Source organism: Anolis sagrei, chromosome 4 (assembly GCF_037176765.1).
Source record: "Anolis sagrei isolate rAnoSag1 chromosome 4, rAnoSag1.mat, whole genome shotgun sequence".
NCBI lineage: Eukaryota > Metazoa > Chordata > Lepidosauria > Squamata > Dactyloidae > Anolis > Anolis sagrei.
The window spans coordinates 60,718,459-61,006,816 of NC_090024.1; the positions used below are offsets into that span (position 1 = coordinate 60,718,459).

The window sequence follows — 288,358 nt, forward strand, 5'->3', positions numbered from 1 at the left end:
CAAACACCTGGAAGACTGCAGGTAGGATTGAGGCACTTCTCCTCCCAAGTATTTTGGATAAGGCAAGCCTGGGCAAACTTGGGCCCTCCCCCTAGGTGTTTTGGACTCCAACTCCCACCATTCCTAACAGCCTCAGGCCTCTTCCTTTTCCCCCTCAGCCGCTTAAGCGGCTGAGGGGGAAAAGGAAGAGGCCTGAGGCTGTTAGGAATGGTGGGAGTTGGAGTCCAAAACATCTGGAGGAAGGCCCAAGTTTGTCTAGGCCTGGGATAAGGGATATGACACCAGACACAGCCATGTTGGGAAGCGCTTGGTTTCCATGTTTTCTTCATATATTCTGTGAAAATAGCAAGAAGACAGCATGACAAATCCGGCACCTTTTGGCCCACGTACTTGCTTTGGGAGGAGCCGCCGCTCCGCCTGCCTCACCCTCGCCTCTCTTCGGAGGCCGGCCCGCCCTCGCGCCGGCCTCACCCGCCGCGCTCGCGCACGCCAAAGAGGGGCGGGGCCTCCCGACGAGCGGCGCGCGCGGCAGCCTCGTCCCTCTCTCGCCTCGCTGGGCCCCACCCTACGGAGCATGCGCCGTGGGCCTCCTGTCTCCTTTCGTCTGTTTGAACAGGAAGGCGGACATATTTGTGGTGACTCTCTTTCCCACCCCTCCTTGGAGAGGAGCGAGCCGCAGCAGCACCTCCTCAGGCAACAACGGTGGCTGCCTCAGGCCTTTCTTCTTCGCTTCGGAAGGAAGAGGCGAACCCTTCACGTCGGGAAGCGGATCTTGGGTTGAAGCCGCGCCACCATTTTTTTTCTCCTCCTCCTTCTTCTTTCCCTCAGACTTTTGTGGAAGGCCGGCGAAGTGTGGAGAGAGACAGGAAGGGAGAGAGAGAGAGAGAAGCGCTGCAGGCTGTGACTCGGACTGAGGGGGAAGGGGCCTCCCTCTCCTTCGCAGGCTTCCTGTTTTCATGGTAGGCCGCTTCCCCGCCTCTTTCCCCCTTCGCCTTTCCTCCCCTTGTTTCAAAGCGGCGGCGACTGGGTAGCTGGCCCCGAGGCGGGGCGGCGGAAGGAGGCGGCTTGGCTACGCTGGCTGACCGGGGAAATGCGGGCGCAGAGGCCCCGGGCCCCAGGCGGGAGACGAGAGGAGGGCGGCAGGGCATAACGACGACGACGCCGCCGCCCCTGAGACCCGTGTGGACTACTGGGAAGAGTCCCGCTTTTGGACTCTTTCGCGCGAGGATGTGTGGCGGGGAGAGGATGCGGGACAGCCCCAGCCCATCCCCGGCCTTTTTCTGAGGGAGCGGGCCTTCCGTTTTCGCTGTTCTGTGGATTAAGGCGGCCACCAGGACCACCACCACCTCTCCAGGCACCATGTCGGCAGGAGAGAGCTTTGAGTCCCGGTTTGAAAAAATCGGCATGATGATCAAGGACCCCAAATCGGAAGTGAACTCGGACTGCTTATTGGTAAGTCTGGGAGGGCAGTATTTATTTATTTAGGACTTTTATATCCTGTCCTTTCTCAACCTCCGCAGAGAGACTCAGGACTGCTAACAAAGTGGCACCCCATGGCGCCCACATCAAAACATAAATATATAATTAACACTAATGTAATAACAACAATATAAACAGGACGCCTCCTGTGAAAAAAAAGCCTCTTGACCAGGCATGGGCCAACTTGGGCCCTCCAGGTGTTTGGGACTTCCACTCCCACCATCCCTAACAGCCTCAGGCCCCTTCCTTTTCCTCCTCAGCCGTTTAAAGTGGTTGAGGGGGAAAAAGGAAAGGGCCTGAGGCTGTTAGGAATGGTAGGAAGTTTATTATTATTTATTTAGGACTTTTATATCTCGTCCTTTCTCAACCTCCGCAGAGCGACTCAGGACGGCTAACACCGATTTAAATCATTATCCAAGGGCAGTTGAAGTCCCAAACACCTGGAGGGCCCAAGTTGGCCTAGTCTGTCCTTGACGTTTGCCTCCTTCATCCAGGGCGACGTGTGTGATGCATTTCTCCAAGGGGCTGTTGCCCAGCTTTTACTTTGTCTTGTGTTACCCAGTGGTTCTCAACCTGGGGTCCCCAGATGTTTTTGGCCTTCAACTCCCAGAAATCCTAACAGCTGGTAAACTGGCTGGGATTTCTGGGAGTTGTAGGCCAAAAACATCTGGGGACTCCAGGTTGAGAACCACTGTGTTACACATTTGCGCTGACCATTTGATTCAGTTTCGAACCGAAAGTGGTTTCTCTGTGCAGATGGTTACAAAGGAAATCCTGCAACCAGTTTGAGGACCGGAGGGTGATGACACAGACCACAGAGCAGTGATGCACATTAAGGACTTTCTTTCATGTGCTTTTGTCAGAGTTTCCTGTTAGGTCGCCAGTGTTTGAAATTACCATCAATTTACACCAGTGGTTCTCAGCCTTTTTTTTTTTTTTAACCAGGGACCACTTTGACTTGGGACAACTTTCCGACATTAGTACCAAAAGGGTCAACTTTAGATTCGGTTTAGTTATTGGGGTTCTGATTTAGAAAATTGCATTGGATAGATAGACCACATCAGCTCTAGTTTCTGATACAGAGCATATGCAATCCAGTAGTTGCCATCTGCTCACCCACAGAAAATCATATTTAATAAGCCTTGGCACTATAAGAGGGTTTCGTGAGACCATTCACTCTTGTTGCAATGATGTAGTAACAGTGAGGCTGTGGACTATATTTTAATTCTTGTGGACTGCTGGTGGGCCATGTACCACAGGTTGAAAACCACTGATTTACACTGGCGTTTTATACAGTTTGAAGCTATGGTAGTTTCAAACTGTATAAAATGCCAGTGTAAATGGTTGGGGCCTGCTCCTTGCTTTCATTATTTGATGGGTTGTAGCAGCTTTCAGTGGTATTTCATGTTAATACGCTGGGACAGTAACCCAGAAAATCCTGATGGATGAACTAAAAGGCGGGGGGGGGGGGGGGTGGGGGGATTGTGAAAATTCTGAAAAATGTGAGTAACTCACCACTTTATGTATTGTGTACAGGTAGTTAAGCTGACCCTACAGGGTTTGAAAAATAAAGCAAAACCCCACTCCTTATCTCTTGTGATTAAGCAAATCAAAACATCATGGGAAACTGGCAGGAATGCTGGCACTAGAATTGTAGACACAATTGAATCCATCAGTTTTAAGTTACTGATGTTTTAGACTGCAGGCTTATCCATATTATTTGAGAATAAATTCCACTGAACTCAGTGGGATTTATTGTTAAGTAGTGGTATATATGATTGAGCAGCATTTGAAAGTTCAGATTCTGTATTTAAGTAGATTAAACAAATGAATGCCTTCAGTTGCACTGTTTCTTACCAAAAAAAAACTTTTTCTAAAGATAGTTACTTCTAAAGTATTCCAACAAAAACCGTCTTATGTCCACACTACCTAAAAACGTGATTTTAGTTATATGCTAAATATATGCTTCTTTAAGTAACCTTGTTATGAGTTCCTTAGTGGCATAATCTTAAAGGACATGTCAAAATAACTTCACAGTGCTTCATTTAAGCATCACAGTATTGCCAATAGTAGGTCAGAATTTATTAGTGCACCATAGTTGCCTTATGTAGGTGAGTTCCTTAGAAGTCATTGGTAGGAGATTATTTAGCTGTTTGAAGAGCACTAAAGGGATTAAAGCATTTGACTGATTTGGGCTCTAAGTAAAGATAGAATTCTACTGATGAATCTTCTTGAATGAAGTGTTTGCAGCTCATCATTCTAAAGCTAAGCAGGGTTAGTTTATCTTAAATGTGAAACATCAGAAGTTGTTGGAATTCCCTGAATGTTGTTCTTGTCAGTCCTTAAACCATTGCTGATCTATGACAACTCTAATGACTTCATGTCCTATCCACTTTAAATCCATTTGCTGCCTCTTGCAGAATTCTGGAGTTTGTAGTTTAGTGAGGACCAGGACCTCTTTGGCCGAGCAGTTTAAAAGCCCTTCCCTACACTACACGCCCCAGAATTCTGTAAGAGGCAGCAACTGGATTTAAAGTGGATAGATGCTGTAGTGTGATGAAGTAGTAAGGCAAAGCTATCCCAGGGTTTTCTTGGCAAACTTTGTTCAGAACAGGTTGAAACTGTGTGACTTGCCCAAAGCTACTCAGTGGGTTTCATAGCTGAGTAGTGATTCAGAACTCCTGGAGTTGTAGTCTAATGCTCAAGCCACTACACCAAATGGAGCAGAAACAGATATTCGTACATTAATCTAATACTGAAATACAGCAGCCCCCAAGTTACAAATGAGATAGGTTCTGTAGGTTCATAAGTTGAATTTGTTTGTAAGTTGGAACAGGCACATTTTTAAGTGTAACTCCATCCAAAACTATATATGTTTTAAGCTTTGACTAGCTTAGGGGAGGGTTGACACCTCTGTGGTGTTTATTTTGCTGTCTGTGCCCCTGTTCAGAAGAGTTCACATCATTTTCTTTTCCCATGAGAACTGGGTTTTGAAAATTTTGGTTTGTTGTGGAAATAAGGACTGGTGATAAAGCTTCAGTTGAGACACCTTTTCACCATGGTAACTCTTTCAGGAATGAATTTCCCTTCCTAGGGGCAGATTTCTCTCACTTCCTGTTGTTTCACCCCTATTCTTAACTATGAGTCATTTGTAATTTGGATGTTTGTAACTCATTGACTGCCTGTGAATTACCTAAAAATCAAGTAACCTTGTACATAGTGAATGTACATACGTGCAGGCATAAGAGATTTTCTGTGATGCGGAATTAAACTGATCTACTTTCTAATTTGTCTCTTATTGACATGACCCTTCTGATCTATGGCAGCTGCACCATATGTCACTTAGCTGTATTATCATGAGCTGAACTTAATAGAACCAAAGGCAATGGGTGCTGAACGTTGGCTAGGCCTTAAGTACTTGATCATAACGTCAACCTTTCAAATTAGGCTGTGTAAATAAGAACTTAGATAATGGTCATTCTTGTTTTATTCCCATAATAAAACAAGTCACAGCTGCAGAATATGACAGTGTGGTAATCTTGAGGAAGTTATTGCAAGGCATACTGGAAGAAGATAGAATAGGAAGTTTCAAAATATTTATGTATAATAAAATCAAGCTAAAGGCTATACTGTAAATGCAGATTCTGGGGCGAACTTGACTTTACCTTCATTTTGTAGCTAGATTATAAAAACAACAGTGACTGTAGATTTACTTGTATTAGTTGGTGATGTGTGATCCATAATATTTGAAAATGTTAGTGTAAAGTGGCAGAAGCAAGGCTGATGTTTTAATTCCTCCTCTCCCCTTATAAAGACTCTAGTTGGTCCTTAAAAAATAATATTAAATGCACAGCTTTTCTTACTGTAAATGAATGGCACATGGATGTGGGGTTTGTTACCTAATACTAACTATTGCATTCCCGTTGTCTGGTAAATTTCAAAGTAACTGCACAGCTGAAGGGTGTCGGTATAAAAGTCCTATCTGACTTCAGATAACTTTATTTTACACAAACAGAGCAGAGCTTTATATATTCTCATAATGCATAGTTGGGCTGCCCATGTGGCAAGATGGAGCAATTTGAAACATGTACTGCACATATCTAGCAAAATTATTGCTCATGTTATTATGATCCACCCAGAGTGAATGTTTTATATGTTAGACTGAAGCTATTGGTAGCAGCATTTAATTATTATGCATGGTTGTGGATTGACTTTAAGGGAAAGCATTTTCAGCATTAACCACATATTGTCAATACTATTTTAGCAATACGTTTATACCAAGTATTTTTCCATGATGAGCATTGTAAAAATCATAGTCAATATAAGTGTATTATGGGCTACACAAGCAGAGCTTTAGGATTTTTAATACAATTTTTATGGGCGCCCTCAGTGGCCTGATGAGGCCCAGGGACTTTTAGTGGAACATGTTTTATTTATTAAATTTGTTGTCTATGGTTTATGTAATTGTGATCTGTTTATCAGTTTTGTCTTGCTTTTGTGTCATGTAATTTCTGTCGTTTTAATTATTGTTTGCTTCTCTGAGTCCCACCCATGGGAGAAAAGCAGGACAGACATTTATTTATTTATTTACTATATTTCTATCCTGTTCTCTCTCACCCCGAAGGAGATTCAGGGTGGCTTGCAGTTTGGCAATATTCAATGCTACATACAAAGTTCTTTATAGGGTTTCAGGCAAGGTTCTCTCTACCATATCTGGAGTTACTTGTGAAACTTTAGCACAGTAGTTCTCAACCTGTGGGTCCCTAGGTGTTTTGGCCTTGAACTCCCAGAAACCCCAGCCAGTTTTTCAGCTTTTAGGATTTCTGGGAGTTAAAGGCCAAAACATCTGGGGACCCACAGTTTGAGAACCACTTCTTTAGCATATGAAGTAGCACTGAACTACAGCTGTAAATGAATGAATGAATGATTCATTGTTCTTCTCTGTACTTCCTGATGTCTTTCTACCTTGGTTTCTTTGCTGCTTTCCCCCCTCATGATTCCCTTTGACATTTGCCTTATTAGAACAAAATAAACAGTGTGCAAATTTATGAAGTATTTTGTAAAATGTATTAATCTAAAATATTTGTCTGTCATGTAGTCATGCATTGAAAATAATTTGTCCAAGAGAGTTCTTAAATGCTTGTTTTCTCTGCATTATAATTTGTAAAGAAACCACAGTCTGAGAGTACAGTGGTACTGAGTCTCCCTTTGAACAAATTCTTGAACTGAACCCACCGAGATAGTGACCACATCTAATACTGGAATTAAGCCCTTTGTAGTAATACATAATTACATTTATCCTTTGACATCAGATATTTGTTCTCTGACATGCTGCACATTACTGCTTCTTTTGCATCTTTGCTGTACAGTCAAGTATATACAGAACAAATGCATGCTGAGTTTTTGTTAATGTGTGTATGCCTGTACTGAAGGGTGGTGCATATATTGTACAATGGCTTAGGGTTTACCTTCTTCTTGGTCCTTGAATGACTGGTTCCTAGTTTGATAATAAGTGCCTTTTAGGTGAAGATGACCACAAAGTTATTTGCGGGTACTACATTATTGTTGTCTTGCAGTTTTGCGAATTTCACAATCTTTAGTGCTTTATTGGGGATGGTAGGACTTCTTGCTTAAGAATTTATTTATTTATTTACTGTATATATATACCGTACCGCCTTTCTCACCCTTGGGGGGGGGGGGATTCAAGGCTGTTTACAACATACTAATGGCAAAAATTCAATGCCAATATACACAAAGAAATAATCAATTACTACATATAATTATGAACTTAAAATCAATTAAAACCATTAAACTTACGACATATATAAAATTTAAACATTCAGACAAGCTAGTTTAAACAATAAAGTATCATCATCCAGAAATCGTATACCATAGCCATTCCAAATTGTCATTGCACTTGTTCCTTAATTAAGCAGTAAGTAAGCACTTCTTAAGTGGTGGATCTGAAGGCTGGTTCTCTTTTGGAGAATTTACCCTCCTTTCTTTCTGAGTTCAGCATGACTATGTCATGCAGAGAGCATTTGAGATCAAAGTCTGCTGTATAAGAGCCATCAGTTGGATTGAGGAAGATTTAGATAGGGAGGGGGAGTTCTCCCCATGTTTTGACTTCTGGGGACAGACAGAGTTAGGGCTTAAGGCTGGACTAGGATTTCTCGTGGGATCTCTTAGCACAGTGATGATTCCTAAATTTTCAGTTGTTTCCTTTGGAGGAGGAGGATGACAATGATAAGCGGAGAAAGAACAAGAAGAGCTACTAAAGAATGGAAAAGCCTCATTCTACCTATGGCATTTGTGATCTCTGGACTGCTAGGGCTTGGCATAGATTAACAAAGATTGTCAAGGAACCTTAACAATTTATGCTGAGCTGAGAACTTGTTGGAGGCCACATTTGAGAGTGGCTTGTCCACAGGTTGCTGCAATGGTGGACAGGTCTATAATATTTGGTGCCAGGAGAAATAACTATCATTTAATTTTTATAAGAAATAAATGAAATATTAAAAATACATAAGTATAAAAAGGCACATTTAAAATTACCATTAAAATAGAAATAAAACATAAATTTTAGTTGCATACAGAACTTACATTCATATTTTCAAGCTTTTAAAGCAGTGGTTCTCAACCTGTGGGTCCCTATGTGTTTTGGCCTTCAACTCCCAGCAATCCTAACAGCTAGTAAACTGGCTGGAATGTCTGGAAGTTGTAGGCCAAAACAGCTGGGGACCCACAGGTAGAAAACCACTGTTCTAAAAGGTCATTCACATTTTTAGCAAATGGTTTAATGTTTAAAGGCGGGGGGGGGGGGCACTTGCCTTTGGGCAAGCTTACATTCTGGCCAGTCCACCAGGCTGAGACATTTACTTTAACCTGATGGTAGCCTGGTTTATTGCTGATTAATTATGGACTCTGCTAGAAATCCTTGGGTCTAGAGACCTTTGTGGAAAAGGTATCTGAGTATGTTTTGTATGTTGCATGCATGAGCATTCTTTTGCTCAGGCCAAGAGATATGTATCTTTCAAAAGTAACAAAATTTAGAAAAATCTGGAGACGCATAGTGAATGTCCAGCTCATCATCAGTAGTCAATACATGCAATTTATACAAAAGCCAGACACAGCTCTATTGTTCGTTTGTCTCAAAAGCTTGTAAGAGACCTTGCCTCTATATTACTTGCCACTGATGTAGCCCCTCTAAGTGAGACTAGCAGCCAGAATTTGCTAGGTATAATCCTTATTTATTTATTTAGAACTTTTATATCCCATTCTTCTCTATCTCCAGGGAGGGACTCAGAATGACTTCTCTACCTCAGAACATTCTTCTCTACCTCTGTGGAGGGACTCCGAATCCTTTGTCTCATTGCCATCCCTGCTTTTCTGTTTTCATCTTTTATGTTTTATATACTGTAACCCTGTGGCCAGGGAACTGTTAAATTAACAATTTGTAAGCCGCTATCTTTTTTTGGCTGAAAAATGTGGTATAAATGCTCTAAATAGCAAATACATAAATAATAATTTTATGTTATCATTTTAAGAATCGGACAGATGTTACCAGAAATACTGATAACACTGAAAATATTGAAAATCCATTTCAATAGTTATACACTTCTTTGCAGTGGATAAGGATGGTGACACAGTTCAGCAAACCAATAAAGACCATTATCAGACTCCACTATGCCTAAGAAAACCTCTTTTCAAAACCATATAAAGACTCCAAGAATTAATCTGCATCTAGTGTAAGCCGCTGTGTCAGGAGGAAGGGCAACTTTTTGTCCTTGTGATAGATCACATTGGACAAAAATTGCCAGTGGCTGAAAGACACTCCTATTTTTAAAGAAGCTTCCATTAGTCATTGCCTCAATATTATGTCATACAATTTCATAGTATCTGAGGGTCTTTTTATGAATCCCTGAAAAATCAAGAGATTGGTGGGCCATGCCGGATTTTAAATTCATTTATATGTTATTCAGACAGAAAGTAAAATAAAGTTGGAAACACTGAAATTAACTGCAGATGTCTTCCATCAAGGAGTCTTCTTGGCTTTAATTGGCTTAATGGAAGCTTATTTACATACTGTATCACCACTTGGGATATCCACAGGTTATTACTTTGTTTATCCTTCAGGGCTGTACAATATCTGTCCTTTGGCATGTCATCAGCTCACAGCATATTTACAGAATCTCTGATAGTTATGTTTTTTGTCTGAGGCTGTTGGGATACACCTGTGCCCTTACCTGGATATACTTCTTAGGTGGTATGCAGGGTGGGGTAGACATTTATATAGCTATCGCAATTTCTTTGTGTGATATAACAGCTTCATCACAGACAAGTGACAAATGCTCCTTGTGCAGAACTTTTGTCAACATTAACAAGAACAGATTTTTTCTCTCTCCAAGGAATATAATCACATGTACCTTCTTCTTTCTCCTCTTTGGAAGAAAAAGACATCATTTATGTACCTAACCCAGTTCTTGGGTTCAGTTATCTTTGTCATCAGCTTGCTGTAATGGACAAGGTTTCACTTGGTTATTTCCAGTGAATGCTGCTATCGTGTTAAATTGTGATCATTTGCAAGTTGGAGTTTAACTTACAGGTTTCAGTCCCAGTCTTAAAGCCCTGTGGCCAACTTTCCATGGGGGTCTCCCTCTGAAAACAGCATGACGTTCCAGTCGCCTCTGATACCAGGCTGTTTGAATGAGGATACAACTGCTGTGGGCCCACTGATCAAATGAAGATATTGCAAGGGCCTATAGTCTAGTCAGTTGATTTGTATTTGATTCAGGACAGCCCTTCTGACAGCAATATCACATTGAAAATCGGTTTGACCAGTGTGATGTTAATGTTAGAACTTAAGAAATAAAAACAAGAGGAATTTATTGATCTGGAAGTATAGAGGTTAAATAAAATGCGCATAAACTCTGCAAGGATCAGTGATGGAAGCCAAGCTGGTGGGCTGCACTGTGGCTGGGTTGAGGGGTAATTGTACTGTGGGTGGTGGGATGTCTATGTATGTGTATGTGCATATGCTTATAATGTATATTATATTTTTAAAATAAAAATATTTAAATCAAAAAATTAAAAAGTAAAACAAATGTTAGTGAGCTCTTCTATCAGATACCACTGTCCTCTGATGGATGGAGGCTAACGCACCATCCTTCATCTTTGAGACTTAGATGCAGAGTTTGTATCTTGCAGCTCTCCATCAAGTCAAACAAAAGTGAGGGACCATGCTGGCTGCCCAGTTTGTCATTTCTGTGACCCAGAAATTCCTCAGACTCTACTACTTAATTGTTAAGCAGAAATCCTGAATAGACTGTAGATAATGGGTCTCCTTTATGCTTCTCTGTATTTTTCTCCTTAGAAGGCTGTTGTGGGAACTGCTGTGCTTGATGGTTGAGATAATTGCAATTATTCCATATTGGTCCTGGAAGCCATTGTTCTTGGTTTTCCAAGACCTCAGTACATTTTTTCTATGAAAGCTCCTAGTCTGTCTGCATCTGCTGATCCTGGAGCTGTCTGAACCTGAAGTGCCTCTGCCTCTAAACCTGGGGATTCAGTGGTAGCAGTTGTTAATTGTTGTCAGAAAGCATGTGACACCATCCTAGCCTTAAGATGGGTACCTTTTTATTAAATTTATCAAGTGATCTGATTTGACCTATCAGGTGTGGTTCAGAGAAATAGGCTCAGTCCACTCTACCTTTCTTCTATAGGATCACATAGGATCAATTTTCAAGTGTAATGTGTGCTCTTCAAAATTGTTGAGATTGTATGTTGTCTTCAGGTTTACAATGGTAAGAACTGTCTTTACATAAAAGATTGTAGAATCCCTGTTGTATCAAATTCATATAACTGGTAGACCTCTCTCTTCTTTCATGCTATAAAGGACATCAGTGCTTAAATCTATACCGGGTGTCATCAAACTTTATAAACGGAGGGCTAGGTCACAGTCCCTCAGACTGTTAGAAGGCCAGATTATAATTTGAAAAAAAGCATGAAGGAATTCCTACACACATTGCACATATCATATTTGTAGTGCAAAAACATTTTAAAACAATGCAATAATTAAAATGAAGAAAATTTTTAACAAATATAAGCTTATTAGTATTTCAATGGGAAGTGTGGACCTGCTTTTGGCTGATGGGATAAGATTGTTGTTGTGTGCTTTCAAGATGTTTCAGACTTAGGTTGACGCTGAGTGAGGGCCGGGTAAATGACCTTGGAGGGCTGTATCTGGCCCATGGGCCGTAGTTTGAGGACCCCGTCTTATACATCATAACTTTACCACCTTCTTTGCCTTTTTTGATCTGGTGAGAAGACAGATGTTGGGAGAGCACCAACGGGGACACTTACACCTTCAAGTGTTATATAAATGCTAGGTGGGAATTTTGCAACTCACCAGACAATGTTAGGCCACGAGCCTCACCAGATTTAGCCGGCATATTCAGTAGTAAGGAATAATGGGAACTGTAGTCAGGCAAATCTATATATACATTCCACAATCTGATGCTTTCCTAATGTGTTGGAAAACTTGATACAGCACACATTAGTTTCTGCTATCCTGGCCAGTTAATATTACTATATAATATGAGAAGCTCCCAGGGATCATGTTGTCTGAAGTTGGCAAGTGGACTTTTGTTTGGAAAAGGCCAATCTATAGAATTAGATATTGTATAGAGGGATAACCTTAATTTGTTAGAACAAAATGCCACTGCTACGTTTTAAGAGAGTTGAAAACAGTTTGAGTCTATGATTGTAGATTTGTATATGCCCAGTCATCCCATTATTGTCTCATTGTGTTGCTATTTTTAAATATTTAATCTTTTTCAGAGTAGTACTTACTGTTTCTAAGTCCATATGCACTAACAAGAGTTTCCTGTTGTTTTCTATAATACTGATTTTTAATTTCCGATAGTTTCCATTTTCCTAACTGCCAAAAACCAATGTATGTTTGATATTTAAGACTGAAGGAACTTGCTAGTCAATGAATCTCTCTAAATTAGCCTGTCGTTCTGATGAGCATGATAAGTGGCCATCAGACTTTCTTCGAAGAGTTAGGTAAGGGTCATCCATGTAATTTATCCACGTTCTAAAGATGGGACGAAGACTGGGTAGTGCTTGGTTTCTGCTCGGTGAGGAGTCTGAAAAGTCAAGCTGCTCCCCCCGCCCTCGCCTTTCTTACTCTGCAGCAAGAAAAGTGGGTGGAGGAATGTTGGATAGTGATGATTGTAGGCACGTGAATCTTTAGCACAACACAGTACTCTGTAGACATGAATGAGTACACTAGCAAATGTGTTATGCCATTGAACATTTTCATGTACTTCACAAGTGCCATGCTTCTTGCATTTCATAGTTTTTCATTTAGAATATGAATGTAGTCCTAAAAGTGCTGGACTACATCCAATGTTATGCAAGCAAATATATACCTGTGAGGTTGGATTTTCCCACTGCTGCTTTCCCTACAGGTTTCTGTGTTCTTGAAATCTTTTGGAGAGACCTGTTTGAAAATACATAGAAATCATTTATTAGATACATGTGCAAAAGTAATGATGATTTTAAACCGCTAAAGAACTGTGTGTAATTGATAAAATTAGAATAATGAAAAGCAAAAGAACTAAGGGAGGTGTATTTATATAAAATTATGTGTATGATGGAGGTGGTAGAGTATAGAGCTGGAAATAGTTAATGCAACAATGCAATTGTTTTGTCTTTTTATTATAAAATTCAGGAGAAATACAAAAAATCCTTGTAACTTTTCTGAGCATATTTTAAGGTATGTGGAGAGTCTGCAGGATAGGAAAGGGAATCTCTTCCATTAGCTTCAGAACTGAAGAAGCTTAGGCCCTCAAAATGTTTTGACTTTACCCTCCAAAATCATAATCAACACATTATGCATTACTCATACAAAATTCTTTGACCTGAGCTGTGCTTTCAGCTTGAAAATACTTAGCATTTCATCATTCTCCAAATCTAAGCTTGCTGATGTATTGTTCCAAACTGTCTCACATTTAACAGGCATATCCTCAGACGAATGTGCATAGGATTTCAGTAAATTTTATCTCCAGAAAGAATCTTAAAATCTATGATAGACATCACATTATTTTACTACAGTGTGATAAAAACATTTGAGATCAAATGGGTAAAAGTGTGTGCTCTAGAAACTTACAGTACTTTTGGAGCTTTTGTGGTGTAGGGTAAGATGACTTTGTGGGGAGAGCATCCACTTGAACAGCATTCCTTTTTAGAAGTAATATGGCAGGAGTTCATAGCCTATAACCACATGTGGTTCCTGCACTCTTCTTATATGACTTTAAAGCTGGAGGGATTATGATTTTTCCTGATTGGATGTCATGTTCTGTGGACGGAAAGCACTGGTAAATGGGAGATCTCCCCCCCCCCCACCCTTACCTGACCATTGAATGAGCTCTGCACACTAAGGGATGTGTACTCATATATGATCTGTGACACTTTCCTTCTTAGCTGATCCCTTGGGGCCAAAAACGTTATGCATTTTATGCTACACAGTAGAAATTGTTGTTTCGGTTAAGGTATCATATGAACATAGAGTATTCTGAGCAAAATTGAACAAACCATAATTTGTCTTGTTCTTTTCAATTCATCGTAATTTGTTTGGTTCGAAAATACATTCTATATACTGACTGGTTTAAATGTTTTAATGTGGTTTACATCATCTGGTGAAGTTGCAACTCAAACTGTTTGTCTGTAAATCAGCTTCAGGTTTTTCTCAGGAAAAAAAATCATAGGGTATATAAACTGGAAGATAATTTTACACTGTTAAACTAATTATATAATTAAGATATATGATCAGGATTCTGTTAAATGTCATCAGATTGTAAGGCTCCACTGATATGAATACTTGGGAGTATTATGTGGTGGGGCAGAGTTTACCTGAGTATCAGCTAAAAAGATGGTATCGTTTATACCACCCGGCAACAAAGGTACAAAGGTAGTATACACAAATTTAGAGAAAATACAACTATTGGTATAATAATTGCTAGTTGTGTTGATATAACGTCCTAAGAGGACTCTAGATTGTGTTTTTCAGAGATAAAAGTAAAATTCAAACCCTTAGGACTGGACTAGAATGCTTGGCACATCCTCTGTTTATAACATTCTTGATACTAATGCAATAATAAAGAAACCTAAGCTGATGAAAAAACAGAGGTAGAAACATTTACTTGAAGCATTTTAACCTGCCTTTTGGTGGAAAGAGCTCTCAGGGTGACTTATGTAAAATAAGTGCAGATAATGATAAGCAGTTCCTGTGTTTGTTGTATGTCCTGAAAGGCATAACACAAACAAAGAGAAAGGGAATGAGAAGGAGGAAAGAGATGAAATCATTTTTTGAAATTTAAAAGTTGCTATTGCTATAACCAGCTTGGATGATAGCAGTTCACAAAAGACAGAATAAGCATGGCAAGCCTTTGAGCTGATGGAAACTAACAGTATTGATCTCTCCTGCAGTGAACACATAATAGAATTTGATAGTCATGCTCCTCCTCTGTGCCATGATGAGAGCTGAGCCCAGTTCAGTTAGTGAGATGAGTTTGTAAATCCATGCTAGGACTGGTGGTGCAGAAGGAGAGGGGTGACTGAGACTCTGTTTTGTCAATTGAATTGTTTCAAATGTGTTTTGAATAGTTGGAAAAACAAGATACTGTTTGTTTGGTCGCAAGAACATGAAATGGCAACCATACAGTTCTGATGTGTTGTTAATGTAACCTCATCTTTTTTTATCAATGAGATGAAATGACTTCCAGTAGGTAGAAAACTGAAGAAGCAGAGAGCAGCATGCTTTGGTACCTCAAAGCTCACTGCACTGAGCTGTGCTTAGAGTTTGACTAGTATTATTTGAGCACAGTAAAGCAAGTAAAGCAGTAAAGTTTAATGCATGTAGAAAGGAAGAAGATGTTTTCATAGCTGGTCTCCCTCCAGCCCCTTTCACCTCATTGTTTCCAGGCAGCCCTTTAAATCTGATTTCTTATTTAAAATCACTCTTTTTAGGAGCAAGTTTTACCTAATACCTTATTCTGAATCTTCATGTTTTCTCTGTAATGCAAATTGTAATGCTTGAGTTCCAGGTGGTCAGCACAGAAATGGGATCACTCATAGTCTAGACTGGAGATTCTTCAGCATTAAAGGACTTGTCAAATAAAATAATTAGTTTTTAAAAATTATTCACATCTAAGCATGTTGTGAATCACTACGCTCCACAAGTAGAGAACATCAGGAATATATGTGGAGAGAGGCTAGAGTATGTAGAAATTTAGATTAATAATGTTCAAAGGAGGATAGCCATTATGACCTACGGATAGATCTTAATTTTGTCGGCATGCATCTGTGTCTCTATACAAAAATAGTCACAGATGTTAAAAGGGTCAGATTGGAGTAGGGAAAGTAGGTCCTACAATTATGATTGATTACCTTTCTGAGAACTCACTTATGCCATGAAGTAGAAGAGCCCTTAACAATGCCATCTAATGCATATGTATTTAGAAGAAAATATCATTGCCTTCAGTGAAACTAATAAATGACGTTTAGGAATGCAACTTCCATTATGAAGAGAGAAATCATTGTATCAGGACTCATGTCATGAGGCACTGTTGCCTTGTCACCAGTTACCCATACATTATGGGAGAGAGAGAGATAAATAAAATACAACCCGGCGTTTCACTACTGATGCTCAAGTACTCAAGTGTGATTTTCCTGCTTCTTGGCAAGGGGTTGGACTGCCCATGAGGTCTCTTCCAACTCTATGATTCTTTGATTATAATAATCATAAAACTTTATTTATATACCGCCCTATCTCTCCTAGGGGACTCAGAGCGGTTTCCACATATGCAGAATAATACAAAAACATACACTATAAAACAAAAACATAGGCATAAACTGTTAACACAACATATACATTATGATTCTACTCCAAATCTCACAATAACTGAACTATTATATAGAATTCTGGGATTTAAGGCTAGAGACAATACGTAGAAAGCTACTCCATCTAGACTGAAAGTTTTGCCATGTTGTGACATGAGCAGAAATTTTCAACAGCTTATCGCCCCATTCTTCCAATTCCAGAGACTCTTTCCTAAAAGAATCCTTGACATTCATATAGAACAGTGGATCTCAACTTGTGGATCCCCAGGTGTTTTGGCCTATGACTCCCAGAAATCCCAGCCAGTGGTTGAGAATAGAATATGTTTCTGTATGTCAAATCCAGCAGACAAATGGGGAAGGATATTGCTTTCATGTTCTGCTGACACCTTTCTCGAATGCTTTTGACTGACCCGTAGTAGAAACAAAATACTGAATTAGATGAATTTTGGTCTACTCCAGCTTTTGCTTGTATTCTTACCAAATTCCCATTCATGCTGAAATACCTGGCTTCTTCCAGTAAGTGAGTTGTATGTTTACATAATTTAGTCATGTCTTGATTTAATGAAGAAAGCATCTGGGACAAAGGACGTTAAAATTTCTTTTGAAACCAATTTTTCACAAACTGATAAATGGACACTTGAATTGTGGGCATATCCAGATATGGTCAATGCATGTAATATATCTTTCCTGTTTTACCTCTAGTACATATAATAACTGGTGGTGAGAGCAGGATAAACAATATAACACATTGCTGTACCAGAAGTCCTAGAAAGAAAGGTTGAAAAGTTGTGTTGTTATTGCTTGTTAACTATGGATATCTCTGCTCTTAAAAACCATCTTTTCTTGTGTCTCCCAAGAAAACCTACTGCTAACCAGAAACTTTTATCAGCTGGAAAATGGAATAGGAAAAATATTTTAGTTTGTTACTTTTCCTTTAAAAGTTAACAAAAGTAAACAAAGTAGGAATAGAACATATCAATATGTTTTCTGAGTTTCTTGGACAACTGAACATCCAAAAAGCAAGCAAAATAAATTTGTTTTAAAATTGTTTAGGTTACTATAGAAACATTCCTGTCTTAGTCCTGAATTTTGTTTGAAAATAAGTATTTATATAGTACTGTTCTGTGGTTGAACTCTCATTGATAGCTAAATTTGACATAACTGAAATTCCTTTTGTGATTTTCCCCCTTTTGTTCAACTATATTTAGTAGCACTGCTTTTCATTCTGTTGTCTTTTCAAATCTGTCATATAGATATGCAGTAGTGTTTCCTGGCTGCCAGTAATAACATTGGATGGAAATGTGTGCATAGTTACATCTTTTATTTGACGAAATACATTTAACAAATGTAAGTTAAGAGATGTGTCAGTTGTAAATGTAAAAATAATGTAATTGGGTATAACTAAGTAAATATATCACTTTATATCAGGGGTCCCCAAATTATGGCCCGCAGGCCACTTCCGGCCCGCCAAGGGCCCTTATCCAACCCGCGGAGGAGGAGCGCCCCCCCCCCCCCACAGTGCCCCTCTTGTGGCTGGCTCACGCTATCCGTCAGGCCCTATGGGCAGAATGAGCCAGCCAAGGACAGCTGCTCCGCGCGGCCTACTCGTGCGTAAAGCACCTCGCGAGGTGCTTTACTCACAAGTAGGCCGCACAGGGGTGCTCCTCCCTTGGCAGGCTCACGCTATCCGTCAGGCCCGATGGGCAGTGTGAGCCAGCCAAGGGTAGCTGCTCCGCGTGGCCTACTTGCGCGTAAAGCACCTCGCGAGGTGCTTTACTCGCAAGTAGGCCGCGCGGGGCTGCTCCTCCCTTGGCAGGCTCACGCTACCCATCGGGCCGATGGGCAGCGTGAGCCAGCCAAGGGAGGCTGCCCCAGTGCTCCATGCAGTCATGCCGGCCACATGACCTTGGTGGTGTCTACGGACAACACCGGCTCTTCGACTTAGAAATGCAGATGAGCACCACACCCCAGAGTCAGACACAACTGGACTTTATATCACAGGAAAATTGTGGAAGATCCAGAGTGGGAGAAAGAACTCTTGTCTGTTGGAGGTAGGTATGAATGTTTCAATTGGCCACCTTGATTGCCATTTCATAGCCTGACAGTTTTTAGGGAGAATCCTTTGTTGAGAGGCGATTAGCTGGCCCTGATTGTTTCTTGTCTGGAGTTCCCCTGTGTTTGAGTGTTATTCTTTATTTACAGTTACAATTTTAGAGTTTTTTAAATACTCGTAGCCAGATTTTGTTTAGACTAGAAATAGGAAGATTTCCCATTCTCTGCTCCTGGAATTACTGCCTAAAGAGGGCTAGAAAGAACCCCCTCTAAGGGCCCCTCCACACAGCAAAATAAGATATGTGCAATGTGCATAGGAATTTTTTTATTGATTTTTTTTATTTTAAAGAGTTATGTGATAAATCTACAAATTAGAAAATCAACATGTTTGTCCTTTAACGGACACATATACACAATTAGAATTGCTATTAACCTGTGCAGTTGGGAACACCATCACTATATATAACAACAACAACAACTTTATTTGTAACCCGCCCTATCTCCTTGAGGGGATATGTACATTAGTTGAATTCATACATTGCAAGAAGTTAGGATTTTCTTGAATTCTGGTTTATTAAGAATGAGCTTGGAGCCCCCGGTGGCGCAGTGGGTTAAAGCACTGAGCTGCTGAGTTTGTTGATCGAAAGGTCACAGGTTCAATTCCGGGGAGCGGCGTGAGCTTCCGCTGTCAGTCCTAGCTTCTGCCAACCTAGCAGTTCGAAAACATGCAAATGTGAGTAGATCAATAGGTACCGCTCCGGCGGGAAGGTAACAGCCAACCTCATGCCGGCCACATGACCTTGGAGGTGTCTACGGACAATGCTGGCTCTTCGGCTTAGAAATGGAGATGAGCACCACACCCCAGAGTCAGACATGACTGGACTTAATGTCAGGGGACTACCTTTACCTTTACCCTTAAGAATGAGCTTGTGTACATAGCCTGTTTACATCCAGATTGCCCTTACAGGATCACTAAGATTGCTGTTTAACATGTTTTTCAAATTTGAGTTTGTCTTAATTTCTTCTACAACAGTGGTTCTCAACCTGGGGTCCCCAGATGTTTTTGGCCTAGAACTCCCAGAAATCTCAACCAGTTTACTGCCAGGATTTCTGGGAGTTGAAGGCCAAAAACATCTGGGGACCCCAGGTTGAGAACCACTGTTCTACAAGCCTGGACATAATGTGTCAGAACCTTGGAGAACTGAATATGGTGGTAAGCCTTGCCCCTTAGTGCACACATGGTTCTTTTTGTTTCCTTTAGTTTCTTTTTATCATTAGCTGAAACGGTTGCTTCTTCTGTTGCTGTCTGGTTAGGAATCTGTGATGTGTTTCAGCATTAAGTGATTTTCTTGTATCATTATTTTGCTTTTCCTCCCCCTCCTCTTTGTCTGTTGCCTTTTGAGATGGGTTGGTTTGGGATGAGAAGAGGTTATTCTTACTTTTTGAGAAAGTATATGATAGTGACACTTGTAACAGCCCACCTCCTATAGACAATGAAATACACAGCAAACCAGCCTCAGTTTCAAGCACAGCTTGAACCCACTTCCAACATTCAGTTCTGTAGGTGACTAACAGAGGAGCATGTGAGACAAGCCTCTGTAGATCTTGTGGTTTGGGGCTGCACTTATTATAGAGATCTCAGATCTAACAAGAACCTAGAACGATTGCAGGAAGTCTTCGTGTGAGATTTCATGTGAACTTTTCTAGCAATTGAAACAGACAGAAGTAACGTATGAATGAACAAATTTGTTGCATGTATTCGCTTGCAATTCATTCAGAAGTGGGAATTTTGATAAACTAATATGTGTCCAGATGCTCACTGCCAGACATGCTTCGCATCTATATCAGTGGTTCTCAGCCTTTTAAATGTTGCAACCCCTTAATCCAGTTCCTCATGTTGTGGTGGCCCCCAATCATAAAATTACTTTTGTTGCTGCTTCATAACTGTAATTTTGCTACTGTTATGAATCGTAATGTAAATATCTGATATGCAGGATGTATTTTCATTGTTATAAATTGAACATAATTAAAGCATAGTGATTAATCGCAAAAACAATATGTTTGGGGGAGTATGGACAACGGATAATGGGATTTGCAGTACCTTCAACCATTGAGTTCTGACTTCCACCAACCACTGAGACCCCCATGAATGACAGACCTGGACCAAATTTGGCATATAAAACCTCAATGACCAACAGAAAATATTGGAAGGGTTTGGGAAGAATTCACAGTAATAGGTTTCTAGAGTTGCAAGAGACCTCAAAGGACCATCCAGTTCAACCTCCTTCTGCCAATAGGGAAAAGCGCTATCAAAACACTGCTGACAGATGGCCATTCAGACAATCCTTAATAATAATAATAATAATAATAATAATAATAATAATAATAATAAAACCCTAAGGTTGCATGAGACCCAACGTGGCCAACTGTGAATATAGGTGAGGTTTGGGCGTGATTGACCTTTGCACATGGGAGTTGTTCACCCGCATCCAAAGAGAACTGAGCCCAGCTGATGAGGGAAAGAGCAGATGCCAGGCAAGAGGCCACCATTGGAGGTTTGGGGGGGGGGTCACTCGCTGACACAACACTGGGCCCAGCAGGGCTGGAGACATAAAGGCCCACATCCCCTCCTGCCAGGCAAAAGATAGGCTGCTCGCCAGGCCTTCTCTTCCCTTTCCTAGGTGCTGGCTAGAAGAGGGCCTTGCAGCCCTTGGCCTTGCTGGGCCCAGTGCGAGGTGGGTGGGAGGTGCTTTTCGAGATGGGCCTCACGCCCCCAACACCGGCCTCTTCTTTTTTTCTGCTGTGTCCACAGGGCACCTTCCCACCTGTTTGGTGAATGGGCGTGCAGATGGGGAGGGTCGCGTGAAAGGGACCACCTGCCAAACAGGCGGGGAGGCACCCTGCGATTGTGGCAGAAAAAAGAAGTAGCCAGTGCTGGGCAAAAGAAGCCCACCTTGAAAAGTACCTCCCGCCTGCACTGGGCCCAGCAAGGCCGGGGGCTGCAAGGCTCCCTTCCAGCCAGCACCCAGGCCTGGATGGAGCAGTCACCTTCCATCCTCACCAGGGGGAAAAAAAGAGAAGGTTTCCCTTCTTGGTGGGGCTGACAAAGGGACCCAACGAGGTGGGGGAGGGGTCCATCCCAACTCCACCCAGTCTTTGTGATGCACTCACCGCATGAGGGACAGCAGGCACCCCCTGAGTACTCATCCGCACTCAGGGGCCCCTGGGCTGAGGGAGGGTATGAGGCCAGAAGGCCCACCTTCCCTCAAAGCCCTACAGACTACTGACATCCTTCTCCTTCAGGCGCAGGTGCTGGCTCCTCTCCTTTTCTCTCGTTCTATCCCTTTCTTTTCTTTTTCTTTCTCTCTTCTTCTCCTCTTTCTCTCTTTCTCCCTCTTTTTCTCTCCTTTTTATATCCCTTTCTTTTCTTTTTTCCCCTTCTTTCTCTTCATTTTTATCTTTTCATTCAGAAGAGGGGAGAAAGGGTGAGAAAGAAAAAGAGAGGGGAAAAGGAATGGGAGGCTCTTTCTGCCAAACACATACATGTGCCTCTGGCTCCAAGCACCTCTCCGTGACTCCTCGCCACCAGAGAAAGAGGAGGAGGAGAAGAAGCCCAACCTGGAGGTGGAAAGATGGGGAAAGATGTGAAGCAGCATGGGTGTTGGCTAACTATTTGGCTGCCAAAAATTGTCCAGCCGCCATTCTGGGGAGCCAAAGGAGGCAGGGCTGGACGAGGCAGTGCCGCGACCCCTCTGAAATTGCCAATTGACCCCTCTTGAGGTCGCGACACTCAGGTTGAGAACTGCTGATCTATATTGTGATGTTTGCTACCACAGCAAATCAGGCCTGGTGATAATATTAACATTTTCTTGTTCATTAAAATTGCACTGTTTTATGAATGTTGACTTTCTTTCAGGTAACCAAAGGTTACCTGTAATCTTAGGGAACAGTGTAATTTAGGCTCTTCTGAGGATCATAGGAGAGACAGATCTTGCCCACATGGCATATCCTGCTTAAGAGAAAGTGCAACCGGTGTGTGTGTGTGTGGGGGGGGGGGGGGGCGGCGTGGAGAGAAATTTTAAAAATATTCCTTCAAGGCATAAAAGATTGCTCAGGTGGATTACTGGAGAGATGGCAAGACAGTTTGAGTTACTGCATTTGTGTCTGGGGAATAGGATAAAATGTCTTAGGGCCCTTCCACACAGCCATTTAACCCAGAATATCAAGGCAAAAAAAAAAATCCCACAATATCTGCTTTGAACTGGGTTATCTGAGTCCACACTGCCATATATTCCAATTCAATGCAGATAATGTGAGATTTTATTCAGTTGTGTGGAAGGGGCCTTAAATTCTGATACAGCTGGTTTTAAACCATCTGTATCAGAATTTGAGCCTCTGTTTCTCTCCTCTCTGACACTTATTTTTTATCACACAGTGACTAAAATCTGATGAAAGAAGCCAAGAAAAAAAAATAATTTGTTAGGCAAGTGTGCATAACAGCAAAAACTGAACTGATATTTTAAACTCTGTGCCTATTTGATCTTTAAGTTTGAAGCAAAATAAAATATTATCCTTTATTTCTAACTTGATTCTAGAACTAACAGAAGTATTAGGAATAAAATAATAGTGTCTGAGTTATCATTTTATAAATCTGATGTGCTCTGTGCCCAAAAAAGGTCAGACTTTTTTGTTCGGGTTCCAGCAAGTCTTCCAAGTACATGAATGTAATTTCTTGTTTTCACATGATAGCAGCTCCATCTAACTTGGCATTAAAAGGAGGTAAAAAGAATGAAGCTCTTGATTTTTAACAACCTAATCATAAATTGCTCTATGTACAAAAAGCTACCACTTTTGCACAATGCAGCCACATATGATGTTATCCCAACTGATCCACAAGCTTGCCGACAATACTGTGATATAGTACTATGTTTCAAAGTATTGTTGGCTCGACTGAGCCACTGACTGAGAATAAGACAATTCTCTTTGAATAATGTATTGAGAATAAAATGACTGAGGCTGGTGCCCCCTTTTAGCACCTAGCATCCCCTTCCCTGTTTGGAGTTTTGATTTGAAATAGGTTTCTTAAACGTAGATAATAATAAAAAGCCAAAAATATTAAATTTTGTGGTGTCTTGTCATGATATTCCAATGAATAATGGCTGCCACAGTGAGTCATTTTTCAAGAAGTTTCTGAATGGTTATTTTGTTCTGTATGATTTCTGAACTATCTTTTGACTGATGAAGAAGCCAGTGGAGATTTGAAATGTTGCATGATGTGCTTTGTGCATTTTGGATAGCCAATAAATACTCCTTTCTAGATTTTGTTTTTGTTTTGTTTTGTTTTTTGCTGTCTGACAAACACCCTTACTCCCGAATATATTGCCCAGATCATTTTAAATTAAATTAATTACAAAACAATCTCAAAACCTCTAAGTGAAACAGATATTACTCCTTCGTATTTACATCTGTCATTTGTGCATAATTGAAATTATTTTTGCATTACACATAAAATTGGATTGTAAATTGCCCAAACTATAGCCACCAATGATGTTTTATTCAGGAGAAATCGGAACTTACATAAACTTACTCTTAGATAAGTGATGAAAATATTTCACCTACACTTTACGAAGAAATTGACTTTTCATAAGAGCATCATTAGTTTAATTTTAAGAGATTATACTATCAATGCCAGGCATACAACATGGTTAGTACCACTGAGGTTAATGGTACTTATTTGCAAATAAATGAATACAGTATTATGTTGTAGATGTTTATATTCAGTTATATTCCAATTTCATACCAAGTTAGCTTACTTTTAATCATTTTTATAGAAGAGAGCAGTCTCATTTCATTGCAACGGTTTTTACAGTTGCTTAATGACTGTTCAATTCTACTACAATGTTATTTAATATGAGGCATAGTAGAAACATGCAGATTTTTATTCTTGTGATTACTAAGAAAATCTATTCAAATTGTATTTACCATTTTTAGACTTAAGGTGTTGTGTTCATTGATTCAGAGACGTTAATTAATTGTATTTTTCGCAATAATGCCATCTTATTTATTTATTTATTTATGCCCCACCTTTCTCCCTGTGGGGACTCAAGGCAACTAACAACCACACACTTTGGTCCCCATTTAAAATAGAGTGAATACAAAAAAGCCCCCAATTAAATAGTACTGTGTAAGTTACGTTAAAATACATTTAAAATATAATAAATGCAATTAAAATGCATTTTAAAACATGGAATCCCCGCATCACCATTCTACAGTTGCACTTTGATCACAATTCTTTAATCATATAGTAGCATACTCCAATGATGGATTTACATTAATTACAGTAATTAAAATTACACAGTAACATAGAATCATAGAGTTGGAAGAGACCACCAGTGCCATCCAACCTCCAGCTGTGCAGGAACATACAATCAAAGCACTGCTGACAGAAAGCGAACAGGAATTATGCGTGTGCCATGTTGTACAGTGATAAAAGTATTAGGCATGGACTCAGAAATTATGCCTAATATTGCAGTAATATAGATGGATTGTAGACGCTTGGGTTGTTTTTGTTTGTTTCTTGCTTTAGAATGGTTGCCACCGGACACTAGAAGGCAAGATTCTGTTATGCCTGTATTTTTCTTTTTGCAATAATGTTGTTAGTTTGTGACAGTGCGTATCTTTAGGCTAGTACTGTATAAGAAAAGTCACATGAATCACATTATTGCTTGTTAGGAATGTTAAGAGTAGAATCAAATTGTACTGATAAGGTGAATGGTGTATGGCTTATTTTGAACATGGTTGATTATTTATATATTTGTCTATTATATTTATATGCCACTTTTCTCCCAGTGTGGGGACCCAAGGTGGCTCACAAACTATATAACAAAATTAGCTAAAACTTAGTAATAAAATTAAAATGCAATTAGAATATTACCATTTTTAAATTAACATAAAACCATTTAAAAACATTCATAAATATACAAAATCAAACAAAAGTTTAAACTTAAGGAGTTGCTTATAAGTAATATATTTGACCTTTTTTTTCTAAAACGTCTTAACTGCTTTTGTTTTACAGGATGGATTAGATGCCCTGGTGTATGATTTGGATTTTCCTGCTTTAAGGAAAAATAAAAACATAGACACATTTTTAAACAAATGTAAGTGTGTGCTTATATATACATAATATGCTTGCCATTGGGCTTCTGATATGATTTTGTGCAATATGCTACTTCCTTTCCATTTAAAATGTGTGTTTTTCATACTGTATTGATGCATATGGGAATTTTAATAATTTTGTGTGTGGCAATTTGGTATTGGAAGCCATTTATATCTGAAGTAAACCGAGAACTTTCACTGTTACTGCCTTTCTGCCTCATCTAAATCATAGAGTTGTGAGGGGCAGTTAAGTTTGTTGCCCTTAGCTTCCTGGAAGTGCATGCAATGCACATGATTAAAAGAAGCATCTCAATCTATACTGTGCTTACATCTCTGAGACTTTACCATATGGTTTATTGCTCCCTCTTTGGATCTTATTCCTCCAAAGAGCGTATGGTCCTAAAGAGGGCTGGGGACTGCAGTGAAAACAGGGTTAAATTCATTTCCTGCACCATGTCAGTGGGATAAAGAGCTCTCAGATTGTTCACAAATCTGATGGAGAAGTGACCAGAAGTGACTTCCACTTTTATTTACGTCCCCACCCCCATCTCCAAATGAAGGAGGTAAGATAGGTGTTGGACAATCCTGAGAACTGGATATCTGTAAAGCTCTGGTTGGTTTTCTTTTTGTCACTAAGTTACATTTGCTTAGACAACTTAAACTCTCTTGCTTGATCCTTGCTAAATTTCTGGATATCATGCAGCGTCAACTGTCTCCATGTGAAATTACACCAAAGATTTGCAGAAACTGGTTACAGTTGGGAGCCTTGTTTCTGTATTTTTCTCCTAATTAACCTATTTGTTCACATTTTGAGAATGGAAATGTTATTCTCTGAGCTATTCATTAAAGGAAAGGCTATTTAAGTAGTTGCATTCTGCAACCAGAGAAATGAAATGTTAAGCTTTTTTTGTATAATCTCATGCCAGCGTTGACCCATGTAGATTAAAATAGCATGTTACCAAATTTGGAGTTGGAAGTATCTGACAGACGAGAATTTAAATTATTGTGGTTTATTGGCTGATAGTTAGTTTTATTTTTAAAATGCAGGCCTTTTTGCTTATATTTTCATGGTAAGAGGTTTTTGAAAATATGTAAAAGAGCAAAAAGACTACATTACTGGAATCTTACTTTATGTAATTTTAACCCTAAGTATACTGTGGTTGCTTAGGTTTGTCACTAGTTTTTTTGTACAGTGATGTATCAAGGTGGATTGTGATGAGTGGAAATTGTTCTGATGACTCATTTCAAATATTTAAGTATCAATTAAACAAAAATTAAACTTCATTCCTGATTTGTTCCTGCAGTGAAAATCTTGTATTGTGTGTTTGACATTTATATGTTGCTATGGAAATGAAAGTAACCATTCAGAGATTTACGGGAGAAGTTTGCAACTCAGGAAAAGATTTGGGAAGAAAGCAGTTGCATTTAAAAAGTTTGTGTACTTAATAAGCAACAGATGTTGCTAGAAATTATTAACAAATGAAACATAAATAAAATAAAGTGTTTATTCAGTATTTTTATTACATGTTTTATTCTAAAAGATACATATGCTTCTATTATGCCTTGTGTTATAGGGTTTTTTTTTCTTTTCCCCCCTCAAAGATAAAGACACAATAAACAAAATAAGAGATCTCCGTATGAAAGCTGAAGATTATGAAGTGGTGAAAGTGATTGGAAGAGGTGCATTTGGGGAAGTTCAATTGGTAAGGTGCTATTTTGTATATGGCTAAGACAATTGCTAAAACTTGGATTCTTAAAATGGAAGTTGTTATAATGAAAAAGGAGCATACCTATATGTATCAGGCCTTGTGATGATTTTCCCCACTTCCTTGTCCCTCATCCCCATAGCAGCACCTCAAATTACTTTCTAGAGTGTTTAAGGGACTGTATTGTGTGAGGTAGGTGTTAGCATAGTGGGCCTGAGGGATCATTGGAAATTGTGTGGAAGAGAACACTTATTAGCTGTCATAGGAAGGATTGCTGGAAGTCCACTTCCACTAACTGTTTTCTGTCTGAGACTCACAAGCCTTCTATTCAGGTCCATTGCTTGCTGCTTGGCACTAAACAAGTTTATAACCTGTACCTAGATTGGTTGAACCTATAAGTCTTATTGATACTGTTTTTTTTCACTCTGCATTTTGTTTTTTAAGGTAAGGCATAAGTCATCTCGAAAGGTCTATGCCATGAAACTCCTGAGCAAGTTTGAGATGATAAAAAGATCAGATTCTGCATTCTTCTGGGAAGAAAGAGACATCATGGCATTTGCAAATAGCCCTTGGGTAGTTCAGGTATAACAACTAATTTATTTGTATTTTCAGTAAAGAAGTTAGTGAAAATTGTACTTACCATATATATTTGTGTAAGTTGACCTCATATTTAAGTCAAAGGCAGGTTTGGGGGCAAGATTATGGATTTTGATAAGACCTGTGGATAAGTTGCGGGGAAAATATGAATGTTACCCCTGGCCACCAGTGACATTTTCCTGTCTTGGTATTCGAAAAGGCCAGATGTGGTGCCACAGTGCTTCTTTTAGGTTCTCCTGGGGTAGACTAAATTCTTGTCTTTTGCTACTGTACTCAGAGTATGGGATGATTCCTTTTTTGATAAGAGTTAAGGTACAGTACTCACATTGATCTGTGGGTAAGTTGACAGGGTTTTTGTGTTGATTTTTGACTAAAATTTCTAGAATTATACATACGTATAATTATACAATAACCATATATTATCAGGTAGTTTTGCTTAGTAAAGAGTATAGCAAATTTATTAACAAAACCTACGTTAATTTATATGTTTGATCCATGTTCAAGCATGTCTGAGTTCTTTGTCCCACCCTGGTCATTCCACAGATATATAAACCCTTTTTCCTAGTTCCAACAGACCTCACTACCTCTGAGGATGCTTGCCATAGATGCAGGCGAAACGTCAGGAGAGAATGCCTCTAGAACATGGCCATATAGCCCGAAAAACCTACATCCTATGTCTGTATTTGCTTGCATAAGTTAGTGCTAAAGAATGTGAAGACTACTAAAAATGAAAAGGTCCATTAGTTTAGTAAATGCCAGTACTTTTGGGCAACTAACCTTTTTAATTCAAGTACAGTCAAAAGAATCAGAAGCCTCATTAAGTGCTGATTATTGTACTGGTGGTTTTCATAATTGGAGAGTATTTTTTTCCTGAAGGCAAGAATAGTCTAAATATTGTATACAAATGTTAGCCATTATTTTATTTCTGATATGTGCAACTACAGATGCAACATTACTGAGTGAGTAGCCTGCTTGAAGTGACTGAATTGCAGCCTGTTGTGCTGAGATACACTTGAGGTTTCTTCCATGACAGTTTTTTTACACTCAACTGCTTTTAAATAAGGAAATCTCTAATTAATCACAGTGTCATGTTTTGTCCCATCTGAAGAGCTTTAGACAAAAGTCAGAATCTTTAACTCACTCCAGACTGTGGTTTAAGAACATAGCTTGTTCTGAGGGTGGTAATAGCAGCTTCCTAGTTTGGGTTATGACCAAGAGAGTTTCATATACTCATAGTTTATTACCAAGGGAGCCATATATATATTGGCTGATGGCAAGAAGTTTCCTGCTGGCCTGAGTAGAATAGATGATTCACTTTGCTTTTTTTGAGTTGAAATCAGTATGGCATTGAAATCAATGTGTTTGTGCCATATTTGCAGATCTTGCAACCCATTATTTCTTTTCAGATAAATATACTTTATAAAATAAATAATAAACATCTGTGTTGATGTGTTTTTTAAAAAATGAAGTCAGTGCTTAAGAAAGTCCAATAATTTTATTAAGGTTTAAATATTAATAATTAGTCATCTTAATTGAATAAATGATACCATACGTTTATTTTAAAAAGCAATAATATAAAGAATGAAGTTTTCAGTGATATTAGACTGTTTCCTGTTGCAGTTATTTTATGCATTCCAAGACGATCGTTATCTTTACATGGTGATGGAATACATGCCTGGTGGGGATCTTGTGAATTTAATGAGCAATTATGATGTTCCTGAGAAATGGGCAAGATTCTATACTGCAGAGGTTGTTCTTGCATTAGATGCCATTCATTCCATGGGCTTTATTCACAGGTATTTTTTAATTCTTCTTATTAAATAAAGATCTAATCATTTTCTGCTAGTTATTCTCAAACTGCTTAATATTTCTGTCTGAAGGGAAAGAAAATATGGGATGAAAAGCTATCCTTATATTCTCAAACAAACTTTAGGGAAGAATTAGTTATAAGACAAACTTTTTACAAAGTAACTAGAAGAGAACTTTATCATTTGCATTTGAAAACTGGGAAAATAAACAGTACGTTTTCTGAAATTGCAAGTATAACTGTAACTAACATGCCATGATTCCCAACTTATTATTTTTTTAAATACAAATTACTAAGCTCTCCTATAGGGAAGCTCTGTTCTATTTTTTATAAGTTAAGGAAATGATTGTTTAAGTAGTTTATACATCATCACATACTACTTTGGATTTTTAGCAGCATGTGCAGAAAGAAGGAAGAAAACCTTTCTGTTTTTCACCCGCCTTCAGTCCCACTACAGTTCTTTTAAAATGTTTTATAATGTTAAAATGTGATTCTCCAGAACAACATGGAATAAAGTGCAGAGTTTCTGTCAAATTGAGGGGGATCCTCTTTGTAATCAGCAACACTATTCTACATTATACCATACTGCTGAAGTGAGCCCTCAGAAGGGGCTTTATAGGGTTGTGGAGGGAGATAAGAAAGCCAATTTGAGTGAGCTTTTCATGGTCCTTAAAGTTTTAAACAGTTTCAACTGAGCTCAGACTTTTAAAAAATCATTGGCTGACCAAGCTTGATGCAAGCCTGTGTTGTGATGAATCATGCAGATTACTGCTTCACCATGTATTTGTGGGCATCAATAACATTGGAACCGAATTTCCGACACGAGGGCACAATGAATCGAACCTCTCTGTCTTTTTAGCCTAGAGAAAAAAACCCACTATTATGTTTTAAAGTGGATAATATTTGTGTTATATGTGAAGGCATTAGCTTGTTTAAAATTGTTTTTTAGAACCTATAAAACACATTTTGTGTAGTGTTTCGTAAGGAAACACTTTACAGTTGTAGAACTATATTCAAAGCAGGTTGTAAGCTCCTGTTTGAAAAGCAGCCCCTAGCAGCTTTTTACAAAGTCAGTGTGTCATCTTTATTAGTAGATAATGCATTGCTACTGAACCAGAGAGAGCAGTGACAAATAGGAAAAATATGTACTTTGTATGTGCTTTAGCTCAGTGTTAAAAAGATAAAGAGATAGCTCCTTACCTTAGAAAGGTCTAATGCTGATAGAAATGTTCAGCAGATGATGAGCTAGCTTTGTGAGTTCATGTTTCTTCTTCAAAGCCTTTGTTCTATAATACATTCCTGCGCCTCCTTTCCATTAATTTTGTGCAGTTCATTTATATATACAGTTAAGTGCTATTTGTGCTGCCAGTTAATGACTGAAAACATCAGGTCATAAATTATTGTGAAAAACCTCTGTCTGAGAACCTGGAAAAATGAAGGTGAGTTATAGATGAGGCAGATTCTCTGAGCTGATGTAAAGTTTGTATGCTTAAATCACAGTTGAAGAGTTGACTTCAGTTAAGGGGAAACAATATGAGTACAGAAGTGGTTCAGACATTCAGTATCAGTTTAATAATTTGTTGTTTATTAGCTTTACATATATAAACTTATAATGGCTAGCATTGCTATCTTGTAAATAAAACTGTTGTTTTTTCAGAGATGTAAAGCCTGATAATATGCTGCTAGATAAATCTGGCCATTTAAAGCTAGCAGATTTTGGTACCTGTATGAAGATGAATAAGGTTGGTATGCTTTTAAAAAAATCAGAATTATCTTTGTGTTGATAATGCCTTTATAAATGCCAGTATTTAATTTATTAGACGTTTATTAGACGTTTAATAGACATTGGCACATACTTTGAAGCCAGATTTATGAATATGTTTCAAAATGCTTTTCATAATACTAGGAGTGTCACACGGAGTATATATTTCAATAACATCTCTCTCTTTATAGGAAGGTATGGTACGATGTGATACAGCTGTTGGAACACCTGACTATATATCTCCAGAAGTATTAAAATCTCAAGGTGGTGATGGTTACTATGGACGAGAATGTGACTGGTGGTCAGTTGGTGTCTTTTTGTATGAAATGCTTGTGGGTGAGCATCAGAATAATCACAGTTCTGCACATGGCATTACTACATTTCCATTTGATTAAAAACATTGCTTTATTCATGTAAAGGATTGTGTATTGCTGTATGGAAGGTGTTGGATTTGGGGTTTACAACAGCAAACATTCTTCAAGATGCCTGAGAGACAATTCTTGGCCAGAGGGAGAATGATAGTTGTGCCTCTCTTAAAAATGATTTTGTAACCATCAGCCTGTCTCTAATTTGCTATTCTTTAGTAAAGTACCTGAGTAACTAATTGCAGTTCAACTTCACATTTTCATGGATAATACTAAAATGTGAAACCTCTCTCATCTGATTTCAAGCTGAATTTTGGATTTTGTTGGAGCTTTATTAGCTTTTTTATTCACAGTCCTAGGAGATTTTGGAGATTCTGCAACATTTTGACTTCCTAACCAGAGTTATTTAACATCTTCAGTATCACCTGGTGGTGGTGTACAGAGATTTTAATTTAATTTCAACAATATGCAGACTATGTCTATGAGTTTTTCACCCTTATCTTCCAGTGTCAAAACAAAACTGCTTCTGGCCAGTAATAAATCTGAACAGGGTTTGAGATTACTGTATGTGATCGGTGGAAATGAAATATGAAGGACAAGGTCTTGTAGTTCAGGAGTTCTCCTGGATCCTGCTTTGCTCCAGAAGGCCCAGATTATGGCTGTGATTTGGCATGCCTTTGCTCAACTTCAGCTTGTGTACTAGCCAAGCAAATTACTGATCATGAAGTAGTCACACCTAAAATGGATTATTGATGCTGTACATGAATGTGCTCTTGAATGGTGCTTAGAAATTCTAACTAGTGCAGGATTATATCTTGGGTCTTGATTTCAGTGCTTTGCAATTGGTGCTTTGGAAATGTGTTTTTAAGGCTTTAAATAGTTTTTATGCCCTTTTTGTGCTGCTGCTTTAATTATTGTGTTTATTTTTGTTGGGTTGAGTCCAGATTTTTCTTCCACCAGCAGAAGCGTCACCTGCATTTTCTCTCAGGGGGTACTTTTCCAGTAGCAGAAGAGGAAGTGACTGTTGAGAAGTTGCCTATGTTGCTCCAGGGTGCTTGGGAGCTTTCTAGGATATAGTGGGAGGTGGTACTGAAGGGGAAGTGAGAATTCTCACTTTTTTCAGCAAGTGGGATCCCACATTTTGTAGACAGTAGGAGTCTTCCAGTTTGCTAATGGGAAAGTTTTTAAACAAATGTTTGTGCTTAAGACTTTTTATGTTTGTTTAACTTGAGATCCAAAGTTATCTTCTTCAGATGCTCAAGTTTATTCCAATTCATATCTTTTAACTGCTGTATACAGCAGAATGCATGCTACTTCAATAATATGTGATGGAAAGTTGGAAGCCCGTGGATAGTTAACTGAAAGTGAGCGTGTTACTATAGGGTATTTTTAAGGATGCATAGGTTTGGTTCTATATTTAAAATGGTTGTTTAAATTACTTAATTTATTCTTTTTTACCAATTTGTGAGAGATTTTACTTTTGTCTGGATGATTGTTTAATATTTCAAATGGACTCAAACCCAATTGTTCTATAACTAGAGTAGACCTACTGAATCAATGGAACACATTTTACTGCTGACTTAAGGCAGTTCCCATTAATTCATCAGGCCTACTCTAGTTGGGACCCACTATTGGATTTACTGTAGGTGATATTTTTAAAATATTTTTACAGAACACAGCAAAATGTAAGTAAACAAGAAAGAAAAGAGTTTTCTGATCCAAACTTATCTCTTCACCCATTACAAAAACTGCGACCCATACCCACCCCACTTATATTCTGTTTGATACTAAGAGAAGGCGAGATGATGTCAATAGGTTTTTGAAGATTAATTGATTTTAATTGTACTTAAAATTCAAAATAGAAATGTAAGGAAAGTGTTTTCTTGTTTAAGTTACAATCTGTAGAAATTAACAATGAACTTAATATAAGAATGTAAGGTTTGAAAGGAATAATTAAATGCCAAAAGCATATGCTGTTTTACTGATAAATGGGAATTTATTAAGGTGAGGGTATATGTAATTATTTATTTGTGTGTGTGGAGGTAGAGGGAAGATTTAGCCCAAATTTTAAGAAATAAAATTACCAGTATAAAAACTAAAATTAATAATAGAATGTAAACGTTGCCACTCTCATTTGTTTAGTTGTCTCCTCCACCCCTTGTGTCTTTTAGCGTATCATAATCTTGCCTTACTGTTTTGAATCACAACATTAAAAAAAAGTCTCTACATCTTTCCTGGCAGAAAAACATTAGATTTTTAGAATATCTATAATTAAAGGTTCCTTTCCAGTTTATGGTTTTGATATGCAAGTGATAGTAGAAGTATCCTGATCACTTGAATTTAGAGTAGGAAAAGTATCGTTCCTTATTTCCCTGGACTTTTTTTTACCCTTGGTTTTATACAAGGTTCTCTGTGAAATTCCTCCCAGGCATTTTATTAAATGGCTGTCTATCAGTGTTGTGACATTTCTTTCTATTTAAATTTTAGGCGATACCCCCTTTTATGCAGATTCATTGGTTGGAACATATAGTAAAATTATGAACCATAAAAATTCTCTAAGCTTCCCTGATGATAATGATATTTCTAAAGATGCAAAAAATCTTATTTGTGGATTCCTAACTGACAGGTAAAGTATTTTATTTTATTATTTTTTTGTTTAACTAAGGCCAGTGACTATATAATGGTAGCTGCTAGCTTTCATGTAAATAATACAGAGAATTTAAATTTGAATATATTTTGAGAATAAGACCCAGTATCTTGGATATCTAGTTTGAAGTTTGAATTAATATCCAGAATGGGTTCACTGTCCCCTTGATAAGGCAGCCACTACCCATCATAAGCATGTTAATTTATGTTTTGTTGATTTATACGATTGGAAATAGAAACATGGGGAAAATGGCTTTTCAAAGTAATTGAAAATGTTGATAGAATTGTAATATAGTATTCTGAACCTATTGAGTTCCCAATTGTAAAGCAAGATTTGATAATGGGATGCTGCTGTAGATTGACTTGGGAGAGGGAACTGCAAAAGCTTCAGCTTGCATTGTGAAAGCTACCTTTACATGTGGATCAATAAATAAAAAACGTTCAATCCCATCGAGGGGAATGCTGGAGATGCAAAAACCATAAAGGTACTTTCTTCCACACTTGGTGGACTTGTAGGCTGATGCAAACTTTTTGGGAAAAGATAATCAAGGAAACAAACAAAATAATTACCAAAAAGGTTAAGAAAACCCCAGAAATGTGCCTCTTAGGTTTATTCAGCGAAATAAAATCAGTAAAGTAGATATAGAAATTTGCCAAGACAGTTTTATAGCTGCAAGATTAATAATAGCAAAATCATGGAAGGGGAAAATGAGCTATTTATAAAGGACTGGAGAGGACAATTATTAGACTATATCCAAATGGCCAAGCTGTCCAATGGAATTAAAGGAGGGAATAATAAAGACTTTGTTAGAAAATGGAGGATTGCATTTGAATATCTAGGAAGAAAGACAAATGTAGACTTTAAAATAGCAGCAAGAGGTAGTTAATAATATAAAGATATGTGTAGATTTTAATGATATATTGGTTTCACATTGAGTGATGGGTGGTGGTTCATGGTTGGGGTGAGTGGTAGAACAGATGTATTTGTATTATGTGTATTTGATGTACAGAATGTAAAAGAAAATAAAGGAAATACATCAACCTTTACACAATAAAACTTTTAAAGACATTAAAAAAACAAAAGCCAGCAAGCTTTTCAAACTATTCACAAAATATCTTTTATTTTGTCTTCATAGCAGATTTAAGGGCAAATCTTCCCATTCTTTCTTGTCCTCGTACCTCTCTTCTCCATGTTTCCCTTTTCAGTGTCTCCCCAGCCCCATCCTTCTCCACACACCTCCCTTACAATTACCCAGATGATTGCAATCAAAGTCTCCTGAGCCTCTCAGAATCCTTGAAGGCTCACATATTCTTTCTTTGAAGAAAAGTTGAATGTTTTATTTTTCCTAAGGGTGGTGCTATCCTTAGTACTCATACTCTTAGATGCATACAATTTTTCAAATATTTTCTGGTTAGTTTGCATTATTCTCTTTCTGGTTTTTTTCTCTAATCCTGAATAGTCTTTCCATGCTTTAAAAAAGATAACTGGCTTGTTGTGGAGAATTTGGATTTTACAGTTTTGTTTCCCAAGTTCTCATATGTTTATCAAAAATAATTTATATTTACAGGGAAGTTAGATTAGGCCGAAATGGCGTGGAAGAAATCAAACGGCACCCATTTTTTAAAAATGACCAGTGGTCATGGGAAAATCTTAGAGACAGTAAGTATCTCTGTGTAGAGATAGCACTGTGTAACATTTCTGTATGTTACCTATGTATCTGAAGTGTTTGAAGCTTCTGTCAAATGTCTGTTCTGTATAATAAATCATTATCTTTGCAGTGAAAGACTATGAAAATAAAACAGTCCTGTGTAGCACAGAGAACACGATTGTAAAAACTTTTTTATTTATTCAGTATACGCAAGGGTAGTCCACTCCATAGGATACAGAACCCAATTCCCCTTCATGAACTCCCACAGAAAGCTAAATATCTCTGTTTTCTTCTGTGGTCTTAAAATCATGGCTGGAAGTAACCCCGTGAAGCTTTAAAAACAGCCCTGTGAGCCACACATTACACATCCCTATATTATATAGTTGACAGTTGTGGAAAGACCAAATCAGAGTACACTTGATCCTGATCCTGGAAGAGTTGCCGTGATTTCCTGTTTGCATCTGGGCCCAGCGCCAGGTGCTGTTTCAGCTTCTAAAGTTCTAGCAGCTTGGGGCTCAAATGCGTAAATTAGTATCTTACTAGCATGTCTCTGTCTTAACATGTTTAGGAGGAACTCAGTTCTGTTAGTCCTTTATATGATAATAAACTAGAATATATTCTTTTTGAGGAATATTCTAGAACATAGAAGTGGTGCTGGCACCAGCTTGATACTATTTACAAGTCAAAACCACTTTGATCAGCTTGACATTTTAATCTGTCAATTTTAAATTAGATGTTTTTATTGCACTTTTTGGTTTTTATTGTATTATATTATATTACTTGTTATTTTTGTTGTTGTTGTTGCTTTCTATACCATCCTGCGTATAGGATCTTTTGATGAGTGGGGGTTTAGGAATCTTTCAGGGCTTATAACTGCAAAAAGACTGATTATATACATTAGCATGAGGTTTTGTCAAACTGAGATCTCTTGAATGTCAAATCTGTACTTTTTGAAGTATAGTTTTCTCTGGTAACTGAAGAGTATCTGTACTACTGAATGTGGCAAATTTTAATATTTTGAATTTTAAACGTGTAGCAGTGGTGTTATCCAATACCTGTGCTGCCTAAAGAGCTTGAATATTACTGTATGTGATCTAATGTACAGATCTTAATAAACAGTTCAGCCATTTTTCTTTCTTTTATTGGTAGCTGTTGCACCTGTTGTGCCTGACTTAAGTAGTGATATTGATACTAGTAACTTTGATGATTTGGAAGAAGACAAAGGAGAAGAAGAAACATTTCCTATACCAAAAGCATTTGTTGGGAACCAATTACCATTTGTAGGATTTACTTACTACAGTAACCATCAGTAAGTATTACATATGTTCTGATAAAAAACACTGGTTTGTTTAAAAGAATGGAAAGGACAAACTGAATAAGACTTAAATAAAATTTCTCAAATGAAGCTGTTCTGCTTTCCGTTCAATATAATTTCAAGATACCATTTTCTATTTTCAGGCCGAAATTCAAAATATAATTTTAATTAGACCAGTTTTCATATATTATTTTGTATTATAGACACTCCTATTGGTTTTAAAAGGCCCAGGTCTCCTGTACTTTATTTCAGTATTATTTTTGTATTCAAATAATTTCTATAATGTAAGTAACTTTGAATTAGCATTTTCCTCTTGATATTCAATATACTAGAGATAGTGGAAAATATATAGAAAATATATAGAAAGAAGTTACTTTTAATTCATTAGAAGACTTGAGCTTTGGATTTTCCACCAAAAGAGAAAGGCAGGAAATATAAGAGAATCAAAATGAAGTATTTCTTTATATGGCATATAATTAACCTATAAATTGATTGTTTCAGGACATGATAATGACCACTACATCATCAATATCATTGTTGTCATTATATTTATTTATATCCCACTTTCCTCTGTTAAGCAAGACTCAAAATGGCTTATAACATTAAAAACAATACAATTTATAATTAAAAATCTCTAGCAATTAAACACCAAAATAGAATTAAACATAGAATTGTTGAAAACAAATAGTTAAAATCACATAAATCTATTCACAACTATTAAATTAAAATGCCTTCTGGTTCATTCTTAAAAACTGTCCTCTTTAAAAGCCTGTCTAAATAGTAAAGTTTGAGCCATCCAAAGTTTTAAAAAAGCAGACTTGAAAACTTCATGAAAACTTTGTTGAAATTGAGTTGGATGAACAACAATTAAGGAATGATTTTCAAATACTGTGCCACTGATTACTAATTGTTGGAAAGCAACAAGTGGGGTAGGATGTCCCATCACATGCATGCAGTGGGATTCACAGAAGCATCTGATTTTTGTGAGAAATAGAATCCTGGACTAGAATCCTGGTGTAGACCTATGTATACCTCTATTCATAACTAAGCTGTATGAGTTGAGCGAAAAGACTAACTCACAAGTAGTAGTGTTTCTGCCCCCACACTATATTAACTGCTTGGAAGGTGAACTGGTTGCGCAGGGAACAGGTGGAGGATGCTTAGACAGTCAACAAGGATTTAATAGCTGATAAAGGCTTCAACCCCTTCCTTCTCCCAGGTCTAATTGGCAAAGTCTTCGGAAGATAAACTCCTTGAGAGAGAGACTTTACATTACTTATCTTCTCTGATGTTCTTTCTCTTGTTGGTGTCTGTCTGTCTCTGGAGTGATTCTGATATTTGACTTGACTTTGCAATAACTCCAACTTGACTCCAACTCTGCAGTGACTGTCTGTGATGTGCTATTTTTTGGATCTTCCTAGCCCTCACTTTCCACTTCTAAAATGATTCTCCAAGGAACAAGAAGAGTTTTGCCAGAGTTTCCACCATTGGGTGGATTCTTAAAGGAGCAGGAAGATGGAAGCTTTAAAGGGAGAGAGGCTATCTGGACTAACCCCCCACAAAATTGTACATGAAATGCTAATCTCCTCTAACTAAAAAGGGCTTAAATAGGGGTAAACAGTGAGAGTCTTTATGGAGGCACAACAATTAGTGTATAGGATAATACCCTAGATGCAGTTCTGATACGTTTTGCTATGCTTTTTGTGTTGTAATGTTCTGCAATTCCTATAAAAGGGGAAAGTTCAGCTGGTGGGTCTCTTGCTACCTGTTACCCACACTTTTAAAAAGTGCTATAATCCTGCGTGTATGTTTGGCTTGATCGTCATGCAGAAAGCCCACCACTCCCAAATACTTCATTCTTCCACCAGAATTCCTGTTAAAAATATCACTGGCAGGGTAGTTAGGGTATATAGTTCTTCCACCCTTTGGCAAGGAAGGTAGTTATGTGAGCTTCAGGGGATCATAAGGCAAATGGACCTCTTGCCTACCTATATCAATTCAGCTACAAGTATGTCAAAAAGAAAATAGAAAATCTACAACATTTAATGAAAGCTGCTACTGCTTCTATATGCTAGCATGTTGGCTTTGATTTATGACAATCCAGTGGATGATTGTCTTCCTCAAGAACCTATTAAGAGCCCTGCTTACATCTTATATGCTCAAGGTTGCGCCTTCCTTTATTGAATTGGTCCACCTATGACACAATCTTCCTTAGTACTGCTGCCAAATTTCTCACGTTTATTGTTTTTTTTCCAAGGAGCCCTGCTTTTCAATGAATATGATAGCCTCAGTTTAGTCATTCTGTCTTCTAATGACTGGAAAAGTGGTTCTGATGATTAAAAATCAGATTTCATCAGCATTTGTTATGGATCAAAAACAGATTTATTAAAATTCTGCCTGCTTCTCAGTTTTGAAAAAAGCATGTATTACTAAAGCCCCATAAAAAAATAATATTAAAACACAAGCAGATTATAATAGTCACCTAAATAATTAAAAACACTAAAAAGCTAACCAGAGAAAAAATAAAACACACAGCGTCTTCCCAAAAGCCTGTTCCTCAGCAGTTTATCAGTTGCCCAAAAACTACTTTAATTATGTCTTTTGAGAAAGGTGAGATATAAATTCAGTAAATGACTGAATATAAAAAATAAATATATTCCTGAACTTTTAAAAAGTGTGTTTTAGTAGGGATTTGTGATTTGCCTAAATATATTACAACAAAGTAACATTTTTGACATAGCTCAAATTCATAAATTATATTTTTTGCATAGTTCTTTCTAGTACTGTTCATTCAACCTGCAAGTGTCCTGTATGTTACTTCTTACTTTGACAGCATAGCAAATAGTTCTTTTTTATATTTAAAAGAAATTATCATTGTTTTTCCAGGTATTTATCCAGCTGCACAGCAAATTCTAATGACAACAGAGCAAGCACTAATGTAGATAAAAGTTTGGTATGGCATTTAAACGCTTTTCTTCATAATCATTTTTTTCTTTCAAGCAAACATTTGTAAAATAGTTCAATTAAATTGTTAAATACTTTTGATGGATTTGCTTTTTAATGCTTAAGTTATTTCAAAATAGATTTAAATCAAAATATTCATATTCATATGACTTTGCAAAATATTGAAGGAAATGTGACATAAAAAGTATTAAAACTTGGCAAAGATTTTGGAGAAAAAAACATTTCTTTGCTACTAACTCATATATCATTGAAGCAGCATTTGTTTTGAAAGTCGACAACTGTGTCTTTAGCTTGTGGTATTGTTAATCAAAATATGTCTGTACTGATTTGTCAATCAACATTATAAAATTTGCTATCCTATTTTGTCATTTAAGATACTTCATAGAGGTAATAAATCAGTTGTATGTTTTGAATTATGCAACATATCATTTAATCAGTTCTTTTATATTTATAGCTGGAACCTTTGCAGAAAACTATCTATCAGCTTGAAGAACAGCTACATAATGAAATGCAACTGAAAGATGAAATGGAAGAAAAATTCAGGTAATTGATGTTTCCAAACTTCAGGCACATCAGTTGTATACATTTGATACTGGAGAACTGTTAATATGTGTGTATTGAGAGTATACCCAGATAATCTATGGTTGAATGGAGACTCAACAAATGGGTAAATCCAATTGATTAAATGGATTTACTAGATAATTTTCATAACAGGTTTTAGACAAAAGTAATATTCATTGGCCCTTTTCATATATCATAGTAAGCCAGGGTTTCTCTCTGGTGCACCCTGATTTGTTGTGCCAACATAAAAGAAGAGCAGCCGACAAAGCACAGACTACACAACTACACAATTATAGCAATGTTGATAGCCATTTTTGTCTTAGGATACTTCAAGGACCACATGTATGGTCAAAATGCTGAAAAATGTAAAAGAGCAACAACCTCAAAATCAAAATTGGGGATCAGAAGTCATTTTGAAACGCTTGCAATTGTTGTTGTTAAATAATGCAGATGGTCTTTGAAAAATGAATGTGAACTCCAAGAGTAGAAGTTTATTCTCTTTGTCCAGAAAAGGCGTGATCTTGGAGTCTTGAGGAATCATGTTATCAAAAACGATTTTTGAAATGATGTGCAGACCTGGGGACAGACAGCCAGGGGATAAAATTAATAAAAATTGCCATTCATGCATTTTCTAGTTTAAAACTCACTTTTTACAAGAGTCAGAATGTATGGTTGGTCTTTCAAGATTTGGTGAGGAAAATGTATAGTCATTAGTTTTTGGAATTTTACAGGGATATTTTGTGTATTTGGATCTAAGAACAGAAGTATGTGGGGTTGTGGCACCCTGTTTCTTCTTGATAATCTCTATATGACAGTGTAGAAGGGGCTTTGTGTCAATGTGTTCCTTCTCTAGACTCTTGGTTAGATTCATATGTGTATGAGTACCATAAAATAGATCAAATTTCTTAGTGGCGTCTTCAAATATCTTGCAAATTCTGGGTACTTTGATTATGTTTTGCTTGATATTATCAGGCTCTTTTCAAATATCAGAGTTGAGGAACAATGCTTAAATGTTCCTTGTTCTTAAAAATGCCTGCATATAACACATCTTGCAGATGAAAGAAGCTGAAGTTGACTCCTTCCTAACATGCTAGTTCTGTACATTGAGCATTTCATTTCAGTCTGCAATTTCAGTAGATACAGTCTCCCAACCACTGTGTTGTATGTATCTCTTTGATATATAGTTTGACTTTCAGTATAGTGAAATTCGGAGCAACACATTTTGTTTTGAGCTGAGAGAGAAGTGAATAGAATGTATAAAAGTATGCAAGCAGCTTCACAAAGAGCTAAGAAACGAGGTGCTTTTTAAAAATACCAGTTGTTATTGATGTTGTCTGCTTAACCTAATTTGTCTTACAGTTCTTATTCTGAGGATAAATAAAATGCATGTCATTGGACTTCCTAATTTTGCTCTGTGCTAGCATATGTAAATAAAGTTTTGCATGAGCTTGTTGTAATAGTTTTTTAGCAGCAACATATAGGGGAAAGGTTAGGTAGAGTAGCAGCATAGATTAAGAGTAGTTAGCTCTATGCTCATACTGCTCCAAGATTTTGGTCAATGGACTTGGATTATGTGTACATTACTGCAGTTTACCTTGAGTTAAATGAGACATTTTGGGAACAGAGTGCTCAGATGCTATGGTTCTTTGTTCTTGACCATGTACTTAGGCTTTTGCTGTAATGTTTGAGCACAGATGAAAAATGTTAAACCCAAACTGAAGCAAACAAAAAAACCATTAAAACATTATTTTATTTTTAGAACATCAAACATTAAACTAGACAAGATAATGAAGGAACTGGATGAAGAGGTAAGTGGGTTTGTTTTGGTCAGCATGAGCTGCCTTTCCTTTTTAATAATTACAGCAGTAATGTATTTGCAGGTACAGTATTTTTTACTGAACAGTGTAAGAGTGTTTGGAAAGTACAGGCAGTCCCCACGTTATTAACAATATAGTTCTGTAAGTTTGTTCTTAAGTTGAATTTGTATATAAGTCAGAACAGTTTTTAAAAAAAAGTATAACTAGCCTAAATAAATATTATTTTTAATATCATAGGGAAGGGTTAACAGCCCTGTGACTTTTATTTTACTGTCTGTACCCCTGTTCAGAAGATATCACCTCACTTTCTGTCCCTGTGATAATTGGATTTTGATAATTTTGCCTTGTCGTGGAAACAAGGATTGGTGATAAAGCTTCAGTGGAGATACCTTTTCTCCACGATAACTCTTTCAGGAGTGAATTTCTCTTCCTATGGGTAGATTTCTTTCCCTTCCTGTTGTCTTGCCCCCGTTCTTAACTGTGAATTATTTGTAAGTCAGATGTTTGTAACTTGAGGACTGCATGTATTCCTGTTTGCTGGTTTGTGGTTTGTATTGCAAAAGAGTTTAAAAAGTTGATATGCTCTATATAGCAGAAATGCATAAAACGCAGCCAGATAAATTGCCAATGTGAAATTACGGTGTAGCATTATGGAAATGAGCCTGGACTTAAACAGTCCACCTTCTGCTTTCCTCCAGTATCAGAAGACACATTGATTCCATGTTAAACATGCTGAAACAAGCCATGCTTTGAGGGTGGCTTGTTTGAAAGAAACTATAATAAACTTCATCTTGTGTTTGGTCACAAATTTGGTTAATTTGGTTAATTTAAAATGAAGACAGTGGAAATTTCCATTCATCTAATTAACAGGCTTGTCGTAATGAGACATTTTTTTCTGATGCGTCAATATAAGAGTTCTAAGTCTTTTCTTCAGAATGTAAGTAGTGGGGAAATTAGATTTTTGGAATACAGTACTTTTCTTTTAAACGCAAAAATCAATTTAAGTATTTGCCTTGAACCCATCTTTGTGATTTTCTATTTTGCTGCATACAGAAAAGTTATCACTAAAAAGTTGATTCCAAAAAACAATCTTTAATTATTATCACATAATATTGCTGATAATGCAACTCTGTTCCTAATTAAATAAAAATGATTGCTGAGGGTGAGCATGGAGGTTTCTCTGAAAGCTAATGGAATAGATTGAAATGTTAGTGCCATGTCTGATTAGAAGAAACAGCCAGTTTAGTGTAATAGTCTGTTGCTAAAGAAACAGTAAGAGGGATGCACTCTCGGTTTTAATAATGGTGTTATAAGGGACAGATTATTTTATTCGTTCTCCATCCTGCTTAATTGTCTATTTACCTCCCTGTGTCAGTCATAGTGACAGATACTTGGGTAACAGTTATATATAGCCTTTATGAAAGCAGTTCATGTGAGCTTGCTGCATTTTGCCCTTAAATAGCATTCTTTTACTGTTTTTAGTTCAAAGATTTAAAAAATCTGAATAAAATAAAAATAAGAGATTTACAGCTGTAAGTGATTAATACCTGTACATGTTTTTAAAATAATTTGACTTGGTAAAAATTAAAGGGCAGTTTACAACTTACAGGCCAACCAGAGAAAAAATTTGGAATTGACAGTTACACAGGTTGAAAAGGAAAATATGCTTCTCCAGCATCGAATCAGTGAATATCAACGAAAATGTGAACAAGAGAATGAAAAACGTCGGAATGTAGAAAATGAAGGTGAGCTTTATTTCTCTTTCATAGGTTACTTCTCGAATAGTATGAAAACCTTGAGGTATTTTCAGATTGTGATTTAAATACATTTGTGTTTATGTAGATTGCAATACAAGGATGTGTTTTTTTAGTTGTATAAGGATAATATAAAGATCTGTTCATGTGAGATGCATATTCATATCTGTTTTCCTTTTACCAAGTGTCAACATTAAAAGATCAGTTGGAGGACTTTAAAAAAATCAGCCAGCATTCACATATTACAAATGAAAAAATAACACAGCTTCAAAAGCAGGTAGGTAATTTTCTGTAGCTGGATTTGTTTTCCTCAAGTTTATTCCTTTGGCATGTATGAAACAGAACTGGGTGTGTTAATTGTATATTATCACCAGTTACCTTTTTTCTTCCTACTCCAGCTTGAAGAGGCCAATGATTTACTGCGGACAGAGTCGGATACTGCAGCAAGATTGAGAAAAAGTCATACAGAAATGAGCAAATCAGTAAGTCAGTTTGAATCCCTTAATAGGGACATGCAAGAGAGATGCAGAATTCTGGAGAGCTCAAAATTACAGTTGGAAAAGGATTTTTATCAACTGCAAGCAGCACTGGAAGTAGAACGAAGGGATAGGAACCATGGATCCGAAATTATTGGAGAGTTGCAAGGTAATCATTTCCTATCAATGTAATTCAGGGATAATTTTAACTTGGTGAAAGAAGCCAGCTTCCTCAGCCTGTCATATGTTATCTGATTTCTATTAGAACATTTGTGCATACACATTCTGAATTTGCAGCAGACTTTCAGTGCACACTGTTTCTTTTTTTGCTGCAGAATACTGTGGTATTCTTCACTAACTGCATTTTTCCTATAAAGAATCTTGGCATTTGCAGCATGCTGCACACCATGTCTTTCATACTTAAGGGCCAGGAAATAATGGCTAGAGCTCTTTCTAGAGCCAGATATTCATCATCATCATCATCATCATCATCATCTTTATTTATATCCTGCTTTTCTCCCCATGGAGACTCAAAGTGGCTAACAACTATCCACACTAAACAGTTTAAAAGGAGCAGTGCAAAAGTTAAAAACCAATTAAATAATAATTGTTTGGCAAAACAGAATTAAAATGCATCAAATACATTAAAATGGCCTTTAAAACTCATATCCCCCCCCCCAATCCCACACATCCTAATTCCTCTAATACAGAGATCTAGTATTAAAGGAATGAAAAAATAGAACATGATGTATCGACATGGTGTTTTTCAATGATGAATGATGACAACCACCTGAATAAAAAGAATTCATGATCCATTTTCTCTCTCACAATGGATATCATGATTCATGACTCATTCCCCACAAATCTACTATGTATTTTGGAGACAGAGAGACATGCTGGAATATGGAGATCTCATGTGCAGAAATTCAATTTAAATGGTATTTTCTCTTGAAAGTGAACTATAGTAGAGGAAATTCCAAGGAGTTAGCATGTTATTTCAAATGCAGAATAAATGTTTGGCAGCCTTAATTTTCTGGTTAAGTAGAGAAAAGTAAAAAAATTAATTCACTTTACCGATCCCAGACCTGAGATGGGGAAGAATAGAGGGCAGGATATGGGTAGGAGCAGTGAACTATTGGTTGAACTAGCCCCCTTCTTTGCTTGAAAGTTGAGGACACATGAAAACACTTAACACATCTTTGCCTTTTAAGGGAAAGTTTCATATTGAAATCTTGTCAAAAAGACAACAGATTGTGCCTTCAACTGGATTGGAAATTAGTAAAACAATGGGGAGGCTAAAAAAGTTTTATCCTTGCTTCAGGAAAGCTCAAATTTAAGTTTAGAATCCCTAAATAATTTAGTGTGCTAGTGTTCTACAGGATTAGTTTTCTGTATCCTATATGAAATGTTCATTCATTGGAAGCATCGCTCTGCTTTTTTGTATATAAAACAATTGTAATGCCATTAGAGAACATATTATGTAATTTGTCTACAGTACTGAAGAAAGGAACTCTTTTAGAAACAGATGGGAGATTTCTGCGTTGAAAGTGATGGGATATTTCTGCATTGGGTCTAGCTGTGTATAAGTGCTGCAAGCCAAAATCTCCTGAGCAGAAACAAAAAAGCAAAAATGCACATTCTCTGCTCACTGAAGAGTGGGAGAGGGATTAAATCCAGCTCTCCTAGTACCCAAATTGAACAATTGATAGCTTCACTTAGCTTTTAAAAGAGGTTTTGCTTGGAGAGCCCATTATGTCTGGATCACACAAAGAAAAAGTATAGCTACCACTCATTTGCACTTGCAGTTGTTTATCCAGCTAGGAATATATATGAACGCCTGTTTGTGTTCATATGTGCTTAATATGAATTCTAGAAATCTTTGTTGCTGGTTTTATTGTTGGTTTTGTGTGTAGGTATCATAGCAAATAAAATTATTTGATTTTTAATGTAGCTCGGATTACCTCATTGCAAGAAGAAATCAAAAGTATAAAGAACAATCTTGAAAGAGTAGAAGACGAAAGAAAACAGGCCCAGGACATGCTTAATCATTCTGAAAAGGTAATGTAGACAAAATGATGAAAAACAAGTTATTACATATGTAAAATGTAAATCATTGGTTCTTGCAGTAAAATGTTAAATATGGATATTTTTGTATATTTTTTTAAATCTGTACAAATCAGCCTTTCTTAGGTTATTTTATGAAATTATGTGTGTGTTCAAAATGTAAAATATTGTAAGCTAATAGTTTTTAATATATAAGTAAGGCTTTCTATTTCCCAAGTGCCTGAAAAACTAACCCCACTAAAAGTTTGCTGAATCAAAGAAAACCTGAGAGGCATGAACTTCAGAGTTTGAATAGAATATAAAATAAATTCTGCAATTCTAAAGTCTTTTCATTTCTAATTCATAGAATTAAGTTACCATTAATTTGTAGATACAACATGGTCAAACACAAAGATAACAGGAAAGTGGTTCAGGCAAAGCTGTGAAGAACTCTCAATTATTTATATATGGAAATAATAAATTCTCTGTTGCTAGAGAAGAAACCCTCCAGGGATAAATTTAGATTTCCTCCTGTTCAGGGTAGGCAAAGAAGCATGTGACATCTTTGTTGAAAATTTTGACTAGACCTCAACCTGCTCCCACAAGTTCTTTTTTCCTTTTACTATAGTCATATACCCTGAACTGCTTTCTCTCACTATCATAATTATTTCCTGTTTTTTCTCTCCCCCCCCCTTTCTCCAGTCTGCTTTTTTCTCTAGTCTGCTTTTTTCTCTTGAAAGACCAACAACAGCCTTCACTTTTCTCTTTCCCTCTTTCTTTAATGTTTATACCCGCTCCTCCTTGTTCTTCCTTTATGCCCTCCAGGGTGAAAGTCTCTGCCAAGATGCAGAGCAAAACAAAATAATATAAATCTTCCTCCGATTGAAGCCCTAACTCACCCAGGAAATATGTCCATGTTGTTAAGGAAGTGCACACATGCCACCCTCCACTCCCAGCCATAAACAGTTGTTCTTTTCACAATTCTTGCACAACACCTCCTCTGCTACCCTGGCTGTCTCTTGTTTTAGGACACTGCAGCAATTTCTTTGAACATAGTAACAGACATTATTCTCCTTGCAGCCATGGATCTAGATCCAGCTTGATTGATTTAGAAGGGAGATCTTGAGTGGCTATCTGGGAGAAGAAGAGGAAAGTTTGTAGGATCTGGATGGAGAGTAGGAAAAGCTGGCAGAATCAGTGTACTCATTTTCTTGTCCAGATGCTGACATCTTTTCTGGTTGCACATCTTTTCTCGTCATACCTAGTTAATCCATTGTTTTAGATAGCCTGCCAGGAAGGTGCAAATATGTTCCTGCTTCCTCACGTGGTGTCTGTTTTGTATTTCTCAGCATCACTTTGTAACAATCCTTTCCTTCTGCTCCCTTCTTTCCCCCATAAATGCTCCCCCCCCCCCACTACAATATGGAGACTCCATTTCAGTCATTGAGTTCCGGGGCAGTCCCTGAAATCTGAGATGGGAATGTTACTCAGCTCACTTCCTTCCATTATTAGGATTGAATCTCCACCTAGAGAGTCTTCAGATTTTTAACTAAGAGACTGAAGAGACAATCTACTCCTTAGGCACTCTTCCTCTTGTGAGCAGCAGCAGCAACAAAAAATACACAACTTAAGGGAAAGCATCCCTTTAAAAAAAATCCTCCCAAAGTTCTGCTTATGGAAATGTAATGCTCATTTTCCACCCACATGGCAATTGTCCTGTGTTGTTTACGCTGGTCAAGAGGTTAGGAAGGAAGGGGCTCCACCATTTAGCATTTTCCTTGAAGAGTTCTGGAAGAAGCATATCTTTTCCAGGTGCTTTCTTAGGTTTCAAGGATGCAATTAAAGACTTTACCTCTTTGCTAGAGACTGCTTCCCACTCAGATAAAGTAGAGACGTCATTGTCTTTTTCCAGCCCTGCCATTTCCAATGTGCTTGTCTTGGAACAAAGAAATGCTGGAGAAGTGCTTAATCCATGTAGATGCAGTGATTGAGGCTTCCAATGTATATTTTACTCCTTATGTTCCTCTGGTGACAAGCTCCCAAAATTTATCTTCCTTCTGTTCTGTGAGTGTCTGGGCCAGTTCCTGCCACTTGGATTTTGTGTATTTATCTTTCTTGTCTTTGAGGAGACTTTTATATTTGGTTACGTTTTACATATTTTTTCCAGACCGATTTTTATGGGATTCCCTTCTTTTATTTGCCATATATTTTTTGGATGTCCTGCATTCAGTTTCAAACCAGCTATACACTGTGGACTGAACATTTTTATATGTAGAAATTGTTACGCATGGTCTAAGCTTGTTTACAGTTTGATGATAAATATCTAGATGGTTTGCTGATTGCTGTTGCAAAGCTGTTGATGTATACTCATCTAAAAGTTGCAGTGTAATTTCTCTTTGATAGAACTACTTAGACCAATTGACCACTTCAACCTCCAGGTTCTGCTTATGACAGATAATAGGCTGGGAATCCTTCATCAAGACCTCTCGGTCCAAGGAATATAGTCACTGACAGAAGCAACTCTTAGTATAATTTGGCTGCAACTATATACACTTTGCCTTCATCTCCATCATTTCTCTACTAGAAAAATGGATCTGTGATCAGAAATTTTTGCCTGCTACATCTCTGCTTTGGCAGACTACAAATGGACATGTTTGTATGTCATGCCAACACTAAATCAAAGGATATCTTTTTACATTTTCATTAATAAAAGGCAGAGACTTGGGATATCCTATTAACTGCCTGAACTCTGGGACAGCACTACGCCTTTCCTCCATTCCTCTCATATGGAAGAATTCAGAGCTGAAAAGAGCAAGAATTTTATTGGTGGTACCACATTGGCTCTAGAAGGCAAAATATACTGACATTCTCTTTTTAGCCATGGAAAGAGCATGATTCCCCACATTGGTTCCCTCATACAGGCCCTATGCATCATCCAGACCTTGACTGATTGTTGTTGGAATCTGAGTGGAAAGTTTACTTTAAAATTTGAATCTATTCAAACCAGGAGTTTCTTCAGATAGGGTTGGATGTGAGATTTAAACCTAATACTCTCCTAGCCTCAAATGTACCACTTCCAAGAAAGTGTTTCCCTTCTTTACACCCTGGTGTCACACTGCTTCCCCAAACAGTAAACTGCTTGTTACAGGAATTCTGCACCAAGTGCTAAAAACCTTAAAATTTGAACTTTTTGAGCCTCTCCCGACTGAACCTAAAGACTCTACTTTGACTTTTATTACATCAACAAGTAGGGAGTTCTATCTGGTAATCGTTCCCTCTGCAAATTTGGCAGGGACTTGATTTCATTCTGGTTGAATCCAAATCCCTTTCTCAGAGATCTTGTTTATACCATTTCCCCCCCTCTCAGGATCCAAGATTTCCCTATATTTTTATAGTTGTTGCCCCTCCTTCAGTACTGCCAGTGCTTGAGAAAATACCACCCATGAATGACTTCTTTTCTGCTGACATAGAATGGTGTTTTGGGGGCTACCATAAACATTATTTTCCATGTAGGAGACATCCTTACCCAGTATTGTGTTGGCTCTCTTCTATTTTCACTTGGTTCTTTATTTCCCCCCTTCTTTCTGTGGTTGGCTTTGGAAAATGAACTTAGGAGAGGTGCTAGGGATATATGCCTAACATTTCAACAAGAAAGTCACATGATACCTTACCAGCCATGGATGTTTACTTCTCAACATCTATAATGGTCCTTCCCAGCAAATCCCAATGTGCTGTTATTAATATTTTGATATTTTATGTGTGATGGGTGTAATGGTTAATTGCTCTGGTGAATTGTATACTATGAATCAGATAATCAGTATATAATGACTTAGAGGGAAAACTAAGATCCATTGAGAAATGTCATGAAATCTGAACGTTTGTCAAAATCAGTATGTTATATTGTTTCTAATCCATTTTCAATTTATAAAATACTTTGCAGGAAAAGAATAATTTAGAAATAGATCTAAACTATAAACTTAAAATGTTACAACAGCGTTTGGAGCAAGAAATAAATGAGCATAACATAAATAAAGCCCGGCTGACTGACAAACATCAGTCAATAGAAGAGGCCAAGTCAGTTGCAATGTGTGGTAAGTTCTTATATAACTTTGAATACATAGGATTAATATAATGTGAGGTAAATGAGCAGTTAAAATGCTACTATATGTCAGTGTGGGGTAGATATAAATTAGACACACATTGAAATCTCCCTATTATATACAGTCACTGAAGCAAAACAGCCTGAGTTTGCTAGTTGCAACCTGATAGAGGGGCATAGGCAAGGTTTAGGTGTGTGATTGTAATGTCCCATCAAATATAATGCACTTCTTCATTTTGGCTAAGCAATTCGTGAATTACATTTGAGTAAATATGGTTATTTGCTGTTCTCATTTTCAGCATTTGGACTTCTCTTTGGCCTCTGTTTGACTACTAAGGGAATAGGATGGTGCAGTAAATGAGCCTAGAATTCCTCTTAGTTCCTAATCAAGTTCCAAGTGTCTATAAAGTATTCACTTGTCTTTAGAGTGAGTGTAGTCATTTTCCATAATTTGCATGAGAGACATCTGACTCCTCTGGGTGGTTAAGTCAGGGTAATTACTGTTTCCAACATAATGTAAGGTATCCAGCAACAGTTGCTTCTGGCTGTTACTTAGCCTCTTTTCACCTCTGATTTCTAATAGTTAGTATAATTAAAGTAGTGAAACTTTACATTTTGCCAACTTTAAATAGAATCTGATCCATTTTCTTCTATGGAGTAAAATTATTCCATTTTGGCATTTGTTATAAAGAATTTTAGATGGACTTGACAGGTGGATTAGGGATAATTAAAATTAACAGCTAAATCAGAATATACTAGGACAAGTATGGTTAATACTTGGCTGTTATCCAGCCTAAATTATCTGATTAAATACTCCTGGAATCTGCAATGTCCGTGTTCAGAAGAAGAACATTTGTTAAAAAATATGACTTTTTAACTAAGATGTGATATCTTGCATTTTCAGAAATTGAAAAAAAGGTGAAAGAAGAAAGAGCAGCAAGAGAAAAGGCAGAAAATCGAATAGTCCAGATTGAAAAGCAATGTTCCATGCTAGATTTTGACTTGAAACAGTCTCAGCAGAAACTGGAACACCTGAATGAGCAGAAAGAGAGGCTGGAAGATGAGGTAATAAAAAGTGTGTTTTAACTACCTTCTGTTCCACAATAAACATAATTTTTAAAATAATTTAAATTTAAATACATTAACAGATTACAGTATAAACAAAACACAAAACAATGAACATTTATAAACACATAACCCTACCATCAAGGCCTGAACAAGTATCATTTCCTTTGCCATTAATTTATGAGTCAACCAGTAAACAAATGTCATATCCAAAATTCCCAACCAACAAGGTTGAATTGTTTTCCCTTATCACTCTCTAAAATATATTTGATTAAATCCAACCAATATGAATCAAATTCTGATCTTTTAATTTCTCCCCTGAACACTTTCGTTTTCATTGATAGTTTATCATTAATGCAACATTGCATATCTCCCCATACCATGCTTCCAGCATGAGATTGGTTACTATCTTCCAATTCCTTGTAATTATAAGTCTCGCCTCTGTAAGTAAAATAATCACAAATTCTATTATTATTATTATTATTATTATTATTATTATTTCTAAGTTCAGCTTTGTGGCATCCATTAGTAATGCTAACCTAGCATTTGGGGCAATGTTTAATCCTATAATATTACCTATTTCCATAAATATATTGTTCCAAAAACTCTTCAGCATGGAGCATTCCCACCATAAATGAAAATTTGCCCCTTTATGCATGCCACATCTCCAGCAGAGATTACTTTGCTTCCTATCCATCTGGTGAACATAATTTTAAAGTATTTTACAAATAATTCTCTTTATATTCTTAGGAGGTAAAATCCTCTCATTGTGAGTGTCAGCTAGAAAGTCAAATAACATGATTTTAAAGTCATTGCCCCAAAAGAGTGTAGCAATCTGAAATGCATTTCTAATAAATGTAAATTGAATCTCATGTGCATTGCTTTTTGCTGTGAAAAGCATTATTCCATACTGTGTTTGCAATATTTGAAACCTGTAGTGTGAAAGTATCATCATAAAACATCTCAAAACTTTCTGCTACATTTGAGAGGAACAGAGAGAAATGTCAAGCTTCAGGGCAAGGAAAAATTACATTATGTCCCCTGTATCCTCAGGGGATACATTCCTTAACTTACCATGGAAAAAGGAATCAGTGGATAATAGTGAACTGTATTTAAATGAACAACTTCCGCAGGACGTTCCTATAGAATTGTCCTAGAAGATCTAAAAAATTCCTAGAATAGTATCCTGTAAAGAAATATGTTTGGTCCTTCAGGGTGACACTATGATAACTTTGGGCAGCAGCATACCATTGTATTGTTGGATGTGGAGGTCATACTATAGTTGCTTAGTAAGGAGATCTTGTATATGGCTGTTCATCCTATCCTACATGGAGATGTTGGCCAGAGCTAAATAAACCAGTAAACTGGTTATGAAGGCAATTTATACATGGGATTTCAATTAGATGCCCCTGATTCCTATGTTTGAAACTGCAGCGATTTTTCAGAAATAGTTTTTAATATAAAAAAGTTACAAATTTCTAAATCTTCAAACATCTGCTATAGTATTTTCCTGATTTCCCCCCATCATGTTATGTTTTAATAGATATTTTATGTATGCTAAATATTGCTATTTATTTAAACAGTTTTAAGCCCGTTTCTTTGCTAAATTATTTTATTGTGTCGTTAGGTTAAGAATCTGACACTTCAACTCGAACATGAAATAAATAAGAGAGTAATGACACAGAATGAACTGAAGATGCATGCTATTGAGGCTGATAGCTTAAAGGGATCAGAGAAGCAGCTTAAACAGGAGATCAACACAATGCTGGAAGCAAAGAGATTAGCAGAATTTGAGCTGGCTCAGTTGGCAAAGTGAGTACATTGAGCTTATCATTCTATGTTCTTCAAATATTTGTGAATGTTATTCTCTGTGAAAATAGGCATATATTTTTGTATAGGTTGTTGTTGTCAGCAACACTTGATATTGTACAGGTTGTAATTGTTATTATCACTATTGTTTGAATTCTTTCCCCCCTGCGTTCATGATTTGTAGCATTTGTAGCACAACATTTTTTATATTTTATATGTTCAAGATATTTAATGAATTTCCTCTCTTGTGCAGAGTTTTAATATCCAGTGACTTGATTATTGATAGCTTGTGGATATGTAATTATTTTGAGTTAATTATAGGTGAGGAGAAATTTAGCAAGCAGTACTTGGTAATCATGTTTTCAATAATATATTGAGTGCTGTTATCTGGGTGTTTTTTTCCAAAGGCAGTACAGAGGGAATGAAGGCCAGATGCGTGAACTACAAGATCAACTTGAAGCTGAACAGTATTTTTCTGTAAGCTTCCCCTTATATATTTCCTAAATTCTTTAAAATTAGTAATGCTACCATACAACTTTGATAGAAACTTATCTGCACTGGTTTTATTTTATTTTTTTCCATATTATATGTACACAGTATTTCTTTTTATATGCTTACATAATATAAACATAATACCTACACTTTCCAAGTCTACGTATCTCTTTATTATCTTCATATGATGCTTCAGTTGTGGGATTACTCTTGACTATTCAGCTGTACACCAGGTTAAGTTGTTTACCCCAGTTTTAACTGAATTTCCTACTAAAAGCATTTATTGACTCAAGAAGCCTGCACGGGGAGGAGGTGCCTGATCATGCTTATCTCAACTTCCCCAGGAAATTAATTCATGAGTTTTGTCTATCCAACACCTCTTTTTTTCCATAGAAAACCTACGTTTTTCTTTCTTTTACATAATGATATCTGATTACTGTGTCCCACACTGAGCTAACTTAAGGGGTTCCGTTCTGAGACCATGTTGATACCAAAATTCAAGACAGTGCTCGCATTGTTCTTTTGCTCAATCAGGGTACATTTTATATCACTCGGGTATGCACCTCAATAAAGGCAATGTAGAGGCTTAGGAATGTTCTCCCTAAAGAAATCAGACAGGCTCCCTCTCTAGCTACCTTTAATAAAAGAACTAAAAACCAAGACATGGAAGCAGGCTTTTGAAAATAGATGATTACTACTTAATATGATGCAGATCTTTTTAGCTCTGCCAAATACCTGTTGGTTTTAACAGGCTTTTCCTCCGGGTGCAATATGTTTTTAAACCCAGTACACATTTTTAAACTGTTTATTTATTGTGATACTGTTTTGTTAATTTAACCTGCTTATGTCCTGTCTTTTTGCTTTTGCTTATGTATGTGTTACGATTTAATTTTTTTGTAAGCCACTCCGAGTCCTTTTGGAGAGGGGCTGGGATATTAATAATAATAAAAATTATTCTTAATGTGAAGTAGTAGTTTGAACATTGGAGACTGATTCTGGATAACATATCCCACTGGGTGACCTTGGGCAAGTTATATTCTCTCAGACTAAGAGGAAAGCAAAGGCAAATCAATAAATTACCGTGATAGGTTTGCCTTGGAATAAAAAAAAAATTGAAATGACTTAAAGGTACATACGAGCAAGTAGTACTTCTCTGACCACAGATAGTCTTTGACCACAGATAGTCAACCCTCCTAGTCAGTCATCTAACTGGCCATGTCTTCCTAGATGGGTAGCATCGCTGAAAAGCAAACCCCAGCCTTTAGCTATATATGCTGTCCACCCCTTCCCCTCTCAGTTCCCTTCCTTCACTTTAGGCAAGTTGGATGTCCATGAAATAATGCGAGAACTCACTTTTGAACTCACTATTTTATAAACATAATTATTTTATTTGGCTTTTGCAGAGGTTTTATATGTGCATGTATGTGCTAGCTATATTTATATTGTTTTTATTGACATTTTGATTTAATTTTGAATGGAATGTACAGAATGAAGACTATATCATACCATTATTTTTGTTACATATGCACATATATATGTAGTAACATAGGGACTCAAAATTAGTAGATACATTCAAGTACATTTGTTTTCCTTTTATTTGCAAGACACTATACAAAACTCAAGTTAAAGAACTTAAAGAAGAAATTGATGAAAAGAATAAAGAAACCCAGAAGAAAATACAAGAATTACAAAATGAAAAGTAAGTCCGTTTGTGGTCATGGTCTCTAATATTGAGCCATTCTGGCTCCATTGATTTTAGTGAAAAAATACAGATTTTATTTCTTGGAAACAAATCTGAGTGATTAATTGAATTCAGGTCTGTTTTAGCACTCTAAACAGTGCTCCATATTGGAAAAAGGCATCTTTGTTTTGCAGGGAAACCCTTGCTGCACAGTTAGATCTGGCTGAAACAAAAGCTGAATCTGAGCAGTTGGCTCGAGCTCTCCTTGAAGAGCAGTATTTTGAACTCACTCAGGAGAGTAAGAAGGCAGCATCACGAAATAGACAAGAAATCGCTGATAAGGACAGTATTATCAGCCGGGTAAGTTATTTTGTGATAAAGGTTTTAAAAGTGGCTTCATTGTAAGGAAAGAGGTTTGTGGATTAATTTGATTTTATATTCACTGCTTTATAAAATTATGCTAGAGACATATGTTGTGCAGTGTGCACACTCATGAATCTCATGAATGCTTATTTCTGTGGAGGAGTGTTATGTATGCACACAAGCTATAAATTGGTTCTTTCAGTTAAATGATGCAAGATGCCGTTCATTTTAGGGGACTTATACACATGGGTCAGAATTCCCTCAACTTGGATATTATTGGATGAATATGGTGATGCTAAAACAAAAATACTTAGCCTAATTGAATGTTGCCTTCAGCATAGCTTCATGGTAACATGTGCTAGTCTTATCTTTAGATATATTACGGGATAATAAATGGCTATTAGCTGAATAGTTGCATTTGCCATTTTTGTACCCCAGTCCACTATCAGAGAAGATATATGTTTTACAAAAAGTAGCTCTAACAAATATAACCAGAAACATATTTTGTGTTTGACTTTATACTTCATGGTATGTGTGTCAAATACTTGTGCAGTGGATTGTTTGGAAGCTTCTAGATCTTTTATGCAAGTGTTTTAGCAGTAATCTGTCCTCTATTGGTACATTTGATCAGTGGGATTCCTGCTCAATTCCTTAGTTCTTTTTAGTTTGCCACAACAGCAGCATTGAATGAATTGTTAGTGCACCTATTTGGTCTTTCTTACATTTATAGTATGTATTTGGCTTCAGTTTCTCTTCGAGGTCACGCTGGATTGTACTTTGGTTTGGATTGTTTTGGTCTTCAATAAATACTATGTTTTTGCCTTGGTGGTTTTAGTTAGCTTTGTAGCTCAAAATAACTTCTTTAGCTTTATTTTAAAATGTGCATTGCATGAGGCCAAGATCCCTGGTTAGCTATGTTGCCTCAAAATAACTTCTTAAGCTTCATTTAAGAAGTGTACATCGTGTAAAGCCAAGGTGGTCATTTGCGCTTCTTGCTATGCCTTAAAAAGATCATAACATGAGTCCTGTTCTCATTGTCAGACATGCACCCTACAAATGTATCAGAATTGCCTTTCTAGAAGTTCTCCTATGGGAAAAAAGCTTTGAAAGCCTCCAACACAGGGCCAGACAATAGGCAGCTTCTGATGGAGTTACATCAAACCATTTCTTGGTTCCACTTCTGCCTTCCTTGGCAGCAATGGCCTCTGGTTGCTCGGTCCAGATGGTGATGAAGAGGTCTCTTCAAAAGGCTACAACATACTCTGAAAGGTTGAGGACACTACTAACATATCTTGCCAATGTGGAGGCTTTAGTGAAATCAAAGGACAAGGTGTCGCCCTCATTCCTGGAGATGATACTGATGCATCAGGTGGAGAAAATGTGTCATAAGAAAAAGAAGAGGGTATAGGATGCTGAGGTATCTTGGCCTCAGGTTAGCACTTCTCCACTCCAAAGCCCAGAATGGTTTTAGCAGCCTCTTCTAGTGCAGACAGTTTCAGTTTGGGTATTTTGGTACTAATCCATATTGAATACAGACTCATTTTTCTGCAACAAACCTCCTGCTTGTAACCAATGTAAGAAGATCTGGTTACATCGTTCTTCAGATGGTCATCTGTGAACTCACACTACACCTGCTCTTCCTTCCCTTTAGATTTCTTGCTCTCCCTAGCTTTTTGACTGTTTCTTCGGCATTTGGGGAGAACCGAGGGATTCAGTGGGAACTGCACTGCTCACATGTACTAGTGGAGGAGAGGCTTCCACCAGAATGTGCAGGCAAAAATAAGCTATTTCCGAGAGTTCACAGACCACTCAAAGAACTATGGTTCTAGTTAAGCAATCTGTCCTTTCTCAATTATATATGGAAGTTACTTCCTGATGTCAACAATTTTCTTGTCTCTCCTTCCCCCACCTTCCTCAGCTTGAAGAAACAAATAATACATTGACCAAAGATGTGGCATTTTTAACAAAAGAAAATTCAGAGCTCAATGAAAAAGTTAAGAAACTTGAAGAAGGTATGTCATGTTTCAACTCTTTAAAATCTTTCTTGTATTTCTAAGCATTTCATGTTATATTGTTTTCAGTGTACTTGTTTATACCGTTTGACACTGTGGAGCTTTTGATGAATTGCTTTGCTAGTTTGCTTTGCTTCATCAATGAAAAAAGAATGAAGCAAGCAGAACCACATTAGGAAGCTATCAGTTCAATTCTGTCTGTATCTGCTCAACAATAAGTCCCACTGTAGTGGAGACTTTTGGCATAGTAGAACATGACTAAAAGTTAGAAATTAATTAATTAACTTAGTTTTGAATTACATAGATTCATAATTCCGGCAATTAATTATATTTCAAACTTACCACTTTAGTTGACTTTGAATAAGTAAGCAAGTTTTTTTAAAGGCTGGTGAAACATTTCATATTTATTTCATTTAGAAGGTTGCAGTTGAAAATAATGTGAAATGCATTCTTTTCTCTGAGCTATGGTAGCAGCATAATTTGCAGTAGAACTACATATTACATTAATTGACCAAGGTTTCCTGGGGTATGATATTGCCTCCTAGACTCCCATAGTTGTCCATTACTCTGTTTCAGATCGGTAAAGAATTAGTGTACATTCACATATATAAATATAATTTTTGCCAGAAAATGACTAGAATTCTCCAGGGCATCTCTGTGGTCAGCTTCTGACTGACATTGACCATAAAATTGCTCTGGAGGATCCAGAGTTTCTGAGAAATGATATATCTATCAAATCTGCAAAAATTAAACCTCCAAATGACGTCCGACTGTGTTTTGAACAGAAGATTCTTCCCATAGTGGAATTGAAGGGAAATCATTTTCCCTCACTGTGTAGTCCCCAATGTCCTGAAACCTGCTCCAGAGGGCAGGTGAACCAAGACAAGATTTCAGAACTTCTGCAGAGGAGAAAGGATGAAAGTTTTGCTACAAGTGCTAGTACAACATTAGATTTAGCTGAAATTCTTTTCTACCTGTTATTTTCTATTTTAATCTCTAGTTAGGTTGATTGATCTTGTATTTAATGAGCCATTCTCATGGAAAGGTTAGATACAAACGTTTTGAAACCAGTAAGAAATACAGGTTTGTAAACTTATTTCAAATCTCCATTGCTGATCCTTATTGCAGATAAGAGTTTAAATTTAGACATCATGTCAAACCAAACTGGCACTTTAGTCCAAGTTTGATGTGATGTATGAATTGAACCATTGCTGTTATTTGCAAATACTAAGAGAATCAAAGATCTAGACTTCTAATTTATGATAGATTAAACCCACAATAGTGGAGTTTTGATGAATTAATGTATATTTGATTAAAGAAGGCAACCATTCATTGGGTGGTTTATTTTGTTTTCATAAATAGCTTTAAGACAAGGGGAGTGTGTCCCTGTTGGTTCTCCTTGATATCTCAATGGCTTTCAATACTGTTGACTATGTTATCCTTCTGGGTCATCTTGCTAGGATGGGACTGGGAGGCATTGTCTTACAGTGGCTCTGGTCCTTCTTGGAGAGCCATACCCTGAAGGTGGTGCTGGGGGACTCCCGTTTGAACTGCTGGCCATCAACCTGTGGGTTTCCTCAGGGTTCCATTTTGCCCCCGTGCTGTTTAACATATACATAAAAACCACTGGGAGAGGTCATCTGGAGTTTTGGAGTATGGTGCCACCTATATGTGGATGACACCTAACTCTACTATTCCTTTACACCTAATGCCAGGGAAGCTGTTCTGACTCTAAAACAGTGCCTGTCATCAGTAATAGACTGGATGAGGGCAAAAATTTGAAACTTAGTCCATACAAGACTGATGCACTCCTGGTCAGTCAGAAGGCAGACCAGGGAATAGAGATCCAGCCTGTGCTGGGTGGGGTTACATTCCCTGTGAAGACACAGGCCTGCAGTTTAGGGGTCCTCCTGGACTCAGCATTGAACTGGAGGCCCAGGTTTCAGCGGTGGCTGAGAGGGCCTTTGCACAATTAAAAATTGTGCATTATCTGTGCCCATTCCTTGAGAAGCCAGATCTGGTCACAGTTGTACATGCCTTAGTTACATCCCGTCTGGATTACCGCTCTACATGGGGCTGACTCCGAAGAGTGCTCAAATACTTCATCTGGTCCAAAGGGCTTAAGTCAGGTTGCTAACTGGTGCTGGCTACAGGGAGTGGACAACTCCCCAGTTGCAGCAGCTCTATTGACTGCCCTTTCCTGTTGTCCTTCTGGCAGCAGCCTAAAACCGTTTTATTCAGACAGGCTTTTAAAGACGAAGGTTTTAAAGATCAATTCAGGGGGTGCTGTGATTTTTAACTTTGAATATGTTTTAATGGGTTTAAACTGGGAATTTTAAAAATACTGTTTGTATTTAATCCTTTTAAAATGTTTGCTTATTTGTATATTTTAAATGGTATGATGATGCTTTTATGTTAAGCAGCATTGAGTCTTCTGTATAATAATATTTTTGTTGTTCAACAGATTATAAACTGAAGACAGAAGAAGAAATCAACATAATCAGAATGCAGTATGAAAAGAACCTGAATACTGAAAGAACCCTTAAAACACAGGTTTTTTATCTTTTCTTTCGATGCTGTGTTGAAGTTGTCTTACACCAGTCTTCTTTTGTTTTTAATTGTCATTATATTGTTGCTGTTGAAGCCCTATTTATTTAACCAATGCTGTTAAAGCAGAAGAAAAAGCCATCCCTGATGTAAAAGTACTGATATGCATTTCTTTCCTCATTGCTCTTTACCATAGTTCCATTAACTGCTTAATTTATTAATAATTATTTAATTGAATACATAGATGCATACATTTTGACCCAAAAATGGCAAAAGGCTTGTTTTTTTCTATTTTAGTTTTTATTCCTAATTCTTCTTTATTCTATTCTATTTTATTTTTATTGCTCCTCCCATTTTCCCCTTTCCCCCCAACCCCCACTATTCCCACCCATAGGGAAACCCCTTTTAGCCCTCTTTCCTTACTTATTTCCATTCCCTTCCCTTCCCCACCCCCTAATCCTCTACTCTTTCCCACTGAACTCCCAAACCTGAGATTTTCTTCCTTTTTTCTCCTTCTTTCCCCCTAAAAATTCAATAAAAACTATTTGTATGCTACTTTTTAAGAAACTGAAGATTCCTTTGAAGTTTAAAAATAATAATCATGGGATATCATTTAGAATAAAATAATACATAAAATATCAAACATAGGAATATTTGAAGTTTCAGTATGAATACTGATAATCAGAATATACAAGCAGTCCCCAAGTTACAAACATTAAACTTAAATACAACTCATAGTTAAGAATAGGGTGAGACAATGGGAAACGAGAGGAAATCTATCCCTAGGGAGGGAAATTCACTCCTGGAAGACATCATGGGGAAAAGGTGTCTCCAAATAATCTTTTTCACCATCCTTGTTTCCACGACAAGTCAAAATGTTCAAAATCGACTTGTCACAGAAACAGTAAGTGAGGTGAAATTTTCTGAATAGGGGCACAGACAGCAAAACAGGGGTGTTAATCCTTCGCTATGCTGTCTAAAACAAAAAAAGAGGTTGAAGTTATACTATAAAAAATTACCCGTTCTGACATATATAAAAAAATATTTTAAGAACAGATCTACTGAACCAATCTTTTTCGTAACCCATGGACCACCTGTAGCAGGCTCACTGTCTAATATGATTTTTGCATATTATCTGGAATCCTTTTTTTCTTACCTGAAATGACTGAGGTCCTGGGCTTCCAGCCATACTATAGAATCACTCTGGTGAACAAGCAATGCCCAAGGAAAAGTGTTGTTGCTAGGCCTCCAGCCTTATTCCAGCAAATGTTGGTCACTGAAGGTCTTCTAGTTGCTAGAGACAAGATTACTCTTGGTGTCGTCAGGTCCATCACCACCCCCCACCCCCCAAATAGCAAAATTATAGTATTCAAAACCCTTCATCTGTATATGAAACTATGTACAATGAGCTCACATAACAAGTGAGTCTTCTGTACTCCATTAGATTTTGAGTCCCTTTTTTATAAAGTTCAAAGAAGAATTTAGACAAAACTATTTGGATGGCTGTTTCATGGCAAGGTAAAACTAGAGTGTGTTTGGTGTAAAGGCCATGTAAAATAATACTTGCTTACATGGTTCAAGACAATTCATTAAGGTTAAAATGTCTTATCTCTGTAAAGTAGTGTTTCTTGGTGAGTTAAGTCCTGGTTATGTTGTGTAATTTTTTATTTTCCAAAGAATAATAACATGGTGCAAAATATTTAAAAAGGGAAATCTGTAAATAACCTCAAATTCAGTTATTATGTACTATTGTTCTAGTAGAACAAAAAGTGTGTATCCAATGCATTCTGCAAGATATTTCAGTAGTAAAGTATTTCCTATTTGTTACCTGAAATTATGAAAAATAGAACTCTTTCATGCACCATAGTTGTGTGAATAAGCTACCTAAAAATTCAAAATTGCTCATATTTGTTTACTGTTTCAATAGGCCGTCAACAAATTGGCTGAGATAATGAATCGGAAAGATTTTAAATTAGATAGAAAGAAAGTGAACATGCAAGACTTCAAGAAAAAGGAGAAGGAAAACCGAAAGTTACAGTTGGACCTTAACCAAGAGAAGGAGAAATTTAATCATGTAGTAATAAAATACCAGAAAGAGCTTAATGAAATGCAAGCGGTAAGAATGTGCTCATTTTGTTTCAGTTGTGTGATTCCCAACTAATACCTTTAGTTGTGATATTCTTAAAAGCTAACATATAATGGAGAATTAAAATGTTTTCAAGATCTGATTCTTCTGGCACTGTACACGATATGATTTAACTAAAAAGATGTGCAACAACACACTATGTAAACAAGTAATAGAACCATGCTGATGCACTCACCAGTCAGGCAGAGGTGATCAGATGCCTTGGTATTTTGAACTACATTCTTACAATACCTGTTAGCCATTCTGATTAGGCCTTACAGAATTCAAAACATCAAGATAGTATCAGTTTTCCTATTATTGTGCTAGGTAGAGTCATTTAGAAGGTCTGTGACGTGTGCTCAGGATGCCACTGGAATACAATTTATAACGTATTGATTTATTTCATGCAGTAAATAAAACTATGCATGTCACAAATACCAAGACCAGAATATGCATGGTTACATTCAAAACAATGGCAGTTAAAATTTCATTAGTATAGAGGATATATGCAATATAGTTCATTCACAGCTTTCCTAAAACACTAAAAGAGCTGCTGCACTGGTGCCCTTTCACAGTGTACTTGATGGTCTGTTTCCATTTTAAGGCTTGTTGTTGTTGTTGTTGTTATATTTATTTTGCGCCTCTCCCTGCAGCTTGAGGCAGGGCAAAGTATATTTAAAGCAGGAGATAAAACAAACACTATTAAAGTGCATATAACAAATATACCCAGGTAAAATACAGATTAAAAATTACCAACAAGATGCACGTTAAAATTCACAAGTTAAAATTGACTGGATAGATTGACTAGTTTAGCTGACAAATCTCTTCCAGAATACATCTCAGTGTTGTGGATTGCTCCTCTAGGCCTGTCAGAAAATGAAGAGTTGATACTTGCCGTGAAAGGTCATTGAACAAAGATATTGAGGAGGAATCCATCTCCACCTAGTTATGTCACTGAAATGCATACACAGTAATAGGCACATATTTCTTAATGGGTGAGACTTCAATGAAATCTGTTACCGTCCAAAAACTTTTTTTGAAGTGAATACAGCTGTTCAAGGCAAGGCTACATCAAGTGATACAGAAGGAGAATTTGAAGTCCCATGATTCCTGTCCCTAATTTGATGGCGTACAAGCTAACCCACGATGTAGTGGATTGTTACCCTGCAGTTTTGCAGAAATATCCTTTACATTGTGCACCAAAAGTTCATGAACTGTATTTTCTATTCAACGCAGCAACTTGCAGAAGAATCTACATATAGGAATGAACTTCAGATGCAGCTGGATAGTAAGGAGAGTGATATAGAGCAATTACGCAGTAAAATTTTGGATCTACAGCAAGGCATGGATTCTACCAGTGTTGCCAGCCTCCCAGCCGATGAAACTGATGGAAATGTTGTGGGTAAGAAGCTTACTGTCACTATATCTTAGTCTCAGGGCTTTGCTTTTATTTTCAGATACATTGATACTTGTAGAACAATATTTTTATGTCTTTCCTGATGGCTAGTGCAAGCAGGAGAATAATACCATTTAAGATTTTAACCCAAACACATTCTGGTTTTTTTCATAGTAGCTTCTACACTGAATTGTTGACTTTAAAGGAGCAGCTTTTAGTCCTATTTGCTTCTTCAGAAAGTCGTAGTAAAGAATCTTTGGTAAATAAAGGATGTATGAAAATCCCTGTCCCTCTTGGTTTTATCTATTTAGTTTTTATTCCATATGAAGGCACATAGCATATTTATTTAGCCAATACTTCATAGTGAAACAGTATCTTAAATGAAAGAATCTGACCATTTTGGAGTTAAGTGTAATGAAGTTTGATATTATAAGCATCCATTATTTTTATAAAGCATGTTAAGTAATTTCTGTCCTTCTAATGATTAGAGAGGATTGTTTTCATAAACTCCAAAATTGCCATTTGAAAACTGAATAAACTGCTTCTCTCTTATTCTTTATGTTTAGCTGATTCTTCTCGCATTCCTTATTTATTTCTCTTCTGTTCTTATCTTCTGTGAGTAATGGGACAAGTGGGTATTTTTCCTTGTTCTCCTGCTTCCTTCGTTTCTTGTGAATTGTGGCTTTCAGTTACTGTATATATATATATTGATGCAAAGTACTTCATCCGCCCCTCATCCAGTGCTTAATTAAATTTTGATTTATTTTGTAATTTAAAACCTTAGTAGTAGTACCTTTTATGTTGCAACACAGTTCTCAGACTAAAGTCTTGTCTGACTGTTTCAAAGCATATCTATTGAAACAGTATTAGATATTACCTGTACACAATTCTTTACTGTTCATCCTGCAGTGGTGGTTTTGACACAGTAAATGAATTTGTGACAAAGCATGAAAATGCTTCAGTCCTGTTTTTGTTTAGCTGTGCTTCTTATTCCTGCCTTCTTAGTGTTTTTTTGGCAATTACCAATGGCTTGCATGATGCTCTTTTCTGTATTTTTCCATGATTAAAATGTCGCCTAATATATACTCCTTTAAAAAAAAATAGAATCAAGAATGGAGGGCTGGCTTTCAATACCAAACAAAGGAAATATAAAGCGTCATGGGTGGAAGAAGCAGGTATTTGAGAATCCTATTTTCTTTTGATCAAACTGTATATTATAGTTTATATTTACAACAGAAGTGGAAAATATTTGGTATAGTGTGCAAAAATACATACTATATGTTGCCACTTATATTAAAAAAAATTTCCTGTGTTTTTTCCTACATATTAGTAACAAGAAATTCATTTTAATTGTGCTCAGACAAGAAATATGTAAATTCAAAGAATGTATGTAGTTTGCTAGATCTGAATGAAATATGTTCACAGCTATCAGTTTCTAATTTGGATATGTAATGGAGAGGAGTGAGAGGTGGCACCAAGTTTTGTACTTTCTCATAATGTTGAGCTGCACTTTGTTGTTCTGTCTCTGGATAATCTTTTTTGTGTCAAGAGCAATAGAAAATGAATATAATTGCCTTTTGTTGTGTGCAAATATGTGTGCTAATAGTTTTTTCTTTTCCCCTTTTTTTACAGTATGTTGTAGTAAGCAGCAGGAAGATCTTGTTCTATAATGACGAACAGGATAAAGAACAATCTAACCCGTCCATGGTATTAGATATAGAGTACGTTAATCTAATATTACCTTGAATAGCCAGTCAACAAGATAATTTTCTAATTCAAACAAATAAAATGAAATATTAACTGTAAATGATGGATTTGAAAATTGGGTCAAACTGTATTGAGATCTAGGATTATCTGAACTCTTTTAAATTTCCAGTTATCCAATTTAATATGGAAACAAGGACAGGAATTGTGTGTTGAGGCCTTGGCCTTTGTAAGCCGCATCGAGTCCTTCGGGAGATGCTAGCGGGGTACAAATAAAGTTTAATAATAATAATAATAATAAAAGGAAGCAGTAGGTTAGATCTAGATCAGCAATTCCATTAATACTTTTCCTCATGTCAGTCTTCATGCTTCAGTGGAGGGATATCCAGCCTTTCAGAGCAACTTTTCAGAAAGCACAATACCTATGAAAAGTCTCTTCGAGGACTTAAAGTAGCGTGGCGATGCAATATTATGTTCACCTGTGTTGCCATTTTTTCCTGCAACAAGTATGAAAAAGAGATGAGCATTCCAGACCAGTGGGTACACATCTGATACCCCCCGATTAAGGTGCATTTTTCTGATGTGTGTATGCAGAGGGGCATTTAAGAGTGTCTTTTGTTTGCAGTAGCAATCACCAAAGTAACATAGTGTGGCTGTGGCAGGTACAAGTCTCATAGGAGCCATTTTAGTAAATAACAGATAATTAAATGAAATAATAGGCAAATTAAGCAAGCACCATATTCTATTGGTTCTCTAACTGTGCTATTAAAATATTTAATATATAAAATATGTCTCATTTCAGCAAATTGTTTCATGTTAGACCTGTGACACAGGGAGATGTATATAGAGCTGAAACAGAAGAAATTCCTAAAATATTTCAGGTAACTGCTTTCATATATAGATTTTTTTAAAACCTACAACAATTTTTCATTATACTTGAAATAATAAAAAAAACCTTCTGAATACTTTTCAATTTTTCTCAGATTCTGTATGCCAATGAAGGTGAATGCAGAAAAGATTTGGAGGTAGAGCCCATACAGCCAGCAGAAAAGACAAACTTTCTGAACCATAAAGGTCATGAATTTATTCCAACATTATACCACTTTCCGGCCAACTGTGAGGCCTGTGCCAAGCCCCTCTGGCATGTCTTTAAGCCACCCCCTGCAGTGGAATGTCGGAGATGCCATGTTAAGTGCCATAAAGATCACTTGGACAAAAAAGAGGAATTAATTGCACCATGTAAAGGTAAAGTTGCATCATTTATTTGTTTTAATTACACTGCTCTCTCAATTTAAAAAGTCTCAATTCAGTAAACAATAACCATAGGAGTTTTAGCAAGATACGTAGTAATTTTCAATCTGCATAAATTCCTGTACAAGAAAAATTATTCTAAAGGGGGAAATTTGGTTTTAGAAAATGAGTTCATATCTTGTGGGCATCATTGTGAAAAATGCATACCCTTTTCTATTTCATGCAGATAAAATGGGTCTCTTGATGATGTTTCTATCCGTTAAAACTATTTACAATCATACGTATTTTTTAGTAAAAAGTAAATTTAAAAACTATTTTAAAATTCTGATAATTGGTTAATAAGAGGTACCCTTTTTAAAAAATTTTCGTGTCAGGAGCGATTTGAGAGACTGCAAGTTGCTTCTGGTGTGAGAGAATTGGTCATCTGCAAGGACATTGCTCAGGGGACGCCCAGATGTTTTACCATCCTTTAGGAGGCTTCTCTCATGTTCCTGCATGAGAAGTGGAGCTGACAAATGGGAGCTCACCCTGCTCCCAGAATTCGAGCCGCTGACCTTTCGGTCAGCAGTCCTGCCGGCTGAAGGGTTTAACCCATTGTGCCACCTGGGGCTCCCTTTAAATAAATGATTTTTTTTATTGTTAGCAATTAATATATTTTCCAGATATTTAGCTATCTAGAGTTAGGTATGAAATCAAAAATGTAACACTTAAGATAATACTTTGAAAAAAAATTGTGCTTATTTATTATTTTTTCATAATCCAATTCATAGCAATGTGGTTGTATAATGTATATTTCTGTCCGTCTTTCTTTCTTTTTGGTTTAATAGTGAGTTACGATGTAACTTCAGCAAGAGATATGTTGTTATTGGCAACCTGTCAAGAAGATCAAAAGAAATGGGTTACTCATTTAGTAAAGAAGATCCCTAAAACGCCACCATCGAGTTTTGTCCGTGCCTCACCCAGAACTCTTTCTACGAGGTCCTCAGCAAATCAGTCATTCAGAAAAGTTAAGAATGCTTCTGGAAAAGCTAGGTGAGACAAGACTGGAGTAGGTTTTTCATTAGGACATCTGTTTGTAAAATAATTGGCATGGTCAAATAGATGTTTTTAGCTTTATGGTTTTTAATGCATATGTTTATTTTATTGTATGTCTGTATATGCAGCATTGAATTGTTGCCTACTTGTAAGCCACTCTGAGCCCCCTTTGGGGTGAGAAGGGCAGGATATAAATACAGTAAATAAATAAATAATAAATAAATTACATTAGATAAACCCCACATAAAGTTATATGTTTAAATGTTGTTCCTAGTTAAGGAGTGCAGCTAATTATCCTTTAGCCCAGGAATGGTCAACTGATGGGATGTGACATGAGTGGGTTGGCACCAGTAAGACAATAAAGGAGTCATACATCCCATTGTCATTCCTTATCCCCCATCCATAGTAGAACTGGGAATGGGGGACAGACTTTCTCCAAAATAGCCAATAGCGCTTGCCAAAACCCTGAGACTACTGTTGACTGTTTTACTGAGCTTCCTGTTTTAGGTTAATGGAGCCCCTCCACACACACACACACACCAAAGCCAGCAAGTGACTGAACTCCCTGTCACTTTCTGCTTTGAAGAATAGCCTGAAAAAAAGTGAGAAGAAAAAAATTTCTTAAAATGTAAATAAAAAATTAATAAAAACACCTAGAACTAAAGGTGGTGGTGTTTGTTTTAGTAGCTTGGAGCATTTGAAACTTTCAGCACATGCAAAAATGTCCAGAGGAAGGCCATATTTTGTCTGTCCATGTTTTAGTTATATTTTAAATAGCAACAAGTATATTTTTTCAGTATATAATCTTAAAGCTAAGTATTTATGGTTATTTTCCTAATTGCAAATACTACTAATTTTTCAGTTACCAATATAACAAAACAGCAGTCACAATTTTAAAAAATAAGACTTTCTATCTTCATTCTGTCCCCCATCTTCCTTTCTCTGGATCACAATAACATGATACCCCTAAAGAAAGTAAGAAAATGAATTTTAGCCTTTTAGTATTCCTTCTAAGACAGAGAGCATTTATTTTTACTACAATTAGCTGGAGCTTTCCGTGTTTATGTTGAAATGTTATTTTTAGTAAAAAAAAAAAAGAAAAAAGAGAGAGAGAGATATGAGCTCAAAATATATTGGGCTAAATTCAGCTATTCATCTCAAGTAAATAGACCACTTGACAAGTCAATAGTTATTCAGGTAGCACTATTCAGTGAGTGTGGAAATTAACAGTTAAATTTAGCTTCAATGGTTTTAGTCTTTCCCTAAACGTTTATTGTCAAAGTATTTGTATCATCAGAGTTCTTATTTATCGCTGACATTATTAACACAGACAACACATAGCCAATCCAAGAATTTGATTTCTCATATAACCCTGTTCCTCTATTTTACTGAGCTCTTCCATATTTATGTATAATTTTTAATAAGATATTCTCATACTAAATCTGTATAACTATCATTGGTAAATTCCTTTGTGTAAAGCACAGTAATGCCATATATTATTTGCAACACAAAACCTTTCATTTAGAGAATGTATATAAAATGCTTTCAGATATTTAGGTAACCTCCATTCAAACATTTGTTTGTATATTTGGAAATTACACAAGATACTTCATCATTTACTAGCAGAAGAATTAACATTTTTCTGCAAAGAAAAGTTGTCCATCCTTTGTGGGTGATGGAATCACTGCGTACACTTCTGTCTAGGTCCTGATCTTGCCTGTTTTCTCCAGCTATTCTTTGCTGCTTGGTTGTACACAGTAGGTCCACTTGTCTCCTTCACCGCTTTTCTTCACGTCTGAGGAGATAATCAGGCCAGATGTGGATAACTGAGAGCATACAGTGAAGAGGAGGCAACAGTTGTGAAATTAGCAACCCCTTCAGCTAAATATCTCTTGTTACCACACATGTTTCTTCACTCACTGCTTCTGCTGGATCCCTCTGTTGTGGCTAAACGGCCTGTTGATTCCTCATCCTCTTTTTGTTTGTTTTGCTACAACATTCCTGTTGTGGCTGAGCAAAGAGGGCATGATTCTTTCAGTCTTTTTCAGCACACACTAAGCTCTAAGAGTTTGAGAGCTTCGTTCATGGCACGAGTGACTGGGAGGGAAGATGATGATGATGGCAGTAGTTGAGGTCGACTTTTGCCTTTCCGTGGAATGAATCCTAAGAGCCCCATGTTGAGCCCAAAATGTTTGCTCTTCACTTATCCATTGGTTATATCAAAATCCTTAATTTTGGCCCCAAAACCTGCTTTTCATTGATACATAAGGTCGACTGATTCACAAGTATATATGGTAACTATAAGCTTGGGATTTTGTTGGGAAATTGAAATGAGTATCATAGGAATATATTTAAACAACAATCGGTGACAAATACCTCCTTAAACTGGTGTCCTGTTTTTACTCCCGTTCTTCATTCTGTTGCATTAGTTTGTTCTATACATATGTGCCTTATGACGGCTACATTACATTTCTGAATTTTTTTCACTTTCTCTAGCTCAGTTGTGATATTAACACAGAGAAGACATGTTAATCATATTTCATTCTTATTCCTTATGATGATAGGTTCTTGTAAAATTTAAACCATTTTTAGGAGAAAGGATTATTTTTCACTGAGTTATAGTCCTCAGTTCTTACGCAGTTTTGTATACTTACAAATTTCTTCATTGTTCTTATATATAGTCCTGGACATTTTGCATTCTTCAGGAAAGCTACTTTTAGCTTTCTGTATTTTCTATATGGCAGTTTCAGGAAGCAATAAAATGCAGAGTTAGTAAAGAATCTACATTTAAGTTATAACAATATCCCACCCTGATACTTTATGAGATTAGTTCTTTGCTAGGTGGCTTGTATATCCCCATACCAAAAAAGGGAAATGCGAAAGACTGCTCAAACTTCCGTACAGTGGCCCTTATTTCTCATGCCAGTAAGGTAATGCTCAAGATCCTGCAATACATGGAGCGAGAGTTGCCAGATGTACAAGCTGGGTTTAGAAAAGGCAGAGGAACGAGAGACCAGATTGCCAATATCCACTGGATAATGGAGAAAGGCAGGGAGTTTCAGAAAAACATCTATTTCTGCTTCATTGACTATTCTAAAGCCTTTGACTGTGTGGATCATAATAAATTGTGGCAAGTTCTTGGTGGGATGGGCATCCCAAGCCACCTTGTCTCTCTCCTGAGGAATCTGTACAAGGACCAAGTAACAACAGTTAGAACTGACCACGGAACAACAGACTGGTTCAAGATTGGGAAAGGCGTACGGCAAGGCTGCATACTCTCACCCAACCTTTTTAACTTGTATGCAGAACACATCATGCGATGTGCGGGGCTTGATGAATGCAAGGCTGGGGTTAAGATTGCTGGAAGAAACATTAACAACCTCAGATATGTAGATGACACTACTCTGATGGCCGAAAGCAAGGAGGAGCTGAGGAGCCTTCTAATCAAGGTGAAAGAAGAAAGCACAAAAGCTGGGTTGCAGCTAAACATTAAAAAACCAAGATCATGGCAACAAGAATGATTGACAACTGGAAAATAGAGGGGAAAAATGTGGAGGCCGTGACAGACTTTGTATTTCTAGGTGTAAAGATGACTGCAGATGCAGACTGTGGCCAGGAAATCAGAAGACGCTTACTTCTTGGGAGGAGAGCAATTTCCAATCTCGATAAAATAGTAAAGAGTAGAGACATCACACTGGCAACGAAGATCCGCATAATCAAAGCCATGGTATTCCCTGTAGTAACCTACGGATGTGAGAGCTGGACCTTAGGGAAGGCCGAGTGAAGGAAGATCGATGCTTTTGAACTGTGGTGTTGGTGGAAAGTTCTGAGAGTGCCTTGGACTGCCAGAAGATCCAACCAGTCCATCCTCCAGGAAATAAAGCCCGACTGCTCATTGGAGGAAAGGATACTCGAGACAAAGCTGAAGTACTTTGGCCGAGTCGGAGACGAATGAACAACAACAACAACAGGTGGCTTGTTGGTTTAAAACCAAAGATGCTAGAGTGTTGCCTGAACATTTTGGCATTGTGTTTGCATTTTATATTGTGTGTTGGAGTGGTAAGCACCAGAAAGAAGGGACTCAGTCTACTCTACCTCATAGTAATTTGAATTTTGCAGATCTGAGGGCTATAGTCAGTTTACTAGTGTCAACCTTGATGGATCTCCCAAGAGCTCTCCTTTCTCAGTTGCCAGAATTTCACTTATTTGTCATCTTCTTCCAAGTCCACTGCACTATGTATTGAAGACTTAGGAAGTTATGCAATAGTCACTGTAATCTGTTTCTATGCCTCAAACGGAACAGAATAGAACAGATCAGAGAAGAAACTTATTTCCCCAGTCTGCAACTTAAATTATTTTATCCATGATCCACTATTACTTAATTCTCAGTATCTGACCCAACCTGTTAGGAAACCACATCTCTGGGGCCTGCTGGCTATGAGGAGACAGCTACATATTGCCTCCTCCTATGCAGGATGCAAATTGAGCATTTCACAGATGTGTGTGCCTGCATTTTGCAATTGCTTTTTACAAATTGTTTATCATAATTAAAAATCACTGTGGAACATTGTACTTACTGTTCTCTCACAGCTGTAAGGTGTTGCTTCATTTGGTAGCAACACTTGTGATAGGCTAACTTGTTTGTTTGTTATGAATTAAACTCACTGAAGAAAGTTATTAAAAAGAATCAGAAATATATTTTAAATTAACATTTTCTTATAATTTCTTTTTATAAAAGCAAAGCAATATCTGTCAATTATTGGTCAGTTTGTTTTTGAGCAACTTGAAACCTAAAACAAAACAAGAAATAAGCTAAATTTTGAAAAGATATATCTGAAGTGTTTGTAGTACATTAATATTCTTGAAACTGATTAAACCTTAGCGTAAATAAGTAAATATAAACAAATGCTACAACAACTGACTCAACATCTGTGTACAGTCTTAAAGGCGATTGTTACTATGGAACATCCCAAAAAAGTTTAATTGTTATTGCATTTTGATGTTTTCTAGTTTTACATTTATTGTGGTTTTATGAAGCATTAAGCTGCCTTCAACATTTGGAGAGCAGAGTAGAAATAAAATACATGAAATTTATAATTAATGTATAAGTCTTAGGTTGCATTACATTTTATGTCATTCTTTCTATTAACAGTCTTAATCTTAATTTCTCTTTGAATTTTTTTTTAGTGATGGCCATTAAAATATAATGTAAAACTTACATTGGATATTTTCTTTTTTGTCCATATGAAGTATAAAATATTTATGAATGGAAAGCAAAAGTCAACCTGTGTCCTTTTTCAAAAATGCAGGCATTTAGAGTATATAGATAGATATATACAACACATCTGTTGATGCAGATATAACATGAGCTGCATTTTTCTAAGAGCAGAAAGTGCTGCAATAATTCTAGTATTTAGAGCTGCCTTTAGTTCCTTTTAGGCTTTTCTTTCATTACAGAGCATTTAGTTAAAGTCTTGTATCAGAAAATCTTGTATCTTATGTCTATGACTCCTTTGGCTTAGGTCCAGGATCTTTTAACGTTATTTGTCTTGACATAGCTTGATTGAACATTCTTTAGGAGAGAAAAATAAGTTTGGGGGAGAAAATAAATTATCTTCTTGACAAAACAGCATATTTGTTTTTCTCTCTTTTGTGCTGACCATAAATTGAAACTTTGGGCTAGCATCTCTCTTATATTCAGCATTAGCAATCAGATCACTTCTCCTAGACCATCTTTTTTTCCATATGGAGTGTACAAACAGCACTCTTTATAATTAAATTGTCACGAAATTATAATTTCTAAATTTCAATAGGTCAAAGGAGTATGGATCTATGGGGGACATTACCCATTCAGAAAATTCAAGTTACTGGTGAGTAGTGTTTGCTTTTAAACCCTGGCACGTCTATTGTGTGACAGTAGTAAGAAAGCAGAATTGCTTTCTTCTGCTAAAGAGGAGTTCTTATAAAAACTAATACTATTTTCGAACTGGTTTTTTTTAGAGGTCTTCTCTTTTCTCTTTCTTTGGATCCTTGCAGATCAGCTGCTCAGAATCTTTGTTGACTTGTGTGTTCTTCTTCTTGAAACTGTTGGTAGGAGAACAGTATGCATATTTTCACAACAGTCTAAATTCTGCTGTGAAGAATATGTGATGGTGATGGAATCCATTCTTCCAACAAATACATCTCCCTAATCTGCTTTCTAACTCAGCTCTACTCTTGTGGTAAAGGTGTTTTTTATTATTCACATCACAATCTCATTGGAAAAGACCTATGGCAGTTTCTAGCCTAACATAATGACAATATTGTTCAAAACTTAGGTAAAATGAGATGTCTTGGACAAAAACGTAGATGGTTGTACATTAATTGTATTGTCTTATTTTCCAGAGAGAGAAATAAAGCAGCTCATTTATTTTTGTTTTGGTATTTCTGCATTTGTCTTGATTATTATCTTTCTTGAAGAAGGCTAGATTAAGCTCCATAGGGCTTCTAAGACTTCTTCCATCCAAGCATTATGCTTGCTTTTAAAATCGCTTCAATATTGCTACTGGGGATGGTCATTTTGACCTCTTATTAGCTGCACTGGCTACCAATCCATTTCTCAAGTCAATTTCTATATGAAGTCTTTATACTGTGTAGATTGGGATGATATAATCCAAATTGCTTCTTTCTGCTGTGCCCTATGGACTTATATATTTACTTCAGAGGCTTTACTTGTGAGCGGGATCTTTACTAGGTTGTGGCACAATATTTACAGAACAGTGGTGCTATAACAAAAGTGTACATGCTAGGATATTTTTGGACATTTGAGCATTAAATAATGAACTTTTAATTGATCCAGGCCTTTAAAATGTCTTTAATTTTTTTAATGAACAGATAACTTTATGTGCTCTGGTGTCCTGAATGGGAGGGTCTTATTCTGGATGGAGCTTTGCATTTTTGTCATCTTGAAACTAAATACGTTTGTATTGTTTAGTGACTTATCATATAAGTCAGGACATCCCCAATTCAAATCCCATTTTGATGTGATTTACTAGATGGCCTTAGGCAGTGTATCCATGTACCAAGTCTTCTTCGAATAATGCTTACAGGGTGGTTTAAATCATTCTAATCAATAATTTTTATTGACCGTGATGTACCTGTTCTCCAAAGGTACCCATCCCATGTTAGTATCTATATGTGCTAATTGTAGATCCACTGTGAAGCAAAATGTAAATAAACTCCACTTATGGAATCACTGTTCTTTAGGCAGCTGATCTGTGAACTATACTGAATAAAATTGCATATTGTCAGGGGGATGTTCTTCATTGTCTGACTCTTTTGTAGCTCTCTCAGTCTTCTCCAATTGAGTGGGAGCTGTAACGTTTTGGAAGAGGTTTCTGTAGCAAATATTGTCTAAATGTAAACAAGTTAACTGAAACTGCTGGCTGGTTGGGGACATAAACATACAAGTGGACCACACATTCGCTCAGGGTGTCAGCTGATGATCATATGGGATGTTGGAAGAGATACGAGTTTGCATGATTAAGAATACTTCTTTAGCATGCGTATGAAAGCCTAATACCTTTGGTTTTGTGACAGAGTAGCTCTATGCTTTTTATTTCTCTTTTCTGCAAGGCTTTGTCTTTTAGTACTGCAGGAGCCTGTGTCTTCTTCTATGTGTTATAAACTGTTGCTGGCATGCTCCTGGGAAGAAGACAAGATTAAACCACAAGAGAGTCAGCATTCATGCAAAGACCATTGGGAAGCTGATCTGTTGACTAATAATTTCCCAACATTGTTTGGATTAAGATGTAGTCAATTAAGTCTTGAAAAGCTATGAATGCTTGGTATTTGTGTGAAATTCAGTGCCAGCCATGATGTTTCACTATGTCAGACTGTTCTAGGAATAGCAGTAAATATTACTATGATAGTTGTAGATGTTTCAAAAAACAGTAGTAGGAAACTCAAAATTTAAACATGTTCTATAAGGAACAAATGGCTGCCACTCACAAAATGTATGGTTTTCTGTTAAATTTGCAGTGAAGACTTTCTTCTTCTTTAGACTCTATTTTCTTAATATCCAAAGCTTTCTGCCTCACAGTACCAAGGTCTCCTAGGTTTGTTCATAAAGTGCAAGAGCTTTGGCCTTATTTACTCCCTATTTACGATTTATTAATATACTAGCTTGGGGACCCGGCGCTGCCCGGGTTATTAGAGAAAGTGGGTAATGGTGGTTCTCTATGCCAAGTTTGGTTTTTCTTGGTCATTGGCTGATGGTTGCATTGTTTTCAGGAAGTGACTGAAGGTACTTGAAGTGCCATCATCCATGGTCCACCCTTCTCCAAACAGCAGCAGGATATAGAGTGTGTCATGGGGGATCTGTGTGCCAAGTTTGGTCTTTATCAGCCATTGGATGAGGGTGGTAGTGGTTTCAGTAAGTGAGGGAAGGTAATGCAAGTCCCATCATCCAAAGTCCATCCTCCTTCAAACTGCAGCAGGATGTAGAGTGGGCCATGGGGACTCTGTGTGCTAAGTTTGGTCTAGATTGGTGTATGGATGAGGGTTGCAGCAATCTTGGGAAGGAAGTGGAGGTACTTGAAGTCCCATCATCCACGGTCTGTCCTCCTCCAAACTGCACCAAGATGTAGAGTGGGTCATGGGGGCTCTGTGTGCTAAGTTTGGTCTTGATCAGTCATTGGAGTAGGGTCACAGTGGTTTCAGTAAGTGAGTAAACATACTGCAAGTCCCATAATCCATGGTCAACCCTCCTCCAAAACTGCAGCAGGATGTAGAGTGGGTCATGGGGGCTCTGTGTGCCAAGTTTGGTCTAGATTGGTCATTAATGAGGGTTGCAACAATCTTGGGAAAGGAGTGGAGGTACTTGAAGTCCCATCATCCATGGTCTGTCCTCCTAGAAAGTGCACCAGGATGTAGAGTGGGTCATGGAGACTCTGTGTGCCAAGTTTGCTCTTGATCAGTCATTGGCAAGGGTCTCGGTCCCAAGGAGTGAGTGCAGTGACTGCAAGTCCCATCATGCATTGACAAATTCTTCCAAACCGCACCAGGATGTAGAATGGGTCATGCAGGCTCTCTGTGTAAATTGTGGTCCTGACCCATCATTGTTGGCAGTTGTAATGGTTGTAGGAAGGGAGTGCAGGTATTGCAAGCCCCATCATCCATGGTGCATCCTCCTCCAAACTGCACCAGGATGTAGAGTGCATCATGGAGACTCAGTGTGCCAAGTTTGATCTTTATCGCTAATTGGATGAGGGTTGCAGTGCTCTCAAGGATTGAGCAAAGGTACTGCAAGTCCCATAATCCATGGTCCATCCCCAGCCAAACCACACCAGGACGTAAAGTGGGTCATGAGAGGTCTATGTGCCAAGTGTGGTCCTGATCAGTCATTGGATGAGGTTAACAGCGGTCTCAGAATGTGAGTGATGGTATTGCAAGTCCCATCATCCATGGTTCATCCTCCTCCAAACTGCAGTAAGATGTCGAGTGGGTCTTGTGTGCTCTGTTTGCAAAGTGTGGTCTGTATTGGTAATTTTCTGACAGAGCCCCTGGCCTTTCCTTTCCTCTCTTTCTCATCTCGGAATCTTGGAATTGAGGCTGGCCAATCAGAGACCATATGCAAATTTCCTTCTGTTATGTCCCTGTTACTGTCATGAACCCTTTTCTCCACCAGGGGCTCCGTTGAAGCAGGCCAATCAGGGATCATATGCAAATAGCACCACAGCAGCAGCCAGTCAGAATCTTGGAACTTTCAGGCTGGCCAATCAGAAAGCCGGCACATACACCGCCCTCCACAATTCCGATACAAACACTCTTCTTTATTATATACTAGCTTGGGGACCCGGCGCTGCCCGGGTTATTAGAGAAAGTGGGTAATGGTGGTTCTCTATGCCAAGTTTGGTTTTTCTTGGTCATTGGCTGATGGTTGCATTGTTTTCAGGAAGTGACTGAAGGTACTTGAAGTGCCATCATCCATGGTCCACCCTTCTCCAAACAGCAGCAGGATATAGAGTGTGTCATGGGGGATCTGTGTGCCAAGTTTGGTCTTTATCAGCCATTGGATGAGGGTGGTAGTGGTTTCAGTAAGTGAGGGAAGGTAATGCAAGTCCCATCATCCAAAGTCCATCCTCCTTCAAACTGCAGCAGGATGTAGAGTGGGCCATGGGGACTCTGTGTGCTAAGTTTGGTCTAGATTGGTGTATGGATGAGGGTTGCAGCAATCTTGGGAAGGAAGTGGAGGTACTTGAAGTCCCATCATCCACGGTCTGTCCTCCTCCAAACTGCACCAAGATGTAGAGTGGGTCATGGGGGCTCTGTGTGCTAAGTTTGGTCTTGATCAGTCATTGGAGTAGGGTCACAGTGGTTTCAGTAAGTGAGTAAACATACTGCAAGTCCCATAATCCATGGTCAACCCTCCTCCAAAACTGCAGCAGGATGTAGAGTGGGTCATGGGGGCTCTGTGTGCCAAGTTTGGTCTAGATTGGTCATTAATGAGGGTTGCAACAATCTTGGGAAAGGAGTGGAGGTACTTGAAGTCCCATCATCCATGGTCTGTCCTCCTAGAAAGTGCACCAGGATGTAGAGTGGGTCATGGAGACTCTGTGTGCCAAGTTTGCTCTTGATCAGTCATTGGCGAGGGTCTCGGTCCCAAGGAGTGAGTGCAGTGACTGCAAGTCCCATCATGCATTAACAAATTCTTCCAAACCGCACCAGGATGTAGAATGGGTCATGCAGGCTCTCTGTGTAAATTGTGGTCCTGACCCATCATTGTTGGCAGTTGTAATGGTCGTAGGAAGGGAGTGCAGGTATTGCAAGCCCCATCATCCATGGTGCATCCTCCTCCAAACTGCACCAGGATGTAGAGTGCATCATGGAGACTCAGTGTGCCAAGTTTGATCTTTATCGCTAATTGGATGAGGGTTGCAGTGCTCTCAAGGATTGAGCAAAGGTACTGCAAGTCCCATAATCCATGGTCCATCCCCAGCCAAACCACACCAGGACGTAAAGTGGGTCATGAGAGGTCTATGTGCCAAGTGTGGTCCTGATCAGTCATTGGATGAGGTTAACAGCGGTCTCAGAATGTGAGTGATGGTATTGCAAGTCCCATCATCCATGGTTCATCCTCCTCCAAACTGCAGTAAGATGTCGAGTGGGTCTTGTGTGCTCTGTTTGCAAAGTGTGGTCTGTATTGGTAATTTTCTGACAGAGCCCCTGGCCTTTCCTTTCCTCTCTTTCTCATCTCGGAATCTTGGAATTGAGGCTGGCCAATCAGAGACCATATGCAAATTTCCTTCTGTTATGTCCCTGTTACTGTCATGAACCCTTTTCTCCACCAGGGGCTCCGTTGAAGCAGGCCAATCAGGGATCATATGCAAATAGCACCACAGCAGCAGCCAGTCAGAATCTTGGAACTTTCAGGCTGGCCAATCAGAAAGCCGGCACATACACCGCCCTCCACAATTCCGATACAAACACTCTTCTTTATTATATACTAGCTTGGGGACCCGGCGCTGCCCGGGTTATTAGAGAAAGTGGGTAATGGTGGTTCTCTATGCCAAGTTTGGTCTTTATTGGTCATTGGATGATGGTTGCATTGTTTTCAGGAAGTGAGTGAAGGTACTTGAAGTGCCATCATCCATGGTCCACCCTTCTCCAAACAGCAGCAGGATATAGAGTGGGTCATGGGGGCTCTGTGTGCCAAGTTTGGTCTTTATCAGCCATTGGATGAGGGTGGTAGTGGTTTCAGTAAGTGAGTGAAGGTAATGCAAGTCCCATCATCCAAAGTCCATCCTCCTTCAAACTGAGCAGGATGTAGAGTGGGTCATGGGGGCTCTGTGTGCTAAGTTTGGTCTAGATTGGTCTATGGATGAGGGTTGCAGCAATCTTGGGAAGGAAGTAGAGGTACTTGAAGTCCCATCATCCATGGTCTGTCCTCCTCCAAACTGCACCAAGATGTAGAGTGGGTCATGGAGACTCTGTGTGCCAAGTTTGGTCTTGATCAGTGATTGGTGAGGGTCTCAGTGGTCCAAGGAAGTGAGTGCAGTGACTGCAAGTCCCATCATGCATTGACAAATTATTCCAAACCGCACCAGGATGTAGAATGGGTCATGCAGGCTCTCTGTGTAAATTGTGGTCCTGACCCATCATTGTTGGCAGTTGTAATGGTCGTAGGAAGGGAGTGCAGGTATTGCAAGCCCCATCGTCCATGGTGCATCCTCCTCCAAACTGCACCAGGATGTAGAGTGTGTCATGGAGACTCAGTGTGCCAAGTTTGGTCTTTATCGCTAATTGGATGAGGGTTGCAGTGGTCTCAAGAATTGAGCAAAGGTACTGCAAGTCCCATAATCCATGGTCCATCCCCAGCCAAACCACACCAGGACGTAAAGTGGGTCATGAGAGGTCTATGTGCCAAGTTTGGTCCTGATCAGTCATTGGATGAGGTTAACAGCGGTCTCAGAATGTGAGTGATGGTACTGCAAGTCCCATCATCCATGGTTCATCCTCCTCCAAACTGCAGTAGGGTGTCGAGTGGGTCTTGTGTGCTCTGTTTGCAAAGTGTGGTCTGTATTGGTAATTTTCTGACAGAGCCCCTGGCCTTTCCTTTCCTCTCTTTGTCATCTCGGAATCTTGGAATTGAGGCTGGCCAATCAGAGACCATATGCAAATTTCCTTCTGTCATGTCCCTGTTTCTGTCATGAACCCTTTTCTCCACCAGGGGCTCCGTTGAAGCAGGCCAATCAGGGATCATATGCAAATAGCACCACAGCAGCAGCCAGTCAGAATCTTGGAACTTTCAGGCTGGCCAATCAGAAAGCCGGCACATACACCGCCACACATCCGCCGCATACAAGTTTTGACTTTTATTATATACTAGCTTGGGGACCCAGCGCTGCCCGGGTTATTAGAGAAAGTGGGTAATGGCAATTCTGTATGCCAAGTTTGGTCTTTATTGGTCATTGGATGATGATTGCATTGTTTTCAGGAAGTGAATGAAGGTACTTGAAGTCCCATCATCCATGGTCCACCCTCCTCCAAACAGCAGCAGGATATAGAGTGGGTCATGGGGGCTCTGTGTGCCAACTTTGGTCTTTATCAGTCATTGGGTGAGGGTGGCAGTGGTTTCAGTAAGTGAGGGAAGGTACTGCAAGTCCCATCATCCAAAGTCCATCCTCCTTCAAACTGCAGCAGGATGCAGAGTGGGTCATGGGGGCTCTGTGTGCTAAGTTTGGTCTTTATTGGTCATTGGATTAGGGTCGCAGTGGTTTCAGTAAGTGAGTAAAGGTACTGCAAGTCCTATCATCCATGGTCAACCCTCCTCCAAACAGTATCAGGATGTAGAGTGGGTCATGGGGGCTCTGTGTGCCAAGTGTGGTCTGTAATGGTAATGTTCTGACTCAGCCCCTGGCCTTTCCTTTCCTCTCTTTGTCATCTCGGAATCTTGGAATTGATGCTGGCCTATCAGAGACCATATGCAAATTTCCTTCTCATGTCCCCGTTTCTTCCATGAACTCTTTTCACCACCAGGGGCTCCTATTGAAGCTGGCCAATCAGAGACCATATGCAAATAGCACCACTGCGGCAGCCAATCCGAATGTTGGAACTTTCAGGCTGGCCAATCAAAACGCTGGCACATACTCCTCCCATCGCACCGCCACACTTTTGTCCGCCACATACAAGTTTTGACTTTTATTATATACATAGATATAGATAAGATATAGATGGTTACAACCAGAAATACTAAACCAGTAATTCACAATTAGGCTAGATAACAATATACAAAGCTTTCTGCCTCACAGTACCAAGGTCTCCTAGGTTTGTTCATAAAGTGCAAGAGCTTTGGCCTTGCTTACTCCCTATTTACGATTTATTAATATAAGGTTACAACCAGCAATACTAACCCAGTAATTCACAATTAGGCTAGATAACAATGACAGTTAATTCACAAACTATTTACTTTAGGTAATGCCTGTGCCAGTTACAGTATGAGTTGCATTATTTATGCCTCTGTGCTAAAATATATACTTAGCATTTGCAGGATTCTGTATTAGATAAATATGTGTGTGTTATACAATGTTGTTGTTGTTCATTCGTTCAGTTGTCTCCAACTCTTCGTGACCTCATGGACCAGCCCACGCCAGAGCTCCCTGTGTTATAAAGTAGCTTTAAAATGAAATGGATGCCACATATATATTTGTAAGAGTTTGCTCCATTATGACAAACTACTAGTAGGGTGTGGTGGGAGATGATTCAGATCATGGAGCTCTGGCTGCTCTGAGCTCCAGGAATTAAAAGGAAGCACCTTTCATTTGAAAGAGTTGCCTCACTTCTCTTCACCTATCCGACAAACCTGAGGCCATGGTTTGAATTGCCATGGTGCAAATTGCTTTTCAGCTTTCCCATATATCCAAAATCTTTAGTATGGCAAGACATTAATATTTATCCCGAATATTTAACATTTCATAATTCTCAATAATCTCTGTCGTTTGTTCTGACTATATCGGTCTGCTATTGTTATATAGTCAGAGCAAATGGTAAAGCAAATGTTGGTATTGGAATAAAAAACAGTTCAATTTATGAAAGACTCCAGTTTAAAAAAAAAAACCCTAGATTTTCTGGGAAGTAAAGTTAGTAAACTCCTAAGATCTATGTAAGAATTGTGTACATTGGAATTTTACAAAGGTAGATACAGGAGTGTCCATGTGTTTTTGTTTGTTTGTTTTGTTTCTTATTTTACAGTACTATTAAAACACAACTTAATGTTAAAAGATGTTTTTTAATAAATGGAAAAGGATGGTGAATGGTGAATAGGATATGAACCAATATATTGTAACTGACTCTATAATTGTGGAATAATACAGTGCCTATGAAAAAATACAGTTTTCCTTTATGTTTCAAAAGGTTGCTTAGAAAAGCAGCTTAGGGAGTTTGAAATATAAATGTGCTTTTATTGAGGCAATTCTAATAGTATCTTTCCCTTTTTTTTCTTTCATTTTTTGCAGTTAACAACATGTGTAATGCTCCATGGGATCTGGCATGGTGCAATCTGAGAAAGCTGGGCTTTTTTCACCATGCCAAACAGTGCAGATTGGTTGTTCCTTCCAATGCGTCATTTACTGGCTTCAGGGCTGAGACTGCTATTACTCTCTCCTCCTTGCTTTGGCATAAAAAGCACGCTGAGGGTGTCTTATTGCGGGTTTGCCTTAAGAATAGATTAGATTAATTATTACTGTGTAATGCAAGTAAAAGCAAATAAAGCTTAGCTAGAAATAAGGTTAAAATTGCTGCCTTTTTTGGATTTCAGAAAAAAATAATAAAAATGCCTGTCAATCTTGATGGAATGCGGTGAACTTTTCTCCTATCAGTGAGAATAAGAGGACTATTTACCCTGTGGGAGGGGTATTTATTTTGGGATATGCACACAGACTTCAGTATAGAAAGAAGGTATCTCAAACTGAGAACTGAATTTCCTTTGAAGACTCAAAGCTGTGCTGATGAAAACAGCAACATTTGCTTGGAAAACAAAACCGTATATCATCACTTGAACTTCAGTACCTTTTCTGCATTGTTTTTAATGCTAATAATTGATTGCGAGTCAGCTCAAAGTGTTACATATTTTGCTTTACAAAATACTAATTCTGCATATTTGTAAAGGGGGGAGAAAATGAGTAATAATTACATGTAATCTATGCATTGTTGCCAAGCCATACAAAATTGTACTTCTAGAAAGCATTAGAACTAACAGTTAATGAGTTTGGAAGCATATTTTGGTACATAATTTTTCTATAATTTGTATAACATATTGCATTAACAGTTTGAAGTGCAGATTACAGCACACACAAACACACAAAATGTATGCACTGTTTGAAATGTAAATTATTGTTAGAACACTTTTGATGGATGTTGCCCATTTAGTGCCTTATTCTGAGAATTGTTTTACTGCCATGTCAATTGTGTAGAAGTCTCAACTATCTAGTATTGTGTGTTGGTGGTTTTATTGGATCAAAATATGGTAGATTCTAGTTCTGTTTTCCAGTGTACAATTTTGAATGAACCCACATGTTACCAAGAGATATTTTAATCAGTATATGAAAGGTAATAAAATCTTATACCATGAAAACAAATAAAACACCTACAAGAATTTAAAATTCCAGACAGTAAAGGAATTGAATAATTTGAATTCTTGCTTTGTAGCAATGATATTGTGGTATGAGCAGTATGGTTTATTTTATTTTTTAACCAAATACCTCTTCAATAATTTATAATGGCTTTGCAGTTATGTATTAAATATGAAGCACTGGAAAACTGATTCGTCCTCAAGGCGATTCAAACACGTTTCAAATAGTGTTGAAAGCCGCACTAATAGATATGTAATAAACATATCTTATATAATACAGTAATGATCCATGCTCATTTAATACAGAAAAAAATAATTTATGGAAGAGCTATTTTGAAAATGACTGTGGTATTTTTCTCCAGAATACACTTCCTAGGAAGTTTTGGAAATTATTATGCTTTACAAACAGATTAACTATCAGCATATTTAAATCTGATACAAACTTGATAATTTTTTAAAGTTACATTTTTATAATGTCATACTGCATTTAATACAGGGTAAAGTAGAAAAAAATCTCATAGGATTTTGAAGAATTTATTTTGACATATCAGGAGGTAAATTCCGTTGACTTAACACACAGTGATTTTTCATTAAAAATGATCAGGTACACAGCTCTTTAAAATAATATTTACATGTCTTTTTAATTTATAATTAAATCATGGTTAATAGTAAACATATGTCAAGCTTGTTCTGCATCATTCCAGACATGAGTGATACCGTTTGTTTATTATTCAAAACTAACATGGACTTTCGGTAAGATCGGATGGGCTGGCCGGAAAAGATTGACAGTGAAAAGTGAATGGGAAGGTTTAAGAGGAATTAGGTTGGAAAGAAAACCATGAAAAAGGCCAGAATTGTTCTGAAGTGACTTTAAAGGGTTTGAAGAAGGTTGTGAAGAAGGTTGTGGAAATGGTTTCTGATAGTAAGAAGCAAGGCTGTTGTAAGTATAGAGAGAAACATGGCAGAATAAGAAGGAAGTGTGAGGAAGGGAGGATATGACAGTTGAGGTGGTAGTCAAGATGTGAGATGAAAGCAGAGAGGTGAGGTATTTTAAGGAACTTAAATGGTTTCAGAGGATTGTAGTGGGCCAACAGTGGGAACTAAGGGAGGGATGTCGAGCTATAGTAAAGGGATGGAGGAATGATCTCAAAGGAAGTGAAGAGAAAAGGCCAGCAAGCTAATGATTAATAATGACTGTTTCCCCTGATTCAAAAGGTGCGATGTTTAACAATTTTGTCTTCTTGAATGGTTTATTGTGCACAGTTTCCATTCATACATCAAAATGTTTATTTATAAATGGGTATAAGCAGTACCCATAAATGTGCAATTTACAACCCTGTTGTCAGAGATTTATTTTTTTTCTTTTAAGGGGATGAGGGACACCTACGAAGATGAAAAAACGGATTCTAAACCACAAATCATTTAGCAATTTCATCTAATACATTCTGGAGAATTATGCCTAAGCCCTAAATTTAGAATCTCCAGTTGGTTTGGTCAGTGTGACAACATGTAAAAATCAATTTCCTGACTGGTTCTGGATTTTGGTGTCAGGCTTCTCCGTGCAATGTCAGTATGTTGGTATTTTAATTCTCCATTTTAAACTTCATATTGTTAACAAACTGGTCTGTATTTCCACTATTGTTCTCACTTCGTTGGTTTGTTCTCTGGTGTTCCTCAATCCGTATGTATATATCTACAACGTTACCAGTCCATTTCATGAATTATTTGGAGTAGCTGTTGCCTGTAAAACATTATGCTGCAATAAACCAATGAGTCTTTAAAGTGCCACAGAAGTCACCTTATTTGTGTTTAAAATGTCATGGCTACATTACTGAAGTGTGTCCTCAGTATCTGAACATCTAACGCATGTATTTTATAATATCTTTATAACATTGTATAGCAGAGTCTTGCTTATCCAACATAAATGGACCGGCAGAACGTTGGATAAGTGAAAATATTGGATAATAGGGAGGTATTAAGGAAAAACCTATTAAACTTAAAATTATGTTATGATTTTAAAAATCAAGTACCAAAAAATCATGTTTTACAACAAATAACAGAAAAAAACAGTTCAATACACAGTAATGTTATGTAGTATGAATTTAGCACCAAAATATCGCAATGTATTGAAACAGTTGTGGATCCAGGCAGGAGACAGACTGTATTGGATAATACATAACATTGGCTTAGCAAAGGTTGGACAAGCGAGACTCTACTGTACTTGGGGAAAGGATTTGCTAATAAATATTCCAATCAGTTGATGATGTTTTCAGCAGAGTGTATATTGCAGTGTAAGGGCTGCCTTAAGCCTCTGATTTCAGAGGAAAGAGAATTGACGTCAGAATTTCTTACCATTGGAAGAAGATTAGAAGGGGAATGAAAGAGTTATGTTCAAGAATACTGACTGAATGTTACTGTACATAACATTCATCCCAAAAGAATATTGCTAAGAACACGAAAATGTGTTTTTATCTCATCCTACACATTAACATATTCATATCTTTTTTCCCTTTGGTTCACAATAAGATACTAAATTGGGATGGGAGAAATGTTATGGTGAGAAATGTGTTCTAAGCACCTTAAAAACTATTTTTCCCCATTTTTTCAGTTTTCAGCTGACTGCTTCTACTTAAAATGTGCCAGCAAACACTGACCTGGCACTCCCATACTAAGATACTGGGCCAGATTCCTAATCTCCTACCTTCTGAAAAGTTAATGACTCTTGAGTCCAGAGGTTTATTGCTATGCTTTCTCATTCCCATTTGCATATTCATTAACAGCAATGCTGTATATAATACAGCTATAATAGACAAGTATTGCAGACAGAATGTTTATATCAGCCCAATGTACCTTTCTGTCAAAGTTTATATATTCTGTTTAAATCAACTCCTAGTTACTAGCCATATAATGCAGAAGTTTGATGGAAATATATCAGTCCATCCCCCCCCCCCCCAAATAGGGTTTTATATCTTGTATATATTGTATATCCAGGTCAGACTGGATATACAATCATACAAATCTGGACGATGCATATCAAACCATATTGTTATTTTGTAGGCCTCAACTCTCCCTGACCACACTTTTTCTGGTAAAATAAGCAAATCAAATGGAGTAGAAGTTTGCCTTGTTAGTTTGCTTACTATTAAAACACATGCACACAGATTTTCAAAGTCAGGTTTTACCTTTTTTCATTTGTTGGCTGTCTTAGCAGCCTTCGTACGGTCCCAATGGCAAAAAATTGACACTTTGGATTTATCAAAGTTGCACCCTGCAGATCATGAACCTTTTTCAAAATAGCTCTGGATATGACTACAGAATGGGGCCGTGTGGTGCATCCATTTAAGCATTAGACTATGGCTCAAATACCAGGAAGCCATGGGGGCCCACTGGGTGACCTTGGGCAAGTCACGCTCTCTCAGCCTCAGAGAAAGGCATGCCACCCTCTGAACAAATCTTTCCAACAAAATCCAAGGTAGGTTCACCTTAGGATAACCATTGTCGGAAACTCAGAAGAATGATAGTTCTGCTATGTCATCCTTGATGAATCTGCAAATCTGGCTCTTGAGTATTTTACAGTAATACAGCAGTGCTGTGTGCTGATAATAGACCACTTTTGGAAGATGTGATTAAAGTTGATGCCAAGAAGAAGAGCTAACAACCCTATCATTTCATCCATTGCTTTTGATCTCACTTGACAGGTTGGGCTGAGAAAAGGAATGTAACTCTGCTGTTATAGCTCACAGTTACACCTCTTGTACAATCAACCCTCTAGAATTGCAGTTTTGACTTTCACAGATTTGATTATTGATGTATTTGATTAACAATGTTCTCTTTAGGAGGCTACAGGCCCTCCAGTGTGAATCTGTAGTCAGCTTTCTCCCTGTTGGAGGGCCTAGAGATTTCTAGAGGGAACAACTCTAGGAATCCCTAGGTTCTCCAATGCAATTCTATGGTTGGCTTTGAACTGCAAGCCTCAGAAATTAGATTATATAACCTAAACCCCAGCAAATGTGGAGGGCAGACTCTACAGTGTAGTATTGTATTTAGTCAGGGGTAAACGGTTGTCCCCTGACATTAAGTCCAGTCGAGTCTGACTCTGTGGGGTGGTGTTCATCTGCATTTCTAAGCCAAAGAACCGGCGTTGTCCGTAGACACTGCCGGCATGACTGCACGGAGCGCCGTTACCTTCCCGCCACAGCAGTACCTATTGATCTACTCACATTTGCATGTTTTTGAACTGCTAGGTTGGCAGAAGCTGGAGCTGACAGCAGAAGCTCACACCGCTCCCTGGATTCGAACCTGCAACCTTTCGGTCAACAAGCTCAGCAGCTCAGCAGTTTAACCCACTGCGCCGCCAATTTAGGCCAGATGTTGGCCTAAATTACCGTTTCGAACTTCTTCCCAGGCCAATGAAAGCATGGGGGAAAAATCATACTCCATTGACTTTCATGTAAACCAGCTATATTTTTTACATGTTGAAAAACTGAAAACACATTTTGTACATAACCACCAAATTGCATCAAAAGGTCCTTGGTTTTGATGTGGATTTGTTTTCTCCCAACAACTAGGTACATTTGGCATATTTTTGTTAACTGAGTAAATTAGAAAGACATTTTAAAAATCATAACAAGAACCTATGGGCCCTTCCAGGGAGGCCCTATATCCCAGGATCTGATCCTAGGTTGAAATCCACAAGCATGTGGACAATTTCAACAGAAAGGAGGAGACCATGAAAATGAACAAACTCTGGCTACCAGTATTTAAAAAACTAAAATTACAACAGCACAACAACAGAGAGGAAACAAACAAGGACATTTATTTATTTATTTATTTATTTGACTTGTATACCTCTACTCCCAATTTGGCTCAGAGCGGTTTACAGCAGTAGATTAAAACAATACAATTAACTTTAAAATACAATAAAAACAAGAACAGACATAGTCCCAAGTTATTCATCCATCGAAAGCTTGTCAGAAGAGAGGTTTTACAGGCTTTCCGAAAAGAAAGTAGGTCTTGGATAGTTCGGTTTTCAACTGGGAAGGCATTCCATAAATAAGGGGCTACAATCAAGACTCTAATCACCTCTCAACAAAAGATTGCTCCAGGCACTGCCAGGCAATCAAATGCTAATCAAGGTGGTCAGTTGAAACATTCACACCTAGCTCCAGCAGACATGAGTTCTTTGTCCCACCCTGGTCATTCCACAGATATATAAACCTTTTTTCCTAGTTCCAACAGACCTCACTACCTCCGAGGATGCTTGCCATAGATGCAGGCGAAATATCAGGACAAAATGCCTCTAGAACATGGCCATATAGCCCGAAAAAACCTACAACAATCCAGTGATTCCGGCCATGAAAGCCTTCGACAATACACCCTGACAATACTTAACGATAGAGAATGGGGGACGCCTGGCTTGAGAGCAGTACGTGTGAAAAAGATCTTGGAGTCCTCATGGACAACAAGTTTAACATGAGCCAACAGTGTGATGTGGCGGCAAAAAAAGGCAACGGGATTTTGGCCTGCATCAATAGGAGCATAGTGTCTAGATCTAGGGAAGTAATGCTAACCCTCTATTCTGCTTTGGTTAGACCACACCTGGAATACTGTGTCCAATTCTGGGCGCCACAATTGAAGAGAGATATTGACAAGCTGGAATGTGTCCAGAGGAGGGCGACTAAAATGATCAAGGGTCTGGAGAACCAGACCTATGAGGAGCGGCTTAAGGAGCTGGGCATGTTTAGCCTGAAGAAGAGAAGGCTGAGAGGAGATATGATAAAAAAAGGTAAAGGTTGTCCCCTGACATTAAGTCTAGTCATGTCTGAATCTGGGGTGTGTGGTGCTCATCTCCATTTCTAAGCTGAAGAGCCAGCGTTGTTGTCCGTAGACACCTCCAAGGTCATGTGGCCAGCATGACTGCATGGAGCGCCGTTACCTTCCCGCCGGAGTGGTACCTATTGATCTACTCACATTTGCATGTTTTCGAACTGTTAGGTTGGCAGAAGCTAGGGCTGACAGCGGTAGCTCATGCCGCTCCCCGGAATCGAACCTGCGACCTTTCGATCAACAAGCTCAGCAGCTCAGTGCTTTAACCCACTGCGCCACCGGGGGCTCCCTGGAGATATGATAGCCATGTATAAATATGTGAGAGGAAGCCACAGGGAGGAGAGTTGTTGTTGTTCATTCGTTCAGTCGTCTCCGACTCTTCGTGACCTCATGGACCAGCCCATGCCAGAGCTCCCTGTCGGCCGTCACCACCCTCAGCTCCTTCAAGGTCAGTCCAGTCACTTCAAGGATGCCATCCATCCATCTTGCCCTTGATCGGCCCCTCTTCCTTTTACCTTCTACTTTCCCCAGCATAATTGTCTTCTCTAGGCTTTGCTGTCTCCTCATGATGTGGCCAAAGTACTTCAACTTTGTCTCTAGTATCCTTCCCTCCAATGAGCAGCCGGGCTTTATTTCCTGGAGGATGGACTGGTTGGATCTTCTCGCAGTCCAAGGCACTCTCAGAGCAAGCTTGTTTTCTGCTTCTTTGGAGACTAGGACGCGGAACAATGGCTTCAAATTACAAGAGAGGAGATTCCATCTGAACATGAGGAAGAACTTCCTGACTGTGAGAGCCCTTCAGCAGTGGAACTCTCTGCCCCAGAGTGTGGTGGAGGCTCCTTCTTTGGAAGCTTTTAAACAGAGGCTGGATGGCCATCTGTCAGGGGTGATTTGAATGCAATATTCCTGCTTCTTGGCAGAATGGGGTTGGACTGGATGGCCCATGAGGCCTCTTCCAACTCTTTGATTCTATGATTCTATTTCCCGCAAACTTCACTAGTGTTCACATTTGAGCATATGGAGTTCTCAGGGTGCACCTCCGCCCTGTGGCCACTTGGGGCAGCCGCGAGGAGGCGCCCGGGCCGTGCCTGCGCGCGCACCCGCCGTCCCCGCTTTGACGCGTCATCCTGAGGGGCCGGTTTGAATGAGACCCCGAGGAGCGAAGAAGGGAAGCGAAGCGAAGCGCCGCCTCAGGGCCTCCTCCTCCTCCGCTCTCCTCTCTCGCCCCTTCTTTCCTTCCTTCCTTCCCAGACGCCTCCCTCCGGCCCGCGCCATGCCGCTTTTCACAGGTAAGCCCTGCCGCCCGCTTTGGCTCCACGCTTTGGGGCCTAGTCCCGCTTCCGCCTTTCCCGAGGCCTGCGGCTTGGTTGGCGCTCCCTTCCGCCCTGAGCCCACGGCAGAAAGAAAGGGCTCCAGGGGAAGGCCTTGGGCGCCCTTCCTCTCTCTCTCTCTCTCTCTCTCTGTCTGTCTCAGGCCTTCTTCTGTTGGGCCGCGCCTGGGTTTTTGTCGAAAAGAAGCCGGACTTAGAGGCCTCGGCGCTGGAAAGTGCAGCACGTTGCCTGAATGGAGAAGGGCTGCCTTGGTGTGGCATCAGGGGGAAGGCTGGTTGATAACGAGGAGGCAGGGAATCTAGAAAAGGCAGGGGCCAACTTGGGCCCTCCAGGTGATTTGGACTTCGGCTCCCTCCATTCCTAACACCCTCAGGCCTGGAGGGCCCAAGTTGGCCCCTGCCTGCTTGCTTGGTCGAGTGAAACCCTATAGCTGAAATAGTTTTCCCCGCCTAATATTCCATCCAGAGGCGGCCCTAGGTAATTTTCAACAGTAAGCAAACAATATTTTGCCCCCCTCCCCCCAACCAATAATTGATATATATTTTCTGTTCATCATGGGAGTTCTGTGTGTCATATTTGATTCAATTCCATCATTGGTGGAGTTCAGAATGCTCTTTGATTTTAGGTGAACTATACATCCCAGTAACTACAACTTGCATATGTCAAGGTCTATTTTCCCCCAAGAGCACCTCAAGAGTGCCCCTGGGCAAAATCAACTATACTGCGAATGCTTACTTTGCGTAATGGATTGAGCTGCCCCTGATTCCATCCCCTCCCAAAAGGAAAATTTATTTATGTATTTCTAGTATTTCTACCTCATCCTTCTCAACCCCCGAAGGGGGACTCAGGACGGCTTACACTTGGCAACAATTTGATGTTGTTACATATAACAGTTACAATAAAACAACAATTGCTTATTTATTTACTTTATTTCTATACCGCTTTTCTCAGCCCTCAGGCGACTCAAAGCGGTGAACAACATCAGTACAAAATATCACAAAACAAGTATAGGGCAATTAAAAACAATTATCACATAAATCATTAACATCAGTGTAACAATCATTAGCACCTCAACAGTAAAATCAGAATCCAGTCTCGTCATCCATTATTCCATTAAAACAATAAATAGAGCATTAATTAAAAGCCATAAAAACAACAACAATATTTATTTTATTTATCATGTCATCAGAAACCAGACATCTGTATTACATTTTTAACAAAAACAAACAAACAAACAGACAAAATACAGAGTTTGCAAGCTTGGTAGTTGATTAAATGTCCTTTGACCAGTATCTGGCCACTTGGAGTGCCTCTGGTGGTGCCACAAAGAGGTCCTCCATTGTGCATGTGGCAGGGCTCAGGGTGCATTGCAGCAGGTGGTTTGTAGTTTGCTCTTCTCCACACTTGCATGTTGTGAATTCCACTTTCTAGCCCCCATTTCTTGAGGTTGGCTCTGCATCTCGTGGTACCAGAGTGCAGTCTGTTCAGCGCCATCCAAGTCTCCCAGTCTTCTGTGTGCCCAGGGGGGCATCAGCCATTGATTGAGGTTCTGGGTTTGAGCCTGCCACTTTTGGGCTCTCACTTGCTGGGCTGTTCCAGCAAATGTCTATGTAGATCTTAGAAAACTATTTCTTGATTTAAGAAATTACACTGTCTAGCCCAGGGGTCCACAAACTTTTTAAACAGAGGGCCAGGTCACAATCCGTCAAACTGTTGGAGGGCCAGAGTATAATTTGAAGAAAACATGGATGAATTCCTATGCACACTGCACATATCTTATTTGTAGTTCAAAAACACTTTAAAATAATACAATAATTAAAATGAAGAACCGTTTAAAGAAATATAAACTTATTAGTATTTCAATGAGAAGTGTGGGCCTGCTTTTGGCTGATGAGATAGGATTGTTGTTGTTGTTGTTGTTGTGTTCTTTCAGACTTAGGTTGACCCTGAGCAAGGGCCGGGTAAATGACCTTGGAGGGCTGTATCTGGCCCCCGGGCCTTAGTTTGAGGACCCCTGGTCTAGCCAGTATCGCACCACCTGACATCCGCCGGGAAGTAGCAGCCAATAGTGAAAGGACCAAGGTAGAGACATCTCCAGCCCATTCCTTGTTTGGGTATCAGTCAGCATGCCAACGACTTAAATCAAGAAATAATAATAATAAAGAAATAATAATAATAAACTTTATTTATACCCCGCCACCACCTCCCCGGTGGGGACTCGGAGCGGCTTACATGGGGCCAAGCCCGGACAACATATTAGAGCAATAAAATCAAAACATAAACAACAACAACATCAGAATACATTAATAATAATAAGAAAAAAAGTCATAAAATAACATTCTAATAAACACTATCACAATAACGATAACAGTGGGCGGGCTACATGTACAGGATAAAACAATTTTAAAAACTGTGATAAGATAAAATAGGAGCAAGACATTTAAGGGGAACTCATAAAACACACAGATTTATGAGGTTGAACTTCCCATTTGGGGGGCGCGAGCTCCAGTAGCAGAAAAATGTTGAGGGGTGCAAAATGCCATGGTGTGAGTCGCCCCTGGGCTGAGAACAGCGGTCTATAAGCACAGTAAATAAATAAATAAATGGTGTGCACCTACTCACCAAAGGAGCAGCGGAAGAGCCAGGTTTTAAGGTTCTTTTTAAATGTTTCTAGTAAAGGGGCTTTCCTGATCTCTCCAGGTAAAGAGCTCCAAAGTCGGGGAGCTGACAATAATGTCAGCTGTATCACCATTCCAGTCAAATCCACATTCAAAGAGCTATTGTGGCTGCTGTCCAAAAGCCTGGTCCCAGAACCACTATTTTAATTTCTTCCTAAAAGACAGGAGGGATGAGGCCAATCTTATCTCGCTGGGAAGCGAGTTCCACAGGCGGGGGGCCACAGCTGAGAAGGCCCTGCCTCTCCCCGCCAGATGCATTTGCGATGCTGGTGGGAGCAAAAGCAGGGCCTCCCTGGATGATCTTAAACTGCGAGGTGGGACATAGAGGGAGATGCTTTCGGACAAGTAAGCTCGGCCAGATCCATGTAGAGCTTTATAGATCAGGACCAGCACTTTGAATTGAGTTTGGAAGTGGACCGGCAGCCAGTGGAGCTTACACAGCAAGGGGGTGGTATGTTCCCTGTATGTCGCTCCAGTGAGTAATCTGGCTGCCGGCTGTTGGACTAGTTGGATTTTCCAAACAGTCTTCAAAGGCAGCCCTACGTAGAGTGCGTTGCAGAAATCTATTCGGGGTGTAACAAGAGCGTGGACCACTGTAGCCAGAATAAAGAGTGACAATTACACTATGCTTCACGATTTTTGTTCCTGGGTTATAAATGCCATTTTCTAATTGGTTCTATCATTAAAAACATGGGAAAATATATTTATTATTTATTTATTTACTGCATTTTTACCCCGTTCTATCTCAACCCCGGAGGGGATTCAGAGCAGCTTCCAAACTGGCAATATTCCATGCCGCATTAAGCATAACAAAACGTACAAATACAAAATACATTATGCATTAAAATCATTTTTTTAAAAATTATTTAAAAATTGCATATAAATACATTAAATAAGCTGTTTATTATTTATTTTGTGTTAAAAGCATCACATATGTATAAGTGTGAAACTGATAAAAATAGAAGGAGCACAAGTGGCTAAATAATTTTTGACCAAAACCAGGCAACAGCGATCACATTGTCTGTAGCTTTAAACCAGTGGTTCCCAACCCTTTTTTTGATCAGGGACCACGTGAACAGAGACTACTTTAACCAGGGACCACTCTCCAACATTAGTACCAAAAGCCACCCTGAGTCCCCCTCCCCTCCCGGGGGTTGAGAAGAGCGGAGTATATCTGAAATAATAATCATAATTACAAATCAGTTTTTGATTCAGAATCAACTTTAGATTCGGTTTGGGGTGTTGATTCAGAAAATTTTCATTGGATAGATCACATCAGCTCTAATTTCTGATACAGAACATAGGCCATGGTCAGTGACAGGGAAGAAGTGGCAGGTGGAGTGAAAGGAGCAGAAATAAAATAAAGATATAAAGAAAAAGGAAACTTGTAGATCAGATTTTCATTCTTGTGGCCCAGTGGTGGTTCACGGCCCACAGGTTAAGAACCACTGCTTTAAACAATCGTTCCTCTGTACATGAGGCAGGGCATTGTGGACAAGCATATAAATGAAGAGTTTGTTCTTCTCCACAGTCACACAAGGTGGAAGATTCTTTTAGGTAGTTCCATTTTGCCAGGTTGTCTTTTGATCTGCTCACTCTAATTCAGAGTCTGTTCAGGGACATTCAGGTTGCCCATTCTTGGTTTACCCCTGGAGACAGACCCTTTTGGGGGACCATCCAGTTGAAATTTCCTGGTTTAGCTGCCCAGAGGGATACTCTTGCTATACTGGGGGAACATTAAGAAGAGTTGTGGTTCTTATGAAGCTTTTCCTTGATTTGAGTCTACTGGGGAGGAGGCTGATAGCCATGCAGTGGGTAGCTTTCACAGTGTTCAAACTTCAATTTCTCTCACAGTTATCAGCAACTTCTCCTCACACATCAGGGGCGGCAACACCATCTAGTTTGTAGAGCAGTGGTTCTCAACCTGTGGGTCCCCAAGTGTTTTGGCCTACAACTCCCAGAAATCCCAGCCAGTTTACCAGCTGTTAGGATTTCTGGGAGTTGAAGGCCAAAACATCTGGGGACCCACAGGTTGAGAACCACTGCTGTAGAATCTATCAACAGGTGTAGGATGGAGACATCCTCTGATTATTATTCTGCATGCTTCCTTCAGTGTTCACCTGCTTTGCATGAACAGATTTATACCAAACAGGGCAGGCATACTCAGCAGTTGAGTAAGACAAGGCCAGGGCTGATGTTCTTCTCTGCTCCCCATGCGCTGCCAGTAAATTTCTGAAGAATGTTATTGCGTGCAGCTACTTTGTGCTTGGTGTTCATGCAGTGTTTCCTAAATGTTAGTGTTTGGGTTTCAAAGTCTAATAAGATGTTAAACATTGCACGTAGACCCAAAATCATAATGCAGAAGCCGTTCCAATTACATTACATTCCATTCACTTCATAGCTGCATGCTGGCCTGTAATTATTCTTCAAGTACTTCATTCCATAGCCAGGTTTTAACTTTCTTTCTAAAGGATGGAAGAGAGGGAGCCAATCTGATACCGCTAGGAAGCAAATTATTCAGCCGCGGGGCCACCACTGAGAAGGCCCTGTCCCTTGTCCCCACCATCCGTACCCGTGAAGGAGGTGGGACCGAGAGCAGGGCCTCCTTAGTGTCCAGGCTGGTTTATAGAAGGACAACTGTCAAAACTTTATTTTACCCGGACAGCACATTTTGTTATAGTTTTCCAATGAATATCTCATAGAATTGCAGTCAATTCAGCCTAGTTTGCAGCAGCCATAAAAACAAATGTTTCTGGAGTATAACAACTACTTTTAAATTTTATTTATTTATTTATTTATATCCTGTTTTATCTCCAAAGGGAGACTCAAAGCAGTTTGCAATCCAAAACATTACAACTTCAAATGTACAAATACACAATAATAAAACAGTATATCATTATATATTATGATATATTATCAGTAGTGTTATGCTTAATATATTAGTATTATATTACATTATTATTATATATTATTATATTGTGTTGTTATTCATATTGTATTACATTATAATATTATATGTATATATAACATATTGTATTATTAGCACAGCACTATATTAGTATTATACTAATACTATTTTCAAAGTAAGTACTGCACAATTAAACACGAGACATTTTCAAACCACGAACTGAATTTTTAAAAACGTTGTTACATAGTGTTATGCGATGAAATATAGTACTCTGTGGGACTCCGGTAACAGACAGGAACATACATGCTTGCAGGAGTAATAGAACATGGCACGTTAATATTTTATAAGCTTTTTCAATATGTTAGTTTTGAAGTTTAGTATGGGAAGCAAAGGTCTATTAGTATTATTATGTGTAGGTCAGTAGTTCTCAACCTGTGGGTCCCCAGATGTTTGGGCCTACAACTCCCAGAAACCCCAGCCAGTTTACCAGCTGTTAGCATTTCTGGGAGTTGAAAGCTAAAACATCTGGGGACCCACAAGTTGAGAACCACTGGTGTAGGTGAATGTCTTTATATGACATGAGCAAAGGATCTGCTGAAAGACTGCCTTGTCACAAAGGAGCAACATGCTGATGCACATTCTCAGATGCTTCTGCTTTCACAGGAGCAGCTAAACAAATTGAAGAAGTTTGCTCTACAGTTTATTTATCATACTTTGAGGATGAGCAGATGACTTTCTGTTGTCTGTTTTGCCCCAACAAAACCAGATAAGCCAAAAACAGATTCTAGATTCTTTCAGGTTCGTCAGAAGGAGACAAATCAAGGAAAATGAGCTGGCTGTTTCAAACTTACATGAAGAACTTACCACAGAATAAAGCCAAGTTTCTGGTAGATTTGTGATATTTTGTGTCATCTTAATGCAGCCACAGTAAAATGTGCAGGTATAATGCCATTGGTGTCTGCTGAGGTTTTATTTCAGAGGTCTATCAGTCAATAATAAAACCTTTTGGTGCTTCAGGTACCATTATACACAGTGGCATAGTAAAATGATGTCCCTTTTATAATATGACAAAATCAAAATTTGCTTTTTGGAATTTCTTTTCAGGGAGATGGATATTTTCAAGGAGCGGATTGTTGAATCTGTGTAGAATCTCTGGGTACAAAGAACCAACTGTCCTCCATTAGTGGATCTTAGCCACAACTTTGTTTTTTGTGCCTTTAAGCAAAAGTGAACAAGAAGTCTGATGACAAAACGTCTTGCCTAAAAACCCCAGGCATTGTTTGGAATACCTTTTCTTGACATAAATTTTAGATATGGAAGCTTGCTCACTTAAGAGTTCATTCTGAAATCTTAAAACCAAACCTTGTATAGCTGTGATTTATTTCAATAATTCTCTTCTTTTTTAATTTACAGTTAATGTAAAATGGGGCAAAGAGAAATTTGATGGAGTGGAGCTGAATACAGATGAGCCTCCAATGGTATTCAAAGCTCAGCTTTTTGCTTTGACTGGAGTTCAGCCTGACAGACAGAAAGTAATGGTGAAAGGTGGAACTGTAAAGGTAGAGTTTGGTAATAATCTTACCATATTTCACATGTAATACTTATTCTGTGTAACAGTGCAATTCTAAGCAACAGAAAGATTTTCAGCATAGGCTTGTATAGAAAATCTGACCTTAGGGGGGAAAAGACATGACAGAAAGCGGTGCTTCTGTTATGTAGTCCTCTTTTTTCACGGCTGTGGTCATCCACATTCCTGCTAATATTTTGCCTTAGATGTGCATCGTCTGCTAGTTTTGTGGCATCTTAATGTTATTCCAAAATAATATTTATTTTGTTTCATTCAATTAGGATGATGACTGGGGAAACATCAAAATTAAAAATGTAAGTATAGCTTAACAATTGTGTTAGATCATGCATTTAGTTTGAATCATTCTGCAAATAGAAAACAGTTAACATTCACAGGATAGTGCTTTCCAGCCTCTCTCTGCTTGTTGCAGGCTCCTGAAAATGTTCTTCAGGAGAAATTCTTGGGAATGGCATAGGACAGGGATGGGAGTGGTGTGGCCTTCCAGAGATTTGTGAACCGCTACATCCCGCTGCCCTTGGAAACATAGCCAGTTAGGCAAAACATTAGGAGTTGTAGTTCAACAACCTTTGGAGGGCTACACAATTTCTATTCTTGACCATGGCACACAGAACAGCAATTTAGAAATAGATATAAATTGTTAAAAAAATTCTTCTTCATGTTATGATATCATCTTATTTGTTGATATTATCTGTTTTTGCCTTGTAGACTTTTTGAAGAAGTAAGCATTAATGTATTGGTTGGATACCTGATGCAATTGCTGATGATGCTATTTTGTAACAATGACTTTGTTGATACTTTAGTTAAGAGAAACTTTTGGAAAGGAATTATTTTTCTCTTGTTAAGAGTATGATAAGTATTAATTTAAACACTAATTAAGAAGCTAAGTGTCATATGCTGGTAATGCTGGAACAGTTATTGAAATCCATTATATTCTTCACCAAACATTGTAAAACACAATTTGTTTTGTTTCAAACTTCTTGCTTCAATCAGATGGATTGATTCAATCAGGGCCATGCACCTGAGTTTGCAAGATTTGAGTAGAGATGTTGTGGCATGGTTATCGGAGGTCTGTCATTCAAAGCCAACCTGAAAGCAAACAACAGAGAGACTTTTTATGTTTTTGAACAGGGGATGACCTTATTAATGATGGGTTCTGCTGAAGCGCTTCCTGAAGAACCGGTAGCCAGGCCTGTTTTTGTTGAAGATATGACAGAAGAACAGTTGGCGTCAGCTGTAAGTCTGCTACTTCATAATTGACCCAAAGTCTGAACTAAAGCAAAAAACGTCTGTCATTGCACAGTCAGTGAAAAAAACAATATATTATGGACCCAGACACTTTCTCCCATTCTTCCTAGAGTTATTGCTGCTCTGAAAATCCTTAATAGATCTACTTCCTTAGCTGATTGTACATACGTGTATTCCCATTTTGACCCCTAAGCTTTATTTTACTCTAAACGTGAGGACCATTGAATGTTGGAGTTTCCATATTCGCTAACTTCACCTTGTTCAGAGTGCTTCAGTGAGATATCACTTAAGCCCTATAAAAGGGTTTCTGAAGGCTGTTTACCAAAATAACAGAACAACCCTCCCTTTTCTCAGTTAGAAAATTAAAGGTGTTTTGAAAGAAAAAAACAGCAGAGTTCAACCCTTAACATGCAACCTGCCTTCAGAAGACTATTGCTACTTGCATACAGATTCATAAAGAATTACTGAGCCATGACGTTGAGAATACATTCCTAGAAGTAGAATGTTTAAAATAAGAGATATCTCTGACATTTTACAAGCATTTATATATTTCTATGGCAGATGGAGTTACCATGTGGCTTAACAAATCTTGGGAATACTTGTTATATGAATGCTACAGTTCAGTGTATTCGCTCTGTACCAGAACTGAAAGAAGCCCTTAAGAGGTAGGTATTATAACTGTCAAAATATTGTTAATGTTTTTGTGTGTCTCAATTTTACTGTTCAAAATGGTTATGAAATTTGAAAGTGGCTTGCCACTGTTTTAGCCTGAAAATTGTATTAGTGGGAACTAAAACACCACATAAACTAAAATAATTGGTAGAATTTGAATAATTCAGATTTGGAATAAAATCTGCTCTTGCAGAAATAGACTTGACAACACTGTATGCAGTAATTATTATAAAACTGTTTGCACAATTTATTCCATAATCTTTTTAGTGTCTTGTTAGCTCTTAAAATTATTCTTAATGTTAATACATTTAAAAATACTTATGGCTGCCAATGGGATATGAATGTAACTGAACTACTAATACGGCATTTCTTTCATTGTAGGACACACTTTTTTCCTATATAAAATCTTTAAAAACGGGATACATCTTAGAACTGCAATTGTGTCTTGTGTTTTTTTGTTGTTGATGGTGGTACAGAAATTAAGGTGTATCTTACAATGAACGGGATCTTACAATTGAAGAAATACAGTACTTCAGTATTAAATAGTTGGTGCAAAATGAATTTGCCATGCCTTGAAAAGAGTGTGTTCATGCTTAATGTTACTTCTGTGTGTTCTTTACTGCCACTTTGCTCCTGATCTTTGTGAATTCATCAAGAAGCAGAATAGGCAAAGGTTAGTCTTTACAGATGTAGGAACCTAATGAATGACTTGTATGAATCGTTTATGTATAAGAGGGACTCTGTAATATTTGGAAGCTTTTCAGAGAGAATATTTAGCAGACAACCTTCTGTAGGTTTAGTTGTCCTTAAAATTCTCAGTTTAGATTCAAAGTGCTTTTCTGGTAATGGAGCTCACTTCTTGTACAAAGCAGTGTCCTGCAGTCTTGCATGCACCATTTCAGGGGGTCTACAGGCCCTTAGTTGTGACTTTTCACGAAGTACAACAGGATTCCCTGGAGGGAAGAAGGGGTGGGGATCCCTGCTGTATAAGTGGAACTTGGACCCATTTTTCTGACCTTTATTAGAATGTTCATTTTGAGTGTACTTTGAATATTTTAATGAGAAATGAGGAAGTTATGATAGGTCATGATTACTGTATTGTTTAGCGTACTTTGTGCCTGACAGTTAAAATTTTTAACTGTCATTCTACTTCCCCCCTATATATCTTTGCTCGAAGTGCATGGAAGCTCCAAAGTCACTTCAGCATTATTTTGTGCGTGTTGCTATGTTGCCTCTAAAGCTTAATATATTTAAACGTTTGTTTAGGTATGGTGGTGCCTTAAGAGCTTCAGGAGAAATGGCCTCTGCTCAGTATATTACTGCAGGTTTGTATTTGAGCAGCAGTCTGTGCACTGTTTTTTGTTGTGTTTTTTTTTTTTGTTACTGGGAAAAAAGTATTTAGAATTCTGTTCATGAAAAAGTAATATTTCTTCTGTTTAATATTTGTATTTCTATCTCTCTGCCACCATTTCAAATCTGCAGTGCAGTGGTTGCCAAATTGTGTTCTGCAGAATCATAGGCTTTCAAAAAGCATATAGGAGTTTGGCAAATATTCTTCAAAATCTTTTTTTTTAAATCTTTTTAAAACTTCATGCCAGAGTATAAAAATGTATGGGCATTCAGTGTATCTCTGCCTGAAAAAATAAATTTTAAATCTGTGCCACTGAATAACTTTTGGGAAGGATTGATAGGTGTATAGCTGTCAGTAGCTGGAAAGGCTATCCAAGCAGTGCTATGATTCATTTCTGCCTATCAGTGTGAATCAGGCTTTTTAGCTTAAGCCTACAACAAAAACAAATTTAGGGGTAAGGTAGATGCCACCCCAGATATATTGGAGACGATAACCTTTTAGAGAAGAGCCAAAAAAACTCTTTAGAGCAGAATCTCCTCTTGTAGTATACAACCAAATATAATTATCCTAGACAGTGGTTTCAGTTGTTAGACTAAATAACCAGCGATCTTGGATCTGTCAGTAAAACAGAGATTTGCCAGTGCATAAAAACAGCAGAGGTTTAGAAGTGTTTTTTTTATCAGTGGTCAAAAAAATATGCTCCCATAAATTAACTTGTTTCATATCATGCACTCAAGAGACAAAAATAAAGTAGACTTTGATGGAAATAACATATTTGGTTTACTCACAAGTTTCATGTGTTCAGCATACACGGGTACAAAAACTTATTGTTGTTGTTCATTCGTTCAGTCGTCTCCGACTCTTCGTGACCTCATGGACCAGCCTACGCCAGAGCTCCCTGTCGGCCGTCACCACCCCCAGCTCCCTCAAGGTCCGTCCAGTCACTTCAAGGATGCCATCCATCCATCTTGCCCTTGGTCGGCCCCTCTTCCTTTTGCCTTCCACTTTCCCCAGCATAATTGTCTTCTCTAGGCTTTCCTGTCTCCTCATGATGTGGCCAAAGTACTTCAACTTTGTCTCTAGTATCTTTCCCTCCAGTGAGAAGTCGGGCTTTATTTCCTGGAGGATGGACTGGTTGGATCTTCTCGCAGTCCAAGGCACTCTCAGCACTTTCCTCCAGCACCACAGCTCAAAAGCATCGATCTTCCTTCGCTCAGCCTTCCCTAAGGTCCAGCTCTCACATCCGTAGGTTACTACAGGGAATACCATGGCTTTGACTAGGCAGATCTTTGTTGCCAGTCTGATGTCTCTACTCTTCACTATTTTATCGAGACTGGACATTGCTCTCCTCCCAAGAAGTAAGCGTCTTCTGATTTCCTGGCTACAGTCTGCATCTGCAGTAATCTTTGCACCTAGAAATACAAAGTCTGTCACGGCCTCCACGGTTTCTCCCTCTGTTTTCCAGTTGTCAATCATTCTTGTTGCCATAATCTTGGTTTTTTTGACGTTTAGCTGCAACCCGGCTTTTGCGCTTTCTTCTTTCACCTTGATTAGAAGGCTCCTCAGCTCCTCCTCGCTTTCGGCCATCAGAGTGGTGTCATCTGCATAGTTCAGTTTAAATACCTTAGAGATGGTTCCTTGTGCCAGCCAGCCAGCCAGGACATCTCTCTTGTAACAAAACAGTTACCAACAGGTCACATAGTCAAAAGTAGAGAGAGAGAGCATGTGGTCTGTAGCCCCTTTCATAACTTCTCAGAAATCATAAAGTAAGCTGTATATTAGAACATACATACATAGGAAGCAGTAAGCAGCGAGATCATAGACAAACAGTTTGCTAAAAAAGGTTGTCATTTTCAACAATATATACATATTTAGCTGTCAGACATAGAGCCTAATTTCAAAACTGTTTAAAGTACAAAAATGAAAAAAATTAATCTATTACTAAGTGTGCTTCCAGTATTTTTCTGTACCAAAATAAATGTCTGTGGTTACATCCAATATGTTCTTGTACCAAAATATATATGTTTGTAATTATATTTTTTAAACTTCTTTATTTCTAAGTTACTCATTATACAAAACACTGAGGTAATAGGAGTAGATGAAAGGAGAACTTTGTGGGTTCACAGTGCTTAGTAAAAACTAGGGCTATAGTTAGGGTTTGGGGGAGGGGCTATTCTAAAGGGTTCCATGACTGAAAAAGTTTGAAAACCCCTGGCCTAGTGCCCTTTTGAATTCTACCTTGCTATACCTGTGGTCCTTTAAAAGAGAAGCTTTTCAAAGTTTGAGGTTACTCTGAACTGAACAGTGCACACTGGAATGTGGCAACTGCTTCTTTACTTAGTTTCTCCTTTTTTGTCCCCTTTTTAATGATTTCTACCACCTCATTTAAAAAAACAACAAAACGTAATAAAGCAGGAGATGCCTTGACCTGGGTATGCCTGCTGTTTCTGAATTATTCATTTAATGTTGATTATTTTTGTTCAAAATGGTCTGTTTCTCTGGATGACTTCCACATTTTTGTATTAAGTAAGCAAAAAAAAAAAAACAACAACTGTTGGGCAGCTTACATTCAACTATCAATCAGGGAAGTGTAAGTTCAAATCTGTGCCTCTCACAGGGAGTTTTGGGACATCGGTCTCTCCTGTGGGGAATCATATTTCCCATCTGTGGAAGGAGGGCTGGTAGGCAGCTTGTTCCCTTAATTGAAATGGAAGAAGAGCCATGGCAGGCAGAGCAGCTGTTTGCCTCCCCATCAGGTGGTTTGCTTAAAGAGCTGCTGGACTGGTAGTTGTGCAGGTATGGGCTTGCACATATTCATTTCATATACTTATGTGTACTTTCATATACTTTGTGACACAGTATTGCTGCATCTCAAAGAGAAGCATCAAAAACATGAACATGCAGCAAGCTTTTAATTATAGATACTCTCAAAGTTTTCTTCAGGGAGTTATGTAAATCTCAAAAGGGAAAACACATAAATACATAAAATCATATAAAGTCAGCATCTCATTTGTGCTTTGCCTATAACCTTTATATATTTATTTGGAATCAAACTTCAGAAATCTCTGAACTGGGAATGCAACCCAAAAAATCAGGCTAGCGGTGCCCACTGGCCACTATATCATCAATAACATTTATGACACATCACATAAATATTGAAAAATAGTACTTATTTTACTATATTGTGGTTTCAGGTGTTTAGATTCTGATTCATCATAAATCTTGCTTTTGAAGTCCAGGTATAATAAATAGCATGGCATGTGGTAAAGAGCATATGGTAAATTTAAAAGAATTCAATAACAGGTTATTTGTTGGGTTCTATAGTGTTGCCATATACTAGACTTAATTCCTGTTGTTGGTCTAATTGAATAATTGAATCAATAGTAACCTGATCAGTCAGCAGGTCTGCAAGTTCTATTGATTTGTTGAGTCTACTGCATCTGGAACCACAAAACGGTTTCAAGCCTATGCTTTTCCATGTAGTAGATTAGCCTTTTGCAGCTTGGACTCTACATTTTCTATGATGTATTCAGTCTTCTGCAGGTAGAAAGGTTGTGCAGATGATATAGAAATTGCCCTCAACTGAAAAGTACTACTATAGGATGTGAATAATGTTTTTAATGGAAATTGTTGCATTGATTATATTAGTACTTCATGGTGTGATTTTAACTGTATCCTGATAAATAAATAAAAGGTGTGATATTTAATGATTTTTTGAAAATATTTCTGTTTTGTTTTTAAGCTCTTAGAGATTTATTTGATTCTATGGATAAAACTTCCTCTAGTATCCCTCCCATCATTCTCCTCCAGTTTTTACATATGGCCTTTCCTCAGTTTGCGGAGAAAGGCGATCAAGGCCAGTATCTTCAACAGGTAAACAATTGTCTTCTTTCTATATTTCTTCCAAAGAAATGCATGTTTTGTTCAAGACCTTTAGGATCTGAGACAATGACTTCATACATACAGTTTGCTTGTGTGTTCTCAGAATTCGTAACTATATTGCGATGCTTTCTTAGTTGCTTCTGCTTGTGTTTGTTAAAGAAATGTATTAATTCTTCAGATTTAAAATGTCTGTACTTCTCTCAAGTGGATAGGATCCATTCATCATAGTTAGAGCAGGCTACTGAACTCACAGACACTCAGTGTTGTGACTACTTTAAATCCTTTTGATTTGAATATGACTATGTCTGGAGCCAACATAATGCTTGTATTTGCAGCTATCAGCTTTTGATCAATTTCTTATGATCTGTTTCTTTCTAAGATTGATGATTATGCTTTTAAATAGTATTTGTTCATTGATTAGCTGTTCTGTGTCTTCATTTTGATATTTAACATTATTTGATTAGTATAATTCTGTTATTATTTTATATTATGTTCCTATTGCTGTAATGTTTTGCTATATGTTGGGCATTGAATGTTTGTCTCTGCATGTGTAAACTGCCTTGAGTCCCCCTGGGGAGATAGGGCAGTCTAAAAATGAAGTTTATTATTTTATTATTCTTTCATAGGATGCCAATGAATGTTGGGTACAGATGATGCGAGTACTGCAGCAGAAGTTAGAAGGGATAGAAGGTGATACAGTTATGGAAGTAAGTTCCCTTCACCCTGGGTTTTGACTATATTCTTCTCACCCAGCTTTTAAAATTGCGGGCAGTCCCCAAGTTACAAACAGCCAACTTATAATTCATAATTATATGACTCATAATTAAGAACAGGGATGAGACAACAGGAAGTGAGAGAAATCTGCCCTTAGGAAGGGAAATTCACTCTTGGAAGAGTTATCATGTGGAAAGGGGGTCTCCAGTGAAGCTTTTTCACCAATCCTTGTTTCCACAACAAGCCAATTTTGTTAAAAATCCAATTATCACAGGGACAGAAGGTGGGGTGAACTCTTTTGAACAGGGGCGCAGACAGCAAAACAGACAACAGAGGTGTTAATCCACCTCTGTGCTATTCAAAGTGTGTGTGCACATGCGTGTGTGTGTGTGTGTGTGTGTATAGAGAGAGAGAGTGAGTTGGAGTTACACTTTAAAATGTACCTGTTTGACTTACATACACATTCAACTTATGAACAAATCTACAAAACCAATCTTGTTCATAACTTGGGGACTGCCTGTAAAAACAATTATTGTTAAAAAGAACAAGGAAGACTGTTTGCAGGATTTATGCCTTTAGCCAATAGTATTCCTAAAATCTTTGAGAAAAGCTTCACAAATGTGTATTTTATGTTATATGAGAAACTGATTTTATGGTGGTGGTGGAATTGTTACATGTTAGCACTAGATTGAAATATTGTGCAAGTTGCAACAAGAAGTAGCAATTTATGAGTACACCTTTATCAATATAGGCTCATTTAATGTAAAATGTCATCTTTTTGGAGTAAGCAAATTACCTTTAAGATATTTTGGATTACAATTTGTATCAGCCCATCAGTAGCCAGATAGATGTAGGCCAAAACATTTGGAAGGACTTCTAATCTCCTTGGTATGCCTATATAGCTCCCCATAAGGATAGATCACTTTCATGCACCTTTGGGGGATAGCTGAGGTTGAACATTAAGATCCTGCCTTCTATCAGGCTAAGCTTTCATTAACAAAATGCTATGTCCTTCTAGATGAGAAGGAATTAGCAAGATATATTGTGGCATACAAACATTCCATAGAAAAATTGTGTTCTTTGTTTTTACAGACTGACCCTGGAGCTTCAGGAGCAGCTGCTGCACCTCCTAAAAAGAAGAGCTTAATTGATCAGTTTTTCAGTATTGAATTTGAAACTACGTATCCTAAACTAATTCTGGGAAGACAAAAGAAAAGCGGGGAGGGGGTTGGTGGTAAAATTTTGCTTTCACAAGATGATATGCTCCCTACAATCATGTTTGTGATTATTGCTTGTGTAGTTTAGAAAGCAATGGCAATATATATACGTGATGAAATGAAAAATGTAAATTAAGAAAATTTCACAAAGTAGGAGTTACATGTGGACTTTTTTTTAAATGAGTGTAAACCTTTACTTTTATCTATGGAAGTTTAAACTGTAGCTTCAATGTGAAGGTAAAGGTAAAGGTTTCCTCTGACATTAAGTCTAGTCATGTCTGACTCTGTGCGGTGGTGCTCATCTCCATTTCTAAGCTGAAGAGCCAGCGTTGTCTGGTGACACCTCCATGGTCATGTGGCTGGCATGACTACATGGAGCGCCATGACCTTCCCGCTGCAGTGGTACCTGTTGATCTACTCAGATTTTCATGTTTTTGAACTGCTAGGTTGGCAGAAGCTGGGGCATTACATTAAATTTTAAATAAAGCTGTAATTTAGGCCCTCACAATTTCTGTCCTTAATATTATGTGAAGCATGAAATGTACAGAAGCAGAAGAGGAGGATGTCACAAAAGGAAGAGAGAATCAACTCCAACTTAGTTGCTTTATCAATCAAGAAGTTAAATATCTTTTCACGGGTCTTAAATTGGTGAGTGACTTGTAGTGTCTTCAGGAGAGCTTTCTATAGAAGAATATTTGTTTCAAAATAGGCCAAAAAGGAATGTGGGTGTTATTAGCTTTAAATACTGTAGAAACCAGATTCTTTGTGGACTGGGTTAGGCCATCAAATCCTCTGATTGGAGATATCAGGCTTTACCTTTTAGTAGCTAATTCCAGGAACTGCTGGAAGCACTATCAGATTTTTTTATACTCCCATCCTTTTTTCCACAGAGAGCAGAGGGTAAGGGAATAATACATGGAACTTGCAGGAGGGGCTTCTGGAAATATGATACGTGCCCCCAGATTGATGGGAGATACATTCTAAGTCCTCTTTCAATTGTGATAATAGCAAACCTTGTATTTTGACTATGCTTGGGCTGTAGGGATACCATAGAATAGCATTGCGGGATCTAGGACAGGCATGGGCAAACTTCAGCCATCCAGGTGTTTTGGACTTCCAAATCCCACAATTCCTAACAGCTGGTAGGCTATTAGGAATAGTAGTTGAAGTCCAAAACACTTGGATGGCCAAAATTTGCCCATGCCTGCCATTACACTCTCTTAACTCATCATGCAACTAACAGCAGGCTCTGCTGAAATTAATGATTTCTAGCAAAGGCCTTTCACAAAAGCGTGCTCAAGAATCTAGAAAATACTTAGAGAGAATTCCTAAATTCTGCAGCATAACTCTGGTCAATTTCCAGCACAAGTATATAATTGAATTGTGCTGGAAGGCCTAGAATATATATTTTTTCAACGTGTGTTGTGTACCGTAGATACACGAGTCTGTCCATTTAGCTTAAATAGTTGTTCTGTCACTTAATTTTCACCCCGAGGTGATAGCCTGATGTGAAAGTATAATATTATGTTTTTCTTTCAGCGCCTTCAAGAAGAAATCACCAAACTGTCTCCAAGTTTGCAAAGAAATGCGCTTTACATAAAATCTGTGAGTAGCCTTGGCTTTCTGTTGCATTGAGTGCCTTTTGGATGATAGAATGACAGAATGTAATTCTAAAGATTGGAATGCTGTGCTCATAATCATAACCAGATTCACAGTATTTTACAGAATAGCAATTCTGTATTTATGGTCAAGTTGGGGAATGGGGGAAGATACGTTGTTCTACATAAAAAGGGACAGGGTGGAAAGCTAAGTCTCTGAAAATGGCTTTGTTGCTTCCCCAGGGCCCTTGGAAAAGAGCTGTGGAACTACCCCATTCCTTTGTATAGGGGAAGTTGTTTGTTCGGTGTCATAGCTAGGCCTTTCAGACACTGTGCTAAATACCCTGGTTGACTAGAAACAAATGTTTGTGAATGATCTGTGCCCACTTATACATTATGTAGCGGTATATGCATCTGGAACAGAGGGAACTAAATAAGGGAACTGGTTGCAGCCTGTGTGTAAATCTTTATTTCTTTCCCTCCCTTTACATATAATGCAGTCACGGGAACTTGCTGTTGTTAACTAACTTGCTTCAAGTTTGCAACTGAAGGGACTGCTTTTCATGATTTGATTATTTGATCGATTGATTTCTTTTTTTCTAGTCCAAAATAAGTCGCCTGCCTGCTTACCTGACTATTCAAATGGTTCGTTTCTTTTACAAAGAGAAAGAATCTGTGAATGCCAAAGTTCTCAAGGTAACATATCTCAGGTCCTTTAGGTTTTGACATTTCATTGATCTGGTGCTTGGCCAATCCCAAAGTGTAAAATGTGTCATCAGTCTTCTATCTGCAATGAAAGTGTAAGGTGTATTATCACACACCAGGCATTTTACTAGAATGGGCGCAAGGTGTTTCTCCTAGCAAATGTCATTAAGTTTATAGGAGTTGATTTTATTTATTGAATGTATTTATTGAATTAATTCCCCACATTTCTCTGGGAATGAGATGAAAGGCCTACCTAGTCTTGCAGACTGTTCTGCAAGGGACTCTAGCTCAATATTATATTAATGCTGCTTAAAGCTAGGAGAGAAATGTGACAAAACATGCCCTAATATTTCAGTTTTCTCCTCAGGCCTTCACATTTTTAGGGTATTAGCTCTGTGGGAGAAAGTATGTTCATTTAGGCCTGGGAAAATTTAATTGTCCCAAAACTCTGGAAAGATACATTAATGACAATATCATATTATTTAGGTAAAGGTTTCCCCTTGACATTAAGTCTAGTTGTATTCAATTCTCAAGGGTGGTGCTCATCTCCATTTCTAAGCTGAAGAGCCGGCGTTGTCCGTAGATGCCTCCAAGGTCATGTGACCGACATGACTGCATGGAGCGCCATTATCTAGATCTATATTCTCACTTGGTATAAGGTGAGACTTTAGAAATATCCCATGTCTTTGTTTAAAAACCTTGTTTTAACATGTTACGTTAATTGCATTTAATGTAATAGTGGAAAATAGTGTCTCTGGTGGTTGGTTAGCTATATGTTCAATCTTTTTTTTTTTTCAATTGTCTTTAGGATGTTAAATTTCCTCTTATGTTGGATGTATATGAATTATGTACACCAGAACTCCAAGAGAGCATGGTTCCCTACCGATCCAAATTCAAGGACTTGGAAGACAAGAAAGTAAATCAACAGACAAAGAATGTAGGTGACCATATTAAATCTGACCAATTAGCACAGTAAACTTTAAAACCTTAAATTCTAGTCACTTTTGTGAAGGTGAATACTAATTGGTCAATTATTATCAGGCTCTAATGATCGTGTTGAACTTCTAACAGTAAAAAAAATTGTAGACTGATTTTGAGATGTAATTAGTTACTGTGGTATCGAGTAGATCCTTGCAGCCACACAAGTTTAATACGCATGCTGATTTTTTCTTAGTTTCACAGAAGATAAAAGCTAAGTTGAACTGAATGAAGAATTTTATTTGTCTGGAGCCGGCATGGGCAAACCTCAGCTCTCTGGGTGTTTTTGGATTTCAACTCCCACAATTCCTAACAACCTACCATCTGTTAGGACTTGCGAGAATTGAATTCTGAAAACACCTGGAGGTCCGAAGTTGGACCATGCCTGATCTAGCACAAAATGACTAGCACCATCATCTATTGTTGCTTCATCCTGCTTTTCCTTTTGAAATGTGAGGTTCTGACTTGGTACTGCTATTCAGAGCAGGGAAAAATTGAAAAAGGATCTCAAGATCATGGCTTTTGCATATGCCGAACCCTGGATCTGGAACATTATGATCTTGGTTGAACCTGCTTCTTAAATGGTATTCAGATGTCTTTCTGTTGTAATCTCAGACTTACAAACGTTGACATGGAATCTTCAGCTTTTTAAAAAAACATTGAAGTTCCAGTTCCTTGCGTAAAGTCCTTACAAAAAAACCCCTTGGTTTTTTCAAAAATAGTTTGCTTTTAAATGTAAATGACTACTTATTGGCAATTACACTTTTTGAACAGTTGTCAGGGTTATCTTGTGATAGTATTTTTTATATTGCCTTACTTTAACTCATTTAAACTAAAACCATCTTTTCATTTTTAAGTCTAGTAAAGGTGATGGTGCACAGAAAGAAGTCAAATATGAGGCATTTTCCTTTCCTGATGGTAAGTGAATGTTGAAAGAGGCATCGTCCCCAAATTTGAAACTGTCCTTTTAAAAAGCTACACCTTAGTTACCACAAGATAGTATTCACTAGTAAAAGAAATTGCAAACAGCCAGAACACTTTGTAATTCCTATTAATTTACCTGAATATAAGTAGGTATTTAGGAACACCAGGCCAGTTCTGTTTTTTAAGATGGATTTGGGGTATAGGGGAATTTTAACCTTGTGTCTCTATTAATCTATACAAATTGCCTGTATTTAGATGTTTTGTGTGCCCAGAAATAAGGAGCATGCTCATAATTACCTTCTCGGCCAGCCTTTAATGTGCTATTGTTCCATTTGCTATGTATATCCATACGTTTCATGAACACAGGCACACAGCTTAACATTGCAGTTCATTCCTCCCTTTTTGTATTGTCCTTTGTGGCCTCATAGACCTTAGATGTCTGCTTACCTGGAAATATATGTAAGAATTGGCCATATACCAGTGAAACCCTAACTCTCATCTGTTTGTTTAGAAATCAATTTTGTGTTTAAATTTTTAAAATTTCCCTAAAGCTCTAATTCTGGAGATATTTGGGCAGTAATTTTAAGGGTTATGAATAACTAAATACAAAGTGTGCTATTCTATGGATCCATTGTGATGTCTTCTCCCTTGCCTTTGCAGATATTGGCTCCAACAACTGTGGTTATTACGAACTACAGGCCGTGTTAACACATCAAGGAAGATCTAGTTCTTCTGGACACTATGTATCTTGGGTTAAAAGAAAAGAAGGTACCAAGGCAATGTTAACAAGATAGTAGCATACAACAGGATTATATTTTTAACAGATTTATTCTTTTAAAAATCTTTCTGACTCCAATATGGGTGGAGTGTCACCTGCTGAAGCCTGGTTTTCAACAGGTCCCACAGAGATTATCCCAAACATAGTGATTGTTACAGGCTTTTTCATTCTGTTTGGATAAAAATTGACTATAAACTAAAAACTAGCAAGGATGGTTTTGTCTAAACCACAAAACAGAGTTAATTCAACTACGTACAGAAATAGTTCAGAACAGATAAGACTATTTATGCCTGTATTTTCACTATATCCTGAAGTGGAAACCACAATTTAAGTGTGCCCATGAGTGTGTAAATTTCAGTGCGGGAGTACCGTATATACTCAAATATAAGCCGAGGCACCTAATTTTACCACAAAAAACTGGGATATCTTATTGACTCAAGTATAAGCCGAGGGTGAAAAATGCAGCCGCTACTGGTCAGTTTGACAGATGACCACCCAGTTTTCTGTCATTCCCTTCCCCCCTCGTGGAGCACGAGCTTTCCTCGGCGGCGGCAGAGGAGAAGGAAGCTGCTGCGGCAGGCTTTTCCGCAGGCCTGCTCTCCTTTTTCCTGGTCCCATGCGCGGCCGTGGTGGCGGTGGCGGGGACAGCGGCAGGAGGAAGCAGAAAAGCCACGCATGGGCGAGGGGAAGTGCTCACCGCTCCTCTACCTCTCTTGCGTGCACACACCTTCTTCCTTGTCCCATGCGCGGCCACGGTGGCGGGGGGCAGTGGCGGGAGGACGCAGGAAAGCCGCGTATGGGACGAGGGGGGGCGGGACAAGTGTGCGCCACTCCGTCTTGACGCGCACACACCTTCGGCGGCGGAGGCAGGGAAGACGCGCGAGGGAGGAAGGGAAAGGTGCGCCTTTACTGCCGCTGCTGAGGAAGACTCAGCGGCGGTAAAGGCGCGCACAGGGCAAGTGGGGAGAGAATGCTAATTTGATAAATGGGAAAACCTAGTTCTGTTGTGACCTTGACAGTGACAATTTTGTACTGTATTTTTTAATTCACAGACGAATGGATTAAATTTGATGATGACAAAGTCAGCACTGTTACACCAGAAGACATCTTGAGGCTATCTGGGGGTGGAGACTGGCATATAGCTTACGTCCTACTTTACGGGCCACGCAGAATTGAAGTAATGGAAGAGGAAGCTGAACAATAGACTCCGTTTCTATTTAGGTGTGAAATAAATTTCTTAACGCCAGAGCTTCACAGACGCTGGAAAATCGGTTCATGCAAACTGTCACTTGGAGCAACAAGGAAGCCAGACATGATTGAAAAACATCTGCACTAAAGCCACTATTACACTATGCAGCCACTCATTAGTGGTAGCAGGTTGATATATTTGAATTAATCTTAATTGTTGTGTTGCAAAAGTCCATTTTAAATGCCATCTAACCATTGGTAAAATAAGGTGAGATTCCTCTTAATATTGACCGCAAGACATTTATTACACACCTACTTGTGCATCATCATCTGTTGTTAACTCTTGCATGGTTTCTACCAGTTCAGTAGCTGTCCATTCTTTCTATTGTGTCTGATAGCTTTGTCAGAAAGATGAAAAATCGTTGCCTCAACATGTAACTCAGTGCTGCTGCCCCATAGTCTATGGAAAAATGGCTGCAATCACGTATTTTGTCCAGCCTGACGTGCCAACTCAGTCGGTTCTGTTGCTGGCATTTCATGACTTTAAATAAATGGTGATCGATGATGACCGTGCTTCTTACATAACCATGGTCCGCGTTTTATCTTTCCGCTGAAGACTATAGTTAGCTGTCTTTCTGTCCAAAGTACAGTAAGGTGTGTTACAGGACTATACATACCAAAACACTAGAACTATAAAAACATGCAAATATCGCTAATTGAGGGGGTGATTTTTTTCAGCAGCCTTAGAATACCAGTTTTCACTGGAATCCTCAAAATTATGGCAGCAAATGAAGCGACATCAATTCATTTCCATTTAAGCCAGAGGAGAATCAAGTATGGGGGGAACTGTGCTCTTGTATATCTGGAAGTCCATTAAATGAATTGAACATTTTAGTGGACCTCAGTAAGAGATGACTTATTAAAAGGAGCAGTCATTTTCTTATGCCAAATTCAGTGCATCTCTTTGTTCTTTTGATTGCATTGACTTACACAACAGCCTACTTAAAAGTCAATGCAATATGGTTTTATGCTGGAAGTTGGTAATTTTGAGGCCTTTTGTGGGTTGTACAGCCCATTAAGGAATGAGTGGCTATAAGCTCAGTGCTAATTTTGAAAAGTAGGTATTAAAGGTAAATTGTTGCTCTTGGTCACAAAATGCAAGTGTGAGGAGGGAGCAAGGGATTCAGCAACTGCTTTGAGGGCACACACTCCACTCTCCTGGTTTATAGAGTACTAGCTTGGGGATCCAGCAATGCCTAGGTTATTAAAAGAAGGCATTGTTTGTTTTGGGATGTTAGGTAATACCACTTAAGATTGGTCCAGATCCGATGTTGGCTGGGTTCAGTGCTCTCTGGATAAGGGCGAACTACAACCCCCAGATCCAAGGTCAATCAACCCCAAACTCTGCCACTATTCACAGTTGGCCATGTTAGTTCTGTGTGCCAAGTTTGGTCCAGGTCCGACATAGGCTAGCCTGGGTTCAGTGCTCTCTGGATGCAGGTGAACTACAACTTCCAAAATCAAGTTCAGTTTCCCCAAAATGCACCTAGTATGTTCTGTTGGTCATGGGGAGTCTGTGTGCCAAGTTTGTTCCAGGTCCGTCATTCGTGAGGATCACAGTGGTCTGAAGTTGTTGCTGAATCGGGTGAATGTACTGCAAATCCCATTACCTGTTATCCATCCTCTCCCAAACCGCACCAGGATGGAAAGTGGGTCATGGGGGAGTCTATGTGCCAAGTTTGTTCCAGGTCCATTGTTTGTGGGGGCTGCAGTGGCTTGTGGGAGTGGTCGCACCACCACATACATACATAGCCACATACGTAATAGAAATACTGACTTTTCTCTACAAACCTCTCTAGTATGTTCAGTTGCTGATCAATTCCTCTGTTTGCTCTGTGCTATAAAAAGGCATAGGAAAGGGTTAATGGAGCAGCAGTGGGTGGGGCCATGCAAATTTCACACCAGTGGAGAGAGTAAGAAACACTGGGATGTCTGTTTTGGAGGAAAAACAAACTAGGATGAAATGGTCCCAGAATGAAAGCCTTCACTTGGGTGGTGGGCAGTATGGTGTTTGTGGAGGACATTGGCAGGGCTCTTGGACATGTTCATGGCACTCACTGTAACCTGCAATGTCCATGGAGGGAGGCATTGAAGTGGGGAGATCAAAACCTGGCTAAATGGCACTACCTAGAAGAATCCTCCACCTTGTGTGACTGGAGCAGAACAAACAACTCTGCATCTGTATGCTTGTCCACAATGCCCTGCCTCATGCAGAGGAAGAACTGTTTAAAGCTACAGACAATGCGGTGGCTGTTGCCTGTTTTTGGTCTAAAATTATTTAGCCACTTGTGCTCTTTCTATATTTTTATCTATTTTATACTTATTTATGCAATACTTTTGACACAAAATAAATAAATTGGAGGGAAGGCCTTTGGTGTCTCCTGAGCAGTTGTGGAGGTGGGAGTTTGTAAGTGGACACTCCAGCCACATACACAAATACAGATTTTCACTATTATGTGAAAATAATAGTTCCACCATCAGTCCACCATCAGTCCGACATCAGTCCACCATCAGTCCGACACTTAGAAACTTCATGTCAACATTATAGGTGGAGAAGTCTGCCCAATTCCCAAGTTACCCTTTTCCAGGGAGCACTACCACTGAAACCTGTCAAGAAAAACCAGATACTTCATACACGATTGCATAGAGTCAGTTACAAAATTAGACTTTCCATTAAAAGAACGGTGTGCTTTACCGATGTGGTCACAACCTTGAATGAGAGTTGTTACATATCCAAGACAAGACAATCTGTTCTGTCCAAGAGAACTTGTCCTTTCAACAAGATTTCCAGAACGGGGCAGTGACAGCTAAGCTTTTAGGAGCCCATTTCTGCTCTGCACAGCCACAGACAGAACTATTCTTTGCTGCAACACCATTATAGTAGGAACCACTATTCTCAAATGACTAATATCACATTAGGCAAAAACAAACTGCACTCTCATTTTGGTTACTGTGCCAATGAACAACCAACAACAATGGCTGTATATGGAGAGTGAACAAAGTATTTCTTAGAATCAACCCTGAAGGTAAAACCAATGCTAAACTAATTCCAATGAATTGGATCCTTTAGGCACCAGTCACATTTTGATGAAGAATTCACAAAGAACAGACTTACAATGTGGCCGTTTTACAATACTGTTAAAGAGTGGTAAAAAAGATCAATGTATTTCAGACGCCTAGAATCGGAATTGGAAGAGACCTTGTGGGCCATCCAGTCCAACCCCCTACCAAGAAGCAGGAGAATCGCATTCAAAGCATCCCTGACAGATGGCCATCCAGCCTCTGTTTAAATGCCTCAGAAGAAGCATCTACCTGGCATGTATGGGTACATTACATGCACAAAAGAAATGCCCCTTCTGTTGCATTTGTGGTGGTGGTTACATTCCTTCACAAAAAAAGGAGAGCTGGCAGTAACTCCAAACAAATATTACAAAATGTTATGGGCCACTCCAGTCATTTGTTTTGAGAAAGAAGATTGAAATTATTTTGAAATACCAAATTGACAATCATAAACTATATAAGATTAAAAACAGGGATAAACAACTTTTCTCCACATTCTCTTTAAGGAAACATCTCATCTCAAAAGTATTATAACATCTAATCTGCTGTAAGGAACTCTCCCACACGTGAACAGCAGCATATGATTTATGATGCAGGGAGTCAAACAAAGTTTAGAAATTTAATCTGATTCGACTGAACAGTCCATTTTTTAATACAGAAGGTGATATACTTCCTTATACATTTTCGCAAATATGTACTTTGTGTTAGAGTCGACATCAAAAGCAGTGTACCTCTCACTCCCCTTAAATTAATTCTGAAAACAGCCTAAATAAAAAGGTCACAACTTGTCATAGTAGAATAACTCCTGCTGGGTCATGAATATTGGTCCTCTTCTGGGAACTTCCAAGAAAATGTTACTAAAAGATATAGTTTGTTTACCAAGTTCAACTGGCCTATGTTTGGCATTGTCACTTAGCAACAATAACCATCATTGTTCTATTTAAAAAAATAGCCCCAAATTATCCATTGTTTTCACTGTCATTCGTTAGGCTTTCAGCAAGTTCATTTAACCCAGCTTTGTTCACTGCATTAATCAGATTTTCCATAGTTGCATGGATTCCCTCTTGATCTTGCCAAGTAACAAGAAGCTGCTTAGCTCTCATCTTCACATCTTCACTATCTGATTCGATCTGCCTTATATCGGACTCTTTCATTTCCAAGTATGGAGCCAGAACTTTCCAGTATTCTCCAAGCTTATAAGCAAACAGCTCTATCTGTTCCCCTGTTACAAGTTTGTCCCGTTGAACATCCGGACCTAAAATTAGAACAAAAGGATAGTTAACAGCCTTTCGGAAATTAACAGCAATAAAATAGTTTCTGAAAACTGACAACACTTGGTTAGCATTTCCCAGATATCATTCAATAATCATCCTTGTAGATCGGAGGTGAGCTGTTCTTACAGTTCTCTGGTCTCTCAGGGCTCAAATTTTTGAACCCCATTTACACCACATCTGGAAGGAGCCCCCAGTGGCGCAATAGGTTAAACCCTTGTGCCGGCAGGAATGCTGACCGAGAGGTCAGTGGTTCAAATCCGGGGAGAGTGGGTTGAGCTCCCCCTGTCAGCTTCAGCCTCTCATGCAGGGACATGAGAGAAGCCTCCCACAGGATGGTAAAACATCAAGCATCAGGGCGTCCCCTGGGCAACGTCCCTGCAGACAGCCAATTCTCTCACACCAGAAGTGACTTGCAGTTTCTCAAGTCACTCCTGACACACACAAAACCACATCTGGAACCCCCCCCCCCCCCCGTCTCCTGACAGAGAGAAACCCTTTGTTTTAGGGATATTTTTGCAACAGATCATCTGTTTGTGAGTGTGTGGTCATTTTTCAGTGGTTTGTTTTTTGGGGTGGGGTGAAGGGGAAGGCTATTTCGGTCTAGGATAGCCTTTTCCCTCCCTTTGGAAACACTTGTTCCATTGGGTTGCTGTGAGTTTTACAGACCGTATGGCCATGTTCCAGAAGCATTCTCTCCTGACATTTCACTCACATCTAGTTCTGTTGGTAAACTAATGCAGTCTCAAGCTTCCAAAGCGCCCCCCCCCCCCCCCGCCCAATCTTGGGTGCTTGGGTTATATTTTAAATGCTAGCACTGTAATATGAAATCATATTTCCCATGACAAATATACTACAGAATTTATCAGTTTAATAATTTGAATATGTTGTTTGTCAGATATCATGTCACCAGCTCACTACCAGAACATAAAATATTAATACTGTGAGCAGGTGTTTTAAATAGCATTGTCTTTCTTAAATTCTACACACTGAGTCAATATAATCACAGAATAAACAATAGCTGTGGGTGGGTCGGGAGCCCATCACTACTTATGGCTTGAGCATTCACTTCCCTGCTCAAGACACCAACCACTCCTAAACATTATTTCAAATACAACATGTATGTTATGTTAATACCATTTTATTATTCCATTACAAACCACCTATAGATGGTGGATGAGACCACTGTATAGTCAGTCTTTTGTACCTACGGATTCTGCATTCATGATGTGAAAAATCTCTATCTCCAAAAACCAAACCTTGATTTTGCCATTTTACTATACTACTGTATATAACGGGCCTTAATCATCCATAGATTTAGATATCCATAGGAAAGGGGGTCCTACAATCAAACCCCAGCAGATAGGAATGACCCTACTCCCTAGCATTTTCATTAAAGTCTAGGTGTCACCTTCAGACATCCCAAAAGGAAAGAAAGCAAGTTAAGGTAAGAAATGAGTCAATTTCATGCTATTTATAACAACTGAACTGCTTCACAATAGTGAGCAAACATGTCAACAATAGATCACTCCATGTTCATGGATATGAAACCAGATAACACAAATGCTTTGAAAAATACTGTACGTTAATTTTCGCGAGCCAAGAATAATCCCTAACTGAGATGGAAGAAAACTCCATATTCTCAGACTTCTAACTTTCCCATGACATCAATTTATTCATCACAATATTTATTTTATATTAAGAACGATGAAGAAATGACACCAAAAGAGCCAAACTGTATAAGAGAGGCAGTGGGAAGCTCAATGTATTTGTATCACGAAACTACATTAAAAAACTCAAATTGATATTTTTTTAAAGGTAGCATTAAATTGCAGTAATGGAGTGAAGGTCTAAATTAGGTAGAAGATAAGTTGCATTAGTAGTAAAGAGGACAAATAGTGCCAAAACAGGAAAGTGTAAGTGAACAGAACTAGCACAAGCAGGATTGGATAGTGGGAACTGTAAAATAAGACTAACTTGTCATCAATGTTGTTTTGAAGATATATGAGAGGTGATAAGTGGAGGCATTTATGATAGAATAAAAATAAATAGCACTGCATGAAGTACACATGAGCTACAGCAAACTGAACATGAAGCATTCACAAGAGAAATGAGGTAGGACGGATCATGCAAATGATTTTAGCAACAGGAATAAGCAGGATGAGGATGGAAAGATCAAGATATGGTAAGATTACAGATACACAATCATTCACAAATCGAGTAGGAGATGGAATTGGGTGGGAAATGGTCTTGAGTTAAAATGCGTTAGAGAAAGCTGGACTAAAACACTCATATTGATATCTGAAGTCAGGAATATGTAGTTAATTTTAGCTGGTGTGTACAACTGCTAACAAAAACAAGGAGTTACAACAGAAGGAGCTACGACAGAAGCAGATAATGGCTAGAAAAGACATATTTTCAAGGTTTACGCATAGCAAGCATGGATCCAGTAATGGTAGATGAAATGCAATCAAGATGGCAGGATCTCTAATAAGCTTTAGCACAGTAGGATTATGAAATCTTTATTAAATATTTTCCAAGAAACAAACCATGTGTTTCTTCATTATGAATACATAACATGAGCAACCAGCTTGATGGGAAAAACGTCTGCTCACAAACTCCTTTTACAACATGTGCAAAGGAAACGGGGAGAAACCCAAGAATACAGTCTTACTTTCATTGTTTTCCTTTAACAAAGCATCATTATCTTCCTCATCTTCTTCGCCTGTTTTAATTTCTTCAGAAGGAGGCTATAATGAGAGAACTGAATATCACTGGATGATTTTGCTCAAAAGAGGGACTCTTGTGTGATGATTCCCCCGAAGCATATTAAGGTACAATAAAAAGTTTAGAAACGTATTTGGATTTTTAGAAAGATTATGTTTTGTTTTTAGTACAGAAACCTATCCAAAAATCAACACCAACAGCTACAGTTGTAACAAAAGACATTTTACAAACAATGGTTCATTGCATTTTTGAAACTCAGAAAACTGAAAATTTCTAAACAAAAAAATAAAACTGACCCAGAATTCACTCGAACTTCACTGTCAATATAATTCTCCTTTACCGGTGAATATCAAATGCCAAATGAACACCCAATGCAAAAGTATACCCTTCAAGACAGCTCACGAGAAAAATGCAAAAAGAAGACTTTCTTAATATGCTATAATTAGCTAGAAATTCAAAATGTCTGTTGCTTCTTTGCGGATATTTCCTTGCACAAATAATGCAAATGGCAAAAGTTTTTGTAGGTATGTTAGCATCACAGAATTGCAGGCACAGGGGTATCATGTTTTTTGAATTTTAATATCTTATGTGATATTTTATTTGTGTTTGTAATCTTATGCTGTTATAATTTTTATGTTTATGTATTTTATGTGCGGCACTTTGGAGTGCTTTTGTGAACTGCCCCAAGTCCCTTTGGGGAGATGGTGGCATGGTATAAATAAAGATTATTGTTGTTATTATTATTATGACTATTATCATCACTAGGACTTTTGAGCTCAAAGGCTTGCTGATGGAGTAAATACACTGTTAGGAATGCCTGACAGAAAACACCCATCCTCTGTTGAAAAAAAAAACTCCCAAAAAAGAGAGTCTACCACCTTCCAAAGTGCTCTGCTTTACTATTGAACATCTCATATCATCAAGAAATCATTGCTAATATGTAATCCCAATAACTTTGTGATCTGAATCCATTAGTTTGGATCTGCCTGGAGCAGCAGAAAATAAGTCTGGTCAATCTGTGATAGCCCTAAAGAAATTTGAAGACAGCTATCATATTGTGGCACCTCTCAGACTTCTTCCTCCCAGGTGAAACATATCCAGCGCCCTCAACCATTTTTCATATATTTGGTTTCTAGACCCTTTATCATCTTGTTCACCTTACTTTGGACATGTTCAAGTTTATCTTTCTTAATATGGTAATTTGAAATATTAGTACAAAGCAATCAAATGACACTTCCAATTGATCTGGATGCTATTGATCCCTTGATGAAACAGAAAAATCACAGGCAACCTCCCCACCATCACCATCATAAAACTTAGAGACATTAAGGACTAGTTTCCAAGCTTTACTTTGTCATTCTCTGAGTTGACATAATTAAGAGTGTGTTTTAAACAGAGAGAGAGAGAGAGAGAATGACATTCCTGAGGTTTGGGAAACAAATTATTTTGACAAAAGAAATTTAAAGAGGAAATTAAAGTTTTCCAAGTACTATTACTTACAGGTAGTTCTTTAGCTAATTTGATGACCATGTTTTCAAGATATTCTGGTAAACTTTTAAACTGCTGGTTGGTTGGCTGGAAGAAGTGAGGACTCCTGCGTGCCAAGAGCCTTAATGCTCTCCAACCATAGTTAGAATTATTCACGACTCTGCAATGATAAAGTAAAAGAGAGCCTGAAGACAAGACATCTATTTCCACAGCTGTGTCACATAAGGCAAACTATATGTTTGGAACAAACATACATAGTTTGGGGTAAAATGGAACAGACATAAGATGGATCAAAAAAAAGGATCCCCAGTACATACTTAAATTCTTTATCCACCATATTTTCAGGATCTGCCTGTTCAATAGCCTCTTCAAAGAACTCTTCCAGCGTAGGCATATATTCTCTAGAAAACAAAGGAAAGTTAAAAGTTTAACTATCCAAGATTCCTCAATGTTATTGGGAGTGCATACACATCTGAAACTTTGACAGTTCCATAGGTGCCACCTTAAAATGGTTGCCATGGCAAATACAACTGGACACAGGAGGGCAAGGAATGTCGTGGTTATGAAAAATAAATCCTGTGATGGAACGTCCCACCCCAAAATCAAAGAACACACAGTTGCCACAGATTCATGGTTAATAAATACTCCTATGACTCCAAAACAAGAATCCAAGGTATAGATCAGGCATGGGCAAACTTCGGCCCTCCAGGTGTTTTGGACTTTAACTCCCACAATTCCTAATAGTTGAACCTGGTATAGATCCTCCAACAGAGGAATAATTAGACTACTGGCACTGTTTAAGCCATGGTACAGAGTACCGACCACTTTGTAAAAATAAATATATAGTTAGTTCTCTGGTTCTACATCCATGGATTTAACGGCCCTTTGAAGGCAACCAAATAGTTGATGTGATCCTCCCAAAAAAGGGTCTGATATCCCTGTTCACAGCTATGCTCTTATACGCAGGACCGGCATGCCACAGAGCAGGTGAGGGAGATTTAATAATTTATTTAACATTGTACTTAATTCCAATATGGAGCCCCAAGTCATCTAAAAAACTGATTAAAATTATGTCTAGTATAAAAATAAAAAAAATGTAAGACAGTTTTAAAAGCAGTTAAAATTAAAAAATACCCCCGGTGGCACAATGGGTTAAACCCATGTGCCAGAAGGACTGATGACCGAAAGGTCGGCAATTTGAATCCAGGGAGCGGGGTGTGTTCCTGTCTGTCAGCTCTATCTTCTCATGCGGGGACATGAGATAAGCCTCCCACAGGATGGTAGAACATATGGGCGTCCCTGGGCAATGTAATTGCAGACAGCCAATTCTCTCACATCAGACGCGACTTGAAGTTTCTTAAGTTGCTCCTGACATGTGTTATTTAAAAGACAGTACAAATCCAAATTCAAGACAACCTTGATTTGAAAACTTCCTGCACCATACAGTTACCATTCAAAGGCCTGGGGGAACAGGGTGCATATCTGGCACAATATCAACAATCTAATTCACCATGATCTCACTCCTCACCCCCCGCTCTCTTGTTCTCATGCTCACCGGCTCTCAGATTTACAAGCTTCCATGTTATCTGGGCATAAATTCCAGAGCCGAGTCAATTCTTCACTGTAAAGAGAAATGCAAATCAGATTGTATGATCTGTACATTTTCTGATGTGTCATACATTTGAAATACAAGTTATTACACTAGCACCTAAGATTAATTAGCTCAATAACAAATACTGCTATGTTATGAGAAAGGGAGATTTCTTTCATTCCTGACACAAAACCTAACAAAACCGACAACTGCTATTCACAATTTATCCTATAATGGAACTGATTTTAACCTAAAGAAATAAAGCTTTCCATATAATACTGCTCTGGTGCTTCCTAAAAGAAAAGCTCCCTAACATGTGAAGGCCCCAAGATAAATACTAAAAAATATATACAAGAGATGCCTACAATGAAATAAAATATTCCTAAAGCAAAATCTTGACATTTAACCAGCACTCGTTCCACTATCACTGCTCATTCTGCACAGCAGCAAAAGTCATCTACAGAAAGGGACAGGCATGAAAAAAAAAGTTTGGCTTACTTCCCCATGAGAATTTTTTTGCTGGGTCCTTTTCCCAGGAAGTCTTCAGGAGCGGGTCTCTTTCGCACAAAAGGTCTGATTGCCTTAGATTCGCCTGGTCTACAAGGAGGAATGGCCCAAAGAAGAAATTAGTGAAGTTCTTTGCTGAATTCTGAAGGATGCAAATATCTTTCCTATCTTCAAGAGATAGAAACTGAAAAAATGCAGAATGGGGAACATAACTGATTCAGAGACAATATTCTTGGCCAGAAGCCCACAAAAGGCAGGGGGGGGGGGGGCTTGCACTGTACTCTGCCATTGGCTTGAGGGTAAGCCCCATAAATCACTGTTGTGATACCAGAGATGTGCAACTGCTAGAAAAACAGCTGTAATTTTTTTTTCTGATCGGACAAGCGCTCACATTTTCTATTTTTGTAGGAGGCAATACAGGGGCAATCTACTAGTATGAGGATTTAAGGTTTTATTTAACTGTTACACGTGTAGCATTTGGAAAGAACTTTGACCAATACACATAATCTGCTGCTGGTGAGTATACTGATTTAAGTCAAGATTATTTATTTATTTACCCTATTTATACCCTGCCTTTCTCTACCCTGATGGGGACTCAAGGCGGCTTACATATAGGAAATTACTCAATGCCTTAAAACACATACAATTCCAGTAACATTAAATTAAACCAATACATGTTAAACATTTAAAACGTTTTAAAACATTACATTCAATATAAAATCACACTTTTTTCAAAAAAAAATTACACTTGAATTATTTTTAAAATAATAATAATAGTAAAAGTAAAAGTAAAATAATAATAATAATAATAATAATAATAATAATAATTTGTATCCTGCTTTTTTCTCCAAAAAGGGACTCAAAGCAGCTCACAATAAAACAATACAATACAATTTGAAACCTAAAAATATGTAAACATTCATTTACCACCTATATACAACTACTTTGTTCAAATCTGAAGCACCTTTTCTAAAAGTAGCAAGAAGTGGGAATCTACATTTACAAAGATGAATTCCATATATCATAGCTCTAATTTGGTGCCAAAATGGATACAAAGACTTTAAAACAATATAACATAACACATTTATTGGACAAAGTGGATTTATGCAGATAGCATATGAATATGTGGACTGTGATGGAATATTCATCCAAACTCTAAAATTAAAATAACTTTTAGTTTGTTACCTTTCTTTCACAAAACTTGGACAGCCTTCATTTTTCCATGAATTCCAGTTTTCTTCTGTGTTTAATATGTGCTGTAAAGGCAAGTGGATAAAAATGTGTAAGCACACAATTGTTATCATTTGAAGCATTAGTACTGGGATGTTTTTAGAAAAAGAAAAATTACCCGATAACATCAAATAGTTAAAAGAAAGTAACAACAATCCCTGTTTCATTTGAGGGCAATATTTTTATATAAATAAACATTTTATATAAAATATTTTTTTAGAAATCCTTTTTTTAAAAATGTAGCCTCACATAAAGTAAATTACAATTATTCAACCTGGAGGTTACGACTGTATTGTAGCCAAGCTATCTCTTGCTGGATCAAAGAGGGGAAACGCTTCAAACTACAACCCTAATTCTTTCAGAGGAGTGAACCTGCTGAAAAACATGCTGATCAACTGGACAACTGTATAGAATTGATATCATCCAATAAACAAAATTTAATTCAGTTTAGTTTATGAAGACTCACCTCCACCATTTTTGCAAATCTCTCTCCATCTGGGGGGTTTTCTGAAAGAAGCTGTTTATTGTAAGAAGCACATGATTAACAACAGTGACCTTGACAGTCTGTTACCAACCAACTTTATTTTGGCTATAACCCTAACAGGGTAAATAATATAATACTTTCTGGGCTTTTAATTTTATCTGTTATTTCATTTACAGTATAGATTACAATAGCTTAATTTGACAATCCAACATAAAAACAACATTACACAGAACCATATAAGCAGACTATGGCAAAAACAAGTATCACAGACATTGCAGAGAGATATTTTGTAAATTGTGATGCATAAGCCCCATGGTGGCACAGCAGGTTAAACCGCTGAGCTGCTGAACTTGCTGACCGAAAGGTTGGTGGTTCATATCTGGGGAGCGGGGTGAGCTCCTACTGTTAGCCCCAGCTTCTGCCAACCTAGCAGTTCAAAAACATGCAAATCTGAGTAGATCAATAGGTACCACTTCTGCGGTAAGGTAACAGTGCTCCATGTAGTCATGCTGGCCACATGATCTTGGAGGTCTCTATGGACAATACTGGCTCTTCAGCTTAGAAATGGAAATGAGCACGACCCCCCAGAATCAGACACAACTAGACTTAATGAAAGGGGAAACCTTTACCTTTACCTAAATATATATACCGATTTGTAATGCACCACTGACCTGATAGACTAGTTTGGTAGTATCTTCAATCCAGAGTGATTGTTCATCAGTGAGAACGTAGTTTGAACTAAAACAAAGAAACAGACAGTTAAGAACTAGACAATGGAATTCACTGGTTTGAATCTAAAGCATTTTCCCATCAAGTTTAGGTAGTTTCCTAAATGAAGTTCTACTTAGAATACATCAGATACCAGACACTGGGAGAAAGTGGCTCCCATTAATTTTCTTATCTCCCTTGCAGTTGCCAGTTAACCCCTTCGCCCCACATTCTGGAGTTTTCAACAGCAAATTTTCAAATTGGAGGGGGGGGGGGGGGGAAGCTATTTTATTGCCCTTTATACAAGTGGAATTATTTCTCTCAATCAGAAATCTTCTACATAGGAGAAGCAGAATACAGTATTTTGGATTCAGCCCAACCTATTTAAGTACTTGAATGACACCTTTTAAATAGTTAGTGTGACTAACTATAACTATCTGGGAAAATAAGTGGAAGTACTAACCAACCCCAGTCAAGTGTTTTAAGCCCTTTCAGTTCAACTGGGAAAATTAGATAAATGCTTTTTAAAGGTTGGATATATGCACAAAAAGAAAGGATAAGCTAGAAAACACACATTTGGTGCCTCAAATGTTAGCCCTGTTTCTGGGTATATTTGACCCGATACTAAAAAATGGCACAATTTTCACCCTATTAGCTCTACTTTTTGAGATACTGAATACATGCCATCAGTTAATGGTTTTACAGAAAATATGCCATCTATCAGTTGCCATCTGCTTGCCCATAGAAAATCATGATAACCATATCTAAGAAACTAGAGCTGATGTGGTTTATCCAATGCAATTTTCTGAATCAGCGACCTAAAAACCAAGACACCAAGAAAAATATATATTTTTGCTTGGGCTGTGATAGCTTTCAAATCCAATGCAAACATGTGTTCAAAAACATCATGAGAAGAACATAAACAAATATTGGCAATATCTAAGATTTTACTAGAAAGAAGAAAGCACTGTATAATAAAAAAAAAACCCAGAAGTTCAATTTCTGCAATACATTTCCTTTGTTTTCATAAGATCATGTGGAGGCAGTTTTTAATACTGAATGCAAAGAGATACAGAACAAGAATATGGGTTGCAATGTGTCATATTTCAACTGTTTTAAATTAAAATAAACCACTTGTGAACAAGGTATAAGATTTTATTTAATGGCTAGTTCTTAGCTTACCTTTTAAATTTCACTTGTCCCTTAAGATACTGAAATAATATTAAATACTGCAATAGGATGTGGCGGCGGAAGTTGCTGTCGCTCAACTGTAAATCCATTAACTGTTGAAAAACCCAAACAACTCACATATAATGATTCCGGCCATGAAAGCCTTTGACAACACAACACGGCTCACATATAACGTTCTACAACTCAATTGTCTTTTATAGCACAGAAATGGAATAATGGAATAATTGCTGGACGACTGGAGGAGCAGTTCACAATATATGGTTTTATTCCTATACCATCAGCTCAAATGAGGAGTTTTTTCAAGTAGCTATACTGATAACCACTTTCCTTCAGTTTTATTATATAGCTGTGTTCAACCAAGTGGATACTTAGACAAGTTTGAAAGGTAGAAAAAGTGTGGGTTTTTTTTGTGGTGGTGACAGGGGGGGGGGCACTGTGGCTGTTGTTTTTTAACAGGGTGTCAAAATGAGAAGTTGGGCTTACCATGAATCATTACACTATGTAACAAGATTTTTGTTTCTGTGTTATAAACGTCATTTCCTAAGTAGTTCTATCATAAAACATGGAAAAAGTTTATTAAACTGCAAAACTTTTGTTTTTGCGGGACGTCCTGCAGGACATTTTGCTATAGTTTTTCAATGAATCTCTCACAGAGCCTCAACCAATTCAACATGGTTTGTGGTAGCCACAAACATGAAGTTTCTGGAGTATAACAACTACTTTCAAAGTAAGTACCACACAATTAAACACTTAATCTCATATCATATTTGGTCGTAAAGGCTCACATCTTGAAATTAACTGCTTTAAAAATATTAGCACCAAAGCCACTTTTGCACAATACCTTTTCACTTGTGAGGAATTTAGCAAAGTAAACATGTTCTCCTCCTGTTTTTAGTTCCTCTAATTTCTTTCTTGAAGCCTGAGTGTCATCTAATTTGTAGCTTTTAAAAACAGCCAACACCTCTTCAGAATACTTCAGAAAGTGAAAAAAAATAAAAATACAGAATTAAAGGAAAACCAAAGCCACAAAGATTATCTGCAATTGTATAAAATGCTGTCATATGCTACCACACTTTTTGGATTGCCCATTTTGCCTCTCATGTTACAGAGCTTAGATATGCAACACATACATGATGGCCATTAAAGAACATTATATATATATACAGCAGTAAATGCCACACTGTAAACAATGAAATATATACTTTTCAAGTCTATTTTGCAATGTACTGGGTGCTTTAGTAGCACTTGGCAAACCAAATTTAGAAATTTATTTCATTTTTAAAAATTATATGCCAATATAATTTCTCACACAATTAGAATAATTATACTAACATGTCAGTTATCATGGAAACTAGTATATGTGTGCTAGACCCTTGCCACTCCCCACTCATTATAAACAGGCTAGATGGGAACTAGGTGAATGGGTAATTGGGGCTGTCAGTATGCCCTTATGTAATGCATAACAGTTACCCAGTGACTAACATACAATTTTTCAATAAAGTGTGACAATTTCTCAGCTCCAGGGGCTATTGGATGAAATAGATAATCCAGAACCATTTCAATTTGGTTTTAGGCCTGGTTATGGGACACAGAGAGCAATGACAAATAAATATGCTAGAAAGTAGATGTGGCATATATGTCCCTAGTAGTTTCAACCATGGTGTCCTTTTGGGCTACTTCCTGGGATGGGGCCTGCAGTGGTCCTGCTCCTTCTCATAGTTTCAATCTTCTCCAACTCCCAGAAATCCCAGCCAGTTTACCAGCTGTTAGAACTTGTGAGAGCTGAAGTCCAAAACACCTGGAGACCCAAAGGTTGAGACCACTATCCCAGAGGAACAAGCCCAGAAGGTGGCGATGGAGTCCTGTTTGACTTCTTGGTTGCTGATCTGTGAAGTCCTTCTGATCTCTGCTTTGTGACCAGTGCAGTTGCATCCAATAACTAGTGATGTTGTCTGCAGGTTTGGGTTTTGATTCTGTCCCTATGTTGATAACACTAAACTCATATTTCTCACGAAGTTGTTTTAGTTATAAACCAGTGTTTGGAATTCTGAATTGTTTTGATGAGGAAAAACAAATGATAATAAATCAAAACATGACAGAGATGCTGTTGTTAAGTCCAAAGGGAAATCAGGGAAAAGGGATACAACAAGCATCGGATAGGGCTACTCTGGTCCTGAAGACTCAGGTTTGCAGTTTGGGTGTACTCTCAAACTTAGCATTCATGCCTAAGAACATATTGTTTTCAATGTGGCATTCTCTGCAGTTGCAGTTTTCCTACTTGGATATTTATTTTATGCCTTTTTATACCCCATTTCTAACCACTTTAAGCTGCATTATATATGAAAAATTCCCCACCTGCCACACAATTTCACCTTAATGTTATAGTTTACCCATAGTTTCAATCTTCTCCATATACCTGTTTGTATTTAGGTTTTGTTTTCAACAAGGTCTTTTATACATTATAAATTAAAGTGTATGAGGACTTCCATTTGTGTTATATACTTGCAAAAGAGCAGATCAAAAGTTTCATAAATACTTTTTTGTGGGCAATGCATCTCTTAGATATGGAAAGTTTAAGCAATAGAATACAATATTTCTTCAGAGATGGAAAAAAAAAACCTCCCATCAGAGTCATTACCTTAAGAAATGTTTTCCATGAAACTTTTTCATAACATTGCACAGGATTTCTAAAATAATCTTGAAGTGACCAGAACTTTCTGTACAGATTGTAATCTATCGGAATGGAACTGAAGAAAACAACAAAGACAACATTTCTGGCAGTTAATGGAGCCAAATTTGTTTTTCTTTCACTTATATTTATATCCGGTCTTTCTGTGCTAAATTCCCAGCCAAGATGAACAAAACTTCGAAATAAGGCAAGATTTGTCCAAGACTGCTGATGTCTTCTACAGCACACAGTGATTTTTCTGCTTCCAGTGTTAAAGTACTAACAGATACAACTTCAACAATTCAATAATAAATATCTTTCTTAAGTATCTACTCTTTAAAAAAAAATAGTATAGGTTGCTAAATAAAACCCTTTAAGCAGTTGTGAAATGGTTCAATTGAAAGGGTAACACCTCAGAAACATCATAAACATAATCAAGTGAAGTTTTGAGAGGGTTTGTACATCTGAAGGAATTAGAATTTATCTGTTGCAATGATGTATAGTTATTTACCTACTTTTCTCACTTAGCTCTTTAGACATAGAAATAAATCCCTTACGGTTTAGTCATATTTTCTGAAAGTCACAAAAATGTAGGAAGGACATCTGTGTAACGTTTACTATACTGTATATACTCATGTATAAACAAATTTCAGATATAGATTGAGGGCAGAGGTTACATTTTGATATGACCCATTTTGCAGAGATAGAAAAGCCCCAGGGCCATCTCAGGGCTAACTGCCCTTGGCTGCCAATGCCATTTTCCTGTCAGGTATTCAAAAAGGGACCAGAAGTGATGTTGTAATGAAAACAGTAAAATGTGAATGATTTTTTTATGTTCTCAGAAGAAACTAAGCTTTGACATTTTGGCACTCTATTCAGAGAAAGGGGTGGTTCCTATTTTAGTAAGAGTTAAGGTACGGTGGATCCAATTTTTTTTATTTATCAACCTTGTAACATTTCTAGATATACACATGAGTATGTATAATAAGTCAAAACTCGAGGTCATGCTGTTAACAAATTTATTTCAACAAAATTTCACGCACTAACTATATCACCAGCTATCAGATAGTGTATTTCCTTATTGTATAGGTGTTAAGGAAGAAAAGTATTTTATTGTGGTAAAATATTGATTAAAAACCAGCATTCTTTGAATCAATAACCACCTGATTATTTTGTACTTATTTCATTTTGTAAAAACCAAATGACTTTATATGTGTTATTGTGACAATTTTACGCTTATATTGTTTTGTTAATTTTATGTTTATCTTGTTTACTCTGTATGCATTGATGATGTTACTTGGAAACCGCTCTGAGCCCCCTCAGGGAGATGATGATGATGATGATGATGATTATTATTATTATTATTATTATTATAACTTTATTTGTACCCCGCTAGCATCTCCCGAAGGACTCAATGCGGCTTACATAGGCCAAGGTCTCAAAACATAATACAACAATACAATACCTAAAGCAAATTAAAAACAGTTAAGCAGAAGAAACAACAACAATAAACAATACATCGAGACACTATAAAACTGGGCCAGGTCAGAGTAATGGGTACAAGATTAAAAGTGCTGATGTGGCAGGAGATAGAGCGGTATATAAATAAAGTTTTGTTGTTGATTAACATACCTACTAGTAGGGGCTTCATCATCTCCCATTTCCCCTTCTTCTACTTCCATTCCTTCTTCTCTGTCCTCTACATGCTGCAGGAAAAGAGGGCAGTTAAGATTTCTTCCCCTCAGTTTCTCAATGTCACTCACTTTCTCTCTCCCCCACTGTGTGTGTGCGCGCGTGCACGCACACACACACACATTTATATTCCTAGAATGTATATCAACACTGAAGAAACAGTTGCATTATTATTATGTTTACTGTGAAATGCACATTATAGTTAACATCAAAATATTTCAAGCCACATGAATTATTTGCAGTTTGGAAAACAAACACCACTGAAATCAAATAGCCTTTTACTCTATAGATCAGCGTGATGTAGTGCTTTCAGCACTGAACAATTCTGGAGACCACATCTTGGCTATGGAAACCCACAGACCTTGGGCAAGTTATACTCTCAGCCTTAGAGAAAGGTAAAAACAAAGTTTTTTGGAGGCCCATTCCACACAACCAAATAAAATCCCAGATTATCTGATTTCAACTGGAATATATGGCAGTATGGATTCAGATAACCTAGTTCAAAGAGTACTGTGGAATTTTCTACTTTGATATTCTGGGTTATATGGCTGTTTGGAAGGGCCCTGAATAAATTTTGCCATGAAAACCCTGTTATACGTTAGTCTTAGGACTGCCGCAAGCTGGAAACATTTTAGAGGCACACAGCAAGTTAAGAATTCCTGCATTTCACTGAATCTAAAGCATCACTGAATGTTACCCCAACTCTCTTTTGTTAAAGCTTCATTTTAAAAAAAGAATTTCTTTAAATATTTTAAAGAATTTCCTCTGCATAATACCTTGTTTTTGTTTCAACCTGGAAGTCATTTTGTTGGCATGACTCTTTTTTCTAGCTCTATGGGCCGTTGGGGAGACAAGAGAAGTAGGAAGTAATGCTTAGTTCTGCTAGACCAGCAAACAGCTATCCAGTTGAGAACAAAATAATGGGGGTTGGAAGGTTGGGGCTGGGGCCCTTCCTCCTCTGTCAGAGGTAAGCCAATTAAAAAAAACCCCCAAAATCTGAGAGTCTAAAGTGCCATCAACTGTAAGATGCATCCTGTTTTTGAAGCTCTTAAAATTGGAAAAAGTGTTACTTAGAATCAGTGAAATACAGTATTATTAAAAAATGGTTACAAATCCTGTTGTTCATTTGTGGGGGGAGTACCCACTGATGGAATAATAATCTGCAGGAGAGAGGTGGAAGCAGCAATTTCTTCACCTTTCCCTTCTGTACTATATTCTGGTTTTGTCTATGCCTCTCAAAGAACATCACAAGGTGAACCTAAAGCAGCAGATATCCAATGCATTTATATCACTTTCTAAGATCTTCAACCAGCTTCCAACTGTTGTTAGAGCTGCTCCCCTAATGAAAAATTCAGGATTTTTTAAAAATATATTTCAACTCTTTCTGCAGAGTTACAGCTATACAACTTTCCCCACAGTATCATAGTGCCCACTGAATGTGTATATACATAACAGAGAATAAAAAGACAGAGATGTGGGACCAAGCCTTCGGGCAACAAGCACTGCAAGAAACTAACAGGATTATGTGCAATTGAAATTTGGAAAGGCCTTGGACTACAGTTTCTGGATTATGTGTTTTTAATGTTTATATGAATATGTTTCAATTCCATGTTTTAAATGTCTAAATGTTGTTTACGGTTTTTTTGTTTAATATGGTTTAATAATTTAATTTGTAGTTGTATGTTACTGTTGCTTTTATGCTAGGTTTTTTATGTTAGGCATTAAATTTTGCAATGAATATATTAGAAAATGTTTTGAGACCACCCCCCGGCCAGGATAAGAAAATGGCATATAAATGAAGTAAATAAATAAATAAAATACAACAATAACCTTCTGTCCAAGGGTGCTTTCTTGTTCAACAGTATTGAAAACAGTTATATTTTCCAGATTAAATTGGCTTTGCAAGTTCAGCCCTGTAGGAAAAGAAGACACACGTAAAACCGCTATATATCGACATGCACTACATATATTCTGAGATGACAACTGTTAACTGCATATGCCAATAATATGTAAAGCAATATTAGGATTGCTCTTGTTATTTAAATGTTCTGTTCCCCAAAACTAGGTCTAAAGGTGGCTTAAAAATAAAAACAAAGATGTTATAGTAGAAATGTACAGAATTTACATTAAAATGTAATAATAATAGTAGTAATAATAATAATAATGAAGAATTTATTGCCCGCCTCTCCCTGTGGCTCGAGGCGAGATACAAATAATAAAAACAAGAGGTAAAACACTATTAAAAGACATGCAAAAAGATACAAGTTAAAATACAAGTTAAAAGCAACTGAGTCCCCCCCCCACCCAGGGGTGAGAAAGAACCCATATAAATACTGTAAATAAATAAATAATAAAATGCAGATTAAAATTCACAACTTAAAATCAACCAGGTAGGCCTGCCATAAAAACAATTATGCTACTAAAAACAATGTAAAGCATACAATTAAAAGTAATGTGTAGTTTTAAAACAATACAATTAAAATCTGTAGAACACTCTATAAAAAGTTCTTCCTCTTAAAACATTTGGTCCTTAGAAGTCTGTCAGAATAAAAATGTTCTGCTTGCTGTCAAATGGCTATCAAGGACGGAGCTATTCTAGACACTCATATGAAAGGAGTTCAAGGATCTGGGAGCAACTACTAACTACACCCCAAAATACTTCCCTGGTCTTTCTCTGAGGCCAGGGAAGCCGATATACAGAGATAAGACTTGCCAGCTACCCAAGATCTAAGCTATACATGGATGTATACGTTATAACCAGCACTTTAAATTGTATTTCACCACATAATAGTCATACTTTTAGCCAGATTACGTGGTGACAACTATTACATGGTGAAATGTTTTTGCACTACAGGCTTCCCTCTGCTGTTAGTTGAGGGAAACCTCATAGCTGCAATGGGAGCCAGTACATGGACAGCTGAGTGCGACTATTATGCAAGAAATATCAGATTTACCAATTCTGGCACTCCAAAAATGAGGGCATGACTTATATGCAGTGGCAACTATTATGTGACGATATGATACTTAAAACCATTGTAAAATTAGAATACAATTGAATTGGCAATATATGCGACAAACTTCACTTCAGCCTTTCCTTTATATTGTTCATTACGCCTTGAAACAGGATTGAATCTCACCTGATTTTTCTGAAAGTGGGAATAATCTAGCTAGGAATAGTTGGATCCTTCCACAAAACACTGTATTTTGGGATTTAGATAACCTTCTTAAAAGATCTAAAACAGATATAAAAGAACACGTTTATTAACTGATGATTAATTTTTACATGCAGTAATTGCGATCATGGAAAAAATGATAAAATATATTCTGTAGTTCTATCAATCTATTTCTTCAAATCTTAATAGTTTCTTTTTTTTTCTTTCCAAAAACTCCCCCCACCCATGTGATTAGACCTGCAATGCTAAACTTACTTACTAGGAAATAGGAAAACTTTAAAAGACAAGGTACCATTCTATTTGTCATTCTATTGCGATGGGAACGGGGGTCTGTTTGATGAGAATAAATGTAACCTCAACATCAGAGTTGTCAAAAGGCAATTATTCAATTTCTCTTATAACAAATGCTGATATAAAAGGACACACAAAAATATCACGAAGAATCTCTAAGAAGTGAAGCATATTTTTCACTGGAGGCACAATCCTATCACACACCTCTAGAGACAGACACAACATTTATTTTTGTTCAAACTGACATGCTAATATCACAATAAGCATCACATAAATCACTGCTGTTTTATGCTGAATTGGAATATGGACTATGACAATTTAATTAAGTATAGTTTGAGATAAATCATTTTTTATAAAAGCAGTGTTAGCTGCAGAAAAAATATACTCACCATTGCACATTCTCAGCAAATAATTCTTTCCTGCTGAGTAAAATGTGTTCTGAAAAGAAAAACACCAATCAAGAGGGATAAATAAATTTTCTATAGTTACATTGTTGGTTTAATTGACACTAGAAATAAATTGACTTGAGCTTGTATTAATTTTGAAGCCCTAAATCCAACTGGTAATTCCAAATCTACAAGGCCTTCGACACTACAAGGCAGTCTTCAAAATGCAGGTAGTTTTATATTTTGACAGACAGTTAAAAGATTAAAATAATTTTTAAAATTGCACCCAGAAACAAGCACGCAATAATGAGTCATATGTTCTGATTCTTGAACTATGACTGAAAAAGAGACATGACTGTCATTTTTCTGGTCCAAGTGGAATTCCCAATCTGTTCCAGTCATGCTCACATAGACAGCATCACAATAGTCTACTTGGAATTAATTAAGAGATGAACAACTGATGTCAGAACTATTTTCTGCAAGAGATGCTACTGACAGCAAGACAATCATACTTTTCGAAAATTTTAGAGTAATGCAGCATTTCGAATATAGAATTATGTGCAATTTGACCTTGGAAAGGCCTTAGACCTTGAACTCTGGATGGTGTGTTTTTAACTTTGAAGGTATTGTAATCATGCCTAATATGTTATAATTTTAAACTATTTTAGGTGAATTTGTTGTTTTGAGGCACTGTGTATGAGCCATTGTAAGCTGCCTTGAGTCCCCCTGCTGGAATAGAGAAAGGCAGGGTATAAATATGGCAAATAAATAATAAATAAATACCTCAAGAAAAATACTGACTTTAAAATTTATATTCAAATAAGCTATTTTCCTGGTCCTTAAAACTGAGTGTGAGTGGCTGTTTCATTTTAAATAATGTTTTTCACTGTTTATTACAAAATATGTGGTTTCTTACTACTTCTCAGAAGATTAAAGAAACCATAATGTATATGTGCAAGCTAGTTATGTTTTGTTCGTTATTTTTAAAAACCTTTAGTATCTTTCATGGAGTTGTTTTGAAAACTATTGTTTGTATAGCTACCGAGAATTTTTAATGCCAGCTAGAAACACCGTAATGTTTTCATCTGACACCAGTGCCATACTGCTCTTCTTCCCTGAACACAGAAGGCAATGATTCTAAATATCAGATATAGTACTGAACATCATATGCAGATATAACTTCCCCACCCTCCTGACATCAAGGAAGGAATGCATCCATTCATTTCAAGGACAGAATACCAAAAACAGTTAGACTCATAGAATTATGGAGTTGTAAGACACCTCGAGGGTCATCCAGTCTAACCCCCTTCCAAGAAGCAGGAAAATCACATTCAAAGCACCCCTGACAGACGGCCATCCAGAGCAACCCAATTTTTATTATTTAAGTCACTCTGGAACAACAGACAAATAATGGTATTTCTTTAAAACATTATCCTTTCTGAAATAACTTGTACAACTAAAAGTGGAATCTTAAAATAATATCACTTACTGATTTCCATGTGGTTACATTTTTTTCCACGAAGGTGAAAATTTTGTCACATTGGTCCAAAGGAAGGCAATCCAGGACATCTCCAAGGAGTACAAAAGGAGTTGATGCTGTACATATACCTTCAAGGAACAGAATATTTTTGTAATTTACATTTTAGAAACAGACATTTTAGAAAAGACTTCTACTCTTATAGCATGAGCTACCTTTTTACTGTAATACTTACCCAATGACTCTACAGATTCTAAGGAGAGTCTTCTTCATTGGATGTACGTATATAAAGGGAATAAGCTAAATAGCATGGCCAAATCTACTGACCTTAAATAATAAATCTATTATTGTAGAGAAAAACGAGAAATCATCCACTGGCAACACAAAGAATAAGCATAACTCAATATACCTTTCCAAAATAATTACAATGTGTTTTGCCCAGCTTTATTCTGAGGCTGTCAAGTGGAACTGAGGAAAATAGGATATTTCAAAAGATTACTCACCTTCTGTGACCCCATTAATAACAAGGGAGATGATGGCCAAGACATTTTCACAGGGAGATTTATTTATCTATAGAAAAGTAATTGAAGGCTGTGTGTAAGTTGTATATAAATAAAATATTATTAAAATATATGACTTAATTTAACAACAGTTTGTGAAACATTGAAGTCATACTTATTTTAATGGATTAAATGTCTATACAGTGAGCTAACCAGATCAAAACACCTCACTTAACTAAATGGCAGCAACATGAATGTAGACACATTGAAATGTGCATGTTCATATTTCAGTAATTTAATAATAAGGAATATGATCATATGTGTTTTTTTTTCATATCTGTGTGAGGTCTGAGAACCAAACCCCTGCTAATATGGTGGGCCTACTGTGTTCACTAATGTGAAGTTACCCAATTCATTACATCAGTAACTCTCAAACAATCACAAACTACATTTATCTGGCACTCACCAATCCTAAGAGATGCTGGTTAACACAGAGTCTACTTCTACCACACTAATAAAGCTGTGGTGCCTTTTTTTTAAATAGAGACAACTTGCTTTAAAATGATTTGTGGTTTAACGAACTTAGTGACTTCCCTTAACAGTAATATTATTCCTGATGCATAATAAAGGATATTATTCACATTTTACTTACCATAAAATTCATAATTGCTGTATCCTTATTTAAATTAAGCCATTTAAATCAACAACAGAAAAATGTATAGATTTGTATAGATTTTATAGTAAGAACTCACAATTTCTTCTTCTACGGCAACTCTGAAAGCTTGATCCAAGGTAAACTTTTTTTCATTTTCACTACAAATAGACAAAATCATAAGACTGTTTTGTCAAAGATATCCACATTAATAAACTTTTGGAGTAATTATGCAATAAAAAGCAAACTGAAATGTGTTACCTTCCAGGTATCTGACTGAAAGCATTGAGTAAAGGTTTAATGTTTTTGCTCTTGAGAGCATCTTGTGTAGAGTTCTGAAAATATAAATGAATGAAAAAGAAACAGCTTTTTAGTTGTTGGCAGAGATATTATTTTTTTATTAGTATGTGCAAATTTTAAGAAATGTCTCCTAAAATATACACAAAATATTTACATGTCAACTTTCTTTTATGACAGAAGATGGAACAGATGTCACTCTCAGGCATACACATGATCCAGACCTGCTTTACTCTGGCACTGATGCACCAAGTGTCTTTGAGTAATGCCATGTGTCTGAAAGGCTTATACTCCTATATTCACTTAGCAATGCATCAAATTAAATTCAGTTTTCCTCCAAAATAATCTGTTTAAACATATGTTGTCTTGATAAATAAATAACACTCTCAAACAATGCACTGAAAATCTAGGCACTCTTTGGGCACGTTAAGGAAATCCTACATTAATGGATACATGACAATTCTACATAGCATAAAACAGTCTAAATGAGAAAGGAAGTTATATTGATTCAAGATGTTCCTGAACTGCATCTGCCACAATCCCTTCCTACTAGCTAGGACTACTGATAGTTACTTGGAGTTACAGCCAGTCTATGTTTAGAGGGCTGAAAAAGTCTTCTACCTAACTTAAGCCAAAATTAGTTGAACCAGATATACATTAGGCTTGTGCACATTAAGCTTGCTTAATTAAGCTCCCTGCTGTCCTTCCCTCGGCAGGCTAAAACCTTTCATTCAGGCAGCCTCTTAAAGATGGCTGTGTTTAAGATCAATTCAGGGTGTTGCTGTGGTTTTTAACTTTGTTTTAATGGTTTTTAATTGAGAATTTTTGAATACTGTTTATATTTATTCCTATGTATAAATATAACCTTTACCTTACTTCGATAAGTAAGGTAAAGGTTAAGGTTTACCCCGATATTAAGTCCAGTCGCATCCTACTCTGGGGCTTGGTGCTCATCTCCATTTCTAAGCTGAAGAGCTGGCATTGTACGAGACATCTCCAAGGTCATGTGACTGGCATGACTTCATGGAGCACCGTTACCTTTCCGCCGGAGCGGCACTTATTTATCTACTCACATTTGCATGTTTTCAAACTGCTAGGTTGGCAGAAGCTAAGGCTAACAGCAGGAGGTAATCCCGTTTCCCGGATTCGAACCGGCAACCTTTCGATAAGCAAATTCAGCAGCTCAGGGGTTTAAATCATTGAGCCACCGGAGACTCCTTAATGTCTGTATATTTTAAATGGTTATGCTAATACTTGTATGTTAAACTGCTTTGAGTCCCCTTCAGGGGAGATAAATCAGGGTATAAATAATAAATAAATAAATTCCCACTGGAATCAATAGGAGTAAATCTTTCCAAAGCACACTTTGGGGTTTGGCCCGATTTCTGTTACTTTGAAGACGAGGGTGGAAAAATTAGCCAGACAAGGCACATCTATATAAACAAAAATGTCATGTTCGTTTGTTGGATTAACAGAACTCAAAAACCAGTGGACCAATTGACACCAAATTTGGACAGCATACACCTAACAACCCAATGTATGTCCTTCACTCAAACATTTTTGGTTTTGTCATTTGGGAGTTGTAGTTGCTGGGATTTATAGTTCACCTACAATCAAAGAGCATTCTGGACTCCACCAATTATGGCATTGAATCAAACGTGGCATACAGGACTCCCATGACCAATAGAAAACACTAGAAGGGTTTGGTGGGCATTGACCTTGAGTTTGGGAGTTGTAGTTCACCTACATCCAGAGAGCACTGTGGACTCAAACAGTGATGGATCTGGACCAAACTTGGCACAAATATTCCATATGCCCAAATATTAACACAGATGGAGTTTGGGGAAAATAGACCTTGCCATTTGGGAGTTGTAGTTACTGGGATTTATAGTTCACCTACAATCAAAGACCGTTCTGAAACCCACCAACGGCATAATTGGGGCAAACTTCCCACACAGAACTCACATAACCAACAGAAAATACTCAAGGCCATCCAGTCCAACTCCCTTCACCAGGGCAAGAAAATGTAATCAAAGCCCTCCTGACAAAGAGCCATCCAGCCATAGATATATATATATAGATAGATAGATAGATAGATATGATTCACACACAGAGAGATAGAGTCTCATAGATTTGAAAGGGAACTCTAAAGAAGGGCAATTATATGTTGCATATTCCAGGGTAGGCAAACCAGACAATCTCTACATCAACACTGACAAAGAAACAACAAGAAATACTGTTTACCCACAAGCATAAAGAAATTACACAGATTAGAAACCATTACTTTATTTTCCAGATCACCAGACTGGGCCACAGCAACGCCTGGCAGGGGACAGCTAGTATATTATATATGAACACATCTAAAATACACACTATGAATGCTGCAGCCTAAATTAGGCCCCAAATCAAATCTGTAATAAAGCAATAATTAAACATTAAAAATAGCATACCATTGAGCAGGTATGGGCCAACTTGGGCCCTCCAGGTGTTTTGGACTTCAACTCCCAGCATACCTAACAGCCTCAGGCCCCTTCCTTTTCCCCCTCAGCCGCTTAAGCGGCTGAGGGGGAAAAGGAAAGGGCATGAGGCTGTTAGGAATGGTGAGAGTTGAAGTCCAAAACACCTGGAGGGCCCAAGTTGGCCCATGCCTGGCCTAGAGTAAGCTGGGCCTAACACAGCAAAGATTTGTTTGTGTGTGATGTTTGAAAGGCAGTGGACATATGGAACAAAACAAAAGAGGCACATATCCAAATCTAATAAGAGCCCAAGGGAGGAAAACAGACAAAGTTAAAACAGTATTTTCGAAAGGTTTGGTCTTCCAGAAGTTTTGGACTTCAACTCCCAGGATTCCCGACTCTGGGCCAAGCTAGCTGGGGCTTCTGGGAGTTGAAGTCCCAAAGAGAAGGCGTGGGAAAGGCTGGGAAGCAACGAAGGGAGGAATATAAACGGCTTCTGCCTTCCTCTCCGAAGTAACAACACCTCACAAGCCGCTCACCATGAAACGCAGCCGAGCCTCAGGCAAGCTGAAGAGCAGCGGCGGCGAGGGAGACATGGTTGCCGCTCCTGACAGAAACACGGCGAGGTCTGCTGACGTCATAACCCCGCGCCAACGCTCCGCCTCGTCCATGCCTGCATTGCTCACAAGAGAAGAAGGAAACAAGGGGGAGAGCGAGTTCGAAAGGGCGGGGCCTCTGTCTCAGCATGGGCGGGGCATAGAGAGGCGAAGTCACATGACTCTCTCTCCGCGCTTTCACTTCACCGTTTTGCCGCTAGGGGCAGTGTATTGCATTCTTGGATAACAATAGCCTGATCCTGTCTAAACCAACGTGAAGGAGAAAAAAGATAGGAAGGAAACATTTTGCAGCCTGTCCATTCTCATCAAAGTGTGCATCTACACTGCAGAATTAATGCACTTTTAACTGCTATGGCTCAGTGCTAAGGAATCCTGGAAGTTGTAGTTTTTCAAGTGAGGATTATATATCTGTGGAATGATGTCAGGATGGGAAAAAGAACTTTTCTCTGCTTCAGGCAAGTGTGAATTTCGCAAAAGATTAGCATTGAACGGCCTTGCAGTTTCAAAGCCTGGCTGCTTCCTGTCTGGGGGAATCCTTTGTTGGGAGGTATTTTGCTGACCCTGATAGATTCTTGTCTGGAATTCCTCTGTTTTTTTGAGTGTGGTTCTTTATTTACTGTCCTGATTTTGGAGTTTTGTTTAATACTGGTAGCCATATTTTGTTTATTTTCATGGTTTCCTCCTTTCTGTTGAAATTGCCCACATGCTTGTGGATTTCAGTGGCTTCTCTGTGTAGTCTGACATGACAGTTGTTGGAGTGGTCCAGCATTCCTGTGTTCTCAAATAAAATGCTGTGCCCAGGTTGGTTCATCAGGTGCTCTGCTATGGCAGACTTCTCTGCTTTATTTATTTATTTAGAGCTTTTATAACCCGGTCTTCTCGACCTCCGAAGAGGGACTCAGGCCGGCTAACAGCAGAAAATTCATACACACATAGAATAAACATAATAGCACCATAATACATTAATACAAAATACATTATAATACAGATCATACAATGGTTGAGTTAGTCTGCAGTGCCTTTCATGTTCCTTGATTCGTGTTTGGGTGCTGCATTTTTTGGTCCCTATGTAGACTTATCCACAGCTGCATGGTATATGGTAGACTCCTCTTGTCCTTTGGTAAATGTAGCATTTGTTGGATTTTCTTAGTGGGTCTGTAGATAGTTTGTAGGGTGTGTTACTTCATAGGCAGTGGTTTTTTGTTTTTGTTTTTTTTTTTTGTCGTGTCAGGAGTGACTCCTGGTGTGAGAGAATTGGCTGTCTGCAAGGACGTTGCCCAGAGGACGCCTGGATGATTTGATGTTTTTATCATCTTTATGGGAGGCTTCTCTCATGTCCCCGCATGAGGAGCTGGAGCTGATAGAGGGAGCTCATCCGCCTCTCCCCGGATTTGAATCTGCGACCTGTCGGTCTTCAGTCCTGCCGGCACAGGGGTTTAACCCACAGCGCCACCAGGGGCTCCTATAGGCAGTGGTGTATTTGATGTATTTGAACCACAGACTAGCTCCTTGTACCACTCAGATGGATATTTAATTTTAAAATATCTGGTTTAGTTTCTAGTGAACGGGAAAGTAAACAATTATTTTTAAAATTGTAAGTACTATACTGCTTAACACTTTGGAGCCTAGAAACTATAACTGTGATTAATTGTTTTTTTCAAAGTTATAGTCCAAGCTCAGGTTCATATGAGCCCTTAATAGTAAATATGGCAAAACACTGCTTCCTTACCTCATAACTGTGTGTGTGTGTATGTGTTTGTATACATGTGGAGATATATAACTCTCCTTCCAACTTTACCTTCCAAAATACTTTCTTATCTAGTAGGTAAATTGGCCTCTCCTTCTTACTGTCACAAACAAAAGCTGCATTGGATAGAAAACATTAGTGTTAAGAATAAATTCTACAGATTGTAACTAGAAGATAAGGAAGATACATTTTATTATTTTGATGAATTCCATGCTTGCCATCCTGGTTAGGAGATTCCAAGAGTTATATTTCCCTAAAGTAACTTTCCCAATATCAAGTCTCGGTACTGCTGGAAAATCAGACTACTGCAAAAACGGTTAGAAAAACACAAAGGTTAACCTTTTTGTCTCCATCCATCGAAGGATAGAATAGCTCCATTATTATAAAAGGATAAAATTCGTTAGTTGCTACAGACTGCAACTATAGCACAACTTGTATAATAATTCTTTAGCAAATGATTGTGTTTGATCCTCTCTTTTTTGCTTGTTCATTTATTTGGAATGACCAAATGTTCAATTTCACAATAAAGCAATGTTGAGTCTGCAGTGGTATGATTCTGATAGAGTGGATTGATGCATGTGCTTGCACAGCAGATTTTAAAAGAGGGAAATCAGGTAGGGAAAAGGGTTCACCTGAGTTCATTGATCATTTCAAGAAGAAAAAGAAACAATGAAGGTTTTTGGGTAAGAAGAGGACACAATTGCTAATATGAGCTGGGTTGGTCCATATGTTAGGGAAAACTACCCTAAAATAAGTAGTGGAGCATCCAAAAACAAACAGGATACAAAAGTTGAGCATCAGCTCACTAGCAAGCAGAGCGTGAAGTGTCGTGTGATGTGGTTGTAAAAAAATTAGAGCTTAGGAGGCAAACATGCAGAGTCCAATCTTTAAAAAAAATCACAAAAGTTTTATTTACAATAATAAATAACTAATTAGATTTCTTCATGGTAAAGAACTGGGTCTGAGCTATTTTAACACCCATCTCTTCTAAGGTTTCAAGAGAGGGAAAAACTCAGTCACTACATCTTTCTTGACACACAAGCAGAGAAAGATCTCAAAGCACACAGCACATACGGGACTTTCCACATATACTAGGTTTCTACTTCCATCCATTTGTTCTCTATTACTACTTTTTAAAGAAATATGCAAGTGATTGAATGAAATTGTAATCAAACAATACAATGTTTCCAGAGCTGTGGTGTTAAATAACGTATTTTTACTCATACACATGTTATTGTATTGTAACTTATTCTCAGCATGTTTTCCCGCCTGTAGCTCTTTATTTAGCTTTGGAGAGATTTTGATGTAGTAACTTAATAACATCTACATGATTTCCCTGCTATGCCTACAGGAAAAAAATGCCACAATGTTGTGAAGTTAAAGCATTGGTGTAGACAAGGTCTCAATTCCAATATAGTGCATAACTCTCAGAGAGAAGAAGTGGTATTTCTTTTCAAGGAGCTGCCATACCTAGTTGTCACCCTGATTGATTCTATACAAAACTCTGAATAGGAAATTGTTCTTTTACTAAAACCATTGCATAGCTCGATGTTTTCATTTCCTCAACTCTCTGGAGACTGGACTCCTCTCCTACCACAAGCTTTAAAACAATACATTTCTGTAAGGCTATTCTGCAGCCTTTCTTTAATAAATCACGTAGAGTACTTCTTGGTTGAAAACCAAATCAAATCAACCAACTACTCTTTATACCAGATTGCTTTTATGGTCTTTGGGGAAAGCTAAATGAAATGTTTCTTGTTTGTGTTGACATTGCTATCTTCAGTGACACATGAACAAATTGTAAAGGCCACTGTTTCATAACAGACCTCTTTTTACTTATAGTTCCCACTACTGTAAAAAAAAAAAAGAGTAGCAATGTTTTGGGTTCTTGTGGTTGAAGAAATCTATACACACAAAGGGGATGGGTATCTTTTTGCCTGGTTACAATTTGGTGCACTTTGGTGACTAAAGAGATATAACTATGGCTGAATTTACACATGGGCTATATTCCTAGCTTGAATGCAAAGTATCCTGCACCAGCTTGACTCCCCTTAGTGTCATATGCAACTGTTTTAATCCAAACTCAGTTGTAAAAAGCATTGACCCCCAAATACCAAAAGGGTGTTAATGAAAAGTTCAAAAGAGAGGCAGACAATAGCAGGATAGTACAGAGAAGCCGAATGTCCCATTTCAGGTCATAAGTCAAGTACCAGAGTTCAAAGTACAAGGTTGAAATTAGAATTTGTAAACTGAGGTTCAAGGATAAGTCCGGAGTTTAGGAATACAAGAAAGCAACACTCCATTGTCATAGCTTCTAGAACTGATGTTGCAGCCAGTAACAAGGTGCCACCTGTGAAGTCCTTAAATCCGAAGTTCTCGGAGGTTACCTGTTGCTGGCTCATTTCTCAACTAGTCTCCAAAACCTGTGCAGCTGAGGCCCTCTTTTTTCCAGGTCCATGAAAGCTGGAACAGTTCCTCTTCCTCAGCCTTCTCCAAGGAACGCCCTTGCACTTGTTCTGCAGGCAGTAACTCCTTCAATGGGTGTTGCTTGAAAGCTTGGTTGAGGAGTTGATGGGCATGGCTAGACTCAAGTTCAAGCACAGAGACTTCAACCAGCCTCTGCTCATCCATGCTTCCCAAACTGGCCATGACACCAGTTTTGCATTGGATCACATTCTTTCCTCAGTAGAAATCAATTTGGATCAAAAGAGGTGTTTCCTGTCTTTCCTGAATTCTTGTTGTATTGGATCACTGTTGATCTTTACCAGGGGTCCTCAAACTTTATTTAACCAAGGGCTGGTTCACTGTTCCTCGGGGGGGGGGGGGGGAGAGACTATAGTTTGAAAGAAAAAAAAACTGAACAAATTTCTATGCACAGTGCACATATTTTTAGTGCAAAAAACCCCCCAAACTAAAATGAAAGAACAATATAATTGTTCTGTCGCACGCTGGGCCTGTAACAGCTGTCTTTTCTATAGGACGTATACTTTAAGCCCAGCGGGAAGCCAGGGCGCCTCAAAGAGAGGTTCTCAGGGATTTTTCTGAAGTGACGGTCTTTAGAGTCTTTAATGATACAACAAAGTCTTTATTATGGAACAAACAACAAATCTTCAATGGTTCAAAAAATACTTCAAGGCTTTCTTAGTTTAGTCCTCAATGGACTGGTACCTGACTTTAATTAACTGTACTTTCTCTATGGGAAAAAAACTCTTTTTAACCTCTCCCAGGCTGATTACTATCTATGCCTCATCAGTGTGGGTCCTACTACCGATTCCAAACGCATCTGGGTATCGAGTAGACCTACTAGCCAAGGCTTGTAGATATTTCAGATGGAGTTCCGTGGATCTGTAATGCTGTCCTCCTTCAGAGAATTCTTTGAGAACTTCAGGGCTGTTTTCCCTCTGATTGCTGTGAAGCTGAGAGGCTGTGAGCTCTCAGCCAGAGCCTTGGGACATTTTCCTTGGAATTTCTGTTTCTGTTTCCCTGGATGTTCTGTAGAAAAGAAGCTTTTCTACGGGATGAGCTGGTCTACGTCCTATAGTTTAGCTTCCTTATGAGAGACTGTCCAAAAATGACTCCTTTCCCTCCCAGAGCCCTGAACAAGGGGCGGAACCAAAGCTTAATTATGATGGACAAGAGGCCTGCCCTATGACCCCAAACAGATAACAGAAAGAAAATAAAGTTAGAGCTCCTGGTACAGCCGTACCAGCACAATAATACTTAACCAAAGAACCGTCAGTTCTTGCAATGGCGCTTCTTGGATTTTGGCAGGTTTGGCTAGCTGTTCTTACCTCTTTGACAATTTATTCTGTTGTTTTAGGGTCTCTGTAGCAGCTGCTTGGATTTGCTTCTGGGTGCCCCCCCCCCCAAATTAAGCACTGCATGTTTTGCTGAGACAGTTCCATGGTTCACTGTTTGTTTGTTTTTAAATTACTGGAATTATATTGTTATACTTTCATTTCACTGGTGTACTGTAGCACAATAACCTAATTTTTAAGGGACAAAAAATATATAAAGATACCTTTTTGTTACAAAGTTTTTTAGAATGAGAAAGCCACTTGAGGTCAACAGAATCATTGAAACAGCAGAAAGGCTGCTGAAAACAAAGGACTTTATCACATTAGCCTGATGTGTAGTACCAATCATGTTGTTGAAGCAAATGGAATCATACCGGAATGGAAACAATCACTATCTCACTTATCTGCAAACTCTCCTATGTTCCTCCAGTTCTTACAATTTGAACTTTTCTCAGTGAACCTTTTTAGCACAAAAGTGTACAATTTTTAGCTACTCATTACAGAGTTGAATATCTTTCATTCACATACTACATTAATATTTCCTATTTTCCCCTCTGATTGTGGTCCTCCTGTATTCCTAATGTAGATCACATTACACAATTAGATTTAACATAATAATTGAGAAAAGACATTGCAAGAAAGTATATTTCTTGTCTCCTCAACCTGTGGATGGGACATATAGTGATGAACCAGAAAGTTTGTACATAGGGCAAAATGTACTTGGTCTTGAACTACTGATGTTTGTTTTCAGGTTCATCCAAAAATAATCCTTTCTTGTTATTACAGCTGTGCAGTGATGGAGGGAAACTGTGTATGCTTGTTTGTTTAAAGACAGAATGAAAGGATAGTAATAATATTTGTTCCTTTAGGGATGTAGCTACAAAGAGGAGAGCACAAAATGAGGTTCTTAACTCTCCCCCAAGTAAGAATTGTGCCTCCTTATCACCCAAATTTCATGTATTTTGGTAACTTAATATTTCAGTTGAACATTTAGAAATATCCTTTAGGCATCGAAAGAAAAGTTAGCAATGGAATGCAGGAGCATCAGATATAAAGTGTGAGCAATCTTCAATGTGTTGCTGTGAGTTTTCTGGGCTGTATGGCCATATTCCAGAAGCATTCTTTCCTGACGTTTTACCCACATCTATGGCAGGCATCCTCAGAGGTTGTGGATCTCACAACCGCTAGGGATGCCTGCCATATCTGTGGGCAAAACGTCAGGAGAGAATGCTTCTGGAACATAGCCATATAGCCCAGAAAACGCACAGCAACCCAGTGTTTCTGGCCATGGAAGTCTTTAACAATCTTCAATGTCTTTATTCTCAGTAATACTTAAAATTTGGGGATTGAAGGAAAATTTAATTGGGGACATGATTCTTATTTAGAGGAGTAGTACCTTACACCACAGGTTTCTTTGGATAACTTTACATCAAAGATGTTTTTATATTGTTTTTATTTCCCAGTTCCCATTATAACATTTTGTTGAACTTATTTCTAAAATAGTAATCATATGAATCTCTTGTAAGAAACATAACAGAATCCTCTGGCACCTTAAAGGCTCACAGACCTATCATAGTACAGGTTTGAGCATAGTACAGGTCATAAAAGCCCAAGGCATAATAATAAAACTTAGTATTTAAGATGCCAAAGGACACTGCTGTTGCTTTTAAATCCAATTTCTAGGATAGTGACTGTAAGTGGTTGTTGTGCCAGTAGGTGTCAGAGCGGACACAGGATAGAGATGTGTTTTTCTTGTCTTCAAGCTTTCATTGAGCTTAACATGCTCCAATATTTTGAAGGATTTTGGAAGCATACTGACAGCAATTTTGAGTTTGTAAAGTAGAGTTCGTAGAAATGCTGAGTATAGCACTGTGTAACCAGGATATTTCAGATAGTGAGGAAACTAAGATATTGTGAACTGTTTCCCTAACTTCCTGCTACTGATTTTGTTATTTCTGTCACTATTTTGAAGCATTTTTATGCAATTAAGAATTTTGACAGCCACATACAAGTCCAGTTGAATAGATGTCTCCATCACTCTAGTGTGACAGTAAAGCTACTTATCTTCTGTCATCCATTGTATCTCATGTTGACAAGATATATTTACTATTCAGATGAAATCTGGACCTAATTTGGTTAATGTAAACTAGCCAGTTTTTCCATTCATTTTTTATTCCATGATTCATTTCCTGCTTTGCTCCATCTGCTTATGAATGATAAACAAGAAAGAACAGTTCTTGGTTGGCAAATGTGTTTTAAGCTTGAAGGCGCTGCTACAGAATATGGTTGAACTGAATACTTTTGTATGTAAAGACATTTTATGAAAAATCTCAAGGAAACTAGAGCATGTACATCATGGATTGCCCCACTGCCAAAGTCATTAAAGAGAGCCCTTCAAAAACATATGTTTAGTTTGGCGAAAGGCACAGAGAATGGCAGGGCCAGAATATTTTTCAGAAGTGTTTGGTGTAGAAAGTCTACTCTTTCCAAGGAAAATGCAAAAACATGTTCAAAACAGCAGTATTTATACTTCCTTATTCATTTAGTACTGAAGCAAGCAAGCACAGTACCTGTATGAAAGATATCGTAAGAAGGAAAAAGTATTTAACTCTCTATGAAAATAATGCCTTTTAGCAGTTATATTGTAGCTCATCCTGGAAATTAATGATCTACTCTCATACTGTCCTTAACATGAAAGCTCCAGGGCTGCAGCACCTTGGACCTGCCAGACCTAAACCATGTGGGATGGTTCATTAACATCTCATATATTGCTGTTTGCTGGAATCATCTAACTCAAACATCAAAGTGGGCTTGTCTAAAAATTGGGCAAACACTATTAGCAATGAAGTTGACAAAAAGAGATTTATGTTTCATCTGTTGTCTTGTCTTTTATCTCATCCAGGAAGATCATTTTAGGCTGACGCACAGGGAGTCAAACCCTCTTTAGTCTGATATGATCATTTGTGTTGGTTTAGAATTTGACACCACAGTTATTTCAGCATCTGGGGAAGTGTTGTGTGCAGGCAGTCCCTGAGTTACAAACATCCGAATTACGAACAATTCATAGTTAAGAACAGGGATGAGTCAACAGGAAGTGACAGAAATCTGCCGCTAGGAAGGGAAATTCTCTCCTAGAACAGTTATCATGGGGAAAAGGTATCTTCACTGAAGCTTTCTCACCAATCCTTGCTTCTACAACAAGCCAAATTTTTCAAAATGCAATTCTCACAGGGATAGAAACTGTGTGAGATCTTCTGAACAGGGGCACAGACAGCAAAACAAACACCACAGGGGTATTAACCCTCATCTATGCTACCCAAAGCATAGGGAACAAACTTACAGAACCTATCTTGTTTTTCACTTGGGGACTCTCTGTATTATGTCCGTTCAGGTTTTGTGGAATCAATTTCAATTGTTTTAGCCTGATGACATGGACAAAACCATTGAATTAGCCCATCTCATCATAGGTAAGGTTGTACTTCTTGGTGGATGAGATCTAGTAGAGGTGAATTGATCTGGTGGATCCTGGAGGTGTCTTTATTATGGGAAAGGAAACATCTGCACTTCAAAAGTATTCAGGGTGGACCATATTCTGAAAGCTACCTCCCTGAACATGAAAATATGTGAAAGCGGTTGCTCCATCAACATCATCTACGTTTGGAAAGTGTAGTGTTTGGATAGCTTCAGTTATTCTTGGGAGAAGCTGATTATCTGGACCCATTTCAAGATGTTCCCAGGCCAGGGTACTGAAATACGTATGTGATGATATTTGCAGTTGGAGACTTTTTCCTAACAACATCTAACATTAGCTTACAAATATAGCCTCTCGCTCTTCTGCCTTACTCTAATATGTTGGATTTCTCAAAAGGGAGTGCCTTCATAGGTACCTTCAACACTGCCATATAAAATCCAGATTATCTGCTTTGAACTGCATTATTTGGCAGTGTAGATTCATATCATCCAGCTTAAAGCAGATAATGTGGTTTATCTACTTTGATAATCTGGATTATATGGTAGTGTAGAAGGGGCCCTAGTGTACTATAGTCATCTTACTCTGTATTGCCAAAGTGGTCAGAGGAAACAAGTGCACAGGAAAGCTTTTTAGCTTTAAAGGCATGGGTTGTATATACAATCCTGTTAGCCCATTTGTTGGCTTTTGTTTGCACAGCTTATAAGAAAAAAATCAGTATAGAAGTGAACTGGATCTGTAAAGTAAGGTTTAAATAACAGCATATGCAGTATAGTATTAGATCCTGCCTTGTTGGTGTTTCAGACATAACACACATTGTGCAAATGATCACAATAATAATTATCTATATTTCTTTCTGATATTTGGAAATTTTCTAGGCACTGCTTGGGTTGATCTTGGTGATTTGAACAAAAACATGTCTAATCTTTAACATTCTTTACATGTCATGTTTCATGCAAATACATGGCAAAGTGTCAGTTTCCATGGGAAGGGAGTTGGCTATCTATTACAAACATTCAGGATCTCATTCTAAGTCTAAATATAAATATTGGTCAAAATCCATTCATAAATGAACAGTTTGAGTTTATAGTTTGCTTCAAAGGCTAGATTGGAGCAATGGCCTTTTTAAAGCTTAGGCATTCCAGAAGCAATAAAATATGTAAAGCAAGTATTTCAGAACTTGTAAGAACTCAGTTCATGTGATAGTTAATCAGATGATATTTTTTAAATGCTCCAAGAGTTCATATAAAGTAGGTTTTGGCATCATACAGAATTTCAGATATTGCTGAACTACAAATCAAGTAGCTCTAGATGGTATAGTCAGTGGTAAGAAATGCAGGGAAATGCAGTCCAACTTCTGGAGAACAGTCTGACATAAGGTAAATATCAAAACAGTATAAGGTACCAGTATATATCTTTTGTCTGAAAAGTAGAATACAGACAGCTGCCTGGGCTTGCCCCAATGTAAGCCACCCCGAATCCTTTTGGGGAGATGGAGGCGGGGTAGAAAAATAAAGTTCTTAGTTAAGAATGGGGTGAGACAAAAGGAAATGGGAGAAATCTTCCCCCTTGAAAGGAAATTCATTCCTGAAAGAATTATCATGGGGAAAAGCTATCTCCACTGAAACTTTCTAACCAATCCTTGTTTCCACAACAAGCCAAATTTTTCAAAAGCCAATTATCACAGGAACAGAACATGAGGTGAAATTTTCTGAACAGTGACACGGACAACAAAACAAACACCACAGGGGTGTTTACCCTTCCCTATGTTATCCAAAGCTAAAACTATATATTTTTGGCTGGAGTTACACTTAGAAAATGTTCCTGGTCTGACCTACATACAAATTCAGCTTTAAAACAAAGCTGCAGAGCCTATCTTGTTCGTAACTAGGGGACTGCCTGTAGTCAGAAAGACTAATCTAGCCAAAAGGCTGGCATCCTGTTCAATTTTATAATGCTAATAAGCTAGAATTATGACCTTGGAAATTTTGGGCATTCATGTTTATGATTGTGACACCATTGGCACAATTGCACATGGTGCCACTGGGATCCCTGCTGCTGCCTACCATATCCCAATTCACTGGCAGGAGTTAGCTGGAAATCTTATACTTCAGCTCTCCACTTGCCAGCACTAAGGAATAATAATAATAATAATAATAATAATAATAATACTTTATACCCCACTCCATCTCCCCCAGTGGGACTCGGGGTGGCTTACATGAGGCCACGCCCATCAGTACAGTAAACACAATATAACACAAAAGCATAACAGAACTAGAAAATAAAAAACATAGAATCCAAAACCAATATAATATGCAACAGAGCAATATAAAAACTAACATTAAACACACAAGATTACACTGGGCAGGGCCAAATTCAAGGATAAAAATTTAAAACACTGGGAGATTGGGCAATGTAAATTATCAGGAATGGGGATCCGGGAAGAGGAAGGATTTAATTGCATGGGACTCCTTTGGTTGATGCAGCTCCCTGATTTTTAAGGTAGGACTTAGTAGGTAGGATTGGAAGCCAAACTGTCACTATAATTACATCTCCCATGTAGGATCTCAGCCTGTATTTTGTATCTTGATACTAAGGACCTCATCACATCGACTAAAGTAAGTGTCTTAGCTTTCTTCAGGGATGGAGCCCCACGTCAGCCATCACACAACATCGTGTGACTTCAATCTGAGGCACCACTCCTAAATGGGTTGAAAGTGTTCAGGGATCATTTCCCACAAACATGGGAGCCAACACACTTCTGCCCTGTTCGGGAGCTGAGCATGGGGCAACTGATTCTCCTCTCATGCCTGCTGTTTTGCCACACTTGCTGGTAAAATGGCACAGGAGAGGGGGTCCCCCGTGTGATAAGGTAGAATGTCTTGCACTAAGGCAGTGTTTCCCAAACTCTGATCTTCCAGATGTTTTGGACTCCAGAATTCCTGATCATTGACCAAGACATCTAGAGCTTCTGAGAGTTGCCATTGAAAACATCTGGATGATGATGATGATTTGTATCCTGCTTTATCTCTCTTTAAAAAAGAGTTTAAAAGCAGCTCGCAGTAAAACCAAATGCAATATAATTTGAAATGTAAAAATATTAAAAAAACGTTAAAATAGAATTAAATATTAACTATTAAAAATAAACAGTTAAAACCAGATTGGGATTCACTGCACTTTGGAGATGTGATGGGTTTTTGCTTCTGTATGTGTGCTATAGTTTCATTCTCTAGCTTGGCTGGGAGGGAAGAATGTATTATGATATTTTCTGCAGCCTCAACCTTAAAAACAACAACAAATTGTTTATACATGACTATGTAGCTGAGGAATTAGAAATTTGTCATTTCTGTTCCACTTAAAGGGCAATGGACTGGAAGCGGCTCAGCTCGAGGCTTGAAATGTTAATCTAATTTGCCCTTAGTACTTCATTTAGCACAGACTAATCTTCCATTTGGCAATGAAACTTACAATTCTTACAAAAAACAAGAGGCAATCATGAATGTTTAGGCACGCATGAATGTTGCCTTACCGTAGGTCAAATTTTATGTCGATGTTAGCCAAAAACTTTCTCGTTAAAATAACAAAAGCTTGGAAAACCCAGTCATGCCAATGATAAATTTAGCAATTGACTCTTTAAATACTATTTTTTCAGTTTAATCTCCAAACAGATTTGCAGAAGTTTTGATAGATACTTGAACACTCAAAAAGTTAGTTTGGACATTAAAGAGACATGTTCTCTTCAACCAGCCCCTAGTCCATTCATATATTTTATTTGCATCCTCAGCAGGGACATAAAGAGGAATTGATCTTTATTTTTAACTGGAGAAAGTGGGATATAAATGATGCTATAGAACAGACTAACTGAAGGGACCCTAATGCAGACCAAAGTAGAGAAGCTCTGATGTAACCTAAGGCCTCAAGGATGTTTTTGCAATCTATCTCCCATATTGTCCCAAGTTCTTCATGGAGTGATGAATGATTCACTTTTTAATTTAGTGGCAACCACAATAGCACACTTTTTTTTAACAAAATGAGCAGCAGACTTTTTGTCTCTTCTGGTTTGGCTTTGGGACATTTTTGGCACCCTCACTGTGGTTGCAAACAATGAATGGAATTGAAGAGACAGACACCTCTAAGTTGTGAGAATAATGTTCAGTTATACAATGGAATATATATCATAAAGCCCACTGTGTATGGAAATGAAGGCGATATTAAGAAAAACAACAGAATGCATTAGTTGTCGGAGAGTATGTGGTTTCTCAAAGGAAGGCAAGAAGGAGGAGGAGGAGGAGGAGAAGGAGAAGAAGAAATTTATTTTTCCACCCCGCCTCCATCTCCCCAAAGGGACTCGGGGTGGCTTACATGGGGCCAAACCTTGGCAGAATACAATACAATTAAAAGCAAAGCAATAACAATTAAGACAGCATAAAACAGCATAAAATAGCGTAAATTGATTCGTAACCCTTTTGGTACCAATGTTGGAGAGTGGTCCCTGCTCAAGTGGTCCCAGGTCAAAAAAAGGTTAGGGACCACTGGTGTAAGTGAATATTGAAATACTGTCAGTATTACTAAAATGCAAGACAGAAATGGAACTTTATTTCTCTCTCTTTTCTGTTTTTCTATAGTAATTAAAATGGGACTCATGAGGAAATAAAAGATGAAATCCATCAAGTTAAGACTTGAGGTTTAGGAAACTCATTCAAGATGAAATTTGAAGGTGTACTACAGAACATGATTGTTATTTTTGAATTATTTTAGAAGTGTTTTGTGTATGCACCCTATCACACATGCCAATTAAAAAAAATAAATCTAACTATGTGATTTCAAATAGAGAAACTGGAAAGGAATTAATGCATTCCTTGAAAAAAATCTGCAATGCATTAGCTTCCTACGGATATGAGACATAGCTAAAGTGTAGCTAATCAGTCAATTGCTATCAGCTGAATTTGAATAGCCTAACAACATTTAAAATAATGTGTATGAGAATGTACTGACATAGTAGGTTTTGAAATTATTGTGGCATGAAGGAGAGGTCCCAGATTCCTCTCAAATAATGTCTTTAGCCTCCTTCCAAGGTAGAACAGATGGAAGGCCTGCCAGGTGCAACAATGGCTTCAGAAACATCAAAGGGTTAAAAAGGTTTTTTTTTTCCATGTCAGGAGCAACTTGAGAAACTGCAAGTCATTTCTGGTGTGAGAGAATTGGCCATCTGCAAGGATGTTGCCCAGGGGACGCCTGGATGTTTTGATGTTTTACCATCCTTGTGTGAGGCTTCTCTCATGTCCCTGCATGGGGAGCTGGAGCTGACAGAGGGAGCTCATCTACACTCTCCCCGGATTCGAACCTCCGACCTGTCAGTCTTCAGTTCTGCTGGCACAAATAAGGTCTGCAGCTCTAGATTATTAAATATGGTTTTCTGTGGGTGAGCAAATAGCAGCTACTGGATGGCATATGTTCTGTATCAGAAACTAGAGCTAATGTGGTCTATCAAATGCTATTTTCTGAATCAGCACCCCAAATAACCAAACTGAATGTAAAGTTGACCAAACACTGATTCATAACCATTTTGGTACTAATGTTGGAGAGTGGTCCTTGGTCAAAGTGATCCCTGGTCAAGTGGCCCCTGGTCAAAAAAAATTGGGAACCATTTCTCTAGATGATATCTGATAATTTTAAATGTATTCTGCAGAATGCTACAAGGAAAGCCATGCAGAACCAAGATCATCACCCACCACATCATGGGATATTCAAGATATAATTAAGTGGTACCATTTCAAAGTAGGTCTGTATAATCAATGGCTTTAATGGCTGTGGAAAACTCCAGCAATGTCCACAGAGCTCAGTTACTGCTACCGGTATAGAGATGGACATGATGGACAATATAAGTGTCACAACAGGTCAAATGCCTGGTAGTAGTCTCGGAAGCAGACAGTGTTTTGATGTTCTGAAGTTGCTGGGAACTAAACAGCTGAAAAACAACTGCTTCCAAGCAAGAAGATTATAGATGTGGCAATAACTGGCTGGAGAGTTGCTTATTAGACTATAATTGGCTTACTTGCAAGTTGTAGTTTACATAACCATTGTGCAAACTGGAAATGTTGGCAAAAGAAGAAAATCTGTCTCCAGGTTAGCTAGCATATGAAGCTGGCAAGGCATAACTATAATGGAATTACTAACACATTTGTGAAGGCTTTTCAGTAACTTTTTTGTAAGATGCTTAAAACCACATCAACACTGATTTGGGTTAATACATAAAGTTCAGGTCACAAACAAAATCAAAACATATTATTTTGAATAATTGTTACAGGATTTCTGCATAGGTATTTGGAAATAATTCAGTAGGATAATGAGATTTGACTCCTTTCAAAAAGAGAAACTGTGTGTTTTCACAAAAATGTTGTGCCATTGTTCAAGAGTTCACTTCAGTAGAGTCATCCAAAAATAGTGCAGTGTTGTGTCAAGGCTCATTATTCAGCCACAAAGGCAGAAGATGACCAGAAACATAGGGTTCTAAACCCAGAGCATAGGGGAAGCCTGGAGAAATGTCTAGTCCTTCTGGATCCAGTGGAGAAGACGTGAAGCAGTTTCCCAAAGATTGTAATTTGTATGTCTGTTTTACTCAAGCTGGTTTCCTGCATTGATTGATACATGAAAAGATTCCCCAGGATTTCTTCAGTAGGCTCTCTGTTAACTGGAACTCCAGCAACTGGCAAAAATAGAAGAAATTAGGGCTGGGCGGTTTCGTTTCGTTAATTCGTAATTCGTTAATAATTCGTTAATTTTTTCAATTACAAAACGATAACGAACCATTCTGGAGCATTTTTTAAAAAAAATGAATTTTTAAATAGTTGTGTAAATGCTTCGTATTTCGTTATTGTATTCATTTCGTTATTGTTTTGAGGTCGTTTCGTTATTATTTCCGCATGTCTGAGGCAAGTTTTATGGTTGTTTTTTGTTTAATTAGTGAAAAAAAATTATAATATCACACCAACAGTCAACAACAGAGGGAGAGGGAAGCTTCAGAAGTTTTTGGAGGTTTTTTAGCGTATTTCGCGGTCGCGTCCGCCATTAACGAATCGATTCGTTATTGTTTTGGAAATCGATTCGTTAATGTTTTGTAATCGAACTTTTTAAAAGGAAAATTTTGTAATTATTTTAAATAACGAAACACAAAAAACCCCAAAAAACGAATCGATTTTAGAAACAAATTTTTCCGTTGTTACCCAGGCCTAGAAGAAATAATACTTTAAAATTCAAAAGAGCTGTCAAAGATGTGCTATCAGAAGGACTTGGAAGGGCAACTATGAAAGAACTAGACAAGATCCTGAAGTGTAAAAAATAAATAATTGAACGCTAAATTTAGGATTGTCCATGCTATCACATTTCCCATGCTTATGTATGATTGTGAAAGCTAGACAGTGAAGATAGCTGATCGGGAAGAATATTTATTTGAAATGTAGTGCTGGAGAAGGGTTTTACAGATACTGTGGATTGTAAAACAACAAATCAATGGGTCGCAGACCAAATCAAGTCTGAACTCTCCTAGAAGCCAGAATGAGTAAACTGAGACTGTCGTTCTTTGGCCATATCACGAGGAGACAGAACTCTCCAGAAAAGACAATGATGCTTTATAAGATAGAAGGCACCAGAAAATGGAAGATCACATTCCGGAAGGATAGAAATTGTCAGGGAAGCCATGGGCTGTTGGCTTGTTGACGATAGGCCGACCTCAAGATCTCTCAGTCAGGAGTCACCATAAGCTGAAGTCAACTTGACAGCAGTTAATAACATATTCATGAAACTGAATTTTGAAATATTCTTGGCTGTTTCAGATAGCTGCAACATGAGCAATGTTCTATTGCAAAATCTGTGTAGGCGGGAAATAAGTATGACTACAGTTGACAAGTTAATCTGGTACGAGTTTCTGCTTTTCCTCAAAAATGGGTTGTGGTTTAAAGAAGGAATTAGATACAGAACACTATATTTTAAAGAAAGGCGATTTGCTTAACACTGAGTGCTGCAATTGAAATATTTCATAAAGCAGCCTGTGGGTCTTTCATATTCTATTCTGTATACCCTCTCCTACTTCAACACCCCTGACCCTTCAATCTTGTTTTTATGTCACACTACCCTGGAATAGTATTAGCACTATACTATACTACTGAATAGTAGTAGTAGTATACTACAACAACAATTTATGATTTGTTGCATGCATCTTATCAAGTCTCAAGGAAGCAAGTAAGTGAGCAGGCGAGGGAAGTGTTGATTTATTATTATTATTATTGTTATTATTATTATTATTATTATTATTATTATTATTTCATTCCACCCTTCATTTGCATTAAACATAGAAACCAAACACTTTCCTTTTGCTCTCTGAGCTCCTTTCTCTATATCAAGCATGGAAAAATTGCAGTAGATTGCTGCTGTTGCCATCACAAAAAGTCCTGAGGTTTCCATCCTTACTCCATCCTTCTGGTCTGGTAGGATAGTAAATTATTTTTAAGACACGTTCATTTTTGGTGTTATCAAGTCACCTCATTTTGATTTATTCATTGCAGTAGTTTTCAGGGAGACTGCCAGATTTGGTCTATTTCTGCATAAGAAAGAAAAGGGCAGGGGACTGAGGGAGCTAGCAGCGGCTTTGAGAATAACTGATGTATTTCAGCAACACCATAACAGAATCCAAAATTCTTCCTGTAGCAGTGATACCATTCGTGGACCAAAAGAAACAGAAATATATTATGTTGGCTTTCAAAGATTTACTTTAAGTCTAACCTCTTCGTTTTTAGGTTTTTCTGCTCACTGTGGAGCCCAAGAAAACCAGGTTCTACATTATGTAGGGTGCCTAAAGAAGCTGAATTTGCTTTAGGTATATCTCCTGTAAATGGAGTCTTTGAGGACAATGTGTAAAAATTACAGAGAGCAAGGGGTACCAATAATCCATACTTTTCTCCTCCCACCATCTTCTCTTGGGAACAGGAAAAGTCTGTGTTGTCAAAAATATTCAAAATTACCTAGGTATTTTTGATTACAAAAATGTAAGTCAAGCACTGAAAGATTTAGTAGACCAAAGCCTGTTAGAGTTAGTTTGCATCAGTGAGGGAACTCCTCAGTCTGTGTGAGGAGGCTTCTCTGTGAGGTAGACCTCAAGCTAGCATTACTCAGAGTAAGCTAGTATTATCCTGAGGAGAGTGAGCAGGTCAAAGTCTGTTAGTGTTAGTTTGCCTCAGTGAGGGAACTCCTCAGTCTGTGTGAGGAGGCTTCTCTGTGAGGTATGCCTCGTATGTAAAGCTCCAGTATAAAGGCTGCTGCGTGTAAAGCTACTGTGTATTTGTTTATTTGTGTTATTGTAAATAGTGCAACTATATTATTTTACTACAAAGAAAAGCCTCGTTTGGAAGGGATAACATTGGTCTGTGTGTGTTTTTATTCTTTTTATCACTTTGGGCTACTACTACTGGGACACGCTGCTGCTAATAAGTTATTCTGCTATTATACATTCATCAGGAGGGACTTATTGATAAGCCCACAACATGTGTGTGTGTGTGTAAAAGAATGGAATGGAATAGAATATGTATGATTAATATCCTTAGGTTTCAAAAAAAAGAAAAGAAAATGCCATTAATTTACATCATCCCAACAATGTAAAACTTCATAGAATGCAATGGTACAAAACAAATATAGGTAATGGTGATGTACAATGACTACTTGGTATAATTACAGTATATCAGGATATTTTGCTTAACAGTCGAAGCAGGCATGGGCAAACTTCGTCCCACCAGGTGTTTTGGAGGACCGAAGTTTGTCCATGCCTGAGTCAGAGTGAGATACTTAAAAATATAAAATTTAGCTAAAGTTTGTTTTTTGTTTGACCTGTGATTAAAGAAAGAAGGAAAATGCTTACATATGCGGTATATGTTTTCAAAGCAGTTTCATTCAGATGCTCTTGCATTCATGCCCCATACAGTTCAGACATGGGGGAATCTGGCAGGTATATTTCTTTTCGTAGCCAGAACTGCACCAGCCACTGCGATGAGTGGAAGAAACGTTTGCATAAATGAATGTGTATTGGAATGCTCCTTTTTTGGGGGGAAGACATTAGTGTTTATGTTCAACAAATTAAAAGCACGGCATCACAAATCCAGGCTCGACCTAGATCTATATAGCTGTTGTTTGCTAAACAAAGACCTCAAGTTTTGAATTGTGTAGGTGGAGTGCCCCATTTAGAAGTTCAAGGAAAAGCCGTGAATGATTGCATTTGCAGAAAAGTAACAGCATAATGTATAGCTTTGCATGTAAAGTAAGTAAATTGAGTCATATGATGTCCTCTTGGGGAATGACCCTCCTCAAACACTTGGAAGATCATTGCCAGCAGAGATAGGTACCAATTGCTCTTCCCCACCCAAATGTTGTTGGATGCTCCCTTCTTCCAGCTTCCACTAGCTATCCTGACTAGTGATAAAAGATCATGGAGCTGTAGTCCAGCAGGATCTGGAAGATCAATTAACCTCCCTTTTCAAGATACCTGATTATACATTGCTGTTATGGTGTGCCTTCAAGTAATTTCTAACTTATAACTGACTATTGGGCAAGTCTATCATAGGATTTTCTTAGCAAGATTTTTTGTCTGCCTTTCTCTGAAGTTGTGTGTGACTTGCTCGAGATCACCCAATAGGTTCCATGGTTGACTGGGAATCCTCCAGAGTTGTAATCCAACAATCAAACTACTATACTACACCACACTATCTTATTCATATGCCATGACAAATAATGGAGAGATTGGAAATGGAACTGAATAAAGAATCCAGTAGAGCCTCGCTTATCCAACCTTCGCTCATCCAACGGTCTGCATTATCCAACACAGTCTGCCTCCTGCCTGGATCCATAGCTGTTACAATGCATTGTGATGATTTGGTGCTAAATTCATAAATACAGTAATTACTACCTTACATTACCATGTATTGAACTGCTTTTTCTATCAATTTCTTATAATGATGTTTTGGTGCTTAATTTCTAAAATCATAACATAATTTGACATTTAATAGGCTTTTCCTTAATCCCTCCTTATTATCCAACATTTTCACTTATCCAACGTTCTGCCAGCCCGTTTATGTTGGCTAAGCGAGACTCTACTGTATTGAGCATATGTTATTTCACTGAAAAGAGGTGAGGATCACAGAAAACGAATGCAGAGTAAAATGTTTTAGAGCTTGTCAAATATATGACACACATTTAGTTCAGCACATTAGTTTCCTTTGTGCGTGTGAACCTTAATTGATTTTAGGTACCTGGAACCTTTAGCAAAATTGATCACAAACATTCTGCCAAATGTGACACAAACACTGCTGTAGTAAATTCAACACAGAGATTTCACATAACTCTTACATACTCCAAATGTGAAGTCTGCTTTTTATTTTGATCATGGTTCTTAGATTAAGCACAATTCATTACTGAATGCAATGCTGGTACAGAAAGTCTTAACTGCCAACTGTGTCAACTGAGTACCAAATAAAACAACATGCTGATGAGTGTAATTTCCTCCCATTGTCTTTTTATCCCACCTCCTTCAGCAGCTTTGGAGGGTCAACAAGAAAGAAAGAAGCAACAATGAGCAGGTAGTGCTTAACCCATTTCACCAATCCATTTTTAAGGGTAGCCGTTTCAAGGCATTGATCTGCAACCGAAAAATGAATGGCAGTGAAGAGGTGTCATCTTCCAAAACCCCCAAAGATATTGAAGACAACATACATATCTGAATGAAATGTCTATATCATTTGTGAGCTTTTATTTGTGAGCTTCTATTTGTTTGTATTATACAATCCAGTCCTCAGCACTCCATTGGTTTCCATGCCAATAGAAACTGTCCAAATAGGAACAAACATGACAAAATGTTAGGATCCATTTTACACCACGTTGGACTGGTGACCCTTCTCACCTTATTTATTCAAGCTGGCAGTCTTACACCAAAGTCTTAGGCAGAGGTCCTTCCTAATACTTGCTATTTTAACTGGCAATGGTTGGTCTTAAACCAAAGGCTTTTTGCATGCTAACCATGCATTATACCGTTGAGTTGAGGTCCTATCATTCAAGTGTGATGCCTTTTCCCTGAAAGCAGAGTAGTAATCGTTGTTCCTGAGGATAGATTTGTTAAACTCTCCCCCTGCAACATAGACAATTCTGCCATTCTCGTTTGAGTTCACCCCATTGCAGTCAACTGGACCAATTGATGGGGAAACTTACAGACTTGAAGAGTGTAGCATATATTTCATTGGGATCACTCTATGCTCTTGTGTGAAATAATGTAACTGCCACTTTTAACCAACTTCACAAGTTATTAGATGAGTGTAATTTATCTGGGAAATATATAAAACCAAAAGAAATTTTTTATAGCTAATGAGACTTATATCTGACAATAATTTGTAATGAACGGTAAGTAGTATCACTGCTATTTTCTTTGGCTTCTGTGTACTATATTTATATAAAAAAGGCAGTTAAAAGGTCCATGTAATAGGCAAATATTTTGTACAAAAATACAAAAATTTAAAAGCTTTAAAAAGTATATTCTATATTACCGATCAGGACTGGGCTATATATATTTTATATAATTTTTAATATATTTATAAATGTATATTTATATACTTTGATGATATTTGGGCTTTTAGCAAGTGGCTGTAGCATTTACACAGTAGCTTTGTATTTTCCCCTCTTCCTACAGTGGAAAGGTCATGATTCGTAGTCAGTTTGGCAGAGTTCATTGACCAATAGTACCAATCTTCAAGGTTTCCATGTAACATGGCTGAGGAGAATCTATAAGGTTGTCCATTCCAATTGTAGTTGCACAATAGGTTGTAAAGCCTCTTGAGGAGAGATTGTGCTGATGAAGTACAATTATCAAAGTTCTCAGTGCTTCCTCTTTTGGTTAGGTGATTCTTCTGTCCCGGAGGATATTTCACCATGCAGATCTCAATCTCTTGTGTGTTTGAGTTCATAGCCTATTATAATCCTGGAGCTTGAACTGAAGAAGGAAGAGAAAATACATTAAGATGCTATAAACATAAAATCTGGTATTAAAAGTCCATAAACTAAGAACACAACTGCATTGGAAGCCAGAGTTTGGAACCGTACTTTTGTAAATAAAACTCCCAAAATAAAATTCTGGGAGTTGTAGTTCAAAAAGGTCGCCTTTACAAAACTGTGCCAGTTAATATAACACAATATTGGGATAAATAACTAGTACATTTAAATGAGCAATAAGTGTGTGTGAGTTTTACAGGGTGAGGTATTTAGTTCCCACCCTAAAATTATTCCCCTACAACCCCCCACTTTCACTCTTGGTATGAAGGAAACCCAGAATGCTAGCTATACTGGTTGGTGTAGCTTCTATCATTACTCTCACCCCAACCATCACTATTTATAACCTGAGAGAGAGAGAGAGAGAGAGAGAGAGAGAGTAAACCACTTATCTAAGGACCTTATCACATTGGGATATAGTCTGTTTCTGAGACTCTTTGAACACAATAACAATGGAATATGTCAGCAGAAATGTAGTAATTGCACACAGGATTCTCATAGAGTTTTTCTGAGAATGTAAATATAAAATCAGTATGCATTCCGTCAGCTGAAATCTTGTGAGAATGATAGTTTGAGACTTCCAGTTTATTTTTTTTAATTTAAAAAAACGACATATTAACAAACTGGGAGGAACCAACCCTTGTGGTGTGATGAATCAAAGCACAGCATTTTCAAAACATAAGATCGGGTGTGATGTAGTCAGTATACATCCTGTCTGAATACAGCATGCATCCAGTCCTTTAAAAAACCAGGATGCATATGGATATAAACAGAGTATATCCCAATGTGATGAGGTCTGAGACTACCCAATAAATGTCATTAACTGAGTGGGATTGAACCTATCTAAACTTGAAATGCTAGCCAAGTTGTTCCAAATCTGGTGTTTTATAGATACCTTTAAACTAATGGCTCACATAAATGCTAATAAGGACAGTTATTATCTCTGTTGATTGAGGATTACGGGGTTGCTGTTGGCCCATATATCTGGGAAGACACCAGATGATGGCAGCTTGTTGTATCACTGACATAAGCCTAACACTCAGGCTACTATAACTATATATAGTTCTAACTAATGACACAGACTTGGTCCTATATTGTTATTTAATATCATTTTTAAAAGAGCTGTACAAACACTGGATCCTTGCCAGGAGCTTGGAAGTTGTGTGGCCCAAACAACAGAAACAAAGCTAGGAAGAAGCTTTGATCTATGCACAGCTGCTCATATTGGTTGAACTAGAGACCTCTTTCAGGGTCTGACTGGATTACCCCTTGTGCCAGCTGTGTAAACCTGGTTTAGGATTTGGCCTTTGGGACAAAAAAGGAATGTCCTCACGTCCAGGCTCTAGCATACCTTTGTCTGCCTCTTGTTCACAAATAAAACTGTTAACATCTTCACAGTAAAAGTCATTCCAAAGCCCAGCGTGAATTAATCCAGCGCAATCTTCCCCTGGTCCATGGCCATGTTTCCAGTTATCTGGCTGCCCGGCACTCCAATTTCTTTCAACAAAGCAGAAATGGATTATTCCATAAGACAAATAGCAAACCATCATGTGATACTGGGACAGAAGACATTAACAACATTTAGAAACAAAACAAAACACCAAACAATCTGTTCTGAGCAGAAAACATACTCTTTAACAAACAATGCATGACTCTTCTTGGAAATGGAAAACAGCTGGGTCTTCAGGGGCTGGAATCAATTCAACAAGCCGCCAAAGCTCAAAAGGCTAAAATTAGACCTATGACTTTCCTGAGAGTTGGGCTTGAACATGGGTACATGAAGAAGACATGGTCATGGTTAATCCATGGGGCTGCATTTGGCTTTGTCTACAGCTGCAAATTAGCTGTGGAGACATGAAGACGTGTTCCTGTTGGAGTTGCACATTCATCTCCAAATAAAAGCCAAATAAATAGTTTTGTGTTATTCAATACACAGAAAGAGGCAGGGAAGGGAGTACAAAAGACTCATAAACCCATTTCAACCAGCCAACACTATGATACATGGCAGTGTATCCATGCCGTGTAATTCTGGCACTTTAATAATACTTTAACTACCATGGCTCCATCTTTTGACATTCTGGCATCAGCAGGTACTTGTAACTCTCTGTACTGTAACTCTGGGGAATGTACTAGAAAAGTCCAAAGACACTTCCCAAATTACAAATTCCCCGAGGTGGAACCATAGTGGTTAAGGTGCTATCAATCAGATACTGTTATACAGTGTGAAAACACCCTTTAAGCGCTATCTCACAATAATTGCCCTGAAGCAAAGACAGGTTTTCTGTACCTGTTTCTTTACCCTTCTGCTTCTGGAAGGAAAGCTACATCATTTACCTAATTGATTGGATTTGGAATTTGGGATGAATAATAGTCAAGTTCATAATTCAGAAGCCCATATTTAGTCTCCAAAAAGTAAGTCCCACTGAAATCAAGGGGACTTGCTTCTGAATAGACATATATAGAATTGCAATGCTAGCTCCTGCAGAACAAATCAGTACTTAACTAGAAATTTGCAGAATAAATAAAAATACTTTTCCCCTCATTTAAAATGTGGTTCCACCCTCAGTTTTAAGGACTCGTCTTTATTGAAATAGGAGTGTGTAATTCTTGGCCGAACTGGGCCCATAACACCTAATACAAAACACAACCAAAGAACACATTTGCCCAGCATACACTGTCCAAATGGGTGCAAATGTGAATTTTCAAGAAACAATAAATTACATTCAGCTTAGACAGCCAATGGACTTGTGGTCACAGTTGTGCAGAAATCATGACATACAATTGTGAAAATGCTGAAATGGACTGCATGAAAAATCCAGATCTATTCTTTGCCTTATACATTTAAAGAAAGTAAAAAATCAAGTGGAAGCTTGGAATCTGCTGAAGCTGTAACTTCTCCAATTCAATGACAAACAGCAAGCTTATTGATTTTTGATTTCCATAAGACACATGTGGACCTCTCACTTTATATGCCATTTCATTATTCTAATTATGAAGATGGCTCCACTCTTCTGCAGTTTAACATCAGTTTGATACCATATGCCTGTTTTTTTTTATTTGCTAGTGTCACAGATATCTGGGTACCTTCCAATCCCTTACTTGACCTATTTCCACAGCTTCTTCTGTAACCATTCTTATAATATACTACCAAATTCCAAATTCACCAGGTCCCTTCTCTTCCTCTTCCCAAAATGTGTTATCTACTGTATATTTCTGTTCATCCATTCTTTGTCTCTTCTGCTTGTTCTATGATGTATATGTGCACATATCATGTTCTTAGTGATAGAGCTCTAGTTTTATGCTGGGAATTCAGAATCTCACTACATTTTAGGACATAATTATTTACTGAAGATGGCTTCAGTTAAGTAATTGGAGATTTTATCAAGATCAAACAGAACTGCTCGATCGAGGAACTCAAACTTCTGAACTAAACCAATCTCATGAGTTACTAAATAATATTGGCCTACTTTAACTTGATAAGAATTATTTACTTTAGCATTTCTGGTCCAGATTTGATTCTAGGCAGATCTGATTTTGGTAGGGAGATTGTGATTTGTGAAGAGAGGGAGAAAGGAATCTGAGTATAAAAGAGAAAACATGATAGCAAACTTCATTCCTCCAAATCTTTGGACTTCAACTCCCACAATTCCTAACAGCTGGCAAGCTGGCTGGGATTTCTGGAAGTTGAAGTCCAAAACACCTCGAGGGCTGAAGCTTGCCCATGCCTGATTTAAAGCAACTTGACTTTGGCTGTTCAATCATAAAATATTTTTGTCTTTCCTGGGTTCTTTGCAGGTCTTGCCATACATTAATAGTGATCCTAGGACATAACACAAATGATCTATGTTTTAATATTCTTGTTATGGTTTTTTTTATTATGCGTTAATGTTTTTAAATGTTTTATGGTGTTTTTTGGGCATTGAATCGCTGCCATTGTAAACTGCCCTGAGTTGCCTGAGGGCTGAGAAGGACAGTATACAAATACAGTAAATAATAAAGAAATAAATAATAAATCAGTTGTTATCGGTTGTGATGTAAGATGCCTTTTAGGCACAGCCCCTTGTTAATACAGCTGCAGGGTATTTATACTGGAAGCAATGTTTGAAAAGCAGCTTTTCAGACAGGGCTTCATTTGGTTACCAATGCCTGAAATAAACTACTACCTTACAAGTCACTGGACTCTGTTGGGTTGTGAGTCTATGTATACACATAAACCAAAGAAAGGGAAATCCCAAATTTTCTCAATCCTCAGCCTGTACTAAAACACTGTAATAAACATTGGAAAGATATATGTGTCTATAATTATTTTTCACCATATTCTGGTTTTGATTTTGGTAGGGAGATTGTGATTTGTCAATAGAGAGAAAAAGGAATCTGAGTATAAAAGAGAAAACATGATAGCAATTCCTGATTAAGCACTAGTACATAAGTTTGTGGCAACATTTTCCATTTCCATCATGCCTATATGCAGACTGGTTTTCTTAAAAACCCAACAGCAAGAACAGTAATCTAGATCCTTCCTATACATACACATATTCCGGTAACGTCCCATTCAACCATCGCCATTCATTTTCCTTTGCTGAATCTGTAAGGCCAATCCAAAAGCTGCCTTTTGCAACAACCTGTTTTTTAAGCCATTCCTGTGTATAAAAGAAATAATTAGTTACATTATTATGCAGGACAAAGTATGCAAAAGCTGTGAGTATATGTGGTTTACCCAATAGATTTATTTATTTATTTAAAACTTTTGTAGCCCGATCTTCTCTACCTCCGTAGACTCAGTCTGGCTAACAGCAAGGATTCAATGCTAACAATACAATCTAAAACATCGTACATCAACAATAAATTAAAATACATATAGACTAAAATACATAAAAGCCAGTTCGTCAAGATAAAATCATGTCCCACTCAGTCCGCATATGTGGTCGATAACTAAAATTGATCTGTTTTGGTCATGAAAGTTCAAAGGTACTGTAAAAATAAAAGCAACTGTTGCAGAACATCCCCTCCTCTAACTTCCAGATCAATTCAGATGGGGAACACCCTTCTTATTTTCAAAATAATCCCAAATTGGATTAATTTTGCCCCCTCTGCTGAGAGCCACCAGCCGATCCTCTCAGCCACATAATGAATCTCCTTTCTCTTCAACTTTGAATGGATCTGCCACTGACTGAGCTGATTTCCCAGTGGAAGTGGTACTCTTACAGCAAGCCATGGTCAATGGAAAGAATACAGGGAACAAAATCTCTTTCCTTCCCACTGGTCATCATTTGGACCACTGTCAAAAAAAAAAAGATGCCAGGCTGTGCGCAGCCAGTGGAGAATAGAGTTTGGCTGTGTTGCTAGTGGTCCACAAGTCTCTGAAAAATATGCATTTGATTAAAACTCCCAGAATACACTGCCATTATGGCCATGACAGCTAGGGATTCTGGGAAAAAAATACAGTCTAAAATGCAACCTGTTGATATCTATGTTATGAAGACTCTCATTCCAAGTCTCCAGCTTACTTGAATACCAGATATGGTTCTGTACCTGTTCTGCTTCATTATTTATGAAAACTAAATGTGATGCTTTCTCTTCACAGAAAAGCCTTGCATCTTCAAAAATTGCTCTTTCTGATGAAAAGTAGTAGCAATTGCCTGAAAAATTATTCCAGTAAACAGGACAACCTGAAAGACAAGACACTTTTGTTAAAATGGAATTCCTGTTATTTGTAGAATTGCAACCATCTTGTATTACCAATGTGGTCTTTCAAACAGAGAAAGTATATTCAGAGGTAGCTATCCTTTTTCATGTATTAAAAAACATTTCTCCCTAACCTTGCTGCTGTGAATGTTGTTGTTGTTAGCAGCTATCAAGTGGACTTTGACTTATAGCAAGCCTCTGAATAAATGACCTCTAAGCCACACAACAATCAGTAGCTTTGCTTAGGTCTTTCAATCTCTGGACTGCGGCTTCCTCAGTTGAGTTCACAGTATCTGTAAAACTGTTCTCTAGCGCCACATTTCAAATGAATTTATTTTCTTCTTTTCAGCTTAATGGAAATATGATGGCATTAATATTTGTAACTTTAGTATTCAGCCATATATCATATTTAAGAGCCCCCAGTGGCACAGCAGGTTAAACCGCTGAGCTGCTGAACTTGCTGACCAAAAGGTTGGCAGTTCGAATCCAGGGTGCGGGGTGAGCTCCCGCTGTTAGCCCCTGCTTCTGCTAACTTAGCAGTTCAAAAACATGAAAATGTGAGTAGATCACTAGGTACCGCTCTGGTGGGAAGGTAACAGCGCTCCATGTAGTCATGCAGGCCACATGACCTAGGAGGCATTTATGGACAATGCTGGCTCTTCAGCTTAGAAATTGAGATGAGTACCACCCCCCAGAGTTTGACATGACTAGACTTAATGTCAAGGGGAAATATTTACCTTTTTAATCATATTTTTACACTTTAGGATCTTGTCCAGTTCCTTCATACCTGCCCTTCCAAGTACTAATCTTCTTTGGAGTTCTTGACTCCTGTCCCCTTGTTTCTGTACACAAGTTGCTGAATGGCAGTCTGATTCTATTACTTCAACCTTTCACTTTTGCTTCTCATCTGTCCTTAACTACTTGAAGATTTTAATCTGTAATCAATTTGAGGCATCTTTCTTTTTGGCTGCAGATAATTTTGTTTGCATTCCTCCCTGATAACATCTGTGACTTCAGTCCAGAATTATTGACTTGCAGTCAGTTCTGTTTGATAGTATATATATCTATTTATATTTAAATTCTATGAGGATGTTCTTCAGTTGTATTTTGCCATGATTGTGGCTTAGTGTTCTTCTTTGGCATGTGGCATTGCTATAGTGCCATGGTTTTTTCCCCAAGTGATCCTCTACCAATGCCAAACTCCACTACTGCAGCTGCCCAATAGCTGTTTGGATATTTAATTTGGTTCTTCTGCAAAAGTCTCTGTGAAATGGGAAACCCTACCAGTAGCATAGCCTCTTACCTTTTAGGAGCATGCATTTTCATCACAGTAGTGCTATTGATGGGACAGGGAGGGCTATGTGATCAAAACCACTATCTATTTTGAGCTTGCTGGAATCTTTAAAAAGCACACTTTAATTAAGGTCTGGGTATACACAACACTATTTTCTTGCATGTACTCAGTCCAATGTGGTATTCAAAACATGCAGTATATCAGTGGCGCATGTAGGAAAAAATAGTAGGGCAATATGTCTTACCATTAGCTTCACTTTGTAATGCCACAGGTAGTCCTGGACCTGGTGGTCCAGGAGGTCCAGGTTGTCCTTGTAGACCACGCGGTCCAGGTATGCCAGGCAGACCAGGCAACCCACGAGAACCAGGTATTCCTGTCACGCCAGGAATTCCTGGCAGGCCTTGAGATCCAGGGAGGCCCTGAGGACCCGGGAACCCATCTTTCCCAGGTAGTCCAGGTGGTCCTGGCTCTCCGCTGGGTCCTGGCGGGCCAGTCTTCCCTGGTGAACCTCTCTGACCTTTGGATCCAGGTGAACCTCTGGAGCCTTTCCCACCTTTTTCACCTGGTGGTCCAACTGGTCCACTTGGTCCCTTTTCACCTTGAGGTCCTGGAGGTCCTGGTTCACCTTTGTCTCCTTTTTGTCCTTTGGGACCAGTGAGCCCAATGGGACCCTGGGGCCCTCTGTCACCTTTGGGGCCTCTTGGACCCGGAGGACCTAAAATGTTTGAAAATACAGGAAAATTAGAATGATACTGAGTTTTGTTTGTCTCTGTAACTACCCAGTTATGAGCATTTGTATATTCAGTATGCACAACATTGGGGCAATCTTCTTAAATTTCCATGTTGCTTCATTTCCATTTGCCCGAAGAGCTCCGGAGGTCCTGAAAGTTTATTCACTATTTTGTGTATGTTTGGTTGAGTCTAAGAGAGATGTTGCCTGACTATAGATTTTGGAATCTTTCTCTCTCTGCATATGTCCTGACTATAGATTTTGGAGAATTTATATGAAAAGGAGGAGATCTAAAGATCATACAAGTGTCAGAATATAATGGTTTCTGGTGTGAAAATCACTTAAAGTTTAAACTGTATGGTTTCAGAAATGCATGGGTTAAAACAATAGAGATGTGTAGAATTGGTAGAGTGCCACTTTTGGAGTTTCCTGTGCAAACCGGAAAAGATGGTCTGCAATGTGCTTTGTGCAGTGTGTTGATATGTGAACAGACATGACCGGAGAATGTACTGTACATATTTTGGAAATAAAGATACAGTGCCGCTTTCGTTGAAAGCTGAATTGATGAGTCCAGTATTTTTCCAACTTTGTGCCTTCAAGAAATTCCTTGCAAGGTCGAAGCAGTTGAGATAAGAACAGCGATTTATCTCAACTTTTCTGATAACAATATAAAACAATATAAAGAATGGAATGAAAACTATTTTAGAGGAATTAAAATCACATCACTGTAATATCAGGAAAGAATGTAGAAAAATAGAACTGAAGGAAGTGCCCAAAGAAGCAAATGGGATAAGCATCAAAGGGGGTGGTAAAAGAAGGAGACCTAAATCTTGTATTGTGTGTGAGCAATTTTATATATCTTTAAATGAATGAAACCTTTTCTGTTATCAATAGAAACTTATAAAATTATAATTTGCATAGACATGTGAAGCAGAAGTACATGCTCCAGCCATTTCAATTTCAAGTTTTGATCATAGCCTGTTTCATTTTTCTGCAAAAACACTTTGAAAAATCCTCTGCCTTTTCTCTCTTTAAAACCTCCTTTTTATATGTTCTATATTTGTATACTATGTATATTCATCAAGTCAACACAGGGCAACCCAGTGGTCTCTTAGGGGTTTCTTAGGTGAGAAGTATTCAGAGATGGTTTTCCCAGTTCTTTTCTCTGAAATATAGCCTAAATCACCTATTATTTCTTGCCAGGTCTCCCATCCCAGTACCAACCAGGGCTTACCCTGCTTAGAGTCCAAGGTCAGATGGGATATGGTGCTTTTGAGGTCATGAAAAATGCAAGCTTATAGAGATGTGTCATATATTTACAAATAGAAAGATACTGCAAATACAAAGAATGTACAACGATAGCAAACATATATGAGATATAGAAAGACATGTAGGTTGAGTATCTCTTATCCAGAATTCTAAAACCTGAAATAATTAAAAAAATCCAAAATTATCCACATGGATGGCTGCCCTAGTGATACTCCTGCTTTCTGGTGGTTCACTGTATATATATGTTTTGCCATCCACAACATGATTAAAATATAATCTAAAATAATCTTTAGTCTATGTGTATAAATTGTACATATGAAGCATCAATGGATATTATGTTTATACTTGGGTCTCATCTCCTAGATAACTCATTATGTATAAATAGGCAAATGCCAGAATTCCATAATATGAAGAAAATTCAAAATCCCAAAACACTTCTGGCTCCAGTCAGTCAACCTGTACAGCCCATCACAAGACTTTTCTTACCTTGCAAGACTGTGAAATTTTTAATGAGCTGTCCATGTTTGGAATCTACCAGCTTCATTTCTTCCATGATTATCGACAAATTAGCTACTTCATTGTCTAATCTTGCCCTCATCACATCTTGTTGCATTCGAAGAGTAGTGGCATCCAAGCGAATATTTGCTAATGTGTTGTTCATAAATGTCAGCTCATCTGTATGTTTACTAAGCGTATCTGTGCATGTTGTCCTGACATCATTGAGGTTGCTAGTCAGTGTCCGCAGGTGATGGGCGGTGTAGCTAATATTGCTGATAATGTTGACAATATCTGTCTCAAAGCTCTGGAATCGATTTTCTTGCTGGTTAAATCTGGCAGACGTTCCATTTTCGTATTCTTTATGGTGATCCTGGAGTTCCTTCAAACTTTGTTCATTAGCTTGGGCAATGGTGGTGATATTCTCCATCTGCCCACTGAATGAGTTCAGCTGACTACTCATATCCTCAAGTGTATCATTATTAGCTTTGGCTAAAACTGAGTTGTTGGCTGCTAATGCCTGTAAATTCTGCACTTTTTCTTTAAGCCAATCGGTGTCCTTCCGCGCTTGAAGGGCAACCTGCTGAAGGTTTTGAAAGTCACTTTTGATTCTCTGGATAGCTTGACTTGTATCATCCACAGATCTCTGCAAAGCATTAATAAGATCTCTTTGCTGAGCTTGTGTCTGATTGAGATTGTTTAGATTCATGATGACTACATTATGTGAACGCATTTGGCTTTGCAAAGTAGTTTGAATTTTGCTTGTGTCTTCTTGAAGGTCATTGACATAGCCACTATAGGCCTGAAGAGTTTTGTTGACACTGGCGATCATGAAAGAGTTGCTATCCAGAACACCTTTCATTTGACTCTGTCGGTCATCTAACACATTGCCAGACTCCTGTAGCTTCTCCAGTGTATCTTTATTCTTTGCAGTCTTATCTGAAATCTCATGGAGCTGCTGGCGGAGGGCCAGGATGTCATCTTTGAAGCTGGAAAGTTCTGTGTTGGTACTCAAGGCTTTCTCTCCAGCTTTATAATCTGAAAAGAGAGAAAAATGCAGGGAAACTTAGACAAAACATAACTGTTTATTGTTTAGTAGAAGAATGCCAGTCTAACTGAGTTTGCAGTGTTATAAAAATCTAAAACCACCCAGACAGATCCACAGTTAAGCTGATGAGACATGCTAAACATCTTTTGTAATACAACCTGCTTTTGATTCTGGAGGAATAGAATTACTATTATGTCAGCACTAATCTCTGAGAACTTTGATCTGGTTTAGTAGATCATTCTAGAATTCATGCACCATTTTGAATGAATATTAGAGCTGAATATACAGTAGAGTCTTGCTTATCCAACATAAACGGGCCGGCAGAACATTGGATAGTGAAAATGTTGTATAATAAGGAGACATTAAGGAAAAGCCTATTAAACGTCGAATTACATTATGACTTTACAAATTAAGTACCAAAACATTATGTTTTTCATACCTGGGAGTTACTTTGGACCATGCCCTGACCTACAAGAAGCACTGCCTGAATATCAAGCAAAAAGTGGGTGCTAGAAACAATATCATACGAAAGCTGACTGGCACAACCTGGGGATCACAACCAGACACAGTGAAGACATATGTCCTTGCACTATGCTACTCTGCTGCTGAGTACGCATGCCCAGTATGGAACACATCTCACCACACTAAAACAGTAGATGTGGCTCTTAATGAGACATGCCGCATTATCACAGGGTGTCTGCACCCTACACCACTGGAGAAATTACACTGTTTAGCCAGTATTGCACCACTTGACATCCACCAATAGTGAAAAGACCAAGGCAGTGACATCTCCATCTCATCCCTTGTTTGGGTATCAGCCAGCACGTCAATGACTTAAATCAAGAAATAGTTTTCTAAGATCTACAGAGATATTCGCTGGAACACCTCAGCAAGCGGGAGTCCAAAAGTGGTAGGTTCAAACCCAGAACCTCAATCAATGGCTGATACCAAATGAGAGACTTCCCACTGGGCATACAGAAAAGTGGGCGACTTGGAGGGCGCTGAACAGAGTGCGCTCTGGTACCACAAGATGGAGATCCAACCTTAAGAAATGGGGCTACTAAGTGGAATCCATTACATGCGAGTGTGGAGAAGAGCAAACTACAGACCATCTGCTGCGATGCAACCTGAGCCCTGCTACATGCACAATGGAGGGCCTTCTTATAGTAACACCAGAGGCACTCCAAGAGGCCAGCTATTGGTCAAATGACATTTAATCATATACCAAGCATGCAAACTTTGTGTTTTGCTTGTTTGTTTGTTTAAAAATGCAATACAACTATTTGGCTTGCTCCTGACACAATAAATAAATAAATTATGTTTTTCAGCAAATCGACAGAAAAAACAGTTCAATACACGGTAACATTATGTAGTAATCACTATATTTACAATTTTAGCACTAAAACATTGCAATGTATTGAAACAGCTGTGGATCCGGGTGGGAGGCAGACTGCGTTGGATAACACAGAAGATTGGATGAGTGAAGGTTGGATAAGTATGACTTTACTGTACTTCCTTTTTCCTCTCAAATGCAAACTTTAGAGTGAAGATCCTGACTTATACTACTACTACTACTAGAACTACTACCATTAGTATAAATAGTAGAGTGGTAGTAGCATTAAAGAAGAAGAGGTAAGCACACCTAAATGGCCCACCCTCCATCCCAACTGCCACTGTCCTGGTCCTGGTGGGAGATCAGGAGAGGAAATGCTTGATGGACTTAATATCATCCCACTCTGCTATCCACTTTCTAAAAAATACATGACTTAATTAGATTGGAAGCTTGAGGCCTGGAAACTAGCAAATAAACAATTTGTAAGCTGCTTAGAGAACTTTATGGCAGAAGAGAAAAGTATAAATGATCTAAATATCCTCTTTGACAACATAGCTCTGTATAAAGGTATGGATGGCTGGATAGCCAGTCAATCACAGAACATCTCATGACTCTTATAACTTAAGAGTAACCTGCCGGTAGTTGTATATGGAAGAAACTGGACTACTAACAAGGAATCAGTCAGAAAGATTTCCCTTCTTTCTGGGAATGTTTGCAATGCCATAGGTTTTACTCAAGAGAAAACAACCATCTTGGAAGGCTTGAAGCAATAATTAATGAATGATAAAAAAAACCTGATAAATCAATACATGGAAAATAACTAATAATTAATTTATTGGTTTTGTGTCAATGTGTATGAATTACCCAGTTTCTTCAGGTCACTCTCCACATCTGTGAGTTTATCGTTGTATCGTCGATGTGAACTTTCCAAGCCAACAGTAACATTGTCCATTTTTTCTACAACTGCAACAATCAAAACAATGTCTTTGTAACAATTCATTGCATGAAATAGCAAAATACTATAAAACTTTAACAGCAATAAAACCCGCATAAAAGAAGAACAGACTGAATCCCCATTAACACTTGATGGACAAAGCTAAACCTTCAGCATCATCTGAAACTGCGCCGTGAAACACTCTGCTGAAGCTAAATTGGTCTCACAGATCTGTGGCTTTATCACTATATCTAAACTGGACCAATAAACGCATACTTCCAAATATACCCAGCGGAGATTATTCACACAGTGGTGAATGCATATTGTTGAACCCCCTCATACTGTTCTTCCACTAACAGGAATTTCTTTTCTTTTTTTAAAATGCTGGTGTGTGTGTGTGTTGTGTTCCTATTTTATTATGTTTAAATGTGTTTTTCACCGAATTCAGGATTAAGAATATATAAGAAGAAGAAGGAGAAGGAGAAGGAGAAGAAGGAGAAGTTGCAATCCCAAGAGACAGCAGGATTGAAGAGAACTGGAAAAGGTGATACCATATGAGGATTTAAAGATCAAACTCCAAAGACTCTGGCACAAGCCGGTCAAGGTGGTCCCAGTGGTGATTGGCACACTGGGTGCAGTGCCTAAAGACCTTGACCTGCACTTAAACACAATCGGTGCTGACAAAATTACCATCTGTGAGCTGCAAAAGGCCACCCTACTTGGATCTGCATTATTCGCCGATACATCACACAGTCATAGACATTTGGGAACTGTCCAATGTGTGATCCAATACAACAGCCAGCATAATGATCTTGTTTGCTGTGTACTAATCTTGTTGTGTTTCAAATAATAATAATAATAAGTCTTTATTTATAACCCACTTTTCTCCCACCCCAAAGTGGCTTACAACATATGAAAATCATGTAAACAACAATCCAAATACATCAATAATAAGTATAAAACATCATAAAATAAACGGTTTTAAACAACAATAATATACATTCACATTCTTGTGGCATCATGTCAGATTATACTGTATTTCGTTCAAGTCCATAACATTATGGTGTTTCTTATCACTCCAGATTAGTTTCCTTCACTAAAGGCCTGTCTAAACAGGAAAGTTTTTAATTGGTTCTTGAAAGAAGAAAGAGAGGGGGCTGTTTTAATTTCTTTTGGGAGGGTCTTCCACAGGGTCGGGGCAGTCACCGAAAATGCCCTCTCCCTTGTTGATGTCAGTCGCATTTGCAACGGTGGTGGAAGTGAGAGTAGGGCATCACCAGAAGAACTTAAAGAGTGGACTGGTTGGTATGAGGAGATGCAGTCAGATGAGTAAGTTGGACCTGAACTATTTGGGACTTTAATGGTCAAAACCAGCACCTTAAATTGGGCTCGGAAACAAAATGGCAGCCACTGCAGGTGCTAAAGCAGAGGGGTTGTATGCTCTCTGGGTCCAGCACCAGAATTTGGCACATATAAATCTTGTTAATTGCAGTGTCTCATGACTCAAATGATACCTACTCCTAATTTATTTTTATTCTTTTTTTAAAAAAACTGTAAATAAAGAGGAGCTTTTATTTCTTGTCAGGAAACTGCAATAACTGATAATAATATCGAATGATATCTTGTTGGTGCATTAAAGTTATATATTTCAGGTTTATGCCATTACAACTGAATTTTTTTAGTTGTCAGAATACTGTTATGACCAATCAATAACCAAAATCTTACTCCAAACCCTGTCCACAATGCTGTCCATAGGCTGGCAGCTTCAAGAGTAGTTGGACTTCAACTATCACTATACTCAGCTGAGATGACTAAGATCACAGGAGTTATTGCCCAACCAAGTCCCTGTCTACACTGACACTGTAATGTGTCTTTGAGACAGTTCGTGCATTTTGTGGCAGCCACAAAATGTACTCCTCCAGTGTTTGACGCAGGACAAATTTAAAGGCAGGGGAGCGACATCATGGTGGTTTGAGGCCAGAGTCCATGGTTAATGTAATCATCCAATGGGCCTTGTGCCAGTTTTGGACCTCTCAGTTTAATCATCCATGCAGTAGAACCAGTTTGAGAAGAACTGGTACCAAGCTGCACTATAGTGTCAGTGTAGATGTGCACTAAGTTGGCCAATGCCCATGAGGTTAGGACATTATTTTATTCCAGTTGAGGTTCTCAAATAAAGTTACCTAATTGAGGACAACCTTCTGTGACATTAGATTCTATGATTTAAACCACCATCCTAGATGTTTTAATTGCCCTATTTGGGATATCATGCCAAAACATACAATTGTATCCCATCTGTCAGCTCGAAAGCAAAGGGAAGCACATAAGCCCTGAGAACATGCAGTGCTGCCACAAGATGGAGTTGAATACAAGTCTTATTGCTCCTTCATTCCCTGGCAGTGTAAATCAGGAATGAGTGAGAATTAGGTCTGCCTCAGATTCCAATGATAATTTACAAAAATATGCACATGTCTTTACAAATGGGAGGAAACGAACACAATTCGGGGTGAGTGGTGAGGGATGAATGTTAGAGAACCTGAAATGGCTAGATTTATCTATATAACAATGAAAACAACAACAACCAAACATGTAAGGGTTTTTTTGTATCTTGCCTTTTTTCCAAATTGGGATTCAGGGCAGCTTGCAAATAAAGTCAAAACACACCATTAGGATTCAATTATTAGTGACATTGAAAACCACCATAAGGATTCCTAGTCTCCAGAGAGAGTTCTATCCAGCATCCTCACCAGCCATGTACCTCAGCAATACACAGCTTTATAGATTACAATCAGCACTTGAATTACACCCAGAAACAGACTGGTAGCCAGTGGAGCTGTTGTACCACCGGGGGGGGGGGGGGGGGGTTGTATGGATTTTGTAACACCCTATCCAAACAGAGGGGTGTCTGGGTTTAATCCTGAAAACATGTATATATTGGGGTCATTGCGTCTTCAACAGTGTTTCTGCAATGATCATCATCTTTAATGACTAAATGATGGGTTCTCTGTGCTAGGAATGTCCAAAGGTACAGACAAATGAAAATATCATTTGCCTTTTCAAACAGGAACCTGCCCAATCCTACAAATGTCTTCATAAATGGGTCAGAGAGAACTTAAGGAAAAAACTGTAGGAGAAAGTGACACTGAGTCCCTTCTTATAGTGTCCCATATTGCCGGAGCTTGCACAAATCACATTTTTCCATAGATCAAATCAATTTCTCTTTCTCTGGAGGCCATTTGTCTAGCTTGTCCATCCCTATGAAAAAAGTTCCCATTCAGCCATGGTTAACTGTCCTGAAGATTTGTAAGACAGATTTCCACAATCTAAACAAGTGTTTAAGTTGAATTCACAGAAGCTGGGTGTTTTAATTTAATGTTTTATTTAGACAATTTCAATATATTTTTAAAGTTATTACCTACCCTAGGCATTTTGGATAAGGAATGTTTGTGCGAAATCTAAATAGAGCTGACAAGTTTAATTTCCTCAGTATTTCTTGCTCCTGACACAAAAAGAAAACTTTGGCCTAGAACAGGTATGGGCAAACCTAGGCCCTGGGTAGGGTGCTGCCTCTTGGGCTCTTTTCTTGGGCTCTTCCTCCTTCCCTCCCTCCCTCCCTTTCTTGCCTCCCCCTCTCTCTCCCTTCCTCCTTCCTTTCTTTCCACTTTTTTGTCCTTCCTTTCCTTCTCTTCTCTCAGCTAAACATTCCCCAGGAGGAAAGCAGAAAAGAAAAAGAGAGGGAAGGGTGGAAGGAAGGAAGGAAGGAAGGAAGGAAGGAAGGAAGGAAGGAAGGAAGGAAGGAAGGAAGGAAGGAAGGAAGGAGAAAGAGAGAGGGGGAAGGAGGCTGAAGAGGGAACTCCTTCCCCCTCTCTCTTTCCTCTTCCTTCCTTCCTTCCTTCCTTCCTTCCTTCCTTCCTTCCTTCCTTCCTTCCTCCCTTCCCTCTCTTTTTCTTTTCTGCTTTCCTCCTGGGAATGTTTAGCTGAGAGAAGAGAAGGTAGAGGGAGGGGGAATATGAGAACCATGTTTCAAGATTTAAAAGGGGAAAGGAGGAAGGGGGAAACTGACTTTCTGTTGTTCTAGAGACCAGGGCACAATGGGTTCAAATAGCAAGAAAAAAAGATTTGTCTGAAAAGATTAGGAATAACTTCCTGAGAGTAAGAGCTGTTGGAGAGTGGCATAGGCTTCCTGTGAGTGTGATGGAGGCTTTTGCGCAGAGGATGTTGATAGATAGTGCTTTGATTGTGTCTTCCTGCATGGCAGGGGGTCGGACTGGATGGCCCTTGGGGGACTTCTCCAGATCTAGGATTCTAAGATTCTATATCAGGAGTAGGCAATACGGGGTCTCATGGATACACTTTTTCTCTCCCGTCCACCATCTCATCCTGATCAAGGCCAATCCTTTTGGGATCCAAACATTTCTCATATTTCCTTCAACTTTCTGCCTCCAAAAGAGAAGAGAAAGGGGAAGAAAGGGCAGGGAGGGGATTTGGGGAGAACCCCTTCCCTCCCGGCTTGCCCATCCCGCTCTGGCCCACCATGCGGCCCCCAAGTTAGGAAGTTTGCCCATGCCTGGTCTAGAACATATATGTATTTTCTGTGGGTTAAGGCTGTAGTAACTGAGCTGATGCTGTAGCGATGGTAAACGTCCTCTAATGTCCTACATTGTAGACAGAATTTATAAATAAAGTAATTTCAAAAGTGTCACAAACCCATTAATATACTTGTACAGTATGGAGTTAATGTTCATTAAGAAATGCTTGACAGTAACACTTCTAATACTGACAGACACATCAGAATAGAGAGTTCTGTAATACAACTGTTGAACTAATATAGTCATTTGATTTATTTCCTTTTTCTTGAAATCCTGTTAAAAAGGCAACAAGCATTATACATATGTGATACATACCTTTGTATCCCAGAATGGCTACTGTTATTGTTAGTAGGGCACATAATATATACAAAAGTATGATGGAAAACTTCAGCGCCCAGTTACTTTTACACTTGGTGCATTGTGTTCCTTCTTGAATACCTGCAAAAGAAAATTAAGACTTTTAATACTGGCTCTCTGCATTTTCCGTATTTAGTTCTTTCTGACAAACTGTTCTGAAAATAAAAGCATGTACATAACAAGAGCTAGACAAATGCTACAGTTACTAACATATCACGTTACTTTGAAAAGAAAGAGCTGTTCATACGAATATCTATAGAAACAAAGAACCAAAAAAACTTTCGATAGGATGATTTACAGTGCAGTCCTATGCATGTTATGTAGAAAGAAGATTTACTGTTATCAGTACAGCTTATGTGCTGGTTTAGGATTGCTTAGCATTGTGGCCCCAATTGATTGTCTTTCTCCTCTCCATGTTTTCTATGGGCATGTACCTTGGTTTGTTGTAGGTTTTTCGGGCTATATGGCCATGTTCTAGAAGCATTCTCTCCTGACATTTTGTCTGCATCTATGGCAGGTATCCTCAGAGGTTGTGAGGTCCATCCGAGGATGCCTGCCATCTGAAAGACAGTAATAGTCTGTGCACAATTCAGAACAGTATTTCTGATGCACTTTTGTATGTGAAACAACTTTCTTAAAAACATTGGATGCATTTGTACATAATGCTAATGCCAGTATAATCGTTCGCTGTCATAGCTGTGTGGCTTAGTTCCTTTTTGTTTTTTAAGTATATTGGTGGCAGAGTAAACTTTTTTTATATACTATACCTGAATTCAGAAAACAATGTGGCCAGTTAGCTATGGGTAGCTCTGGAGAATACACTAAACTGTCACTATGGGCCCTTCCACACAGCCATATAACCCAGAATATCAAAGCAGAATAACCCACAATATCTGCTTTGAACTGGATTATCTTAGTTCACACTGTCATATATCCCAATTCATAGCAAATAATGTGGGATTTTATTCAGCTGTGTGGAAAGGGGCCTGTGCTAAAGGGGAAGCAGGGTTTTGGATTGTGCTCTCCTTGGAGAAGGGAACAAAGGAATTTGATGAGAGACCATAGTTTGGAATTACTGATGTTCAAATACAAGCGATGAAATTGCAGCATGACACAAGGTAGCAGCATTCACTTTTATCACAGATGCAATTATACTCAAGGTTTTTACTTCAATTGAAATGATATATTCCTGCCCTGGATTTTCCTCACTGCCTATACCTCCTATTAAAATGTAAGGATTTCAACATGCACAACTGGTCCAGGCCTTCATTATGTGATTGTTTTGTTATGAGAAAAGCAGAACTCTCTGAATTGTATTATTCTTGAAGAGATTCCTAATGCTGCATTAGCAAGCCATTTATTAAAGCATTGTAAGATTAGTACTCCATACATTTTCCACCGAAGAGGTCATATGTTAAGTCACGCAGAACTGAGATTGGTCTGCATCAGATTTTCATTTGTTGTTACTGTTCCACGCTTTATGCACTCTGTTATGCAATCTGAGCACATGGCTTTAATGCCGAGCTGCTCCCAGGCCTTTGTCACTGGTTGAGCATACCAGAGAGTCGGGGTCACTTCCGGATGTTGTGCATTTCTCATTGATGACTTAAACAACATTTAATAAAAATCAGATGGGACACAATAGGCCTCCATTCACTTGACACACTTTTCTGTTTCCTGACTTATTATAACTAGAGCTCTGTTTTTCCTTTGTCACTGTTGGGAAGACATCTGGCTAAACAGACTGGAGCTCAGTACAAAGGGATCCAGCTGGTACACATGTTTTGGGGACCCCCTTTCTCCAGGAGCCAAGACGGACACAAAAAAACAAGCTAGAAAGGCATCCTCCTGTTAGTAGCCTTTGTAGTATTTGTTTTTCTAGTATTACATTCCATTGACTGAGGACTTTGTTCTCATGTGGGGGGTCTCCATCTGCAGATTCCCCCCCCCCCCCTCCAACTACAGACAAACAGTTTTACTACTGAAGACTGAGCAACCATTTCCACTTCTTTTCATTAAGGAGAGGCTCACTGGTATATTTTTTTCCTTCTCCAGACTCATTAGTCATGTGGATATAATTGTTAAGAATTATCTGTGGATTGTTTTAGTGAGACTTGCTTTACTAGCTGAGATTTTATTTATTGTGACAGAAGCAAAATGAGAATACAGTTATAACATATAGAAAAACCACAAACGAAGTTAAAAACTTGGCATAATACTAGATTTCCTTTGACAAGAAGATAGCCACTTGGAGTGCCTCTGGCGTCACTGTAAGAAGGTCCTCCATTGTGCATGTGGCAGGGCTCAGACTGCATTGTAGTAAGTGGTCTGTGGTTTGCTCTTCTCCACAGTCACATGTAGTGGACTCCACTTTGTGGCCCCATTTCTTAAGTTTGGCTCTGCATTTTGTGGTGCCAGAGCACAGCCTGTTCTGTGCCTTTTAAGTTGCACAGACTTCTGTGTGCTCAAGAATCATAGAATCATAGAATCAAAGAGTTGGAAGAGACCTCATGGGCCATCCAGTCCAACCCCCTGCCAAGAAGCAGGAATATTGCATTCAAATCACCCCTGACAAATGGCCATCCAGCCTCTGCTTAAAAGCTTCCAAAGAAGGAGCCTCCACCACACTCCGGGGCAGAGAGTTCCACTGCTGAACGGCTCTCACAGTCAGGAAGTTCTTCCTAATGTTCAGATGGAATCTCCTCTCTTGTAGTTTGAAGCCATTGTTCCGCGTCCTAGTCTCCAAGGAAGCAGAAAACAAGCTTGCTCCCTCCTCCCTGTGGCTTCCTCTCACATATTTATACATGGCTATCATATCTCCTCTCAGCCTTCTCTTCTTCAGGCTAAACATGCCCAGTTCCCTAAGCCGCTCCTCATAGGGCTTGTTCTCCAGACCCTTGATCATTTTAGTCGCCCTCCTCTGGACACATTCCAGCTTGTCAATATCTCTCTTGAATTGTGGTGCCCAGAATTGGACACAATATTCCAGGTGTGGTCTAACCAAAGCAGAATAGAGGGGTAGCATTACTTCCTTAGATCTAGACACTGTGCTCCTATTGATGCAGGCCAAAATCCCATTGGCTTTTTTTGCCGCCACATCACATTGTTGGCTCATGTTTAACTTGTTGTCCACGAGGACTCCAAGATCTTTTTCACACGTACTGCTCTCGAGCCAGGCATCCCCCATTCTGTATCTTGCATTTCATTTTTTCTGCCAAAGTGGAGTATCTTGCATTTGTCACTGTTGAACTTCATTTTGTTAGTTTTGGCCCATCTCTCTAATCTGTCAAGATCGTTTTGAATTCTGCTCCTGTCCTCTGGACTATTGGCTATCCCTCCCAATTTGGTGTCGTCTGCAAACTTGATGATCATGCCTTCTAGCCCTTCATCTAAGTCATTAATAAAGATGTTGAACAGGACCGGGCCCAGGACGGAACCCTGCGGCACTCCGCTCGTCACTTCTTTCCAAGATGAAGAGGAAGCATTAGTGAGCACTCTCTGTGTTCGTCCACTTAACCAATTACAGATCCACCTCACCGTAGTTTTGCCTAGCCCACATTGGACTAGTTTCCTTGCCAGAAGGTCATGGGGGACCTTGTCAAAGGCCTTACTGAAATCCAGGTACGCTACATCCACGGCATTCCCCGCATCTACCCAGCTTGTAGCTCTATCGAAGAAAGAGATCAGATTAATCTGGCATGACTTGTTTTTGATAAATCCATGTTGACTATTAGCGATGACTGCATTTGTTTCTAAGTGTTTGCAGACCGCTTCCTTAACAATCTTTTCCAGAATCTTGCCCGGTATCGACGTGAGGCTGACCGGACGGTAGTTGTTTGGGTCGTCCTTTTTTCCCTTCTTGAAGATTGGGACCACATTGGCCCTCCTCCAATCTGCTGGAACTTCTCCCGTTCTCCAAGAACTCTCAAAGATGGTTGCCAATGGTTCCGAAATGACTTCCGCTAGTTCCTTCAATACTCTTGGGTGTAGTTGATCTGGCCCTGGGGACTTGAACTCATTAAGAGCGGCCAGGTATTCCTGGACGACTTCTTTCCCAATTTGGGGTTGGATGTCCTCCAATCCCTCATCCACTCCATCTTGCTGAGGTTGAAGACTCTCTTTTTGTGAGAAGACCGAGGCAAAGAAGGCATTAAGTAGTTCTGCCTTTTCCCTATCCCCTGTCAGCATTGCCCCATCTTCTCCTCGAAGAGGTCCTATCGCCTCCTTGTTTTTCCTTTTTCTACTGACATAAGAATAGAAGCCCTTTTTATTGTTTTTAATGTCCCTGGCAAGTCTGAGCTCGTTTTTTGCTTTAGCTTTGCGGACCTTTTCCCTACAGGTGTTGGCTATTTGTTTGAATTCTTCTTTGGTGATTTCTCCCTTTTTCCACTTCTTGTGCATGTCCCTTTTGTGTCTTAGCATAGTTAGAAGTTCTTTGGACATCCATTCTGGCTTCTTTGCACTTGTCCTATTTTTTCTCTTTGTTGGCACGGTTTGCAATTGCGCCTTGAGTATTTCACTCCGTAACTCCCTTGTCTTTTAGTATCTGTGTCCACGGAATGCTGCTCAGCGTTTCCTTCATTTTTTGGAAATCAGCTCTCCTAAAGTCCAAAATGCGGGTTTGACTTGTCTTAGTTTCGGCCTTCCTTTGTACCTCAAATTGCAGGAGCACATGGTCACTTGCCCCTAAGGATCCTACCACTTCGACCGCATCGATCAGGTCCTCCGCATTTGTTAGGATGAGATCAAGAGTAGCCAATCCCCTTGTTGCCTCTTCTACCTTCTGGACCATGAAATTGTCTGCAAGGCAAGCGAGGAATTTGTTGGACCTTGTACTCTTGGCCGAGTTTGTTTTCCAGCAAATATCGGGATAGTTGAAATCGCCCATGACTACTACATCTCTTTTCTGTGCCTGTTTGGTCAACTGTTGGCAGAAGACTTCATCAAGATCTTCCTCCTGGCTTGGGGGTCTGTAGTAGACGCCTACAACGACATCTTTTTGAGTCCCAGTTCCCTTGATTCTTATCCAGATGATTTCAAGCTGGTTTCCCAGATTGCTGTCTTGAATTTCTTCTGCAGTATAAGAGTTTTTGACATATAAGGCTACTCCGCCTCCTCTCCCCTTTGTTCGGTTTCTGTGAAAGAGGTTATACCCCTCAATATCTACATTCCAGCGATAGGAGTCATCCCACCAGGTTTCAGTGATGGCTATGATATCATAGCCATCTGGTATTAGCCACTGATTGAGGTTCCGGGTTTTAACTTGCCACTTTTGGACTCTCACTTGCCGAGTATCTCTGTAGATCTTAGAAGATATTTCTTGATTTAAGGCATTGGCTGGCTGGCAGATATCCAAATAGAGGATGAGCCAGAGATGTCAATGCCTTGGTCCTTTCACTACAGGCTGCTATTTCCTGATGGGTGTCAGGTGGTGCAATACCAGCTAAAGAATACCGGCTAAAGAAGTATAATTTCACTAGCTGATATGAAAGCAAAAAACAACAAAACAAAAACAAAAACAAAAAAAAACCCAAAACAAAACAAAACAAAAAACAAACAAAAAAACAAACAAACAAAAAACAAAAAAACCCACTAACATTAAACAAAATTGAAGATGATTTCTGCCGAAATCCAATTGTTAGTACTAATTTGAAGAGATTAGCTGAATCAATATAACAGTCATCTGAGTGGGAAAAAATCTTGGAAGAAGGGTGACATAAAATACTCTATGAATGAACTATATACTGTGCTATACTTCAGTCGTAGAGCAAAGAATTCTCAGTATCTCAAGCAGATTACGAATCTTAGAATGCCATAGGAGATAACCATGATGGTTAATGTAGTATGCAACTTGATAGGATTAAGTAGAACAGATATATGCAGTGAATTGTCTAACAACATGAACAACAGTCTAATTTGCTCCAGGAAACTAGGACAGAACAGTACATGAAAAAGAGGCAGAACACTTTTCGCTGATGTTCTGCCTCACTTCCTGACATGATTTCAAAAGAAGGTATGTATACATGTAAATCTTATACTTTGTACATGGTCTTGATTCCCATGCTGGATGAGAAGAAGGATGTAAATTAAACAATTCACAAATAGATAAGTGAAAGGTCATGGGCATATTCTAAGCATACTCCCCCTACCAAACACGATTAGAAGGTTTTTCTGTAGAGCAGTGTTTCTCAACCTGGGGGTAGGGACCCCTGGGAGGGTCATGAGGAGAGTGTCAGAGGGGTCGTCAACGACCATCAGAAAACACATATTTCTGATGCTTAGAAACCCTTTTGGCAGAGAAGGCTGAAGATCTCTCCGTCAGTCCTTCTCTTCCTTTTTGGAAACAGATGGTGAATCCGCCCACCAAAAGCCCCCTTCCTGCTGTGATTGGCTGGACTCTCAGCCAAGGGGACGGTTGTTTCTGAGACTCCAAGCAGGGAGGGGAGAGCAAACTCCACCAGTGTTCACATTTGGGCAAATTGAGTATTCATTGTTTGAGTCTACAAAACTCCCTGGATGTAGATGGACTACAACTCCAAAACTCAAGGTCAATGCCCACCAAACCCTTCCAGTATTTTCTGTTGGTCATGGGAGTTCTGTGTGCCAAGTTTGCTGACTGCTCATTGTTAACACTCAGCAGTCAACAATTTCAATCCATCTGAAGGGTTTTAAACATCTTTATAAGAAAGCCTGGCTGTTTTACCTAGTGAATCAAGACCAACTGACATATCATTAGTTTGTAGAACTTATTAATGTAATATGTTTCATATTGTCAGTGTGCATAATGCATGGGAATGGTCTGGGGTTATCAAGTGATACATATTTGGATGGATTCCTGTAATTCCTATATTTATTATACCTTTCAAAGCTTTAGGACCATATGACAGCAAAGTAATTGCCAGATCTTTTCTTTATGGATTTTATAAGTTAAAACAAATAAAACAAGTACCATTTGGTTCAATGCCAGGCCTTACTTCCAGAGAATGAAGTGCTCTGGAAATGGATACCAGAGAAGTCTATTGAAAGCTAATGTCTCTGAGTAAGAGCAAAAAAGCATTTAGTTTTTATTTGTACAATGGCTGTGATCTAGCATGGTCAAAAATTGATGTGTACAACAGAACTATGTATTTATTTGCATTTTCCTTTTTGACAGGTCATTGTACTAAACCAAAACAATTTGTGAAACTTTAAAGTGATTTGAGCAGTGTGCATGTGTGTATGCATAGAAGTAAGCTGCAGAAGGAATATATGCTGGTAAATCTGTCAATATATCTATTAGCAGAGCATGGAAAATGGTGGCTAAACCGCTGCTTCTTAAAGTGTGGGTTCCCACTCCAAATGGAGTCTCCTTAGCTTAATGCTGGGGTCCTGATTTTTCTTCTTCTGAACATAATGTTGTGGTTATTTTAGACATTTACCTGAATCTGTTGTGAAATGTTTATAGTGGACTCTGTTTAGCAAGCCTTGCAAATGCTGGGTTGTTGTGAGCTTTCCAGGCTGTATGGCCATGTTCCAGAAGCATTCTTTCCTGAAGTTTCACCTGCATCTATGGCAGGCACCCTCAGAGGTTGTGAGGTCTTGCAAATGCTCATTTGTTATCAGTAAATGTTTGATTTTTATACCTGAAGTCACATAAAAAATCTCAGTCCAAAAGGGTTGCCAACTGGGAAAGAATAAGTGCATAAGTAATTTGGACCTTTACTTTTTAAGAGACCATCTCCTTTGCTACATCCTATTGCATACTCTCAGACCAAGTGTGGTCCCATTCAAAGATACAGAAATTCCCTTTAGTGAAAGTTTTGATTGAACTTCCAGCTCATTCTGGAACTCAATGTTGCAGGCAAGCTTTCCAATGCACTTTTGATACACGTTAGATCTATTAAAGAAGATGAATCTGCTATATTACAAGACATTGAAGGAATGGCCATGAAAATACAGAATCTAAACCAGTGGTTCTCAACCTGTGGGTCCCCAGGTGCCTACAACTCCCAGAAATCCCATCCAGTTTGCCAGCTGTTGGGATTTCTGGGAGTTGAAGGCCAAAACATCTGGGGACCCACAGGTTGAGAACCACTGATCTAAACAGCAATAACAAAACAATAGCTTTCCCAACCCAAATTTCAGGATTTGAAATGGAGAAGGTAACTTGACTCAAAAATGTTGAATTAAGAGTATTATGGTATATGTACTAAAGGCACTATTGACACCAGAAGACTCATGCTAATGGCCCCAAAGAAGTTAACTTTTAGACAAAGCATAGAGGTTTACATGCTTCTCAGCTTCACAACAATTTTAATTCTATTTTCCCACCAATGCCTCAGAAGGTCATTTGTGTCTTAACCCATACACATGAAGAACACTTTGACGAAAGTAGCAGGTCATATTCTCTGCTCCTTCATAATTCCTTTCTTCTAGATTTGGCATAATAAATTGTCCTAAAAGAATGCCATTACTTTGTCTGGAAGAGTTTCAACAAAGGAAATACTTTTGATTACAAGTAATGTACACAAATCTTTTCATCAAGAGGAGAAGAATCCCCATTATCCAGCTTGACCAGAGTATCTCAATTAGTCATTTTTTGCTTATGGCTTTGTTCTTGCTCATTGTCAGTCAGGGTTATAGCATGAATTGTTAAAAAATCTAATTATACACTTCAACAGCCACAGTCATTTAATTATATGGAACCACTAGACAATGCTCTACTGTGATTAAATTCAAAATAAAGTATCTTAATTGAAAGGACAGAAGGAGACAAGTTGAGCCCAACATGGGAAAATAAACAAAAGCAAGAATGTCTAAACTGCCCATTGCTCAATTCTCAGATATTAGGTCCTTTCTGACTGTCATGTTTCAATCTGAAGAAAGTATAGATTTGTTACAGAACATTGTCAAGCCACAGAAATGTCCTAAGGTTGAACTGACATCCTAAATTATTTTAAAAGGCATTTTAAAAGGCAAATCTTACCAAATTTTAATAATAATAATAATAATAATAATAATACATTATTTGTATACCGCTCTGTCTCCCTGAGGTGACTCAGGGCAGCTTCCAACATAGGTAAAGCATTGCACTTATATACAGACATACCGAATAAAAAATCATAAAAAACAAAACATCGTACTATATAATAGACATACTGTTGTGACTCAGCGTCTGTCTCATGTACCTACTAGTAGTAGTAGAAGGAAACGAGGTTTGGAAGAGGAAGACGCTCAGCAACAGCTGAAGCGTATTAGAGACTTGTTCCTAGAGCCTACGGATGAGGAGGATTTTGAGGGGTTTACTCGCGAGGAAATGGAGGTGGAGGATTACCGCGGTGTAAAGCGAGTAGCACGCAGCTCGGATAGTGATGAGGAATCTGTTTCTAAACGCCTTAAAGATGTAGCTGATTGTGAGGACTTTGACAGCGAAGAGGAAGAGCTGGATTGGACCAAGGTCCAGGAAGTGTTAGATGTGGTTAATGCTCCCACTTCTAGTGATGAGTTCCAGGGTTTTACTGACACTTGGGTTTCAGATACTACTTTGCAGGATGCAGTCCGAAGTACAGAATGGCAGCAGTGGAGAAGTCGTGATTCACCTGTGGAAATGGATGCACCTGGAAGTGACTCCAGCGACTCGGACGAGATTTAAGGAGCAGTTTGGGAGCAGTCTAGTTGCAGAGTTCAAAGTGTCGTGTTACCGTGTGCCTTGTGTTTAACTCTTGCCCTGAGCTCCTGCTTACAGCTTCGTGGATTCCTGATTGTGTGGACGACCTTGCCGGAACTGGATTCGTGAGTCTTATCTCCTGCCCTGACCCTCGGACTGCCTGACCACTCTACGCTCCTGCTTATCCCTTGGTGACTTCGTTGGACCGCTCCTCATGCGGATTGCTGTTTGCTGTTTTGTTTGGATTTGGAATGGACTGAGTTTTTGCCGCTGACTTCAAGCCTTACTGCCTGTGTTATTGCTGCTTTCCTTTTCCCAGCGAGGACTGACTGGGACTTGGTTTGTTTACATTCTTGCTGGCTGCAAGCCCTTTTGTGTTTACCGCTCTGCTTTTAAGAGCCCCTTTTCTTATGTTAATTGACATTAAAGACCTTTGTTTAACTCCTTAACTGCTGTCTTGCCTTGCTGGTCCGCCTGGGTCTTGACACATACATATGTAAATTTTACATTGGGGCAGTTCAGTTATCAATGGCCAGAGTTCCAGAGTGGGCCTCAACAACTATGAGGGTGTTGGACTTGCAGAACTTGAAGTAGACTAGGACCCGGGGGAGGGGGGAGGGGGTAAGGTGCAAGCATGGTCCTGCCTGATGGTCAGGGTAGGATTTGGAATTATTTCTAAGGCCTGGTGCACAGTTTTAAGGGAAAACATAGGGCCAGGGAAGTGGGTAAAGTGCAGAAACAGGGCCCTAACTAATGGCCCAAAATATTCATTACCAGGGCCTGCTGAATAGCTATAAGAGGGCTGGACCAGGGCTAGTACAGTGAGGTAGCAGGGGGCCGGGGAAGTGAGTAGATCACAGAACAGGGACCTACCTAACCAATGGCCATAGCAGGACCTGGAACTAATAGTTTAAACCATAGCTACGGCTTTTAAAAACTATTGTTTTAAAAATACAAAAGAAGTGGATGCAATTAAAGCAACATTTAATTTAGGGAAGATATTTTCATTAGACAAACACGTGGCTATGGATATGGAATAATTCTTTACAGGATTTCAGACATGTGGTGTCAATCACAAATTGCCATCCATTATAAAGAAAAAAAACTAGACATCTTTTCTAGTCCTAAGAAAATATGGAACTAAGCTTTAAAGTCCTCTTGATGTGTTTATAAATGTTATCATATGTTTAGCTGTTTTCTACAAAAATTATATGACTTAAACGTGTGCAACTTAGTTAAATATAATCAAAACAAACTGTGTTGGTCTGCTAGGGAACCATACACAAACAAGGAATAGATGGGGTGCTGTAAGTTTTTCGGGCTGTATGGCCATGTTCCAGAAGCACTGAATGCTTCTGGAACATGGCCATACAGCCCGAAAAACATACAGCAACCCAGTTATTCTGGCCATGAAATCCTTCAACAACACAAGTTCCTTTGGGCTTCTAAAATATCTATTTTTTAAGCGCAATTATTCCATCATTATACAATCATAGTGTTGGAAGAGACTTCAAGGGCATCCAGTTCAACGCCCTGCCATACAGGAATACACGAAGTACTCCAAACAAATGGTCAACCAGACTCTGTTTAAAACCTCCAAAAGAGGAGATTCCCTTCAAGGCATTCCTTGTTTTCACATCACTTTGCAAATGTTTCGCATTTCTGTAAGCATTTTTCCCAATGAAAACAATTTTGTATGTATTTCTCCAGTGGATGGATTTTGTATCTTCTCTCCCCCCCCCGCTAAAATGAAAACACTAGAAGAAAAGCGTATAAAAGTACAATTTCCCCTAACATATGTCTTTGCGTACACAATTGCTGGGCATTTTATGATTTGCAAACTTCATTGCAAAATGTGGGATCTGTGAAAACTGGGGATAATTATATTCTGGTTTGCATAATAATGTGACAATTGTTAATTGCAGATATTCTATTGAAATGCTAACCAAATTAATTCCTCCCCATCCCAACCGTGCAAACTATTCAAATGCACATAAACATCTCCCCAAGAATCTCCTTCCCATATGTTACCCATACAGAATGTTCAAATACTGCTTCCCAGGTCTCCTGGGTGATTTTGAGTCACAGAGGATTTATAAATGAGAAAATTAAATAACCAGCACAATATTACCCATGGCATTTCTCCTTTAAATTGTTATTTTACATTTATGCTGTTAAAGAGCTGGGCAGCAGCATGCTGTATCAATTACATAGGAATTCGTGGCAGATGTGGTCAGATTATTTGTCTAGCCCAGTACTGTTTCTACTGCAATGAGCAACAACCCTGAGCCATCTTTGTTTACCTGATACAGGTTGAGTATATCTTATCCAACATGGTAAGACTAGACATTTTCAGATTTATTAGATTTTTTGAATAGCTATATTTCTATGTACATAGTTAATGAGGGAAGGGGGTAAAGAGGGATGAGGGAAAGGGGTTAGTCATTCATACCATACCTAGCGAGTTTTTCCTTGAGAAGGTCTTGTTCCACGACTGTCAGGGCCCTTCCACACAGCCATATAACCCAGGATATCAAGGTAGAAGAATCCATAATATTTGCTTTCAACTGAAATATCTGAGTCCACACTGCCACTCTTAAATATTTTTCAGCAAGAAAGCTGAAATCAGATTTCTATTGGGCAAAAGAAGTCCATCATCTTACTGTATTCTTAATTAAGGATAAAAAGATGATTATGCAGTATTCACCTTGAATCAATTAGACTTTGCAAGTTTGGATTTCTTCACCAAATACCCAAGACAGAAGTCTTTTTCATACTTTAAACTACAAAATTTGCCTTTTAACAGAACTATGCTAACCTGCAAGCCTGTTCTTTAAACAGACTTCACTGCAGACATGTGCATTTGGGATAAACTGATTTTTGTTGGGGCCCCAATCCATTTTTTGTAAGCCTCCCACAATTGGGAGGGTTGGGCCAAAAAATTAGACTATTATGGAGGGCGGGGGCGGGCGGGAAGGCTTCCCACCCATTTGCTCTCCTTCCCAGCATGCGTTCTTCTTACCTCACACCTGCTGTTTCCACTCTAGAATAAGAGGCACTCAGCTGTAGGCACCGGCAGGTGTGCATGCTTTCCGGGCCTGCCTGCATGCCCTGCCACACACACACTCTTCTTGGAAAGAGAGTGCATGTGTGGCAGGACGTGCAGGCATGCCTAGAAAGCGCACATTCCTGCCAGTGCCTGCATACTCTAGAGCAGTGGTTCTCAACCTGGGGTCCCTAGATGTTTTTGGCCTTCAACTCCCAGAAATCCTAACAGTTGGTAAACTGGCTGGGATTTCTGGGAGTTGTAGGCCAAAACACCTGGGGACCCACAGGTTGAGAACCACTGCTCTAGAGTAAGCGGCGCTCAGGTGCTCTTTGAGAGTGTATGTGTGGCGGGGCATGCAGGCAGCCCTGGAGCATAACTGCAGTCAAACTCCAGGCCTGCTTTCCTGCCTGACCTGCCACACATGTCCTGCTACATTATCTGAGTGTGTGTGTGTGGAGGGGTGTGCAGGAAGGCCCAGAGACTGCCTGCAGCCAAGCTCAGGGCCTGCCTGCCCCACCACACATGCACTCTCTTTCCAAGGCAAGGAGGCAAGTTCAGGTACACACGAAAGTAGGCTTTCATGTGAGCAGATTTTCATTGGGGGGGGGGGGTGGCTTCCTGTTTTGTGCTTCCAAAGAAACAGAAGACACCAAAGAAATGGTAGAAACGCTAGGAACCAATTTCGCGCACACGTCTCCTTCTTCTTGGGTCTTTGTTCTCAAGTATAAGATATAGACTTAAATTCAGTTTTGAGTCCCTGCTAGAACACACTAATTGAATTAATTTAACTGAATTAAGTTTCAATTGATTCAGTGGCTCTAACTAACCCTGTTCTCTTACATTTAATTTTTATCCTATACACATACACTTCTTCAAATGCATTGTGATTCCGCCAAATTTTAATTTCCGATCTTTCATCCTTGGCATGGCACAGCAGAATAGTTCACATTAGAGGGCACTAAAGCACTGATAACAATGGCTAGTCTTTATTCTCCAACAGGGAACAAAGTTTAACATCACCTAAAATGTATCAAAGAATCCAACATTAAAGTTGTTTTTGGATGCATTACAGGACACAAATTTTGTATGTTCTTATGCATATGTCTATTAATCAGAATAGCTAGAACCTGAACCCTGGGGAACATTAGTTAATGAAATGATGACGGATCTGGTGCATTCTGTAAACTTGAAATTAGAAATGAACAAAAACTTGCAAAGAATGGGAGGGGCCCAATAAATGACGTATTTGAAAGAATCATAAATTGTTTATTGGCTGAATAGTCATGAGTTCTTTTAAAGTGAAAATCTGTTTCTAAATATTAGTAGTGTTAACTATGTTCCTTAGTAACAAAACTACAAACATATGTTGCTGTTTGGGGTTATCCTCCCAAAGGATATTGCATGCTAGACATATTCTGGAAAAGAAACAGCAGTTTAAAGAAATGTTGAAATGTCTGATTATTGTTGGAAACGGTATTTCAAGCATCACAGTATTATATATTCTTCATGCATAATCTCCTGACATTAAACACGTGTCTATTCTATAACAAACTTATTTCTTAACTGTTCTTTTGACAGATCAGCTAACAAACTTTAAAAATTGTTTGTTTTTACAGCTCATAAATTCTCTGTGGCTTCAAATTTAATTTAATTACTTTACATTTCAGCTCCAGAGGTAAACATGCTACAGGCAGTCCCCAAGTTACGATCAAGGTAGGTCCTGTAGGTTTGTTCTTAAGTTGAATTTATATGTAAGTCAGAACAGGTAACTTCTAGTGTAATTCCATATATATATGTGACAGACAGTGCATATATATTCAGAACCCATTCTGCCCTGCAGGAGCTGTGCCCAAACCTGTTTTCCCAAACAAAACCATATTGTCTACATTTGATTGATCCAGCTTTCTTATTTTCTTGTCCAGTTGGGCTTTTTTGCTCATCTATTTAACAAGTCTTGTCCAGTATTGAAATGGCAATATTTTGTATGTAAAAACAAAGGAAGCAAATTAACAGAAATGCAACATTAAATGTAACATTGTGTGATTGAAAAGATAATCATTCTCTACGTGTGTTGCCTCTGAAGACTGTTCAGAAGTTTCAAGTAGTCCAACGGACAGCAGCCAGGTTTCTAACTGGAGCGGTTCACAGGGAGCATACAACCCCTCTGTTGAGCCAGCTCCACCAGCTGCTAGTTTGCTACTGAGCACAATTCAAAGTGCTGATTTTAGCATATAAATCCCTAAATGGTTCCAGTCCAGCTTACCTATCCGAATGCATCTCCCTCTACAAGCTAGTTAGAGCATTAAAATCAGTTGAGGAGGTCTTGCTCTTGGTTCTGCCCTCCTTACAGGCTTGGCTGTTGGGGATGGCAGACAGGACCTTCTTTGTGGTGGCCCCTTGGCTGTGGAACTCCCTTTCCACTGAGATTAGATCACCCCCCCCCCCTGACATTTAGGAAACATGTATCACTCATGGGCGAAAACTGGACCACTAAACTTTCACAAACATCATAACCTTTTGGCATGATGCTAAAAAAATAGCATCATGCCATGCCAGCAGGGCATCAGGACCCCCCCCCCCCAAATGCATGAGCTTTCTGGGGCATGTGTGGATTGTAATGCAGGTCCAATTGGATTTTAAAAACACAATTGGGCACAAATTAAAGTCTTGTCTGGAACCGCTCTCAATCTGTCTTTTCTGGGTGGACCACAGCCTGACCGCAAACCCTAGTCAACTGTCAACTGCCTTGGATCAAGCACATAGATTTCTTGAATGGCCTGGAGCAGAAGTAAAGGAGCAATATTTTCATCTACAAATTTTTTATGAGGTGAAAAAGGTAAAAGAAAAATAGCATCTATACCTTGTGGATGAAAGAAATGGAGTCCCAGAGAACTACAGTTCTATGGAGAGAAAAGTTCCTTCTCTTGGGGAAGATTCTTCCTCAGATGGCTAATAATAGTATTTCCATTAGTAAACAAATGAAAACTGTGTAACCCACAGTTGTATGATCCAAACACAAAAAAATATTTTGGTTTGAGAATTACCTTTAATGGATCACTACTATGTAACAAGTCATCATTTGATAGGGCACAAAAATCAGAAGATGAGGAAGAAACGAGGTTCAAACATCTCAACGGACTGCACTCTTTTTCTGATATTTTAGTTAGCCAATAAATATATTATTCAACCCTAAATAAAATTTACAAAGATGGCTTTGTTTGCGCTTAATCATTTCCAATCTGTTCTCTTTTGCTTATCCCCCTCACAGAAGTTTTCTTGCTTTTCCAAACATCTTGTTGTTTGGCAAATGTGTAGGAACCATGGGGATCCCATATGCTATTTTGTATCAGGAGAATTGCAGCTAAACATAAAAAAACCAAGATTATGGCAACAAGAATGATTGACAACTGGGAAATAGAGGGAGAAAACGTGGAGGCCATGACAGACTTTGTATTTCTAGGTGCAAAGATTACTGCAGATGCAGACTGTGGCCAGGAAATCAGAAGACGCTTACTTCTTGGGAGGAGAGCAATGTCCAGTCTCGATAAAATAATAAAGAGTAGAGACATCACACTGGCAACAAAGATCCGCCTAGTCAAAGCCATGGTATTCCCTGTAGTAACCTACGGATGTGAGAGCTGGACCTTAGGGAAGGCTGAGCGAAGGAAGATCGATGCTTTTGAGCTGTGGTGCTGGAGGAAACTTCTGAGAGTGCCTTGGACTGCGAGAAGATCCAACCAGTCCATCCTCCAGGAAATAAAGCCCGACTGCTCATTGGAGGGAAGGATACTAGAGACAAAGTTGAAGTACTTTGGCCACATCATGAGGAGACAGCAAAGCCTATAGAAGACAATTATGCTGGGGAAAGTGGAAGGCAAGAGGGGCCAACCAAGGGCAAGATGGATGGATGGCATCCTTGAAGTGACTGGATTGACCTTGAAGGAGCTGGGCGTGGTGACGGCCAACAGGGAGCTCTGGCGTGGACTGGTCCATGAGGTCACGAAGAGTCGGAGACGACTGAACGACTGAACAACAACAAATCAGGAGAATGGGTTTTTAGGTCTCCTGGGAGGAAACAAACAATATAGATCTGAAATAGCTTACCATACTAGAATGTTACTCCATTCTTAGATTACTGTCCATAATACCTCCCAATACTATTGTACTACAACTCCCAATATTGGCTGTGATGCTGAAGCATCTGGTGAGCCTCATGGTTCTCAGCCCTGATGTACAGTGTGGTTCTATACCACAATAAGGTGTCCACATATGTGGAGTTTGTTTCCAAAAGGTAATGAATACATAAGAAATTGAAAAATGAGTTATAGGTGGTAGTGCATTGTTGCCGAGGATTTGAATATTCTGCACAGATCAAAACTATCAAAATGTATAAAAACACTTTGGTACAGGGCTTGGAAAATGGCATTCTATAGCAAAAGAATGCATATATCTTCAGCATGTTTTTTTTTCATTTCCTGTAAAATTTGTTCAGATGAATTTTGTACCTTCTGGAAACAAACGTAATATATACAATTTATATCATGTGAAGGAAAGTATTGCTTTCATATCATTTAAGCCAACATACTGTGGGATTTCAGTGTAGCATCAGTGTAGTAAATAGTGACTCCAGCCTGAAACACTAAAGATGATTGCTCCATGAGGGGGTTTAGGCCATGTTTGGAAACTTTCCTATGAATAAAATTATGTAGGATCAGGGTGGAATTTCAATCTTTTAAATTTTAAATAATCGCTGTGCAAGTATATTATCAAAACACTCTAACATTTAGACCATAAGCATAATGAAATATATATAATCTTGTTTATGGTATCAATGAAGAATGGCTTTTTGCTTGTTTTTGAGATAAGATCATAAAGAACTCTGTACCCATATACAATTTCTGAAATCTTAGATCTGCAGGAAAGTGACACTACATTTCCCCTCGAATCTGTCGTATCTATATCTAAAGCTTACACTAGTGCCAAAAGCATTTACAACGTTTCCCTTGAAAATGCTTTCTGTATCCCTCAATCTTACACCAATGCCAAAAGGATTTACTTTGGGAATTATATCATGCCTACTAAAATCAGACTTAACAAACATCTACTGCAGCTCCCCGTCTTACTTCCCCCACCTCTTGAAAAGCATGCTTCACATCTGCTTGTTATCAGTAGCTATCTCACAGCATGCTTCTGAATAATTTTGCAAACTCAAACCACATGTCTATGCCTGCTGAGGAACCAGCCATTACTTGGCTATTTACAGGACCTTTGTGACCTGAAGCAACTCTGCATGAAGTAGAAAACTGCCAAGAATTTTGTCTCAGGGGTTTTCCTCCACCATCAGTTTTAATCCCTTTACAACTTTTTAACCAAGATGACCTGTCCTAGAGTGTCAGACTGTGCCATAAAGTTGCACCTTGGCCTTGAAATGGACTCATGAAGGAATCATTAATGACACTCAGAGGGTCTGTCAGTCAACCCTGTGCATTTCAATCTAACATTGAAGCTAATAAAATATTGAATATTATTTTACAGTCCTTCTGACTTTGGAAATGACAGGTGTCCCCCCCTCCCAAAGGAATGTGGGTCTATGTGTCCGTCCCTATGTCAGTGTTGACATAAGCTTCTAGTTGGTTCCGCCCATAATTCTATCAATTAAAATCATTACCTCAACAGACAGACCTCCTAGCTACTGTCGTTTTCTAAAAAAAAACATATTAACAACCACAAATAGAAATATGCATTGTCAACAAATGGATATAAAAATGTGTATGTGTAAGAGAGAGGGAGGGGAGGGAAGTACTAAAATCTCAGGACAGTAGCATGCATATCCTTCTTTTGTTCCATTTCTTACTTTGCAAAATAACATGATAATACCAAATTCATATAATGTTACTTCTCTGAATTGGGTGAAACCTTCCAACTAAATTATTTTACCTACTAACACATATACATACAGGTGAATGTAAAGAAGCAAATGTGTAAAATCCATCGTTAGTAACTGCAATTTTTCCAAACTGATTCTACACAAGGTCTCTTTAACAGTGCCGTGCCATAGCTTTCCACTAGCCTCTGCAAAAGTAATTAAAATGGCAATTCCAGACAGTACATTGCTGTATTCTTCCCAAAATTTTGGCAATCCCATTCCTGTTGACAAAATCTTGCAGTGGATTATATTTAACTATGTCCATCCACCAATAAGATATCATATTGCTCCTCTGCCCAGTAGCCCTGTTGCAGAAAACCCTGAAGCAATTTGGAGGGATGTGGGGCTACAAGGAAGGGGAAATGTGCTACCCAAGAAGAGATTGGTTAGCATGACCCTGGATCTTAATCTTTTTACCGGTGGTGGAAGCTGGTAGCTCTTATGTCATAGGGCAGTTAATCTGCTTTGGGTTGTAGCTTGAATTTGAAGGAGTTGTCCAGGCTACTGAACCCAAAATAGAATCAGCACCTTGAATAACTCCTACTAAAATCCAGAGTAAAATCTGGATTACCCCTCCTCCATTGGAGCTTCTTGGTGCCTTGACTCAGAAGTAAACATCATTGTGGTAAAAACTCAGCTTCTTCCTGGAAGAGAATATGTGCCGTGATTAGAAATCCTGATTATGTTGCAATGATAGCAATGGCTTGGAGAAACAAATAAAAGCTTTATTACAGGAACTCCATTCTAAGATAGGAAAGTTACTCAGTGTGCTAATGTAATCTATCTGAGGCATTCTTCACTCTTCAATGCTAAGTGTTGTTGCTCTTCTAACACTTCCTGCAACTTTCCCCCTTCTCTTTGAGTAGAGAACTTCTTGTTTGAAAAAGTGACTTCTACCAGTGTAAACAGTTTCTTCTCATGCAGCTGTATTTCTTAACTATAGCTGGAGTAACAGAAGGATATAACACATTGAATCTAAACTTAGATATCTGATGTCCAATCAGTAGAAAACACCTAATCTAGAAGTACAGTTAGGAAATTTGTTACTCTTGTATTTAGATTATCAAAAAATGCATTAAATGAATAGCTATAATTTTTATGTGCTCTTTTATGTTAAGTAGAAGCAACAATGGAGCCCCTGGTGGTGCAGTGGGTTAAACCGCTGAGCTGCTGAACTTGCTAACCAAAAGGTCAGCAGTTCGAATCCAGGGAGCAGGGTGAGCTCCTCCTGTTAGCCCTGGCTTCTGCCAACCGTGCAGTTCGAAAACATGCAAATGTGATCAATAGATACCACTCTGGTGGGAAGATAATGGTGTTCCATGCAGTCATGCTGGCCACATGACCTAGGAGGTGTCTATGGACAATGCCTGCTCTTTGGCTTAAAAATGGAAATGAGCATCACCCCCCAGAGTTGGACATGACTAGACTTAATGTCAGGGAAACCTTTACCCTTACCTTTACCATTAGAAGCAACAAAAATGATAAAATATATTTTATCAACCATGGAGTAAATACACATGCACAATCATCAGATTTAAACCCTGTTATTGTCATAAAGTTTTCCACATCCTCATGTGGAAATAGTCTGCATTTGAAATATTAATCCACATTTTCTATGTTGTGGTTAGGGATGTCTGACATCTAGTGACATAAGATGATACTGAAGGTTATGGCTTTTTAAAAATTTATTAAATAATACATTTATTAAAATTAGCACATTTTAAAACTAAATAAACTTGAGGTGCACAGGTTGAGCATTCCACTATCATGCATATTAATTTTCAGATATCTAGATTTTACAGGCTTGGTGTTATGACAGAAACAGAAACCTGTATTGCCATTGTTCATAAAAATGAAAATAAACAGCCCTCCATATCCACAGATTTTGTATTGGTGGGTTTAACCACCCACAGCTTGAAAATACTTTTTTAAAACCCCAAAAGCAAGCCTTGATTTCACCATTTTGTACATGGGAGTATATTTTATTATGCTACTGTATACAACAATACTTGAGCATCTGTGGATATTGGCATCCATGGGGGGAACTCAAACTAGACTAAACAGCCTGCTCTATACTATTATTCCTTCTCCTACTATCATTTATCTTTCACCCTGTGTGTGACAAATCACATATGAATGGTGAGGCTGCTATTACAATTTAAATTGTTTTTACTTAACTTTTTTTCTGTAACCTTTGTAAATTGCTTTTTTTCACAGAGGTTTGGGGTTATAACAGAAAGACTGACACACAATTTTAGTGATGTGGAAGAGCTGTTCTACTAATACAAGCCACTAGCCCTCTGAGAGAAACCGCAACCACATCAGTTTATATTTCCCAACTGTCGTCATTCCTGTGGCTTTGTTTGTTTGCTAGGAATGGTTCTTAGGAGTTTGGGAAAAGATGGCAAAAACAACAAAAAGCAGGCCATGACTGATTTGTTATTCAACTGTTTATAGTATACAGAATACTATACATTATTCCAAAAATGCCTTTTGGTCCAAAATGCATTGGCATTGTTGAAAGCCATTAACAGTCTGGTAGTAATTTATATGCTTGGGGTAAATGGCAGAGTTATAAACATTAGAGTCATGACCTTTTGTTTCATCTCATCTTACACTATTTAAACCAGGGGTCCTCAAACTTTTTAAATGGGGGGCCGGATTACTGTCCCCCAGACCGTTGGAGGGCCGAACTATAGTTTTTTTTAAAAAATGATGACCAAATTGCATATGTCCTATTTTGCTACTGTTATGAATTGTAATGTAAGTATCTGATATGCATGATGTATTTTTATTGTTACAATCTGAACATAAAGCATCGTTTTAGCATTTCTGGAGATAAAATAGTTCCAATTAAAATGAGGAAAGCATTCTATTTTCTGTCTTTTTGAAAGTGGTTTTTGGAATATGTAAGCATGAGTCCCCTTTCAGGGGGAGAAGGGCAGGGTATAAATATAGGAAATAAATCTATATAAATAAAAATGTAATGTTCGTTTGTGGGATTAACAGAACTAAAAAACCACTGGATACCTAACAACCCAATGTATGTCCTTCACTCAAAAAAATTGATTTTGTCATTTGGGAGTTGTAGTTGCTGGGATTTATAGTTTACCTATAATCAAAGAACATTCTGAACCCCATCAATGATGGAATTGAACCAAACTTAGCACACAGTTCTCCCATGACCAACAGAAAATACTGGAAGGGTTTGGTGGGCAGTGTCCTTTGGTTTTAGAGTTGTAGTTCACCTACATCCAGAGATCACTGTGGACTCAAACAAGGATGGATCTGGACCAAACTTGGCACTGATACTCAGTATGCCCAAATGTGAACACTGGTGGCATTTGGGGGTTGTATTTGCTGGGATTTATAGTTCACCTGCAATCAAAGAGCATTCTAAACTCCACCAATGATGGAATTGAACCAGTCTTGGTACACAGAACTCCCATGAACAACAGAAAATACTGGAAGGGTTTGGTGGGCATTGACCTTGAGTTTGGGAGTGGTAGTTCACCTGCCTCCATAAATCACTGTGGATTCAATGAAAGATCTGGCCCAAACTTGGCACGAATATTCCATATGCCCAAATGTGAACACGGGTGGAGTATGGGGGAAATAGAATCTTGACATTTGGGAGTTGTAGTTGCTGGGATTTGTAGTTCACCTACAATCACAGAGCATTCTGAACCTCATCAACAATAGAATTGGGCCAAACCTTTCCAGAGCAGGATGGAGAAGCCTGTGGAGGGAGAAGCGCTCTCTGCTCTCCCACGGAGAACAGAGAGCACAGCAGAGTGGACGCCATTCATTCCTCTGTAACACACGATCCCTGGTGGCAAGGAAGGCGTGCGCAAATGGTGGAGGCGGCGCCGGGTGGGCGTGGCCAGGCTTCCAGTCCGGGATGCAAGCATCGCTTGGCCACGCCCACCCGGCGCCGCCTCCACCATTTGCGCACGCCTTCCTTGCCACCAGGGATCGTGTGTTACAGAGGAATGAATGGCGCCCGCTCTGCTGTGCTTCTCCCTCCACAGGCTTCTCCTTCCACACGGGATGGAGAAGCCTGTGGAGGGAGAAGTGCAGCAGAGCGGGCGCCATTCCTCTGTAACAGGAAATCCCTGGTGGCGCGAATGGTGGAGGCGGCGCCGGGTGGGCGTGGCCAAGCGATGCTGGCTTCCCTGGCCACGCCCACCCGGCGCCGCCTCCACCATTCGCGCCACCAGGGATTTCCTGTTACAGAGGAATGGCGCCCGCTCTGCTGTGCTCTCTGTTCTCCGCGGGAGAGCAGAGAGCGCTTCTCTCTCCACAGCCTTCTCCATCCCCTGTGGAAGGAGAAGCCTGTGGAGGGAGAAGCGCAGCAGAGCAGACGCCATTGGCGGCGGCGGCGGCGAGGGGCTTTGGACAGGCCAGGACAGGCCGCGCGGGCCGGATAAAGGCCCTTGGCGGGCCGCATACGGCCCGCGGGCCGTAGTTTGGGGACCCCTGATTTAAACAATACTCCATGTCACTGAATCAGCGGATTTTTCCAGGTCCATTCAAGTTCCTATCATGTTTAATAAAACATATATAGGTCCTGAATTAAATTCCAGTGAAATGTTTGACTCTCACCACAAAACAACCACAGAACTGCAATGATGGAAAAGCGTTCAAGCTTTCCCTCCACAGGAGGAATCCACCTACCATTTCAATTATCAGCCTACATAATTTGGACCACAGTTTTATTATGTGTTAAATTATTTGTTCAGGGTTCATTAATAAAACAGAATTAAGATTATGTTGTGCCTAAAGCCTTAAATCTTGAAGGCAATGCTTGGCACATTATCTGACAGCACAAGCTGTTCAGTTGCTCAGGGGCTCCAAGCAGTTGCAGATCAACCTCCATGAGGGAAAGAAAGGCTGTCAAGTTTGGTCTGAATGAATATGATTTGCAAGAGTTAGATGGAAACTGGAAAGAGACTCCAGAAAGTAGGAAACTTGAGAAGCAGGCATCCCAGACATTAGTAAGGATATGGTAGATTCAAAAAGACAAAGGAGAAAAAAGGAAATACATTATGAAGAGGCCAATAGGAAAGACAATTGTGAAGAAACCTCAAAGTACTATTCTTAGTGCCAAAAGGCAGATAGATACAAGCAGTGGAAGAGAGGGAAGGAGAAAAGGAGGACTAGTTGAGGAGGTTAAATGGCCAGATAAATTGGCAGCTACAGTAGAGTCTCACTTATCCAACGTAAACGGTCCGGCAGAACGTTGGATAAGCAAAAATGTTGGATAATAAGGAGGGATTAAGGAAAAGTCTATTAAATATCAAATTACATTATGATTTTACAAATTGAGTACCAAAACATCATGTTTTTCAACGAATCAACAGAAAAAGCAGTTTAATACATGGTAACGTTATGCAGTAATTACTGTATTTACAAATTTAGCAAGAAAACATTGCAATGCATTAAAACAGCTGTGGATCTGGGCCAAGAAACCATGGCATACAGCCTCTACGCTCATCAGACGGAACCAAACTCCTGAAGGACCAAAACGCAATTGCACTACGTTGGAAAGAACACTACCAAAGCCCCCTAAACCGCAGCTCCAGTGTGGCCGAAGAGGTCCTCTCACAAATCCCGCAACAACAAACCAGGGATGAGCTTGCAGCACTGCCTAGTTTGGAAGAAGTCAGCAATGCCATCAGCCAACAAAAGAACAACAAAGCCAGCGGACCGGATGGGATCCCTGCTGAAATCTTTAAAGAGGGAGGACCTGCGCTGACACACCAACTCCACCAGCTCATAGAAAAAGTGTGGGTGACCGAGAAAATCCCAGCAGACTTCAAGGATGCCACCATCATCACCCTCTTCAAAAAAGGGGAAAGAACAGACTGCGGAAACTATCGAGGTATCTCCCTTCTAACCTCCGCTGGGAAAATCCTCGCAAGAATCCTTGCAAACCGCCTTCTGCCCCTCTCAGAAGACACCCTCCCAGAATCCCAGAACGGCTTCCGCCCCTCCAGAGGAACTGTGGACATGATCTTCACTGCACGACAGCTCCAAGAAAAATGCAGGGAACAAAACCAACCTCTGTACATGGCATTCATCGACCTTGCAAAGGCATTCGACACAGTGAATCGCAGCGCTCTCTGGACCATCCTCCAAAAAATCGGGTGCCCAAGCAAATTTGTGAACATCCTGCGGCTCCTCCATGATGACATGATGGCAACAGTCTTGGACAGCAATGGCTCCCAAAGTGACCCATTTAAGGTGGAATCGGGTGTCAAACAGGGATGTGTTATTGCCCCAACTTTATTCTCCATCTTCATCGCCATGATACTTCACCTTGTTGATGGGAAGCTTCCCACCGGAGTGGAAATCATCTATCGGACAGACGGCGAGCTATTTAACCTCAGCAGACTGAAAGCCAAAACCAAGGTCACAACAACATCTGTTATAGAACTCCAGTATGCTGATGACAATGTCGTCTGTGCGCATTCAGAAGAAGATCTACAAGCCACTCTCAACACCTTTGCAGAAGCATACACAAAGCTTGGCCTGTCACTGAACATCGAGAAAACCAAAGTGCTGTTCCAGCAGTCACCAGCCATCCCCTCTCCAATGCCAGAGATACAGCTTAATGGTGTAACATTAGAAAATGTCGACCATTTCCGCTACCTTGGCAGCCACCTCTCCACCAAAGTCAACATCGACGCCGAAATACAACACCGCCTGAGCTCTGCAAGTGCAGCATTTTCCCGAATGAAGCAGAGAGTGTTTGAGGACCGGGACATCCGTAGGGATACTAAGGTGCTTGTCTATAAAGCTATTGTCCTCCCAACCCTGCTCTATGCCTGTGAGACGTGGACTGTCTACAGACGTCACATGCAGCTCCTGGAACGATTCCATCAGCGCTGCCTCCGGAAAATCCTGCAAATCTCCTGGGAAGACAAGCGGACAAACGTCAGCGTGCTGGAGGAAGCAAAGACCACCAGCATTGAAGCGATGGTCCTCCAACATCAACTCCGCTGGACAGGCCACGTTGTCCGGATGCCTGACCACCGTCTCCCAAAGCAGTTGCTCTACTCCGAACTCAAGAACGGAAAACGGAATGTTGGTGGGCAGGAAAAGAGATTTAAAGATGGGCTCAAAGCCAACCTTAAAAACTCTGGCATAGACACTGAGAACTGGGAGGCCCTGGCCCTTGAGCGCTCCAGCTGGAGGTCAGCTGTGACCAGCAGTGCTGCAGAATTCGAGGAGGCACGAGTGGAGGGTGAAAGAGAGAAACGTGCCAGGAGGAAGGCGTGTCAAGCCAACCCCGACCGGGACCGCCTTCCACCTGGAAACCAATGCCCTCACTGCGGAAGAAGATGCAGAGCAAGAATAGGGCTCCACAGCCACATGCGGACCCACAAGGAAACCCATGATGGAAGACCATCTTACTCGTCCAACGAGGGATCGCCTAAGTAAGTAAGTAAGTAAGTAAGGATCTGGGCAGGAGGCAGACTGCAGATAATACAGAATGCGTGACAGTTGGATAATCAAGACTAATGTATAAGTAAAACCTCTTCTGCTTGTTGAAGCTTTGACTCATGGCATTGTAACTGGGCCATCATAAGGTGGCAACAAAAGTGAAAAGACAGCAGAGAAGCTACACTTGACCTATTAATTCCAGTTGATTCACCAGGCTTGTCTTTCCACGTTACAATATTTTAAAAAGAAAGGAAGAGCCTTTAAAACATAAGGGTTACACATAAAATATATGACAAGAACTGTTGTGGCTTCAGTATTTGGAAGACAGCATCCTATCACAAAGGTGGAGGAACATATGCTCTTCCAAGCGGATTGGATTTCCAATTGGCCCTACCTATCATAGTCAATTGTGAGAGGTAATGGAAAAAGAAATCCATGAACTGTTACCATTGTCATAACTCAAACTCTAAAGAGATTTTATTGGAAAGATTTGCCTTCCTTCGGGTTGAGAAAGTATGACTTCCTCAAGGTCACCCAAACTATAAATGAGAAGGAATTTGAAACCTGGTCCTCAGAACCATAGTTCAGTTCTCCACTTGGCCATGGAAGCCCATTTGGAAATCACGTTTTTGCAGCTTCAAAGGAAGACACCCAAACAAATACAGACAAGAAAATAACTTAATATATTTGTCTTAGGATCTCCACAAGTCAGAAGCAAGTTGAAGGCACACAACACAAAAACAATAATAGTGAGATAATATGTTAAGCAGATCAATAGGGTAATCCCTGACCTTTTCATGCATAGATGCTGCGAATAGTCACACACCTTTGTCTAGAGCAGTGGTTCTCAACCTGTGAGTCCTCAGGTGTTTTGGCCTACAACTCCCAGAAATCCCAACCATTTTACCAGCTGTTAGGTTTTCTGGGAGTTGAAGGACTAAACATCTGGAGACCCACAGGTTGAGAACTACTGGTCTAGAGCCAGCTAGCCCTGATAGCAAGTGAAAATGGGTGGACATAGGTGTTCACCTAGATCTATAAATCTAGAACCGCACAACAAATCTGAGATTTCAATTGACAGAGGGTGGAAATATCATTTAGCAGAAATAAGAGAGGTCACTGTCTCTTTTTTTTGAAATTGTCTGAGACATTAGATTGCTTAACCATACTGCAAGTTTTGTGGTCATTTGAGTCATATCCCTGTCCTGCTTTGGCATAATTCAATGGTATTACTAGGTTTGGCATGGTTGATCTGGCCATAACAACAACCAAAATTTGTCCAGTGATCTCCCTTGATGACCTAGCTGCTCCCAATTATGATATATAATTTCCTCCCTGTTTTCCATAACTGCACCTAAGGTCAGATCTTCAAAGATGGGAAATTGAATCTTGCAAGATAAACAGTTTCAGGCTGTGAAATTCTGGCCTTGAAATATCACAATGGCCAGCATTTTGGCGCCTGTGAGACTGTCATATTTGCTGTATTGTTTGGTGGTGTGTTTGTGCTGATTTCTCAGTCAGAGCAAGCTCCTTTTCCCCCCAAAGTAACAGTTGGGAGAAGGACTTGAGTATTTTCCAGAATAAGAATAGATGATGATGATTCCCAGTCTAGGACTTACAACAGTTAAAGGAAACATGGTTAAAAATATACCAAAGTTAAAAATATAATTTGAATACCCATAAAATTAAAACCAGTGAAAGAACATAGTATTAAAAACAGCAAATAATCAAAGCACAGCAGTCAGTACAGGCTTGTGGCTGTTCCTATGGAAGTCCTTGGAAGACTTCATGCTAGTTTCTATGAAAACAGAATCGGGTTTAAGCGCAAACATCTCATTCTGGATATATTACAGCCATATGGCTTTACTAAGGAATGGGATCTTGGACTCTTTTCAAATACTTAACATAGTGATCTTTTTCATCTGTTACATGCATTTTCTCAGGCACATATAGCCAGTTCTTCTCTCAACATGTTGGGGTCACAATTACATACACACAGAAGTAAAGGAAATATATTTTTTCACGTCTTCAGCTTTCAGAATACCTACTTTTTGTTGTTGTTTTTACCTACTATTAAAGAAAATTAAATTCATACTGAAGTAAGGCAGGAATCAGGTAAGTATCAAGCAGCTTCCAGTAGCAATTCTATTTTTAGGGGTCTTACTTTTATTACCCTAGCATTCCTTTAACAGCAATATTTATAATCATAACACAAGGAGCTATGTTTGTATAAAAGAAGGCTTTGTTTTGCATGGCTCCAGAGATGAGATGAATGAAACAGAATTGAAATTACAGGTGGTTAAAGAAGCTCAAAAAGTCCCAAAGTACTTTGCACGTCTGTTGTCATTGGCTGAGATGCGACAAACCACAAAACTCACTCTGCAGAAAGCAGACTGCTTTGGATCTATGTTTTTCAAATAGCAAAATGCCAAAGTCAGTCGGAAAATTGTTCTTGAAACTATGATAGCATGGTAAAGAAACACAGACAGACAGAAAGGGGCATTTCAGAAAGCCTTACAAAAGTTAGAAGAGCTATGATGGATTAGATCAAAAGTCTATCTTGTCTGTCTTCCCCCACACTGGTTAATCAGGAGCTTATCAGAAACCCATAAATAAGACATGAAGTCTCCTTTCCCTGTACTCAGGAAACTAGCATTTGAGACATGCTGCCTGTGATGCTGGATATAATATAAAGCCATCATGATTAGCAGCAATGCATAGCCTTACCTTCCATATAAGAAGAGCTCACTTGGAAAAGGCAGCACAAGATCTGTTCTCTCATATGGTACCTAGATATTTTCCCCTATGTGGTGAATATCAAAGACAGGTGTAGTAGCAGCCAAAGGCTTCCAGGTGAGAAGTACACTGAATCCTATTTGGGCTTTATATTAGACTTTAAAGGAGCATGCCACAGTGCTAAACCTTCTTGAGGAATAGAGTTCAGCACCAGGGAAAGCTCCTTTAAAACTTGGATCAAAAACCTGAGCAGATTCATTACACTCCTGACATAGATTATACTCTGCAGAATTATTATAGTTTAACAACACTTCAATTGCCATGGTTCCATGCTATGGAGTTCTCGGACACATAGTTTGGCGAGGCAATAGCAATATTTGCTAGAGAAGGCCAAAGACCCTATAAAACTACTAATTCCATAACATTAAGCCATGCCAGTTAAAGTGGTGTCAGACTGCAATAATTCTACAGTATAGACGAAGATATAAAAGCTACTAGCTGTCACTGTGTGTGGCACAGGGGAGAGGAGCAGGGAAGTGTTGACAACCTTTCCCTAAAAGCTACAGCCCTGATCCAAATCTGAACCCCAAGGGGTTGATTTTTGTGCTTTTTGAGGAAGATCTCATCATGGATTCCATATCAGCTTGTCAAGGTGCATGTTTTCTAGTGGCAGGCTGAATGTTTGTTTACCAATACTTTATGCAGGTCTAATGTGCTGCATAACCTTTACCAGCAGGGAAGAAGATGATTGTTTAAGCATCAGAAGGTTGAAAATGTAGGGCTCACCAATATTTTGCTTCAAATGTTACATACCCAGTAATAATGTATAACATACATTGTTTTGATTTGTTTGTATTCTTTTATAAAACAAGCATGATTTACTTGGTGCATTTGTTTCCTAACAAATTCTGTTATTTCGAAATTAATTGCTCTTAGTGAAATGGGTCGGTGGCATGCAGGGTCATCTTCTGCAGTATACAGGAATATTATTGTGTATACAATTATTATTATTATTATTATTATTATTATTATTATTATTATTATTTACAGTATTTATATACCACCTTTCTCACCCCTTGGGGGACTCAATGCATAAATTATGGTAAGGCATAATGTTCAGTAATGTTGTACAGGTCTTCAGCATCACTTATGTGGAATGTCAAAATCCAAAGTACTCCAAAATTGTCCACATGGATGACTGAGATTAAGATATCTTTGCTTTCTGATGTCCAGAAACTTTCATTTAATGTGTTGGATAAATTTATATGTGCAAGGTGTGCATGAGACATAAATGAGCTTCATGCTTAGATTACTGTCCTGTCTCCAAGATATCTCATTACATTCATAAATGCAAATATATTTTTGTTAATGTGGAAGAGCCACTGGCCAGCCTATGACCAGTTTGACTAGTCATTACACAATAGCAGTTTGCATGCAGTCTCAGTAATCTCTTTTTTCAACACAGCATCTGAAACTGTTTCACCGAAAAGTGTAAAATATCACACAGTCAATTTTAATTTAGAAAGTTTTCCTTTCCTTCATTTACTTGTGACAAATGTTGAAATACATTTCATAAATATATGCAGACTGACTGTCCCAGAAATATATCTTCAGTCTTGAATTATTTATGGTTGTTGAAATTCAGAGCTCATTGGGGAATTAAAGTGCTAGAATTTCATATATATGTGGCTGTCAAAAAGGCATGGGTCCAATTCACAAGCGTAAACCAGAGAGCTATCCAGATTTTCTGCTTTATATCTTGGAGCAAGTAGTTTAACACAAGGAAAAAGAGAATTTTAATATTTTTTGGTCTTGTATACATACATTTTGACATGACTTTAACTTCGATGGCTCAATGTTATAGAATCTTTGGAGTTGTAGTTTGGAGAAGCACCTACATTCTGTGGCAAAGAAGACAAAGGACATATAAAATTACAACTCCCATGATTGCATAGCATTGAGTCATAGTAGTTAAAGTGATGTCAAACTGCATTGATACTGCAGATGCACCCCCAGTTTCATAAGCAGAATATATCCCTAAATCAAGAGATTAGAAAGGATCCTCTACATCAGCGGCTCCCAATCTTTTTTTGACCAGGGACCACTTGACCAATGACCACTCTCCCAGGGACCACTTGACCAGGGACCACTCTTCAACATTAGTACCAAAAGGGTTATGAATCAGTCTTTGGTCAACTTTAGATTCAATTTGGTTATTTGGGGTACTGATTCAGAAAATTGCATTGGATAGACGAAATCAGCTCTAGTTTCTGATACAGAACATATGCGATCCAGTAGTTGCTATCCGCTTGCCCACAGAAAACCATATTTAATAAGCCTCAGCACTATGAGAGGATTTTGCAAGACCTGTTGCTCTCATTGCAATGGCATAGTACTGGTGAGGCCGCGGACCATATTTTAGTTCTTGCTGGTGGTCCACTGATGGTCCACGGACCACAGGTTGGGAACCACTGTTTTATGTTAATTACATAATAATATCTGAGGTAAGAAAATGAAGCTACTTAAAACAACCCTGGCTTAATCTATACCTCTCAGATCAGTCACTGGAAAAATGATATTTTGAATGTTCTATCATAGAAGAAAACACTCACTGAATACAGAGTATAATGTATCAGGAAGAAAATGAAGCTAAACCCTTTGTACGATACTAGCTTCCCCCCGTTACACCGAAGAGTTTTTCTTTGTTTTTCCCCCAAAAGCAAAACAGTGTAATTGAAACACACCATTGTTCACATGAAAATCAAAGTGCATGGATAGTGATACCCTTTGATAGGCTGAAACATTTGCCAAGGGTAGCAGACTTGGGTGTTTTCAAAGGACACAATATTGTTGGTAACTTGATTGTCATTCAAAACTTATTGCTAGTGATAGGGAGGTTTTGCGGGATTTCCTGCCTCATGTGCCTAAATAACTTGTGTGGGTTTTTTGTTTGTTTGTTTTTGTATAATGAACCCTAGTGGATAGAGAGTATAATCTTTAGCTGAACCTCATGGAGTAAAATATCTTCAGCCAGGTATGTCAAAAAGGCACACTGCCCAATATTCACACTTTGGGAAATCTATTGTTTGTACAACCCATCTTTAAATTGAAGAGCACCATTGCAGCTGCATCTATGAACTAGTTTAAAGGCTGTCTTCTGAGTCAAATTGGAGCTTAGAATTCTTAGAATTGGTAACTAGTTGCCATAATTACAATGTTTATGAATAAGTTATTCTGCAAAATTATTAAAATAATCAGATTCTGGTGATTTATACACTCATTTGAGTACTATAAGCCACTGCCCTGTAGTACAAAATATACTGTCTACCTCACTGTTATCTTGGCTGGTATGCATTTCTGTCTTATCTTGGGCCCTATTTGCTGATTACAGGATGTGCTGAGGATGGATGGGAGCACCATCTTTTCTTTCTCAGTGGTGTGAAATGATTCCAAGGTCTTAATGCAAAGGCATGTTAGAACCCATCTAGTTTTATAAAAATTTCTAGTTTTTATTATTACTCAGTCATGCAAATAAAAGACTACATTTCCCAGAGCAAACTAGTACTCGTCAATCAAACAGAGACTGTGGGACATTGCTTTTTGTGAGCTGTACTCTCGCTCTTATGTATCTTGCTCCCCTAGTGCCCTGTCCATACATTATGTTAGGCCTTTCCATGCAGCAAACTATCTAAAGAATTCGACTGCTGCCAAATACCACTGCATATTTTCCAAAGCAAGGTGCAATGTGCTCCCGTCTGAATTCCTGTGTGAGAGATTTTCAGGTACCCCATATAATGAAAGAATCTGCTCATGTAACAAACAGGAAGTAGGATGCATCTACCACATTCTACTGTTGTGCAGTTTTTATGAACAGGTATGAGCACACATAATCAACCCCTTACTAAGGAATTTACCAGGAAGTCCAGTGAAATTTTTATGCAAAGTTTCTACTTAGTGACAGATGCCAAGTTTCTTTCTGAGGCAGCCAGAATTAGACAATTCTCCATTTTAGACACAGTCTGAAATATGCTGGCATTTCTTGTAGTCTTTTATCTATGTTTTTAGCCAACATGCATTTTAAACTGTCTTTAACTGTTGTAAATTTTTTCCATTTGTGTGTTCAATTAACTGGATGTACTTAATCTCATTACCTGCATACCTTGTACGCCTACAGTGCAATAAGGGTCTTTGGACCATAATAAATTAAAATGTTGAATGTTGTAATGCTGTTGTTGTATGTCTTCAAATTGTTTCCTAAAGCAAATCTCTCATGGGGTTTTCTTGGCAACATTTATTCGGAGGGGGTTTACCATTGCCTTCTTCTCAGGGTGAGAGAATATGACTTAAATATGACCACCTAATGGGTTTTCATGGCAAAGCGGTGATCCAAATTCTTGTTTCTTCAAGTCTTAGTCCAATGCCCAAAACACTGTATTATACTGGCCCTGAAAGAAAATTTATGTTCCTTTAGGCTTCTATCTAATGGAAAATATCAACTAGGTGATCTGGATCTACCACTGGATTTCATTTCTCCATCTTGCAGCTTGAAAATTTTGTGAAAAATTGGGGAAAGTGAAAAATCTTGAAACTCAACAAAGTTTTAAGTTATGTGCAGGCAGATACAACTTTTCATATAATGAATAATGAAATATTGCTCACCACCCAGGCTGTGGCATTGTCTTATTTTTGTTTAAACACAGACTTCAAGGTTGCCAGCATAAAAACAAAAGATACTTTGAATGTGGTTTCATCTGGAAATTCTTATATTAAGGATGTTTCCCATACACTATTCTTTCTGAAGAATTTGTATTTAGAAAAGGAAAGCCTGCGTGTCACTATTATACAAAGAGTGGATAAGCCAAAGTTTTGTTTATCTTTGGTCAGTTAAATCTCATGATGGCAATTATGTGGGATTTTTCTGTCTATTATTCTGTCTCCAGAATTAAAAAGAAAGCCTTGAAATCCAAGAAATAAAACAAAATTATCCTTACTGTAAAAAGTTCAAGCCCATGGATGTTTATTTCAAAGGGCATCTTAGGATCTTCTTAAAGACACAGGACAACCTCTGTATCTGTGGAACTATGGACAGTACCAAACCTTATATTTTTGCTGTATGTGATCTGAAAGCATACCATAGATTTTTTAATTTTTAATTTTATATATTTCATACATTTGTATCCCATCCTTCTCACACACACACACACACACCCCGGAGGAGGGGGGGGGGGACTCAGGGTGGCCTCAGAATCAGCAACCATTAGATGCACAAACAAGAAAATTATAATAACAATTACATTTAAAACAATAGTTAAAATATCACATATAAAACATCCAATTAAAATTACACAAGTTCAAGCCATAATCCAGGTCAATCCATTGCCAGTCCAATAAATCATTCTCATTGTTAACACTGCATCTGCTCTTGAATGCTTGCTTCCACAACCAAGTTATATGTTTTTTTGTAAAGAATAGGAGGGAAGGAGCTGATCTGATTTCATTAGGGAGGGTGTTCCACAGCGGGGGGCACCACGGAAAAAGCCCTGTCTCTCATCCCCACCAGCCGCACTTGCAAGGTTGGTGGGATCGAGAGCAGGGCCTCTTCTGATGATTTTAATCTCCGAGGTGGGTCATAGAGGGCGAATGACATTGGAAGACCTAGAGCATAGGTACTTCAGACTGTAAATATTGAACCCATTGAAAAAGGGATCATAATGTACTTTTCACATTTGTGGGAAGTAAATTCCTTATAATGTATTGAGTGGAATATAAGCAAATGGCGATTAGACTTTTATATATGTAATAGTACAGAAGTAATGGAGCGGTCAGCTTTACTATATATTTTGTCTGGTTACTGTCACTTCCATTACAAAATTCCTGAGAAATCTGAGGAATAATAATTACTCCCCTTCTCTTTTTTTCAAAGGCAGAATCTGGGTTTTCACACAGTTCGTCCATTTAAAAAAACATTTTAAATCTCTGGAGTTATTCCCCCCCCCCCCCCCCCATAATTTGAGCTGTAAGTAAACCAATCCTTTCTTCTTTTTGCATAGACTAATTTTCACAACATTAACACTCCTTTCAGTACTGCATTGAACCTGCCAATAAAGTACCAATCCTGTCCACTTTGACAGAAGGTTTCAGCCACACCAGTCCTCAACATATCCAGCTAACTACCAGATACCAGTGAGGAGACAGTACTGCTTTTATCTAATGTTGTAAACTGCGTTGGGTCCTTGGAGGAAGGTGATATAGACATGCTCAAATAAAATAAATAAAAACTGTAACAGTTTTTCCAAGGAGGAGGGGAAAGATGAAGAAGGGCAAAATGACCACAACAGTAATTTCCAAAAACAGAAGGAGGGTAATGAAGGATCAAGTAGCAGCTTTGAGATTAACATGATCAACATGAATTTTCGTTGATATCAATCAATGATGAAAAGCACTGATATGAGCTGGAAATAAAGCTTGTGCAGGTGAGGTGAGATAAGAGTGAAACAGGAAACAGAAAGATACAAATTATGGCTCAAGTCACGTTTCCTCTAAGACAGTGTTTCTCAACCTTCCTAATGCTGTGACCCCTTAATACAGTTCCTTGTGTTGTGGTGATCCCCAACCGTAAAATTATTTTCATTGCTACTTCACAACTATAATTTTGATACTGTTCTTAATTATAATGTAAATATCTGATATGCAGGATGTATTTTCATTCATTGGACCAAATTTGGCACAAATCCCAATATGCCCAAATTTGGTGTGGTTGGGCTGGGATTGATTTTGTCATTTGGGAGTTGTAATTGCTGGGATTTATAATTCACCTTCAATCAAAGAGCATTTTCCCCCCTCACCAATAATGGAATTGAACCACAGAACTCCCATGACCAACAGAAAATAATGGAAAGGCATTGACCTTGAGTTTTGGAGTTGTAGTTCACCTACATCCAGAGAGCACTCAAATACTGATGGATCTGGACCAAACCTGGCACGAATATTCAATATGCCCAAATGTGAACACTGATGGAGTTTGGGGAAAACAGACCTTGGCATTTGGGAGTTGTAGTTGCTGGGATGTATAGTTCTCCTACAATCAAAGAGAATTCTGAACCCCACCAATGATAGAATTGGGCCAAAATTCTCACACAGAACCCCATGCCCAATAGAAAATGTTGTGTACTCTGATGTCTTTGGCGATCCCTCTGACACCCCCTTGTGACCCCATCAGGGGTCCCAACCCTCAGGTTGAGAAACACTGCTCTAAGAGTTGTTTGAGATGCTAAAGGTCTGTCAAGCAGTTGGTCAGTACCTTTATCAAAGTAGTGAATTAACATTGAAGAATGGGATTCTGTGTGCGAGGAAGCCAGGAGGGCCCTTGAATGAGTAGAAGACATGTATCTGACTTCCACTGGTTTCACTCCACAATGCACATTTACTGCAATGGAATTTGAGGCCTGTCATTAACAAGGCTTTTTGTGTATAACTGATTTTTTAATAGTGAATGATTTGAAGGGAGAGGATACAAAAGGGAAATTATCCAATTTGTAACTGCAAATTGTAGCTTGTGGCACAAGAATGAAAACTAGCACAAAGGAGATATTAATGTTGATGAACACACTAATCTGTCTTATAAAAAACTGCAAAATTATTTAAACTTTCAGAATAAATGTACTTAAGCAATGAGTATTGTAAACTGATAATAACCTGCCTGCATGCAGGACAGTATGTGTCTATAAGGAATAGTGCATTCCAATCTACATTCAGATGCATTCCAGTATCAGGAATCTTGACAGTACAATTCTTTAAATCATTTTGACTGTTTGCAAAGAAGTAATAAGATCAAGACATACATTCCTTTACATATGGTATTGATTTGCATGCAGGATCACTAATTAGATTTACTTGCGCCAGCACATATGTATGTAAGAATTGCTGGCATACTTCAAGTTTGAAGAGGAAAAAATGTTAAGTTAGGAATTTGTAAGAGTTTCTTGGTTTTTAAAAAGGTGTCTATATAAAGGATATTTATTGTTAGCTTGGCTTCCTATAAGAGAAACTACATGTATATGACTAGTCAGCAGAATATCCCAAAAGAAAAGGAATCAGAGATTTGGATAAATGAGAGTCCAGGTGAATTATCTGCAACAGAGTTGTGTCTGTTAAAAATGCACAATCCACTGATTTCATATTGCATCCTTTAGTTAAAATCAGTTGCCAAAATAGCCAACAGAATGGATACATAATCACATTTCTTATGTCTTGGGTTTTTTTTTAAATAGAAAGCAAGAAGTAATCAGGAACAGGACTGTATTGCAGCTGTTTCTTCCCTGCTACTTCTCAATGGAACTGCCTCTTTGAAGATGCTGGTGATTGTATTGATAAGGCATGCACTCTGTGTGCAAAGGGATCTTGTAGCACTTTTGAGACTAATATGATCATTGTGGTTCCTTTTCACTTTCATCATACAGGGTTCATGTAAGAGAACAAGTAATTTTAAATTTGGTAGGATGTTTCACGTTACATTGAAACTTCTCTGATAGATTCAGTATTCTTTTGCAACCAGTGTACTTAGTCTAGGACTTTGAGAGACCAGTGTTCAGGACCCTGCTCATCTATGGAGAGCCAGCTTGATGACATTGGACCAGTCATACTTTCTGAGTCTTAGAGGAAGTTAATAGCAAACAAAACAAACAAAAAAAACCACCTAGGATTTCCAAGGAAATCCTATAAGGTGCAGGTAATGACCTATAAAGCCCTAACGGTTCGGGCCTCGCCTATCTTTGCAATCGCATTTCCATCTATGAACCGATGTGAACTCTAAGATCCTCCGGGGATGCCCTCTTCTCGCTCCCACCACCGTCACAAGCACGGTTGGTGGGAATGAGAGTGAGGGCTCCTTGGTGTGGCTCCCTGCCTCTGGAATGCCCTTCCAAGGGAAATAAGACAGGCCCCATCCCTCCCCTCTTTTTGTAAGAGTTTGAAGACCTGGTGGTTTCAACAAATCTTTGAAAGTGACCAGTGCTGGCTCAGCCCAGACACTGTCCAGACACAACCTTGCCCCCCCCCCCCCCCCCACATATATTACCCTGGTCATTCTCCTAACAGGCCCTGGAAATAGCCTGTCCCCACTTTTGTTGCTTACCTATCACAGTATGTACCTAAAGACTGGACCCATCTTATGCTAATTTGTATCATTCTTGGCCCAGCTTTTTTAATTGTCTTGACCCATTCCTTTTCTATGCCCTAACAAATAAACATGAAGAGCAGACAGGATTTTCTTTTAATATTTATGTGTTGTTGAGTAATTCTATGCTTAAGTTGCTGTTACTGTTATTTTTGCTTATGCTGTGACTCTGTATGTTTTGATGTTGTTGCTTGGAAACCACCCTGAGTCCCCCCAAGGAGATAGAGTGGTATATAAATAAAGTTTATTATTATTATTATTATTATTATTATTATTACAAAAAGGTTGTCATAGGGTGGACCCACTTTTAAGATGCTTAATATCAGTAGAGATTTAAATTCATTCATACAGTATATGTCTTAGGGGTTGTGAGTAGGTGGCCTATCAGTGGAGGATATATGCAAAACTAAAAACGTATCTGTGCATGCACATTTCCAAAAGAAAGCATGTATGTAATTGGTGTAACTCCAATTTACAGAAGCTCTTGGCTACAGTCCAGGATTCTGACAGCAACATGGGAAAAGAGGTGGTTTTGGTGTTTCCTAGTCTTAGCATCCCCTGCATCTCCCAAACGTATTTTCTTGCAGAACCTTTCAGAGGAGCACGGGGAATATCTTAGGAGCATGTGAGTGGGTAGAAAAAATCCCAAAATTGCCTCTACTGATGGAAAGCGGATCATAAATCAATTAATGTTGTTAGTTTAAAATTCAAGTTGAAATCAACCCATCAACAATTTAAAAATTTGCATGAAATAAACTAACCAGATAGAAAATGTGTAAGCATACAACAGAACTCCCGTATCTTAAATTATAGCATTATTGTGGTGTTTGGAATCCAACTGTTGCAGCTTAAACTTTATGTGCCTCGATTTGTAATCCACTCAACATCACAATCTTTATGTCGTCTTAGTTTAATATATTTTAAGGGGTTTAGAAGTAGCATTCTCCAGTTATTCATTTGGTTTTTATCTCTGGAGAAGATCACTTTTTGATCTTTGGGAATGCAGAACCATCTCACATGACTTGTTTTTCTCCGATTGACCCATCATTAACTTAGACCAAAACTGACTTTTTCTTCAAGGGAATTAACCATAAATCACCATCTTGTTTCTTTTCTGCCAATATCCATAACACAGACTAATTTTTTTAACTGAGTCACATGTGTAGGCCATTTATTGCCCCCACATGTCTATGACATTCCAGGCTTTTATGTGCAGGAAGCATTGTATTGGTTTTGGCTTCTCCGTAGGTTAAAAATCTTGTTTAAATGCTGCAGACTTTAAATGTTCTTTGAGATTATTCTATGTTGTTTTATAGAAAAGCTTCTGCCTGATTGTTTACAGATGCTGTCTCGAAGAAAGCCAACCTAGTCCCCCACTAATTTTGAAATTTCAGCTTTCACATTTAATGTTTTATTGTATTTCCAAACAACGTGCTTTGGGGTCCTTTATTTGTATTCTAAAAAGGAATGGAGGGTGTTAAATCTGGTGGCATAATGTGGAATGAACACTCACATTTATGTGGTTCGCTAAAGACACTCTACCAGGGGATTCTGCAAGGAACTCTTTGCAGTTTCTTCACGGTGGTAATGAAGACTGTTTTCCTTTCTACAAAGTAAAATGTCCTGCTCAGAAGAATGTGCTTGTAAATATATATGTTTTTTTAACCTGGTCTCAAATTTTAACATAGTTTTTCTAGGGTTTGATTTACTTCTAAATCAGATCCAGACATACCAGCCTTTGCATGGCAACCAGTGGTCAAAAGGGGGGGGGGATATTCTCATCTGGGTGTTGATTTCATGTTTATAGTGCATTTTCTTGCTTATTCCTCCTATATGAGGATTCTAGGTAGATTTATAACAGGTTTTTTTCAAATGATAAGGCTCACTTCAAATGGAGTTTATATTCCAGCTATCTTGTACAACACAGTTAATACGTGAAGTTATGGTATAACTGCTCTCTCTCTATATACACACACACACACACACACACACTGTGTTTTCCCCAAAATAAGACATAGTCTTATTTTTTCCCTCAAGAAGACACACTAAGGCTTATTTTCAGGGATGCCTTATTCTTATTAAGTATGGGACAATCCACATTTATTCAAATATAGTTAAGTTGTCTTCTTCTTCCCCTAAGGACACACAATACCTAAAGCAGATTGTCCTGCTCCTCACTTCACTGAGGAGACTTTTACTATCACTTTCTATGTCTCCCTCTATGCCTCAGCTTCCAGCACGTACAGAACAACCGGGACCTGATGGGGGAGCCAACCTTGTTGATGGGGCTGCCCGCACCTCTCCGGTCACCTCCGAGATAGCAGCTGTCATGATGGGACAGATGAGCAGGTTAGCTCATTTTCCTTACCACTCTGCGCCGGTACACTGCAAAGCCACAGCTATCACTATGTCTTTTTTTGGTGTATGGTTTATATTGCGCAAATGCTTAGAAATCCTGCTATGGATTATTTTATAGGTATGTCTTATTTTCGGGGAAACTCAGTATGGGTTTAATTCTAAGCGGTGCACTTTCCTCAGTATTCCAAAAGCTTTCAAGTGTCTTCTGGCTGTTTGTGTAAGGAAACAATTTTAGCATCTTTTATTTTGGCATTGGGACTATGCACCTTAACTAAAAAGAAGTTTGTGGTAATTTTCTAGCGGTAAGAGAAGATTCAAAGATAATGTCATAATATATATTCAATAAGAGTATTCTGTTTTAAAAAGTTTAGCTGTAAACCTCTTCTTTTTACCTGCAGACAGTCCCAGATTCAGTCCTGAGAATTTCCATTTCAAAAATTCTGATTGTTGCAAGTGATGTTTCTGCTTCAATTTTAAATTTTAACACAAACCCCTTGAGAACCTAGAAAGTTGTTGCCAGTCAAAGCAATAAAAATATTGGTATGAATTGATTAATATTCACTTGCCCCATGTCTACAGGGGCCAAATAAAGTATTCTCATCTCTAACCCATTGCAAGCAGTCAAGGTGACATATGACCAATTTTGCAGCAGAAGCACTTTTTAAAGCCTTTAATTCATCAGAAAAGCTATAGATTACAGGAAACTCTGGAGTGGACCCTGGTGTTTTTGACATGTAAACAGATGGAAAGAACTGGGTCCAGGGCAATCCATGCATCAAAATGGCCCATCACTGTTTCACCAGCCGGAAGATAATCACTAAAAGTGATATCATCAGGAGGGCTCAGCAGGGGATCTGTTTCTCACCAGCAAAACAATAGCAGTGGCCTTGAAGAAGATAGGACACTGGTGCTGATGTGCTGGTTGCCTGGCTAACTATCTGGACTGCAAAATTGCTTTCTCGTGGTGTATCCAGGGCAGTTTCAAAGCAGTATATTCCAGACTGCAGCAGGGTTATTTTGCCTGGTGTAGATGCGGCTCATCTTCTTATTCTTCTAGAACTAGTCATCATCACAGGTGATCACTCGTGGCCAGGTATTATTTTCTTCCAAAGGTAGAGTCTTGGTAATGGGTGACTCTGAAGACGTATTCTGGATTCACATGATCTTTCACAAGGAGGACATAGATTTCCAAAGGGAAGGAAGTCAAGGCAAGCATTTTCTCGGTGCATCTTCCTATCGGAGCATTTCTTCCTTTTGCCCTTGATTCATGCCTCCACAAATCCATAGCACTGTTGGTAAGAACTGACCTCCAGTTACAATGCTCGAGGGACAGGGATTCCCAGTTCTCAGTGTTTATACAACATTTTAAAGATTAGTTTTAAGCCTATCTTTAAATCCCTTTTGTTGCCCACTGACATTCTGTTTTCAATTCTTGAGCTGAGAATAAAGTAACTGGTTTGGGAGATGGTGTTTGGGCATTCGGACAACATGGTCAGTTCAACGAAGTTGATAGTGGAGAATCATAGCTTCAATGGTGTCAGTCTTTGCTTCTTCCAAAACACTGATGTTTGTCCACTTGTCTTCCCAAGAGATTTGCAGGAGTTACATTTGTAGATGGTCCATATTTTTCAAACATACAAAAGAGTTGGAAGGACAGTAGCTTTATAAACAAGCATCTTGGTATCTTGACTAATGTGTTGATACTTGAACATTTTCTGCTATGTGGACTGTAAAATGGCTTTCTCATAGTGTATTCGGGGCAGCGTCATTCCAGATTGCAGCCAGATTATTTTGCTTGGTGAAGATGCAGCCCAGCTCCTTATTCTTATAGAACTATAATATACCTCAGGTCTCAACACAGAGCTCCAACTATCCTTGTTGTAGTCTGGGCAGGCGTATACAGTCTTTAACATGAATATCAGCCTCCTATTGCATCATTGGAACAAACGACCCCAAACTAGGTCAAGGTTAAAGACTAATTTATGGAAAGTGACTCTATTTGATGTATTGATTTGGAAAGCCGAAGATATGTTTATGCCAGCATAATAGTAATAAATTATGGATTCTACCTGCAATTACTTTGTTACATTGATGTCAATGATGTCTTTAAAAACTCACATTTTCTCTCTCCAACTCCCTTATTGAGGAATACTAAAAGGACAAATATTTTTGCTGAGTGCTTATGATCACATTACATGTATGTTAAATAGAGTCTTGATGTCATTTTGGCAGACAGGTACCCATAGTTACTGGTGATCCCTTTCTGCTTAGTTCCTTCATTGTACCTATAGGAAATCCAAATCAAAAATAATGACCTGTGGCTAACATTCAGCGTATGTCAGCCAGCACAGTTCTCCAAAAGGACTCTGGTTGCACATCAGCTCCAATTTTCTTTTTAACTTGACCATCTGCCAATATATAACTTATGAGACACATAATGTGTTTTGTTGCTAAGCAATGACAAATATATTTGTTGAAGTGTATTTAACTAAATTCAGGACATCTTGGAAAACGTGTTGCTTCCATCCCTGGCCTAATGTGAACTAGGGTACTATGAAACAGTGTTCCCTGAGTGCAAAGATTCAACATCATCATGTTGAAACAAAGGAAAACAGTAAATACTAAAGAAGGGAATCAGTACATGAAGGTCCGACATATATGCTATGAAACATAATTCAGTGAAGTAGATCTCTTTTTTTGAAAATGTCATTAACAAATGGGAAATTGTTGCAATTGCATTATGATAGATTGAGTTCAGTGGGCTTATTGGAACTATGGTGAATTAAGGATCACCTGCACAATGTGTGATCTTTAAGATCTTCTGGGGAGGCTCTCCTCTCCCTCCCATCTCTGTCACAAGCACAGTTAGTGGGGATGAGAGAAAGGGCCTTCTTGTTGAGGAGGCCTTAGTTTGAGGACCCTTGCTCTATACCATCTGCCAGATGGTAATAATTTTAAAAAAGAACATGCTGGGTGAGATGGATCCCCAAGAATGCTCTGAGCTTTCTTAAGTCTACTGGGCATATAAAGTTCTTCTAAAGAGGGGAGGAGGCAACCAATGATTCTCTGTGCAGAAGTGATGACTCTTTGGAGTGCCTTCCTATCTGCCACTGTGCACTTCCCAAACAATGCACAGATACAGTAGGTAAGGACACTCTCTATAGCACAGCAGTAGAAAGTCACCAGCAGCTTATCATTCAGTTGATGGTTTCTCAGTAGTCTCAGGCAGTACAGTCTCTGCTGGCCCTCTTAACCAGTGCTACTCTATGGGTCCCCGAGGTTAGATCCTCCTCAACAATGACACCCAGGAAGTTGAAATTAGCCACCCACTCCACTTGGTCTCCATTTATGAGCAATGGCTGGATTTCTGGACTGTTCTTTCTGTAATCCAATATAAGATCCTTCACGCCCCTCCCCCGAAATTCTCATGGTGGTTCACGAAAAGGCCTTACTGGTGCATTATTTAAACTGTTATGTTTATTCATATCATGATCTGATCACCATACTCAATATATCCCATATGCATGGGGGTATTGGGGTAATGATACAAAAGGTTTGCTAGGCTAGACCCTCTTTCACTCAGACTCAGCCCCCCCGAAACTCAGCCCCCCCAGACCCCCGAAAAAAATCATCCCCCCCCCCGAAACGAAATCCTGGCTACGGGCCTGTCTGCAAATATTAAGATTGCTATGGTGGGTGGGGGTACAATCATATGTGTACAAAGTATAAAGCAGAAGTCTAATCTTGAGGTTACCAGCACGTGTTTTACCATCTTCAGATCCTTGGATTCTAGGAGCTGGTATATCAGTTGAATCTGATCATACGCACTCCTGATATATTAAGCACTCCTATGACTATGGTCCCCTGGTGATGCAGCAGGTTAGACTGCTGAGCTGCTGAACTTGCTGACGGTTGGCGGTTCGAATCTGGGGAGCAGGGTGAGCTCCCGCTGTTAGGCCCAGCTTCTGCCAAACTAGCAGTTCGAAAACATGCATATGTGAGTAGATCAATAGTTACTGCTTCTGTGGGAAGGTAACAGCGCTCCATGCAGTCATGCTGGTCACATGACCTTGGAGGTGTCTACCGTCAACGCTGGCTCTTTGGCTTAGAAATGGAGATGAGCATCACCCCCCAGAGTCAGTCACAACTAGACTTAAGATCAGAGGAAACCTTTACCTTTACTATGGCTGTGGCATAGTGGTTTGGCTGCTGGGCTAAGGTTTTGGGAAACCAGGGTTTAAATTCAAACCCATACCACATCTCCTTCTATTCTTCTTCTATTAGTAAAGGTGAAAAGTACTTGTTCCATATCTTATCTATGGATAGCCTATTATCCTATTCCTGTGGGCAGTATTTTCAAAAGACCATTTGGTAATGTAAAAACAATTTCAGGATGCAAACGGTCTCCAAGCCTGTTACTTAGTGCCTGTAATGCCGGCTACTTTAAAAGAAGCAATCTGATTTGTGTTGCTGTGCTGGAGGAACAACTCCACTAAATATTCTTTCAGCAACAGCAAGAATATCCCTGTGGGCAGCAAAGCTGGATGGCCCCCCACAAAATGGCACTACCTAGAAGAATCCTCCAACTTGTGTGACTGTGGAAGAGGAAACAACTCAGCATCTGTATGCTTGCCCACAATGCCCTGCCTCATGCACAGAGGAAGAACTGTTTAAAGCTAAAGACAATGCAGTCGCTGTTGCCCATTTCTGGTCTAAAAATTTTTAGCTGCTTGTGCTCTCTTTATTTTATCAGTTTTAAAATTATTTATTAATGCACGAAATAAATTTGTGTTGGTAGATTTTATTTCCATTTTTCTTTTACTATGCCGATTTGAAAGAAAGTGAACTAAATTTTAAAAATATCAAGTAGGAGCTGTCAATGTAAAACACTTTGTTTTGGCAGGGTAAAGGGATAAAAAGAAAATTGACTGCCCAGTCTTGCTTTCCATTAATAGTTGAGCAAATATATGAAGAAGTAATATAAACATTTTCTTGTAGGGCTTGTGCCCTCCAATGGACATAAATGTCACTCATAAAGGTTTCTTCATGTGATGATTTCCAGCCAAAATGTATGTTTAGCAAAACATGTGTTTTGGCAGGGTGAAGCAGAAACATTGGAAGCAACCTTGACTCAAAATCTTAACTGAGATGCAAATTCAATGCTATTTGCAAACATTATAAACTTAGTCAGAACATCTTTACATTCCAGTTCTCCAGCTAGTGTGGCAGTCTCGCTCTTCTTCCATGCATATTCTTATGTTGTTTTCTACCTTTAATCCATTATAATGCCAAGGAACACACTGTGTATTCAGAGGGGTAAGAAACAAAGAAATTTCCCACCTCCTTGTCTTCAAATTGGCAGCTGCCTCAAGCTGGTCATGGGCTTGGAATTCCGCAAATAGCCCTCCAAGGATGCAGGAGGTGCTTTCTACACCATGTGCAGGTGGGGCAGCAATCTATCACCTAGTTATCATTACCACATGTGTAGTAATAGCTGTCCATCATTCTCCAAGCATTCTCTGGCAACCACACTTTAAAACTGACATTGCTCCCTCTCCCCAGAAAATGAACATGAGATCTTGTTGAGAATTCCACTCACCTCCTATTCACATTTAGTCATTACAGTGATACATGGGTTAATGGAAAATCTGCCCGACTCCTGATGTTCAGCTCTCTACAATGCAATTATTCCATTATAGAGATAGGAAATGGGTACTTCCTATTGTCTTGACTCACTGAACTAGAGCTGCAAAAGCATGTGAACTTGGCCTCTCTGAGAACAATCAACATGCTTTAAAGAATGTGAGCCAGAAATATTTCTTATGGAAACAAGGAGGAAATTGTTCTAGCAAACTGGCAAATGTATGACCTATATTACTAGATCTCTTGGACCTAATAAACCCACCGCAGTATCACCCCCTCCCCTATTTACAGTGGTGAAGAAGTGAAGTAAAAAATGTGATTGCGTTGCTTTTAATTGCAACTTGTCTAATTAATATGGGGAGAAACATGGCTCATTAATTTATTCTATTTTTAACCTATTTTTTTAAAATAAAAGTTCCATGAATTGAAGTCTTCTAAATTGGACTGAATTTTCTAATTTGTTCTTAATTACAATACTGTACAAAAGAAATGCACTGGATAAGCATAGTATGGTTTCCACACTGAAGGAATAGTTCTTACTATATGCTTTTTACAAGTGCATTATTAATCAAGGTAGATAAATAGTTGTATTAAAGTACGCTACACTCAGAAAATGGTGATAATGCTACATTTATTAAATGCTGTTGTATTTGGTATCTGGATGTTATGGTTTTATAACAAGAAGAAGCAAAGTTACATTTCAAAAGTAACTTCATGTGTGAAACAGTGCTAACTGTGGGGAAGTAACAAGTGATTTAAAAATTATGTTCCCAGTCACCATATAAGGGTATTTTTAGGCATTTTAACCATTTTAACTAATAGATGATTTTTCATTAAAGAGATATGTAAATTGGATTTCATGTATGCTAAACCGATTTGCCATACCATGAAAAGCTCCCTTGAGTCCCTTATTTGGAAGAGCTAAATCAAATAGATAGATTAAAAACTCTAACTATCATTTATTGATATGTTTTATTACATATACTATATTATATCTACAATATTATTAAGAATTTTATGTTACATTATTACATGTTTTACTCCCATATTTCCCTGTCTATAAAATAACTGAGGGAACACACACAATAATTCAATGAGAAGTCTTAGAGATACGGACTACCAATGCCCACACAAAGAACAGGTATTTGGATCCGGGTCTTCCTAGTCTTGAAGCTATTCAATGTGTCACAATTACGGTATTATTATTCCACCAAATACTATGGTTCAACCTTATGGAATTATGGGATATGTAGGTTGGTGAGGCACTGGAGTAATCTGGGTGAAAAATCTAAATATTTCCTCAAACTGCAAGGACTTCATCATATTGAAGCACACCCTGTGTTTGGTAGAGTAGAGCTCAGTCATACTCAGTTCTGAAATGAAACAGATGTTTCCCTACTTTCATCACACTTTAAAATGTATCCATGTTACTCAGTTGTACTCAGCATTTTTTCCAGTAGATCTGCCATCACACTGTAATCATTAGGCACTGCCCACCATCCCTCCCCTGTGTTCTCTGTGGGGGGAAAAAATCTTCAATTTCGTAAGCAAGGAAGCAGGGGGGGAGGGAGGGAAGGAAAGCAGCAATGTACCCTCCTTCCCTCTCTCTCTCGGCTGCCCCACAGACTCGGCTGCTCCTCAGAGAAGGGTGTGGACCTTGGAAAACTATAACTCCCAGGACTGCACAGGATGGAGACATGACATTAATAATAATAATAATAATAATAATAATAATAATAATAATAATGGCATTTAAAGTAAAAACTCGGTGAGCAAAAGGTAATGGCCAGTTGCGCCCGTACCTTGGGAAGTCAGATTTGGCCACGGTAGTCCACGCTCTGGTTACATCCCGGATTGATTACTGCAACGCGCTCTACGTGGGGTTGCCCTTGAAGACTGCCCGGAAGCTTCAGATGGTCCAGCGTTCGGCGGCCAGGTTACTAACGGGAGCGGCACTCAGGGAGCACACCACTCCACTATTGAGCCAGCTCCACTGGCTACCAATCTGCTACCGGGCACAATTCAAGGTGCTGGCTTTAGCCTATAAAGCCCTAAACGGTTCTGGCCCTGCTTACCTCTCCGAACGCATCTCCACCTATGAACCGACGAGGATGTTAAGATCGTCCGGGGAGGCCCTGCTCTCGGTCCCGCCTGCTTCGCAGGCGCGGCTGGCGGGGACGAGAGACAGGGCCTTCTCGGTGGTGGCCCCTCGGTTATGGAATGCCCTACCCGTAGACATCAGGCAGGCCCCTTCGTTGCTGGAGTTCCGGAGGAGGGTCAAGACGTGGCTCTATGAACAGGCGTTCGGTCAACAAGGCAACTGAACTCATGAAGACGGTATAAATGAACAAAGGAATGTTAGAAGGATTATGAGAACGGAATCTGATTTTACTGAGGCGTTGATGACCACGTTGTTTTGTCTTGTATTGTCTGTCGTGTATGTTGTGTTTTAACCTAATTGTTATTGTTATATAATTTGCATTGTAAACCGCATTGAGTCGCCGATTTAGGCTGAAAAATGCGGTATAAAAATAAAGCAAATAAATAAATAAATAAATAAATGGCGGAACTTTCCCTAACAAAGGTACTTTTGGCTCCTCCCACAATTTTCCCTCCCACAAATTGGGGAAACATTTCATTTTAAACCTGAGAGCAATGAATGCCATCATATTATAGAATTGGCCAGACATCTAGATCATTACCAAAAACCCACTTCCCCACCACCTCCTGAAACGTTTGAAAAGAATGCTGGCCCCCACACTTAAAATACACAAAGAATGCTCTACCCTACACTTGAACCCAACCTAATGTGATGAACACTGTGGCTTACCACATTTTAAGTGTAGCACTCAGTGGAATTTAATAAATGTGATGAGGTGGCAATTTCTAGAATTCCCTAGGACAGAACCATAGCAGTTAGTGTAGCAGCAGCTATAATTCTGTGGTGTGAATGAGTCACTAGTCTCACATTTCAATCACACTGGATCACCTGGGTTCTAACATGCAATCTATTTGTCCTGCAGTACTTTTCAGTAAAGTACAGGTCCCTTATCCATGGATTTGATAGCTAAGATTTAACTTACTCATGCTCCAAAAATATTCCTCCCAGAAGAATTTGAGGTCCCCAGTCTAATTCTATAATATGATTCTGGCTCAAGTATAAACGAAATATAAACTTCACTATTATCCACAATTTCTGTGGAATGGGTGGGTGGAACTTGGAATGTATCCCCTGTGAATAGAGGGTAATACTGTAAATGTATTTTGTAAAATCCACTAGTTTGTGCCAAAATCGACTAAATAAGATATTAATATATCTTATTTAGTTAGTTGGACTGTAATAGAAATTACAAGGTTTATAATGTTTATTTATTTATTTAGCAATTTTGTATACCGGTCTTCTCACCTCTGTCGAGGGACTCGGGCCAGTTTCACAAACAGTCATTAAAACACCATATTACATATTAAACTAAAACATTAAAATAGCAAAATGCAATCAAATCAAATGTTGTCATTAATACAGCTAATTAACTTGGCTCTTCCAGAATAATAAAAGAGGAAATCAGAAATCCAAGAAGGTCAGTAGAAGATATTTTTTTGGACTTCTTCCATTTCCTGTATGAATAAGACAAGTCTCCTTTGGAAGCTTTATCTGGAAGCTGCCTCAAATGAACAATGATACAAAGGAACCTCAACAAAAATTCTAAAAATGTACTTCTTGTATTTTCTGCTAAAGGGGCAAGCAAGCTAAGATTGTGGTGGATGTGCAGTGACCAACTGTACCTATTTTGCCTGTACTGAAAAAAGAGCACATAAATTACAAGTTAGTACATCAACTATCTTTGCTTCAGTTTGGGTAACATTCTCATTTTGCTGTGACGGATACGATTCCAACAATTCCACTCATTTTAAATAGACATGCAGTTTACTGGAAATCTGTTCACTATTCCACATTGCGTGGTTGAAAGAGAAGCATTCCAACTTCCAGACTTTCCAAGCAGTACATTTCTTCCAAAATGAAGAAATATGCTGACTGAAAGTGCTGACTCTCAGTGGTGGTCAGTTCTGGCCGTTTAGGAAGCCTGAGAACACATGGATCATACCAGAAAGCATCAAAGCACTGCCAGATGTCTATCTTTCTAAGAGAGGAGAAGGAAAACAAACAAACAAAATTAACCCAGTAGGGAACATATAATTTTCAGGCACTCAACAAAGGAGTCAGAAAGATTCACTGCAAAGGCAGTCCTAGAGTAAATTATCACTTAGATTTATCAAAGCAAAACAACCAGAGAAACCATGAAGAAAAGATGGGATAGAAATATTTCAGTTTAGCTTCAATAATATCATACATTCAAAAATCTATAGCTGCAATATTGAGCTTTGAGCACTTATCAATCAATAGTTGGTATATGGAATAAGCCTGCAAATATTATGCACATGTTTATTATGTTTTAAATGTGTTGGATGAAGATTTAGAAGGCATGCTTATCAAGTTTGCAGATGACACCAAATTAGGAGGGATAGCTAATACTCCAGAGGACAGGGTCAGACTTCAAAATGATCTTAACAGATTGGAGAGCTGGGCCAAAACTAACAAAAAGAATTACAACAAAGACCAATATAAGATACTACACTTAAAAAAATGCCCCACTGTATGTTATCATCAGTGAGCATTGGATGTGTGACTAGCCCCCTTTTCCTAAAGTCAGAAGTGTGTCTGGGAGCAAAAGGTTCTGCACATCCGCTGGAAACATAAAAGAGGCCCTTCTCAGTAAATGCTCGGAGGATTTGGAACTCCGTTCCTGGACATATTAGATTGGTGTTGTATTAGGCAGGTAAAATGCTTCTTGTTTCAACACAGACTGTTCAGATGGAAATAGCCTTTTACATTCTGAGCTGTTTATGTTCTTTTTAATGATGTGTTTTTAACTGCTTTTGATTTTATCAATGGTTTAATTATATCTTTGATGTAAAATTTAAGCTGTATTTATTTTAACTTTTGTATAATTGGGAACTGGACCCCTGGTGGTGCAGTGGGTTAAACTGCTGAACTTGCTGACAAAAAGGTTGGTAATTCAAATCTGGGGAGTGGGGTGACTTCCTGCTGTTAGGCCCAACTTCGGCCAACCTAGCAGTTCGAAAACATGCAAATGTGAGTAGATCAATAGGCACTGCTTCTGCCAGAAGGTAACGGCATTCCATGCAGTTATGCTGGCCACATGACCTTGAAGGCATCTACGGACAATGCCAGCTCTTCGGCTTAGAAATGGAGATGAGCACCACCCCCAGAGTCAGATACGACTAGAAATGGAGATAAGCACCACCCCCAGAGTCGGATACGACTAGAAACCTTTGCCTTTACCTTTTATAATTGGGAAAAAAGATTAAATGATTGATGACAATGGCAGTGATTTCCCATACGCTTTATGCAACTAGAATATACAATTGTATTGTACTCCTGTGCAATATTAGACTCAGGCACCTCTAGGCTAAGGTTTGTTCTCTTAACCAACAGAGACCGAGAGCATGCAGCAAGTGTCCATTTCATTCAAGGGAAGCTTGGAGTTCAAAACGTAAATGAACAAAAATCTGCTTTGGGATTCTGGAAGCTAGCTAAGAATACAAGAAAGGGGGAGGTGAAGCCAGCAATTCTTGGCCTGCTGACACAGCCATACTAGGATAACTCTCATTTGCTGTAACTCAGAGGGATATTCAGTTACAGTGGAGAAATCATAACAAAGACAGGAAACAGATCAGCACTCTCTGGATTTAACACCCTCCCCGGGGACCCTGTTTCTAAACTGCAGATGTTTTTAACCTTGTCTTGAAATATGTCTGTATCACATACCTCAATCTGATGAAGTTAAGTACAGTATATAAACTGAAACAATTCACGTCAGGGCTGTGAGTGAGTGAGTGAGTGAGTTCCAACTGCATGCCAGTTGGAAAATGTGCAGTTTTTAATATTCTTGTCTATGAATGTGCATTACAAAATTGAAAAAAATATACTACCGCCAAAATAACTTCATTAACATCATCAGGTCATCAGAATTTTAGTCTGTAAACATAGCAACAAATTGTTTTTCTCCTTTCTCAATAAGGCATTTTCAAAGCAAGGGAAGCTTGATATGCCTCCATCAACCACAACTGTTTCTACAACTGTGGCTTGTCTCTCTTGCACTTTGCTCTCAGATTTTTGCTGTTCTCAGCACTACACAGATCAAACACAGGGCAGGAATATAAAGCTGTCTTCAGTTAAACTTGGTGCCAACAAAAACTGGATGGTGAATGCTGGTGATAAAGTTCAATGTTTTCTAATAGGCTGGATACAGGTAGCTTTTTATGAACCAAGATTAACTCTATAGATCTGGGATCATTCAATTATAAACAATTTTAACCAAATTATATAAACATTTTAGTGATTCCCCCAAAGGATCTGCATGCACAATTTCCATTCAGCAAGGGAACTCCATTGTAGCAAAGGGATTTAATAGGAGGCTCTGTTCATCTGCCAGAGCACTTACTCAACACAACCAAGGATGAGAAACTCATTGCCAGACAAAAATATCAAAATATTCTAGAATTTTACTAAATGAAGGACTTGCTTGAACATAGATTTTAGTATACCACGGCTGTGATTTTCCATGAATATATATATGATCTGCCTGCGCTATTTGTTGGTATTGTGTGCCTTCAAGTCTTTTCATACTTATGCCACCAATATCATGGTATTTTCATTGCAGAATTTAATCAGATAGTTTGCCCTTGCCTACCTCTGGGGCTGAGATAGTTGACTTCCCCAGGACCACCTCACAGATTTCCATTACCAACTAGGGTGGGAATTCTGGTCTTCCTAGTCATCATCCAATGTGTAAGCTACCATGCTAGCTGTCTTCCGGTGCCTTTAACAGACATTATTTAATCTTTTATTATGTATAATGCAATCAAAACAGGATGATAAGGCTCAAGCATGTATGTTTTAGAGGTTGGAAACTACTTTTTTGGGACTAGAACTTCCTTATCCAGAATAGTCAAAATAACTTTTTTCAAACTATGAATTGATATGTGTGTGTGTGTGTGTACTCTCTCTCTCTCTCTGTGTGTGTGTATATATATATAGGTAGGTGGAGCTTCCACACATATATTCCAGTTCAAAGAAGATAATGTGGGATTTCCTGCCTTGATATTCTGGGTTATATGGCTTTGTGGAAGGGCCCAGAGAGAGAGGGGGGGGGGGAGGGAGGTGTTAAACTGTATTACTATAGTTTGGTATTGCAATATAGTATTTGTATTGTCATATGGACAGAGAGCAGACAGACAACAAACCTTCTTTTGACCCTAGGCTATAAGCCAAAGTGATACCCTCTAGCAATTTCATCTGGAATAGCACAGAGACGTTCAGTTGCTAGTACTCCTAAATGCACACATTATTAATGGTGGTAAAGAGGACAGATACTGGACACTAATGCACAGGAACAATTGTGTGGTTTTGTTGATGGGGCTCATAAAAATTCAAACCAAGCCGCAAAGACAAACCACTCTCCATTTTCTTCTAGTGTTGGAAGAAACATGAAGCTGGAAAAAAAAAGATAAACAAGAGCAGAACAGGTAGAATATGGGCAAGACAAAAGTTGTTCCACAAGACAGGTTCAATATTTGGCCACTAATTTCAGTGGAACTTAATCCTAACATAGCGCTCATAGAATTGCAATTTAATCTTGGTGAAGGTTGAGCTGGAGAAGCAGTGAAGCCCCACTAACATCAATGGAAATTACTTCTTACTGCATTCAGAAAGTATTTTTCTTTCATTTCTATTTGTGCTTGCCCTTCTCCTCTGCACATTCATCCTTCCTGGGCAAAACATCCTCCTCTCCCTATCCCTACCTCTGCTCCAAACAAACTGTGTGATTTGACATTTATGAGCAAGATTGGCAGCTGAAAATGGGATAGAAAACAGGGGGTTTTTTTAGATGCAAAGTCTATGAAGTTGTGTGCATGTGCAAAGGCTCTTGGATTGGAAAGGAAAAAAATGGTGGTTTCTCTGAAAAAGAAGCAGAAGAAAAATGCAACACCTCACTAGGTGACCATCTGGCAACCCCAGACATTTCCTTTGCCCAGGCCTGGGGCACAGACCACACACATATAAGCAAGGAAAAAACACACACATTGCAGGGGAGGGAAATCAAAATAAATCATGATCCTTTCTATTCTGAGTTTAAGCCCTGAAGACAGAAAGAAATTGGGAGGGGGGATTGTTGACACAAAAGTCAGTGAAAGTCAGGTGGCTGGTAACAGAGGTGTAGAAATAGGATGGAAATGCATTTTCAGCCCTGTGTAGATTGAGCTCCATAGAGCTCTACATCAGTCCCATTGGTTTCTGAAAAGAGAGGATAGATAGTGTCCTGTCATGGAAGAAAAGCAGGGCATAAGTAAGTAATATAAGAAGGAATTCCAAAAGTTAAATTCAAGTTAGTCCATGATGTCTGTAATTTAGATACATTTCATAATTATGATTACAGAATTGCTGAATTTATGACTTGTTATATAATGTGGGTACTTAGCATTCTGGATCAAAAGAGCAATGACTGATCTTAATTTTCATTTCTGAAAGCATGAAGTCAAGCTTTAATTTTGATCTGTCTATTGCAGTGGTTCTTAACCTGTGGTCCATGAGAGCTAAAATATTGTCCGCAAAGTCCCATCTCTTCCTCCCTTTCTTCCTTGCCTCCCTCCTTCCTTTCCTCCTTCTTTTTGTCCTCCTCTCTCTCCTCCCTCCCTCACTTCTTTCCTTTGTTCCTTCTCTCCCTCCACACACCCCTCCCATTCCTTCTTGCTTCTCTCCCTCTTTCCTTGGTCCTTCCTTCCTTCCTTCCTTCCTTCCTTCCTTCCTTCCTTCCTTCCTTCCTTCCTTCCTCTTTCCTTTCTTCCTCCTTCCTGCTTCCTTAATATTAGCCCTAGTATTAACCAACTTGTAAAGCAGATGCAAGCTCAAAAGTCACATTGCTGCAAATTGAATTGAATTTTCTATTAAAATGTTCTTTTTTATATTGTAACAGTACTCTTAATTCATGTTACTATTAGCTTAATGACTATGTTAAATTTTTTGATTAAAGTTTATTTTTTTAGATTAACACAGTTTATTATTTTTGAACCTTGTGGTTCCTGCTAACAATAACAACAACAAAAATCAAAGTGGTCCCCCTAGTTAAAAAAAAAAAGGTTGGGAACCACTGTCTATTGCCTTGGGTAAAACACATAGGCTCTGGAGAGGGAGAGAATAGTAAGTAATAGGGGAAAAATAGTTTATATCATTAGGATGTGAATTATGGAAAAAAGTCAAGTTCAGGCAAACTGTACATTATTGCCCAGGAAAAGACTTCTGAAAATGCAAAGCTCCTCTGCTGTAACAGAAATCCATTTGCTACTATATATGAGAAAGGGGCACAGAAGATGCTCAGGTGCAACAGGCCTTTCCTCTGCTCTGTGATGGGTCTCAAAATCAGGAAGACGTCTACTTTTGCTTTTTGTAAGAGATTATGCAGTATTATAAATTTTCTTAAACATGTGATGGAATATAAAAATCTCTTAGCATATTAAGGCTGTCAATCTTATGCTTGGCCGTTTTTCTGGATATAAAGAATATTCTCAAATATGTGACACATTTGGACACCCTGCCCACAAAACTCCACCACTTTCTCAATTGAAAACATTTCTCATCATTTCACAAAGGGATTTTTTTGCACAAAACTTCATTTATTTTACAAAAGACTTTTTTTGTGCAAAAATACCAAACTTATTTATGCTTCCATCAAGTATTATCACATGGCAGAAGAGTGTAGGACTGGATGGCCCTTGTGGTCTCTTCCAACACCTTAATTATCTCATTCAAAGTTCCAAACTTAACAAAATGCAAAAAAATGCTGCACTTTTTCCTAGGAAATAAAAAAAGTACTTTTTGTTCCGTGTGCAAGAATAAAAATATGGGAAAATTTACATTCTTACATATAAATCTTAAATTACAGTATTGAAATTTTATGGGTTTTTTTCCTAAGGAAATATAATCTTGGACAGACCTTGAACCTTTCCCAAGTTTTCATCAATTGAAAGTGAGGTACACATGCTTAATACTGATAGTATCTTCTTAAAATTAAGCCATTAAAACACTGTCATGTATTTTTATTCACACTTTACACAAAACCATTCCAATATATGAAATACAATAATGTTTTTTGAAACCAGTCATAGAAACCAAGAAGAAAATTCTATTGGCAAACCATAAAACATGTAGAAAGTAGTACTCAGACCTTCTTGTGTGTTTTGGAACAAAATTCCGTTTGACTTGATGCCATATAATGCTGTTGCTATGGAAAAAAAAGAAGGACTGAAGAAAAATGATGGTGTTTTTATTGGAGCAATTTCCATTGGTAAAGGATGACCTCTCTAGTTTTTGCCTACATTACTCCATGGGCTTTAAGTGTGAGCCAGATTCTGATTCAAGTGCCACAGTGCACCCACTTCATTCCACATGAGATCTTGAAAACCTTTTTTTTAAAAAAAAAATTATAGACCTTTTCATTGCAACTATATCTGAATTAAATCCTGAATCCTTTTGTTGCCTTCATGGTAAATAGAACCATCAAAGGCAACTGAGTTATTGAGTCTTCACTCAGAACTATGGAACAACTTCCCACAATCAACAAGGCCACCATCTGCTTGGATTGTTTCTTGCCATTGCAGCACAGACATACCCTTGTTCGGATTCCATTTATTTCTGTGAGGTACATGTACAGCACAGATGTCAAACACAAGTCCTTTGGGGCAAATCTGGTCCTCCATGTCATTTTATGTGGCCCTCTGGACTACAAATCCTGGATTCATCATCATTAGACATGATTATAGCTGATGGGAGTTGTGATACAGTAACCTCTGGAAGATTGAAGTTTGTTCTGTTTACTCTGAATCGTGAGGTTTGGATTTAGATAGGTTTGTGAATATGATGTCCAATTTAAAATGTCCTTTAACCTTTCCCCAATCTTAGAGCCACAAGTGTGTTGGGTTGCAATTCCCATTATTCCAAGTCCTCAAGGCAGATAAACAAAAATTATGAGAGTCATTCAATAACATCTGGGATCCCAAAAATAATATGCTAAAACCATATATGTGTATTATTATTTTTAAAGTTTTAATCATTGCCTTATAAATGCGATACATGATCAACGGAGTTTGAAGGAGTGGGTGTTAGTGGAAGAAAAAACCCGCATGAGATTCAAACATGTTGGCCAAAGTCGGTTATATAACATGCTTTACTAAGTTTGTGCAGGCAGTCAGCCACATGTTTAAGTGAGTGTTATATAACTTTGTGAAAGGCTTGCAGCTTACTTTGAGTAGCTGCTACATGGGTAATAAAGATCATGTTGGAGGTTTGCTAAATCACCCAGACAGGTCAAGTGTGGTTTGGTGGTCAGAGCATTGAATTACGACTCTGGGGATCAAGGTTTAAGTTCCTGTTTGAACAAAGAAACCCGCCAGATGACCTTGGGAAAGTAACACTCTCTCGGCTTCAGAAGAAGGCAATGGTAAACCTCCTCTGTCTGAAACCTGCCAAGAAAACCTTGTGATAGGTTTGCTTTATATCATCTTAAGTTGAAAAACTATGAAGGCACACAAAACAAACATGAAGGCACTTCTATTCGCTTCTCAGTGTTTAAAAAAGGCATCTCCTGGATCTAAAATGCCTCAGTAAGGCTCAAATTTGGCAAAATGTCCCCAACCTTGAGGAGGATTTGGGGATAAACATGGATTATTTTGCCGGTGGTGCATTATGGGTGAGATGGAGTCCTTCAAGGTCTCCAGTGAGGGCATGGAAGGCTTTATGTAGCTTCCAGCCTTTCACAATTCCCCATCCTTTATTCTAAATGATCATATGGGACAGTGAAAGAGCCTCCTCAAATACTGAGGATATACAGTTGGGTGTCTTCTGGGCAATACTTCTTGTAAACAGCTAATCTTTCCAACCCAAAAACTTTGCTTTACAAATGCAATGCTTTTGACACATAATAAATATCAATATGATCATGATAGTGGTGGATCAGTTCTTTCTCCTGTTTATGTACCTCACAGAAAAAAAAGAAATCTGAGCAAGTGGTGTTGCTGTGAATTCCCAATCATTCTTCAGATTTCTAGATATCAAATCACATTGACTTTTGGTTTCTAGTGATATTAGGGACCCATCACACTAGAGCATCTATCCACTTTAAAATCTGGTTGCTGCCTTTAAAATGCTCAGCCAGAGAGGTCTTGGGCCTCACAAAACTACAAACCCAAGAATTTTGTAGGAGGCAGCAACTGGATTTAAAGTGGATAGATCAGGCATTGGCAAACTTGGGCCCTCCAGGTGTTTTGGACTTCAACTCCCACAATTCCTAACAGCTGGTAGTTAGGAATTGTGGGAGTTGAAGTCCAAATAACCTGGAGTTTGCCCATGCCTGGGATAGATGCTCTAGCATCAAAACCTGGAAATGGAAGATGTACCATTAATGAAATGATGGAATGATGATGACTCTACTATGAAGATCTCTTTTCCTCTCTCTCCCTTTCATACCTCCGGATCGATAAAAAGACCAAGGAAGCGTGGATGCTTTTATTTATGAGTTTGCATCTAACCTCTTTCTTAAAATAGTGTGGGTTCCTTTCATACCTTCTCCTTCCCAATGATCATACATCACATTAGGTCTTATGAAACAATCTTGTCTTTACTGATTTTTTTTTCATTATTATTCCAGAATTACAGTCAAAGTGCTAAATTGCTGTGGCAACATTACACTATTTAAGCACTAGGATGGTTTTGTTTCAGAGCTAATAATCTTTATTAATCTGATCCCTGCTTAATCTGGGACCTCAACATGGTGTTGGTATCCAAGACTTGGGGACTGCAAATGAGTTCACTTTTTATCAGGTCGTTTGCAGTCCATAGCTTCAGTGGAAAGGGATTATCACTTTATTCCATCACTGTTAATAAAATGCTCTTATCAGTAGATTGGTTCAGAGCAATGGTTCAGAGTTTGTTTAAGATCCGTACTTCTCTTGATGTGAGATTCACAAGAAGCCAACACATGGCATGATAGCAAAAGGTTGGTCCCTTCAGTTGCCAACATTTGATAGTCAAAGGTATATGGCACTAGAATATTATTCTAGCTTCCACTGGTTAATTACTATCAATTCATGAAAACTTTTTATACTGTTAATATAAATATATTGATTAAATATATTAGATAAATGACATTAAGCTTTTATCTTTGAAATTTGTAATGTTTCCCACTTTTCCCATTCTGGGGAAACTAACATAATAGAATAAATAGAAAAGGCATCTACCTTCTAAGCTTATTGAAATACACAAAAAGAATTCAAAACTTTTCTAAACTTTTGTAACCAATTGTTATAACTTTCCTTTTCTTCACTGTATAAACACACATATGCTTACATCAAATTACTAGCACATACTTCTCCAAGCACTCGTAAAAAGGGCCAGAATCCACATTGGTTGTTATCTAATACTCTTTTGGCTTAATGCAATGAGACTATGGTTTTGTCCGCTGCAAAGAATGGTTGGCCAATTTGAGGCTGCAAATGAGCTCGGGAAAATACTGTCCCACAAACAGAGGATGTGGGATTGCTTATGAGAGAGAGAGACTTCATAGTTTAGACTTTTTAAAGGGGGTCTCTTCCAAGTATAAAATTGCCCTCAAACTCCAAGAGGCAGAAACTGAGAGCTAGGGAACACAGACTCTCGGAACAAGATCTCCAGAATGATTTGTGAAATGGAAAACTCAAAACCTGAAGCTCAGGAAGCAAGTATAGCCCTTCTTCCCTCTGTTCATCACAACACCAGCAGATTTATGTGTCTAGATCCAGGGAAGTCGTGCCAGCCCTCTATTCTGCCTTGGTCAGACCACACCTGGAAAACTGTGTCCAATTCTGGGCACTGCAATTGAAGAGCGAGGTTGACAAGCTGGAATGTGTCCAGAGGAGGGCAACTAAAATGATCAAGAGTCTGGAGAACAAGGCCAATGAGGAGCGGCTTAAATTGCTGCGCATGTTTAGCCTGCAGAAGAGAAGGCTGAGAGGAGACATGATGAGGGCCATGTATCAAGAGGGGAAAAGAGGGGAAGTCATAGGGAGGAGGGAGCTAACTTGTTCTCTGCTGCCCTGGAGACTAGGACGTGGAACAATGGCTTCAAACTGCAGGAAAGGAGATTCCACCTGAACACTAGGAAGAACTTCCTGTGAGAGCTGTTCAGCACTGGAACTCTCTGCCCAAAGTGTGGTGGAGGCTCCTTCTTTGGAGGCTTTTAAACAGAGACTGGATGGCCATTGTGATTTTCCTGCTTGTCAGGGGGTTGGACTGGATGGGCCACAAGGTCTTTTCCAACTCAATGGTTCTATGATCCTTCAGTCTTGCAAATTCCACTGATCACAGTAGCAAAAGTGCACCTGACAATAATTCTTATGCTGATTATTCAGGGTTGTATTTTGGCTAGAATGCCATTTGCCAACCTTTGCTTGCTGTAGCTAACAGCTGCCAGGAATTACTCCCATGTATTTCAACTATTACATTTGTATCATGTTTATCATGGAACCAGCTGTGCAATTATATCCACTCATTCAAGCACACGCACACACACTTAATGGAACCACACCAATATCAACAAGCCACTCCCCAATTTATAACCGGTGAGGCTGATGTCAACTACATTAAGCTTGGGGTAAAATAGAAAAAAGTATTGAGTCAAGGACAGAGCTATTATTTTGCCTGTAATTTGTAAGGGCCACCACAAATTGCTCCTACAGGGAAGGAAATATGTTCAGCAAATGCAGATTTTCATGTCTTTGATATTGTCATATTTTACTTGTCTTTCAATGTATTTTACTTCTACTCTAAGCTTTTTAAAAAAATCTTGATTAAAGTTCACATTCCATACACCCTTCTGCCTATACACATTACTATAGAAAAATTCATTTTAACCACACCAAACTAAAAGTCAAGCGCTAGTTTTTGTTTTATAGTTGTCTTTGACAGAAAATGCTTCATAAACTTCCAATGTTTTACTTTGAGGAGTAGATGTTTGTTGATTCCTTTGTTGTGGAGGAATCTGACTCTTTTGGTAACTTTTTAACACCCTCCATAATTTTTTTTAACACAGTGGGATTTACATCTATCTAGTCATGCATCAAGTTGCACTATTAGTTTAGCAACAGCAACAATATTACCGGTGTATATATCTTAATCATTTGTAGGAGAAATGAGGAAAAAGACAGAGCTATACCAGCTGAAAGTTCCTCTACTACAAAGCTGGTAAGAGATGCAACAGTTCTGTCCTCCTTTGTAACTAATCAACCTACTTACACAGACAGAATTGTTATCAGCCTGTTTCCAATCTCCCCTTCTTGGGCAAAATCCTGGAATGTGTGGTGACCTCACAACTCCAGGTATTCTTGGAAGACATGGATTATCTGGATCCGGCACAGTCTGGCTTTAGGCCAGGACATGGAACCGAGACAGCCATGGTTGTCTTAGTGGATGATCTGCACTGGGAACTAAACAGGGGGAGTGTGTCCCTGTTGGTTCTGCTGGACCCCTTAGCGGCCTTCGATACTGTCAACCACAGTATCCTTCTGGGACGCCTCACAGGAATGGGCCTTGGAGGTACTGTTCTGCAGTGGCTCCGGTTCTTCCTAGAGGGTCATTCCCAGAAGGTGTTATTGGGGGACACCTGTTCAACCCCACAGCCATTGTCTTGTGGGGTTCCTCAGGGTTCTATATTGTCCCCCATGTTGTTTAACATCTACATGAAGCCGCTGGGGGAGATCATCCGGAGTTTTGGGGTGCGGTCTCATCTGAACACAGATGATGTCCAACTCTGTCACTCCTTTCCACCTGCTACTAAGGAGGCTGTTCAGGTTCTGAACCGGTGTTTAGCTGCTGTGATGGTCTGGATGAGGGCTAACAAATTGAAATTGAATCCTGGCAGACCAGGGTTCAGAAGCTTCAAATGGTCCACCAGACGGCAGCCAGATTGCTAACAGGAGCAGCGCTCAGGGAGCATACAACTCTTCTGTTGTGCCAGCTCCACTGGCTGCCAGTCTGCTACCAGACTGTAGCAGCACAATTCAAAGTGCTGGTTTTAGCCTGTAAAGCCCTAAACGATTCTGGCCCAACTTAATTGTCCAAATGCATCTCCTCCTATGATCCAGCTGGGATGTTAAGATCATCTGGGGAGGCCCTGCTCTCGATCCCACCTTTGTCACAAGTACGTTTGGCGGGGATGAGAGACAGGGTCTTCTCAGTGGTGGCCCCTCAACAATGGAACACCCTCCCTAGCGATATTAGATCAGCCCCTTCCTTTTTATCATTCCAAAAGAAAGCCAAGACTTGGCTCTTCGAGAAGGCGTTTGCAGATGCAATATAACAGACATAGGAAAAAATAAATGGAACGACTGGACGACACTATTGGATAATGCTTTTAACTATGAAACTCAAACTAATACATGTTTTTATTGATATTGATTGTTTTATCTGGTTTTATATTTGAATTAACTGTTTTAATTGTATTTTATGTTTTTGGTGTTGATTGTAAACCGCTCTGAGTCGCCTGTGGGCTGAGAAGGGCAGTACATAAATATAGCAAATAAATAAATCAATCATATTTCAGTGAGATTTTGAGATTAAGCTTTCCCAAAGAATTTTGGGAAACCTTTGATATGATTAACAAAATGATACTATTGGTGAGTCTGAACTCATTCCAACTGATAATCTGTTTCTTGATTACATAATTTATAGCCTGTTTTGCAAAATGCTGGCTATGTATGAGGAAGCAAAGTTATTTGGAAAACAAGAACACTTTGAGTAATTCAAGGGACAAAAAGTCATAAAAATACGGTAAGGCTACGTATGAAGAAACAAAGTTATTTGGAAAACAAGGACACTTTGAGTAATTCAAGGGTTGAAAGGTCATAAAAATATGGTAAGACAGTCGTTTTCTTAATACAGAATTCTAGGAATATGATGAGATAAATTTTTCCCAAAATCCCTTTCTTCTTCTTATTGTACAATTGTTATCCCCCCCCCCCCAAACATAGTATATCAAGACCCCCAGTAATTTTAAGTGAATTTTGTGTATGGAAGAATTGTGACTTCCATTCAGCTCTGGCACTCACAACAAACTTCATGATTTTTCAGTTCCAACTGGAGACCATCTGCACTAAGCTCTGGTTCTTAAAGTTCTGATAAAACAATAACAGATTGCTCTCGAATTCGAAGAACAGTGAGATATTTCCATATATAAGATTCTTGTTCAGGGTAGAGAATAGTCTATTTGTTGGATGGCATATGGATCACTTCATAAATGTATGTAGACACAATGTGGAAGTTCACTGAAGTCTCATAATATTAATTTGGCAAAAAAATAATAATAGCAGACTTACATTGAAATGTATATGTCATAATCTGGAAGTCACTTATGTCCATGGGCTAAACCCAGATGTTAGTCCCAGTTAGATAACATCCACTGAATCAACGGGAACTTAATAAATCAACATTTATAAGACACTCATCTAAGGCTGGATCTACACTGCCATATAATCCAGTTCCAGACTGCAGATTAACCGTTCAAGTTGACAATGCAGGTTGGAAGTTCAAGCCCAGGTTGGGGTGAGCTCCCACCATCAGCCCAGCTTCTGCCCACCTAGCAGACTGAAACTGGTAATGTGAATACATAAATAGGTACCGCTTTTAGCGGGGAGGTAATAAAAAGGCACCAAAAGAATATGCTGGCGATTCAATCTGGAGGACGTTTATGGACACAAAGCTCCTCCACATGGAAGATGGAGCGACAGCACCATCCCATGGCCAGAGTTGAGCACAACCTCCAGATGCTTATACCTCTGTTTATGTATCGTCTGTCCTGTTAATTGTATAACGTCACTGAATGTTTGCTGTATATGTGTGTTCTGTTATATGTCCTGAGTCCCCTTGAGGAGATAGAGTGGAATATAAACAAGGTATCATATGTTTTTTATATTAACTGCATTGGATTATATGGCAGTGTATATCTAGCCTAAGTCAAAATATGGGGATGAACTTTATACATACTTACCTTGGAGTAAATCCCATTAACTCAATGAGTAGACACATGTAAGCCTGTACTAATTCTATGCCTGTTTACTTAGCATGCACCATCAAGCAAAATAATATCCCTCATTTCATGCCTAATTGGGCTGCAAATAATCACGAACAAGAAAAAATGGAAAATGTTAAAAGCAATGCAGGCAATCATGATTCACTGATACAAGGATTACTTAAAATCCTTTAAAATGGTCTTAAAGAGACATGATATCGTGTATCTTTGTTCAGTTATAATGCTGATAAAAAGTCATTTTAGGAGAAAACAGAAACCCATTTAAATCCAGAAATTTAACAGCCCTTTCATGTTGCCAGATTTGTTCTGAATGAGTACAAGATGAAAGCACTTCAGACTGGGTTTTTATGCTCATTAACCACAAGCAAACATTAATCAACCTACGAATGGAAATAATTCTCAAAAACAAACCAACTCTCAGTTTGGCCTAAACTTGCTAGTTTTTCTCATTTTTATTATAAGGGATTTATGGTCACTATCTATAGCTATGACCAAATATTTTCCATCAACAGAACAGGGAAGAGGGCAATAACCACTGTATAGCCACAAAATATGTATATAGGAGTACTTATCACTCACAGACCACATGTTTAAGTGAAAAAATAGAGTATTCCCATTCAGATTGATGTTGTTTCCCGGCTTCTGAATTTTGCTACCCGGAAGCAATGTAAGTGTAATGATTAGCAAACAGATGATTACTCCTGCTAAACCACAATGACAATGACACCAGAATCATGATCAAAACAGATTGTTTCTCAAATAAAGTCTTGTACAATTACCAATAAGTTAATAATTGGCAATTGACACTTTTTCCATCCAATATTTTGCTCATTTTTTAAATGTCTGCACCACATTCTACTCAGAAACATGCACAATGATATCTGGAAGCGTTTTTTGTTTTACTTTAAACAAGAGAAGCATATGGAGACTGAATCTAACTTACCAAACCTCTTGTAGCCAAAGGACTGAACCTCGTCCTCTTCTGTAAAGTCGTCTGTTAAAATATATATAAGAAAGATATTGTATTAGTATATGATATCCAAAATTTATTGAAAATCCTACTTGGGAGTTTACTGTAGTTGGACGCAAATCTTTGGCTCCCTGGACTCTGAAAAATATCACAGGCTCCCCTCTTTCTTTTTCAACATCTATCCTGAGTTGCTTTGTAACTCTTGGAAGCCCTCTTGGTCTGAATCACAAGTACAAAACCATCTGGACATACTCAACAATCTGTATGTGGAAGTTATTGGGTGGTCCAGTACGTTACTTGGACAGAATAGAAAAAAATAATTTAAAACAATATCAAGAAAGCAAACTATTCTTGACTTTAAACATCTTGTATTGTGGCCTCAATGATGTAAACAAATACAGAAATGTAACCCTTGCTGACTTTAACAAGAGTACAGGGTTGGTTTACGAACAAGAGTGAAGACATTCTTGAAAGGTCCTGGTTTGATGCTTAATATGCTCTTGTTGCAATCAGCAGGCTTGGCAGGTTTTTATTTTGCTGTTTTCACTGTTAGTTATTATTATATTAAATTCCTAGTTAGTAGGTGCGATCCAAAAAGATCAGACATGGTTCTGTCAGCCTAGAGTACACTACAAAAAAGCATTGTGACAGCAAAGAGATAAAACTGAAGGGAAATTCGATCAGGAAAAGACTGTACAAAAGAAAGAAAAGAAAAGGTAGATATTCAAAACTGCCATAAAACACTGGGCTCAGGCAGTCTTAACCAAATAGCATGGTGAGAGGGGCACATTCATCCAAATTGACAGATAAAACTCCAGATTTATATTATTTATGTATTTGTATACATGTACATACATATGTGTCCAACCATTTGTAAGGCCCCTTTCACACTGTCCTATACCCCAGGATCTGATCCCAGATTATCTTTTTATTCCAGATTATCTGGAAGTAGAGCCTCATATAATCTAGTTTAAATCAGATAATCTGGGTTCAAATCCTGGGATATAGGGCAGTGTAGAAAGTGATGCTGTGTGTCCGAGCATCACTTCAAATGATTTAAAACACTTGAAGGACACTTAGCCTGGCCTTTGTGATAAAGTCAAAAATCCTCCTTTCAAAGTCTCAACACACCAACCTCAATCTCCAGTATGATTTCTTTCATTTCTGCTTTATTTACTGATTTGATATCAGTAAATACTACTCTCAACAAGGCTCACAACATACGGTAAGTCACAACATGAGTTAAAATATAATTAAATCAATTATTAATACAAAAAGAAAAAATAATCATATCAAACTATTAGTTTAAAACAGTTTAAAAAGTGGTTAAAGAGATATAAAGACAACACACTTCAGCTCAAAGACTTTCTGCATTAGAAATTAACTCTCAAGGTAAAGGTAAAGGTTTCCCCTTGATATTAAGTCTAATCATGTCTGACTCTGGGCGGTGGTGGTCCATTTCTAAGCAGAACAGCCGGCTTTGTCTGTAAACACCTCCAAGGTCATGTGGCCAGCATAACTGCATTCAGCACTTTTACCTTCCCGCCAAGGCAGTACCTATTGATCTACTCATATTTGCATGTTTTCAAACTGCTAGGTTGGCAGAAGTTGGGCCTAACAGTGGGAGCTCACCCTGCTCTCTGGATTCGAACCACCAACCTTTCGGTCAGCAAGTTCTGCAGCTCAGTGGTTTAACCTGCTGTGCCACCAGGGAGCCTCAAAGGTGTGAGTAAACCAGGAGGTCTTCACTCCCCAGTGGAAAAAGAACAGGGAAAGCCAGTTTTTCTCTGCTTGGCAATACAATTTTATGATTCATAGTAACTGTCTAACCCAGAAAATTAAGTCCCATTCACTTCTATGGGGTTTGCTTCAGGTAAGTAATTCAGTATTATAGTTTTAATTTTTCAAAATCATGATATACACATACAGTGTTTTAATATGGGAATAACAAAATGTCTGTATTTGATCTGTTGTTTATATTTACATTCTGAATTACCCTCCTTTTCTTTTGTAGCTATATTAAATCTTAGAAACTCATTCTCCATCAATGGCTTCCAATATTATTTTCTAAATCCAAAAACCTTCTAGGAATCCCAAGATGCTCTGCTTTAGTCATTGTGGCTGTTTATAATGCAGTTTGGAATTGGATTATATGGTTAGCGTATACCCACATAATATATAATGGTAGCTCCAGCAAAAGAGACACAATGACTTGGTTTTTCTTTTGCTGAAATTAACTTCCTAACTCCAAATAACAATGAATAACAACAATAATATATTTAAGATTTAAGTTCAGCTAGTCTTGTACTGTCTCCAACTGTATCCAATGAGATGTTGGAATGACACAACCTCAATAGGATGTTAACAGCCATATAGTTATGGTTATACTTTGATTAAATTTCATCAAAGTACAAAAATCTGAGAGAGGATGCAAGAGAGATTCCTTACTTTGATGCCTCCAGCAAGACTTCCTATCTGCCATTATTGACAAATAAGTAACAAAAAAGATAAGACTGTAAGTTTTTGGGGAAGACAATCAGACACTTTGTGTTCCCAAAACTGTGCAGCTTTCAAATTCAGAAGATGAGCTTTCAAAACAATGTTATGTCTGATTTCCATAGTCAAATCTATCTTCCATAGTTTAATCTTTTACATTTTCTGTTTTATAATTAACCATCTTTTTTGGCAACTAATTCCATCAATTTGTTATATGTTACTGAACGACTACTACTGTCAGCTGCCGCCACAGACATATGTCCTCATTTTGCTTATGACATCAGACACATTTTCCTTTATATACTACTGTATACGAGTTGCTGTGGCCCAGTCTGTTGATCTGGAAAATAAAGTAACGAGAAAGTGTTGGTTTCTAATCTATGTAATGTCTTTATGCTTGTGGGTAAACAGTATTTCTTGCTGTTTCTTTGTCAGTGTTGATGTGGAGAGTGTCTGGTTTGCCCACCCTGGAACATGTAACATATCATTGTCCTTCTTTAAGGGTCCCTTTCAAATCTATGATACTATATCTGTGCGTGCATGTGAATAATATCTATCTATCTATCTATCTATCTATCTATCTATGGCTGGATGGCTCTTTGTCAGGAGGACTTTGATTACGTTTTCTTGCCCTGATGAAGGGAGTTGGATTGGATGGCCTTAAGTATTTTCTGTTGCTCATGGGGGTTCTGTGTAGGAAGTTTGCCCGATTCTGTCGTTCGTGGGGTTCATAATGCTCTTTGATTGTAGGTGAACTGTGAATCCCAGTGACTACAACTCTCAAACGTCAAGGTCTATTTTCCCCAAACTCCATCTGTGTTCATATTTGGGCATATTGAGTGCTTGTGCCAAGTTTGGTCCAGATCCATCATTGTTTGAGTCCACAGTGCTCTCTGGATGTTGGTGAACTACAACTCTCAAACTCAAGGTCAATGTCCACCAAATCCTTCCAGAATTTTCTGTTGGTCGTGGGAGTTCTGTGTGCCAAGTTTGGTTCAATTCCATCATTGGTGGAGTTCAGAATGCTCTTTGATTGTAGGTGAACTATAAATCCCAGCAATTCCAACTCCCAAATGACAAATTCATAATTTTTGAGTGATGGTCACTCCTTGTGTTGTAAGACATTTTGTTGGCAAATTTGGTGTGATTTCGTTCATTGGTTCTTTTGTTTTTAAGGTACTTATTATGCACATAGCATTTTTATATATATAGATATATTGGATTCTATGTGTACTAAAATTCAGGACTGGACACTTAGGACTTCACCACACAATTTTCTACAAGCATCCTAGGATGTTTGCAGCACAGTGGATTGATGGATTCCCACACTTCTGGCAGAGCTTCGTCAGTGAACTGGGGAGCAACCATCTTACAATGCTGTGCCCAGAACATGGGAGGCTTCCTGTGTTATATTAGGAACCACGGGACCAGCATGGGGGAAGCTGCATGGTAACGCTTTCCTATGTGTTATAGGTAAGCGTCACTGCCTGTTTGCCACGGAGGCTGGCAAATCGCCCCGCAGGACCTCATCAATGTTATTGGTTAATGCATGGTTTTAATTCCTTAGAATAGAATAAATCATAAATAAAATATCGGTTTATTGTCCATAATCAACATATATCGACTAAATATTCCATATGCTGAGTACACCAGTGTATCGTAAAAATGTTGGACTAAAAATAGAAATAACTGAATAGAAATCCCCAGAAATCTGTGACCAGTTTTCTCACATCTTCCTTCCTTCTCTCTCCCCCAAAACATATCACAAGTTTGCTGTGAGGATAAATTGGGAATTGAGGAAAATATATACACATGTAATAAATAAATATATACACGGAATTTAGAGACCTGTTTAAAGTTCCCATGTTCCCCATGTTCTCTGTTTGTTTTGCGTTTACTGTGCTTCCTTGGGGTCAGATCTTAAGTTAATTATATCCTGAAAACATTGAAAGGGCAAGGCCTTTTAATCTTTTGCAGTCTAAGAATCTTACAGTACCTTAAAGACTAACAAGTTTTATTTGGCAACAGCTTTCAGGGACTCCAGCCCACTTCATCAGGTGCGAACCATGAAAACTGATGCCAAATAAAATTTAGTAGTCTTCAAGGTGCCACATCTTTTTGTTATTGTTCTGAAAGATGTTAAGATTTCTGATTTTCTTAATATTTAATGGTAGGTCTAAGCATATGGGGAGCATGTAAAAGAACCAAGGTTTACTAGAAGAGACTGTAAAATAAGTTTATATAACTGGCTGTATTATAGTGGTATTGTGGAATAGCACATATTTAATTTTTGTTAGCGTTCACCAGTAATGCTATGCTCAGAATGGATAGTGGTAGCCATAAATCACAGGATAATTATCCATATGCTTATTGTGCTTCTTCAGGCAACATGTATTGAGTTGGCCTTGTCCCTTGATAAGATTACAGTCACTGCCGTCTGGATTTCATGACAGGTACTCAGAAAAGAATCAAAATGTACCTATATAAATATTAAAGTTTCTTATTTGGAGGATGAAGTGGCGAAGTTAGCTAATTAAATATTGGCTTGCTATTTAACATAACTCAATGCTCATAAGGAATATCCTTAGGAGGAAATACTTCCATAGAGTAACATGTCATATTTTCTACTTTGGCATTATTGTCTTAAATATTGTATGAGCAAAACTATTCACACCGTATAGTTCTCTGTATTCACTCAGAACTCTGGGTTCCTTGAATCCTACTATGATTTCAATGGGATTGTTACAACCTTGCTATTAAATTTTATTAATGCCATTTTTACACATGTAAAATAGAGCTGTAATTCATTTGGCACTAAATATAAATTATAATCCAGATATGTATTTCAGAAAAAAAAATTATTCGGAATATTAAGACCAGGTGTGGCTATTTATAACATGGCTACAACCACCATCTATGTTCAGGGAAGGGGGATTTACAACATACATTTGCAAGAATTAATCTTTTGAACTAGACATCAAGGAGACTACGTATTCTCTGGAATTGTTTCCTCTTACATCCCAAACCTACAAGTATCAGCAGTCAGACTTGCAAATAAAGCTCATGTTGAGTTGCTGTGAGTTTTCCAGGCTGTATGGCCATGTTCCAGAAACATTCTCCCCTGACATTTTACCCACATCTATGGCAGGCATTCTCAGAGGTTGTGAGTTCTGTTGGAAACTAGGCAATTGGGGTTTATATATCTGTAGAATGTCCAGGGTGGGAGAAAGAACTCTTGTCTGCTTGAGGCGAGAAAGTTGTAATTGGTCACCTTGATTAACACTGAATAGCCTTACAGCTTCAAAACCTGGCTGCTTCCTGCCTGGGGAATCCTTTGTTGGGAGGTGTTAGCTGGCCCTGATTGTTTCCTATCTGGGATGCCAATGTTTTTTTTATTCACTGTCGTGATTTTAGAGATTTTTAAAACACTGATTCATGTAAATTGGGTAGAGCCCATATTTACCTTCTAATGACCAACTAAAAACAGGCATTCTAAAAGCAACCTATTTAGTGAGTAAAATCACTTGCTATGTTTTATCTTCTGAGTGAATGTCGCTCCTATGTGTCTCTCCTATCATCTCATTTTATCTTCAGCATGACCCTCTTATAGTTTAAAAAAAATACTGTAAAGTAAACCATACTTTAAGTTCAAATTCACTTATACTGAGAATTTGAATTGGCTAGGCCTTATTTCTGCTAATATTTGAACATCAAAAAAACTAGGATTTATAGCATACTAGCTTGGGGACCCGGCACTGCCCGGGTTATTAGAGAAAGTGGGTAATGGTGGTTCTTTATGCCAAGTTTGGTCTTTATTGGTCATTGGATAATGGCTGCATTGTTTTCAGGAAGGGAGTGAAGGAACTTGAAGTCCCATCATCCATGGTCCACCCTCCTCCAAACAGCAGCAGGATATAGAGTGGGTCATGGGGGCTCTGTGTGCCAAATTTGGTCTTTATCAGTCATTGGATGAGGGTTGCACTGGTTTCAGTGAGTGAGTGAAGGTACTGCAAGTCCCATCATCCATCTCCAAATTTTTCCAAATGACACCAGGACATAAAGTGGGTCATGAGAGGTCTATGTGCCAAGTTTGGTCTTGATCAGTCATTGGATGAGGTTCGCAGAGGTCTCAGAATGTGAGTGAAGGTACTGAAAGTCCCATCATCCATGGTCAACCCTCCTCCAAAACTGCAGCAATATGTAGAGTAGGTCATGGGGGCTCTGTGTGCCAAGTTTGGTTTTGATTGGTCATTAGATGAGGGTTGCAGCAGTTTTGGGGAGTGGAGGTACTTGAAGTCCCATCATCCATGGTCCATCCTCCTCGAAAGTGCACCAGGATGTAGAGTGGGTTATGGGGGCTTTGTGTGCCAATTTGGCCTTGATTGGTCATTGGATGAGGGTCGCAGTGGTTTCAGTAAGTGAGTAAAGATACTTCAAATCCCATCATCCATGGTCCATCCCCCTTAGAACTGCATCAGGATGTAGAGTGGGCCATGAGTACTCTGTGTGCCAAGTTTGGGCCTGGTCTGTGATTTGTAAGGGCTTCAATGTTCTGTGGGAAGTGAATCTGGTGAAGGTACTGCAAATCCCATCATTAGTGGCCCATCCTGCCCTGAACTGCACTGGAAGTCCCATCATCCATCGTCCGTCCTTCTCCAAACAGCATCGGGATGTAGAGTGGGTCAAGGTGGCTCTGTGTGCCAAGTTTGGTCTTGATCAGACATTAGTAAGGGTTGCAGCAGTCTTGGGAAGGGAGTGGACGTACTTGAAGTCCCATCATCCATGGTCTGTCCTCCTCGAAAGTGCACCAGGATGTAGAGTGGGTCATGGGGACTCTGTGTGCCAAGTTTGGTCTTGATCAGTCATTGGCGAGGGTCTCAGTGGTCTCAGGAAGTGAGTGAAGTGACTGCAAGTCCCATCATCCATAGTCAAATTCTTCCAAACCGCACCAGGATGTAGAGTGGGTCATGCGGGCTCTCTGTGTAAATTGTGGTCCTGATCCATCATTGTTGGCAGTTGTAATGGTCTTAGAAAGGGAGTGCAGGTATTGCAAGTCCCATCATCCATGGTGCATCCTCCTCCAAACCACACCAGGATGTAGAGTGCGTCATGGAGACTCAGTATGCCAAGTTTGGTCTTTATCGGTAATTGGATGAGGGTTGCAGTGGTCTCAAGAATTGAGCAAAGGTACTGCAAGTCCCATAATCCATGGTCCATCCCCGGCCAAACCACACCAGGACGTAAAGTGGGTCATAAGAGGTCTATGTGCCAAGTTTGGTCCTGATCAGTCATTGGATGAGGGTCGCAGTGGTTTCAGTAAGTGAGTGAAGGTACTGCAAGCCCCATCATCCATCTCCAATTTTTCCAAACGACACCAGGACATAAAGTGGGTCATGAGAGGTCTATGTGCCAAGTTTGGTCTTGATCAGTCTTTGGATGAGGTTCGCAGAGGTCTCAGAATGTGAGTGAAGGTGCTGAAAGTCCCATCATCCATGGTCAACCCTCCTCCAAAACTGCAGCAATATGTAGAGTAGGTCATGGGGGCTCTGTGTGCCAAGTTTGGTATTGATTGGTCATTAGATGAGGGTTGCAGTAGTTTTGGGGAGTGGAGGTACTTGAAGTCCCATCATCCATGGTCCGTCCTCCTTGAAAGTGCACCAGGATGTAGAGTAGGTTATGGGGGCTTTGTGTGCCAATTTGGCCTTGATTGGTCATTGGATGAGGGTCACAGTGGTTTCAGTAAGTGAGTAAAGATACTGCAAATCCCATCATCCATGGTTCATCCCCCTTAGAACTGCATCAGGATGTAGGTTGGGCCATGAGTACTCTGTGTGCCAAGTTTGGGCCTGGTCTGTGATTTGTAGGGGCTACAATGTTCTGTGGGAAGTGAATCGGGTGAAGGTACTGCAAATCCCATCATTAGTGGCCCATCCTGCCCTGTACTGCACTGGAAGTCCCATCATCCATCGTCTGTCCTTCTCCAAACAGCATCGGGATGTAGAGTGGGTCAAGGTGGCTCTGTGTGCCAAGTTTGGTCTTGATCAGACATTAGTAAGGGTTGCAGCAGTCTTGGGAAGGGAGTGGACGTACTTGAAGTCCCATCATCCATGGTCTGTCCTCCTCGAAAGTGCACCAGGATGTAGAGTGGGTCATGGGGACTCTGTGTGCCAAGTTTGGTCTTGATCAGTCATTGGCGAGGGTCTCAGGAAGTGAGTGAAGTGACTGCAAGTCCCATCATCCATTGTCAAATTCTTCCAATCCGCACCAGGATGTAGAGTGGGTCATGTGGGCTCTCTGTGTAAATTGTGGTCCTGATCCATCATTGTTGGCAGTTGTAATGGTCTTAGAAAGGGAGTGCAGGTATTGCAAGTCCCATCATCCATGGTGCATCCTCCTCCAAACCGCACCAGGATGTAGAGGGCGTCATGGAGACTCAGTGTGCCAAGTTTGGTCTTTATCGGTAATTGGATGAGGGTTGCAGTGGTCTCAAGAACTGAGCAAAGGTACTGTAAGTCCCATAATCCATGGTCCATCCCCGGCCAAACCACACCAGGACGTAAAGTGGGTCATAAGAGGTCTATGTGCCAAGTTTGGTCCTGATCAGTCATTGGATGAGGTTAACAGCAGTCTCAGAATGTGAGTGATGGTACTGCAAGTCCCATCATCCATGGTTCATCCTCCTCCAAACTGCAGTAGGATGTCGAGTGTGTCTTGCAGGCTCTGTGTGCCAAGTGCGGCCTGTATTGGTAATTGTCTGACTCAGCCCCCTCTGGCCTTTTCCTTTCCTCTCTTTGTCATCTCGGAATCTTGGAATTGAGGCTGGCCAATCAGAGACCATATGCAAATTTCCTTCTCATGTCCCCGTTTCTGTCATGAACTCTTTTCTCCACCAGGGGCTCCTCTTGAAGCTGGCCAATCAGAGACCATATGCAAATAGCACCACCGCCCAGCCAATCGGAATCTTGGAACTGGCCAATCAAAACGCTGGCACATACTCCTCCCGTCGCACCGCCACACTTTTGTCCGCCGCACACAAACTTTCACCTTTATTATATACATAGACATAGATTGAAACTCATACTTCTTTGCTAAGGAGGTAGTTTGGTATCAACTATTTTAAAAAAATCAAAGATACAATTTGAACTGATATGTGTAGCATCACATTTGGTTTTTATCAATAGTATAAAGTAGAATTCATTTATTTTTCCAAATCCATTTTAGTTACAATTGGTTGTGTGTGGTTCACTGTGATTCAAAAATGGCAAAATCAAAACATCAATATAAATTTTGGGTGTTGTGCATTTTGATAGCAGGTTTATTTGTATCACACAATTTTAAAAGATTTTATGTATGACTCATACTATCATTCTCATGATATCTTTTTGACTGCTGATTTGTTATTTTTCCATGGAACTGGCTACAATGTATTCATCAATTAAAAATCAGCAAACAATTGTGAAATTACCTACACAAGTCATTCAAGGGGATTAGTGCCAAAGAGGATTACATCCAGATTTCAAAGATACAATTCCAGAGGCGACTGCACAATGTGAGGCCTGTCAGTTCAGAGCACTTCATCCTAAGCTGCTATGAACCTGGGATGTACCCTAAGCTTCTTCACAGACTATCCATCACTTCTGGAGATCAAAGAACAAAAGGCCAAGATATGGAAAGTCAGGCAGGTCACAATTCACAGAGGGTGGATATGCAGACTTCGCAAGATGGTACCAAGACAAAATCAAATCAGTGGTGACACAAAACAAATTGCAACCTGAGAGGCAAATATTTTGCAAGTACAGTGGAACCATTCATCCAGGATTTAGAGCCTGTCGATCACATGATTTGCTAACTAGTAAACCAGAGTAATTTGAATTAGGCTTCCTAGCAAGTGATTTGGGTTGGCTCTGACATAACAAGGGACTGATCAGGACCACAGCAATGCATGAGTTCCTTTCTTACAAAGCTGCACCTAGTATAAAAGTGCACAGCCTGAGTAGTGTATTTCAGCAAGACTAGAAAAGGGACTCTTATGAAAACTGCAACATAGAATAGCTTTAGTAAAGCCTTTTCCCACTTGGTGCCATCCATAAATGTTGGATTGTATTCGCCGCTAGCATGACGAAAGTCCTGCTGGCTGGAGAGTTTATGAGTTGTAATCCCATAAATCTGGAGGGCGCATGGTCAGGGAAGCCTGCTTCAGTACAAAGCCAAGAGGAATGTAAAGAATTAAAAGGACAGGAGGAAATGGGCTGGTATTAGGATGTGGAATCCCAACTGGGCATTGTTTTTGTGATATGTTAAAAATTATAGCAATTGTGAAAGTAAACTAAAGTCAGCTCAATGAAGAAAGGATAAGTCTTTTAAAACAGATATTCTCCAATATGACCAAATGCAGGTAGTGGTAACAGGTAAATAGAGAAATGTTGGTGTTTGCACTGAATAAAGTGGGGGGAAATTGCTGATATAAAGAGAAGGAGCACAGTGATATGCTTTGTGTTAAGATAGAAGGCAGTAGGAAAAGAGAAAGACCACATTCTTGTCAGGATTTGGAGGGGAGACATGTGTGACAGCATGTCCAGGTAGTAGCTAATTGCTAGATCAGGATGACAAGGCAAGTTTGAGTGGCTGATGCAACCATGAGGTTAAGGCAAAGCTACATGGATGATGCTATACCATATGCGAGTGGCTGGGTCTTGTATAAATGTAGAAAAGCCAACATGTGTGTTGGTTGGTATGTTGGTGTCATTGCTGATTGTTGATGGACATTGGAGAGAGAGATCTACATTGGCGAAGTTTACTGAGAGTAAGACAACATGATTTTTGTACAGAGCTGTTTGAATTTTTGCTAGTGAACTTCAAGATAAAAGCCTTCCTGATTTGAAACAAAAACTCTGCTGTTTGCCTGTGTGTGCTTTTCAATCAGGTACCTCCAGACTAAGAAACTTAGAGCTAGCTTCCCTTGCTCATAGAAAGAGTACAATATCTGAACAATTCCAGGTCTGTAGACCCAGTCAAGATAGCCACAGACCTCATTTTGTAATATCTGTGCAGGTTCTAGATAACAGGGTGATTTATGACCTGTGGGGTTACCATAGCTTAAAGTCAGCTTGATAGCAGTTAACAACAACACATTAACTTTCATTAGCACCAGTTATTCTAATTTATTTACAACATCTCATTTGAGGTTACAAGGCCCTCCAAAGTAGCTGACATAAAATCCCATATAATATTTCATCGGGGGGAAAATACTAAAATTAGTGAATATTCATTGCTGATAGAATCAGCAACAGTAACAAATATCTATCCAGCACAGTAGTAAAATGCAATCCAAAACTGAGCTGTAACTGGAAAACCTGAATGGTTCATAAAAACACAATCATTAAAGTGCTAAAGAAAGCACAAGAGTTTTCAGGGTTTTCCTCAAAGCTTGTAATAATGTGGTCTGATGGATCCCAGGTGGCAATGCATTCCAGAGATATGGGTCCAGTGAAGAAGGAGGGGTCTCTTTCCCTTGCATTTGAGAACCTTACTCCCCTCGGGGTGGGCAGATGGGAAAGGCCTCCATCAAAGTTGGCCTGGAAGAATACTGGCAGAATATTGTTTTCACCTATAGCTTAGATCTTCTGAACCGTCCCTGCTTTTAATCTGAAACCCCTACTCCCATACCAAATTCAGGAAATAACATCTGGCTGGGACCTTAGACCAATTTCCCCCATATTATGAAACATTTATTATTACATTTCATGGATTCTTTGTATGCTTCATTAACTGCTTACATCCCAACCAAGTTCATGTGGATATATTTACCAGAAAGTGATGCTGGTAAATGTTAGAGCCTTCAGTGCTAAGAAGGTAGTCCTGATGGACGTTTTACAGTTAGCTATATACTCGCATGCTTAGTAAAGCTTCTGTAACATTGCACTGCCAGACTGAAAAGCTCACTACAAATTGGGTAGCAGGTTAACATACTACAGTAATGTGAATATTTTTTTTGAAAAGAAGAGAGGGCACAATCAATGAATAGTCAAGGACAAAGTTGTTTTTTGTTCTGGACATGTACATTAAGGATAAATCAGGAGGGAAACTAAATGAAGTAAATTAATAAGGGGAAATTATACTAAAGTAGCACAAGAGACCTGACTTGGCCACAATGGTCCATGCCTTAGTTACATGTAGAATGGATTACTGCAATGCACTCAACATGGGGCTGCCTTTGAAGACGGCTCAGAAATTGCAATTAGTACAAAGATCAGCAGACTAACTGGGGCCAACTATGCGGAGCACACCCCACCCTTATTAAAGCAGCTCCACTGGCTGGCAATAAGTTTCTGGTCCCAATTCAAAGTGCAGGTTATTACCTACAAAGCCCTACATGATTTGAGTCCAGACCTATCTTCATGACCTCATCTTCCCAATGAACCGGTGTGGGCACTAAGATCTGCTGGGGAGGCCTCCTCTTGGTCCCACCTTCAGTTGGTGGGGGACGAGGGAGAGGGCCTTCTTGGTGGTGCCCCCTGGCTTTGGAACGCTCTCCCCAGCGAAATCAGGCAAGCCCCCACACTTCAATGATTTTGGAGGGAATTGAAAATATGGCTTTTCAAGCAGGCCTTTGACAATGGTTAAGGCACTAACTAAACCCGATGACCAAAACAGATTGCGGAAGAAGGCTGCAACAGATTGAGAAGCCACCGTTGTTGTGTCAACCATGCCACTGGTTGGGACCCTCACTCTGTGAAGACTATGTGTTGATCGACCATGCACCGAGCTCCACACATTAAAAAAGCTCATACACAGGCATCTTCCAAGAACTTGGAAGGCCATCATACACAGACAACGAGGGATCACCCAAGTAAGTAAGTATTTTCTGTAAGTGTTGTTTTATGTCCATTGTTATTGTTAAGGTTATTGATATTTATAAATATTGAGGTATTTTATGTGTTTTGTATGGCACTTCATGTGCTGTTCTGTAAGCCACCCGAGTCCCTTTTGGGAGATGGTGGTGGGGTATAAATAAAGTAGTAGTAGTAGTAGTAGTTATTATTATTATTATTATTATTATTATCCCTTTTTTTGGTTCTGAAGGAAAGGTTAATTACGTACAGAGAGATGTTGGTGCTGCAGGGGAGGTTCCCATTTGCTTCCATGATAGAATTTCACAATGATAAAAAGACATGAATTGCAGAGCTGTCTCTTTATTGAAACAGATGAACATATAAACTGAAGATTGTAATAATCCATCCCATCCCACACTCCCTTTGGGAGATATTAATATGAGTCCCAATTATTTAAGCACATTTCATCACGATTTAATCACCATTCTTTTCTCATTTTCTTCTAGGAACCAACACACAGCTCTCTCTCTCTTGCCCACATTCTTTTTTATGTTCAAATGAGCATACTTAAAATTTCTTCCTCATTACTTCACTGTTTAATAGCTACTATTTAAATCGACAATACTTTTGAAGAAGTATGATACCACCTTGCATTCTGTATCATTTATGTGCAGTGGCATAGCCAGAGAATTGGGGGGTGGAGCGCGGGGGGGGGGGGGGGTTGAACAAAAATTAGTGAATCATGAAGAGTAGTTACATAACACAAAATAATTCAAATAGTATGGTTCAATTTAATGTTTGCTTCTCATAGACTTAGCATGGGGATTTGGTTAACCAGTTAAAATTCATGAGTAAACCAAAGTTTTTTAAACCTGAATTTTTGGGGGGGGGGGGTTGAACCCCTAAACTCCCCTCACCCCCATAAAGCCCTGTTTATGTTATCATCCTTAGTTTTCAGTTGATAACTATTTGCAAATTGGTTACATTTGGCGATTCCCTCCCCCCAAGCCCAGTGATCCTTGGCCTTCATCCAAGACAGAATCTAAAGACATTTTTTGATGGAGAGTGAAAATAGTATGCTTTTCACTCATGAAACTTCTAAATTTATTAAAAATCAGACATGAAAATAACTGGGGGAAAGTTTGGAATATGGCAAAGAAGGTTGCGCTGGAGAGATGCTGTTGAATCCATATGTGTAATACTTTTCACATTGACCAAAAGCAGACTCGGGGCCCTTCCAGACAGGCCCTATATCCCAGGATATGATCCCAGGTTTTCTGTTTAATCCAGAATATCTGGCAGTGCAGACTCATATAATCCTGTTTAAAGCAGAAAACCTGGGATTGAATCCTGGGATATACAGCCTGTCTGGAAGGGCCCTAAATCAGGTTTCTCAACCTAGAAGTTGGGACCCCTGGGGGGGGGGGTCACGAGGGGATGTCAGTATTTTCTGTTGGTCCTGGGAATTCTGTGTGGGAAATGTGGCCCATTTCTATCATTGGTGAGGTTCAGAATGCTCTTTGATTATAGGTGAACTATAAATCCCAGCAACTACAGCTTCCAAACGTCAAGTTCTATTTCCCCAAATTCCACCAGCATTCATATTTGGCCATATTGAGTATTCGTGCCAAGTTTGGTTCAGATCCATCATGTTTTGAGTCCACAATGCTCTCTGGATATGGGTAAACTACATCTTCAAAACTCAAGATCAATGCCCATCAAAACCTTACAAAAAAGGAGCTTCCACTACACTCCGGGGCAGAGAGTTCCACTGCTGAACAGCTCTCCCAGTCAGGAAGTTCTTCCTCATGTTCAGGTGGAATCTCCCTTCCTGTAGTTTGAAGCTATTGTTCCACGTCCTAGTCTCCCAAAAGACAAAATCAATCACTCTCTTAACCCCAGCAGTATTCATATTTGGGCATATTGGGTATTTATCTCAGATTTGGTCCAGTGAATGGAAATACATCCTGCATATCAGGTATTTCCATTACGATTCATAACAGAAGGAAAATTAGTTATGAAGTAGCAACACAAATAATTTTATGGTTGGGGGTCACCACAACATGAGGAACTGTATTAAGGGGTCGCAGCATTAGGAAGGTTGCAAACCATTGCCCTAGATCAGTGGTTCTCAACCTTCCTAGTGCCACGGCCCCTTAATACGCTTCCTCATGTTATGGTGACCTCCAACCATAAAATTCGTTTCATTGCTACTTCATAACTGTCATTTTGTCTGTTGATTTTGTCCTGTAGTTGCTGGGATTTATAGTTCACCTACAATCAAAGAGCATTCTGAACTCCACCAACGATGGAATTGAATCATACTTGGCACACAGAACTCCCATGACCAAGAGAAAATACTGGAAGGGCTTGGTGTGCATTGACCTTGAGTTTTGGGAGTTGTATTCACTTACATCCAGAGAGCACTGTGGGCTCAAACAATGATGGATCTGGACCAAACTTGGCACATATACTCAATATTTCCAAATGTGAACACTGGTGGAGTTTGGGAGAAATAGAGCTTGATATTTGGGAGTTGTAGTTGCTGGGATTTATAGTTCACCTACAATCAAAGAGGATTTTGAACCCCACCAATGATAGAATTGGGCTAGACTTCCCACACAGAACCCCCATGATCAACAGAAAATACTGTGGTCTTTTCTGATGGTCTTTGGCGACCCCTGTGACACTCCTTCCCGACCCCTCCAGGGGTCCCGACCCCCAGGTTGAGAATCACTGCCCTAGATCTTTTTGGAAACTTGGATATAGTTTTGTGGTTATTCTCTTTTTCCATTCTAAGGTGACAGATCCCTCCAAAAACATAAAAGCAACATATTTTTCACTAGTTAGACTTATTTTGTAGCAAGTCACTGAACTGTCCACTGATTTTGGAATGTATTCTGGCTCCATGGCAGGGCCGCTCTACCATTAGGCAGAATGCCACAACTCTTTGCTGGGGAATAATGACAGCAGCTTCTCAACTCTTCTGAGGCACTATCTATAATGACAAATAATGCAGTTTCAAATTGCAGTTATGAGTCTAGATTAACCCTATGATGTTCAATACAGTTATGAGTCTAGATTAACCCTATGATGCAGTTTGAAACTGCATTATATAGTCAGCGTAGACTCACATAATGCAGTTCAATAGAGTTAAACTGTGTTATATGAGCCTACATTGACCATATAATGCAGTTTCAAACTGCATTATATAGCAGTGTAGATGGCACCCAGACTCTCAATCACTGCCATCTATTGGAGGGACAAAACTACATAGTCACAGGGCCTGTTCAGGTTCCCTTGATCTACCCTATTGCCTCAAATGAGGTAGAAATAGCTCATTAACCATTCATTTAGCATCCAGATATAAACTAGAGAGGAAGTTCTATTTTGTCCCTGTAAAATGTCTTGATCTGGCCCTGCAGTAAGGTTATCCCAGCGATTTGACACACAACATTAAAATTAAAGCAACGGAAAACACGGAGCATTAAAACTCAAGCAATGGAACACACTGTATAATTTTGTAAATCTCTAATGATGTAATTATTTTGATAGACCTCAGTTCTCAGGGGAAAGTAGACGGAGGAACAGAGACAGCTGTTGGCTGCATGATGCAGGTCAACTCTATTGCTATTCATGAAAGGAGCATGTGATGTTGCTCAACTTAAGTGCTCCAAGGTTTTTATCTGGAGGAGAGTATAACATAAAGCATAGAAGGCCAAATTTGTGTTTTGAAAATGCAACTGTAAAACACAAAATCTGAAACTAATTTGCCACTCTTTATCATCTAACCTGTTCAATTGGGATTTTCACTTAAGGATGTTACTTCATGAACTCTCCAACTCAAAGATTTCATTTTATATGTGTTTCTGAACACCAGTCCAAGATTAAATATCTTACAGGAAAAGACAATAACTGACCCATTCAGAGACTGAGAACAGACAGATAATTTACTGAATCACCACCTCTAGCCTCTATCTTTGGCAGATTTTTACAATGACATTGATTAACTTTATCAGAGAGACTCTGACTTCAAATATGACAAGGACATAAAAGAGCAACACAGAAATCACAGCTGTGGAAAAAGTAAAACAACGATAGTTACACAATGACAACTGCAATTTACATTTCATGTCAATTGGTCAAGCAAGCTGTCACTTGCAGATAGCACCAATCATTGGTGAGGGAAATATCACTATTTTACTATGTGAAAATCCCCATGTAACCTAATGCATGATCCAGTGAAAAAATCCTGAGGATGCCTGCCATAGATGTAGGTGAAACGTCAGGAGAGAATGCTTCTGGGACATGGCCATACAGTCTGGAAAACTCACAGTAACCTAGAAAAAGGATTGTGTGGGTTCTAAATTTCATTAATAGACTAGGGCCTAAATATCCCAACAGCACAAAATCCTGTCTGATCGTAGAAGCTAAGCAGGGTAGGTCCCCGTTAGTACTTGGATTGGAGACTTGTGGCGGAATGAAAATCAAATGTATGTTCATGTTTTACCAGTCCACGCAATGTCTTGCCAGAGAAAGAAAATATATGCCATGCAGATGAGCAGTAAAGAACAAGAAGTTTACTCTTTGTAATGCAGAGCAACATATATACAGTCATGAGAACAGTTGCATTTATTCCTTTGAGAGAGATTCAAATGGTATTTGGGTGTCCATGTGAAAGATCCCCTTCCAGCAGTTCACGAAGCAAGAACTGTCTCTCTCTGCAAGGTCCTGCACAGCTAACTGTGTAAAAATGTAACTGTTGCCGAAACTCCCAGGCTCAGCTAGTCTCTTAGGCATAGCCCAACCAATCAGCTTCGTGCTTTGCATTTTCAGTTAGCACACCCACCAACTGATTTTTTTTTTACATTCCCTAACAGGACTGACTATGAAGACCATTGCTGTAGACTATATTTCATTGGAAGGAATTGGTAAAACTACTTCTGACAACTTTTTCCTCTAAGGAAACATTCATGGGGTTGCCATAAAGCACATAAACTTACATACATTTTTAGGATAATGTCTCCTCACCCCAGTTTCTGAATATGAAACCCATACAATGGATTTAATTCCTCAAATAATTTAGGTTTAGGGTGCATCTATACAGTAGAATTAATGAAGTTTGACACCACTTGAACTGCCTTGGCTCAAAACTGTGGAAACATGGGAGTTGTAGTTTTACAATGTATTTAGCCTTCTCTCCCAAATTGTGCTGATGCCTCACCAAATTACACATCCCAGAATGAAGCCATGGCAGTGGTGTCAGACTGCATTAATCCTACAATGTAGATCAGGCATGGGCAAACTTCGGCCCTCCGGGTGTTTTGGACTTCAACTCCCACAATTCCTAACAACCTCAGGCTTTTTCTTTTCCCCCCTAAGCCACTAACTGTTAGGAATTGTGGGAGTTGAAGTCCAAAACATCCGGAGGGCTGAAGTTTGCCCATGCCTGGTGTAGATACAAACTTACATACTTTGCAAACATGCTTTGTTTTGTTATTGACAGCTGGAACCTTGCTACACAAATCCAGAGCATTGGACACATGAGTCATGTGACCGTGCAGATAAACTCATGGTAATTCCTAACAATTCCTGTTTCAGCCCTCCTTACCAGAAAACATTCAGAAATTATTTTCAGATGTTTGTGGGCTCAATCTAACCCAAAACTTTCCCCTATAGGCTGCCTCTCTGGCAAGTTATATTCATGACCGCATAGTGTTCTTACTGCTTTCTGGAAATAACTATCACAATATTTACCGCCCTTTTGGCACACAGGAACTAACAGCACCTTGCCAGCAATAGACTAGTACCATCATAAATATTCTCTGGTACCTACTTAGATTTCTGTAACTGCAGAAGTAGCTCCTCTGGCAAACTCACAGCTCCTTCCTAAACATCCTTTGATGCCTTATTCCCTGGGCTTCAGGGCTCTGAACTTACTCCAACCCTTAACTATTCATTAATAAGAAACCTATTGCAAAATAGTAAAACTCTCTTTTACTGTGCTATAGCCCCAGTCAGTCAGAGATCAACATGTTGTCAAAGGCTTTCATGGCCAAATCACTGGGTTGCTGTGAGTTTTCCAGGCTGCATGACCATGTTCCAGAAGCATTCTCTCCTGACATTTCGCCCACATCTATGGCAGGCATCCTCGGAGGTTGTGAGGTCTGTTGGAAACTATGCAAGTGAGGTCTATATATCTGTAGAATGTCCAGGGTGGGGGAAAGAACTCTTGTCTGAGGCAAGTGTGAACATTGCAATTGGCCACCTTGATTAGCATTGAAGGGCCTTGCAGCTTCAAAGCCTGGCTGATTGCTGCCTGGGGGATCCTTTATTGGGAGGTGTTAGCTACCCCTGATTGATTCTTGTCTGTAATCCCCCTGTTGTTGTTTTTTAGCGTTGCTCTTTATTAACTGTCCTAATTTTAGAGTTTTTAAAATACTGGTAGACAGATTTTCATAATATCATAGAGTTGGAAGAGACCTTGTGGGCCATCCAGTTCAACCCCCAGCCAAAAAGCAGGAAAATCGCATTCAAAGCACCCCCGACAGATGACCATGCATCCAGCCTCTGTTTAAAAGCCTCCAAAGAAGGAGCTTACACTACACTCCGGGGCAGAGAGTTCCTCCTCTGAACAGCTCTCACAGTCGGGAAGTTCTTCCTCATGTTCAGGTGGAATCTCCCTTCCTGTAGTTTGAAGCCATTGTTCCGCGTCCTAGTCTCCAGGTCAGCAGAAAACAAGCTTGCTCCCTCCTCCCTATGACATGCCCTCTCATATTAATACATGGCTCTCATCACGTCTTCTCTCAGCCTTCTCTTCTGCAGGCTAAACATGCCCAGCTCTTTAAGCCGCTCCTCATAAGGCTTGTTCTGCAGACCCTTGATCATTTTAGTCACTCTCCTCAGGACACATTCCAGCTTTTCAACATCTCCCTTCAATTGTGGTGCCCAGAATTGAACACTGTGATACCAGGTGTGGTCTGACCAAGACAGAAATGAAAGCATGTTCATTTTCATGCTTTCTTCCTTTCTGTTCAAATTGTCCACATGCTTGTGGAGTTCAATGGCTTCTTGATGTAGTCTGCCATGGTAGTTGCTAGAGAGTGGCCCAGCATTTCTGTGTTCTCAAATAATATGTTGTGTCCAGGTAGGTTCATCAGGTGCTCTGCTATGGATGAACTAGTCTGCAGTGCCTTTCCTCCCAACAAAGGACCTCCAGCAGCAATCAGCCAGGTGTTGAAGCTGCAAGGCCATTCAATGCTAATCAAGGTGGCCAATTGCAACATTCACACTTGCCTCAAGCAGACGAGAGTTCTTTCTCCCACTTTGGACATTCCAAAGATATATAAACCCCACTTGCCTGGTTTTCAACAGACCTCGCAACCTCTGAAGATGCCTGCTATAAATGTGGGTAAAACTTCAGGAAAGAATGCTTCTGGTACATGGCCATGCAGCCCGGAAAACTCACAGCAACGTAGTTAGAGATCAATGTCCTTCCTTAAATCACTTAAAGGGCACCCCAAGTGGTCCCAAGCTATGAGACCTCCCTGGGCTCTCCAACACATTTCCTGCCAAAAAGTGATTCCAAAGCAAGAGACTTTACATTCCAACTTGTAAGGCATACAATGCAAACACCACCACCACACCCCCCCCCCCAGCCTATACTATAGATCATGAAGGGGGGAAGAAAGAAAAATGCCAAATACATTTCACAAGCCAGTTAAGCCTCTACTGGAACCTAATCATTGCCAGATGTTGAGAAGCAACACGAAGAACATCACGAAATCCTGGCAAAACTCCCCCCCCCCCCCCCAATTGCTCTCTTTGGAAAAAAAGTTGAGGGGAAAAAGGAGGAGGTGATTTTAAAAAAAGTGAGAGGTGGTCAAGAAGTATGTGCTGGGCAAGGCAGAAAACAGGTATATGAGTCCGCTCTCTTGAAAAAAGTTCTGCCTGAGAAGGAAACCTGTAAACAACAGGCAAGAAACTGCAACTCAGGAACAAATGGCAGCAGCTTTCATCCATAAGTTTGAAGCAGAAGGAGTCCAAACGCACACAGCAAAACTGTTGGAGAGCCTCATGTTCTCTACTGACAAGATCCAGCATTTTTGCACAATCGCTCCCAATCTTTCCCCAAATAGTTTCCATGAAACAGACCCGTGTCCCATCTCCGGCTTACCTTTCATGTTGGCACAAGACGAGGCAGCCGCATAGGAAAACTTTCAGGCGCTGGAAAAAGGGGAAAGGAAAGTTTGCTCCTGTGGCACCGGGCTGCTTTATTGGGCTTTCTCGCTGGAGCCTCCTCGGGAAAGAAGGATGGAGGTTTTGGCTGGTTGGTGGTGGCAGCACCTCTTCCTCTCTTAATCTCTGTCAAAGTTTTCCCCGTCCTGAGCAGCTTGAACTCACACGACCAGCTTGGACCCCTCCTCTCTCTTCTCTCTCTCTGTGCTCTGTTTGGAAAGGAAAGAAAGCTGCTGGCTCCACACTTCTTCTCAGCACTTTGCCTCACTCCCCCTCTTCACCCCCAGTTTCTCCCTCCTCTCTCTTTCAAGAGTTGGGTTGTAAAGTGATGCAGGGAAGGGGCTGAAAGCATAAACCCTCCGGGGAAGGTCAGAAGAAGAGAAAGGGAAGCTGCTCTGAAGTATTGCTCCTAAACCACAGAGCCTCTCAACCCCTCCAATTGAGGTGGGACAACACTCCTGCAAAACAAATCCCACTTTCCCTGAGCCTGCCTGCCTTTTCTGCATGGGGTTGACTCCCCTTTCTGGCAGTGGGACCTCTCCTAGGGAGGCCTGCTTGTGGGAGGCAGAAATGGTTGGCACTGAGACCTCCGGGTTTGTTTTCTCTTCCCTGCGGGCCAGAGAGAATAAACTAAGGAGAAGAGGAGTTATGTGCCAGCTCTTTGGTCCAAGAATGGAAAAACGTGTCATTGCCCAAAGTGACCGGGTTCCTATTGGTTAGAAACCAAGGCAGTGAGAGAAAACCTTAATCCCAAAACAAGAATATTCACTACTCAATTATTTGTTTTTCATGTCAGAAGTTACTTGAGAAGCTGTAACTGGTGTGAGAAAACTAGCCATCTGCAAGGACCTTGCCCAGGGGATGCCCAGATGATTTATGTTTTACCATCCTGTGGGAGGCTTCTCTCATGTCCCCGCATGGGAAGCTAGAGCACGACTATCGGGAGCTTACCCCGCTCCTGGGATTTGAACCGCCAACCTGTCCTGCTGGCACAACATTTTAACCCATTGCGTCACTGGGGGCTCCTTACGCAAATAATGGATGCAGTAGAACTTTGTGCCACCACCCTACCTTGAAAATATTGCTCAGATTTTAAAACACTGCAAGGTTGCATCCAGGCTTGTGCTAAAGCAGGCATGGGCAAACTTGGGCCCTCCGGGTGTTTTGGACTTCAGTTTCCACAATTCTTAACAGCCTCAGGCCCTTTCTTTTCCCCCCTCAACCACTTAAGCAGCTGAGGGGGGAAAGGACGGTGCCTGAAGCTGTTACAAATTGTGGGAGTTGAAGTCCAAAATACCTGGAGTGCCCAAGTTTGCCCATGCCGGTGCTAAAGTGTAATTGTGCTGATATTATTCTCATTGCAGCCCCAGTCATCCCTTGGGAAAAGCATTCCAGGGTCTTTAGGGAATGTGTGGAAAACATCCAAGTGGGATTAGGGGATTGTGGAGGGGGGAGCCTACAAATAACACTGAGCAACTCTGCCCCTCTACCCAGAAGCATCCTCTAGATCAGGCATGGGCAAACTAAGGCCTGGGGTCTGGATGCGGCCCCCTTAATGCTTACCTCAGGCACTCCTCATTTTCCCTGTCCTCTCGGCATAAGGATGTGGTTACTTTAGCTTAATTTTTCTGTTTCATGGTGCAAGTGTAAATTGGGAAGTATCTTGAGTCTACTCTTTAAAAGTTTTTTTTAATGTGATGTTTAGTATTTATTGACTGTAACTTTCCCAATGTTTTAAAAAGTAAACCTAAAAATGGAAGGACTTTCCCTGCTCCATAAATAGAAAGCATATAGAGTAGGCATGGGCAAACGTTTTTGGCTTTGGGGCCACACTGTGGGCCCAACCAAGAGGGCCAGGTCAGGAGGGAGGGCAGCTGGGCATGCACTGCATGGAACAGGCCTGGAAGAGGGAGTGCAAGGCTGGGAGGAGGTGGGGCAGGGCCTGGGTCATCCACAGGTTGTCCTCCTGGAATATTTATTTATTTATTTATTTTATTTGGTGCATTTGTTAACCGCCATTCTCAGCCCTTTAGGGCGACTCATGGCGGTGTACAACATACATAAAAAGGCAATTTACAAAAGGCAATTACAGAACAATCTATTAACAATACACAATTATAAAGTTATACTAAATAATCCGCTTCGTCTCATAGTGGAATCATAACCAATCTCATATTCCTTGTTCCATTCCAGTCATCTTTACCACAATAAGGACGGGGCTGCTTGCCTCATCTTTATCCTGGGAGGAAAACATGTGGCGACTGCCCTGATCCTCTTCCCTTATCCTCCTCCCCGATCTTTGGGCTGTCCTCTTGGAATAATGCCAGGAGGAGGGCGAGACACGTGGTGACTGAGAGTGCTCCAGAGGGCTCTCAGCTTCTGTGTGCCTTCCTCCCTTATCTTTTCTGCATAAGGATGTGGCATGCCACCACTTCTTGAAATTCAGACTAAATATCCTAAGGGCAAGAGTCAGCATGGTGCAGTGATTTGAGCATTGGATTATGATTCAGAACACTGGGGTTCAACTCCCCACTTAGCTATGGAGACCCATTCCATGATCCTGGGCAAATGAGCCTATCATGGGGTTTTCTGAGGCTCTAAGCCTCAGAAAACCCCATGATAGGCTGCCCTTTGGATTGCTAAAAATCACAAACAACTTGTAGGCACACAACATCAACCTTAATGGCTCCAGATCCCACCTGAAATGATTAGCTCTGGTTAATTCTGTCAGGCTTTACACCCGTGCAGAGTGCTCGAAGCAACTCTATTCAGACTCTAAATAAATATAAATAAAATTTATTTATAACCCACCCTATCACCCCAGGGGGACTCGGTGTTTTCCGGAACAAAAGTGGCAAACATTCAATGCCGTAATGAACAAACAAAACAGATCAAAACAATAAATAAATAACATCAATATAAACTTAAATGACTAACCAAAGAATAATTAAAACAGATAAGCCTCATCATAGGCAGACTTGATGTGGGAGAAACCTGCAGGAACAGCACACAGCCAACACAGAGGTCTGTTTCAACAGGAAGGCTTTCCCTTTGGTTACAGCACTGCAGATATTACAGCCATACACAGATGGACTCACTCTGTCTCTCCAACGGTCCTCCAACAGCAATCATCCATCAATTAGGACATGATGGCTGCTTGATTATATACCCTCCCATGTTGAATCCTACATCCATGGTTACATTAGCCATTTGTTTGTCACTGTGAATCAGCATTTGCTAGTCACTGTGAATGAGCACATGGACTCAGCATTTTACCATCTGAATGTGCCAATGTTTTAAAAAATTCTGAGAAGTTCAACAAAGATCAGTTGCTGTGGGATATTGTTCAGAGGAAAGAACTTGCGAAATCATCTGTGAGTCTCCCTTGCCTAAGAAAGCCCAAATGAAATTCATGGGGTCACCATAAGTTGACAAACAACTTGAAGGAAAAACACACACACACACAACTTAACTTCCATTCCACATAAGCAATAAAAGTACAATATTGGAGCTTCTTTCAACAGCATGCCATTTTGCTGGCAGTCCCATTCTATGTACAGAATCTGACTGGGTTAGCAGCTTCAACACTGGGAACACCTTGTCCCACATTCAAATCTATCTGCCACAGATCAGTCTAACAACATGCAGAAAGATGCCATCTGGGACAGTGGCTCCATTCTGCTTCATGATAAGGCCCTCTGGACTGTGCGTTCTCGGACCTTAGCACTTAGGGCAGTGGTTCTCAACCTGTGGGTCCCGAGATGTTTTGGCCTTCAACTCCCAGAAATCCTAACAGCTGGTAAACTGGCTGGGGTTTCTGGGAGTTGAAGGTCAAAACATCTGGGGACCCACAGGATGAGAACCACTGCCTTAGGGCCTGTCCTGTTTATACCTTTGTCAATTCTAGATTTTTTAAAGAAGAAGAAATACAAAATTACAAATGGCCAGCATGATGCAATGGTGTGAACATTGGAATATGATTGTGGAGACCAGGATTTGATTTTCCACTCAGAAATGAAACCCACTTTGTGTGAGTTCCACTCTCAGTCTCAGAAAAAGAACAAATATATCCAAGAAAACCCTGTGGCAGGGTCACCTTAGGGCTACCGTAGGTGGGGAAAAATTACTTAAATGCAAACAACAAGATTTAACTGCAGTTCTAGATTTATTTTTCATGTCAGGAACAACTTGAGAAACTGCAAGTCTCTTCTGGTGTGAGGGAATTGGCCATCTGCAAGGACGTTGCCCAGGGGACACCTGGATATTTGATGTTTTTACCATCTTTGTGGGGGCTTCTCTCATGCCTCCACAAGGGGAGCTAGAACTGATAGAGGGAGCTCAACCCCCTCTCCCCAGATTCGAAGCATCAGCAGTCCTGCCAGCACTAGGGTTTAACCCTTTGTGCCACCGGGAGCTCCACAGCAGTTCTAGATAATTAGTGGAGAAGCACTAATTATTAAATACAATATTATAGCTAGGGCAGTGTTTCTCAACCTTCCTAATGCTGTGACCCCTTAATACAGTTCCTCATGTTGTGGTGATCCCCAACCGTAACATTATTTTCTTTGCTACTTCATAACTGTAAGTTTGCTACTCTTATGAATCATAATATAAATATCTGATATGCAAGATGTATTTTCATTCACTGGACAAAATTTGGCACAAATACCCCATTTGCCCAAATCTGAATACTGGTGGGCTTGGGGGGGGGGGGTTGATTTTGTCATTTGGGAGTTGTAGTTGCTGGGATTTATAGTTAACCTACAATGAAAGAGCATTCTGAACTCCACCAATGATGTTATTGAATGAAACTTGGCACACAGAACTCCCATGACCAACAGAAAATATTGGGTTTAGTGGGCTTTTACCTTGAGTTTTGGAGTTGTAGTTCATCTACATCCAGAGAGCACTGTGGACTCAAACAATGATGGATCTGGACCAAACTTGGCACAAATAATCAATATGCCCAAATGTGAAGAAAGGTGGAATTTGGGGAAAATAGACCTTGACATTTGGAAGTTGTAGTTGCTGGGATTTATAGTTCACCTACAATCAAAGAGCATTCTGAACCCCCCCCCCCCACAATAGAATTGGGCCAAACTTCCCATACAGAATCCCCATGACCAACAAAAAATATTGTATTTTCCAATGTCTTTGGCAACCCCTCTGACACCCCCTCATGACCTCCCCATGGGTTCTGGCCCCCAGGTTGAGAAACACTGAGCTCGGGAGTGGAGCAAGAATAGAGAAAGCACATCTTTTGCTTTGTCTGTATTTAGTTGTGCTGACTTGGATATAAAAAAGGAAAGGGCGTATTCATATGCTCAGTAGACATTGGACATAACATATAGTTTACCGAGCCCCTATGGAAATGTTCCACTGGGTTCCCAAAAGACATTCCTTTCTTTTGTCAAGGAGCCTGTGGCTCTTTCCTCAGATGCAATCCAGACAACCATACTGTTTCTTGATGAAATCTGGTAAGAAAGCCATCATCACATCAAAGTTGGAATGTGGAATTTAAATAGCTAACTTGGCAGCTGCTGTGGCCATAATCACAGCAACAGTATGAGTGTGCACATATCACCTGCCCAACGTCCAGACGGCCTTTAATAAAAATTGATTGCTAAGGTGGGGTCTGGCCTACAAACAAAAAAATATTGCAAGGCCTTCCAAATTTTTTTCCTCCAAATTGAGTAAATGGGCAGTTAAATAGAAAAAGTGATTCGGTGATTTAGAGAGAAAAATAAAATAAAATATAAAATATTCTCAAGTTCTTGGTGTCATTGTGAATTGAAAACATTTACCCAAATCTGAAAAATGCTGTTTTCATGCTAGGAATCATTACAGAATTGATCAAAACACATTACACTGTTTTAGTCACATCTGTGTTGTGATATTTAGATACTGAATTGACATTTATTCAAGTGTTGCTATATAATCAGTATGTCACAAACTCCCAGAATGGCACAAAAGTATCTAAATTCATGGATCATTCTGGCTCCAAGGAAGCATGATCCCACCCAAGAAGAAAATAGAGAATGAGTACAGTAGAATCTTGCTTATCCAATATAAATGGGCCGGCAGGACGTTGGATAAGTGAAAATGTTGGATAATAAAGGTGAAATTAAAGGTGAAATTACATTATGATTTTACAAATTAAGCACTAAAGCCTCGTATTTTACAGCAAATCAACAGAAAAAGCAGATCAATACATGGTAACATTATATAGTAATTGATGTATTTACGAATTTAGCATTGTATGTATAGAAACAGCTGTGGATCCGGGTGGGAAGCAGACTGTGTTGGATACTGCAGAATGTTGGATGAGTGAAGGTTGGATAAGCGAGGCTCTACTGTAGTTAAGTGTGTAGATAGTCAAGCCAAGCCAAGAAGCTGAAAATGACAAAAGGCAAGAAGAAAATTACACTATGTAACAAAATTTGAAAAAAAATGTTCTGGGTTTGAAAGTGTTATTCCAGTGTTAATTTGAAAGTAGTTATTATATAGTTCAGAAACTTTGTTTTTGTGGCTGCAGCAAACTATGTTGAGACTTGATGAGATAGTCATTGAAAAACTATAGCAAAATGTGCTGCAGGATGTCCCACAAAAACGTTTTTGCATTTTAATAAACTTTTTCAATGTTTTAATTAATTAATTAATTATATATCTACCCCTCTCTTCTCACCCTGAAGGGACTCAGAATGGTTTACAGGTATGGCAAGAATCAATGCCGCATTACAATAACAAATAACACATGGAATAATAAAAGCACATAAAAGTATATGAATACAATTAAAAGATTAAAAATATTAAAAGATTAAAACATAGTACCCTAGTAATCGTTAGTGCTGCAGAACTGATTAGGAAATGACATTTATAACCCAGGAAAAAATATTGTGTTACATAGCAGCATCAGAAAAAATTAGCTCCATTGTTTAAAAATCATATCCTGAGTTCCAAAGGAGGCTTTGACAATCAAGATTGCAAAACTGGTTCCATAATCAGTTCCTCATTTTTAGGTGAACAGAAAAATCTATGTTGAGGAAAAAGAGATCTGGACCCCGCGCGCGTGTGTGTGTGTGTGTGTGTGTGTGCTGAATTTTGACTGGCTTAGTTTCTTTATTTCATGTCAAAAGCACAAAATAGTTTATCTAAAACTGATAAAATAAAGGGATCATGAGCTGCTAGACAGTTTTAGACCAAAAACAGGCTACAGCGACTACATTGTCTGTAGCTTTAAATAATTCTTCCTCTGTGCATGAGGCAGGACATTGTGGACAGGCATACAAATGCTGAGTTGCTTGTTCTGCTCCACAGTCACACAAGGTGGAGGATTCTTGTAGAAAATGCCATTTTGCCAGGGTGTCATTTGATCGGCTCACTCAGTTTCTGAGTCTGTTCAGGGACTTCCAAGTTGCCCATTCTTGGTTTGCTCCTGGGGGAAGACCCTCGTAAGGGCCATCCAGTTGGAATTGCCAGATTTTGCTGCCCACTGGGATATTCTTGCTGTTTCTAGAGGAACATTTAGAGGAATGGTGGTTCTCATGAAACTTTTCCTTGATTTAAATCTACTGAGAGGAGGCTGATAGCCATATAGTGGGTGGCTTTCACAATTTTCAACCTTTTTTCTCTCACTATTGGCAGAAATTTCCCGTCGCTCATTGGGGGCAATGCCAACTAACATATAGAGTCTATCAACATCTGTAGGCTTAAGACATTCTGTGATTTTTCTATATGTCTTGTTTTGTGCTATATTCATCTGCTTCGCGTGGGCAGATTTATGCCAGATGGGGCAGGTATACTCAGCATTTAAGTAAGACAGGGCCAGGGCTGATGTTCTTATTAATTTTGGGTCTGCACCCAGGGCTGTAACCAGAAGAAAAATCGGTGGGTGTGTGAAACTTTTAAAAAGTGAATCATAAAGAGTAGTTCCATAACACAAACTAATTTAAATAGTATGGTTCATTCTGTATTTTTATATAGAATTAATTAAATCAATTTTCTGTTTTACTTACAAAGTTTCAAGTCTTAAAATAACTGAAAATGATTGCTAATTGGTAATTTATAGTTACACAATGTCTGTTAGAAACACTTGAAAACTGTGCCAATACACTTTGACAAAAATCAGGCTCCATTGACAAACTTCAGTGGACACTCAAGAGTGCAAGTCCGGTCAGTCTTCCTTGCCCCATTGTGCTTCTTATGCATGTTTTCAAATGTTTAAGAGTTGAAAAGGACCTATAAATAGGCATAGCAATGGGAACCATAGCAATGGGAACCCTGCTATGCTCTTTGCTTCATGCTGAAGCAAAGAGCATAGCAGGGGGGCAGAGCAGCCTTAAATAGCCTTAAATAGGTCTGCCCCTGTCAACCGCCCCCACCAAGCCTGGTCTCCTTCATGAGGGCCTTTAAATCCCCCCCATGCCTTAGGCTTTGCTTGCTAGTTATGGGTGGGCCAACTTGGTTGCTTCCACTAGATTGGCTATTGCTGCAAGTAATGATAGTGTGAATAAATTGTCAAAATTTGCCTGAGATAGTGGTTGCATTTCTGGAGGGACTCATTTAATGTTTGTGTCTCATATACTTAGCATAGGGATTTGGTTAACCAGTTAAAATTCATGAGTAAACCAGGCTTTTTTAAAACCTGAAAAAAATCAGGTTACATTACAGCCCTGTCTGCACCCCAAGCATTATTAGTAAGTTTCTGCAGGATGTTATTGCGTGTAGCTATCTTGGTGTTCACACAGTGTTTCCTAAATGTTAGTGTTCGGTCTAAGGTGATGCCAAGATATTTAGGGTGGGAACAGTGTTCAAGCTCTTGGCCTTCCCAGGTAACCTTTAGTTTCCTGTTGGCTTCATGATTACATAGATAGAAAGCACACACTTGTGTCTTGGCAGTTAGGTTTCAGGTGGTTATCTTGATAGTAGCTGGAGAGAATCACACAATTATTGTTGGCCTTTTCGATCTTTATTTTTTTGGGATGTTCTCCACTGCTAACATTATTTCTTGTTGATCCTGTTATGTGCCTTCAAGTCAACTCTGACTTATAGCAACCATATCCAATGTTGTTGTTTTTTTGGCAAGAATTGTACAGAGGAGGTTTCCTATTTCCTTCCACAAAGACAAGATTGTAAGTCTGAGTAGATCCCTGATCTACACGGGCTCCAAACATTATTTACCTGGAAAGAAACCAAAAGCTTAATTTCTCTAGAGAAAAAATGTTCATAATGTGAAAAAAATGCAGGCTACATAGCTATAAAACATTGCAAACAAATGTGTTGCAATGTTTTTAGCATTTACAGGATGTTAGGCATTACACAATAAATAAAAAAAAGACTCCCTTCAAGATTTGTTAAATACTCAAGGGAATGGGAGGCACAAAAATAATAATTTTTAAAATGTTGGAGACATAATGATGCTTTGGAAGTTTAGAGACAGGAGCAATTATGTTTTGCCCTGAAACGTGTCAGAATTGGACTGGTGCAAAATATACACCAATATTGCTTAACCATCACTATATTACTGAGGCTCTCTGGAGCCATGGGTTACCAGAGAGCGAAAACATCCCCATGTGAAGTGTTTGTTGACAATATATGCAGTTGCCTGGATTCTTAATAAATTGAAAGTCAGTAAACTGGACACTGCTGAATGCGTTTGCATACATGCATACTACGGAAATTTAAAGAAAATGTGAATTTAAAGATATCACCCTGAACACATTCTTAAATATAATGATTCATTTATGATGTCAATCCACATGCCATAAAAAGCAAAACAGACAAGAATAGCTTTAAAAGGATTATTTATTGATAACTGGCTGACTGCTCTCCAGATGAACAACAATTATTTCTCATAAAATAGTTCGCTGTCTGATTCCATATATAGCAGAGCCTCCCTTATCCAACCTTCCCTCATCCAACGTTCTGCATTATCCAATACATTCTGCCTCCTGTCTGGATCCACAGCTGTTTCAATACACTGTGATGTTTTGGTGCTAAATTCATAAATACAGTAACTACTATATAATGTTGCCATGTATTGAACTGCTTTTTCTGTTGTTTTGTCATAAAACATGATGTTTTGGTGCTTAATTTGTAAAATCATAAGGTAATTTGATGTTTAATAGGTTTTTCCTTAATCCCTCCTTATTATCCAATATTTTTGCTTATCCAACATTCTGCCGGCCTGTTTGGATAAGCGAGACTCTATTGTACTTAAAACAGAAAAGAACTTGGGGGTGGGGTGTCAATGCTGAATTCTAAGTGAGTTTACATGGAAGTAAGTCCCAAAGTAAGTTCCATTGAATTTTCATCCAGATTGTATAAGATCCTCACTGTTATAAGCTTAAGTTAGTAACAAATGTCAGGTTCTAGCACTGGCACTGACTGTATGTGTACTCCACAGTTATATCAGTTTGATAGCCCCAGTGCACTTTCCTGGACTGCAAAGTTAGAACTCTAGCAGGGAATTCCAAGCACCTCAACAAACTATAGGTCTCAGGATTTCAGACAAAGGAGCCATGGCAGTTACAGTATTATCGGAATGCTGGAACTGAGTAGTGTAGATAATCAAAAAGTATGTGGAGGTTTTATACGCCATTTAAGCAGGAAACTGATCATACAGTAGTTTTATGTAAATTACTGTTTATGAAAATACTGAGTCTTTGATGTTTTACTTTCCTGGCTAGGACAACTGCTTTAATAAGTGTTTCTAGCTTTCTTTGGCTTGATTATCTTGGAATAATGATGAGGAAGCTGAAAAAACTTCAAAAAGAGCAGACATAAAAAATAAGGGGGGGGGGGAGAGGAGAGATAAAGAGAGAGAAATGAGTTACTTTGGCCAAGATCCAGCAGGGCTATTTCACTAATGGAATTGCTGCCACCAATGGAACCGGGAGGAGGACTTGTGTGTGTGTGTGTTTTATGATGCTTTTATTTTAATCTGTTTGTATGATTTTCTTCTTGAGAGTTGAATGTTTTGCTTTATATGTTGGAAACATTCCTGAGTCCATTTGGGGAGATAGGGCGGTATACAAATAATGTGTTGTTGTTGTTGTTGTTGTTGTTGTTGTTGTTATTATTATTATTATTATTATTATTATTATCTTCTCTCAAGTCCTCTTTCAAAAACTGTTAAGGAGAAATGGAAAACCTCCAGAATGGCTCCAAAGGATTTGGATGGGTCAGGGAAAGAGCTTCTAATTGGGTAATTAATAATTATGTTTCATCCTTATATATATACACATATATGTATATAGACCATGCCTCTAGACCAGGGGTCCTCAAACTTTTTAAACAGAGGGCCAGGTCACAGTCCCTCAAACTGTTGGAGGGCCGGATTATAATTTGAATAAAACATGAATGAATTCCTATGCACACTGCACATATCTTATTTGTAGTGCAAAACCCACTTAAAAACAGAACAAAGATTAAAATGAAGAACAATTTTTAAAAATATAAATTGATTAGTATTTCAGTGGGAAGTGTGGGCCTGCTTTAGGCTGATGTTGTGCGCTTTCAAGTCGTTTCAGACCTAGGTTTATCCTGAGCGAGGGCCAGGTAAATGATCTTGGAGGGCCGCATTCGGCCCCCGGGCCTTAGTTTGAGGACCCCTGCTCTAGACCATGGCCATACAGCCCGAAAAAACCTACAACAACCTATATACACATCTGTTGTACAATATATGTTGCTTATAGTATTGCTATTCAAAACAGTGGTCCATGGACCAGTGCTTGTCCATGCATTGACTGCTAGTATATGGTGAGTTTCCAGGAAAAAAAGGAAACAGTCAGTTGAAGCCAATGGGCACAAATAGTACCAGTCTTGGGCACACATTGGGTGAAGAATTTGTCATTCCCTCACATCAGATAGCTTCAGATGCTCTGGTTTCAACTGTTTGCCATGCATCATCTCTGTTTCCAAAGAAGCGGCATGCTCACTTGACATTGTTCCTATAATCTGTATCCCTCCAGATGTATTTCACCATAACACTCATAACCATCAACAACATGGTCATACCATGCTGTCTGAAAATGATAGTAGTCTAGCACATGTGTTGGCTGGACTTGAAATAGTTGCACGCTTGCATGTTAACAAGAACAGTGGTGGCTCCCCTGCCAATGGGGTGGCAATCCACTTTGGGAGCTGAAAGGAGCTATCCAGGGTACTATTCTAGTTTTATCCAGCACCTTGGATGACTATTCTAAATTTATTTATTTATTTAATTTTTTTGTATTCCGATCTTCTCTACCTCCGTAGAGGGACTCAGACCGGCTAACAGCAAGGACTCATTGCTAACAATACAGTCTAAAACATCATACACCAACAATGAGATTAAAGACATATAAAATAAATACATATAAGCCTATTCGTCAAGATAAAATCATGTCCAACTCAGTCCGCATATGTGGTCGATAACTTTGGTCAATGGCCAGTCTCAGCCATTATTCTGGGAATGCCTTGTTCCAAAGCCAGGATTTCACTAGCTTCCTGAAGGTCAGGAGGGAGGGGGCAGATCTGGACTCATTCGGGAGGGAGTTCCATAACCAGGGGGCCACCACCGAAAAGGCCCTGTCTCTTGTTCCCACCAGACACAATTTCAAAAGTGGCAGGACCTAGAGACTAAAACCAGAATGGATTCACCACTCCAATGACAAGAAAGTCATCACCAACTAGTGTATGAGAACAATGGAAGAGCATTGATTAGTACAAAACAAAAACAATGCCCAAAACTTCTCTTTCCCATGCATCGGAATAGCCAGAGTCTAGTTTACTTTTCAGAATGCATTTCCTTCTCCACGTATGTAGTCACATAGTAAGTGGCATTCCTTTCTTTTCTGTCTGTTAGCACCAAACTATAATTGTAGTATTGCACCACCAGCAACATCCAGATGTTCAGAATATAGATTATACTCATTGTATATATATTACAGATGGCTCAAATTTGCCTTTAATATATGGGAAATAGCTAACTCAGATAGTGTCATAGATTCCATTCATTGTGCCAATAAGGAAAACTGGGGGCCCTGTCTGGTGTATTTCTGTTTCCATTCCTGACAGTGATGACTCTCCCACCCTAAAGCTCAGTAACAGAACTTAGTAATACAAACCTTGAATTGAAAACATTTTAAGTTCAAGTATACTAATGCCTCGTTGCCTGCTGCTATGCCATAGGCTACTATGAATTCCACAGAGCAGATTCAGGGAATACAGAATAAGCTGGTGCATTTTTTTTCTTGTGATACTGACATGTCCCCTATCCTCTACTATTTTCTCCAATTTCAGAAATAGTACTGTAGATGGGCCCATGTTTCATGTACAGAATTGCTCTGGCATTGTTGTAAACTCCAGCTATTGTTGTAAACTCCAACTTTGTTTGGGAAACCAGTATCAAGGTTGATATATTTTTTTGACACACACACTGTCTTCTTTGTTTAATTTCACACATTATGTGGATACAGTTTAGGAAGAGAAAAGTAAATTGTCATCCTGGCCAGGCCTAACATTAGACTGAATAGCTTCGTTACCTTAAACAAAAACAGTTCAGGTATCATACATGGGCATCACATAACTTAATTTGCTCTTATTGTGTTTTCTGCCAAGGATGCAGAGAATGGCTATAGGATTTTCTCTATCATTAACCAAAATAGTATGTCTGATTTTGGTGTCTATGTACCTTTGTTGAGATTTTAGCTAGGACTATGGATAAGAGAGCCAGTGCCCAGTGAGCTTCTATTAACCAGATCAGTCAAGGCAGAGACCAAAGTGGGGTTGAAGGCAAACTACAGAGGTTTGTTACAGTTTGGCCAAAAGGGATGCAAGAACCGAGTCACTGCTCGAAAATGTACAAGCATGCTGTCACAGAAAAATGCAAGACATTTTATACATTTTGACAGCTATTCAGATTTTCTGCATCTCCCTCTGTTTGGCTAAGAAATAGATTGGCTAAAATACACACAGGGATTGACCGGGGTTTTTCCTTTAATCACAGACAGGAGGAGGAGATCCCCATAGTGAGAAGAAGAACAGCCTATAGGTTGGTTTAAAGGCCGAGTTCATTGCAGAGACGCCTCCGTGGAGGGCGTGAAACTGGAGAGGGTGATGACGTGTTTATGCATATCATTCCTTGATTGACTTAAGTGTCCAGTTCCAAAAAGAGAAAGGTGCAAAGGCACAGAAAATAAAAGATGACAAAGCTGGATACTCAGAGGCTTGGCTATCCTTATAAAAATCTAATTAATTCATCTTTGTTTTAGCCTTCTCTTCTGTGTGAACTATAAGCCTCCAGACACAGGTAGGCAGTATAAACACAACCCTGGTGAGTACATTAATTAAATGGTTTAGTTTTGATATAGTTTGGGGTACAATTGCTGCTGGGTCCTCCTGAAGCTTCCAGCAGCTTTGGAACAGCAAACTTCAATAAAGCAGAAGAGGTTTTTTTAGAAATAAAAATAAAATAATATATTTTATGTGAAGTCTCTTTGAATGTCTCAATTAATTGGGGAGAGGGGTGCAGTGGCTCGACAACACCTTGACATTGTGCAAAAGAAACAACATTTACTATTCTACTTTTCAAAGAACTTGAGAAATTATTTTAATCAGTTTTAAATTATTTTAGACACTAATCATCCACTTTTAAATACAGTACATTGGTCGTTAATCATCATTTTAAGGGTAGCAACTTGCAATATACCTAAAACAAACAAAAATGACTAAAAAACTTCCTCAAGTGATTTCTTAAACAACATTTAAGAAATCATGAGAAAACATTGGCAGCAATTACATATCTACTCATAGCATTGAAATAAATGATGTTGTTTGCAAGTCCCATGCAAAATAGCAACATCATTCAACACACTTCAATGACTATATGCTATTCACAACGCACAATACCGGAATGCAGTGTAGGATGCACAACTACAAGGCAAAGTATAGATTGTATAACAAGTTGCAATGTACAATGTGTAACTTCCAAAGCCAAAACAGAAACATAGATATTGTTTCTATTGCTATTAGCAGAATACATCCACTGCATAGCCTTTTGGCCCCACATGTTTAGTGTGACTTATGTACATATATATACCTAACTGAATGCCAACCATTGATTGTTACGTGAAAGATGTAATGGTTACCAACTGATTTATTACTTTGCAGAAATAACAATAACAATACTCTCATAATAAAGCTTTGCACAAACATCCTTACATGTAATGCTATTTCCAGAATCTGGTTTTTCAGGAAGGAAAATGCCTTGTGCAGGCTTGAGTGACATCAATGTTTTATGTGGGAAAATAGCCCTTAAAATAGCCCGCCATAAATAATATTTTAAATATTTTATTCTACCAGTTTCTGTATATTGTTCTGAAATAGCAACATACCCTATCTCTCTTTCTATATGCATCTGTTTATATATTTCAGTACCGGTTTCAAAGCCAAATTATCCAAGTTTATTTAAATAATAAAAATCTTCATTTACAGCTTTGAGTGTTGTTTTCTCTGAAATCAGGACACTTCTCATATTGACGTGTGTGCGTGAATCTACTAGACACTTCTCATGTTGACTTGTGTGTGTGTGTGAATCTGTTTAAATAGTATTGCTCAATAAATTGAGGAGGGAAATGGACATGCTCTTCGCATTTACCGGAGTCAGACTTAATGAACAGGAGCAAGAGAACCTATTAGATTCTTTGATGATCTAAAGACAAAGTAAATTTGTCAATTCTGAACAAAAATACAGGCACATCAAATGCTTATAGTTTTACTTCGATTGCTGTTTTATAGATTTGCTTTTTTGTTTGAAGGTCTTTTGGTATAAGAGGATTCTGCTAAATGGGAGTAACAGATAAGTAGAACAAGAAAGATTAGCTCAGCCTAAACTGATAAACTGGAGAACAAAAGTCTCCTATCCACACATAACACAGAATCAGCTGCATTGCAAAGCACAAAACAAACACCGATCTTCCTCTATCTGGCCTTTGTCTTATCACTTGTATCCAGAAGTCTGAAGCCAAAAGCATTCATCTCTGTCATTGCTCTGATCTCAGACTTCACCTCCTGAGATATCTGCCCTGGCTTTTAGCACTGGCTTCCACTTCTTATCTTCAAAGTTTTTACTTAACAGACCTGAGCACCCCTCCCACCCAATATCTGATGCATCCATCATCCTTCCACTATCTTACAATTGCTTTCCTTTAAAACCTCTTTCCTTGCTGCTCTTTCTCTGTGAGCAACTGCCTCCCAAAATGGTTGTGTCATGTCATATCAAATCCCACCTCAAACAATATGACTCATTTTTTCTAAATGTGAACTGAACATGGAAACACTAATCTGACCAGTATTCTGAGAGTTGGAGTCCAGACAAGTGACGTTTACATGTGGAAATTAATTCATGTGCAACTGAGATGGTATTCAGACTGCATAATTAAAGTGTTTTCATATCACTTTAACTTTCATTGCTGCATCCCATGGGATCCTGGAATATCATCTCAGTTGCACATGTAGTGTGGTGAGCTACCCAGACCTCTCTGCTAGAGAGTTCAATTCCCTTCTTATCATCTCGAGCACAAGTGATCTCCAACAGAGAATTTCTCCAAAATAGAAATCCCAGTACCTCCCAACAAAGGATTCCTCCAAACAGCAAACTGTCAGGCCTTGAAACTGCAGGTCATTAAACGCTAATCAAGGTGGCAAATTGCAACATTCACATGTACCTCAAGCAGACAAGAGTTCTTTCTCCCACCCTGGACATTCCACAGAAATATGAGCCTCACTTACTTAGTTTCCAACAGATCTTTCAACCTCTGATGATCCCTGCCATAAATGTGAGTGAAACGTCAGGAGAGAATTCTTCTGAAACATGGCCATACAACCTGCAAAACTCACAGCAACCCAATCTCAGGATCAGAAGGGATCTGGTGGATGTCGGATATTTAGGATATGCAGACCATGGCTGACAATTAAATGACTAGAACAACTCTTGGCTATGCAAAATCTAAAGTGATTGGTTTATGGAAATCCCAAGGCAAACCTATTGCAGTTTTAAAGCAGGTTTTACCCAGAGGGAGTTTGCTTTTGCCTTCTTTTGTGGCTGAAAGAGTGTGACTTGCCCAGAATCACCCACTGAGATTTTAGAGAGGAGTGAAGATTTAAACCTTAGTTTCCAAAATCAGTCTAATGCTCAAACCATTAATCAGTTTTCCAGGATCTGTATTTCACTTTTCAAAAAAAAAAAATTAAGGCCAGAAAAAAAAATAATTTAGTGTAAGCTCTTGTCATCCCTCATTGCTGAGACAAATAGAAACCTGTATTTGTCAAAGGAAAGTGTTTCAAAGTCCCAGACTGTTTTCTGAATTCTAATGAGTTGGTTGAGTTGTCTAAGCTGCCCACAGATCAGATTGCATTCCATCTTTTGTTATTAGCAATTATAATTTTCTAAACAAAACAAAGCACTGAAGTCTGGTAGAATGGCTCTCATTTCCTCTTCTTCAATAGGTTCCATAGTGAAAGAAGGTTTTTGTCCCCCTAGCAAGCAACCCACCTTTCTCCGTTATGTGCCGCACCCTTGTTTATAGTGGATTTGTCATCGATTTTCACTGTTCTTTAGGCAATTAACTTTAGGATAGCTCTAGCCAAGTAAAGGACAAATCATCTCAACATGGCCCCATTGACAACTGTGGTATGTGTATGCATAGCAAAATCCCTGACTAGTACCTTATCTGAGTTTAATGATCCATAATTATTCATCGTTGGACTGAACAATAAGTGAGGCTGAGCTAAGCCTGCAGTCACTGTCAAAATATTGCATAGCTGCACTACTGTATTACCAATAACGTATGTAAGCTATTACAAATACTGAAAGCAGCTACTGTGTATTACAGATATAATTCACTTTAAGAGAATGTTTCAGTTTAATATATTTCAGTAAACTTTTTATTCAATCAAGCTATACTTTAGGGATGAAGACAGAAACACTGCCAAAATTCCCTCACATCAGGACAGATGTTGTGGATCTGTAATGTGTGCACAGACCGGAGAAATGGGTAGAATTTGGGACATATTGAAATTATTTAGTTGAAATGCCATACTACTTATGAGATATCCCTATCTCTGACTATGTCTTATTGTAGACCTAGGAGCCCCTGGTGGCGCAACCTTTGTGCTGGCAGGACTGAAGTCGGAGGTTCAAATCCAGGGACAGCGTGGATGAGCTCCCTCTGGCAGTTCCAGCTCTCCATGCGGACACATGAAAGAAGCCTCCCACAAGGATGGTTAAACATCAAAACATCTGGGCATTCGCTGGGTAATATCCTTGCAGAAGGCCAATTCTCTCACACCAGAAGCAACTTGCAGTTTCTCAAGTCACTCCTGACACACACAAAAATTGTAGACCTGCCAAAGACTTCTGACAAGTTCATAGAGTTTAACTACCTACAACCAATTGTGTCACATCCCCATCTTTCTAAAAGATCCAGCAAAGTAAAGCATTTATACATCAAGTTGTACATTGCTATCACTTATCTATGAAAAAGCATAGGGATAATAATGCTTGTCTATCTGTTTTGTTTTAGAAAAACATACTTTTTGACTGCCACTCCCAGAATCCTCTAGGTAACAAGACTGCTGGCCATGGTCACAGGGGTTTTTTGGGAGACGCAGTTTGACAGGTAACTTGAAGGTAAAACGTATTTCATCTGTGTTTTATTTATCATAGGAATTATTTTTCCTTGATTTCCCCTCAAACAGAAAGCATGTGGTAAGTTATGGAACCTTTTAAAAATTGGAAACATAAATTGCAAAGCTCTTTCTTACAAGAACAAATGGATGCTTTACAACTAAATCCTAAGCGGCACTCCAGATATAAGACTTTAGTGTATTTGATTTACAAACATATTTTTGCCATTAATATTTGCAAGCTTTCCAACGGACTATTTTGGCATACTGCTAAGTCACTGGTTTCCACATGGTGAGTGGGTTAG

At 38.9% G+C, this 288,358-nt stretch overlaps 4 protein-coding genes across 6 annotated transcripts; 2 read left to right on the plus strand and 2 right to left on the minus strand.

The window, feature by feature from the left end:
• Nucleotides 1–606: 606 nt before the first annotated feature.
• Nucleotides 607–86,524, plus strand: ROCK1 (Rho associated coiled-coil containing protein kinase 1). 3 transcript variants are annotated; one of them, XM_067467453.1, is made up of 34 exons: nt 607–1,452; nt 25,514–25,595; nt 27,196–27,296; nt 27,744–27,881; nt 29,517–29,692; nt 31,361–31,445; nt 31,657–31,801; nt 34,318–34,456; nt 36,045–36,136; nt 37,275–37,434; nt 40,327–40,393; nt 40,859–40,947; nt 42,725–42,773; nt 44,392–44,527; nt 44,722–44,813; nt 44,935–45,181; nt 46,964–47,070; nt 50,996–51,146; nt 52,059–52,219; nt 53,847–54,031; nt 54,436–54,505; nt 56,125–56,219; nt 56,396–56,561; nt 58,483–58,576; nt 61,041–61,129; nt 63,051–63,239; nt 64,485–64,650; nt 65,749–65,819; nt 66,277–66,365; nt 67,151–67,229; nt 67,332–67,593; nt 68,427–68,631; nt 74,448–74,504; nt 83,628–86,524. In XM_067467453.1, exons 1-34 carry the CDS (start codon nt 1,360–1,362, stop codon nt 83,629–83,631), a joined length of 4,131 nt encoding a protein of 1,376 aa, XP_067323554.1. In that variant the 5' UTR covers nt 607–1,359; the 3' UTR covers nt 83,632–86,524. The 3 variants fall into 3 exon arrangements, 2 of the variants coding, with proteins under 2 accessions (XP_067323554.1, XP_067323555.1); XM_067467454.1 differs by lacking the exon at nt 74,448–74,504; XR_010909811.1 differs by lacking the exons at nt 67,332–67,593; nt 68,427–68,631; nt 74,448–74,504; nt 83,628–86,524 and adding an exon at nt 65,211–65,259.
• Nucleotides 86,525–91,661: 5,137 nt separating this feature from the next.
• Nucleotides 91,662–114,910, plus strand: USP14 (ubiquitin specific peptidase 14). The gene is made up of 16 exons (XM_060775146.2): nt 91,662–91,857; nt 98,899–99,044; nt 99,334–99,366; nt 100,202–100,306; nt 100,880–100,983; nt 102,257–102,315; nt 106,084–106,214; nt 106,850–106,930; nt 108,030–108,118; nt 108,688–108,802; nt 109,694–109,759; nt 110,356–110,448; nt 111,266–111,394; nt 112,293–112,353; nt 113,020–113,127; nt 114,190–114,910. Exons 1-16 carry the CDS (start codon nt 91,713–91,715, stop codon nt 114,339–114,341), a joined length of 1,617 nt encoding a protein of 538 aa, XP_060631129.2. The 5' UTR covers nt 91,662–91,712; the 3' UTR covers nt 114,342–114,910.
• A 3,135-nt stretch (nt 114,911–118,045) lies between these two features.
• THOC1 (THO complex subunit 1) lies at nt 118,046–142,916 on the minus strand. Its single transcript, XM_060775145.2, has 21 exons — nt 142,774–142,916; nt 139,743–139,816; nt 139,582–139,642; nt 138,833–138,899; nt 138,342–138,460; nt 136,856–136,904; nt 136,140–136,235; nt 134,833–134,915; nt 132,943–133,016; nt 131,281–131,389; nt 129,484–129,615; nt 128,634–128,734; nt 127,415–127,481; nt 126,726–126,776; nt 126,215–126,285; nt 125,021–125,119; nt 124,487–124,552; nt 123,249–123,332; nt 122,944–123,091; nt 121,391–121,466; nt 118,046–118,700 (listed from the first exon to the last, which is right to left on the minus strand). The coding sequence occupies exons 1-21, from the start codon at nt 142,903–142,905 to the stop codon at nt 118,405–118,407; spliced, it is 2,055 nt and encodes a 684-aa protein (XP_060631128.2). The 5' UTR covers nt 142,906–142,916; the 3' UTR covers nt 118,046–118,404.
• A 20,348-nt stretch (nt 142,917–163,264) lies between these two features.
• COLEC12 (collectin subfamily member 12) lies at nt 163,265–269,924 on the minus strand. Its single transcript, XM_060775144.2, has 10 exons — nt 269,323–269,924; nt 247,792–247,842; nt 182,631–182,753; nt 177,657–177,755; nt 174,403–175,449; nt 172,162–172,632; nt 170,471–170,607; nt 169,469–169,578; nt 166,290–166,435; nt 163,265–164,882 (listed from the first exon to the last, which is right to left on the minus strand). The coding sequence occupies exons 1-10, from the start codon at nt 269,327–269,329 to the stop codon at nt 164,863–164,865; spliced, it is 2,211 nt and encodes a 736-aa protein (XP_060631127.2). The 5' UTR covers nt 269,330–269,924; the 3' UTR covers nt 163,265–164,862.
• Nucleotides 269,925–288,358: the final 18,434 nt, after the last annotated feature.

What these genes read in the sequence shown, in the direction of transcription:
- ROCK1 (XM_067467453.1), top strand. Translation starts at nt 1,360, where the DNA reads ATGTCGGCAGGAGAGAGCTTTGAGTCCCGGTTTGAAAAAATCGGCATG. An exon ending in CTAATGTAGATAAAAGTTTG is followed by an intron (nt 40,394 to 40,858) that starts GTATGGCATTTA and finishes TTATATTTATAG; the next exon opens with CTGGAACCTTTGCAGAAAAC. An exon ending in AGGACAGTATTATCAGCCGG is followed by an intron (nt 56,562 to 58,482) that starts GTAAGTTATTTT and finishes CACCTTCCTCAG; the next exon opens with CTTGAAGAAACAAATAATAC.
- USP14 (XM_060775146.2), top strand. Translation starts at nt 91,713, where the DNA reads ATGAGACCCCGAGGAGCGAAGAAGGGAAGCGAAGCGAAGCGCCGCCTC. An exon ending in TGAAAGGTGGAACTGTAAAG is followed by an intron (nt 99,045 to 99,333) that starts GTAGAGTTTGGT and finishes TCATTCAATTAG; the next exon opens with GATGATGACTGGGGAAACAT. An exon ending in TGCTCAGTATATTACTGCAG is followed by an intron (nt 102,316 to 106,083) that starts GTTTGTATTTGA and finishes TTTGTTTTTAAG; the next exon opens with CTCTTAGAGATTTATTTGAT.
- THOC1 (XM_060775145.2), bottom strand. Translation starts at nt 142,905, where the DNA reads ATGGACGAGGCGGAGCGTTGGCGCGGGGTTATGACGTCAGCAGACCTC. An exon ending in CCCACTTTCAGAAAAATCAG is followed by an intron (nt 134,916 to 136,139) that starts GTGAGATTCAAT and finishes CTTTTCCTACAG; the next exon opens with GGCTGAACTTGCAAAGCCAA. An exon ending in CTACCAAACTAGTCTATCAG is followed by an intron (nt 126,777 to 127,414) that starts GTCAGTGGTGCA and finishes TACAATAAACAG; the next exon opens with CTTCTTTCAGAAAACCCCCC.
- COLEC12 (XM_060775144.2), bottom strand. An exon ending in AGCCATTCTGGGATACAAAG is followed by an intron (nt 177,756 to 182,630) that starts GTATGTATCACA and finishes TGATTGTTGCAG; the next exon opens with TTGTAGAAAAAATGGACAAT. An exon ending in GAGTGACCTGAAGAAACTGG is followed by an intron (nt 175,450 to 177,656) that starts GTAATTCATACA and finishes CTCTCTTTTCAG; the next exon opens with ATTATAAAGCTGGAGAGAAA.